Source organism: Psittacula echo, assembly GCF_963264785.1.
Source record: "Psittacula echo genome assembly, chromosome: 11".
In the NCBI taxonomy this organism is placed as follows: Eukaryota; Metazoa; Chordata; class Aves; order Psittaciformes; family Psittacidae; genus Psittacula; species Psittacula echo.
In genome coordinates this window covers 13351353-13616003 of record NC_137746.1, presented here as the reverse complement: position 1 = coordinate 13616003, position 264651 = coordinate 13351353, and the positions used below count along the sequence as shown (strand labels likewise).

The window sequence follows — 264651 nt, the reverse complement described above, 5'->3', positions numbered from 1 at the left end:
CTGGTAGCAGAACAGAGAAGCGGGTGCATGCAAAGCGTTGTCAAAATGTTTTGACAAAGCCGACAAGGTAAACAAGAGAGTTCCATTTTTATTCCTGATTCCTTCTGCCGTTGCCACTTGCAACAATGAAGGATAATTTCATCCCAGAGCTTTTTTCCAAGCCTGTGGTACCTTTTACTCCGCTCACTTGCACGTGATGCAGCTCGCTGGCACCACAGAATGCTGTGTGTGGGTTGCGAACGTGGCGAGGAGATACATATATATATATAGTTAATAATACATATAGTTAAGCTAGTTAAGGTTAATCCAAATGGACTTTCAAAATGATAACCTTTTTAAAAAGCCTGTTTTAACCAGAGCCTAATCTTTGGACCTGAAGTTCATGGCATTTTTTGTCTAAGTGGGATCTCTTGTGATGGTGATGGTCTGATGGCACGGGAAGGATGCTCCTCTCGTGTGGCAGCTGGAGTTCCTCTTCCGGAGTCGGGCTGCCTGCTCTGTTCCCATCAGCCGTGCTGTATCCCAGGCCCCATATTGTTTATGCCAGGTGATCTCAGGTCTGCTTTGGGAGTTTCTCTTAGCCTCCTATCTTTCTTTTTAACTTCTTATCTTTTCAATGCATTTTGGTCCCCAGTGGGACGTGTTTTAGCAGCAGTAGAGTCTGGGGGAAAGTCAGCCTACCCAGGGGTCTGCAGTGCATCCCAGTTGTGGGCTATGAGGCTTTACTGGGCTGTGCATTGCTTTTCCATGCAGGACTGGAGATAGCAGAGAGAAGTAAACACCAAATCATCCACTTTTAGAGGTTCACAGAGTTACTTTTCAATGGTACATTGGATATTGTATTGCAATTTGGATGGCATAAAAGCTGCTGCTGGAGGAGTACATTGGAAGGGAAAGGATGAATGGGTTTTGTGCTGTCCCAATACAAAGACATCTCCTGAGCCAGCAGACTCAGAGGGGTATCGACCCTGGTAAAAAAAGTTTGTCCGGGGGTAGAAGCTCCCAGCAGGCACAGCAAAGGAGGTGTTGTGTGTCTGAAGCATAGCAAGAGGCCGTCAGAGCAGGACAGGAGGGTGGGCAGCCGAGGCGTGCCTTGGCTGCTGTTTGGGTGCTGCAGCATCTGGACTGGTGTTCAGGGTGGGTGGTAGTTGGTGTGAAGAAGCCCGTCAGAGCCAGATGACAGCAGCTCTTGCAGCACTTTTGCCATAGGAAACCAAGAGGGGTCATGCAGCTGATCCCAGGGCCGTGGGGCTGAGCTCCTCTGCTGGGGCAGCTCTCCTGGTCCCATCTCTGCTGGTCCCATCTCCACAATATGGTGTCTGTACATGGCTGAAGCCGGACAAGCAGACATGGGAGAGTCAGAGCATGTTACTGTAAAGGTAGTAACCAGTTGTGTAGCCTGTTTGATGGAAAATATCACAGAAGGAGGAAAGTTGAAGTTATACAGTGAGGAATGAGGCATGTTTTCATGGAATAGTGTCAGCTGGAGATTAAGTGAGGAAAAGTAAAGGTATAGGGCTTGTGGCCCTGCTGTCTGTCTTTTGAGCACTGACTGATTAAAACAAGGCACAGCAAATGTCTGAATGTCCCCAGACAGTGCATCACTGTCCCTTTGCAGATCAGTACTGCTGGCGCTCCTTCTCCTGGAGAGGGGATCTGGTCCTGAGCCTTTTGCTCTGGAAGGCAGCATGTCCACCCAAGGTGAAGGTCAGCTCGGGCTGGCTGTAGGGTTTGCCTGCATTTGGGTGTTGTCTCATTTTGGGTGCCCATGACCCTGCACCATACTTCTCCAGGGCTGAGATGGTGTCTCCAGTAGCTTTGCAGCTCGGGTCGGGCATGAGCTTCAGTTGCTGAGTGCTGTCCTGGCTCTGTGTGATGTATCTTGGCTTTACTGTGGAGCTGTCTCAGAGCACATGGCCTGATTTGTTTGTGGTTTAACTAAGCCTAAAGACAAGCTCTACCAACCACTGGCATTAAGTCAGACCAAGCTATGGGAAAGTACAATCCCCAAAACACAGGTAACGTGACTGTCAGGTCTGGAGTGTGACTCCTTTGCTGTTGAACTTGGCTCTGGCTGTGCTGGTTGCTTATGTAGATGTAGCCCTGGATAAAACAGGAGACTGCCTGTGTAGGTGGCTGACAGTTTTTGCACCTCCTTGTCTTGAGGCTTAGGTTCATGACACATGGCATACTTCTGCTCCTTTTTGGATCATCCATCAGCTGGGAGAGCACTTGCTTTGAATGGGGATCTTCTGGGTCTCCCCAGTAGGTAACTTGATCCTAACTCAGATAATTCCTTGACTTTGCTGGTCATCAGTTGGGTTGCTGTCCATCTTGTCATTAGCTTTGCAAAAATACGCACCTTAACCTTTCCTTAGGAGTCTCTTTCACAAAGGAGACTGAAGTGAAAAGAGGACTCACTGCAACATTGGCAGTGGGAGTTTGAGCTGAGCTTCCTGGCTGTGGTACAGAAGGGTTTTTTTCTTGAAACGCTATCTTGAAATATGCAGGAAGCAAAGAAAAGCTTCATTCTTTCTGTTGTAGATTGGAGAGGTGAGAGGTGTGGAGTTACATCTGCAGCATGGAAGGGTATGGTCCTCTTGCTTTGTGAGACCTTGGATGATCTGGTCTGCTGCGTGCTGCCAGGAAGCCAGAGTGCACGCCTGGAGAGATTAGGCTGCTTTTAAGGGAAAAACCTCTAGATGCTGAGCTGTCATCCTGACCAGCTTGTTGATTTCTGTAGAGAGCTGCTCATAAAGGTGGCTTGCAAATGGCATCTGAATCCCTGTGACCATGTTGACCCCAGTGAGTTTGGATTTTATACTGGACATGGTGCAGAGACTGTGTGGCAGCCCCATGGGTGAGCTCTTGTTGCAGGAGATCGTGTCTCACTGACACATGTCAGCAGTTTGGACTGTGAGATGGCACTGTCATGCTTGCAGGAAGGTCTGGGAGCCAAGCCTGGGCTCTCGAGGGCATCTCATCATTCCACTGGACCGATGCTCTAGGGTGGGCCAGCAGTGGTACCACAGGCTTTGGAGCTGGCATGTGAGGACATGTGAGCTGTGGGGTCTCTGCTGCAGGGCTGCTCCCCATGGGCATGTTTTCTGGTCCTCTGTGTCATCAGCTGTACTGATGTAGCAAGTGCCGAGATGGAGCTGCAGTCTCCCTGCAGCGCCTGGAGGAGCTATGTCTCTATCAGATATATGCCTGGGTAATTTATATTGCTGGGAGTTGGGGGCGGAGAAGATGAGCAGTGGCAGTTTTTAACATTGCTGGTGAATGCCTTGATGTGTGACTTGAGCTCAAGTCACTGGGTGCTCATCACATCCACAGTGCCCTTCAGTTGTTGTGTTAGCCCCGGTTAAAGACTGCAGTAGGTTTTGTTCTTCTAACTCTGGGTAGAAGGGCATGTGCCAGAGTGCAGGACAGCATCTGCACATCTTGGCCAGGACCTATCTGGATAGGACATCTTGCAGCAGCCCTGATACTTCATTGCTTTGGTTTGAGTGTCTTTCTCTCCCCCACGTTGGCCTTGCTGTACTGTCTTACTAGGCAGTATGCTTCATTTCTCCATGCTCTGTCCTGGTTGCACGCCAGTTTGTGAGTGCAATGCTGGGTTTATTACCTATGGTCTCCTGAGATGTAGAACTTGCCTGGGCTTGCAGTTTGCTCGAGTATTTAGTATGGGCAGAGGAGCTTAAACCAGCAGCTCCTTGGGAGTGTTCATCAGCATGCTGGCATCAGCTGGTCCTCGAAACTAACCTGAGGATCAAGAGGTGGGCAATGAGTTTCCAAGGGCCAGCTCTTCTGCATTGGTCTAGCAGAAGCAGGTCCGGCTGTCTCACTTGCAGGTGAACTGTGAAAGCTTGCTGTTCTGTTGATACTTCAAGAAATGCCGGGGCTAGGAAGCGTGGATAAAGGGTTTAGTGAGATAACGGTGTTTAAACCTCCCACTCGAGTGATGCTGAGGAGAGCTGGCAACGTAGCATTGGCTCATCAGGAGCTGTGTGGGCAGAGCAATTTAAGAATAATGTTGTGTGAGCAGCAGCAGAGGTGAAGGAGCCAGTGTCTTGCCAGGTGCAGAGTTATAAATGGGGTCAAAATTTTCTTTTATTAAAGATACTGTGTTATTTAAATAATAAATGGCAGTAGGATCAGCATTGCCAGGGGCTGCTGAAGGGCAAGCAGGCAGGTCTCTGAGCAAAATAGGGACTAGAGGCTTTAAATTATTTTCTAGCATTAATAATTCTGAACTGAGCACTGCACATTCATGTAAATGTCATCTCTGCTTTCATACATGCAGACAGTTTGGTTTGTGGATGGGTCTTTTGACAGTGCCATGTTCAGAGACTCATTCGATCTTTAAACTAAAAGAAGTTGGCTTCTGAGAAGCAACTGTCAATAAAAGTCCTGGTAAATGAGTCCTTGCAGGCTTCTGCATGGCTATATATAACTTATCTTGTCCAGTGAAAGTCTCTAATTGGTGGTTTAAAGTAATTGAAAGAAAAGAATCTGTTAACAGTCTATTTTTAGTTTAAAGATGGACTTTATGTGGTCATAAAGTAAAAATCCTAGCTTGATTGTGGCAATCAAAGAATATTGGCTTAATTGCACTAGGAACTGCACACAGGAGTGCAGAGAGGACACACTTTACGAGTGATTATGTTCTGATAAAATACAGTGCAACAAATGGAGGTGTTCCAAGCTCCAGAAAGTGTCTTGAGGCCAAAGTTGCTGAGCTGGTAAAGAAGAGATGGCATTAAATCATCTGCAGGTGGTTGTGGTCCATCCGCACCTCGGCGCTGGCTGCCTTGCCTTTTATTTGTGGAAACTTGACTCACAACTGGGCAGGATTAAAGTGGCAATGTATAATTTAATACTAAAGCCTTGGCTGAGGAGTTGTTCTCTGTTTTGGATATGCTTCCAGAAGCTGGGGGGCAGTAGCTCTGGAAGATTAGGATGGCAGAGAATTTGGCTTTGGGAAATACAGGCTCTGCTGCCGATGACTGGGAGGTCCCTTGTGATGAGTTGCCTGTTGAGTGGACAAGTAGGTCCTGGAAGATACCAGAGTGCTTGGGGCTGTCATCCTTGAGGCTAGGATACTTGGGTATTTGGGTCCCTGGAAGAAGACAGAATTTAGGGCATAGTGGTACCTTTTCGTGAAGGCGAAGGTACCAAACGGGAGTGCAGGAACAAACTGTGTGTCTGTTTCTCCTGGAGGACAAGGAACAGCTTCTCAGCACAGGGTACAAGAAGTTTCAGAGCAGAGTTGGGTATGTGGAAGGGACAATCAGTTGGTGGGCTGCTGACTGGGATAAGAAAAGGGCTTGTGGTTCAAACACTTAAGGTATCTGTATACCAATATGGAAACATGAAACAAAAGTAGTTGTAGGCTGCTCAGTGGTATAGAATGACCTTGGCATAGCTGGTATGATTGAAACAAGAAGTGGGGGGTGGGTGATGAAAATCAGTAAGATACTGCATTATTTGCCATCAAACTATACCAAATAGGCACTCTAGGTCGTAAAGGTGTGAAGGAACACTAGATCTGACAAGTTGCTGTAAAATCTGAGAGGGCATTGGAGTAGTGACGACCACACAGCCAAATTTATGTTGGATATAAATCTCATATTTTAATGACATGGAGGTATTAGGAAATTTTCTATTCCAGACAAGAAGAAGGTTATGGGGCTGAGGAGAAAATGAGGCTCATGTGTCTTCATAAACCTGTATGAACAAGTAAATTCAATTATGACCATGCTATCTGGCCAGATTGTTTGGGAAGAAGCTGGCTAGCATTTTGGTGAACAAGCATCTTGATTTACTTGAGGGATCATTTCTTGTACCAACCTGGTATAGATTTAGCCTTGATTTAGGACTAAAACTGGTTTGAGATATAATTACTGTTGAGTCATTTAATAGCAGTCAGTGACCACAGTACAATTACAGGTTCAGCATCCTCAGGGGTGGAAGGTGTTGGACTAAAAATGAGTCTTGTGCTATAAGACATTGCAGGGGAAAAGATCAGAAAAATAAAGTCCTTAGACTTGTCAAGGCAGCCCCATAGACACCTGGAAAGGTTACAGATAGCTTGAGTTAGGCAGAGCTTCTTAGCTGAAGTGGAAATCAGTTATAAAGGAAGGGACTTCTGGAGTCCGGCAAGACTCCATCAAAAGACAGAAGTCCATCTCTTGCAAAGTGGACTGAAAGAGCCATGCTGTGTGGCAGGCAGCCTGTGAGCTGGACATTAAGCAGTTTAAGAGGGGCTTTGAAGAGCCTGGGTCTTAGGGAGCAAACGCTGCCTTAAGTGTGTCAGAGAGAAGGCTGGGGACAAAACCTTGAATGTGCAGGACTGAAGGCACAGTTAATTTTCAGCGCTACTTCATACTACTTAAGTGACTTCTCCACATCATTCTGGAGTACAGGGCATGTTTGAAAGCCTGCCTATGTATCACCTTGTCCTTTTGGATGGTAAAGATAAGGAACCTCCCTATGAACTCTAGTGTTTGAGGCAGAGAAGCTGGAGCAAAGTAGTGAATTTAAGTGGAAAAGCAACAGATATACCTAGGAGTTGTAAAAGAGCTTGAGACTGAAATGCTAACATCATTGCTAGCAAAAATAGGCCTGTTAAAAGCTAGCTTTACCATAGGAAAACTATGGTGTTCTCCATAAGTAGCTAACATCCTAATGTCAGATTAGTATTTTTTTAATTCAAGTATCAAACGGGGCACTGGGAATTGCAGATCAGCAACCCTGCACTCTGGTTTGAGAAGGGGAAACTGAAGTGCTCTAACTCTTTAGTATGTGATAGGTTGAAAGCAACATACTTTCTGCAAAGAAAGGTGGTTGGACTAGATGGGCTTCGAAGGTCCTTTCCAACCCAAACCATTCTGTGATTCTATGATCAACCTTGTTTTCTGAGTAATCTACCAGAATCTTTGAACATGTTGACAACCAGTCGGAGGTAGAAAATCAACTGATCTTTATTTCGTTGATTTAAAAGGTTTTATCAAGTCCTCCCAAGAAGGTACTCAAAAATTATGCTTGTAATGAGAAGTGTAATATCGTGGAGTCCTTCTCTATTTGCAGCTGATGTTGATCACTTGGGCAGCAAAAGGTAGACAGAAGTCTAGTTGGAGATGGTGATTGAAGGCTTCCAGGTCTGCATCTTGAGTAGGTCTTCAACCTTTGAGCAAATTAATTTCCTCTGGAAAACACTGATTCGTTAAAACCAAAGCTGCCAGGTGGAGAACGGTTGCTTTTCACTGAACTTTTCTGGTGAGCCCATCTAGGTCTAGGACTCAAAGTCTGGTTGACCACAGAGGAGAAACAAGCCCACAATACTGGGTAGCGTGGCATCTAGATTCCTCCTTTAACTTGACACCCTCCCATTCAAATTCCTACCCTGAGCTTGACTTGCAGGTCTGCCAGATCAAGAGCATGCGTCAACAGCTGATATGGAGGATTTGTTCTGTTTTCTTTTGGTTTTATCAAGAAAAACCTAAAAGATTTGGGTTTTGGCAATGGGCAGAAAGGCAAAGAGCAGGGAGAGAGCACTGGTCAACATCTTTCAGGTCTCATTTTGGAGCTGTACTTGAGGGGTTGGTGTCCGTGTGTGTGTGCGTGCAGACCTGTTATCTCTCTTCCCAAGAGACCTAGAAGGACCTATAGCTAACTGGTGTGAGCTAGAGCAATCCTTTGTTGCTCTAGCTTGGTTTTAGACTCCTTAAAAGTCTAGAAGTCATGGCAAATACACTCACTTCTCCCAACTTCCCTGTCTTCAGTAGATCATGGTACCAAAGAGTAAGTGCTTTGACAAGTCATTGGATTTTGCAAGAGGAGCAGGTTAACTGCAGCCACCTCAAGGCTTTCAGTTAGTGTTTAGATAAAAGAACTAGCAATTGAAATTGCCCCATCCCTGGCAGTGTTCAAGGCCAGGTTGGATGGGGCTTGGAGCAACCTGGTCTAGTGGACGGTATCCCTGCCTATGGCAGGGTGTTGGAACTAGGTGGGCTTTAAGGTCCCTTCCAACCTAAACCATCCTGTACTTCTATGAAAGAACAGAGTAGTTGGTTTATACCATAGAAGTGACTTCAGCCTGGCCATGACTGAAAAGTTCAGAAGATCATGATGAGGTCTGGTACTGTGAGCATGCAGCAGTAGGTGCTGGCTCTGGGAAATGCAAGACAATGGGCAGGGGGGGAAAAAGGCAATTTTTAATGCTCCAACAATATGGCAGGGCTTTAAGTGATATGCTCATTCAGGAAGAAGAATATTGAATTCTGGGGTAGCAAAAGCAAATGAGGTGAAGGTGTATAAACTGTCATAGAAAATAACTGTATTAGAGCAGTAGGTGCTGAGGTCTGAGAAGCTGCGGTGCATGAACTCTCCCGTGACACGGTTCATCAGACCCTCACGGTGCCCCTGTGCTCCTTTCCCTTGGTAATCTGGTGCTTGTCAGTGATGCAACCTTTGTCCCCTCCCCTTAGAAATACCAATTTAATGAGATTGCTCACTTCTAGTTAAATTGTACCAGCTGACTTTGAAGTACTTAATATCAAAATGTTGTGGTATGCTTGCATGATAGCTATTTGATGTAAGAACAAAAATCTCTTGTGCTCTCTCTTTAGGAATTTGGGCTTTGAGTTTCATTGGGGAGCGTTGTACTTACCCAACTGCACGGGATCAGGCCCATCTCTTTTTTAAAATGTATTTCATATCTGAGATTAGAAACATTCTAGGAGACAAATCAGAAGATAAAAGTGTCTGTTACAGGCTCAGATGATAATAGCGACTTGTGCTAAAGGCTGTCCGTCCACATAGCAAACTGCACGGCTGCTTCTGTTCTAACTGCTGTCAAAGGTCTGGCATTTTGGTAATAGTATTTATTTTCTAAATGTACTGAATATACTTGCCTTTAAATCCTGTTAGGTACAGATAATTATTGTTGGTATTCTGTAAATTAGCTCTATACTAGCATTCACATTGGAGTAGGCTTAACATTGTGAGTGTCAAAGATGACTTGAAAAAGGAAAATTCATTTATACCCTTAGTGCAGTTCTACCCCATACAAGGGGTTGTTTGTGGAAGTACCAGGAGTGCTACAACTGTCTCCCCCCCTTTTACTTGCTGTGATTTTCTGCAGGAGAACATACAGATTTAAATCTATTTTTCCATTCTTTGGAGACACTGAGATATTATCACAGTGAGGCAATAGATAAACCAGGCCATACTGCAGACAAAATGTATCTTTTTTTTTATTCCTTCTGCTGTTAATCAGGCCTCTGAGTATTTTTATTATTATTATTTTTAATTTAAAACACTTAAATTGTTTGAGTGCAAATCACTTCCCCCATGTCTGATGCAACATCCTCTAACACCGTAGGTCTGTTCAGGCTGGATTATTTGTGGTCTTCCAGAAAAACTAGATGGGACTGGAATTACTAATGCCAAAATTTGCTCACAGCAAGGGAGGGAAATCCTTACCCCATGCAGACTCTTTCCAGTCACCCCACAGCACCCCACAAGGGTATAAATACCTACTTTTTCTTTTCCAGGTGATCTTTAAGGCCAGGCAGCAGCAGGCAGGGTCGGTCTGTCTGGGCAGACGGGACGGGGCTCCTGCCCTGCAGATTTACCCTGCTTCAGCATCAAACAGCCGGTTTTAGGCTGGGTTTTTGTCCTCCGAGCAGAGCTCAGCCCCAGCACAGCCAGCCCCAGGGCTCTTTGGTGCTCCTTGCATCTTCTTGAGTACAAGATCTCTGTGGATGATGGTGCCCACAGATTGCCCGGCTGCTCGGTGTGCATTTAGGGAGCTACATGTGGTTGGATTTCACTGTGTCCTCAATTGTGATCCCCAGGGCAGAAAAATTAGGACTTTCTTCTCAGTTAAATTAAAACCACAAAAAGTGAAGCAAAACCTCTGGAGAGCGGTGTTACCTGTGGTAGTGACCGCCGTTCACCACTCGCTTCTGTTCAGCCATGACCCCTGCATTGGTTCTGCTGGGTTTTTAGCCATCTTGACCTCATGTTTGCAAATATTATTGGTAATATAATGCTCTATGTACAAATGTCTGTGTGGCTCATGTGTATGTTTCTGTGGTTCAAGTCAGCCACAGAGTTCTGGAATTTCATTGTACTTTGGTTAAATGTTGGACTTTTAACTCTTCTACTGTATGGCTTCTTGATTTCTCTTGTCCAATGTGGACCAACTCTATTTTTGGAAATAAATAAGCATGTAAATAAAATGAATGGGTTTATGCCACTTACAAGAAAATGCTTTATTTAAAATATACACTCAGTCTTGTATATTTTATGGTATCTCAGGGAGGGACAAGGCTCAGGCACCAGCAGCCTTGGTGATGAGGTACCATATTATGTACAAATTCATTTCCAAGTGGTTTCAGAAGAAGACTTTCCATCTCCTGAGCCAAACCCCCACAGGACCAGCCTGGAGGAGGAGGAGGGTGGGGAGGAATCCAGAAAGAATCACGTAGTTTAAGGGGAGTAAAGGAAATAAACACAACTTTCCTCTCAACACAAGGCTTCTGGTTTGAGGTTGTCCGGGTGCCAAGGATGCTGCCGAGTGTAGGGATGCTGTGGGACAGTTCTCAGCTCCTGCTCAGGAGCACGTGGAGATCAGGAGCATGATGACTTCTTTTTTTTTCTCTTAAACTTCTCCATATAAACCAATATTTACCAGTAATCCTGTGTTTCTGTTTTTGTTTTTTGGCAGACTTTTACCAGTAAATATCGGTTTATTCCTGAAACCAGAAGCCCTAAACATACCTTTGTTTATAAGGTCAGTTGTCATTTTGTCTCTCTCGTTCCCCACTCCCCCCCACAGTACAACCTGGCAGGTGATTGAAAGGTACCGAGTTTTCTTTCTAGTTTTCCTGCTCTGCATCTCTGGGAATGGAGCCCGCAGGACCTAGAGCCTTCTGTTGGTAACGTAGACCTGAGTTTACAAATTCTTCTTTTACCATTTTAAAGCCTGCTTTTAAGGACAGAGGTGTTCCCAGCTGCGGGAATGGGTAGAACCCCCACAAAAGTAGAAACACCTCTCTGAAGCCTGTGGGTAGGTCTCTCACCAGCATTTTCAGGCTTGGGGCTGAGGAAACAAGTTATCCCAAAATATACACTGAGAAATGCCATTGCTGGTTTGCAGGCAGCAGGACTGGGGGAGGGAAGGGTGGAAAAGGAGTTGGAAAAAGTCATTTCCCCCCCCCCCCCATTTTTTTCTGATTTACTGCAAAGTGTGATGTGGGGAGGAGGGAGTTTGAACATTGCCCTTCATGAACTTATTGTAAACTCTTCCTCCAAGGCTGGGAGAAAGGGCAGGTGCAAGGTCTGATCCTTAAAAGGACATTGGTAGGTGTCTGAGACCCCTGAAGCAGCTGCACTTCTAATGACAGGAACCACTTTAGGTCATTTTGTCAGAGTTTTGGTTATTCCTAGACAAATCCCTTTGGGAGCATTGAGGCCTCCTGTATTTTTGTGCAAGTGTTTGCGACCCAAACACAACAACCTTCCGCTGATACTCCAGAAACAGAGAAGCTGGTGAGAAATAGAAAACGAGTTGTCTGCATGGTCCCAGCCAATTTTTCTTCTCCCAAGTAAACAAAATGCCAAAAAAACCCCAAATAAAACCTTCCCCCAAAATGAAACCTCCCAACAAAGCAAGCCAAAGAGGATCTCAAATGCCTACTCTGGTTGTATCGTATGTGGTTGGTGAGAGCTCTTTCGGCCTAGCTGCAACCTAACTATGTCCCTTTAAGGAGCACCAGTGTCTATTTTCCTCTTAACGAACGCCAAAGCTGAGGGGTTTGCAGGTTTCGGATGCAGGCTGAAGCTCCTGCAGCCTTAGATGGAGTCCAGAGTGAGGGGAGCCCTTCCAGCTGTGCACTTTGAGCTGAACACTACCTTTCCTCCCCTTTTGCAGCCTGGGTGGTTCTGATTGCTGGCAGTTCTGTAACACAACTTTAATCTGAGCAATTGAGGCTGGTCCTACCTTATCTCCAGACGTCTTGCGGAGGACTCCTGTTACCAGTTTGGTACTCAAAAGCTACACCCCACCATCAGAAGTCACTTACTCTTTTTTTTTGTCCAAGGCAGTGATAGATCACCCTCTCTAGCTCTAATGGAAAAAAAGATAATTGCAATGCAACTTTCTAATACATTGTTCATATATACATAATTCCATTGCAATCCCAAATTGGAGAAGAGATCTGTTAAAGGTATATATTAGTCTAGATTTTTTCTTATTGTAAATACTGTAATTTTATAATACTGTCAATATTTTATTAACTTAGAAATATTTAACAGAGTTTAATCTATGGTAGTTGATTTATTTATAGGTTTATGTTGCAGCCAATATTGCATTACATTCTAATGTAAGATTAACTTTCAGCATGTAAACATTGATTTGATCTATCCCTGGAAAGATTAAGAGAGAAAACTTGCTCTTAATCTGTATTTATCCCCCAATTCCCACTTTGGAATTCTTTAATGAGATATTAGGAGGTTCCAAGAGCTCGGGAATCTTAGCAACTGCGGTTGGATTTGAAAACTTGAATTTGGAAATGTGGCTCTTTCAGCCTGTGAACAAGTTTGCTTCAATATCTGGTCTATACAGTACGGAAGTCTTTATTTTGAGCAAAGGGACACTCTCAGATCAATTGTAGATTCTCGGGGTTTTGGAGGGGAGGGGAAGCAAAACGCCCCCGTGCATGTGTGTTAATGCTTTCTTAATTGCAAGGGGTAAAAGAAAATATCCTTTTCTTGTTTGGCTCTTTGGCTGGAAGCATTCCTGCAGCACTTTGCATCCCTGTTACAAGGAGGCTCCAGAGGTCCTGCCACCGCGGCACTGACTGCAGCCAGCGCTCGGTGGGATGGGTACACGAGCACCAAGTCTAAAACCTGCCAGTTTTTGACCAAAGTTTTTACCTTTTTTATTTCTTTCATTCTCTCTCTCTCTCTTTTACTCTGATGGTGTCCCTTTAACAGCATAAAGATGTTCACGTTCTCTGCAAAAAACCATTAGGAGTTATTTTCTCTTTAAGGCAGGGCAGAATCGGACTGTAATATGTTTTGCATTAAAAATATCAAAACTATATAAGGTTTTTCACGGGAGCTGGTATTTTTGGAGTGTAAAAGTTAATCTTTATTAGAGATGTGCCAATCTATACTGCTTTATTGTAGTGTTGTTACACTTAGGCCTTTCAGTTAACTTACAAATATATACTGTAACAGTATACTTTGTACAGATTTATTTAAAATTTATTTGAAAAACTGAAATAAAGTAGGCAGACAATAAAGATATTTATTTTTCATTTGACTATGTAAGAAGGTATCATTCTTTTGGTTTTAGTGCACTGGTGTACCAAGCCTCAGAACCACTGCTTTCTCCAGCTCATAGGATGCTTTTCCGAGACTGTGGATACGTGTATGTGTACTGCTGTGTTGATAAGTAAATGCCAACGATGGAGTTCGTTGCTTTTATACATCCCAAAGAGAAGTTCTCCACCGTTCATTTTTCTGTTTTCTGACTGAAAAGGCGTGTGTTTGTGAACAGTGTTCACGCAAGTTCTGCCATCCCACCCTCACATCAGCTTATACCAATGCCAGGATGGGAGGATTTGCCTGCGAACCTTCCCCAAAACACCCCGGTCCGCAGTGGCATCATCAGGGAGCAGTTCAAACGTGTGTCCTTTGGGCTTTGTGTAAAGCAGATGCAGAACAAGAAAAATCACGATGTTAAATCCATTAGAAAACCAATTCCTTATTGTACAGTAGTATGGAGATCTCTAGTCAACCTGCCATTAATAATAGATTCTTATTTTTTGAATGATCTATTTAAAAGAACAGCAAGCATTGTATTTGCTAGTAAATCTGAAGTGTTTACATGGAATTACTAAATAAATTATTTGATCTAAGATGGCTCTCATCAGTGCTGATTTTTAATGCTGGAAATTAATTTCGGCAGCTGCTTTTTTAGTTCATGCTGTTCTTTAAAATCTCCCAAAGCATTTTTTTTTTTTCTCTCAGTGCATCCTTGTGGGTTAAATGAGATTCTGAGGAAGATGCAGAGTGTTCCTCTCCCAGTGAGGTCTGGCAGGAGTGCTAGCTAATGTTCTGCAGCCCCCTCCACGCCATGAGACTGCCCCTTCGTATTCCAGACAACTGCTTGCAGTGCTGAGACAGAGAAGGATGCTCTGAGCTGGAAGCCCTGCAGCAGATGGAACTGCTTAGCCGCAGTTTTCGCCCGTCAGAGTCCTGGTGCATGTATATAGATAGATACATATTTTATAGCAGAAAGCATTGGGATAGAAGTAAAACATCATCCTTCAAGGTAACAAGTTGTCAAACCCAGTTCCAGCGTGGCTTGGTCGTGCTTTCTGCTGTCACAAGGCTGCAGGAAAGCCCCGTGCTCCCAGCCCCATGACCTTGCTCAAGGCCCTCGTGTCCACAGACAGTCACGAGGAGCTGAAGCAGACGAGTGCTCTGGATCATCATCAAGGCTGAAGGTGAATTCAGGGGGTTTCCACCCCTCTGAGCACCAGAGCACTGGGGCTGCTCCCCGAGGTGGGAGCTGGTTGTGCAGCTCCCAAAGCACTCTGCTGCTCCGGTGTGGAGGATGGAGTAGGTGATGTTCTGCACTGGGGCTCCAGCCCGGCGTGCGGAGCTTCTGGCCGTGGGAGGAAAGCAGCGGGAGTGCAGTTAGTGAGAGGCTGGATGGAGAAATCCATGGAGAAGGACCAGGCAGGAATAGCAGGCAGTCGCTGCAAGTGCAGGGTCTGGCCACACTGTGTCCCCCTCTAAGCACTGCATACGCTCGTTCCTTCAGAGGCGTTCAAACTAGGGAAAAAACGAAACTATAAATAATGCAATCCATCCCGCATTCCTCATTTCCCAGGCGTTCTCGTAGAGCATGCCAAGTCACCTAATGTTTAATTTAATGCTCTCAGGGCTCAGTGCCTGGTTAGAAAACCCGACAAACGCTTACATTAGGTACCATTTGGAATATTTTTGGACATGGATTTCACACATCACGTTCAGGGCAGGATTCCCACACCACCACCACCACCCCCGAGCTGCTGGGGAGTGTTGAGCCCAGACCCTGCTCCATGCACACAGCCAGTGTCCCCAGTCCAACTGCTCTTGCTTCCTACTCCTCTCACCCTCACTGTTTGGGAAGCCCTAAGGTATCTATCCCAGGCCCTGCAGTGCAGCCCCTGCTCTCCCCAAGCCTTTCACCTCACTGATCACAGCACACTGCACACCATGCTGCTTTCATTGCAAATAATTCTGCTCTTGCTTATTCTTCTGAATATTTATATGCATCTTCTCCTCCTGTAAGAGCAAGCACGTGGTTCTGAGCAGTATATTGCTAGTAATTTGCTTTCTCAATCGAACACAATGGCTATGCTTATCTGAGTTACGTCAAGAACTTACTTGGGATGGATGTTTCTCCACATTGATACTTACCAGCCCTAGCCAATGGTTGGTGCTTGAGAAGAAGCTGAAACAGCAGCTCAGCACCTTGCCGAGCCATGCAAAGCCTTATTTTGGAAGAAAATATTCCCTCATTAGCTTTATTTCCCGTCCCACCCCCCACACTGTCTTTTTAGCATCAGGAATTGGGAACCATAGTGTAGGAAATTATTCAACCCACTGCTGAGCCTCACAGCTTCAACGATGCTTTAATATGGGGCTGGGAAGGGACAAGGACTGACCCGCTCAGGGATGTGCCCGCAGCCCTGATCCTGCTGGCTCTTTTCATTTCAGTGCTTAAAACAAAACCCAGACTGAAGCATCGGACAAGAACAATGATCATGAATTGGTGCTTTCAGTAATTGGTGCCATTTGTTTGTAACTGATGGGGTGACACTCCAGTAACTCGGATGTGAAGCATCTTGAGTCAGCTTTGCCTCACGTGATGTGGCTTCCAACCAAAACAGTTCCTTCCACAGTGGCTTGCTTGGCATTGCTGAGAGCCTGCTGTCTTTTTTGGACATCGGCTGAAGTGGGTTACTCCAGAAGAAAGAAGTGCCGCAGGGAGGCATTTTCTGGCATAGGAAACCAGAGCAAGTACTTTTGCTGCCACCACTACGGCTGCTTGCATGGAAAGGTGACTTGAAAGCCAACTGAAAGCTCCCCAGCACTGCCATGTAGGTGTTGGGAGTAGAGGCTGCTCTTGATTTCAAGAAATGTATAATTGGAATGAGGAGGCATAGACATGAACTTGATCCATGTCCAAACCCTTTCTCCCTTCAGCCTTTCAACCCAGCAGAGCATGGTAACTGTGAAGACATAATTTGAATTATTTCACCCCAGATTCATTTCTCCAAGTTTAACATATGGAGGTGCTAAAAGTGGGGAAAGAGAGGAGCTTAAAAGGGAGAAGCAATACTGATGATAGCATCAAATAGTTGTTCAGATGGGAAACCAACCTGATCATTTGTAGCCACCCACAGGAGGGGTGGGAGAGGCTTATCTCCTGCTGTATCTCATTTCATAACTCACCCAGTGTTTCGGTAGGCCTGAGAATCAAAAGCCATGGCAGAGAGGGAGGGTGAATTCCACTGCGGGGCCAGGAGGAAGGTGGAAGGAGGGAGCTGATGTGACTCTTGGTGAGCGATTGCTCTGCACCTCCTGACGAGCTGATGCACAAACATCTCCGGCTGCTCTGGAGGCTTGATCAGGAAGTTTATAGGCAGCCGCCTGCTCCTGAGGAGCTGTTCTGTCTCTCCTGTTAGCACTGACACTGAGCACTCGGTGCCAATGGATGCCCAGAACAGCTTGACTCCCAGCAAAGGTGTCCCGAGAGAGCAGTGAATAGAGGGGGAAAGAGGATGGGGCTGGTTCTGAACTGCAGAGCCCTGCCGAGCGCTACTGCCTGTACAACAGATGCTTGGTTTCCCTGCACCTCCCCTTGCTCTCCCTTCCAGAAGTGTCTCCTGATAGAGCCTGCACCCATGGCTGCCTGAGGGGGAGCAAGCACTGAGGATTGACCACAGAAACTGAACTCCACTAAAGCTGAAAGCAGGAGATCCCCCAAGCACTATCTCCCTGCCCTGCCAGATGAGACGAGCTAACTACGGCTATAACCTTCACTGAAGGTTGCATCCCACAAAGTGTTTCCAGTTGAGGCTGTTCACCTTGGTCATGAGAAGAGCCTGCCCAAGTATTTCTTTCGGGAATGGCCACAGAAAAGCACCATCATTCCTCCTGATGGTAGCAAGAGCAGTTTGTGCCCTGACGTGGTTGCTGGGCTCCCCTAAGCACAGGAGCTGCTGTGCCCCAAGAGCAAACAGTCCCTAGTGTTAGAGGATCTTAGCACTAAAAGTAACATCATGCAGGATGAGCTGTGACTCCCATCACAGAGAGCAGTAGGGACATAGGGAATCCCTGTGGCCTGCTGTGATGTCCTCTGGCCATGCTTCTCCTCCCAACCCTCACGATGCCCCATGGCACTAAGTGCCCCTAATCCCTACATTTTCTCTGGTGGACTTCCCTTAGTTTAGCCTACAGCTTGATGATTTCTCAGCAAGCCTCTGTTTCTCTGTGGTGGGATTAGTAACAGTGGGTACAGCAATAGCAAATAGTTATTCAATGACCTTTTGGGGTTTAAAAACCTGTGGCTCTGCCAGGGGCTAAGGATTCATGGACCTAAAGAAGCTTCTGAAACACCATCATTTGAGCAATAGCGAAGTATAGGTGGGAAAGGTGAGCTACAGATGGCAACAGCACCGGGAAGTCTCAGTGAAGGACCCTGTTTGGAGCCAGGACATGTCCCCTTGAGTCCTGCTGCTGTCACAGCCAGGCATGCCACCTTGCACCATGGTGTCCCTGTCCAAGTGCAGACAGTGCTAGAACACACAGATTCCTGGCATGGCCTCTGCATTCCAGCCATGGCTTTTTGGGGACTGGGAGGGATTGCCCAGTCCATCCTGTGGGCGCACAGCCGTTAGATGTGGGACTGCTGGTGGCAACATCTAACACCATCTTCTACCTCTTGCAGCCACACCAGCAGTGTCCCACGGTCCCACTCTGCCCCCAGCAGTCAAGGAGACCCTGTAACATTGCTCTGGGTACCCTGGCCCTGGGGAAAAGCCAGATCCGGGCAGCAGGAGAGCAAACCCAGCACCACAGCTTTACAGAGTAACAGGTATCATAGAGCCCTCAGAAAGCTGAGGTGCCCCCAAAACTGGAGCCCCTACAGGCAGCCCCTCCACAGATTGCAGCCCCACAATAACCCTCTGGCTTTGCTGCCAAGGCTGATGGAGGTGCCTCAGGACACAATGAAGCCCAGCACCCAGCGTGATGTGTCATGGACAGGACACAGGGAGGTAGAGACAAGGCACTGTCAGAAGAGACACTAATGAGTGCTAATTGCAAGTAATCAGCCAAACCTAAGAGCATGAAGGGGCCTAGTCCTGGCAAAGCCAATAGCTGGGGTAACGAGGGCATTTGCTTGGCAGGCCATGGTGAGAGAACCCCATGGATGGGGACCCACAGGGCCTCCCCTTTCCCTTCACATATCCATCACCTACACCTGTAGCACTGTCAGTTTCTGATTCTTTGGTCCTGACAATACTCTGTGCCCAGAGCAGATCTCCAGGCTCCTGTGACCCCGGCCAAACTATCACACCCCACTGCTGAGCCCCAGGGTGCCTCCCTGAGACATGCTGGTGATGAACAGGGTGCTGTGCCTTGCTCTGAGAACAAGGATGGAAGTTTTCCTATTTCACCCCTGCAGTATATTTCACCTGCAGTATATGGCTGCCCTCACATCTGCAGACTTTATTTGGCACCCACATCCTCATGGGTATTAAGCAGCTCTCAGAATTGGGTTTGAAATCCTACTCAATTCCTTCCTTACCCATTCCCTGCAGTTTCTCCTAGAAGAGTGATGATAATTCTGCCCCTGCCCAGCTCTGGAATAAAAATCAGGGCACTCATGCACCCAGGTGAGCATCACAGCAGGATCCCTGCTGGGGCTGTGACTCTTGTATCCTCAGCACTAGGGATAGCAAACAGGACATCTTCATTGTGAGCAGGATGGAGGTGTCCTTTCCTCTGTGCCAAGCCCGGTTGGGTACCACACAGGTCAGCCTAATGATGTGCTGCTCACCTATGGGACCAGGCAGACCTCTCCAAAGAAGTCAGGAAGAAAAGTTCAATCCCCTGCATCTTGCTAGTGAATTCTCATCTATGCATGATTTCTCTAATGCCTTGTGAGTGCTTTCCTTTGCTCTCTGTGCCAGCGATGAGTCAAGCTTGGATGTGCATTGTCAGGCAATCTAGAGCTGGCCTCTTGCTGGGAAACACCATTTGTTCAGCAAGAGCAATATCTAAGTGCCCTCTGGTGGTAATTCCCTATGTCATTGCTGGGGTTTCCCCCTCTCCTTTCAGCTCAATATCCCCCTGGGATCTCTGCTGGGATATCTGCGCCAGTGCCAGGACAGCTCCTGCTCTCCTAAGCCCCCGTGCACTCAGAGCACTCAATGTCCCACTTCACTGCCAGCTTCTGCAGCAAATTCATCAGCGTGTCCCTGATTCCCTTCCTGCTCGGGGCCAGGACAGCCCCGGGAGCGGAGCACTTGGCCTAGTTTGGTGCCCACGTGCTAGCTCATCCTCCACAGCTCCATCCCACAGCAGAGCCGCCTCAGCTGAGGATGCTCGTGGTGGTACCCTCACCTCCAGCCCTGCTCTTTCCCCACTAACAAACATTTCTCTTTCAGCCCATTTCAGTAGAGCTCAGGGTGTGGGAGGTGTCAGGGTAATTGAGTGAAAAGTGGTGGCTGGGCAGGAGAGCAAAACCTAAACTTGCTCCTCCAGTATGGAGACTGCAGAGAGAACTCAGCTGCAGTACAAGCCCTCAGAGACACTGCAGGGAGCCAGGTTTTATAACAGTGCTTTCCCTGAAACTCCTCTTGCACATCCCTGTTCTATTTAATTTCTACTACATATCTTACGGAGCCTTTAATTTCGATTTAGATGAAAGCACGAAAGATGCCTGCACGACAGCTTTGACCACTGTGGGGGGGAAGGGGGATGTAACAGAAAACATGTGCTGTGCCACAACGGGCTCGAAATCCAGCCTGACCAGTCACTTAAACACGGAACAGGCATTTTTAACCATGAGGACATCCCAGCTCCCCTGGCAAGGGACACACTTACACTGTCTCTGCTCTGCTGCCTGAGAGGGACAGAACTGCAAAGTAACAGCAAGTCTAAGGGGGAATAATCCCCAGTCCGGGATCCCACGGACCCTGGGCAGGTGTCAGGAACATCTGCCATCCCCATGCCAGTGGGAGGCAGCATCCCAAGGGCTCCCTCTTGCTCTGAGGCAGAGGAGCACAGGGGGCTGCAGCCACCGCCCGGTGACCCACCAGCCTCTCCACTTCCCACCGCACGTGGGCTGCACCCCGGCAGCACGTGCCTGTATAGGAAGGCCAAGCAAAGCTACTGGAAGACAATCAAAAGATGGACTTCCGCTTCCCAGGACTCCCTGCCCCACTGCAAGCCATGGGTGATGCATCTTCCTTGGCTGCTGCCCTCTGCAGAGGTTCCCTCCAGCAAGAAGCTGAGGAGAGGACACTCGTGGGACTCCCATCCCTCATGGGGACTCCTTCCCTGTGTGTCCTTTCTGCCCAGGTTACTTGCATCGCTCCACATCAGGGCATAACTCCACTGTCCCACATCCCTGGGTTTTGCTATGGTTTCCTCTGCTCACCCCTACATGTCCCTTCCAGAGCACCTAATGCTGTCACTGTAAAAATCAGCTGGTTTTAACTCCTCTTTTAATAGTTAAACTGTTTTATATCAGCTACCGCTCCCTCCGTTTCTATGTACCTCTTGACATGGGGCAATGTCTCATAAACCAGCCTAAAAAAATCTCTGTAATTCAGGAGAAATGCAGTGCTCCTGGAATGAAGCTCTAAAGCCACTGCAATTTCACTCCCTAATTGTGATTTCAGTGACTCAACCCCAGTGCCACACTGCAGTGCACATCCATTGTGAGGATTTTTACCCAGTCTCAAGCAGTCACAATTCACTGCTCAAGTTTTCAGGCCACCCAGACTATTAGGAAACTGAATGTAAAATAAAATCCTGCTGGTACAGTTGGCTGCCTGAGCAGCACAGCCCTTGGGATAACAACAGAGGAGAAAGGCATTCAGTGCTTTTCAAGGCTGCTTGTGTCCAATGTGGCTGGGCTACTGCAAGCTGCTCTCTGAACTTGTGCTTCTCTAACAAGAGCTGACTCCTTCCCATCCCCTTTTTCTCCCCATCTCTATCTTAACCCCATTCCTTACCCTCCTATCCCACTCCTTTCCCTCCCCACCTCTACCACATCCTCTTCCCATCCATGCAGGTCTCCTCTCCCCCTTGTTTGATTTCTTACCCATGGGGATGCACTGTTCTTGAGCCCGAAGGAAGTGATCCTCAAATATTAACCTGCTGTCCAGGACCCTTCTTCCCTTGCGGGCCCGTTCCCATGGGATTCTTCCAAGAAGGTCCCTGAAGAGGCCAAAGTTAGCTCTCCTGAAGTCCAGGGTTGCAATCTTACCTATTGCTCTTATTTCTCATTAGGTTCAGTATTGTTTGGGATGAATTTGAGAGATCCCATTTCAGCCACAGACTCTCTGGCTTTGTTTTGGGTTGGGAAGAAGAGATTGGAGCCCGCAGAAACCAAGCTCCAAACTCTCCCGGTGTCTCTGGGGCAGGACAAGTCAGATCAAAGGAGCCTCCTGAGTTAACCTGGACAAACAGCTTGGCCTAAAGCTGGGGTTACACAGCCCAGCAGCAGGCTCATCAGCTCTCTCATTCCAGAGATGCAGGGACAACCATAGCTGGGGCTGAGAGGGATGGGAACAGCATCTTTGCCAACACCCAGCAGAAGCAATGCCCCACTGAAGCCTCCAAGGTAGCTGTGAGAAGAGCACCAGTCAGCACCAGCATGGCAGGCAGGAGCTGTTGGAACAAGTCCAGAGGAGGCCACGAGGATGATCAGGGGACTGGAGCACCTCCTGTATGGAGACAGGCTGAGAAAGTTGGGGCTGTTCAGCCTGGAGAAGAGAAGCTGCGTGAAGACCTCATAGCAGCCTTCCAGTATCTGAAGGGGGGCTATAGGGATGGGGGAGAGAGACTCTTCATTAGGGATTGCAGTGATAGGACAAGGGGTAACGGGTTAAAACTTAAACAGGGGAAGTTCAAGTTGGATATAGGGAAGAAGTTCTTTACTGTGAGGCAAAGTAAAGGCTGCCCACGAACGCTGTGAATGCTCCATCCCTGGCAGTGTTCAAGGCCAGGTTGGACACAGGGGCTTGGAGCAAGCTGCTCTAGTGGAAGGTGTCCCTGCCCGTGGCAGAGGTTGGAGCTGGAGGAGCTTTAAGGTCCCTTCCAACCCAAACCAGTCTGTGATTCTGTTTCTACGACTGCGGTAGCGGCCGGGCATCCCCTGAACATACAGAGCGGTGTCGTTAGAGGGTGCCAGTGCACTGCGCTGCACCGCGAGCCTGTTCCTCCCACCCCCGTCGCTCCTGGCTGCGGCAGAGGTTTCCGCCGGCAGCCGGGGCAGGAGGGGCTCTGTGAGGCCGTGAGGCTGCAGATCTGAGCCGCTTCTCCGGAAGTTCAGCTGCCAGAGACAGCCCGGCCGTGGAGCCACAGGACTCGAGCAGCGGATGGGTGCCTGTGAGAGGAGCCCGGTACAACACGGGGATGCTGCCAGTGGCACCCACGAGGCTGTGCACTGAGCTGAGCTATGCCAAGGGCTCTAGCTCCTATTGCAGAGTCTGCTTAGCATCATCCATGCAAGGACACCTGCACCACTGTGGCCATTGGCACACACAACTGGGAGGAGAGCTCACAGCAGGCACAGAACAACTGAAAACTGACCTACCCAGCCCTGCAGCCCTCTCCAAGCTTCCCCGTGGCGGTGCAAACCTCGTGAGCCCAATAAACCACAAGCAAAAGGTTTAAGCAAAGCTGTGCTTGGGTTTGGGGCTCCAGGACATCACAAACAGGCCCCTGGATGTGACCAAGGGCTTACACACATCCTGCAAGAGAGGAGCCAGGGTTTGCTCTCTCTTTGAGTATGTTTTAATGTCAGGACTACTGGGAGGCACCTCTAGAGCTCCCAGCACAAATCTGCATCAGTCCCCCTGGAAGGACAGTCCAAAACCTCCTGTAATGAGCTGCCAGGCTGGGCTTGCTGTGCAGGGTAGTGGGGGCACTCTAGGCAGGTCTGGGGACCCTGGAGCTACATCCCCTTGGCTGTGCCAGTCCCTGAGTGCCTGTGACCATGACTCAAGCCTCCTGTCACCAGAAAAGGAAGGATTTTGCCCTGTTTCCACTATTCAAAACACAGCAGACACCTTGAAGGGACTCCAGTACAAACCCTCACTCAAGTCCCCTTTGCTGCTGGAGACAGGCCTTCAGCATAAAGGTCCTTGCTGCTATTGCTGCCTTTAGCTGATGCACCCTTTCACTCTGCACAGGTTTAAGGACTTAAAAGCCATCCCATTAATTTAGGTGGGAAAAGGGGCTGTGCAACACAGGACAGGCACTGTGAGGGATAAAGCATCTTAACAGAGAGAAATGTAGGTGTAAGAACAGTGAAGAGCTGCACAAGTCAGGCTTCCTGCAGAAAACCTCCCAGTCTTGTGTCTGAAGTGGGGACTGGACACCCTAAATAGCCTGGGAAGCACAGGGTCCCATCAGGGGGAAGCCATGAGCAGTGAGAGGGACTCCCACAGTAGGGGAAGGAAAGAAGTCCTTTCCCAACCTACTCTTTTGGAGAGGAGAGGCCAGGTACCCAGGCTATGCAACTGGAGTTAATGGACTGTGTGCTACTCAGGGAATAGTCAATCCCTTCACACCTAAACAGGCTCATCCGGCACTGAAGTTCATTCAGATGGAACCTTTTCTACAACTGGGGTTTTCCCCAGGCTCAGTTGCTTCTCACAGTACTTCCCAGAAGGATTTCAGTCTTCAGCTCCCTTCCTCCATCACCTTTCTGTGTCAGCATCTTAAGCAGCTGGAGGTTTTCCTGGTCTGAGCTCTGTGGCAACATAGCAATGGTGCTGTTCACACCAAAAAAGTGGAGGTCAAGTGCAGCAGTTCCAATGCCATGTCCCTCCAGCACAGACAAGGTTGGAATGACCTGGGTCTCTCTGCTGGGAGATGGAGAGACAATGTCAGAAACAAACCAGAACACCCACAAGGACAGACCGGAGCTTTCCCTATGCCCTCAAGCTGCTAAACTGCTGCTGAAGCACCTGGAAGCAAGGTCAGTCCACAGCAACAGAGGACCTAGCTCAAAGGGGGCTGGCATAGCCCTTTATTAATAGAGAGCGGCAGCTACGTGCTGGCCCATGCAGTATAAATAGTGTGCGAATGAGATTCACGAGTGCAAAGGCAGGGCCCTGCCAGCACCAGGGTACAATTCTGCAGGGCTCCTGTTTCAGCAGGTCCTGTGTCAGGGCTGGCCATGGGGCAGTGCCAGCTGAAGGGCTGTACGCGGGTATGACCCACGTGTTCTGTGAAGTTTGCTATTGCTTGAGTCAAACCCTTTGTTTGGTGGCCTAGGGAGCTTCCAGCACCGGGCACAGGGCTTGAAGCAGTTCACACAGACAATGTTTAGAGCCCTTGGGCAGAGGAGGTCTGTGCTCCAGGTGTGTGTCGTACCCAGGTCTTCCAGGACCAGAGCCAAAATCCATCATCATTCCAGCTTCAAATAGAGAAACACTGCACAAAATCAAGGCCCAGAGAGATCGTGCTTGGCACAGCCTCCTGCCCTGGTTATGGCTGAGTAATCCACCAAATGTCCCTGTAGACAGGTCCCTTTGGAGCAAGGATTGGGTCATCTCCAGCCACTACTCCTCACTCCTACAGTGCAAGGAGGCAGCAGAGGTTTGTGTGAGGGCCCATACCCAGCCGTGGCTGCTCTGAGGCTGATTTATGGCTGCTTTGAAGCTCTTCTGCACCAGTTCAGCTGAGCAGATCTTGTTTATAGTAAGAGCAGTGCTGGTCTGCCCTTACATCCTCCAAACTACAGGGCTCTGCCTGCAGCCTCTTAGCTGTGCAGAGGCCAGCATCCCATCAGAGGACCCTGATGGGAGATGAAAATCCTGCCCCTTTAGAGGCCAGGATCCACATGGCCCTGCCATGAGAGCTTGGACTACAGCAAGAATGGGCCATCTCATCTGTGAGGCCTCTCTTAAAACAGCACCTCTCAGGGACAATTTCCCTCTACAGGCATTATGGCATTTGCTGCCTGACCTGCTATTCTGTACAGCATCAACATTGTGGGCACCAGGTACTCCAAATATGAGAGGTCCACAGGTGAATTCCCCTGGTTATCTGGCTGGGAGCTGCTCTGGCTCTACATAGGTCACTTTCCATGCCTTCTCCACTCTTTTGCATCCGAGGCTTGCAGTGCTGCTGCTCCAGTCTCCCTGCAGCCCTATGCATTGCTCTGGCATCCCTCAAGGCTCCAGCATCGCTCAGGGTTCCTAAAGAACACCTCCCAGGGGCCCTGTGGCCTAAGAAAAGGTAAGCTTTCCGCAGCTCACATCTGCTCTGCCAAGCCTCCATCGATCTTTCCTGCTGAATCACAGTCAGGCCAGCCGAGGAATGATGTATTGTTGTTGGCTTGTTGCTGCTGCTGTCTTGGTTTCCTGGGGCTTCAACACCGCTCAGGCAGAGCCAGCAGAACTGGACTGTGCCCTGCCTCAGCTCCTGCAGAGCACTCCATCAAAGAGGTAATGGTATTTCCTTATCATCCCTCAGCTCTGATGGCTATAGGAGCAATGGACTAAATCATCCGCTTGACAGCAACCATGGTCTGTCTGCCCAAACCCCTCAATGACAGCCCTTGGAGCTGGAGAGGAAAGCTATCACATCTGCATTTTGAACTCAGTCCTGTTCCCTGCTGCGTGCTTTCTCCTGTACAAATGATGTTGTCTCTTCAACAGCACCAGCCTTGAGTTTCTTCACCTTGTTTTCAAACAATGGTGAGTTGAAATCTGCACTTTCAGGAGTGGACTGTGTTCAGCCTTTTCTTGCAGATAGGAAAACTGAGGCACAACAAAACAATCTACTTCTACCAGCCACACTGGCGTGCAAGGAGCAATCATGTTTGAGGTACATCCCAAGCCCCTCTTGCCCTGGTATAGTAGAAGAGCTGTGGCTCTAGTTCCGCTGCACTGGCACCTTCACATGGAGATCCTTGAGCCTACGGCCTTGCTAAGACATCTGCTGTCTTTCCATTAGTGATCAGCCTGCCACTTGATCATGTTTTATTTTCACATACCCAAATATAACACGCTTCATATTTTATCTTACAGCATAAATCTTACTTTACTGGGTGGGAGTGAGAGGTGAGCATGAAGCAGGCAGGGATCAAAAGACACTGAGTGTGACAGAGTGCAGAGACCCAGCACCAGACAGCAGCTTGGAAAGGACATAGAGCCCAAGGACATGCAAGCAGAAGAGCAGATCAACTTCAGGACTATCTTTACAGTGAGCAATGTAACAGCCTCCTGCACTGCGCTAGCATGTGGTGCTTCCCAGCCCTTTGAAGAGGGGGAGGAGATGCTGGCAGTAATGCTCCATTTCACCACCAGACAGGGCAACTGAGACAAGGAGCAGTTGAAGGGTTTCGTAAGTCAGCCAGAGGCGCACCAGAACCCGTCCTGAGGACAGATGAACAAGCACCACTTCTCCGTGGCAGAGCCAGTTTTTAGAGTGCAGGGCTTAGATTCACTTACATGATGCTGGCAAGATATGAAGGGACATTCCATCACCTCAGGGGAGATGTTATAACAGTCTTCCAGTACCTAAAAAGGCTGACAAGAAATCTGGATAGGAACAGAACAAGGGGAAATGGCTTCTACCTGCCAGAGGGGAGACTGAGAGATCTTAAGCAGAAGTTCTTCCCTGTGAGGGTGCTGAGGCGCTGGCCCAGGGTGCCCAGAGAAGCTGTGGCTGCCCCATCCCTGGCAGTGTTCAAGGCCAGGTTGGACACAGGGGCTTGGAGCAACCTGCTCCAGTGGAAGGTGTCCCTGCCCATGGCAGGGGGCTGGAACTGGATGAGTTTTAAGGTCCCTTCCAACACAAACCATTCTATCATTCTATGATCTCCTCAACAGCATCGTGCCAGAAGGCTGTGACACATCCTGGACCAGCCATCATGGCAGAGACCTACTTCACAGGGTTTTGCAGCCTGGGTCGCTGCTCACAGGACCATGGTTTGCATCTGGAGCACCAGTCCATGCACTCTCTGATACAGCAGAGCTCCTTTGATTTGGATCGGATGCCTGAGCACAGCCCCTGGCAGGGCAGAGAAGTAGCTTCTTCTAAAGCCAACTGTGTCCCAGAAAGAAACTACAGACCTGAACTCTTAAACTGCTAATTTTCATCAAGCAAGTCAGAAGAAAACCCTGACATTAAAGGTGATGGGTGGGAAAGGTCTTTGTCCCAGAGAAGTGTTAGGATTTTGGCACACAGAGTGCTGACTTCATCCTCCCAGGCAGCATTTTTATGTTGAGGTGTTGTATCAATCCTCAATCTGCCCACAAGGTCCTAAAGGATATTCTTGTGCAGAGGCACTGGCATGTGGTAGGAACCAACATGCAGGCTGGTGGGAGTGTGAGGATGAACCGGGATTTCCTCAGCTGGCACTGATACAGAGAAGAGGACAAGGATGTCTCTTCCACAGATCCCTTCTGTCCCACAGACACCTCTGCCAAAACCAAATAGCCAGCAAAACTGCCCAGCCCTCCTGCAACCTGCAGTCTCACATAACCATCCTGCAAGATAGTGGCATGTTTCACAAGGCTTTTGCAACAGGTTTAACCCAACGACTGTGTGGAAAGAGGTAGCAAGAATGGGGGCAAGCAACCGCAGCAACTCTTCTGGGCAATTGCCTTGCACTTTGCTGTTCCTCCTCTTTCAGTTCGCCTCTTCTCTGTAGCTGTGGAGGTCCAGCTTCTGCCTTTGTCCTGTGCAAGGTCAAGTCCTTCCCACTGGTTTGTGTCTTTCAGGCAATCAGAATGAAATAAAGTAAATAGCAAAGACAAAAACTGTGATTATAAAGCCATTGAGTCTGCCAGGTGCGGGGAGGGCTAGGGGAGATAAATGTTGCTAAACCAGTTTCCAGGCAGCACAGGTCTCTCTATGAACAGGATTCCCACCTCCCTTCCCATGTCTGCTGGTAACGGTAGGTCACATTAGGGAACAGAAGAAAGCAAGAGAGAAAATCACCAGCAAAAGAAAAGTGCAAAGGGTTTCATAGGCGCAAAAGTCAGTCTGCCTTTCAGCATCTCAGACAATGTGTTCCAGGGATCCCATTAGTGCATCTCAGGAGTTCCCTGGCCACATTGCATTCACACACAAGAGTGTAGTGAAGCCCATGTAGGAGCTCACCTGAACCCATTACCTCTACATGTGTAACACCTCCAGGATGCTCCCACTACCCCTCAGCTACATCCTGGGATGTGCTACCACACCTAATGGAAACTGGGTGAACATACCCTCCATGTGCCCTTGCTCATGTCAAGGCTTTCCCAGTCATGGGAGACTGCTTCTGCTCTCCCCAGGAGAGAGCTGGTTTATCTTCTTTCTGTAGGTGCTAAATCCCAACTTGCTGTATGGCATTAATTACATCCCAGCCTTGTTTCCAGCATGAAGATCTCTGCACCTAGAAATTAATACATAATTGCTGTTGGAGGTAAAGTAAGAGCAATAAAAGTACGTGCGAACTGGGCAATGAGGAGATTCCAGTATCAAGTATCATTTTAAGATTTTAATGAAGCCAAACTATGTTTTCCAAGCTGCTTTCTCAGTTAATGTTTAACAAGACAATGGTGTGTGCCTGCTGGTACTGGAGTAAAGGACCAAGATAAGTTTAATGTTAACCAGCAGAACAATGCATATTGTGCCTGCTGTAAGGTACCTGGCCTGGCAGTATCATTTACAAATACACATGTAAATAGTATCATAGGACAAAGAAAACTGCGCAGGAGGGAACTGCTCTACGCTTCTAGTGGAGCAGCAGCCCCTCATTGTTCCTCATGCCCCTGGGGCCCTCCACACCAGCTCTCCTCTTCCTCATGACCTTTGTACAAGTCACTTGGACTTGCACTTGGAGTCACCGATGTGGCACAAAATTGTAGGATCACTTAGGATGCACCTAGGGTGCTGGGTTCTTCATACACACCAGTGGTAACTCTGTATCTTGTTTTTGTCTTGCCCAAGAACATAGCATGCTTATAGGTAATTGAAATCGTTTCTTCCTGGCTGATCCTCATTAGGGACCCGGATTGGATTTACTAATTGATGAAGGGGAAAAGGAAGCTGGTTTCAGTGTGCCGGTACCTGCCGCAGCCGTGTGGGAGGGCAGGAACGGTGCCTGCGCATCCCGAGCCGTGTCCTTGTCCTATTTGATCCGGGCAGGGCGCTGGAATTGCTTTCCAAGTCCCCGTGGCCCGCCCCTATCCCGGTACCGGCACCGCCGCGTCCCGCTCAGTCCCCAGGAGAGAACACAGGGCCGCAGGCACCGGGGAGTGCTGCGGGTCCCAGCCCAGGCCCCACCTGGCGGGTGACGCTGCTGCTGGCACCGACCCCGCCGAGCCACGGTGCGGGTACAGCACAGCCCTCCACCGGTGCCGGGGCTGAGCCCGCCTCGCTTCCCTCTTGACCCATCTCTGGTTCCCCTTCCTTGCTCTTTTGACGTCCCCAAAACCCCTTTGCGGTCCCTCCCGACTCTCAGTAAACCCCCCCGCACACCGCAGCTGATACAGCTCCCACCTCCCTTTTAGGGCCGAGACCACGCCCCCGACCCTCCTGGCCACGCCTCCCGGGGAGGAGCGAAGGCCTCCACCCCTCCCTCGGCGCCCGGATCCGCTCAGAGAGGGGTGGGGCGCTGTTTTGGCTCCGCCCTCTCTATCTGACGTCAGCGCCAGCGGAGCAGTGCGCAGCAGGTGCTGGCGGTGGTGCGGACGGGAAGAGGCGGCGGTAACGGGGGGGAGTCCGGGTGTGGGGCTGGGAGACCCGGTGTGGGGCTGAGAGAGCCCTCGGCTGTGTGTGAGGGGCTGGGTGAGTTGGGTGTGTGGCGTGTGTGGCTGGGGGTCACCCATGGTGGGAGTGCGGGGCTGGGGCTGCGGCTGGGAGCGCCCCGAGTACGTGTGTAGGGGATGGGGGTCTGTGGAGCCGGGTGTGGGGCCGGTGCAGCCCGTACCCCAGCCCGCTGCGGTGTGCGGCGGGGGCTGGCGGTCAAGGAGGGCTCCGAGGAGGGCGGGTGGGATTGGACCTGGGCGCTGTGGGACAGGATCTGGACGTAGGGCTCTTGCTGCGGGGAGCGCTGCTGCTCGGAGGAGGGTGATGATGAGGAAATCATGCCGGAGTGAAGAAGAGGAATGGTGGCTGCTGTGGTGCTCGGTCCCCGAGGTGTTGGGGCCTGCTCTGGAGCAGGGAGGGCATCGCCAGTGCTGCTGCCCCAGGGGTGTCTCTGCCCTGCCCCAGCTCTAGCGATCCGTTTGTCATCGCAAGTTGCTGTAAACTCTTTGGGGTGCCGTTGTGGGGAGCGAGGCGATGTGGGGTGGCACATCCCTGCCCTGTGCATCGGCAGAACGGCGCTGCTCGGTTGCGGCTGTTTATGCAACCTGCGGGGAGAAGGAGGCAGGCGGCTGTGCCCAGAGCAGATGGGCTTGTTTAATACTAATGGGCTTATTTAGTGTAGAGCAAGGGGGATGCTAGCACTCTCCGGGGGAAAATAATGCTGCATCGTGTGTTTAAAAGCCATTATGGCTGTCCTGGATTTGTATTTCCTGTGTCTATAGCTGCTTGAGACCTCATTTGGATAATTAAATGTCATCGTGAAATAGGAGAATGAGGATAGGAGAGCACTCACCTCCTTTCCTTTGCCACAGGGGTCTGGCAGCCCCCTCTGACAGCAAAGGGGAGACCCTCTGCGCAGGGCAGCACCAGGGTCTGTCCCACCCATCCCAGGTTCATGGTTAGCTCTTCCTGAAAGGGGGAAAAACAGTGCTTTTGATGTCTTTCCTACAAGACCTGTGTGAACAACCCGATTGTCTAAGTGGGGTAAGTCTTGGTAAGGTAGTAAGTGTGAGTGAGCTAAAGTGACTGTACTGAACTGCTTCCTCCTTTGGGCTTTGGTAGCTCCAGTGATGGGGTGTCAGGTACAGTGCCAGAAAATGGGTGTTTTTCTTTCAACTGCTTCAGTTGCTTTAATAAAAAGAGTGGCTGCTTCTAGAAACTCTTGGTGATAAGAATACTGTATATCAGACTGAGGAGGAGGCTGAAAATGCTGAGATTGGATAAATTCTAGTGATTGTATTTCAGTGCTGCTTGGGGATGGTCAGGAACTAGCCTGTGTGTTGCAGAATAACCTTCTGTGCTGCACAGAACAGTGTTTTTCTTATTTTCTCTTATTCGTGTGCTGTAAAGGCCATCTCTGTTCAAGTCCTGATTTGCCTTTCTCCTGATAGTCTGTGAGCAGTGAATGGTGATCTGTAGAGCTGGTGGGTGTCCTTGTTGCAGAGGTCAGGAAGGAGAAGAGAATGTCCTGTACATGAGCAGCTCCAGCACATGGGCTGAGCAGCCCCTGCAAGGTGCTACCTGGTATCAGATCAAGTAGAAGGCTCTGGTGGTTTACTGCCATGTGACCCCCAGGTCCATAGTGGTTTGCTGTTCCAAATCCCAGAGGTGTTCTATAAGTGTAAAGCACAGATGTTCCTGCTTGTAGTCTGGTGCTGGGGTGATGGAGGCTTTCCTGGAGGGCTGTGTTTATGGTAAACAGACGAGCTGCCTGTTTTCGGGGGTAGTTCTGTGCATGATCAGATTAACATGTTACTTAATATTTTCTAAGAGGGCAGAGCAGCTTGTGTAACTCTGGATTTTCAACAGACAGGTCTGCATTTCTCCTGTGAGCTGTTTGATCTCCCTGTACCATGGCTGTGGGCTTAGGGGGCCACGAAAACTTCTCGTGGGAGCTGAAAGCATGAATGAGCACGGTTTGAATGCCTGCCTGCGATATTGACGTTTTCTGCTCCCTTGGTTTCTTATTGTGTCTTTCCCAATTTCCTGTTTCTGAGCGGAAACCGTATGGCTCAATGAGTAGAAAATAGCACTTGGTCATTTCGGGGAATAGAGGAAGAGAGCAAGAAACCCGAGTCACTCCCGCAGACACAGTGCCAGCTCTGGCATCCTGCCGGCTGCAGCTTGGCTTCCCACAGGGCAATCTGGGAGCCTCCAAAGCCACTTGCCTGGGATGGGAAAAGTGCCTTCTCCAGACTAAGGGATGCAGGATGCAGTATTGGGCCTTGCACCCATGCTGAGCCACCCTCTGCAGCAGTATTCCAGGGAGCATTTTCCACCAAGAACCTGGCTCTGTGGAAGCGTGTGTGCATATTTCTGCTGCTGCAGCATTGCTTTCTTGGAGATGGAGCTGTGCAGCCTGCCCATGGCCAGTCAGGGTTGCATGGGGCTCGGGGAATGCACCTACAGTCCTGTGTCCAGCTCTGGGGCAACAACACAACAGGGATGTGGAGCTGTAGGGGCGAGTCCAGAAGAGACCACAGAGATGCTGCAAGGGCTGGAGCAGCTCTGCTCTGGAGCCAGGCTGAGAGAGCTGGGCTGGGTCAGCCTGGAGAAGAGAAGGCTCCTGAAGGGGAGACCTTAGAGCAGCTCCAGTGCCTAAAGGGGCTACAGGAAACCTGGAGAGGGGCTTGGGACAAGGGCCTGTAGGGACAGGCCAAGGGGAATGGCTTTAACCTGCCAGAGGGGAGATTGAGATGAGCTCTTAGGCAGAAGCTCTTCTCTGTGAGGATGCTGAGGCGCTGGCCCAGGGTGCCCAGAGAAGCTGTGGCTGCCCCATCCCTGGCAGTGTTCAAGGCCAGGTTGGACACAGGGGCTTGGAGCAAGCTGCTCTAGTGGAAGGTGTCCATGCCTGTGGCAGGGGGTTGGAATTGGATGAGCTTTAAGGTCCCTTCCAACCCAAGCCATTCCATGATTCTATGTTGCCATGACACAAATATCAGCCTCACACATGTGAGGCTCTTCAGTTGCAAGAAAAAGCAGACTTCAGGCCTCTGGAGGGTTTGGAAGATACTGGGAGAAGGTAATACCTGGCTCAGGAACTCGCAAGGTTAAATGCTTATTCATCCAAACTACTGCTGTTCACTCTGTGGAGCTGCCTGATCTGGTGGCTTCAGCAGCTGAGGTGTTTTGGTGCAGGAAATGCCTGGAAGCCATTCAAATAAAGATGAGGAAATGCACCTCTTCCTAATGAACATGGAGTGTCTCAGTAGCCCTGAGTGTCTCTTAGGGAAATGTGTTTGAACAAAGCAGCATTTCTAGCTCTTTCTTTGCGGCACCATGCTGGGCTTTTCAATTCTGCATTTTGGGAATTAGAACAGTTCTGGGCGACTTCTGTCAGACAAGGTGGATGCAGTTCTTGTGCAATTCTTGTGCAGCTATTACTGTAAGTTGATGGTGAATTGCATGGGCAAACCTGGGAGGAAGCTCTTCCTGGAAGCAAACGGAGCAAGAATGGAATCTCTTACAGTTTATCTTTAATGTACCTTTCATGCAATCACTAATGGAGCTTGCAAAGAAGCTGGTAAGAGGGAAGCACAGAACCAGTCCCATTTAAAAGCCACTTGTGCTTTTTTTCATTTGGGTGCTGTTCATATGAAATGTAATTTAAATGCTAGGCTGGTTGCCAGGAGCTGGATTGTTGATGTTAAATGTACTTTCCATTAGAGCTCTGTATTGGAAAACTACTTGCTAGAGCTGCAGGCATTGGAAGGGGTGGGTTACATCAGGGTGCACTGGTTGCCCTTCTCGGGATCCATGCCTCTTACCATGACCTCCATCTTCATCTGTGCAAAGGCCAGCTGAACCAGTATCTCACATGCCCAAAATGGAATTCCTCCTGATTCACATTTTGCAGGACATGAAGTTTGGTGCTTGTTCTGCTGTCCTAGAAAAAAACAACTTCTTGCCTTTATATTAACCTACATGAGTGAGTCCAGAGGAGGCCATGGAGATGCTGCAAGGGCTGGAGCAGCTCTGCTCTGGAGCCAGGCTGAGAGAGCTGGGCTGGGTCAGCCTGGAGAAGAGCAGGTTCCTTAAGGGGAGACCTGAGAGCAGCTCCAGTGCCTAAAGGGCTACAGGAAACCTGGAGAGGGGCTTTGGACAAGGGCCTGTAGGGACAGGCCAAGGGGAATGGCTTTAACCTGCCAGAGGGGAGACTGAGATGAGCTCTTAGGCAGAAGTTCTTCCCTGTGAGGGTGCTGAGGCGCTGGCCCAGGGTGCCCAGAGAAGCTGTGGCTGCCCCATCCCTGGCAGTGTTCAGGGCCAGGTTGGACACAGGGGCTCGAAGCAAGGGATGGGAAGCAGAAGACCTCTGCAGCACTGCACGGGGCAGCTTCGTTCAGCCTGCTCACTCCATCTCGGAAAAACAGAAAAACTAAAGGCACAGCAACAGGTGGTAAGAATTGCCAAGGACTAGGACAGGCTTTGTAGAAGCAGAGGGTCCTCAGTTCAGGAGAGATGCCTGGAGAAAAAAGATAATAAGTTCATGAGTGTGCTGGAAGAAGAAGGTGAGGAGTAGTGACTGACTAGTTCTGTAAGAGCTGCATTGGTATGGCAGTAAGTTCAAAGCAGTCAGAAAGTAGTTATTTTCAAAGCTTAATAGTGAAGCTCTTTTCTTTATGGTGTATTAGGTTTAAAAAATACATATAGGAAGTGTACAAAGCATTATAGTTCTATACTTACACCTTTTGCTAAGCCTTAGTCAAAACCAGGTTACAGATGTAGAGGGACGAATGTTTTCACAAAGGATGGGGGTTCATGTGAATTGATATATCAGTGTGTGTCTCTATACATGAACATATAGTGCCATATGTATTCTCTGTATGATCTATTGTGTACATGGTCCTACTGCAGTGATTTCTTTTCTGCAGACCTTATTGGAGATGGTGCAGCCTTTTGGGGTATGTGAGCTGCTTGTTTAAAAACGAAACCCTTGTTAGGGTAGGGGGAATGATGTTTGCTCAGTGGTGTGGACCAAAGGAGCTTGAAGATAGCTTGAAGAAACTTAATGATTAATGAACTGCTCAGCAAAAGTCCTAATGGGGGGAGATAAAGGAATAGGAGCATGTTTTGTCATTTTCTTCAGCTGGACTAGTAATTTAACTAGCAACATAAAGGGCAAATGCTTAGTGGCAATCAATGAAATCTCTTTGTTGGCTGGGTTTAGTGCTAAATGGAGTTTCATGTTGGCTGAGACTCTGCAGTGCTATACTGGCTTTTCCTGATGGACCTCCTGCAGTGCCATGAGAAACAAAGGGCTTTACAGATGCCCCGGTCTCTTTCTTTCAAGCTTTGTCTCCAAGAGGTTCTCATTGGGAAACCCACAGGTATGAGCCCTGATGCAAGCAAGGAGCTGGTCTTGGTTGCAGCTCACATGGAATTACTAGTTGGGGTGAGAACCCACAGCAAAGGTTGATGATACTTTTGACTAGGAGCTCAAGTATGTCTCTGAAAAGTATCTGCTTGATGATTCAAAGCTCTGCCTTGCAAACACATACCCAAGGGAGTACATAGGGCTAGTAAGCATGTAAAATAGTGTATGAGTTCATGAGAATGAGGAAAACCTATTGTCACACAGTTCAAGAAGGGCAAGTAGGGGAGGGTGTACGTGTGGCAGTAACTGATAGTGGAAGTGGCAGACAAGGAAAAATTCTGCCTGAGAATGTAGTTGAGGACAAAGAGCATTGTGAAAAGGCTGAGGTGGAGCTGGGAGGGAGGGGACACAAGTCATACTTGGGACCTCGGAAGGACCTGGTTTCCACAACCACCTCCTGGATTTGCTGAATGTTCTCCTTCATCACAGATAAATCTCCAATATAGTTGCTGCTGAAGCTGTTCTTGCTTGATACTCTCTTTACTGCTTGCCTAATCCCAGTTGTGTTACTTTACCATCAACTTTAAGGGGAAAAAAAGTAACTTTTGCTGTGGTGGATTATGCCCTTCTTAATATTACTCTGCATCTTTTCTGCTGCTCTGTTGTTCTTCTGAGGTCTCTACCAAGGCATCTGTCTGGGTTCTCGGAGACTCTCCAGTTTTCACACTAATAGACAGAAACTAAGTTACTAGCCCCATTACAAACCTACCTCCTTTTCAAAAGCTGGTCTTGATATTTCTAACATAGAGCTGCTGAACACTCAAAGGGCACTGGAATTTCTTTCTTGTTTCAAGAAAGAAACAGGGTGTTTCTGTTCCCTGTTTGCTCAAGCTGTTGTCAGACTTAGGTTTTTAAATGAGTCTGTCCAGTTTCTCAGGCTCTTCTGCGGAGCTGCTGATGCACTTTTCTTCATTCATCCCCCAGGGCTGTTGCTTTTAGCCAGGCTCTTGCCTTATCACACTCGTTCAGTGGTTTCTAAGCTTTACCAGGTACAGCCTTGTACAACTGGTACCACATCAGACCTTTCTGCAGAGATGCTTTTTTACCATGTGGTTCCACTGGCAGTTGTACCAGCTTTCCAAAGGGCTTTTGGTGTGGTCCCACACTGGGTTCTTGTACAGAAACCAGGCAGCCACAGCACAGTGAGCAGGCACCATGGTTGGGTACTGAAGGGAACAGGGGAAGGAGCAAATGTCCAGCCCTGATGGTGGAGGATGCCCCTGGAGGTCCCAACAGATACCCCAGTGGCAAGGGAGCAATGCGGTAGCTGAGTTTGTTATCCACTGCCTGAATTTGAGTTCACAGCCAACTGGAGAATTGCAACATCTTTTGAGCCTTGCTACAGCACTAAAATGGCAATGATACAGCGCTAAAATGGCAAATGTAGATAAATGAATTGATGCATATGATACACACACTTGCTCTGGCCTTGTTCTTCCCTGGGAACTTGCTTTTGGCTTCTATTTTGGGATGATTTTCTAGGTTAGATGAACATTAGTGACCTATTATGTCCCAAATAGTTTGTTGCATTAAAGTGAGTTGTAGGGCTTGCTGCCTGTCTTTCATGGGCTCTCTGAAGGGAGGATTTCCTTGCTGCAGACTTGGTAGAGGCGTTGCAGTGCAGTGCTTTAAGAGCCTCAAGTTAAATGTATGTTGTGCTTGTCCATTTGAAGATGAGCAGTTAAGTGTTTGTCTGGCCTGGCAATGGAAACAATAACTAAATAAAATTCCTCTGCTCCCTGGCATTGGCTAAACAGTTAAAACTCTTGTCAAAAACATTAAGAAATATCATTTGAAAGGTAACAGCACTGCCTAAGCAGTTAACTGGGAGTGTGCAACAGCCAGCGCCGTGTTAGCGACGTTCAGGCAGGAGTAATGTGTAACTAAGCAGAGAGCCTGAGGATCCTTGCTTGGGGCGGGACGGTCTCTGCAGTGATGAAATAGCAAGCTGTAAACAAGCAAAGCTCACTGCAACCCTGTCAGGGACTGCAGCAGCTAAACATAGCCCCAGAGGCTTGACTCACTTGGCTTCTGCCTGGCACATGATTGCTCTGGGCTCACTGTGGGGGTTACAGAGGTGAAATTCTGTAATCTGTGTCATGCCAGAGCTTGGTCGAGATGTGTAATGGTCTCCTCTGGACTCAGAATCTGCACATCACCAAGAGTGGGTGCAGAGTATGAAGCCCAGCTACCCGCCCTTTCCAGCACTATCCAAAAAGGATCCTGCTTGCCACCTCCCCTGCTCCATGCTGATCAGCCTGGAGAAGAGAAGCTGTGTGGAGACTTCAGAGCAGCCTCCAGTATCTGAAGGAGGCCTACAAGGATGCTGGACAGGGACTCTTCATCAAGGACTGTAGTGATAGGACAAGGGGTAACGGGTTCAAACTGAAACGGGAGAAGTTCAGATTAGATCTAAGGAAGAAATTTTTTCTTTGAGGGTGCTGAGGCACTGGCCCAGGGTGCCCAGAGAAGCTGTGGCTGCCCCATCCCTGGCAGTGTTCAAGGCCAGGTTGGACACAGGGGCTTGGAGCAAGCTGCTCCAGTGGAAGGTGTCCCTGCCCATGGCAGGGGTTGGAACTGGATGAGCTGTAAGGTCCCCTCCAACACAAATTCATTCTGTGATTCTGTGCTGGCAGTGACAGGCTCCAACAGGGGCAAATTATATTCGTGCTATTTCTCCTAAAGCCTGTGGGATGTGGGAGGAAATGGTGACCTTCTGCACTCTGTAATGGCAAAAGGAAATAGCAGAGTACTGTTGCTGCAATCAGGATGGTTCCTGAACACATGGTATTAAGGACACTTCTGTTTCTCAAACAGGGCGAAGCTTCAGAAACTTAATGTAAGAAATGGTTTGCTTAGTCATGGTGCTCAGAGATTAATTAAAGTTGCATTACTGTGACAGTCTTTTCTTTTGATGGCTGTGCCATGACTAATACGTTGGATAGGTTTTATGAACATCAATTCTCTGAGGTGTCTTTAATGTTGCTTTTTGAATGAGACTGAGTCCAAGGTCCTGATTGCTTGTGGCTTAATGATTCTGTTGCATATTACTGGAAAAATACGAGATGTTCTGGGTTAGAGTGTCATCAGGAAATTGTTCACATACAGCCTTGCTCCAGAGTGCTGGTCTAGAAGCTTGTAACAATTAGCAGGAGTGTAATGGACATTTATGTTTCACTCTTTCTCCTGTTAAGGCTATCAAACATGTCTGGGATGTTTCTGCATGGCTTTCTTTTTTAATATAGAGAGAAACATGAAGTAATCACTTCTGAATCTCTCTTTAAAAGCAATTTAATCCTTAGTGGAAGCAGAGGATTTTGCTTTGCAGTCACAAGACTGTCTTAGGGTGAAACAGCTGAATCTGACTGGAAAGCAGCAAGTCACTCTGCTGTGTCACTTGAAAGAAATCACTTCAACTCAGTCTGTGCCCCTGTGATATCGTTAAAAGATAAACTTGCTTTTTTACTCGGGTATTTTGAGGTCTGTTTTTCACACTTGAGAGCAGTCTGAAATGGGGATTGCATGGTCATGGATGAAGCAGACGAAAGCCAAACCAGTTCTTGTGTTTCTCTTCCTTCCTCTGCAGGACAGATTCTGCATCACACATGAACTACGACAACCCTCCACCCTACACCGGCCCGGGCCCCACCGCCCCATACCCACCCTATGCACAGCAGCCAGGGGGTCCTCCTGGCCCCTACCCGGGCTATCCTCCTGGACCCACCGGGCCCTACCAGCCAGGCCAGCCGGGTTACCAAGGCTATCCCCAGTATGGATGGCAGAATGCGCCTCCACCTCCAGGACCAGTCTATGCAGATGGGCCTAAAAACACAGGTAAGCCTAGCAGCCGCAGTGCCTTGTCATCGTGACCCTTTCTGGCTTGCAAATATGTGAGTGCATGCTGACCTTGACGTAACGTGGTTACCAGTGTCTGACCCTCACAGGGATAGGGGAGGTGGAGGTGGAGGCTTGCTTGAAGGGGCAATTGTTGATAGCCTGTTTTCCTGCTTGCTTTTGTTGTTGTGTCTCTAGCAGTTCTCTGGCTGAACATCCTTAGTGCTGGTACCTCAAGAGAATCCTTATGCTGAGCTTGTTATATATACTTTCTGCTGGCTTTGTCAAAGAATCATAGAGCCATAGAATGGTTTGGGTTGGAAGGGATCTTAAAGCTCATTGAGTTCTAACCCCCTGCAAATGTACAGTTCCTACTAAATTAATGGTCATCAGTTTTCATGAGCCCATCAATATCTGTCCAAGTGACATATTAGAATTATTCCTGGTCTTCTGCTTTTTTAATGAAGCTGTTACTGTTCAGTGGAAAACCCCAGATTTCTGAGGAGGGGAAAGGGGACAATGTGACTTATCCTGGCAGCTAGCTGCTCCATCTGTGTATGTACTCAGTATGGTATGCTGGTTTACTCCGGCACCCATGACTCTTGTGGGGCTCGCTGCAGCCCTTGGTGCAGGCTTGAGTTGTCAGGGGAGGGACAAGAAGATTAAGGGACCAGAGCATCTTTATATGAGAAACTGAGAGAGGAGGGACTGTTCAGCCTGGAGAAGGCTCAGAGGGGCCTATCCAGGTGTATTAATACCTGACGAGAGGAATGGAGAGAACTGACCCTGCTCAAGCAGGGGAGTGGACTCTCTGATCTCCAGAGATCCCTTCCAACCTCAGCAGCTCTGGGATTCCAGCAAGGTTGGGTTGGGTCCCTACCTTTTCCTCATGGAAAGAGCTGGACTTAGCTTGGGGTGTTTTTTGTAACTGTCTATCTTGCTGGCAAGGGCACTTGCCTAGAGACCAAGTTTATTCATGTCCCTGTTTCACAGGCTTCACAGGTTGTAAAATCTCTGCTCATACATCATGGGATGTACTCGCCCCCTCAGCTCTTCAGTGATAAAAATACTCATCCAGGCTGGGAAGCCAGGAGCCATCATCACCTCTTTTCCTCCATTGCAGTGAATATCACAACAGACTCTTCTGGAGAAGAGCCTGAAGTACCTATAGCTATTCTGGCTGCCTTGGGCTACCAAAAGCTACCAAAGAGGCTGTTCTGCAGGAGGGAATGTGGGGAGCCCTTCTGTAGAGGTGTTGTCCAGGCACTATGCTTTAGGTGGGAGCTCTGTCAGGAAGGAAGCGAGAGTTAGGATTTGTATGTGCTGCATGTCTGGCATGATCACGAACAGACTAACCTGGGTGTACAGAAATGAGACTGATCTGTACCTCAAATCAAAATCTGAGTCAGTGCTTTACAGCTGCGTGAGGCACTAGTACTTCAGGTACTGCTGCTGTAAAGACTGGTTGATAAAGTGAGTATTGAAGCTGACACAATGGAGAATTGTCAGGACTCAGACAGTTCCCCTGAGGCCTCTGCCACTGTACAAAGCTGTCTTTTGGCCGTTGCACATTAAGGTCGTTCTTCACATACTGTTGTTGCCATGGGACATGGTGTGATTTAATCTAACAATTTGTGGCTTGTCTGGCCCTTGGAGAAGAAAAACACCTCATGTAGCTCACTCTGAGATGCTACAGGGAGACAGCTTAAACTTAGTGCTGGTTTCATCCCCCATGCTGCAGAAGAGGTCATGAACCACTGAGCCTTGTTTCCAAGGCTGCTGTTACGGCCTCCTGAGGCTGAGCAGCACTGGGTGAGTTCTGCAGCCATATGCTGCAGCCATGCATCTCCCCAGCTGCAGCACCTAGCCCTCTGTGTCCTCAGAATGTGGGAGCTGTAAGCCTGGGCTGTGTTGTTCGGTCCCTCTTGTTGGGGTCATGCTTGGCAAGGGTAGGTAACATCTAGGCTGGAAAGAGGAAGTTATTACTGTTAAGGCAGCAATGACTTTGCTAGAAATAGGTGAGGGAGGATGTAATCTTTTCAATATGACTTATAGGGGCACATCTATAAAGGCTCGTTGGAGTCAGAACAGCGCTGAACAAGAACAGGTATATTCCACTCTAGACTGTGTAGGATTAGTTAGCCATGGTGAGGGTCTGAGTGGTTTATACATGAACACAGTGCTGTTGGCCATATGACTTATATGAATTACAGCCCTGTAGAAGAGGGAGACTGGAGGTAATAACAGCAGCTGGTTGTTCTTTGTCCCTTCTCCCAGCATAGATGGAGACCAGCATGTGCAAGCTTGCATCTCCTGTCACCCTAGCTGCGTCCACACTGTTGGGTGTAAAAGGTCTCGAAGCATATGTTTTTTTTCTCCAGGTGGAGGAGCAGTGAGCCAGAGAGGCTAGGTGACTTGCTGAGGTGGCACACACAGCTTCATGACTGTGGGTTTAGGTGTTTTGATAGCTGGAGTTTGGGCTTGCCCAGGCTACGAGTAGCAAAGCCTCCAAAGAAACAGCACCTCTTGCATCTTGCAGGGGCTAATAACTGACTTGGCCATCAGAAATAAACAGCTTGACCTTTACTTACAGAACTGGTAATTTATATGTTGAACCTGAGGGATGTTATCCTTCAGAGTATCTGATTCAGCTTTCTATCTCTGAACTGATTTGTGCTGATTGCTGCCTTCATCTTTCACACTGTGTAAACCAAAGGATACCTTTTGTCTGTGCGCATGAAGTCTGACCAGGCTTGAGTTTCTGGAAGACCATAATCTGCCATTCAGTGTCACACAGTGGTTTGAGTAGGTAAAGGGAACTCGCCTGCAGCAGCAGAAGGCTAGGAAACCCACACAGCAGAAGGAGGAGTGCCTGCATGGAGAACAGTGTAAAGAGGCAAGGCTTGAGCAGCAGGGACTTCCTTTGGAAGAAAAAAAATATCTCATTTCCCTACCAGTATTTTCATTCCTAAGTAATTCATTATCAACTGGCATAAAGAAACCACAGTATCTGGTGACTGACTGGTCAGCAGGTGCTTTCTTGTCTATGTAAATTAGAGGTGAAATGTAATGCAGTTGATAATGGCATGCTTTAAAAAGAAGTGGAATGAGCCAAAGTATGATGTGACATAATAATTTTGCAAGCATTGGCTGATGTTAGCAATTTGCCCAGTTAAATCTCCCTAACCCCCCCTGCTAATACATAACAACGTAATGGGTGAGGTTCTTCCCTGCTGTGACAGATGGCACCAGGCTCTGTCAGAAGCCTTCCTTTCCTCCGGCCCAGGGCAAACGGAGCTCAGTGCTGCATTCGACCTATTGCCAGCAAAGCTGGCTCTGATAAGAGTAATAGTCACACTGATGCTGCCTGCCTCCTAATGTTTGACCAGCTGCAAGAATGAACAGGTCACCTAGATACAGTCACTGCCTTCTGCTCAAGGAGTGGGTTTCTCCTCTATATGTGCAAAGGAAGGGATGCTAATCACTCTGTTTAGGCTCTCTGGTGCCTTTCAGTGGTTACCCCCATGCTTCTCAAGCTGTGTGAAGCCAAGCCTCCCCCAGCAGGTTATTTGGAGGGCAGCATGTAGCAATTCCAGCGGGCCTTCTCTCTGTATGTTGACCCTTTCCAAGCATTTCCATTTAGTTTAACTCTCAGGACCTGTGACTCCAGACAGCTGGTGTCCTGCCAAAGAGAGGTCTCACTTGACAGTTGTCCTCTTATCTGCCTCTTATAACTGTGTGCATTAAAACCCGCTGTGCTCCCTCCCCCAGGACTGCTGTATCATACCTCCCTCTGTCCCTGGCTTGTGTCAGCTCACTGCACAAACAGTGGGGGCTGTTTGCTGGCAAACAGTGCTGTCCTGGGGCTGATATCTGACTTCAGCTTGGCTGCTTTTAACCCCAAAGGAGGGGATAAGCTGGGAAAAGCCTGATGCAAAGAAAAGGATTTCAGGACTCGGGTCCTGTATCTGAAAACATGCCTCAGACAAACTGGCTAAACCAGGCTCCATAGTGGACCAAATTGAAGGCTGCTGTTCTGGACAGTCCTTCCCAGTCTGGGTGAGAAGCAACTGCTGTAGAGCCTTTTTCCAGCACCGCAAGTGCTGCACAGATTGTGGTACTCGAGGAGGGTCTTGCTGAGTAAATACTCTCTGTGGCATGTTTCCATTGCTTTAAAACTGGACTTTGTCCCCCCGTCTGTCAGCAAACTGCTCTAGCAGGACCCTTGTAAGACTGAGTTTTTGCTGTGTAAATCTCTTCAAGCCAGGTCTTGTTTATATCGAGGACTGATGCTGATTTTCAGTGAAAACACTTGACCTGAGGAATGTGCTGTTCTTAGCCCTGCAGTTGACTTGGTGGGAAATGCCTCCTTGCTTTAACAGTAAATGAAGATTTCACTGATTTTTTTTGTTTGTTTGTTTGGTTTTTTTTTTGGTTTTGGTTTTTGGGTTTGTTTTTTTTTAAGTTAGAGGAAATTCTCAAATTCTGTAGCTTTGGGAGATTGCTGCATCTGCTGCAGTCTAGAAGAAAACTGAAGGGTCTGAAGCCCTAAATTACTGTATTGTTGAGCTGGGGAGAAGCTGGTTTCTTATTTGATGTATCTCTTGTACACTTTCTAACCTGTATGATGGGGATTATAGCGCTCTGGAGGGCTGACTGATGCAGAGACTCGAGTACAACATAAAGTATGCTTTTCTCCTACAAGGAGTGCCTATAGCCCTACTTTTTAGTGATGTGAAATCTTCCTGGGCACATCTATACTCCATAAATGCTGATGAGTAGCACTGCCATCATCTCCAAGATCTCTGAATCCCATCCCTATGTGTTCAGGTGAGGAAACTCACCTCTTCCACAGCCCTGAGCTCACCTGCAAGAGCATCTTCTGCACAGTTTATGATCAAACCTAACCCATGCTTGGAGCACATATGATGTGTGAGAGGGGACTGGCTTTACCCTGGTGTGAAATGTGGCCAGTGCAGCGCTGGCTCTGGAAAGTTCTCACTTGGCACACTGGCATGGTAATTTCTCTGCAATATGTTGCCTTTTAGCTCCCTGAAAGCTGAAACAGCTCTCTAGGGTGACTGTGAGAGCTGCTCAGACATGTGAGAACTGAGGGGCAGGATGTTTCATAACCTGCTGGATATAGTCATGCAGACACGGAGGAGGGCAGGCTTGATACCAGTGTGGGTCATTGTACATTAGTTGCTTCTGCTTGAATCCAGGCTGAAATCTGGGCTAGGTTTGCAGCTATCCCTGGCAGAGGGGATTTGCAGGTCAAACTACCCCTACTCACTGACACCTTGCTTCCTTTCTACTTGATTTATGCTCAGGTGCTCAGAGCTGTTTGTGTTTAGAGCAGGGGATTGTCAGACTTGTTCTGTTTTGCAGCTTTGGGAGCTTTTTTGTTTGGAAATAGGCTATTGTGTTTCCATCTGGCTCTGGCTGGTATCTGTTTCAGGAGTGTGCTAAGGTATTTCCTGAAAGCTGAATATGGTCTCGGTAGGGACTGCGTGTACAGTGAAAGCCTCAGGGCAGGAAGGAGTCGGGGGGCCAGGGAATGTGACATGTCAAGGCGTAAAGCTTTTAAGCATGAGCAAATATCCCCAGAGAGAAGAGGGAACAATGCAATGCCTTTCTTGCCAAGGGAGTTAGATCTCATCTGCGCCCAGGCTCTACCCTGGAGGTCTCGTGGGTAGGGAGCAGCCTTGGTGGCAGCTAGTGTGAAGGTTTTAGTTGAAGTCCTCTGGTCCCTACTCCCCGGTCATGCACCTCTTCTTCCGCATTTGCTGCCTGTGTGGGATCTCCTCCAGGACACGTGGCTGTCCCAGAGGCCAGCGCTGAGTGTTCCTTCCTCCTGCAGTGCTGGATCTGCAGACCTAGAGTGTGCATCCCAAAAAGCGGATCAGAAACGCTTGTTTTCTAGTCACTGTCCGTCTACATCCCTTGACTGCTGCTCATTCCCTTGTTCTGTTCCTCACTTTCCCTTCTCTGGCCTTCATCCTGAACATAAAGATTTTCAAAGGAAGGACTTAGGTAAGAATATTTGGAAGGTAGAACCAGATGCGCAGGCTGACCTCACTTACCAATTTGCTGCAGGCAGCACTTAACCCTGGAAGAAACTATTATTAAAATGGTGTTGTGCCATTTTAAGCAAGACTTCTTGCTGCCTGCACAAGCAAAAACAAAGCTCTTGGTGCTTGTGATAAAACCCACTTTATTCACAGGTGGGGAAAGGCTTTTTGGTTCTTTCTCTGCTGTGTGCTTCCTCCCAGACAAGATGATTGGTATTAATGCTTCTCATCTGAACTTCTGAATGAAGAATATGAAGAATACTTCTGCCATAGTTGCGACTATGGCAAAGAGCTGTTCAGATACCACAGGAAGAGTTTTGGTCTGCAGGAGCAGTGCTTCGTGAACTGCTTCTTGCTGCTGCTTCTTCTTTGCCCCAGGCCTTGCCTAGTAGCTTACAGCAGCTAGGAGTGCGAGTAACCTGCTTGCATGTGAGGTGGCTCTGTGCTGCACACAGGTGAAGCCAAAGGAGAAGTAAACTTCAAGGCCTAACACTCTTCCAATACCTAAAGAGGCTACAAGAAAGCTGGAGAGGGGCTTTGGACAAGGGCCTGTAGGGACAAGACAAGGGGAATGGCTTTAACCTGCCAGAGGGGAGACTGAGATGAGCTCTTAGGCAGAAGCTCTTCCCTGTGAGGGTGCTGAGGCGCTGGCACAGGGTGCCCAGAGAAGCTGTGGCTGCCCCATCCCTGGCAGTGTTCAAGGCCAGGTTGGACACAGGGGCTTGGAGCAACCTGCTCTAGTGGAAGGTGTCCCTGCCCGTGGCAGGGGTTGGAGCTGGAGGAGCTTTAAGGTCCCTTCCAACACAAACCAGTCTGCGACTTTTAAGACTTACTGCTTTTTTCTTGCCTTTTCACCTTGGGAAGAGGAAAGTCCCTGGAGCTGGCTGGTGCCAGGCTGGGCTGACCCAGGGGTGCACACACCTCGCTCCTCCCAGTGCAGCTGAGCCTGACCCTTGGCTTGCCTGAGGTGAGCTGTTGCTTGCTCTCTACCTCCATGTCATACCTGAAATGCCTATGTAAGGGCCATGGCACCCAGTGTCATGGAGCAAGTGAGGGCTTGCAGAGCTTGAGGGCTCTCAAGTGCCATCGCTGTCAGCTTTCTGGGGGGCTCCCTGTGTGGGTAAATTAGTACCTTAAAGGGAGATTTGTCCCTGGGAGAGGATGGGCTGGTTCTATCATCAGAGCCTTTTAGACCCATTAAAGCACTGCGATAAGGAGCACTACAGTCTAAGGTCACAACACCAAACCAGGTGAAAAGTGCTGCCTGTGCCTTTCCCTCATGGAGCTAATGATTAACGCAACAATTAGGTATGAAAAGAAACAAAATGTGTATGCTTAAGATAAAGCAGACTGTGCATGAAATAACAAGGTACTGTAGTATTTGTTTTAAAAACAACGTGGGAGTTATTTGCACTGGGTTGCACAGGCTGGTACTGTGTGATTACAGGGAGTGCAGCCATTTTTGGGGTAAGCATGATTCATTGTGGGCTATGCTCTTTAAGGGTGATTAGAAGCTGGGAGGGTCTGCTCAGCTTATTCCCTCTCCCATCCTGTTTTAGAAAAAGCAATGGAAGCATTAAAACTCAAGCCTAACCTGAGTGCTCCCTAGTGCGTCAGGGAAACCACCCTTGTTTCTCTTCAGTATCAGACCACCAGTCCCAAAGTGCTAATGGGCTTCCGCCCATGGTGGCAAGGACCCTGGCATGCCATAGGAGGTCTTTGGAGCACCTGACCCTGGGCAAAAGAGAGGTACAAAGCAGCTAATGAGGTCCCCAGTAAGGCTCACCACAGCAAAGTGGGTGGCTTTAGCTTGGAGACATTCAGGCTTCTGCTAAGGACCGTAGAAAACCAGTGGTTGCCTTAACTGGTGTATTTTGGGTTGGGGTTTTGTTGGTAAATCCATTCTAGTAGAAAACCAGATTTCTGTTTATGGAAAACTTCTGGTTGAAGCAAGTTGGGAAGACCTTGGGTAGCTTGTGTCAGTGACATGTTGAGCGAGGCTTCCTAACAACATGGTTTTGAGAGGTTTGAGTAAGGTGCCTAGGGTTTTGTTACGCTGTCTCTTACTGTGCTGCTCACAGGGGATCCTCTGCATTTAAAGTAGCCCTAATGCATAGGCTGGAAGAAGGTGCTACCACGTGGCTGAAGGTGCTACCATGTACTCATGATTTCCCTGAGGACTTCTGTCACTATGTTTAGTGCTTTGAAGCTGATGTTCTGCTGCACAGTGTCCAAAATGAGAGGACTGGTGTAGGATGTCTTCAGCTTACTGAGAAGCTTGGCTGGGAACAGTTTATCTAAGCCTTCGTTTCAACTGGGTTTTGCCCTATGCACTTTGGCAGGTGTAAGTGAATGGTTGACCATCTTGATCTGTTCTGCTTTTATAAGAATAAGCCCCACACCCAAGTGGTTGATGGGAAAAGGTTTTTAGCATTAATGCTGCATGGCTGTGGTTAAAGTTTCTGGCAGTTTGTCTGGTGACAGCCGTCTCTTCTGTCCTAGCCCTGTCCTGACTGGGCTGCTGTGCCTGTGCATCAACCGGTTCAGTGCAGACCTTTCCAGCACGGGCTGGCAGTGGCTGTGCTGAAGGTGCTGGCAGGGAGGAGCAGTGCCTGCTGTGACCCACTGGTGCTGGAGGCAGCATCCCACACGAGCCACTGAGAGGACACGTGGTGGCAGTGCCCATCTCCCACCGCGCAGCCCCGTGTCTGGGAGAGCCATTTTGTTCAGTAGTCCAGTAAGCGTTTTGTAACAGCACTTTATGCATGCTCTGTACGTGCTTTGTCATTGTGTCCTCAACAGGTGGCTGTAGTTTAAAACTTCTAATGGGTTTAAAACATCTAAAAAGCATAAATAATAGAATCCCAGAATGGTTTGTGTTGGAAGGGACCTTAAAGCTCATCCACTTTCAACCCCCTGCCATGGGCAGGGACACCTTCCCACTACACCAGGTTTCTCAAGGCCAGGTTGGACAGGGCTTGGAGCAACCTGATCCTAGCGGAAGGTGTCCCTGCCCATGGCAGGGGGCTGGAACTGGGTTCCAGCCCATTCTGTAATGTGGCTGGGTGCTGTGGGTGTTCTGTGCGGCGCTGAGGCTGATGGAGCTCTGTGTCCCTGCAGTATACGTGGTGGAGGAGCGGCGGAGGGACGACTCCGGCGAGAACGCCTGCCTGACGGCATGCTGGACCGCACTGTGCTGCTGCTGCCTCTGGGACATGCTGACCTGACCGTGTGCAGCCGCCTCCAGAACCTCTCGCTGAGTGCTATGCAGGCTCCCCACTCCTGCCCTAACTCCTTTCTGTTACTGTAATCAACACTCTGCTTTGCACAGCCAAGAGTTCCCGTCTGTCAGTCCTAGCACCTTGTTGGGGTGGGGTGTGCACTTCTTTATTTTAGTAAAGAAAAAAAAAGAATCCCTTTTTAACATTTCTAAGACTTTTGTTGTAACTTTGAAGAATGTGCTAATGGTATCTTTCAGCCAAAGGCATTCCTATGAAATGTATATTTATCAGTTGAAATTTTCCTAGTCCTAGAGATGAAGATGTATGCAATAATTAAAGCCAACAGTTGATTTTCTCCACCAGGTCCCGGCTGTTTCACTCAATGTGTCCCGCAGAGGGTGTGCTTCCCTCGCTGCTGCCTGTTCTCAGCCTGGTGCTGGCTCTGCAACACCAGTGATGGAGGTGGCTTCCAGCAGCGGTTGGTGCCTCAGCCCCTCGAAGGAGCTTGGGGTGGGCACCTCTGGCCTCACTGTTACCAGCATCTGGGGGATCCTCTGCAGCATCCCAATGCATAAGCTGTGGGAGCACAGTGGGACCGGCTGTTGTGGGATGCCCATGCCTGGCACCTCGACCCCTCGTCCTGCAGCGCACAACGCAGCCGGGTTTTCATCCCTCTGCTCACTTGGGGCTGACCCTGTTTTGAGCAGTGATCCAACATCTATAGGCTTGCAGGGGGTGAATTAATGGGGAAGAAGAAACAAGGCCATGGATTAATTTAGTGCTGAGGATTTAGAGCTGAAGCTGTTTCTTGGCATGCCTGGCTAGAAGAGGGATAAAAAGCTTGTATCTGTGGCAGAGAGGGGAAACCTGCTGCTTGTCACAACCCAGCTGCGCACTGCCCTGGTTTGCTCCTATCCTCCTGCCTTGGGAGCAAAACTGATCCTGGTAGACATACACACACTGGCTGCGCTTTGTGCTGCTGCAGATCACCCGTCACCTTGTACCCGCTGGAGCAGAGCTTCCCCGGGTGCCGTATTCAGCATTCATGTATGGTGTATCCAGCCCCCTGAGACCTGGCAGCAGAGGGAAGGGTGACTCAAGCTGAGCAGAGTGAGGAGTTGCACTTGTCTGGGTCCTAAAGCTCTTCCCATGCTGCAGTGGATGCAGCAGCTCTGCTCCTCTGCTCCTGCATGGGCCTGGGCCTAGCGTTAGTGTAGGGACAGGGCTCAGCTGCGAGAGGCACAACAAATGACCACATGCATTGGACCTCCGGGTGCCTCTGATGGCTGCCCTTGCTCTGCCCTGCCTCACCAGCTGCCCTGCTTCAGCACTTGGCAGCCAGCCTGCCCCAGGCCCAGCACAAGCAGCACCGGCCGTCTTAATGGCAGGTGAGGGTTACAGCTGCCACATCACGAGCTCGGCTCAGGCCTCGCAAGCACTTTGCTGGGTTCTTCTGCCTGCTTTAGTCTGCGAGTTCCCCCCAGTGTGGTGCCGCTGCCTTTGGCACAGCCCAGGCACACCGTACGCCTCCAGTGGGTCTTGGCAATGCTGCTGTGGGGCTCTGGCTGGGTGGGTGAGGGCTCCTCGCAGCAGCCACGCCTCAGACGTGTTCAGGCTCCTGGCTAAGGGCTGAGCTCAGCCCTGCTCTGGGCTCCTGAATGGTCGCTGTCACCTCCCCGCAGCTTAGGGCTCAGAACGGTGGTCCCCAGTGCACCCACCTTGCAGGGAAGGGTAAAGGTGGGGTGTTCAGCTGCACCCCCTCCCCTGCCTGCCTGGCTTCCCCCTCACTGCAGCCCTTCATCTCTACACAGTGCTCTGTGAGCCCACCCGCCTTGGCTGACCCCAGGTACGGCCTTGCCAGGCATGAGCTACCCCAGCCCTGTGCAGCCACCTCACACCCACAGCCACCACAAGCACCGGGTGGCTGCAGTCACACACCCTGCAACGCCCTGCGTTCTGTGCCACAGGGCCTGTCCCTGGGTACATCTCACACCCTCCATCAGGAAGGGCTGCAGAGGTGCAGGTGAACTGGGGAGGAGCAAGTGTGGAAAAGCAGCAAGGTACAGGGATGAAAGGACGGGCTGGGTGTAGATGACCAGCTCGTCAGTACGTGCGTCCAGCACTGTCCAATCATACTGAGCTCCTCTCAGGCTCTGTCCTGGGTGAGGGCTCCCCACTGTGTGTGCAGGGGGTGCATGCATGGGGGGATCAGCACATGGGCCCCTGTGTCCATGGGGCAGGTGTGCGAGTGCCACTGAAGATGAGGCCAGAGCAGGCAGTGAGGAGGTGATGGGATCTGAGGGGAAGCAGGTAGCAAAGGGCCAGCCCAGAGCACAACAGAACCCATGGGGGTGGTGACAACAGGACCTGCAAACACATGCCCTGCTCCAAGACCCCAAGGAGCTGCTGGCAGGAGACGAGACATCCCTGAAGACTATTTCAGCTCAGGCAGGAACAGGGGAAGGAGGCAGCCGGTCTGGTGCATTGCAAGCACACAGCACAGGGTGGCACTGGCCCTCCATGAGCTCGCTGCTGTGCCGGGCTCTGTCAGGCCGGGTGCAGGGAGGGAATCGGGGCCTGTCACCGCTGAGGCACAGGGAATGACCACACGCATTGGACCTGGAGGTGCCTGCGATGGCTGCTCTGCCCTGCCCTGCCCTACCAGCCACTCCACTTCAGCACACAGCGGCCAGTCTGACCCGGGCCCAGGCTCTGGGTGCCTTAGAGTGAAGCAGGATGCCCCAAACAGCCCTAACCCAAACCTAAGCACCAGGTCCTCTCTCCATCAAATCCCCACAGGCAGAGCAGATGCTGAGGTGGCAGGCAATCACAGAATCTCCCCTCTGGCAGGTTAAAGCCATTCCCCTTGTCCTGTCCCTACAGGCCCTTGTCCAAAGCCCCTCTCCAGGTTTCCTGTAGCCCCTTTAGGCATTGGAGCTGCTCTAAGGTCTCCTGTTACAGAGCCTTCTCTTCTCCAGGCTGAACCAGCCCAGCTCTCAGCCTGTCAATGAAAGCAGGAATGGAGCCCAGGCTTCGCAGTGGTTTTATTGGAGCTGCCACAGGAGCACACGCCGTGGGCAGCAGTGACCAGCGCTTGGGCAGAGCTGCCCAAAACCACCCCGAGGGGGTCACAGGAGGCCAGTGGGAGCCGCAAGGTTACTGTGCCCTTCTTGCCATCAGCATCTCCCGGATGTTATCTTCTGCTTCCTTCACGCTCCGCTCCAGGTACGACTTCTTCTGCTGCAAGGTAGAAAACCCAGAAGAGAGTTAAGGCTCATCCTGGTACTGAATGCACGGACTTGCTGCAGGCAGCCTGCGGAGGGCACGCATGTCCCTGCACGTTTCCCAGAGAGAGGACAGCAGTTATTCATTCCCAGAGGCAGCCTGGAAACGTTAATGTTTAGCCTCTGCAACATTTACACAGCCTTTGAATTTTGTTCCCTCTGAACCCTCCTCGGAACTGCTGGGGCTGTTCCAACAGCAGAGCTGCAAAAAGTGGGATACGTTAACCATGGCAAGGAAGGAAATCGAATCAGATCCTGTAGGCTTGGAGCCTAGAGATGAATTAACATGCTGAGGCCTCCTTATGGATTCAACAGCAAAGTCCTTTTGCACTTGGGTAAAAAAAGGCTCTTTTTTCCCCCCAGCTGGGCCAGTTTTATAAACCCAGTCCCTCCTTTCTATCAGAAATTCCCTGGCATCATCACCAAATACGTGTGTTTCCTTAATCATCTTTAATTAAGAGAGGCTTGGCAGGGAAGCAGCCCGAAGCTGTGCATCCCAAGATAGGAATTCAGCACACAGCGTTTTTTCCTGCTCGTCTGGGTGCTCCCAGGTGACTGGAAAAAGCAGCACTTGGCTCTTTTGACTATTTTCTCTGGGTTTCCAAACAACAGACACAACAGTCTCTGGTGAGGCCAGGCAGGCAGAAGGCGCTGCTGGGGGGCCATGGGCAGCCCTGGCTCTGGGCACCGATCTCCAAATGCATTTGGTTGTGAGCTGGGGGCACCCTTGGGGAAGAGCTGGGCTTGTGGAGAACATGAGGAGAGTTCCACAGTGGGACCCATGAGAGAGCAGAGCAGCACCCATGGGTGCAGGGTGCAGCCTTTATATAAGCACACACTGGCCTCCATGGAGCAGGAGCCTCCTGCTATGGGGCGCGTGGTCACAGGGGCTCAGGAACCAGAGGATACAGCCACTGTGCTGGCGACAGGCAGGAACTGTGAAGTTGACCACAGAATCACAGAATCAGTCAGGTTGGAAAAGACCTTCAGGATCATCAAGTCAAACCATTCCCCAGCACTGCCAAGGTCACCACTAAACCACGTTACTGAGGCCCTCATCTACATGGTTTGTGAACACTTCCAGGGACGGCGACTCCACCACTGCCCTAGGCAGCCTGTTCCAATACTTGATCATCCTCTCTGTGAAGAAATTGCAGCTTGAGGCCATTACCTCTTGTCCTACCAGTTGTTCCTTTGGAAAAGAGATGGGCCACCTGCTCTCTCCATCTTTTCTCCATCCTCCTTTGATGCCCTCTGACAGCCTCCCCCTGACTCTTGCAAGCCCCTTTAGCCCCGAAGGGAAGTTCATTAGCACAGTTCTGCTGCCATCACTCCCCCTCGGCTCCCTTGCAGCAGACCGCAGTGACACATCTGTGCACTCAGCTGAAATGCCCGTGCCATGAGGACATCCCTTCCAGCCCCAATTCTGAATTGCGAAGGGCTTTTATTCAACAGTGAAAGCCGTTAGCAACAACGAGGGCTGTGGGTACGGCAAAGGGCTCCTTGTCCCTCTCACATGGTTCCCAGGCACAAGAGCTGCTTTTCAGGAGCTGCACGGCGAGGAGGCAGCGTGGGTTCCTGCTGCCTGCAACCCGCTGACGCATGAGGGCTACTGCCACTGCCCCAACAGACAGCAAAGGGTTCACAGCCAGGGAACTGAATCCAGGGGCTGTGAGCAGAGACAAGTCCCAGAAAACCCGAGTGGGTCTGAGCTCCCGCTCACTGCACTGACTGCAGAGTGGCATCAACGGAACTGACTTCCAGGCATTCATTTATTACTAAACCATTATTCTTTAGTGCAATGGAACTAGGCTACGAACAGCTCTGCCCTTCTGTCTTCCACACTCCCCCTTGTGCCCGCTAGGCTGCAAGAGACACTTCCAGAGTTTGGAGGCCAGCTGGTGACCATTTGAGCTCCACATTGGCCTGGCGCAGAGCAGGAGTGCTCATGGCTATGAACAGCAATCCACAATACCCCCTCCTGCACAGTACCATGCTCTGCCCTCCCCAGGTGCTTGAGCTTAACAAGCTCATAGCAAAGGGATGTGGTTTAATGCCATTTCTTTACTTAAACATCACCTGCAGCCCCAGGCAGGTGAGGATTCAAGGAATCTGTATATCCCTCAGTCACTCTCCTTGGTCACGTAATTTCTGGGGCAAAAGGATCTGGGCTGGTCCCGATGCCTTTACTCCTCCCTCCCAAAAGTAGCCTCCAGGGAGACTCATCCCTGGGCTCAAGGAGCATCCCATGAAACCCCGCACCCACAGCTGAAGGGATACAGGCTTCCTGAGCAATCCTGCACACCGAGAGCTGGTGGTGCAGAGCCAGCACAGCCACTGGCTCCCACCCAGCAGCCGGAATCATGCAGGAGCAAGGAGCAGACAGCTGCGACATTTTCCAAGATGCGTGGCAGAAGCGAGGTATTCCTGCCCGAGGAGCTGGACCTGGGTTTCTGCTTTGGAAATCCCAGGAGAAAGAGCAGGAGCTTGCGTGCAAACTCCTCCTCATGGTGATTACTGGGGTCTAGACAGGAAGCTCTGTGTCTCCCTGCTGCACCTTCCCAGGGAGCAGCGCTGTGAGCAAGCGGCTGACACATGCTGCCTCCGCACTGCTGGAGGCTGTTCTGGTCCAGCCAGACCTGCCAGGCTGGTGGGATCTATTCCCTGGGAGGAACACCACCAAGACCTCTTCATCCCCACCCCTAAGCTGCCCTGAGCTCACATGCTTTCATTTGCTCTTGATTTGCAGCCCTCGTTAACCTCTACATCCTATGACCCCATTTCTGGGCCAGCCCGTGGCTGCGAGATTTTAGCTCTCCAGAGTCTGGCAAGGCAGGAAGGAGGAAACACAGAGCAGGAGGAAGTGGGTTTGTCAGCTGATGGCTCTGGCTGCAGTGCGGGGCCAGTTCATGGAGTCACAGAATGGTCTAGGTTGGAAGAGACCTTAGGGCTCATCCAGTTCCAACCCCACGGGCAGGGACACCTTCCACTGGAGCAGCTTGCTCCAAGCCCCTGTGTCCAATCTGGCCTTGAGCACCATCAGGGATGGGGCAGCCACAGCTTCTCTGGGCACCCTGTGCCAGCATCTCAGTAGCCTCACAGGGAAGAACTTCTGCCTAAGAGCTCACCTCAATTTCTCCCGGGTCAGGGTAAAGCCATTCCCCTTGTCTTGTCTCTACAGGCCCATGTCCAAAGCCCCTCTGCAGGTTTCTTGTAGCTGCTTTAGGCACTGGGAGCTGCTCTAAGGTCTCCCCAGAGCCTTCTCCAGGCTGACCCAGCCCAGCTCTCTCAGCCTGACTCCACAGCAGAGGTACTACAGCCCTTGGAGGACAGGGACTTGCAAGAGCAGTTCTTCCTCCTGATTGGCAATTGCCATATCTGCTTGCTAGAGATTTATTCTAGAGTGTTCCTGTGCCTTATCTAAGAGGCACAGCTGGCGATCACTGCTCAGTCGGGGCAGTGAATGCACCCACTTCGCCACAGCCTTTGGAGGTTTCAGGAACGCTGCTTTGTTTCCACGACAGCAACCCCCATGCAGGGAGGAATGATCTGAGTTGCCGCTCCCATCTGCACACCTGAAGCCTCTCCACAGCAGAGGCGAGGAAGCAGAGCCAGAGGCTGCATTGAAAGTGGCTGAAAGCATGTCAGAAGGCAGGAGGATTTGCAGTTACACATTTCCAAGGGGGCAGCACGCTGCACACGTACTCTGAAATCAAGCCAGCTGCCCTGCTTCACCACAGGACAAGCTTTTTCACTCTCACTTGCTCCCACCACAGGCCACACTCTGGTCCTCATCCAACACCTGGTTTGTGGTGACAGCCCTCCTGCCCCACTCTGTCTCTGCACAGGAAGGATGGTGTGCCCTGCACTGGGCCACAAGACCAACACACAGCCATGCAACAGGCTAGTGAGGTCTGGGTCACGTGCAGAGAGCTGGTAGGGTGCAAAACTGCAGAAGATGACCCCAAAAAGCCAGTGCAGTCAATGCTTCTCAACCTGTAGTTTTGCAACTCCTTTAAACTACTCCTGCTGCCAACAGCAGTCACCTTCCCTGGCCAGGAATGGCTGCAGTGCTTGGGAGCAAGACAAACCACAGCCTTGATGATCTGTCTGAAAAGTAGCCCAAAAGGAAATGTTCTCACCTCAGTCTGCTTTCTGGAAGTAGGTTTGCCAGGCTAATGACTGCCTGGCACCAAGATGGAGGGTGAGAAGAGGTGGCCAAGAACTCTTCACTGGGCAGCAGAGCCAACCCCACCAGCTGGACCTCCCAGCATCTACCAGGGGCTGTGAAGATGGGCTGCGCCTGAAAGCAAATGGCACCACCAAGCCTGGCTTGTTCCCTCCCAGCTCTCAGGAGCCTTTCCCAATTCCAAGCTTTCCAGCAGCCTTCCTAAATCAGGCGTGTGGTGCAAGGGTCTAACCTGTGTAAGGTTTTAGTACACACAGAGTAAAAGCACCATTTCCCATGTGATCAGAGATGCAGCTAAAAACAGGACTGGCTGCTAAGGCAGCCCCATCCAACAGGCAACCCATGTCCATCTCCCAGGAACCCTTCCCAGGAAGAAAGGTGGCTGCCCGGGCTTGGAGGGCATCACCAGCTCTGTGGCCCTTGGCTCCTGGAAGACCCCACAACTCAGCAGGAATGGCGGCTGCAATGCTCCACTCTCAGGGAGTGCTGGGCAGCTCCAGGCAGTGGCTCTGGGAGGCTGTTGCCAGCCCCAGTTGCCTCTTCGCTTAACCTCTGTACAAAGCTCTTGGAAGCACCAGATTGCCTGGTGCCAGCCAGAGTATGCACAGGGCAGCACCCACCAGCCACCTCTTCCCAGTGAGGTGCAGGAGCAGTGTCCTGGCAAAAAGCAATACCCTAAGCACTCACCCTGCTACCACCCCACTCCATGGCTCCCCGTGCACTTCGCTCCCTGTTCACAGGCCACACTTACTCCCTGACCAGCTCCACACTATTTGTTTTTGGCAGCTGCTGCGGAAATACAAGATTTAATGCAAATACAATTACAGCTCACACCCTGAAGAAGAGAAGGAGCTGTGGTTCATGGAGGTGGCCCATGGCCTTTTGACACGGCGGGAAGTCACCTCCTGCTTGAGCCTCCCACCTAGGCTCATTGCATCACCCTGCTCATGCTTCACTGGAGATGGTGCTGACGCACCCGGACCTTACATTCCTGACCGATTAAAGAGCCAACATCCACAGATTCCACAGCACGAAAAAACTTCATCAGCTCCTCTTGGACAGGCTTTCAATGATCAAAGCACCACACTTGCCCCAGCACTATGATTCAGACAGCTCTGCCTCCAGCCAGCCCTGCGTGTCTGCAGAGCCATGTCCTGAGCTGGCCATTGAGCTCAGTGTCTCACAGCATGCACCCTCAGCTCCAAAAGCCACCACAGCACTTCTGCTCTCAGCAGGAAACTACATGCAACAGCCACGACTCATTCACGCTGCGTTGTGCCTCACGCTCACCAATGAATTTCCTGTTTCAAAGTAAGTGTTTCTCATTCATAGAATCATCGAAAAGCTTGGGTTGGAAAGGACCTTCAACATCTACTGTATTGCTCTTCAAATTTCACTTCTCTCTCTGCTCAGCAAGAGAAAAAGAGCTTCAAGCCCCAACCTGCAAACACAAATGTGCTTAAACCCAAACAAAAATGTTTCCATGGAAATGTAAGGATCTGGTTTTGGGACATGCCTTCTCACTTCAGCCTTTTTTAAGCTGTTTTTCTACCTACTTGTTTTCCATCCAACTTGGCAGGTTTCTCCCCATAGAACACCTCCCTCTTTCCCTCCCCACGGCTCACAGCACACTTGGCTACTAGCTGCCAGATGCGAGCATCCCACTCTTGCACTTAGAAGGCTTCTGTCGAGGAATGCTGCAGAGTCTTCATGCATGATACAGTGCCTCAAACAGGAGCCCCGAGACAAGCCATCTTGTGACACTGTCTCAATAAACCTCCTAGCCAAGAGTTTCTGTAGCTCTCAAAGTTAATTCAGGTCATTGCTGGCATTCCTCAAGGGCTCTGTGTGCACACTGTTTGGGAAAGTGATCAGCAGGGCCTGAGACAGAGGAAGGAGCACACGCTTGTCCAGGGAAGGATCTTCCTCAGGAGGAAAGCAAGCTGTGCTACCTGCATGCTGGGGCCAGGCAGCAGCAGCAGCAGCAGCGTGAGCTGCCCTTGCTCTGGAGGCCACCAACACTGTTCAGGTGGCTGGAATTGCCCAAACCCTCCTTGCCCCAGAGCACAGCACACCCAGGAGTCAGCACACACACACTGTGGGCAAGGCAAATGTCTCAGTCAGCCTGAGCTCATGGAAGATGATGTGCCCTATTTAATAGGATTTCACTTGGATCCCATCAACAGGAAGGAGATGGACCTGCTGAACAGCACCTGGCTGCTTCTGCTTTGGAAGGAACTGAGATAGTGGGCACCAGTGATGGGGTGGGTCTGCAGGCAGCCCTACGCCCTGATGGGTCCACCCAGCACTGGTCCTCACCCAGCACAACACTGTGGCACAAGTACACATTAGAAATTACCACGCTACAGCAACCACCAAATATTTAGATACGCTTCAGGACTTTCCAAGCAGAGTTATTACTCTCAGGAAGTTGCCCAGAGTTTACTCAAGAGTGAGTGAAGTGTAATAGGAAGGGAGCCCAGCTGGTTTCTGATGACAGCTGCTGACAGCAGCACAATGACGCCATTTACTAAGAGGAGAGAGCAGAGATGATTCAGATCCCTGGGTTTTCCCTTAGCCACTATTTCCACAAGGTAACGGGGACCCTCAGTCATTTCAAAACCATCTGGATCTGAGTGGAGGAGATATCAAGCATAAGAGTGCACTTGCCAACTCAACACTTTAGAAGCACATGCCTGAAGAACTGCTAGTGCAAATCCACCTTCATCATGTACCAATCCTACCTACAGCACCACCAACAGGGCTTCCCCCATCATTCCCGTAGTGCTTTGAAACCCTGAGGAATGTGCTCTTGAGAAAGCTAATTTGAAGAAGTGCATGCTGCTTTCCACACCTGGTACCAAGGGAGGTCACCTTCTGGAGAAATAGGGGCAAGGTAAGAGGTAGGAAAACCTGCCTGTGGAGCAACCCTTCTGTCCCTTGCACATACCTGTTGTCTCAGCCCCAGAACTGTATTTTCACTAAAGGCTGAGACAGTTGCTCCCTCCAACTGGGCAATGATGGATTATTCCAGTGAATTCCTGCTCCCTAGCCTGGCATTAACTGCTACAAAAGCAAGCAACTGGGAACCTTTCAATAGGTGGCAGCAGAAATGTATTATCAAGCCAGAGGATTCTTTAGGGACACCCTTCATGGCAAAATCACCCATTTAGAATCACAGAATCAACTAGGTTGGAAAAGACTTTTAAGATCATTAAGTCCAACCTTTATTCCAGCACTGCCCAAGCCACCACTAAACCATGTCACTAAGGACCTCTTCTACACGGTTTTTGAATACTTCCAGGGATGGTGATTCCAGCACTGCCCTGGGCAACCTGTTCCAACACCTGAGCACCCTTTTGGTGAAGAAATTGTTCCTAATATCCAGTCTAATCTTTGTTTCTTGGGAGCACAGACCAGTCACTTCCTGGCTCCATCCGTCAGGCAGTTGTGGAGAGCAGTAAGGTCCTCCCTGAGCCTTCTCCAGAATAAACAACCCTAGGTCTCTCAGCCATTCCTCATCACACTTGTGCTCCAGGCTCTTCACCAGCTCTGTTGCTCTTCACTGATCCCGCTTCAGCACCTCCATATCTCCCTTATAGTGAGGGGCCCAAAACTGGGCAGTTTTCAGTGGTACATTGCTTCACAATAGATACTGCATCCTAACCAGACTTACATCAGCAGCCAGGTCAAACACAGGACATGGGGAGGGGAAACTCACCCAGACTGTCAAAATCCCCACATTTTGGTTTGGTGGAAGTGGCCCTCACCAAACTGCCTCTTGCAAAATGTGTTAAGTTCCCTAATTTGGTGCTTTGGGTTGCATGGTCCTGCAGAGCCAGAACTGCTCACCAGAATACCTCCCAGCAACAGGATTTTTGCACAATCATACCACACCTTATGTCTCTCAGTCCCGGCCAAACAAGGCCATTTAGAAAGAAGAATTACTTCCATAAACCTGAAAGACTCAACAAATCAGCAACAAAAAGATGATCACAGAATGGTTTCAGTTTGAAGGGACCTTACAGCTCATCTAGTCTAACCTCCTGCCATGGGCAGGGACACCTTCCACTAGAGCAGGTTGCTCCAAGCCCCTGTGTCCAACCTGGCCTTTAACACTGCCAGGGATGGGGCAGCCACAGCTTCTCTGGGCACACTGTGCCAGCGCCTCAGCACCCTCACAGGGAAGAGCTTCTGCCTAAGAGCTCATCTCAATCGCTCCTGGGTCAGGATAAAGCCATTCTCCTTGGCCTGTCCCTACAGGCCCTTGTCCAAAGCCCCTCTCCAGGTTTCATGTAGAATGCGATGTGAACTCCCAGCTAAGCAGCATCGCAACCTAGCCCAGACTCCCTTGGCTGCCTCACAGGCAGGATGCAGCCGTGTCCCGGATAGCAATACACTTCCAGCGCAATGAGCAGGGTGACCCCAGCAGCAGGGCCAGCAGGAAGCCCTAACAGCCTGCACATACCTGGAGCAAGGTGTGGCTGTGTAAAGCTGACTCAGGGCTGGGTCAGGTCTCCTGCACGCAGGAGCACGCTTTCCAAATAATCGTTTCCTGTTCTCCCCAGGCTAGATGGAGCAGATGGGGCAGGATGGAGGTTTATTGGGCAAAGATAATCCCCCTCCCCGGAGCTGCTCAGCATAAAGGACAGCAAGGACCAAGTGCATGGGCCTGGGTGACTAAGGCGAGGACAGCGGCACTGGTTCTGTGACTAACTATTACTCATGCAAGGAGGAATTTGGAGAGGGATCCGCATCCAGCTCAGCTCATTGCTTTGAATACTTCTGCAGCTATAAGCACAAAGGAGAGCTTTGACAATGAATCAGACCCTGGTTTAAAATGACAAAGATAGACTTATCTACCAACTTTGCGTTAAAATGATTTCAGTGTAATTATAAAAGCAGCTTAATGCTAATCAGAGGAAACAAGCAACGCTTTCAAACCCAGATGACTAAATGTAGGCTCCTGGACGGACAAAACCATTTAGGCACAGCAGCAGAAGTGGGTTTTTATTTGTTGTCATGATGTATTTCACTTTCCCCTGGAATCCAAAGGAATGTGAGCACACTGACAAAGTTTGTCTTAAAAGCTTTCTCCATTAGATTCTTTTTTAATTTCTTTTTAATCAGAACAACCTCTCCCCAAAAATAAATCCTAAAGTGAGTTTCTCGGGTAACATTTATTTTGAAAGCACCTCTATAACTGGCTTCTGAAGGACTTAAAAGGAAGCAATCAACACCCACATTAATTATCCTCCTGGTTTTAAAATCCACAATTATCCATCTAAAAATAAAGGTAGGAACAGAGAAAATAAAAGAGTAATCAAATTCCAGTTCTCCCTTCATGAAGCCTTTGCTCTCTCAGCTAGTTTGTGTGCTTACTTTGCAGTCTGCAGTGCAGGGAAGACTAACAACGAATTACTAATTAAGCAGTCGCTTGCAAAAAGCTGGGAGTTTGAGACCTTGTGACTGATTGTTTTCATAAAGCCAGCCCAGGTCTAAACCAGCGGAAGATCCTTTTGGAGAGCTGGGAATTGCCTCTTAAACGTGATGATTTCTTCTTTCTGTGCCTCTAAGATCACAACATCATGTTTTGCAACCAGTGACTTGTGCGCTATTTAACACAGGGCAAGCTTCTTACGCAATGTGCAAAGCAGAATGTACTCTTATTTGATCTTTATCTAACTAACCTACCGTAGGAATTGGAATCAGGATTTAAAAAGATATACCTCCTTCCTCATGATTATTGAAGAGCATTTGTTTCGTTTTAAAGCTGCAAGATGCTGGCTGCACACAACCAGCCTGCATTTGTCTGGGATGAAAGATGATGTGATTCAGATAGAAGAGAAACAGCATAAACAAATATAAAGTTAAGACTGTTGAGAACACAATCCTTTTGCTATCCTCACTTTTGACAAATGACAATCAGACAGACTGTGAGGCTTTAAACATAAAGAAATAAGTGAAGTCAGTGAGTCATCACAGCCTTGGAAGCAAGGAATAAGGCCTGTTATTCATGCTACCATCAGCAGTCAGTTTACAGGATAGAAAGAAGTGGAACAGCATTAGTTATGCCCCAATTCCTCCAGTATTTACCTTAAATTTGTCTGGCCCCAGTCCAGTGTCAGAGGGCTTCTCCACAAATAATGATCTTGTCCTGACAGTGTTGGCTCTGTACCCACCATACTCTCAACCTTCTCACCACTTCATTATTTTCAAGCCTATTTTTCTCATTGCTCAGAGGATTTTCCATTTCAAATATCAGGACTGAGAATGCAGATTCTCCTCCCTGTAACACAGCCAGACCTATAGGAAAAAAACCACAGCTTTAGAGCTACTCCCTTCTTCAAAACAAGCACCTCAGTGAAGGACAGAGCAGCGCTGACAGCCTTGCCCATGCCAAGGATCTGCCATGGCTCTGGATGATCCCAGCTGACAGCAAGCTTAGGCAGGCAGCTGGACCACCCATGTCCTCAAAAGCAAACTAAGCCTCGGGCTTTGCAGCCTGAAAAGCAGGAGCAAGCCCGCAGTGAAGGCAGACACTTGGGCCTGGACGAGTCAAGATGAAACATTCCCCAAGAACATCACCAAGTCTGAACGTCCATGCCCAGAAGGAACTGTCCATATACCTGCAGCTGCCTCAGGCACCCAAAGTCACACAAGATGAAGCATGGCTCAGAGGGAGCCTGAGGAGGCTCTGCACCTCACTGTCACCCAATTAATCTCCATGATTTGTGGAGCTTCCATAGCTTCCTCCTAAAAGGTCCGTGTAAGCCCAAATATTAATCCTACCTACTAAGTTCACTTGCATACTGCATTGTCCCCACATCAGGGGTGCAGCCTTCCTGTACAGCAAGCAGAGGGAGATACCACCTCTAGGAATGAGTGACTCTCTGGAAGCATCATTGTCTCCCTCTTAATGCAGAGAACATCTGGACTCCTGACTTGTTAAAGAAACCTGACAGTGAAAGAATCTCCAAGGTGGGATTCAGGGCCAAGAGGAGAAAGAGATATCACCACTTTAAATTCCCAAACATCAGATACCGTAAATCTGGGAGGGAGGAAGAGGAAACAAATAGAAAAACAAAAACCACACAAAAAACCCAACCAAACACAAAAGCCATACCAAGACCAAACCCAAAGCTACAACACACCACCTTGCAGGACAAGCAAATTAGAAAACAAAAATCAATCTACTTCCCAGCAATGCCCCAAATCCGCACACAATCTGTGCCAGGAGTTTGGTACATGTTGCAGATCATGACTGCAGCCAAGCACCAGCATAGGTCTGGCTTGGTTCCTGTACAAGTGACAGAAGCACACTAACCTTTCTTAGAGCAGATCAGGCCATAAAGCCAAGAGGGCTGAACCCAAGCTATGGACTGACCTCCTCCATGCACACACTTAGAAACAAGGGGCAGCTTCTGTGACACCATGTGTTTAAGATCATGTCCTCAGTACGTGCATGTATGCCAGCAGTGGAATGAGAGAACAGCACACTCACCCAAAGTAAAACCTGCTCCAGGCTAAAGCACAGAGGGCTATTCTTGAGGCTTCCCCCCTCCAAAGCAAACAGGAGCATTCCTTATTTTCCCCTGTTTATTTAAAAAGCCCATCACACATTCCTGGGCACTGGCCTATCCTGAGTAAACCATGGGATGAGAGCTTCTACACTGTAAATCCCAGACGAAAATTGGTCTAACTAGGAACTGCCAAACAATTGCTACCTTCTGCTGGTTGCCGAGTGGCCTGCAAAGTGCACCACAAATCTCAAGAGACTTGTTTTCACATGGTTAAGGCACCCTCAGAATCAGCCTCCATGCATGGTTTCAGTGTAAAAACCAGAGAGCACGGCAGGGGCACAGGGCCACGCCAAGTTGGTCCATCCATACCTGCCCAGAGAACATCAACTCCCATGCGCCAGCACTCCTCTCCAGCCACACCTCTCCTGCTTAAAACTGTTCCCTCAGGGTATGAAAACACTGTACTGCCAACCCAACCAGAAACGCCCTGGTAGACTCATCGAGAAGGGGGCACCACCATTATGCCTCGGGGCTCCAGCAAAGCTCCTAGAGAAAGAAGATTAGAGAAATGGAAGCCACAGCATGAGTATGTTTGACTCCGGGCAGCACCAGGGAAGAGGTTTGTTGCTACCTTTGATGTCTGCTCACTGTAATGCAATCACTTTTTAACTTTACCAGAAAGAAGATGTGCAACACCGTCCAAGCCTCTGAACATGAAGCACAGCAGTACTTGAGAGCAGAGTGTTCATTTCTCTACCATAAACAAGAGCAAAGAAGTTTACTGTGTAGGATAGGACAATTGGACATAGCAGTTTAGGGATCACATGAAGACTTTATGAATTTGAAATCAAGCACTTAGGTACAGCTTTCCCAATTGCATTTTCTACTCCAGGCGGAGAAGAAAACAACCAACCCTTTATCTCTGCAGCAGTAAACTTCCAGTCTCCCATGCTCATGTGAAAGAACTGCCTGGGAAACAAGCACACAACAATATTGCAGTCAGATCTTAAAACCGAACTCCAATTCAATCTGAAAGCTGCAGGTTGCTTTTGCCCTTTTCACGAAGGAGCTAAATTGAGTGGCACAGAGCAGACAGAGCTGCCCAGCAGAGCCTCCCCCTTATTTGTTATTTTTAGCAATTCAGTCTGACAACGCCTGACAACTAAACATGCTGAATATAGCAGGAGAGAAGGGGACTATCAGATAGTATCAGAGAAAACACACAGCGACAATCACTTTCTCCACCCCTAGTAAAGAATCAGTTTTCCATGTCTTTATAACATCATAGAGCTTGTTCTTTTTAAAATGCCACATTTAAAAACAGAATCCATCGAGCCCTACAATGGAAACGGATAACATTTCCTGAAACAAAGCATTGTTCCACCCCTCACATATCATGTTTCCTTAAAAACAAGGGAAGAAAAACATTACTTGGTTTTTCTCCTAATACTGCACAAACATTGCCGAGCTAAAAAGAGTCTGTGCTCATCCCTTTAGAATGCTTTCAAAATAGCTTTAACGCATACCCCTTGCACCGTGAAGCACAACAAGAATTTGATAGTATCAGGACTGGAAAAATTGGATTGCTGCTGCTAAGCAGGATGCTTCCCATGCCAGTGAGTGAGTGAGCCTGTGCACCAGCCTCTGTGAGAGTCAAGCCTCACTGGCACAGCCTTTATGCAGGCATGTGTATTTTGCCAGTAAGCCTGGGTTATCTATTTGGATTCCAAAGGATTATATAGTAGTTGTGAAATTAAGAATGCTACATATGCACATATATATATATACACACACACTCACATATACACATATTCTTTCATTCCTTAGCTTTAACAAGAAGGGTAAAGCTACCTTGCTTCTTCTGCAGAGTGACTGACATTTGCCCTCTCATACACATTGATACCCCTTTGGTATCTTCAGAATACAGTTCCTCTCACTAAGTACATCCGATGTATATTGCAGTCAAAGCTTATTTTCCCAGCCCTGTACAAAGACAGGTCTAGCTCTCCACTGCAGCTTTGCCATGTGATGAACAGCAGGCAAGTACCACATCAACTTTGTAATGCTGCCTTGAAAAAGGAATGCATCACTTCAGAAGTGGAGGAACCCAAGATAGGGGAGTAAAGAAAAGGGAATAACTGTAATCATGAATTGCAGTTCCTCTAAGAAATAAGAGGATGAAGGAGAAAAGTTTTCAAACCAAATGCAAAACCCCTCATTGCTTTCACAGTTCACTCTGAGAGCTGTGATGTCAGGAAACACAGCTCACACAGAATCACAGAATGGCTTGGGTTGGAAGGGACCTTAAAGCTCATTCAGTTCCAATCCCCTGCAATGGGCAGCGACACCTTCTACTAGAGTAGCTTGCTCGAAGCTCTGTCCAACCTGGCCTTGAACACTGACAGGCATGGGGAGTTCACAACTTCCTTGGGCAACCTGTTCCAGTGCCTCACCACCCTCACAGGAACAAACTTCTTCCTTACATCTAACCTGAACTTCCCCTGTTTCAGTTTGAACACATTCCCCCTTGTCCCATCTCTACAGTCCCTGATGACATCCTTGTACGACCCCTTCAGATATTGGAAGGCTGCTATGGGGTCTCCACGCAGCCATCTCTTCTCCAGGCTGAACAGCCCAAACACCTCCGAGGCAGGTTAAAGCCCATGTTTTCATGGACAGTCAGCACTGAGGATCTCTCCTTGCTACACAGCTGGATGAATTTACATAAGACCTCAGCACTGAACTCAACCCTCCATGCTCTGCTCCTCTGCAAACAGCACTAAAAGCCAGCAGGGAGAGCGCATCTGAAATTCAGGCTGGTATCAAAAATCCAATTTCATAATACCTTGGCAATTGAGTCATAATAAGAAGGCAGAATTGTCTCAAGCTCGTGGTACATGAGTAACCAGATCAGCCACACTATGTGGATACTGGAGGATTACTCTGACCAGCTTGAGCCAGTTATGCAAAGTGAGAAATGTGAGTAAAGTAGTTAACAATGTAAAATATAAACCTAAGCTTTAAAATTCTTCCAGTTTTAATAATGGATGGAGGGAAGTTTTAACCTATCTTGGTTTGATATTTATTTTATAGTGATGCAGTGGAATCACAAGGTCACAAAGTTTCACATTCTTTCCTGCTTCTGTCACCACTTGTTTTCAGGACAGTAAAATCCCCTAAGTCCTGTGATAAGTGCTCTCTGACTTGGACTCAGGTATTTCCCCTGAAATCTCTGTTTCCAGCAGTTGTCAGTCTAAGAGCTTGTCCTTTTCCATGGGAAATCCCAGGCCTAAGGAAAATCCTTTCCACAAAGCTGCCAGCCACCTGGAAGCAGAGTAGTTAAAAGATGGACTTGAATGTTCACTTAAAACAAACTATTGAAAGTTTTGGATATCCGAGCCCTACTGTCTATGGTTAAAAAGAAAAACCAATCCACATGGCAGTCACTTTTCTACTCTCACCGCCTTTTGAGGCAGTCATCATTGCTGGGAGCTTCAATTCAGTGGCCATACCGAGACTTAAGCAACAGGGAGCTATGAAGCAGAAAAACACATTTGTGAAGCAGCCAGCTCTGAGGCTTTGTGTAAGAACAGCAAAGGTTGTAATTTGGGGGGAATTCCATCCATTCTGCTGAACTCAGCAATCGGAAAGTTCAGAAGGTGAGATCATTCCCCACCAGGAACAGGAAGAAAATGAGGTCCACAGCCGAAGGGCACAGTAGCCAAAAAGCTGACCACAGCCTGATGGACCTGGCAGAAAGCAACCTCATGGGCAGGTTGCAAACAGAGACTGTCAACTACACTCCAATCACTGACAAATCCAGACCTGCTGCTACGAAGTTCTTCAACCCCAGTCATGGGGCTGCCTTTGTGCAAAACCACTGGCATCTGAGACGGCTTTGGAGTAGCCAGGATACAATCGCTTTGATCACATAACCATAAAAATGACTATGCCCTGTCTGCATTAACAGCAGAGAAATATGCAGCCTACCCAGGGGAGACTTGTTTTCCCCATTCAGTAAAAGTTCTCATGGCTAGAAACACAAAACCCCTTAGTATCTGGCACAGGAAACACTCCAGGCAACACCACACATGGTGATACATTTGTCCTACAGCTCCCCAGGCAAGCTAGGTTTTAAGAAAGAATTAAAAAAAAAAAAATTACAAACTCTACTTCTGTTTTACTGTAAGGAGCAGACAAAAGAGACAGAACTGAATGGGTTTGAGTAGGTTTGAGCACTGACTTCCTATTCCTGCTTGTCCCTACTTAACCTGGTCTCCACGCTAACTTTCTCCAAAATACTAACAGAGGAGTTAAGCAACTTGACACAACTCAGTCTTTGCTTCCTTTGTCATTGCCCAAGAAACAAGGAACAGGGTTTTGCATTTATTATATCTTAGGGACATTAAGAAAAAACAAACCACTAACGGCCTTGGAAAAGTACATTTTGAACATCTGCTCTGAAGAACTCTAAGCTGTACATGTAGCCACTAGAAGATAGTCAAGATTCTCTAGATAACTCATTTGAACACTGGTACTTGCACAGAAAGTACTTTATATTTCCTACATATTCTTCTCTGCCTTGAATACTCCAACCAGATAAACATAAGAGCACAGAAGTGCTCTGACCACATTGCCAAAACAAAGTCCTACCTACCCCTAGATCCAGTCTTCAACAGCAGCCACAAGTAAAAGCCTAGGGCAGAGTGTACGGACAGGGCAGGCGTACACAGAACTTCCTCCTCATACTTTCCCAGCCTTCAGACATTTTTAGCTCAGGACTTCCTGAGCAGAATGCCATTTCTACATATTTGGTAATTCTCAGTGGATTTCTCTTCCATGAATTTGTGCAATTGTCCTGAGCCAGTATAAACTGCTAGCATCCACAGCACTAGCACAGTTTCGTATCACCTATCTGCTGCAAATAACCACACAAACATCCTTTTGCTAGTTTTAAATCTTGCTCCTACTAACCTCATTTGAATCCCTCACCCCACTTTGTGTATCAGGAACAACAGGAAATCCCTAGTTAGGTTGTAGACCCACGAAAGAAACCAAGTAACTAAGTGCCATGAGTTACTTGTAGGTTACTTGTACCAGGCACTATGTTTCACCTCCTTACAATCCTTCAGAATGGAAAGTATCAGATAAAAACAAGGGATGTAGCAGACAGCATCTTGTTGACCTTCAGTGTTGTACTTTCATCATCATTACCTGCCAAAACTTACCTCCAATTCCTTAATTTTCTCTTCGGCTATTCTCTGTTTTTCTAAGAGCTGATTATGAATCACTCCTTTAGACTGAAGGATAAACCTACAAGTGAAAGAGACAGACAACTGTTGGGTATCTTTTACATCTGTTGTACACCTACTTGCACGCAGAGTTAAACTACAGTGACCTCTGCCAAGTATTCATTCTCAACTCACACCTTCTAGACAGAGGCAAAAGAAATTGCTCCTAGAGCTCAAACAAACCACCTCTATCATTCACTGTCCTTGAATGGTTTGAAAACAGTCCTTGCATACAGCTAGCAAAGGGAGTCTGTCATCACATTCCCTTCAAAGGGATCTAAACCAGTTTATGGCATATAGTCAAGGAAGCTTCTTTCAAGGGGAAAAAGCCATTCATCACCATTTCAGTGCTCACAAGCAAAATAAAGCTGCACAATAAAAACAAAGCTTTCTACAGAGGAATGCTGAGAGAGCTGGGGGTGTTCAGCCCAGGGAAGGGAAGGCTCCAGGGAGACCTTACTGAGGCATTTCAGTATATAAATAAGGCTGGTAAGACAGAGACTTTACCAGGGCTAGTAAGTGACAGGACAAGGGGCAATGGTTTTAAACTGCAGGAGGGCAGCACTAGATTTGACACAGGGAAGAAATGTTGTATGATGAGGATGGTGAGGCATTGGCACAGGGTGCCCAGAGAAGCCGTGGCTGCTCCATCCCTGGCAGTGTTCAAGGCCAGGTTGGACGGAGCCTGGAGCAACCCGCTCTAGTGAAAGGTGTCTCTACCCATGGCAGGCGGTTGGAACTGAATGAACTTGAAAAGCCCCTGAAGGAACATGAGCATCCAAAGAGGCTCTCCAGCACGTGGCACTGGCATCCCACAAAGAGGTAAAGGACAACTAAGTTCAGATGAATTTTAGGAACCCTCTATGGTTGTTTTTCACCCTTCCAGACATAAAGAATGTACAAGCCACAGATTTTCCTCTTCCCTACTTAGAAAGTCCCCCAGGGGATTTAGAAGGAGCCTCCCTGGATCATACCAACGAGGTCAAGGTCTCCCTTCAGCACCAACTAGGGTCAGTGTCTTCCTGCCAGGTGACAGGAACTTGTGCTTGAACAGTTAAAGTGACTAGCTTTAGACAGGGCAGAATCAGAATGCATTCCCCATCTGGTACAGAAAAACCTGCAGTGAGTCTGTAGTGCCACCTCCCATGACACAGGACATTATTAACATGTTTGTTCAGGGCCCGATCAGCCGCTGCCTTGAAACCCAGCATGGTCTGCACCAGCAATAGAGTAGCCAAAAGGAAAAGTACCTGCTACGTGCATTCCTGGAGTGCATGGGCGCAGAACTGTGGTTAATTATAACAGGTTTGCAATTAGAACTCTCTTTGGTGCTGCCACTAACTGCACTTACCAATTGCCTCCTCCTCCTTCTCCCACTTCTCTCCCTTGTCCTGCTTTACCTCCTCTTTTCTACAGCTACTTCATCTTTTACATTGCCATTTTCTCAAATCTCTCCTTGTTTCTCTCCAGTCTCAGCTCATGTTTATTACTGGTGTCATCGCTGGTACGTATCTGCTCCTATTCTTTACAGCACAGCTCACTCACTTTGTACCCTCACTCTCCCACTTTCCATTTGGTACCTCCACAACCCACTTCCACTCAGTGGGAATGTTTCCAGGTCCAAAACAGAGCAGCCTGCTCAAATAAAATGTGGGGTTTGCTCAGTCTTGTTAAAATCAAGTCCATGAGCACCTTCCTAGGAAAGATAAGTTATTTACATTGCTATTAGATGCAGAGCCTAGATTCAGCCAGAGAGGAGCTACTTTTGGCGACCACCAGCAACCACATCATTCTGATGCTCTTACCTTGAGCCTACAATAGCAGAAGCGCAAACCCCAGCCTTCCCACACACACAACATGGGGATTTGGGTGTGAGGACCACAACTTTGCCTTACTTCTGTAACAGCTGTCACTAGCTAAACAATCAAAGCTGCAAGATGCCCTCACTAAATAAAACCAACCGTCCTTCCCACGGCCACAGCTTCCCTGAGCCTGTGTGATGTATGAACATTTTCTCAATTATTTCCTTTGTGAAGCAGCAAAGCAGAACAGAATACCTTCTCTTTTGCTTCCCCAAACTGTATATTAAGGTGTAGAATTCCAGACTGGTTTGGGTTGGAAGGGACCTTAAAGCTCATCTTAGGTTTGGAAACCCTGCCACAGGCAGGGACACCTTCCACCAGAGCAGGTTGCTCCAAGCCCCGTCCAACCTAGCCTTGAACACTGCCAGGGATGCAGCAACCACAGCTTCTTTGGGCAACCTGTGCTAGGGCATCATCATCCTCATAGTAAAGAATTTCTTCCTAATGCCTCATCTGAATCTATCCTTGATCAATCGTTTTGGTTTCACTGAAGCCCCTGGTCTAGGACACAAGGTTAAACACCAACACAGCTCTATCAGTGCTCCCCATGATGCAGCTGGGAAGGTCCCTGTGCTGCGTCACAGGCACTGAGCGATCCTGGCTGGCTGAGATCCGCTACAGGCACTAGAACCTTTGGACAAACAAGTGGCTGACTTCACTTCTATTCTGCAAATGTCAACAACAGTCACCAGGAAAAACACCCTCCCTCCTCCCTGCCTCCCACCCTCCTGCAATGCTCTGGCAGACATGCGACAGCAAATTAAAATTGGATGGCCGAAGTTAGCAATGACGAGACTTGTGCCGGCAGCTGGGCGCAAACACAACCACCCCAATTTATTTGCTATAAAACAGTGGGCTGGAACATGTGCCCATTCACACACTGGCTCAGAGCAGATCAGATGTCCATAACTTGGCCAGTATCCTTCCAAAGGTTCCCACCAATCCCAGCTTCAAGCCACCCATTTTAATTCTCCTTCATTGAGCCTTCAGCCTAAAGCGCACAAGTGCTACCATGTAAGCTGACAAAAACTACTCTTTAGAAAGTTGAAGCTATAAACCCACATCTGATTTAAATCTGTGGCTACACTTTCCAACACAAGAAGGACTCAAAAACCTCATCTGCGTTTTAGCTTCTAGCTTGGGATACACACATCATGGAGATCTTGGGCAAAGGTTTTACCTAAGGAAATACTGTGGTTTACGGCAGCACTTGGGAAAAGTATAAGTTTGTCTTCTGCATTAGACAAGAGATGCTACAGAGCACTTCTCATAAACCAGAGTTTGAATTTTACTGGATTTCATTCTTCCAATTACCCCAAGTAAAACTCCAACAAAATGTTTTTGGCTTTTTTCTCACTGAGCTGGAGAACTGGGACAGTGTCATTCTGCTGTCTGGTTTTAGTCAACTGGGGTTATCTTACAATGTTTTTAAGCTTGTGAAAGAACCATGGGAGGTTCTGAGGTCTTAGTTCTTCCCTGAGTTTGTGAACAAGCCTTTCAAACACATGAACTTCATTCATGGATGACAAGTTGACTATGAACCAGCAGTTGTGCACTTGCAGCCAGGAGGACCAATAGTATCCTGGGGTGCACCAGGAAGAGTGTGGCAGCAGGTCAAGGGAGGTGACCTGGTAAGGCCACATCTGGAGCACTGTGTCCAGTTCTGAGCTCCTCAATACAAAAAAAGACAAGGAGCTACAGGAGAGGAATCAGCCAGGACCACAAGGATGATCAGGGGTCTGAAGCATCTCTCTTATGAGGAGAGATTGCAGGAGGTGGGCCTGATTGGTTTAGAGGAGACTGAGATGGGATTTCATCAGTGTAGATCAATATCTCAAGGGCAGGTGCCAGAAGGATGGTGCCAAACTTTTCAGTGGTGCCCAGAGACAGGACGAGTAGCAATGGCCATAACTGAAAGACAAGAAGTTTGACCTTAACATGAGAAAGAACTTCTTTACATTGAAGGTGACAGAGCACTGAAACAGGCTGCCCAGGGGGGCTGTGAAATCTCCCTCTCTGGAGACTCCAAACCCATCTGTGTAACCTGCTCTAGGTGGCCCTGCCTTGGCAGGGGGTTGGACTGGATGATCTCCAGAGGTCCCTTCCAAATCCAGTGATTCTGTGGTTCACTCACTGTCTAGAGGCACACCACCAGCTGAGGACGAGCCCCACATTACAGTCATCGCATCACAGAGCAGAGGAGGCACTTTCTGCTCCATGATGCTGAGCCCAGCAGATGACATTACTAACACCAACCCCTCGGCACAGATCAGCACCAAAGAGCCACCTCCAGAGTCCACTCTGACGAGGAGGGTCCCAGTGTTTGTACATTGGACTAGGATGACTTTTAAGTACTGGTAGTCCCCAGAAGACAAGCAGCAAACCAAATCCTCTTCCAGACAAGCGAGTTCACTTGTGTCCACCTCCTCTCTGTGAAGCATCACAGCACTCACTAATAAATCTGTGAAACACAACACCTACACTATCAACCATGAAACACTGATTCAGAAACATGTTCAGCACTACAGTGGCAATTACAAAGCTTAGCAGAAATCACTTCTTCATGCAGGAACTTTTTGACTATTGTTAAACAACACCAGAAATATCTGGTCAGAACAGACAGGTTCACCACATCTCCGTTGGCCACCTACTTCAAAGGGAATGGCTAATGAAAACAGAGCAGGATTTGCCCTATTCTGGATACTGAGCAATTTTTCCAATAACCATAAAGATAACTCAGAAACAAGACAAAACAAATAGAAAAGAAAGCTAAGGAGGAATGAGGTCCTCAAGGACAGCAATATTCAGCCAAACCTGGACTGCCAACAGCAGCAGTGTCTGCAGATCAGCTCTACCTACATGCTCGGCTCTCCCACTGTCCCAGTGACTGCTGGTTCTCAAGGACAATACAAGGAACAAAAATAGAGCACAAGGGAACTGAAAGAGAAACCTCACTCTAAATATTCCCCACTTGTTTCTATTTTCCTCCCTCTGCCAGTTCTACATCGGGATCTTTGTTTCTCTAAGGCAGAGAACATGGCTTCTATATTCTCTGAGACTCATTGCTTGTTCCCTTCTGAAGGGATCTCTTACCCCTTCCCTGTTATAAATGTCTAAATATGATGCCTATTTGGTTGGTGTTTATACAGCACTCCCTTATCCCTGGTCAAAATGCCCTTCAGGCTCTAGTTGGGCTGGTCAGCAATGCTGTCAACTTCATCATCTGTCTGCTCCTTTGTGTCACACATACACACCCACCAAGTGATGTTCCTAGAGTGTAAGTAATTCCATAACTCAGTCTGTTTGCACCAAAATGTACTGTTTACTTGACTTTCAGACATAATATTAGATACTGAAACATTTGCCTCCTAATGAATGAGGTTATGGAGATGTTTGTTCAGCACAAACCACTTTCATTATGACATACAACTCATTAACGTTATTAAAGGTGGGGTACCAGTGATGCTCATAGTGAAGGTTTTCCATTAACAACCCCTATTTTCGATGACTTCCAACTGCAGCCTCTATGTCTGAAGCTTTCAGTGGCAGGTGTCCATCCCAGATGTGAGCATTCTCTCCTCTTCCTGTTCTGGATAGGGAATGAGGTCTGTGTGTTTCTCCTCCACAGCTTGCTGGTGCAAGAGGCTGGTTGTATTAAAACATTAAAGCCAGGAGGGAAGGAGCCATGGGGCTCCCTCCTGATCATCTGCGAAGCAACTCATCCACGCAAATCACTTCAAGGACCTGCACAAGGTACCAGGGAAGCCTTAGCTCTTCCTGTGCCTGATTCTGATACACATCCCTCTGCCTACTTTCAGGTGAGACAGTTTTACAGGTAGGAACACTCCAGTGCTGTTTTGACAGAACACTGATGAATGACATAGAATCACAGACTGGTTTAGCTTAGAAGGGAATCTCCCCTCTGTCAGTTTAAAGCTGTTCTGGATGCAGGGCTGCAGAGGGGGTCTCACAAGTCCATCCAGCCTGGTTCCCAGCACACACAAAGGGTCATTATAACTTCAGCTTTACGATTCCCATTGCATTTGGAAAACTCTCTACAAAAACTTAAGATACTGAAAACAAAACCAACGACTTTGTACAAAGCCGGAACAGTATTTTAACATTCACTGTATTTTTAAAAACCCTCTAACATGCTGTGTTATGGCGTGTTAAATGACAGCTCACTCATTTACACAGGATAACCTGCTCCTTGAAACCAAGTGTTTTCATTAGACTACTCCAAAGAGAAAAGCTGGGCTAAGCTCAGTCATGCCCTTATCTCTTTAAGGGCACATTTTAATTCTGAACCTACCCTGCTGCACAAGCCAGAGCTCACTCAGGAGGGGATTGCTGCATTTTAAGTACTGTTCAAAGCCAAGAGAAGAGAGGCTTCCAATGAGCTGATCCCAAGCAATCCAGCTTGATCCAACAGGAGACAGCGGTGCACAACTGCAAGCACCCAACAGTCCCCTTCCACTCTCCTAGGGTCTGGTTATGCTTCTGTAAATGATTCCCTATGCAGTTCAGAACAGGCATTGCTTATACACCAGCACATTCCAGTTTTAGTCATCCTAAATAAATTACCCAGTTCCAAACAAGAAAAGGAAGCAATATTAAAGCAAGAAAATAAGAAAATCATGACTAATTATAGTTTGTGCTGCCACCCTTCATGTCTAAGGGTTTCACATTTTTCAGTCTGATTTTGAATTTCCCATTCACCAGATCATACGCCTTAACTAGAGCTTGCTCAGAAACAGATGGAGTTGGAACAGATGAGTTGAAGCTTTTCCTATGTTTGCTTTTATTTTAGTGGTCAGTCATCTCATTGGGTCACTCTCAATATAGCTAAACCTAACTATTCCTCCCTCACCCCACTGCCAAAGCAGCACATACCTTAAAGCAAAACAAATCCTGCAGCTTATATCAGGAGGATTATATACGAAGACATTCCAGGAGCAGCAGTTTATAGCTCATGTGTCATTTTACTACTGCACTCAGAGAGGCGGTCACGCACCCGGAGCTGCTTGGGAAGGAGACACGTATTGAAGCATGCTGGCAGCATCTCTGGTAGGCAGCAGAACCTGTTCAAACTCAGAATGACAACACTGGAGCACACACAGAGACCAGGATTAGTGGCACTGGAAGCAGTCCAAACCAAGTCTTATGTAGGCCACAATAAGGGTAACTTTTACTCAGATGAACATTTGTAAGCCATAAACCTATTTACTTTAAGGAGCTAAAGGAAGAGAACAAGAAGTGCCACACTGTTTGCTTCCTCAAACCTCTCCAGGGACTAGCCCACCACATCCATCTGCCTGCTGAGGGGCAGAGGAGTTTGTTCTGCACTTCAGGCCATGTTTACATTGACTTTTCACTGGTTTTTTTGATCTCTCAATAGCTGCAGCATATTACATTACCTCAAGCCAAGATAGTAACACAGCAGTTTCTGCATTGCCAGACACTTAACTAGAGGGTCGATTTATACCATTGTTCATGCTTGGTTCTTTAAAAAAAAGAAAGCAGGAATATACCTCTAAGTGTGTATTAAATATAGCACAACCCAAAATAATAAACTAGCACTGTGGTCTGCTTTTAAAGAACATCACCAATTCTTTTGGAAGGTTCAAATGATACAATGGGAATTAAAAAAAAAAAAAAAAAAAAAAAAAACAAAGAAAAGGCAAGCAAATGCCCCCACTCTATCATACAGGAATGAAGAATGTTGGAGATTCAAACCATGCAGGAAACAGTGCAATTGTGTGCTGGGCTGCATCCCCAGAGCATAAGCAGCAGATGGAGGGAGGGAATTCTCCCCCTCTGCCACACTGTGGGCAGACTTCCCCCCGCAGTCCTGATCCAGCTCTGGGGCAACAGCACAAGAGGAAAGTGGAGCTGCTGGAGCAAGTCCAGAGGAGGCCACAGAGGTGCTGCAAGGGCTGAAGCAGCTCTGCAGCCAGGCTGAGAGAGCTGGGCTGATTCAGCCTGGAGAAGAGAAGGCTCCTGAAGGGGAGACCTGAGAGCAGCTCCAGTGCCTAAAGGGGCTGCAAGCAACCTGGAGAGGGGCTTTGGGTAGGGGCCTGTAGGGACAGGACAAGGAGAATGGCTTTAAGCTGCCAGAGGGGAGACTGAGATGAGCTCTTAGGCAGAAGCTCTTCCCTGTGAGGGTGCTGAGGCGCTGGCACAGTGTGCCCAGAGAAGCTGTGGCTGCCCCATCCCTGGCAGTGTTAAAGACCAGGTTGGACACAGGGGCTTGGAGCAACCTGCTCTAGTGGAAGGTGTCTCCACCGATGTCTGGGGACTAGAACTGGATGAGCTTTAAGGTCCCTTCCAACGCAAATCATTCTATGAAACGCAAAGTGAGGAGGAAGACCAGTAGCTGGCTTGTGATTGTTAAATAGCAGAGCCTTGGCTTCTGTGCATCCCAAATCCTGCTACAACAAAGCATCAAAAAGCAACACAGCAAACCCCACAGAAGTGGATGTAAAGATAACCAAGTCAAAAGAATTTGAGCATAACACTATACTGAGATATTTCTGGATGCTGGAGTTAAATTAGCTGTACTAAAATAATCACACCGTTGTTTCCTAATCAGTAAGAACAAACTTTCTGGAATCAGCATTTGTGGACTGAAAAGGCTGATGTTGTTTCAGGAAATTGTTTCTCCTCAGAAAGCCTGATTTATTTTTATTTTTTAATTCTTTTTTTTCCTAAACCAGCTGAAACACTCTGTTAATTCAGAAATAGTTTTCTGTTAATTCAGCAAATAGTTCTGGAGAAAACAAAAGTAAAAACTCAAGACAGCAGTTGTAGCATTCCTGAGTTCAGCACTTTGGTTCTTGAGTGGCTGTATTAAACTCATGTAAAGCAGCACTCTCACCCCACAGGATTGCTTTCCTCCTGTTCTACTTTAGTGTTTGTAAAACACTTTAAATTAGCTATTATTTTTATCCTAAGACCCTTTTTTCTGTTGCTTCTACATTTGACGAATGTTGACTTACCAGATGCATCCACTCCACAACATTTCTCTGTATAAAGTTGATTTTGTTTCCTAAACCTGGGCAGACATACATCTTGCATGCAAACCATGGAAGTATTTTCTTCTTTGAAGTTTCAGTACTGCATGGAGAAATTACGTAGAGTAGCAGGGCAGGAGAGCTATAACTGGACCAAGATAACCAGGAGATTACAAATGAGCAGGAATAAGATCAAGAACTAAGTGGGGGAAGGGCAAAGGATCATGTCTGAGACATCAGAGGATGTCAAGTTGGAAAAGGAGCTTGTGCCTAAGAGAACAAGCTCCTTTCTCATCCAGAACAGATGCCAGAAGTTCAGAATCCCAGTATCCCACTACTGTCAGCAGTTAACCATGTATCCCTTTGTCCAGCTGTGCTCCTCTCACACTCTTGATCAGCCAGATGACAACTGACTGCTGCCCCTCACTTCACTGCTCAAGTCAAAGGCACCTGTATGTGTTACCCCTGTGTGCATTGTTGTGATTGTTGCTTTAAGAAGCAAAAATCTTCTCTAAGAAGATCTTGCAAACTTGTATAGGCCTGCAGCAAAAGGGAGCAGCTCAAAAATCAAGAAAAGCCTGCAGTAAAAACCTGGGTGATGGAAAACCTTATGGCTTATGCACATGTCATGCCAAATAGCCTTTGAGTCCTCATCACCATATCCCAACACCCCTATCTTCATAGAATCCTAGAATCCCAGGTTGGAAGGAACCTCAAGGATCATCTGGTCCAACCCTTCTGGGCAAGGCATGACTAGACTAGATATCCCAACGCCCTGATAGCTGAGTTTAAGTGTCCAGCATGGGGAGTCCACCACTTCCCTGGGTGGAACCACTACCCTTATTAAATGTGTAGAGAAAGGAACATGCTGGTCTTGTTCAACATACAGCATAAACAGCGGTCAAACAGCTGGACACAAATTTTATTTCCTTTGCAGCTGGGTGCCCGAATGTACTTCCTACACACATCATATGTATTGTGGGAACTAAAATCTTCCCTTTTCCAATAGCTACATAGAGAAGCTTCAAGTTTAAAAACTACATATTGAGCAGAGGCCAATAGCAACGTGCTTGTCCCTGGCATTCATTTAAGTACTTCAACACCTGCTAAGTGCTCAGCAGCTGGGCTTCAGTGATGAGCTCTGCACAGAACCTTGCCCAAGGAGATGGCAACAGAGAAACTGCTCCGATTTCACAGGGCAGCCTATAGTTGGTAACTGATCCATAAAGATAAAGCCTTGAGTGTCCTTCAATTCTTTGGGAGGCTCTTGAAATGCAAGCAAGAACCACAGCACAGCTACCATATCCTCAGTGATCCGTGCTGCTGGGATGGAACACCACTCATCTCACACACACATTTACAGTAAAAATGCAGCTCCTGTGGCTGCACCGAGCAACTTGAGGTAGTGTCTGCTATCTTCAGGGGTCCAGGAAAGAGCTTACAAGGGTTTATGGTGGCTCCTTTTCAAACAAAACCAGAAGTGCAGTAAAAGCAGGAATGCATTTAAATCCCAGGAATGATCAAGAATGTTTAATCCTCTCTTGGGTTTCACTTGTGTATGGTTCAGCCATCAAAAATCTGAACTGCCATTAAAAAATAAAAGTCAAAATCTTCTTATTGCAGCTGTCCCCAAAGAATACTACACTTGCACAAAGTCATTTTATAGGGACTGTAATAGCTATAATAATATACTATACTTGCAGAAGCCCTCAAACATAAAGTTCTGCTACAGTATTTGCTTGATTTTTGCTTTCTTACACTTCATTTTTGTAAGTGTTCTCCCATTTGTAGAAGTAAACTGATGATGAAGCAATATCAAACCAAAACTGACTATCTGAACTGCAATGTGCTCCCCACTGTGCCTAGCACAAGTGCCAGACATTTTTCTTCTGTAAATAAGAATCACGTCCAGGTTATGGATTAAAAGAATGTAAAGGGAAAGGTCTGAAATATTCAGACAGAATTCTGAAGCTTACACTTTCAGCATAGCTCCCAAAGCAAGATGATGATATCAGTTCACAAATAGCTTAAGCAGAAGTCCAGCATAGTGGTAGTGTCTCAGGCTACGTAACAGGCCTTTCAAAAGAGTATGAAGTAACAGAATTGAAATGTATTTGGCAAGATGCCACCACTCAGATGATATCCCAGCCTCATGGATACGTACAGTACACAGCAATTCATCATCTCATACTATGTGGCACTGACATTTCTCATGTCAAACCAAAAATAGCTATAGCAAAAGTAAACTGAGCCCCAAATGTGGAAGCCAGTAAGGCTTCTGCATGCTATACCCACTACAATATTAACAAAAAAAACACACAAAAAAAAAACCAAACCAAGAAACACGAAGTTGAGGAACAACAAGTGGACTTTCACATTCACCAGTGGTGCCTGGAAAGCCTCTGGGAAATGAAAGAGGTTCAAGATAGGGGTTCCAAGAACAAAAACCACACAGCTGCTTTCCAAGAAGTGCAGAAGCAAGTACTGAACTAGGCAGACTTCCTCCCAGGATGCACATCACCATAGTTCCTCAAGCCTTCAAATTCTACAAAGGCCTGCAGTATCTCATCCTACAGAAGTGTACGTACTAGCACCCACACATAACCCAAGCCACCAAAGATGGAGAAGAAAGAGAGAAGCTCTATCAGAAGCCTGAGTCTAAGTAGCAGGTTAAGTGGGTTAAATAATAAAAAAAAAAAAAAAAAATGAAGGAAAAAAATGTTGAGCACAGCAATAGAAGCACAAAACATTTCAAAGAATGGAGCTATTCAAGCAAGCTGTCAGAAGAGCACTAACAATCAGACTTAACACTGATGCAGACCTCCACCCTTTCCGGATAACTGAAGCCCACTAGAGCTCTAACCTTGGCATGCTACTGTAAGCAAAAGAAACTGAGATGTCATAAATATCATTTCGGTGGCTGAACCCACACATGGTTCATGGCAAGCCAATGAAGCCAGCAAATTAAAAACTGCAATTCCGCTACACAGAACATGGCTTGTATGTCCAGAAGAACCATGACCACCTCCTCTGGTCTTCAGTGGAACACAAAATAAGGGCATTCTGATATCTCAACTCCTGCTCAAGAGCTGCTTTAGCCTGCTTTGCTAGCCCAGAGTTCAGTAATGAATCCTCTGTTAATAGTTGGAGTGGCCTCCAGGAAGAACCTTGTGTTCCTGATGCCTGTTCTCCACACTAGGGAGTGACAAGGATCACACCAGAGCGTTGCTGCCAATTGGCAAGGCAGCCTTCAGCTCCATGGTACAGAACAGGCAGAGCTCACAGAAATACCTTATCATTGAGTAGTATTCAGAGGAAGAACAGTCTCTTAATCTATATTTGCATAGCAACTAGGACAACAAGGGCCATGAAAAGCTTTTGAACACTATCATAATGCAAATATTTTTTCTGATGGTGCCTCTGCCATCCCAGATGAGCGAGAGCTGCCCAAGCCATCTGCCCGGTCATGGAAAGGTTAGCAAAGGAAGAGGCACAGAGAAAGTAAATTGCTTAGGGCACAAAGAAGGTAAGCATCTCTTAAGAGTGAGGCAGAAGCAGGAAGCAGGACAATGCATTTTAGCCAGCACTGAAATGGCATCTGCAACTCGCATCTGATTCACAAGCAGGATCACTTTCTGATAATACACTCATTTTTAAGGTATCTTGAGGGAATTTCCCATACAGGAGAAATATTCCATACTTTTGGATTTTAAAACAGGTTTTAAAAAAAAATCATTGACTCTGTAATTATCTTCTACTCTTTGTCTGCTCTGTGACAAAACCAAACAGAAAAAAAACCCTTATGAGTCGTCTCATGACTACTCCAAACACGACTGTTCCCTACGCCTACAGCCTGTCCGGGTCAAATCAATCACCTCTTTCAAGGGATCAAAATCTATCTCCTTTTAAGGTACCAGTCACTAGCATCCCCACACAAACCCCACATTTATTTCACCTGCATGGGAAAATTTATTTACTGGGAGCCAAGAAGGGGACTCTGTCACTCCAAAGAGCTCCATTAGCCTGGGGACAACTTCATCTGACAACTCACAGCTAAGAACAAGCTACAGACTAGATTGGCTGTCCAGTCCTGCCACCTCCCTACAGCTCCATCTGAAGATTGCATGATCTGACGGATCAGGGCACTTGTGGTCTGACCTGGCTCACTGCTTGGCCCTGTGATCACCTGCTTTGACACAAGAAGGTGGAGTAAACAGAGGGTGGAGAAGAGGTCGATATCATCACCCCTTCTGGCAGCAGTCAGGGAAGATCTAGTCTTGCAAAACCACATCCTGAGCTGAGCAGAGTCATCACTGTTACCCAATTCACATGAAACACAAGAGAATAACCATAGTACTCTCCAATTAGAAATCCAGTGTGATATTTACCAAGTAAGCCCATGTTTCAGATTTGAAACCACTTTGTAGGGTTTTCTATCAGAGGCTGACATTGTCAAACATAAGTATATTGTGGAAATTGACCAAAACACGTTACTTCTGGTCAAAGGTGTTTCTCTTACAGTCATCCAACACATGGAAGCACATCTTTAAGGAGGACTACCCATAAGAGCTTTATGCTCACTTACAAGAGTATAAAAACCCCAGGCAACATGCATTAGATCATTCTCTGGATGATACTGCAAAGGGAATTCCTATAAAACATTTCTGCAAGCAAAGTCCTCAGCACATGTACTGTGCACAAGCTTTTTTCAAAGAGTCTCATGTAAACTACATTGGAAATTACTGAAGCTAGACAGATCTCTGAGAATCTTCTCACCAATGCTGGCTTTCATTAGAATGCTGATCTGCTAGTGTAGGTTACAGACGTCCTAAAGGTGCCAGACAAGACCATCATGGCCAGGAGCAAACCCACACAAACCCAGTAACATTTGTAACAGTCCTCCTTCAAGGCAGCCAGTAGCTAACCCCAAGAGCTAAACCCCAGTAAGTCTCACTGCATTCCCAGGCAGATTGCTATAATTGAAAGATAAAGAAAAAAGAAACAAATGAACACGCTGAGGAAAACCTGGCGTGTTCCTCATAAAGGGACGAGCTGCCCCAGCAGCAGCCTAGGGGCCTCTTACACGCAGAGGCTGGGGTGTCCCTGTGCACAGGGCTGTAACCACCACCCCGCTCCACCGCAGAACCGGATCCGTCCCAGCAGCCGTTCCTGGCACAGGAGGGAGCCGCAGCCACAGGTACTCACATCCGCCCCACGCCCTCGTACATGCGGGTCTCATCCACCAGCATCATGACCTCGGTGTCGGTGAGGTGTGCGTGCTTCTTCGTCTTGGTGAGCTGCTCGATCTGGATGTCGGCCAGCTTCACCTTCTGCTGCGTGTCTATCACCTTCGCCTGCAGCTCCGTGAAAGCCTGGGCAGGGGGAAAGAGCAGCGGCCATCAGGGGCGACTCTCACAGGCCGCGGCCCGCCGACCCCGCACAACTAAAGCCGGACGGCGGGTGCCGAACGCGCGGGGTGTGCAGGGGAGAAGGAGCCCGGGCAGGCGCTGCGTGGAACGCGGCGAAGAGCCGTTGACCACCGCGGTGAAACTCGTACCTTCTTCAGCTCCAGGTCCACGGGCGCTGCCATCTTGTCTGCGCACGGCGCCTGCGCGGCGGGGGAGCGCTGGCAGCGCCTCCTGCTGCGCATGCACGGGGCGGAGCACAGGGTACCCTGGCCGGGCTGTGGGGCTGCCCCGGGGCAGGTGCTGGAGGTCACAGCGTGGGGTCGTGTCCGAGGCAGCAGCAGGGCTGGACACCGTGGGGTGAGGGATGCAGCAGTTGGTGACGTGCTCACGCTCCCGGGTGCGTGCCCGGAGCGGGGCTGAAGGGCCAGGCTGCTGGGCTGGGGCTGCTGGAGGCTACCCCTGCCCTCACCAGGAGCCTCTCCAGCTCTCAGCTTGGCCCGGCGCTGCGGGAGCCGCACCTGCTCAGGGCAAGCGAGCAGCCTGGTCTGCCCCGCGATTCATGGGCGCACTGGGCAGGGCAGAGCTCTGCACACCCCAGCCAGGCGCTGGGCACCTCCTGTTCATGGCCACAAGTGCAGCCATACCAGGGAGCTGCCCCGTGGGCTTCACCTCTGCCTTAGCTAGGAAGAAAACATCCATAGGACCGTCAACCTTTCCCAGTCCAGTGGAGCAGAGGGAGCCAGCCCATGGATCCAGCCAGCTTCCCAGTGCCTGTATCTTCAAAACACTTTTCTCATCTCTTAGCCTGTTAAATTACCTGTGGGTAGCCCAGCTCACAGAGCAGCAAAGTGGACCAGAACACATCCTTGCAGGGCAAAGAGCAGCTGCCTGCAGAACACGCAGAGCAGAGCTCTCCCTGTGCCTGCTGGGGTGCCCTGGAGCCCCAGGCATGCAGAGCTGCCCACCATGAACGGCTGGAAGGCAGCAGGGCTAGAGCAGAAGTGGCTCCAAGAAGGGAAGCAGCAGCAGCACAGCAAGGCAGGGGCACAGCCAGATGCCATGAAGCAGAATGGCCTTCTGCATAGCAGCTGGTGGCATTATTTGCTTAATAGGCATTGAAAAAGGCCGAAGTTTAGAGTCTCTGATTAAACTGGCCCTCCCACAGCATGAAGGTTCAGAGCCAATAAATTGATTCCCTGGCTCCAAGACTCAGGCCACTGCAGCTGCTTTTACTCTCCAGGTGATAACACAAAAGGGTGCCTGTCAGTCACTTGCTTCCCAACCTGCCCAAGCCATGTACTTTAGCCCTTTTACCTTGTGAAGCACAGGAATGCCAAAGTATTGCTGCATTCCCACGCCCTGGGCTTTGCTGCTGTGAAACTGACTGGCTGCACAAGAGGGATGAGCCTATGTGCTCGCTTCCCAAGCAATCCCTCCTCCAGTGGGCATAAAACTTCTTTCAGGCTTTACCAGAGATGAATTTTGGCTAAGTTCAGCCATAAAGATCTGCAGGCTACCTCCTGCACAGCTTTAGTGCACACTGTAGGAGCAGGAATGGAAAGCAGTAGCTTAGCACTTCCCTTTGAAAACTAAAGTTTGACATCTGCTAAAGAGAAAGCGGCTGGATAAAAGCAGGTTTCCTGCAGGGGGAAGTCCTCTCTCTGCTTCGAGAGACAGAGTCTCACCCTGATCTCAGGTCCCCTGGGGAAGATGAGGGAAGAGGAAAGAAATGGTTTGGGGGTTATTTTTACTGCAAAGTCAGGAGACAGTCCTGAACCAACATCTGAAATAATGCTTGCTCAGAAGACCCCAGCCCCAGAGCCTGCTATCACCCAGGAACCACTCAAAACTGGGAATCAGTCCCATTTGGATAAACTGGTGGCCAGAAGGGCTTCACTTACACCTGCTTGGTGAGCAGACACCAAGAAATCACATCCCTCACAGGGCATCGGCTGTCAAAGATGCAAAAGAGACACAGATGGGAGTGGTGTGTCTGCAGGACAGCCACTGCCACCAGCCCCTTGGTACCACGCTGCTCTGCTGCACCCCAGCATGGCACGAGCCAACCCAGCACCTCCTGCCATGCACTCAGGATCTGCACTGTTTGCAGATCCCCACTGGCCTTCAGAGTTCCGATTCCTTTCCAACTCCATCGTTAAATGAACAACCCAAGTGTTTGTAACAAAGTGTTATTTATTAGAATATTAACATTGCACTTAAAAAATAAGGGAGGTCTGACCCGGTCACCTTGACCTACATGAAAGATGCAGGGGCCAGATCTACAATAAATATAAATACTATGTACAGTTTATCTAAAATAAATATATAATTTAAAATGAAAAATCTCTTGTTAAATAGCTGTTACCCTCCCGCCCCTCCTACACTGCAGCAAGCCCTGAGCCCACTCTCCTCCTTTCACAGCTTGTTCTTGGCGTGCACTGCAGCACATGGAGAGCTGCCGCCAGCCCGTCCCTCCTGCTCCATGCAGCCAGCGAGCACCTTTCTGAGCTCCATCCCGGAGGTGGCCACGGAGCTCCCTGCAGTGACACTGCTGCTGGAGCAGCCCTAAAGCAGATGCTGCCCCACTGCTCCAGCCAGCACCCAGGGATAGCGCTGGCTCCGTGGCTCTCGCCTCTTCCAGGAGGTAGAAGTGCATTAGTGCCGACCCCTGCAAGACAAAGCAGAGCAGCTCACAACACAGCCCAGGGCAGTTCCTGCATGGTGGGAAGGTGTTCATCCCACTTCGGGAGAGCCCATGCACCCCAAGCAACCGCAGCAGCAGCCACTTGCTATCTTGCAGTGCTGGGCTGAGGAGGATGGGAGCCAGATTGCCAGAGGAGCAGTTGGTAAGCATTTCACCACACTGCCCTTCCAGGGACCACAGCACTTTGCCCCCTGGACACATCCACCTCAATAATCCCTAGGGCAGAGCAATGGGATTTTCATCAGCGGCACTGATGAAAAGCCTTGTGCTGAATCCCCTTCCCTAAAATAGCTCTGATAAACAGTTAAAAAAATCCCACCCCCAGCATTGTCACCAACATTACAGAAAGTCTTTGAAGACATTACCTCATCCCTACAAAGAACAAAGTTTTTCCTTTTTGTTTAAGAAAAGAGAAGTAGCTGTGATCTGTATGGGCACATCTAACGTCAGGGCTTGGACCAGAGCAGAGGAAGTCTGTAAGCTGTCCAGCACCCAGCCACGGAGCCACCACCCAGCCAGAGCAATGTCACATGGGGCTGGCAGCAAGATCCCCATGCCCAGCTGCGAGGCATTGCATTGGTGCAAGTAATAAGCAGAGTAGGAGTAGGAGTGAAAAGGAAGGGTTTTTTCTATATATAAAAATAGAGGCAATATCTAAAGAGCGGAAGTGACTCAGGGGGTCAGAGAGGGAGCAGAACAGGGTGGGAAAAAAACCCCATAAGCATCTTCCCCACTGCCAAATGTCCCTAAAGCATGCAGAGACAGGGCAAAGCAGGGACTTGAGGTTTGAAAGGAGGAGGTGGTGGCATGGCTGTCAGGGAACAAGGGCTTGAGTGGAAGGGGAGGAAAAAGGGCTAAAGCCTCACAAGGCAGCCCAGGTTCTCAGGTCAAATCCAGTGAGCTGCTTCTCCAGGCTCATACTGCCTTCAGCTCTTGCCTGGCTCTGGCACAGGATCCACACAGTGGTCCCAGCCAGCATGGACAAACAGACCCCCAGCCACACTGCTGCCCCATACCCAGCCAGGGGCTCACGTTGCCAGCACCCGGCATCCTCAGTGATTCACAGTGATGCCCAGCTTGATTTTCTCTTCGCTCTCTACATCGTAGACACCCCTCTTGTGACACCTGTGAGGCCAAGCAGAGACACTCAGGTCATGGAGATGTCCCTGCCACCCTCCCCTCCATGTGGTCTTCCCAGGGATGCAGATCCAACAGCTCAGCCCCATCCCACTTACCTGAGCATCAGCAGGGCTGCAATGATGACAAGACACAGCGAGGAGAGGACAACAGCAACAACAGCCAGTGCCGTGGTGTGGTCGTATGCGCTGGGGGGGTGCTCCACAGGCAGTGAGAGGCCATGGCATCTCTCTCCATGATATCCTGGCTGGCATCTGGGGGAGAAGAACAGTATTAAAGGTTGGTGGTCACCGAGAACAGAAGGTCATTGGGTGCCTCATGCCCCTATGGAAAGGAGCTACCTCTTTGGACAGCTCTAGTCAGCATCCTATCCATTTTCCCTGGTCCCCCTGGCCAGAGCTGGTGTCACCATCACCTCCCTGGTTCTGGTAACTTTTCTCCTGCCCCAAGCACCACATGAAGACTCCTAGAAAGGTTGAACTCCCCACAACAGAATCCACCAGGATGTGTGGTCCTCCCAGTCATCCCAAGGCAGAGCCAGGCTGTGCAGACTACCTTTGGAAGCAGGAAGTCCCATACAAGGGAGCAGAGGGGCAGCCAAACCAGAGCTCAGATCTTCCCTTGGAGCAGGATGTCCCTGAACACCCTGCCAGCCAGAGAGGTGCCACCTCCCTGCAGACTCAGGAGGTTACTCATAGAACAGAAATAACAGTACCCAGCAGAGCCGGAGCTGCCAACCCTGCCTGGGAGTCCAAGTGCACTGATGCAACCAGATATAGATATCTCTATATCCGCTGCCACTGACCCTCAAGCTTATCTCCAAGACAGGGTCTGAGCACAACCCTCCTGGCTCACAACACCACCACATGCCATGTCACCTCCCAGCCACAGCAGCGGGGTTGGCCACAAGGCAGATGTACAGGACCCAGCCTGGCACCATCCTCACCCACCCCACAGCCCAGGGACCAGCCCAAGAAAGCAATGATCCAGGAGACCCTGCAGCATGGGGAGACAGCCACCAAGAGCAGCCACAACCAAGCGACAACAGCCAACGTGAGGCCTCATTATCGAAGGGGACTGATCTCTGTTCCTTAGAACCCATGGTGGCTCTAGGGAGAGATCATCCAGGAATGGGCCACCAGGCTGGAAAGCCGCATCCAGCCCCTGGAGCCTCCCTGCTTTCCCAGGTCCTCTTCCAGCCCCAGGGATTGGGGAAGGGACACCATCCGAGGCAGGGGGTGCTGCACCCCATATGGCTCTGGGTCCCCAACCCAAGCTGAGCCATCAAAGATCTCCTCTTGCTGGCAGTCCTGAATCCCCTGTGCGAGGGCCCAACTTCATGACAGCTTTCAGGCAGAGAGAAACTAAGCGGTTCAAGGAGCTATGTGGAGCCTGATCCCTGCAGATTGCTGGGCACAACATCTTGTGGGCACCATAAGCCAGGGAGCTATTATCTTGCCTGGGCTCCAGGCGCAGGGCTGGGTGGCTCAGAGGATTGATAGCAAAGAACAAAGCCTCTTATGTATCTGCCAGCTTAATTCCTGCCCACATCAGTGGGGATCAAACATGCACCCCTGGCTATTTCCCACAGCAGCAGGCAAACAACTTCTCCACTTGCCTTGTCTAGTCCCTGCCCTCTACCTGCACCCCAAGGAGGCAGAAGGGCATGGGGATACACAGCTTTGCCCATCAGGACTAAGGGACAGCTTCGGCATGGCTTTGGCAGACTGTCCCCAGAGGTGCTACCTCCAGTCCTTGCGGGTGCCATGGCAGAGATGCTCCTCCTGCCTGCAGCAGTACATCCTGACAGCCACAGGGGTCATTAGCTCCCAGCCAGGGCTGGCAGCAGCGAGGACATGGGGTTACAGAATCTGGATGGGGTTCTCACAAACTAGACCTGCAGAAGACTTTGGCTACAAGACCCTAGTCCCTGCTCACCATCCTCTGATGCCACTGCCACAGGTCTCCTACAGCAGCTCAGCCAGGGCTTGGGGGATGCCGAGTCTACATCCACGATGGATTTTAATGGGGGATGGACATTGCTTAAGAAGCACAAGGAAGAGGCCAAGTCAGAGCCGTCCCTGCATGGACATGGAACATGCACTAAAAATATCTCCTCTGCTCTTCCTCTGCCTGGCCTGGAGAATTGAAGGAACCGTGACTAAGGCTCCCCCGGCACACGCACACACCAGCAACTCACATGCAGGAGGGAGCTCCCAGCTCTCGGATGTATTTGCATTCGCCGTGAATACAGAAATCCTTGTACTTCCGCAGGCACGGATCCCTCTTCTTCCCCTGGCCTTTGCCTTTTCTTCTTTTATTCCCGTTCCCTTTTTTCTTGGGAGTAACCAGGCCTTCAGGCTTCGACAGGAAAGCAACTGGAAAACAATTTGGGAAGGAGAAAGCAGCGGTCAGATCACCTCCGTGTGTCAGCCAAAGGGAAGACAGAGCAGCAAACCAGCTGAGCCCTGGCGCTCCGACAGCCCTTTGTGCAGTGATCTGCCCCCGAGCAGAGGGTTTTCTTTCCAAATATCATGGCCTTTCCCATTCATAAGGACAATTCTCAAGGAAAGAAAGGAATTGGGCTGGGGGGAGGGCAAACAGAGCTTTATGTATCTCAAATGTTGCTATTATACGCACCAGTTTCCACTGAACACAAAAAATTGCTTATTGCCTCTTTATCTGGCTTTTATTCCCCTGATGAGCACAGTCTTTTGTAAGACCCTATTCATGACTCTAATGGACTCTCCTTCCTGTGGGTACAAGGATGCCTTGCACACTCAGAGCAGGATTAAGAGAGCAATGGCTTAAGTTTTGGTTTTGCAGAGCCAAGGAGATGACAAAGGCAACATTCCCAGGAATGACACAGGTATGTTTTAATTGCAGTGCAGGGACTGGTAGCTTTTGGTGCGAGGCCAGCCCCTTGCCGGGTTGGTGGGGACCAGCACAAGGAGCACAAGCTCCTTGTCTGGACATGGACCGAAACCAGTAATGTTACTGGGATAGTTCTTTAGATGTGCCCAAAAATTCAGCCCCCAGCTTGATCTCCCAGGATACCAAGATGCTGGAGAGCACTCATGCTCCAGGAGTGACTTTTGGGCTCCTGCTGAACCACAGCACTTAACTCCAGTGAGCCCAAGGAAACACAAACTGAGGGTGGCTGAGTCCAACCAGCGAGTTGTAACCTGCCCTGTTCCTCCTCAGCCACCTCCTGACGTAACCAGGTGCTGGAGCACACGGCTGCATACGTTGCAAAGTTATTTCTCAATTTCGACATCCTCCACATTATGCCTGGAGAAAACTGATACTCCGGGAAATTCTGTGGCTTGGAGAAACCTCCGGATCCAAGTGAGGCCACATCCCCTCCCCTGGGGGTTATCTCAGCAGACACACAGTGCTGCTGACCCCCCCCAAACCACCCCTCAGCCACCTCCACTGTCACCACCCCATGGCCTGTCCCTTAGGACAGACAGAGAAGATGTGGAAGATCTTGCTGGTAGAAAAACTGGTGCAGCCCAGGGGGGCAGGGAGATGCTGCTGCTCCCACTCTGCTTAAACATCCTGGGAGTTGTGGCACCAAGAGAGGGTACTTTCGACAGAAAAAACAGATTTTTCTGACCATAACTCAGCTCAAGACACCAAGAAAGTGCTCTGAGAGGCTGCAGCCTCCATAACCAAACATCCCCCATGCCTGCAGCCTGTCCCACAGACCAGGGTGAGCCCACACCTCCCAGACCCCTGGCTCTAGGACAGGGTCCCCTCCTTGGGGGATGCACAGAGAAGCAGACTGCAGCATCTCCTCCCAGCATGAGGGGTAACAGTCTTCCTCAGGGAGCTGCATTCCCTTGGATGCAAGCTTGGTTTTGCAGGGGTGCTTGTCACAGTCTGACAGTACAGCCAGAAAGCAAAGAAAAACGTGGGAAAAAGGGAGGAAAGAAGGGAGAACAAACTGCCTGGGGCAGAGACTGCTCCTCCTGCTGCCAGGTCACTGGCCTCAGCATACCACATGTGCAAGGCACAGGTACAGGGCACCCAAATCAGACGAGCTCCCTTGTCAGTGCCTGGGGCACTCTCGGTCCGAGCCGGGGCAGAGCCGCCAAGCGAGTGCCCGGCGAGCAGAACGGAGCGGCCCAGCCTCCGCGCCGGGCCCGCCGCTGCCTGGCCCTGCCCCGGTATGAGGAGCAGCCCGGTGTGGGCGGCGGATGAGTCATCGCGGTCCCCACCGCGGCCACCACCGGGGAGGCAGCTCTTGCCCACAGCGCTGCACAGGGGCTGCCGTGCCCTCCGTCTGCCGCTGAGCTATGGGACCAGGAACCATCGGGACCCCTGTGCCGGGGACCTCGGGGACACCCACAGCCCCGGAGAACGGCGAGGAGCTGCCGGAGCCCGGTTGCCTGTCCTAAAGCTGCCCGCCCCGCCGGACTCTCCCCAGAACCCACCGTCCCGCTCCCCATTCCTTCCCGCCCGTACCTCTCGGCAGCTCGCTGAGCTCGTCCCCCGAGGCCGCTCCGCCGCTCTCCTTCTCCAGGCTACCGCCGAGCAGCGGAGCCGTAGCCGGGACGGGCGCTTCGCCGCCCTTGTGCAGCACTTCGTTGTGGAGCTCGTCCCGGCTCAGCCCACTCGCCGCCGCCGAGCACACTGCGGGAGGGAGCACAGTCAGTCTGGGTAGGACGGCCGTGCCCGAGACCCCCCACCCACGACAGAGACCGGGGCCGCGCTCCCCGTGACTGAGAGCTCCCACCCTGGACCGGAGACCTGCCCGCGTAGCCCAGGACTCCGCACCGACACGTGTCCGGAGCTTGGGGCCACGCTGCCTGTGCCCGGGACCCGCTAATCCGTGACCGCGTCTCACAGGACCACGCTCTCCAGCACGTCCGGTACTGAGACTGCGTTGCCTATGCTCCGCACCGGGACCCCTTACCCGAAGCCACGCTGCCCGTGCCCGGAACGCCCAAATCTGTGCCCGGGACCCCGCCACTCGTGTCCGTACCTGCCGCCAGCAGCGCATGGATCAGCACTGCCCGCCCGTCCATGGCCCCCGGGCACTCTCGTCCCGGCGCTGCCGTAGCTCTGCTCCTGCCGCTCCTCTCGGGCCGGCACCAACAACCGCTCTACGGCAACGCGGCCCCGCGGCGGGTAGAAGACGGCGGGGCGGGAGCGGGGGGGCACAGGGGGAAGGGCGGGGCTTCCCGTGGTCCCACCCCCGGGAAGGGCTTCCCCGGCTGCCGCGGCGGGGCTCGGAGCGGGGTAGTGTTATCCATCGCTGTGCCGCAACCAGCTCGTCCGTCCTCAGCGTCGGGGTCCCGTGGGAGCCGCTGATCACCTTGAGGCTGCGCTGGGGCAGTGCAGGGCAGGAGGTGGCTCAGGGGAAGAGGGTTGGGCGCTTCATTGACTGGTCTCAGGCAGGGGTAGCAGAAGGGGGGTCACAGTGAGAGCACTGTGCACCCGCTGCCTGGTGGTATCCCAAGGTGGGCTGGGGGGCTTTGGGGAGGGGAAGTGAACCCACAAGAAGAGCATTAGGTGAGAGGCAGGGTCCCATGGTCAGAGCTAAAACCTTGGTGGGGGGTGATATCCTGACAAGGGCCAGATTCCAACCACGTGCCACCCTGTTTGGTGATGGAGAGGGTGCCAGTGGCAGAAGTGCTTTTTTTGTCCACGAGGCCACCTTTGTGCCTTGATGGAGAGCTCGACTGCTTCCATCACCACTGCATCTCACAAACCCTCCTGGTTAGCCACTGTCCTGGTCTCCTCCATCCCAGCCTGTGGTCATGGTGTTTAGTGGCTGCCAGAGCTTCTCTGCCCCCTTCTCCGCTATGGCCACAGCTTCTTGTGCTCATCCTCATTCTCAGCCCAGGCCAGAGAACACTGACTCCAGCCCTGGGTGAGTGCAGGGTCTCGTCCCAGCTCACATCAGGTCAGCCGCAGCCTCTTGGCTGGTTCCTCAAAGTCAGGACCCCCGCTGCCGGTTCAGGTTCAGCAAGGCATGATTAAATATTGCTGCCATTGTTGTTGGTGTCTCCAAGGAATACCACCGGATTTGGCCACCCCCCGCTCACACCCTCCTTCTTGCTCAGACTTGACTTTTGCAATTGTTTGCTGGATGTTTTTCCTTCCGCCTCCTCCGGCCATCAGCAGCCCGACAGACTGGCAGCAGAGCAAGGGGGGTCTGGGTGGCCTGGGCGAGGGGCTGTGTCCCTGGTGTGTTCCTGGGGAGCCCCACGTTGTGGCTCCCGGGAAGGTCCCCACATGAGGATGGGCTTTTTCCCCTGCCAGTGGCACCAGCAGTGTTTGCGCCTGACCTGGCACCTTGGAAAAGGGAGGCACCCTTTTCCAAGGTGCCAGGTCAGGTGCAAGCACCAGCTCACGTCAGCACCGGGGAGGATGTTGGCACAGAGGGCTGGCATCTGGCAAGGGAAGGGGTGACAGCTGTCATTCCTGCCTCGATCCTGCTGCCTGCTCCCTCTGACTCCCACAGCCCTCCTGCTGCACCCCACCGCCAACTATGCACATCCTGTGCTGGGGCAGCCCCATGGGAGGGAGAGACAGATAGGAGAGACAAGCACCCTGGGAAGGTTTGGGTGCCCCCAGAGCAAACAGCCCAGCAGCATGGGGCAGGCAGCTGGGGGATGAAGGCTGAGGGAGAGGAGGGTGCCAGGCTCCAGCCACACGGGTAGTGTCTGTCCCCTGCAAGGGTGGCACGTGGCAAAGCAGGACCCAGATGTTGACCCCAGTCCCTACCTCAGCCCCAACACCCCCACCCCCTGCCACTGCCCTGTTTCCACTTTGTGCCTGGGAGTCTCCAATGAACCAGGGATGGCTTAACCCAAACCCAGTGCTGCGCAGCTGGGGGATGCCTTGAATGCATTCACCCTTTCTGCCTGCACTAAAGGGGGGCAGGATGAAATAGCTGCTGGGGCTGGTACTGGAAGGAGCCCTAGGAGTCAGCTATGGGGCAGAGGATGAGCATGGCAGGGAGAGGTTGGTTATAGCTCTGGACAGTGAGGTTGATGTGGAGAAGTGCCTCCCCACTTCCCTCGCGGCTGGATCCAGCACCATCCTCTCCTCAGCCTCAGCTACCAGCCTGTCCTCCCTCAGACACGGACCAGCACCCAGGGACCACTCCCTCTGACCCAAAATGTGACTCCTGTGTGGTGGCTGCTGGCCCTGTGCTGGGCTGAATGCTGCCCTGGGCCGGTGGGTTCCAGCACAACCTGCCCATGCCGGGCTGGTGTTTGTGTTGCTTGCCACCATGTTTGCACTGCACACAGCGTGGCTGTTTGCACAGAGCCACAGGAGCCAAGCCCAGTGCTGGTGCCAGTGTCGGTGGTGGGCACGCTGCAGGCACAGCACACGCAGGGTGCTGCTTCCCGCTGGTGGCACCATGCTGGCCATGCCACCTCCCCATGCTCGACAGGGCATTACAGCTCTGCCCGCATCCTTCCCCCCAGCACACGCTGCAACATCCGCTGCAACCTATGTGGTGCTGTTCTCACGCTGGGATGGCCACAGCCCTGACGTGCTCCCGGCCTTTGCCATGAGCCCCGTCACCGGCAGCCCTGTTTTACCCCACTCTCTATTTGCTCAGATGTGACACATCCCTCCCCGGCGCACGTCCTCACATCCCCTTTCCCAGGAAGACCTATCATGGGGCTGTGCCACCCTTCCTGCCATGGACACAGGCACCGATGCTGCCTGAGGTTGGCCTTACCATTCCTTCAACAAAGCCTTGTGGAGTGCAGGAGGGTTTGGGGAGATGTTGATCCCCATCGACCGGTGCAGCAGGTCCATGCGGGTCACTAGAAGGAGGCAAGGACTTCCGCTGGACTCTGGTCCAGGCAGGTGGCTGTGGTGGCAGGAGCCAGCCACGCTGGGACCCCTGAGTGGCCCTGGTGTTGTGAAGTTGTTGTTTTGGGCTTGGCTCCCGTGTATTGGTCTGTGGCCAGTTGAAACTGGTTCACAGCTTTTATAAGGTGTGGGATGAGTGGGATCCTGCAAGTGCCGGCAGCTCCGGAGGGGAGCCCACACGTGTGGCTGTGGGTGCTGGTGGCCATGCGAGCCCACGTGCCTGGGGTGGATGGCGTGGCTCTCCAGGCAGCAGATGCCAGCTCACAACCCAGACCAGAGGAGGGGAACCATGAAGCTCCCTATCAGGGTTTTGGCTGCAGCATCTTCCCCTCCAGCACAGCCCCAGCAGCTGCCCTGCAACAGGAGGATTGGAGGGATACTGCCTGCCCACTGCTCTTCATCCAGCTCAACCAGCTCCTCAGCACCCCGGCAGGGCTGGAGTGGAGAGAGACAGCCAGGTAGGTGATGCTTTGTGAAGCCCAGCCTTTCAAAGCATTAGGAGATGCTGCTCTGATGGAGCCCACAGCATCTTCCAAGGCTGGTGGTTCCTCACATTAGTCCCAAAGCAGGGCTGCTCACCACCCTTTGCCCCTAGCAATGTGTGCACTGCTTGTGCTCTGCTTAAGTGACTTACTTCACAGGAGGGGGCAGGGTGTCAGCAGGGCGCAGGCAGTGATCCTGTACGGGCGCAGTGCCCTGGCTTCTGCTCATCCCTTTGCTGCCTCTGCAAGGCTTCAGCAGCTTAGCTGAGGCTGGGATGATGCTTTGTTTCTGCCCAGATCTGGCTGCCTGGCAGGTCTCTGGAGGTGACTGGGTGGGTAGGTCAGTGCAGGTTGGCTGGGGACGATGGGGACCAACAGGAAGGAACTGGGGCCAGCTGGTGTGAGGCAGGAATATGGCTAGGATGTCCCCACACTCCTCACTGTCCTCCACGGCTCAGGAGAGGAACAGGGACGTGGGCTGTGAGGGCCCAGAGGTAGAGATGGGTCTGTCTAGAGGGTCTAGGAGGGGGCAAAGCCAAAGAGCTGTGGCTATGGTAGCTCCCCCAGCCCTCTCCTTGCAGCACCCTGCTGTGGGCAGCAGCCGGCTCTGCTGCGGGGCTGCCCCATGCAGCGTGCCCAGCCACCCGCAGCACTGCGCCCACCCAAGGGGACAAAGGGAAGCTCTGTCTGCCCCTGGCAGTTGAATACTCGGCGGAGCCCAAGCATGGCGAACAGCTCAAGACATTTTGGTTTGACTCTGCTAACAGCAGGCCAAGCCCCAGCCCCAGCAGTGCCTAGGGACGGGTGGGTTGGGAGCAGCCCTGCAGAGAAGGACTTGTGAGGTCCTTGTCACTTGGGTGGCAGATGGGACATGATCCAGCTTCAGTGTGCACTTGAGCCCAGAACCTCCCCGTGTGCTGGGCTGCACCCCCAGAGCGTGAGCAGCAGTCGAGGGAGGGGATCCTGCCCCTCTGCTGTGCTCTGGGAGACCCCCCCTGCAGCCCTGATCCAGCTCTGGGGCAGCAGCACAAGAGGGACCGGGAGCTGTTGGAGTGAGTCCAGAGGAGGCCATGGAGATGCTGTGAGGGCTGGAGCAGCTCTGCTCTGGAGCCAGGCTGAGAGAGCTGGGCTGGGTCAGCCTGGAGAAGAGAAGGCTCCTGAAGGGAAGACCATACCGAGACCTTTCAGCATATAAATGGAGCTTATAAAAAAGACAGAGAGAGACTTTTTACCAGGGCCTGTAGTGACAGGACAAAGGGTGAGGATAAATTTAGGTGGATACGGGACAGAAACGTTTTATGATGAGGGTGCTGAGGCGCTGGCACAGGGTGCCCAGAGAAGCTGTGGCTGCCCCATCCCTGGCAGTGTTCAAGGCCAGGTTGGACACAGGGGCTTGGAGCAACCTGCTCTAGTGGAAGGGGTCCCTGCCCCTGGCACAGGGTTGAGCTGGATGGTTTGTGAAGGTCCCTTCAAACATAAACCCTTCTGTGATCCCGTAACTGGTGAAATCCCCTGATCAGGCCATTGGGGCAAGGTGTGGGTCAGCAGAAAAGGGGATGTGACCGCTGAGGCTGCCCATGTGCCCCTGCTCCATGAGCCCACTGCAGCCCCCTCTGAACCCTCAAATCCCTCCCTGTCTGTGCCAGTCCCATGCCAAGCTCATGGTAGATCCAAGCTGCAGATCCCATTGCCTGGCACAGGGCACAGCACTGCCTGCCCCGGGGCACAGCACTCTGTTCTGACCAGCACATCTCCTCTGGCAGGTGGATAAAGTTTGAGGAGAAGGTGGAGGATGGTGGGGAGCGATGGAGTGCACCACACGTACCAGCCCTCCCCCTGCACAGCCTCTTCCAGCTCAGGACGTGCTTGCAGAAGGGGACTCTGCTCCTGGACCTGGATGCCCCCAGTTTCAAGGAAATAATTGGTACATGGGGAACGCAAAGGTCACCTCCTGCGGTGGGCTGGTCTCTATAGATATCTGTATTTATATGTATCTATATAAATGTGCCGATGTGTAATAGGCAGGTGTCTTGTGTGGCTGTTTGCTGCTCCAGCAAAGTGGCCTTTCCGCCTGGCAGCCCTGCAGTGAGCAGTGATCCAGGGGGACTCAGGGCTCTCCCCATCCCTTTGCAGAAAAGGCTCTTTCCGGGCAGTCCGAGGGAGCGGAGCTGCAGCCAGAGCTGCGGGAGCGCCTGGCAGCCCTGCTGCTGCTCCAGCCCCGACACCAGCACACACTGACCCCACTGAGGCTGCTCGCCCAGCTTGGCCTCGCTCCCTGCAGAGGTAGGCACATGAGTGGCCACACACTTGTCACACCAGGCATCCTCCACTGCCACAACCAATACAGTGCACACATGGTTGCTGGCTGTTCCCTTGCACATATATTCTGCTGGTTGTTGCCTCTTTTTGCAGGAAAGGCCAAAAGCTGGGCTGAACCCGGAGCACAGCTCTCTGAAACACCTCTTAAGGAGCAGGTAAGGCAGGACGAAGCTTGGCTGAGAGCAGCTGCTGCATCCCGAGTGCCCAGCACTGCATCCCTTTCCTTGCAGCTGAGAAACCGGTTTAAGAAGAAGGTCCCGCCAGGCTCTGAGGCTGCCCACATTGCTGTTGGGGAGGTTGAGTTCCTGGAGAAGCCCTTCACCGCCTTCATCCGCCTCAGGCAAGCAGTGGCCCTCGGCTCATTGGCTGAAGTCCCTCTCCCCAGCAGGTAAATGGAGCATGGCTGAAGGCCCTGCATCCCTCTTCATCCCTGTCCCCACTCCCACCCATCCAGGACAGGGCTTTGCTTGCCAAAAGCAAAGGGTACAGCACCCAATGCCACACACAGCCCCAGAACCCTGGCTCACTACTTCCCCTCCTGCTTTTCCCAGCTCCTTAGGAGCATTCTGGGATGGGCTGAGAGTCAAGCATCTGCTGGGGGCCTGGGGGGGACGTCCCCTGGGTTATCATCACCTAGCTCTGCATTCACTGTCCTCCTTAGACGGGTGTGGGTGTTCCCCATGTGCTGTGCCAGAGCACAGGGGCTTGTGTCTGGGAAGAGGCACAGGTTTGCAGGAGCCTCCTGCCCTCCCACTGCCCATGATACACTCCCGAGGGCTGTGGTGGCTCCTGTGGCACTTTTGGTGTAGGGGGAAAGGAGCAGGGCGGGAGGTGTTCCTCCATGGTTGAGGAATATATCGTCTGAAGCCTTGAGGGGAAATGGTCAGCGTGCCCCTGGCGCTGAGAACTTCCTTAGGGAGCATGTGTAGGAGGCAGGCAGGGATCAGGAGGGACATTGCCACCTCCTGGTCACTCTGCCCACAGCACCGGTCCTCCGGGGGCTGGATAGAGCAGGACATCCATCCACCTCCAGCTCTCTCCTTGGTGGGAGACAGGTGGCAGGTCCCCGGGGAGCCCCCACTGGTCTTGAGGTGCTCACGACAACCCCTTGCCCTGTATTTTCCTTCCCCAGACAGAAGGGGAAGGAGCGTTTGTCCCTACCCATCCCTTTGCCCTGGTGGTATCCACTTTGTCAGCCGCCCTGGGCTGTCCCACCGGTAACAGCCACCATCCCAGAGCTATCTCCTACCCAAGTCCATCTCTAGGATCTTAAGGTTTTCCCATTGCCTTTCTGAAGATGCCTGGGTGAGAGCAGTCCCAGGTGGGTGCCATCACCCCCTGACCCCTCAGAGCAGGCTCCAGAAGGCCTCCAGCACTGACGCCGCATGTCAGGGCTGCACTGGTTCTGTCAAACCGTCTTCAGCCCTGTTCTTGCTGTCGGAGGAGTTTTCCTACCCCTCACTGGAGGTTTGCCTGGGGTACAATCACTGCAGCCTCAGGGTACCAGGATGGTAACTGCTTTTGCCAGTTTTGAAAAGGAGTAGTGGGTTTGGTTAAGCATTTGGATGGGCTGTCCCTCTGCAGACCACATTATTTTGCAGGACCCTCTGAAGGGTGAGATTTTAGCCACATTCCTTCAAGGACTCTGAGCCCTCTTTTCAATCTCCTCCATGTTCCTGGCAGTCTTATCAAACCTGCTGCCCGTGCAGCCCGCTAGCTCTCTCCCCAGTGCTAACACTGCTGCATCCTGCCTGTGAGCAGCATTCCCATAAGCAGGACCCCACAGACAGCCCAATCCTAGATCTCAAGCCACGCAAGCTTGCCCAGCCACCATTTCCAGAATTCCCACAGCACCATGGTCTCCCCTGGGAGAAGCATCCCCCAACAACGAGATGGCTGCTCAGGAGATATTCTGTCTCACCCACAGGTTCCTCTTCATTCTGCTGGGTCCTCAAGCCAAAGAGAAAGCCTACCATGAGGTTGGCAGGGCCATGGCTACACTGCTGACGGATGAGGTGAGCCTGGTGCATCACCCATGGGTGGTATGGGCTGGGATGAGGCCATGGCTGAGGGCATCGGGGCTCCTCTCCTCTGCAGGCAAGACTTTGACTCAGAAGTCAAAGGAAGAGGTGAGCTGTGGCCTCCCTTGCGTGGGATAAGAAAGCAAAGTTCTGGGGTTGGTCTATAGGATGTAGGTGCACCTGATGCACAGAAGTGGATGAGTGCCTTTCTTGGTGATGGCTACAGAGTGGGAGGAAGGTTCCGAGCGCCCAAATGCAGGAACATGGTAGTTAAACCACGTTCTCCCCGCAGTTCTTCCAAAGGGTTGCCCAGAAGGCTGAGCACCGAGGGGACCTCATTGCAGGGATGGAAGCGTTCCTGGATGAGCTGACAGTGCTTCCTCCAGGGAAATGGGACCCCAATGCCCGAATCCCTCCACTGAGCTGTCTGCCATCCCTGCACAGGAGGTAGGTTGGAGGGAGGGACCCACAACCTTGGCCAGCCCCTCTGCAGTATCCCATGTGGAGACCTCTGCCCATGACATTGGAATCTCTCTCTTTGGGGATGAAGCCACTCAGGAACCAACCTTTGCCAGTGAGGTCCTCCCAGCCAAGACCCTCCAACCAAGCCAATGAGCAGAGCTCTGGTCCCTGCTGCTGTTAGTCCTGCTGTCCCACTTAGCAGGGGATGGCAAAACCACTCCGTATGCCCCTCAGGCAGGAGCTGCTGGGAATGCTGAGCTTTGACACTCAGATGAGAAACTCATCCTCTGAGCTGGATCCCTCTGTCTCTGCCCAGCTTCTCCATGATAAACAGTCCTGTGAGGTCTGGATCCAGGGCTTGCTGAAGATCATGGCTGGGTTGGGACCAAACATGAAGGTCATAGAGTTCATTCTCCTTCTCCTGATGTTTCTCCTCCTCATTATCAGGGGATACCTGAGGTCCTCCCATCCCTGCTTGCACCCCTGTCTGCCCTCCATGTCCCCTCATAGCATCCCCTAGATGCAGCTGGCTCCTCAGGGCTCCAACCTGAAGCTTCTTGTCTCATGCTCTGCTCTGTCACAGGACTGCAGTGCATCCACCAGACCGGCAGTCCCACAGCAATGGGGACATGGCAGCAGGAGGAGACAGAGCCAACCCAGGGTACCCATGCACTGGGGAGGAGCTGGAGAGGACAGGCAGGTGAGTGCCTGGAAGGATGCCGGAGGTGGGATGTGCAGCAGAATGCAGGGTGCTGAATTCGGGGCAGGGCGCTGCCTCTCCCCAGCACATGGGGCCACCACGTTCAAACCCCTTTGGGCCAGTCCCAAGGGAAGGGACTGTTCCCTGCCCTGCAGCAATGCTGGGCGGTGATGGCCAATGTGGGGGGGCTGCTCTGAGACGTCCCTGTTCTGCCCCAGGCTTTTTGGGGGGCTGCTGCGGGATATCCGGAGGAAGGCGCCGTGGTACAGCAGTGACTTCTCCGACGCCCTGCACCCCCAGTGCCTCTCAGCAGTGCTCTACATCTACCTGGCCACGGTCACCAACGCCATCACCTTTGGGGGCATGCTGGGAGACGCCACTGCCAACATGCAGGTCAGTGCAGCCACAGGGTACCCTGCACCAGCCCCATGGGTCTGCTGGGTGCCCATCACTACCTGGTGAGCAATAGGTGCTCCTGGGGCATTCTGAGCATCACCTGGATCCTGCGCCCTTCCCGGTCCTCTGCAGCCCCCAGGCATTGACCCTGAGCACCGAGGGAGGTGTGGACAGATGCCTACAGCTGTGCTGCTGTTGGGGACAGGCCCAGGACTCTTGCCCCTTGGCGCCTGGCACCCATTCCCTGTGTTTCAGGGGGTGCTGGAGAGTTTCCTGGGCACAGCCTTTGCCGGCTTCGTCTTCTGTCTCTTTTCTGGCCAGCCCCTCACTATCCTGAGCAGCACTGGCCCCATGCTGGTCTTCGAGCGCCTCCTCTTCTCCTTCAGCCAGTAAGTGCCCTGCCAGAGATGGTTCCCTGGGCCACTGTCCCCTGGCTGGGGCACAGGACACCATCATGCCAGGAGGGTGTCACTGTTGAGTGTTGGGGTCACCCTTCCCACCAGGGACCACAGCCTGCACTACCTGGAGTTTCGCCTCTGGATTGGGCTCTGGGTGGCCTTTTTTGGTGTGGTGTTGGTGGCCACCGAGGCCAGTCACCTGGTGCGGTACTTCACCCGCTTCACCGAGGAAGGCTTCTGCGCCCTCATCAGCTTGATATTCATCTACGACTCCCTGAAGAAGATGCTGAGCCTGGCAGACACCTTCCCTATCAACTGGCAGTACCGGCTGGACAACGTCACCTCCTACAGCTGCGTTTGCAACTTGTCCAGCCCCGGTGAGCCCAAACAGCCACTGGGCTGGTGGGAAGCAGGGGGCGGCTGCATGGGGCTCCGCTGGGACCCAGCCCCCCAGCTAGATGGGAGAAGGTGCTGGAGGAGGTGGTGGCTCAGCCCCATCCTTGCCTACTGGACCACATCAGCACCTTCCTCCACTCCCCTCCATGCAGTCTGTCCACCCATCCCTACCTCCTGGCACTGCCCAGGCACTGGGCAGTGCAGTGCCAGGAGCACAGAGAGCCTTGATCCAGATCCTGTGGCTCTGGGAGAGGGGATGCCAGGGGCTGGAGGTGGGCATTTGGTGGGTGGGTTTGCACTGCTGGCTTTGCACTGCTGCTTCTAGCCCGATCTGTAAATCAGAGGGTGTTCCCTAGGGCCTGAAGATGTGTCCACACTGACCCTGCAGTGTGTACCAGAAACACCATGTACCAAAAGCACCAACCTGGGACCAAGGGTGCTGCTGGTGCTTCATGAAGCCCTTCACAGGAGCTTCCCTCTTGGTGTTTCCTGAGCATCAGCCGGTGCTGGGGCCTCAGGAGTCCCATAGGGCCCCATCCAGCACCTGAGCCCTTGGGGAGACCCTAGGGAGCCACCCTGATGGCAGCAGAGTCCCAATCATCCCTGATGGAGTGTGCTGGCACCCTGACCCCCCCATCCCTTGCAGGTCACAGCTCCGCAGGGAACAACACACCGCTCCCATCAGCACTGGCCCCCCAGCAGGTACAGCCCCTGCTCTCAGGCAGGCAGGCGAGGGGCTGGGGGCCCAAGGTGCCCATGGCCCCTCCTTGCCACCCACTCTGTTCCTGCAGCCTCCCACAGCCCCCACTGGGCTGAGCAGGAGCCAGTGCCTGGAGCAGGGAGGGCAGCTTCTGGGGACAAGCTGCCAATACGTGCCCGACATCACCCTCATCTCCTTCCTGCTCTTCGGGGGCACCTTCCTCTCCTGCTCTGCACTCAAGCGCTTCAGGAGCAGCCGCTACTTCCCTGCAGGGGTGAGCACCCTTCAGCCACCCCTCCCAGTGGTGTGGGGATAGCTCTGGGTGCTGTGACCCAGAGGTGCTCTGGGCCAGCCCCTCACCCTGGGCAGCCCAGGCCAAGCCCCTTCCGTCTGCAGGTGCGGAAGCTGGTGAGCGACTTCGCCATCATCCTGGCCATCCTGGCCTTCTGCGCCGTCGATGCCACCCTAGGCCTGGAGACTCCCAAGCTCCTTGTCCCCAGTGAGCTGAAGGTGCTGATGGGGTGCTTTTGCGGGCAGTGGGTCTGTGCACCCCACAGTAGCCATCCTGCCATGTTGCTGCTGTTCACAGGTCCAGCCCTATAGGGATGCAGGTTGTGCCCCAGCAAAAGAAGGGGTTGAACTGCAGCAGGTCCCATGCTCTGTAAACAACCTGGCTTGATCCTGCACTAACCACGTCATGGTACAGCTCACGCTGGAGCTGGAGCCACAAGCTCAAGCCCAGGCTTGGGTTCCCCACCCTGGGTGTGGAGCGTGGCTGGCAGTGCCTCAGAGCAGCCTGTGCTCACCACCACCTCCTTGGACTTGCCATTATCAACGCCCAGTGCCATGTCCTTCACCTGCTCCCCAGGGCACGTGCCCAGCTTTTGGCTTGGGATGCTCAGCAGTAGCCGCCTGCTCTGCCTTGGGGTGGGTTGGTGGGTCACACTGTCCTGCATCATCCCCAGGATGAGGGAGGATGCTCCTCCTCTCCCCATGTGGAGCATCCCTGGGGCTGGTCCTGTCACCCGGATGGGCTGCAGACCCTGCAGGCAGGTGGGAGCTGCCATGACTCTTCTGCTCCCTGCAGCCCACAAACCCAGAACGGGGCTGGATCATCTCCCCCTTTGGAGCCAACCCATGGTGGGTCTGCCTGGTGTCTGCAGTGCCTGCTGTGCTTGTCACCATCCTCATCTTCATGGACCAGCAGATCACAGCTGTCATCCTTAACCGCAGGGAGTACAAGCTGCAGGTGAGTGGGGACATGGGACAGGCAAGACCCAGCCAACAAGGAGGACCCAAGTACAGGCTGGACCCCAAGGGTCTGGGCACAGCCAAAGAGAGAGCAGCACTCTGACCCATTGGTAAGGTGGGCAGACCCCACTGTGCCCCTCTGATGCTGCTGGGGAGATGCCTCATCCCCAGCTCTGCTGCCTCTCCTGTTGCAGAAAGGAGCAGGCTTTCATCTGGACCTCCTCTGTGTCTCCCTCCTGATGGTTGCCACCTCTGCCACTGGCCTCCCCTGGTATGTCTCGGCCACTGTCATCTCCCTGGCACACATGGAGAGCCTGAGAAAGGAGAGCGCAACCTCAGCCCCCGGCGAGCACCCCGAGTTCCTGGGCATCAGGTACACGTGAGCTCAGGGACCTCCTGCCTGTGGCTGCAGTCAGGGGACAGGGACATACCCATGCTGCCCAGCAGAGCTGTTTTGGTGGCTGCTTGTGTTTCCCCGGGAATGCCATAGTTCCATCAAAGCTGAACAGAGAGGAGACCCTGGAGAGGGCAGGTGTGGGCTGTGGGCTCCTGGGGGACCCCTGGCACCCTAACATCAGTGCTGTGCCTGCAGGGAGCAGAGGCTGACAGGCATCGCTGTTTTTATCCTGACGGGACTCTCTGTCTTCATGGCACCTGTTCTCAAGGTAGGAAGCCTGGTGCTGGGTTTGGCCTCTTGTCCAAGGCAGGGGGCAGCCACATCCTGTAAAGCTGGGAGGCTTCTAAGCCGTCTGTTGTTCATCCCATGGATCCATCACAGAAGCCTGGCTGGCAGGCACAGGGAGCTGAGTACTGTGTGGGAAGGGGCTGGGTGAAGGGCTTGGCGGGAACACCGCAGGACAGTGGGCACAGCAGCACACTGCTGCCCATGTCAACCTCCACATGGGCATCAGGTCCCTTCCTGTCCCCAAACACACCCACCACCACCCTCCACACTGCCCCGTGGCAGGGTGAGCCTGGCTGGTGTTGGCTCTCGCTTGTTGCTTCTGCCACATTAGGCAGAGCCACTCCAGTACATCCTGGCCACATCTGGATTACATGGGGCAGGAGGAGGTCCCTTTACCTCTGTTCTCACCTCTGAGGATGGCCTTGTAAAGCCTTTGATGTGGACCCCCACAACATTCTTACCTCCAAATTGGAAAGATATGGGATTGATGGATGGACTGTTAGATGGATCAGGAACTGGCTGGATAGCGGCATCCAAAGAGCAACAGTGGATCAATGTCCAAGTAGAAACAAGTGGTGTCCCTCAAGGGTCCCTACTGGCATCAATACTATTTAATATCTTCATCAATGACATAGCCAGTGGGATCAAGGGCACCCTCAACACATTTGCCAAGCTGAGTGGTGTGGCTGACACGCCTAAGGGAAGGGATGGGATCCAGAGGGACCTTGGAGGACATGGGCTCATGTGAACCTCAGAAGTTCAGTGAGGCCAGATGCAAGGTCCTGCAGTGGGGCTGCTGCAGCCCCAGTGTCAATACAGGCTGGGGATGAATGGGTTGAGAGCAGCCCTGAGGAGAAGGACTTGGTTGGACTGGTGGGTGACAAGACAGGATGACCTGGCCATGTGTGCTTCAGCCCGGACACACCCCCCTCCCGAGTGCTGGGCTGTATTCCTAGAGCATGAGCAGCAGGTCAAGGGAGGAGATTCTCCTCCTCTAGTGTGCTCTGGTGAGACCAGAGCTTGGTGCATGTTTCCCCTCTCTGAGGACTGCGTGTCCCCACACAAGCAGTGTAGCTGGGAGCAGGTCCAGACATTAAAGCCCTTGAAGCCATGAAATTAAACTGGGCTGTTGGAAATGAAGGAAGCAAAAGCTGCGTGTGAGTTTTATGCAGGGGAGGATGCTCAGCGATGGCAGCCCTGTGGGGAATCGCACGCCGCTGACCCTTGCCCCCGTCTTGCAGCACATACCAATGCCGGTGCTGTACGGGGTGTTCCTGCACATGGGGGTGGCAGCGCTGAACAGCATCCAGGTGAGCGGGGCTGTGCCGGGGTGCTGGGGAGGGGGAGGCTGTGTTGGGACTGGCTTCACACCCGCTTTCACTGTGCAGCATAGCCCCTGTGTGATGTGCAGCCTGGCACGGGGTTCAGGAGGACAGAGCAACCTTCCTGGTGCAGATGAGAGGGGAGGGGAGGTGTCTGGGTTGCTGAGGAGCACTGCTGCACTGATAGAACAGTGGCTTGGGAGAAGTGGAAGGACCAGTGGATAACCCAGACTTCCTCTCAAAGCCACAGGGATGTCCCCATCTGAGAGCTGCAGGCAGAGCTGGGACTTGCTGGTCCTTCACTGCTTGCATTGCCATTGATGTACCAGCTCTGTTTCTCTGCTGAGAAACCCACAGAAAGGAAAAAAATCCCCACTCCAGAAATATCTACCTTTTTTTATTTTCCTCTAAATGGCACATTTTCCTTGCAATTACCCAGCTCTGGATGACAGGCTAGGAAACCCCCTCACTCCTTCAGTCTGCTTGGGGAATCCGGGGTTGAGCTCTGGCAAAGACAGCAGCAGTTTCCTGCAGGCAGGGAGGGGAACCAAGGGGTTGTCATCTCTCAGTTAACCCTTTAAGATCAGCTTGAGTCCTTTCTAGATGCCTATCTGGAGCAATGGACCCCTTGCCTTGCATTCACACTCGCCCATCACAGTGTTGGCCAGTGCAGCTGGCAGGAGGGCTGAGTTGTGGAAATAATGCCAAACCTATCCAACTGTGGGCCCAACAGGGAGATGGGTGAGATGCCTGCAAGCTGGTGTGACCCACACTCTGTCCTCTTACTACAGCTCACAGACCGTGTGCGGCTGCTCCTGATGCCAGCCAAGCACCAGCCAGACCTTGCCTACCTCCGGCATGTGCCCCTGCGCCGAGTGCACCTCTTCACCATCATCCAGCTGCTGTGCCTGGCTCTGCTCTGGGTTGTCAAATCCACTGTGGCTGCTATTATTTTCCCAGTGATGGTAAGAGATCCCTTTTAATTGGGCAGCACTGCTTTGGAGCCAGGCTGGGTGCTGCCCACATATGCCCTGAGCATCACCGGAGTGATCACCACCATCACCTGGGCATGAGACATGGGTGGGATCACATGCAATGGCAAGGCATGTTTGGGTGCTCAGACCCCCAAGGGCTGCCAGGTCCCTGCAGTTCATGGCTTGGCACCAGCCTTCACCTCCTGGTTTGGAGCTGTCACTGCTTTGCAGGAGTTGTATGAGCATCACCCCTTGTGACCAAGGCAGGAGAGGTGACATGCCACCTCGCTGGCATTCACGGGGGGACAGACGGGATGTGACAGGGACCATTCTGTCCGTTCCCTGGCCCCCAGCCCCAAGCACTGTGCGATGCTGATCCGCAATTTTGCTCTGGCCCCAGCTGCTGGCCCTGGTGGGGATCCGGAAGGCACTGGAGCGTGTGTTCTCCCTGCATGACCTGAGCTGGCTGGACAGCCTCCTGCCTGAAACCGCTAGTGGGGAGGCAGAGCGAATACAGGCCAGGAGGCAGAAGAAGGATGAAAGCAACAGCGAGGAGGTGGGTGATGTGCTGGATAGCGCGCTCCCTCGCAGTCACCCCTGAGCGTGCTGGTGCGGGGCTGAGCCCGGCCTGGGCCAGGGCACGGAGCTGCCTGGTGAGAAGGCGGCAAGTCCTGAGCCCTCTTCCTTCTCCCTCCAGTGTGAGCTGATGCATCGCCAGGGACCAGAGATTAACATCTCCGTCAACTAGGCTCGCAGTCGGGATGCAGGGCACGGTGAGGGGCAGAGGGGACTGGGGACAGCCGTCTGCTCCGTGCAGCATGAGGACCGTAACCCCCCCAGGGGGCAGATATGACCTTCCGACCAGCCGGGCCCGGCCCTGCCGCGGGCAGCGCCTCGCCCGCAGGCCCCGTCCCGCCTGCTCCCGGACACGGGGACCCGCAGCCCCCTCCCACCCGCACGCTCCGGTCTCTCCCCGCTGCCCCCCCTCGGTCGCTGCCGTCGCCCCTCCGGGCATGTCCCCGGCTGTGACAGGGGCCACGTGGCCGCGCCAGTGACGTCACAGCGGGCGGAGCGGAGTGACAGCTCGCTCAGCCTATGGCGGGCCCCGCTCGGGACGGGTGCGGGAGAGGGAAGGGAGGGGGCGGGCCGCTCACCTCGATATGCAGCGCGCGGCGTCAATGGCCGCCCGCGACAGGCGGGCGTGGGATCACTTGCGCTGACGGAGACCTTCAGAGGGGTTCGAGGGGGAGGAGGGTCCAGGGCACGGCAAGAGCCAGTGGGGTGGCGCCAGACGCCTTGCGTTGTGAGCGATGTGCGCTGTGGCCAATCAGAACCCGCGGGTCCCGGATTCGCTCTGACCGGCATCCCGCTCGCCCCGTGGGCGCTCGCAGCTGTGGCGAGGCGCGTGACTGATGTTCCAGGCTGCCAATCGGCTCGCGGGGAGTTCAGGAAGTGAGGCCGGGGGAGCGGGGCGGGGCGGCGGGCTCTAACCGCCTCGGCGTGCGCTCTCAGGGCAGCATGCTGGGAGCGCGTGACGCCATCCTGAGTGACGGGAGCCGCCGCCAATGAGGAGCCGCTGTCGGCAGAGCGAGCCCAATAGGCGCGGGCGGAGCGGCGAAGGGGGGGCGGCGCGGCGCCCGCGGCCGGGTAGGGTGTGAGAAGTTAGTGGCGCTGCTGCGGTGCCGTGAGGGGACGGAGACGGCTGGGCTCTGCGAGCGGCGGCGGCCCCACATCAGCGCGATGCTCACGGACGGCACCGCCGCCCCCGTCGGCGACGAGGAGATCGACTCGGTCGCTCCCCGCGCGCCGCCCGCCGCCGAGCCGCCTGCCGCGGCTGGGCCTTCCCCGCTGGGCTTGCGGGCCGTGCGCCTCTTCGGGGAGGCCGGGCCCGGCGGGCCGGGAGGCCCCGGCGCACCCGCAGCTGGCGAGGCCGCCCTCGACTTCAAGCTGGCGGCCGCCGTGCTGCGGAGCGGGGGCGGCGGCGGCTCCGGCAGCGACGAGGACGAGGTGTCCGAGGTGAGCGATCCCGCCGGCGGGCCCGGCCCTCCCCCTCCCCTCTGCTGCTTCCTGACAGGCCCTGCCGCCCGCCTCCCGCTCGCCGCGCCGGGCCCGCCGCCGCCAGCCGGGCGCTTGGCGCCTTACCGACCGGGCGCGGGGGTCACGGGCCGCACCACACCCCGCTTCCCCCCGCGCCGGCCCGGGCCTCCCCGCCGCCATGGGCGTGAGCGGCCGCACCGGAGCCGCGGGGGCGGGGTCCCGGCGGCTCCGCACGGGCAGGGCGGCCTTGGGCCTAGTGCTGAGGCCGGGGAGGACGGAGCGAGCATGGGGAGGGGGTCTCGGTACCGCCCCGCCTGCACCCTCCCGAGGCGATCTGGCCCTCCGCTTGCTGCTGCCTTCTTGCATGCGGAGGGACAGGGAAAGATGTCTCCCGTGCTGCTGCCTCCTGATCTCTAGGAGTGGTTTCTACTTTGAACTAGGTTTGGAGGGGGAGGTGAGATCCTCCACCCAGCGGAGAACAAAGTAAAGCCTCCGGCCCCCGGTATTGCTGCCCTGGACTTGAGAGGAAAGATATGGGATTCCCAGACTCTGCTAAATTCCTTATTTCTATACATACATATATATATACACACACGCATACACTTTTATGCAATAGAAATACTTCTTGCTCAACAAAATGGAAGAGGGTAATGGAGGTGTCTTCCTTTGATCTTCCAAACCTGCAGAGAGTTTGAAAGGAAGGGTGTGGGGGAGGGCCTGGAGCCTTATCCCATCCCAAATGGAACATTGTTGGGTCTGTAAATGTGCGTCTACTACTGCTTTATGTAGCCTAGGGAGAAAAGATAAACAAAAGCTTTTATCTGTCACTACTGCCCACTCATCCTACACCCATGAGTGAATCTTATTTCCTTAAATTTCTGCTTTTAGAAAGACTACTTGGGATCACAGTTGCCATTGTAGCCCTTATGTAGCCCCGGTGGAGAGGAGAAGAATGTGGCTAGTGCTTGCAAGCTTGTTGCAGTTCCAATGCTTTGTACTTCTGTGTGCTTCTGCAGGAGGAAGAAGATGGTAGCTGAGGCCATACATACCTGTTTTGCTTTGAGGTCCAGGAGTAGGTGCTTTGGGATGTGTCCATATTTCTTTGGAAGAAGTAGAAGGAGGGGACCCTGCATTCATCATTTTTGCCTTCCATTGAGGATCCTCTTCTGTCCATCCTTCCTGAGACCCGAACTGGCTGGTCTTATCTGAATAAAAGTGATTAAACTGATGTAGACCCACATTTGCACTTTGCTTATGACCCCCTCACGGAGTTAAACATTGTGTTAACAGCATGATGTTTAACTAAACTAAAATTGTGATGCTCAGGCAGTTGAGTGGTTGCGTGTGAGCCTTACTTGTGTGATTGCTATCCTGAGCACAGGATGATATGAGATTACATCTTCAAGTACGTACCTGTTTCAGGGAGCTGGAAGGTCCATTGTAAATGGAATCGATGAGTTTTTGCTCTCCAAGATGTCTTTTGTGTCATGATTTAATGTGTGTTTGAAGATACTAAAGCAGTAGTTACTGAACCTGGAAAACAATGATAAATCGGTGTTTGTGGCTCTGTACAAGATGAGCAGGGCTCTGCTTTGGAAGCTTATCCTTTTTGAACCCGCCCCATTATTTAAAGGACGTGAAGATTGAGCAGCTGAGGTGTTTACTAAGCGCTCTATTGGTCTTTTGACTAATAGCAAGTATTAAGAAAGGCAGCCTATTAGAAATAATGTGTCTGGGAGGTTGGCATTCAGGTCAAAAAAAGAAGGGCTTCAAACAGCTGTTAAAGTAAAATTACTCATTTGAAAAACCTGGGGAAAGCTTTCTGACTGAAAATATTTAATAAAGGAGAAAATAAAAAAAGGTTGGAATAAAAATACTTGGAGATTTCCAGAACACACATTGAGGAATTGGGCTAATCTGGAAGCTGAAATTGCCTGGGGAGTTGGTCTGTCTTGTTTCTGGTTGTGGAAAGTAACCTGGGGAAGAGGCATGGGTGGGAGGATGTGCCCATGTCTGTGCACGGTGCTGGACTCTTCCTGAGGGTGAGAGCACCAAGAGTGATATTGTATGTATGAGAACTAAAGAAGCACCTGCTGCCAGTGGTTTGGTTTTTGTTTTAACAAAGAAAAGTCAGTTAAACTCCTGGGATGGAACACTGCAATCCTTGAACAGCACTGCCTTGAAAACCCAGTGACTGTTTGGACTGTGGTCTTGTGCCATGAGTCACTGATCTGGGTGTATGCCTTCAGCTATTACCAGTGAGTGGAATTAGTGAGAACTAGAAGGGAGAATTAAAATAAATAAAATGAGTGTTTGCCATCCTGCCTTGTTCTGTACTCCTGCCTCTGCTTTTGAAGTCCTAAAAATAATGGTACAATATTCCGCAGGCTCTGCTGTGTGTCTGCAGTGCTTTTAGGTTTTGTATCCTTGTATTAGTCCAAGTTTAATATGCTAAAATAATTGGATTAGCCAAAATGGCAAATTAGGGAGAGAATAAAATCACCAGTGAAGCTCAGGATGAGGAATGCAATGAAGTATTTATCTAGAGAATGAAAAGAGCAATAGATTTTAGCTTAACTTTAAAGAAATATATTGCATTTCTTGTATCAGATGTTCAAGTAGTTTACGGTGGGAACACTGTCCCCATTTTACAGGTGAAGACAGGGTACTGTTTGTTGTTCTGCCTTGCAGAACTGGAAGAGAACTGAAAGCTTTCTGGTTTCCTAGCTCAGTGACCACTTATGGGAGTCACCAGGCTGTGGCTGGGAATGCAGGGACTGAAGTGGGTCCCGTATAAATGAGTTGTGTCAGGTCTGTAAGGTAGAATTTAAATGCAGCTGTACAGAATATTTTCTAGAATTACCAGTTAAAATTATCACATGCAAATAGAGACAATTGCAAGCTGAAGCATGCCTTTGGGCATGGAGGGATGAGGCCAGGAGGCTTTGTGCTGTTTCTGTGTGAAATAGAAAGCATTTGGAGAAGCTTTTGCCACTGATTGCAGTCTGAGAGATGAGGTGGTTTTGACCTCAGTGTAGATAGTCACCTTCTAAGCTTGATCAGGGTTTGGAAACTACCCGCAACTTACTTAGAGTGAGATCTTGGTGTAATTTTAAGTGTATTACTACTGCTCCTTGTGAATTTTGGTGGCACTTAAAGTGGTGCCATAGGCATGAGCATTAAACAGCCTCCTCCATGCTAGTTGTGAAGCCTGTAGGTCAAGGTGAAGGTATGCTGGCAGGGTGGTGATTAATAGTGTGTGTAGATGAGGTCCATCGGGTCCTTGGTGGTTGAGAGCTTCTGGCCACAAAGCACAGAGGTTCTTATCAAAAACCATTGTGGCAGACAACTGGGCTGTACAAACAGAGACTTGAAGCAGGTGATAAATATGGCAGTGTTAGTGCTCACAGGATTGTGTGGTTTGCTGATCTGTTGTAAATCAAGTAGGAGAAGCCAGCTGTGCTGGCAGAAGTACCAGAGGAGCTTGGAGCTCAGTTCCGTAAGTGGCTTTTGGTGGTGAGCTTATCAATGCAGCAAGTCGTTTGTGTTCTGTGATTCAGGGTTTTGGAGGACTTCAGTGGCAACTGGAGCTCACCCACCTCTTGGCTATGGAGTCAGCTCAGCTCTCAGCTTCCCTCTCCAGAGCAGGCTGCCTGCCTCCACTAGCTTGCCTTACTTAAGCCTGTACCTATTGCATAAGCCTCTGGGGATATTTACATAAAGCATAATTAAAAATTAGACATAACCTGCCTCCTGTGATGAGTAGAATTAATAGTTGAATGGCATGCACTCTAGAGTCAGTACTTGGAGATTTTGTCTGGGGCTTTGTCTTCATCCCCCCATAAATCTGAGTCCTCTTAATTTTTAAACTGGGTTTTGAATTCAGAGTAAATACTGAGGTAGTTGTTTTAAATTGACAGTGTAGTCTGTTAAAGTCGTTGCTATGTGAACCTGCTGAACATGGCGCTGCTTCTTGAATGACATACATGGTATAGCTTTGACTTCTTAGATTAATCCTCATACATTTCAATTTTTCTGTATTATATTTGAATTAATATAAATGGCAGCAGTCTCTTGACCATAAGGAATAGTAATTCAAAAAGCTGATGTAAATTCAGGTAGATGATATTAGGCAGAAAAGCCTTTTCTCTGAAAAAATGTAAGTTTCAGTTTAGCAGTTAATGTTTTTCTTCCTTTGAGCAGCTCTTTCAAAGTGCAAGGATTAAGAGATGGAACAAACTGGAAAATTCTCTTCAAGAATTATTCACTGATTAGAATACATGGAGGGTTGATGGATCCAAAGGTATTGAGATGTGATGCTGAAGGATTCAAAAAGCTAATTAGGAGTAGGGTGTTCATTCCCAGCCTGACTTGGCATTCTAATTCCTGGAAAAATCTTGGTAGATATCTCAGTAACTTTGAAAGTCTGGCCTGGGGTAGCCAGAAACAATCTGTCTGGTTGTGGGTAACGCTTACTATTCAATAACCCTTTAAAATTAACTGATTTCCAAAGTTTGTTACAGAACTCTTAGTTTCCCTTTAATGCAGCTTGACCCAGTTGAGTACATGACCTAAAATAAATGTCAGCAACCGTTTTCTAATGATAGGTGTAGAAAGTAAAGATGTGAAATACTACTGTGTAATTATATAAATATGTGGTGCTGCCCCTTGGTAAGGAGACATCCACCAAATTTAGCAGAACATCTATATTGAGTTACAAATTTGCACATAGGTTTCACCAGTCAATTAGTTACAGTGTGAGGTGGGGAAGAAGGGTTCATTTGAGCATTAATGCAAGGCCAGGCTACAGCTGGTAAGCCACGAGTCCTTATGTTCTGGTTCAAATTGGGGCTACTCAGCTGCTCCTATGTGGGCTTGACAGTGGGATGCTCTCCTCGTGTCAGAGGATCCTGAAATACAGCTGTAAGGACAGCTGGATGGTGCTGTGCTTAGAAAGCTCAAACCATCCTTGTGACGTTCACTCTGAAGGGTGAGTGTGGAGAGAAGGGCAGTCAATGTAAAGGGACTCCTTTTCTTCCACACATGTGGACTGCCCTTTAAAGTTGGGAGCATCGACATTACTGAGTTGGCTGCTTGTTAGAGGAGGTCAGATCTGGGGTTTAGACCCTACAGGTGAGGAGGCTGCATAGCTTTGATCTTAGCAGGTCATTTGAGTTCTTGCAACATGCATGAAGATTCCTTAGAAGTATCAAGCTGTTTAGGGTAAAAGTGACTCCTGGATTTAAAATAGAGGCAAGTCTGACTTATATGTAAAAAAAAAGAACCTTTCTTAGGTTTGTTTCTCACTTAAAACTTAATGAAGCAAGAAGAATAACTTGTGCATCTTGTGTGAGGACTGTGTGCAGATCTCAGTGTTTAAGTTGATCTCTGAAGCTTCAGTCTTCGGTAGGGTGCTTTTAATTTCCTTCTGTGGATACTGTGAGCAAAACTTCAAAAATCAGTGATTTATTCAAGTACTCTTGTAAGTTTGGGATTTTTTTTGTGAGCCAAGTGCTTGGCTCCAGGGATTATCTTATAGAAACTTTCTCGTTGATTCCACTGTTGATAAACTGTTAAATTAGTTTACCTTTCAAATGATAATGTTTTTTTGTAGCAACCTTGTATTGTAGTGTATGTTATAAATCCATGTTTCCTCTGAATAAGAGGGAAAAGGGGTACAGGTGAATTAATATTTGGATATAAGAGTTCATTTAATTAGGGTTACATGCTTGTCTGAGCTCTAACCTCTGGGTATACCCTATTAATAGCAAGTTTCTGTATTTCTGCCCCCCTCTGCTTTAACTGAGTCTTGCAGATTCTTCTGAAACTTCCTTTCATCTTTAGCTCTTCTGAAGCATCCTTTGAAAGAAGTGTCCTAGACCCAGAAGGGTTACTCATGGTTGAGTTACTATGTTGTATTTGTCAGAATGCTGGTGGTGAAGGTGAACATGTGTGAATGGCTCCTATGACCAGGGGAGGTTTTGGGAGCTACCTGACTGTATATCTGTCCTGCAGGAAAACTGTTTCCTATTTATCACATAACGAGATAGATGTTTTAGTGGCTGATGAACAACTGAAAAGCACCTCTCTGGTATTTTTAACATTTCCTGGGCGTTAAGTTTCAGCTAGGTCCATAAGTTACTCTCATTTGCCTTCAGTAAAACATAGAGATTACTAATTAACTAAGAATTTCTTCTAGGAAAATCCCTAACCTTGTTGAACTCTTCTCTTTCCAAAATCATGAATAAAACGAATGGTGTCACGTGGTGAGTAGGTAGTGAATCAGTCCTACTTCAAACCAAGGGAAAAGAGGAGGCTGATTTCAAGCAATGTTCCTCCATCCTGGTAGCTTCAGAGCATTGCCTGTTGGGAGCATGTGTTCATCACAATGTGACAGGTTAGCCAGGGGAAAAGGGAGTCTGTGAGGTGGATACATACCATTTAGGACTTGTGAGGGCAAACTCAATACCTTATATAAATAAAATATATAAAGGGACCTCAAGGATCATCTGGTCCAACCTTTCTAGGCAGCGCATGACCCAGACTAGATATCCAAGCACCTTAGAAGTGTCCCCATGTTGGGGAATCCATCCCTTCCCTGGGGTGATGATTCCAGTGGCTGGTGGTTCTCAGTGAAAATTTTTCCTCTATTGTCCATTTAGAATCTCCCCAGGAGTAACTTGTGCCCATCACCTCTCATCTTTTCCATGGAACTCTGTAGAAAGGGAATTGTCTTCGATGGGTATGAGCTTTTACATCTACAAACAAATGCATTTGTTCATCTTCTGGCTTTGAAATTGTCTTCACTTTGGTTTAATGCCTGGGATTTAATACTTGAGCAAGGATCCCAGCCTGAAAGCCCTGGCTACATTAACACAACAAGCCTGTTGTATGTTCTAGTAGATAAAAATATTGAGGAACACCTCCTGTTTCTTGGTTTAGGTGAGGGAAGAGGGGCTATTTTTGCAGTAGGCAGTAGGGAATTTTAAAAGCAATGAGAAGATGGAGCATTAGAAACATGATTTAGAGTGGACTGAGATAGAATATGTGAAATCGAGTGCTTAATGTAAGTGATGCTTATTTTAGGAAGGTTTACTGGTCTCATTCGATGGTTTTCGTCAGCCTGAAGACTGCACATGTCAAGAACAGGCACTTGATTTACTGGAATTCATCTGAATTTTGAATATACTTCAGTTGTCAATTCCAGGTCTCTAAATGGCAGTTCCTGGCTGCAGAAGATTCTCTTAAACATTGGGAAAACTTAGTCATAATTATTTGTGTTTATCAGACATTGAATGTGTGATGGCTGCAGGCAGGTTTGTAACAGGTTGGGTTGGGTTGTGTTTTTTTTTTGCCAGCAGTGACTGAAATGAGTAATCTTTCTTTTCTGCTATACAGAGAAACTTTTTCACGTTGCCAGCCTATGGTGGCGAGAGGACTCAACCTGTGTTTTCTGTGGCTGAGATTTTTTGAGGGCTAAGTGGAGGTTCAGTTCTGTCTTAGGCTTATTGTTGTGCAACATAAAAATGGAATTGGAGGTGGAAGAGTCATAAATCAGACAGCTCTTTCCAGAGGCATGTGATAAGGTGTAATTTGTAGTATTCAGAGCTACTTAAATTGGCATAAGGATATCTAGTGTCAGTTGAGTGCTGAAGAGAGAAATTAGGTAAGTGGTTAAATTCATGTGAACCGTTTGACAGATGCTCATGGAAGCCTGCTTTTGTGTTCAGTTATTAACGCAAGAAAACTGAAAGCCCAGGATCAACAGCCTCTGGCATGGAAGAGCAGTCCAATACAACCTAAATTTTGGTTTATTATTTTATCTGCATGTTTCAAATACTAGCTATCATTTTGGGCATGGAGTAGTGACTTGTGATGCTGGGCTCAAGATCCATCGATGGGGCTGGACTGAGCAGAGAGGAGCTACCCTATGAATGTTGGGTTGCTCCTTGCTCATTCTCACATGTCATTTTAGTCAGCTGAAGTTAATGCTGAGATCAGTTTGAGTGGCTGCTAATACATCAAGAACATAGAGCACAGGTTTATACATGAATGTCAGACGTGTGTGTATGTGTGTGAGACAGTTGTCTCCAGTTACGAAGCATAAAGTTATGTCCATCTTTATTTACGTTACATCTGTAGCAGGGTTTGCAAAATGAACCTGTTTTGACATGAACCTATTGCAGCCCAGATCCTATAGCTGTTTGTTTCATGATCTGATAATTGCTTAATACATATTGGAATAAAGGCTGTCCTTCAGGTAATCTTGCCTCATGTTAGTCAACTTCCTATTGTAATTGAAGCTAACCAGATCTACACCCCTCCTCTCTGCCACCCTCCCAATCTAATTTCCTGCCTACAAAACTCTTGTAGGCTGCTAAGCAAAGGCAGTGTGCAGGTGCTAACAGCTTCTCTTAAATGTGGGGGGCACTTGGGCTTCTAGCCTTGCAGAGACCTGAGTTGATCTGATGGCTTGCTATTCCCAGAAGAAGAGTGTTCCAGCTTATCAGACCCCTTTGGTAAGTCCATAAAATTCAGTAAAGTGGTAGAAAATTATTTGTTCCTGCCTCCCTTCCGGCTGAATTTTATCCCTTTTTGATGGGTTAAATCAGGTGAAAATACCCACGTTTGGGTGTGTGTTTTCCTATTCCTTTAGGCCATCTCTTGAAACTGAAATAGTAATGTCGGGAAGATACCTTAAGTAGGTGAAAAATTGTTTGACTGGCATGAGGAAGGCAGCGTTGAAAAGCACATCTTAAGGTAAAGCAAAGCCAGGCCTTTTGCTAGTGTGAATCTACATCAGGGTGTAGTGATGCACTTGACAGAGCAAGTTCCTACAAATGCCATGTCAGTGACAAAGGGCTTCACTTTGCTTTCCCTTTGGAATAATTATTTTTAGTAGTTTTGAGGCAGGCATTTATATGTGGAATTTAAAGGGGTCTGAGGTCAAACTTGAAACAAACTCATTTTCAGTTTTCACTTAGTGTTACGGTATGTTATGTCCTGTCATAGAATCACAAAATCAGACTGGTTTGGGTTGTTGGGGACCTTAAAGCTCATATGATTCCACCCCCTGCCACAGGCAGGGACACCTTCCCCTAGAGCAAGTTGCTTCAAGCCCCAAACCACCTCCAAGCTCCAACCTGGCCTTGAGGTATCAGTATTCCTCAAAACTTTTAGAGCAGAATTACAAGTGTTAATCAGGTATTGGCATTCAGTATAATAAAGGGCATGACAACATAAAGCATCAGAGGTTGGGCTTATCAAACAAAACCACAATAACTTCCTAGTGTGCAATGCTGCAGTAGGACCACATCTTGTTAATTATGGAATGAAAATAGTTTAAATATAGATTATCTATTTCAGCTTCATAGGCATGAACTTTGAGCCTGGCCTACAGGCCTATATTAGCTTTAAGGAGGCCAAGGTCCCTCTGCATACATTCAGATGTATTTAGACATATGTCCAAATTGAGTTTTTACAGCAATAATTAGGAAGGGTTACCTAACGCACAATCAAGTAGTCATTTATTTGCATAAGAAATAGGAGTTTAGGAGCCCCAGTTAAGTGCTCTGGTCCTCAGTATTTGTAGAGTGAGGAGGCTTGATGCCCAGAAAAGTGTTCATAGCTTAGGGGCTGTCTGGAAGGATTTGATTCAACAGCAGCTTTCATTTCTTAACCACACTTTGTGCAAAGATAGTCTTCCCAGAAGTACAACTTTGACACAAATGGAAGGGAAAGGTAGAATAAGTTGTGTTTGCTGCTGCCCTTCCCTGCCTAGGTTGGAGGAGCAGTAGGGAATGGAGCTGATACAACTACAGCAGGAAATAGTTGTCTGTAGCCTGGGTCAGTACCAGGCTGGTGGTGAGCAGGTCCGAGCCATGCTGGGACAAGGGCTTTGCTTCTAACTCTGTATCTTGTTGCCCATCTTGCAGGAATTGCTGGTATTAGTTGTGAAGTCAGTGCTTGCAAAGTCACCTTTACATACCCCTGACCTGAGGTAAACTCAGTCATGGCATTAACACATAAATACTGCTGTAGCTGACTCCAAATAGCTGCGAATGTAGCTGCTATGGAGGGAGGACCAGTGGTGTAACTGGATCTGCAGAGCTGTGAGGCTGCTGCAGTCCTTGGCAGAACTTCAGGGAAGCTCTATGGCTGCTGTGGATGGGTGTGAAACACAGCAATGCAGGGAAGACACTGATGTCCAGCACCTTGTCCTCAGGTCGCATGCAGCTTAGCAACTTCTTTGGGGTCTGACTGTGCCTACTTGAAGTTGTTTTGGCAGGTAGAAAAATGTCTTCAATATACACCTTCATAAGGAGCCTTATCAAGTGAGATGCTTATTAACAGCCCAAAGCTCGCAAACTAATCCAAAAATAGCACAGTGCCTGGTTACTCTATCACTTTGCTGCAGATCTGATTAGGATAGAGCAGGGCCTAAATTTTGCCACATGAATAAGTCTTCCAGGAATGCCAACATGAAATCTGCTTGGGGTTTTGTTTGGTGTTTGTTTTTAATGAAGTTTATTTTTTGTTTCAAAAGTAGAATTTCTTTGATATACTTTGGGTAGTTTGATTTCTTTAAATATGGGGTTTTTTAGTTATTATGATGTGATCATAATAATTCCATTCACAAGAGACATCTGGTTGTTCAGCTTATTTCTTACTCTGCTATTGATAAGGTATCCAGCTGTTCATCCTCTCTAGCCTTGCCTTAGTGTGTGAGCAAGTGCATGGATTTACAGCAATGTCAGATGTTCTGACTTGAAACCACATTGCAACTCGTCCTGGCAGACTGGCAATAGTACAGCTATTTTCACATGCTGCATATGGATTTTTGGTATTTTCACACTCAAGTTCTATTTTATTGTGGTTATGTTATTAAGCTCTTACTAAAACTCAAAACCTAAAAATTGATGCTCAACATGTGCAGAAGTTATGAAAGCAGATGCCTTTTCTTGCTGTGATGTAAAACTACGATGAAAATACTGTATATGAAGCAAATTTTTCTGTGAGACTTTACATGTGTGAGGTCTCTGGAGGGACAGTACTAAACCTGAAGAAGAGCTGAAGGGCAGTGAGAGGTGAAAAGAGTGGTGAGAAGACCAAACTGCACTGATACTACCCAGCTTGTACCCTAAGTGAAAGCTGTGTATCGTGTTTGCATAATCAGTGTTAGATACAGACTTCTTTAGAGGTTCCTCTGAGCAAAATGTGCTTCCTGTTGGGAGGAGAGACAGGAATTCCTTGCAAGTTAATAGAGTATTTGTGAGTGGTGAATTAATACTGCTTCAGGTTCAGGAGGTGTATTGGTGGAGGTAATGACCTGTAAATATATGAGTGAGCTTCAGGGCGGCAGCGGTTGGGGAGAAAATGGTCCATATCTTTGCCCAGTTGTCAAAAAGATGAAGTTTTAAAGGTTGCAGTGGCTCAGCTTCTGAAGGCTGATGCCAGGCTGATGTGCTTGCCTTGGCCTGGGTGTAGCCTAGCTGTGAGACTGGGAGGTAAGGCTTGCCAGGAGCCTCCTGGAACACTTCTGCTGTATTTACTGTTCATATCACAACTGTTTCAGGGATAGGTGCCATTTTAACCTGTCTTCAGAAGGAGGGACTGCTGTTTAATTTAGTGATGTCATTGGAAAAGACCAAAAAAGTCCATTAGCATGTAGTAGAATGTCTTGTATGTGTTTCTCAATTACATGTTATGAATAGTCCGTTATGCACACAGTGGGATTTTCTGCTGGTCATCAGATGACACAAACACTGTTGCAATAAGGATAATAGGAGGGAGGGCCATGAAGAAGGGGGCTGGAGCAGTTCTGCTGTGCAAACAGGCTGAGAGAGCTGGGCTTGTTCAGCCTGGAGAAGAGAAGGCTCTGGGAGGACCTTAGAGCAGCTCTAGTGTCTCAAGGGACTGACAAGAAACCTGGAGAGGGGCTTTGACAGTGGCCTGTAGGGACAGGCCAAGGGGAATGGCTTTAACCTGCCAGAGGGGAGATTGAGATGAGCTCTTAGGCAGAAGCTCTTCCCTGTGAGGGTGCTGAGGCGCTGGCCCAGGGTGCCCAGAGAAGCTGTGGCTGCCCCATCCCTGGCAGTGTTCAAGGCCAGGTTGGACACAGGGGCTTGGAGCAGCCTGCTCTAGTGGAAGGTGTCCATGCCTGTGGCAGGAGGTTGGAACTGGATGAGCTTTAAGGTCTCTTCCAACATAAACCAATCTATTATTCTATGATAATGTTTCTAGCATATTGGTGAGGCAAAGTGCCCTTTTGTAGTCCTGGGGCAGAAGTGCTTCTGTAGGTAAGGGTGAATTTTTCCAGAGGTCAGTTTTGCAGCAGGGAGTCCTTAAGCTGCTTAGAGTGAAATAACCTGGAATTTGAGTTCTGCATAGGTGAATCTTACTGTATGGGCACATTTTGCTGTGAGCTGTAAACAGCTGCTCTATGTTTGTAGTAAAAATCTGTATCACTGGTTTAGGTCACTAATTTTCTGCTTGTTTAATGTTCAACTGTCAGAGCCTGCTGTCTTAGCTTTCATATTTGTGCCTTGGCGCAAAGGATATAATACCTGTCAGCTCGCCAATGCCGTGTGTATCCACAGAGATATGGAACTCATATTCTGTGTTGTGACAAGCCCCTCTTTCTCCCTGGTGCCCTTTGTATTCCTATGGCAGCACTGCATCTCACTGGGCACTGAGGAATCGGCTTGGAGACAGGGAAGATGCTGCGGAACAATTACATGGCAAAAAGGGGAAGAAATGACCACAGTTGCTCTTGCATGTCAGTGCTCTGTGTAGCTCTCCAGCCTCTTGTTACCATTTTCCCCCAATGAATTTGCAGATGGCCCAATTTGATTTGTTGGGTTTTTTACACTTAAAGTATAAACTACTCCTTTCTTGAGGTGTTTTGGGGTGTTGTGTGGTAGGGCTGAATATGATGAAGGTTTAATGTTGGTGTGAAAAAGATGGTGGAAGTAGTAGGGGAGAACAGAGAAAGGAAGATGAGGCTGGGGCATAAAGTGGGAAGGGATAGCAGTGGCTGCATATGGACCATATCTTGTTTCTGTGGCTTATTTAAGGCACTGAGTGTTGAACAGGTAATGTCTAATTATGAAATAGTGGCTTTATCTTGAAATACTACTGAAAATACAGGAAAGGATGTCTGAACTTGGGACAAATTCTGAAATGTAGCTGTGCTGTCGTTAGAGAATGAGTCAGGTATCCTCCTTGTTTACTCTGGCAAGCTGTCATAGAACTACAGAGTGTGATGTTGCGTAATTCCATGAGCATGTATTTGGAGATCATGTGGACCACTGGTGGGACATCATTATTGCTGCTTAGTTGGAATACCTGCTCGCTTAATTATTGTACGTATCTGTTCTTGTCTAGAAAACAATGACTGAGATAATGCTGAGTGCCAGCTTGGTAGCAGATGTTTTGGGTTGGAATTTTAGTCAACTCTGGTGTTTCTACTCAAAACAAACTCCTTGTTCTATGTTAGTTGTAATTACTTTTAAAATAGAACTAAAGGGTATCTAGGAAAACCATTCAGTCCCCCTCTGGCTCTCAGGTAGGTTCAGCTATACAGAAGTCATCTCTGGTGGCTTTTTTGAGTAACAAGGTAGGTAGACTTCTGGTGACAAAGATGCTACAGCCTCTATAGCAGTCTTGTTTCAGTCTTCTAACTGTCCAAACATGCATTACACTTATTGAATATTTAATCTGAGTTGCCATTGCTGTTGTCTAAGATCTTGTTAATTGTAATATTAAAATAAACTGTATTTCGTGAAGAGTTATTTCCTTTGTGTTTTCAACTGTCTTTTCAGTGAATTGACCCTATAGTTTTTACGGTGGTGTCCTATAACCTGTGCAGTTAAACTGTGATTCTGATAGTACAGTTCAAGTATTTCTATGTTTTGTCTAATATTTTAGATTCAGCATGAAACTTCCAAATGGTAAATCTTATTTTTTTTCTTTTTTTTTTTTTTTACCTTGGCAAACAGGTTGAATCCTTTATTTTGGACCAAGAAGATCTTGATAACCCAGTACTTAAAACCACATCGGAGTTATTCTTATCGAGCGCTGCAGAAGGGGCGGACTTGAGAACTGTGGATCCAGAAACACAAGCAAGACTAGAGGCCTTACTGGAGGCAGCAGGTACTTTCTTTGTGTAGTTTCTTCCTGAACACAACTTGCACACAGATCTGCAATGTGTACATTTTGACCCTAGTGGCATATTCACAAGTCTGGACATTATCCATGACCATGGAAAACAAGCTCAATTCTTACAGGTGTTGAGGGTTGCTTGGTCTACTCTTCCTGTACATATAAAGTTAGAAAACTTAATTTTAATTAAATGGTATTTCATTTGCCAGGTAAGATTGCACATGTTACCAGAGAGGAGATTAAAGGGGAGAGAATGGAAGCAATTAGACTTGCTAAAATTACCTTTTTTTCCCTACTGCCTTGGTCAATAGGTAATTGATTCATTGCTCCAGAAATTTGCAGGTGAAATATCTGTTTCTCTGGTTTAACTGTCACAAAAATATTTTTCCGTCCTCTAGTTCTGGGATATGACTGTTGGAAAATACATACGTAATGTTCATGTTTTAGAACTAACTAGATGAACCAGATAAATATTAGTTCTATAGTGAAAGCTTGACTAATTCAAGTCTTGTTAAGGTTTGTGACTTGAGTATTCATGATGAGTTTGAAGATTATTTGTTAGTTTCAAAATTCCAAGAACAAAAAGATGTGAGAACCCTGTTTTGAAACAAATCCTGTTTAATATTGATGAGTACATACTCAGTCAAGTAGTAATGTGCTGAAACTGGAGTTTTCAGACTTAAGCTTTGAGCACACAAGAGCTAGATGAAATAGTGTTTATTTGCAGGTGTTTAGTGTAAAGCTATGTACAGTCTTAAAGGAGAGTTTCATCCTGAGGAAGGAAGATGCAAGGGGCTGTGGGATTGTCTCTCTGTATTTTGAATTTGAAAAACCTCTGCAATTTAGAACATAGCATAGCTTTTGTCAGCAAAATGATACAGCAGCCTAATGAAAGGTGGTCCCTTAAAATGATTCTAACTTGATGTAACTCGTGGGGAACCAAACTTTGCTTTGAAGGGAATAGAGACAATAATCTGGTATGCTCCAGACACTAAGAGAATGTGAATAATTTGATCCTGATAATTTGTACTGGGTTAACAGTTCGACTTGATGATCTTAAAGGTCTTTTCCAATCTAAATGATGCTATGCTATGATCCCTTTTTAAGCATTTTTAAAAATGAAAATCAGTTTGACTCATGCACCTGATGACTGGTGTGTCCTGAAACCTATGGTTAGCTTGATAAATGGTCAGTGGAGATGTCTGGTAGGTAGTGTTATGAGGGCAGTTTCTAGACATGCTTACATTGAGGGATTGCAGTGTTCAAAATTATTTCATGGTATTTAACAAATTGCTGCTTGTAATGCCTGTGAGAGTGTTTTCTGTAGACTTGAAGCAGTAGATGGCCTCTTGTCCCCAGGATTAAATGATTTGTTTTTAATCTGGGGTTTCCATGCTTTGATTCCTCGAGTGCTTGGAGTAGGGATATAGAAAACGGGCAGAACAGAAGGAATCTGGAAAGAAGAGCAAATCAACACAAAGAAGGTGCTTTTATTTGGGTGTTCCATCTTCCTGTCTAAAAAGACTGGACAAAATGAATGCTGCTTGATGAATGTGTGAGACTGAAAGACTGAAAACAGTCTTGAAAAAGTCTTAAGAGTTAAGTAGTACTTGTCTTTCCCACTGTGAATTTGAACAGTAAAAATACCAAGAGGCTTAGCTAAAGAAGACACTGAGAGTCTGGTAATTTATTAAGAAAAGTCATAATCTGAAAGTGATTGCCAAAGAAAAAGTGGTTTTGGGAGGTGTTGTATCTTCCCTGTGTTTCTCTGGCAGGTTTGACTGAAAATACTGTTTCCAATCTTAAGTGGGCTTCTGGGTTTCCATCGTGGCAACATAGTGGCCTCCTGTTGGAACTTTGTGTTGTTTTGCACTTCGGCAAAAGCAAGGGTTTTCTCTTGTTGTTTTAGTCCCATTTTGGTTCCTAGTATTAGGGATAGGTTGCAAAAGTAGATGGCAGAGCTATTGCTCAAACAAGTATTTCAGCTACTGCCTTGTCTGATGTGGTTTCCAGGGGAGCTTGGCCTTCGTTGTGATGATCCCCTCTCCTGTGGGAGGCTTGATCCCAACAACCTAGAGCAAAATCAGTCTTGCTTTTAGTGTCTCAGATTTCTCAGGGTTTCTCACATACCGGGTTCGTGGCTGTGTCATGAGGATCTTAATGAGTATGACTTGCAAAACTAGTTTTGCTCATTCTCCATGAATCCTTTAATGCTCAGCTCTCACACGGCCATGCTGTTTATTAATTCTGGGAGGTAAGCTCTAGCAACTGCAGCCAGGTGGGATGATGTTCTTCAGATTACTTATGCAGAAGTGGTTTTCAGCTATCGCAGGCTTTCAGATTTGTGGGAGATTTTGTTTTTCTGTAGCTGTCTTGATAGTTGCTTGGGCCTGCATATGCAAGTGTGGAGGCCAGAGGTTAGTTGAATAACTTAAAAATGTTTCTATACATTACATTTACCCATCAGAAGAGTGCTGGGTTGTTTTTTTTTTCAGTTTAGCTTGTTTATTCTGTTTCCAGGAGGGCTTAAAATATTTTGTGGGTTTGGATGCTGAGGGTGACGGCCTTAAGTAGAATATCTAGCAAGAAGGTTGTGCCTTGCCCACTGTAACATAGCAGCAAGTACACACCTACGTACATACACATGTGCACACAAACAGGGGTTACACATTCCCTACATTTACTAGGTCCACTTAAAGCCTGGCTGGTTAGCTTTAGTTTGGACAATGCTACTTCCTTCTGTAATGTGTTTAGGCAAAGCACAGGCACTTTGTTAATGAACAATTATCTTTAAACAACTGTCAGTGATTGTATTATTTCACAAGAAAAAATAGTTTTACTTTCTGAAAACTGAGAGACTTCACTGTTCTATGGACATCATAAATAGGAGTTGGTTTTGTCTTCAGAAATTGAGGATGAATTAAAACAATTGAATCCTGTTCTTTGGGAAGCTGTCCTAAGCAAACCAAGTCTTTTGAATATCTTCCTTTAGTTTGACTCCATGTAGCAAAGAAAGGATTTAAAGGTAAAATGACCTGTGGAAAGAGAACCATATTGTTGGGAGATGTAATCAAACAGATTCTTAGTGTTCTGACAGGGGATAAATGTTCTGCACTGCACACATTCAATTCCCCTGTTAATTAGGGTGCTGTTAGTATCTTAAAATAATAAGCCATCTCTGAAGAATCCTGATTCTTCTGTGGCTCTTCAGTAAAGTTGCATATTAAATTCTCTTCTTAGGGACAGTAGTTGACTGTTGGAAGATCACAGAATCACAAAATGTTTTGGGTTGGAAGGGACCTTAAGGCTCATCCAGTTCCAGCCCCTTGCCACGGGCAGTGACACCTTCCACTAGACCAGGCTGCTCTAAACTCTGTCCAACCTGGCCTTGAACACTGCCAGGGATGGGGCAGCCACAACTTCTCTGGGCACACTGTGCCAGTGACTCAGCACCCTCACAGGGAGGAACTTCTGCCTAAGAGCTCGTCTCAATCTCCCCTCTGTCAGGTTAAAGCCATTCCCCTTGTCTTGTCCCTACAGGCCGTTGTCAAAAGCCTCTCTAAAGGTTTCCTGTAGCCCCTTTAGGCACTGGGAGCTGCTCGAAGGTCTCCCCTTAAGGAGCTTTCTCTTCTCCAGGCTGACCCAGCCCAGCTCTCTCAGCCTGACTCCAGAGCAGAGCTGCTCCAGCCCTTGCAGCATCTCTGTGGCCTCCTCTGGACTCACTCGATGACAAGAAAACTCTTTACTGCAGTGGATGGATGGTTGTAGCATTCAGAGCTCTTGCTATTCTTGGCAGGTTCCTCCATAGGTCTTTCAACATCTGTTCTTAAAAGGGCAAACTTGCCTCCGAAGACTTGGGAAGCTTGACAGGTGAAAGCTGTTTCATTTCTGTTCCTATCTTTTATGAGCAACAGGAAGAGAAAATGTCTTGCTTCTGTAATGCAGTCCTGTGTCTGGAGTACAGGTTGTTTCTTAAAGAGGATAGAGAAAGGTGGCCAAATAAAAATCCCTTATGCCTGTTTGGTGTTTCTGCACTCAAACCACAGAATTCCGTATGAAGTTGTAAAATGTGAATCCCTGCAGGTACCATACCCAGTTTGTAGTGTCCAGCATGGGTTTGCTGAGTTTTCTGGGAAATGACAGAATGCCACTGAACTGATTTTTTTTTTTTTTTTTTTTAACTTGAGGAAATAGTTCAGATGCCTGTGTCCTGTGTGTTCCTTCTCAATCTGAGTGTTGCAGGACTTTGACAGTGAAGCATCAAAAAACAGATGCAGAAGAAGGTGAGAAGAAACTCTTGTTCTAGTGTTGGAGCACTTGGCATTACTGTTGAGCATTTACACAGGGAGGAGTTTTGTTAGCAGAGAGTACTTCGGGAGTCCTACGGTGGTTTGTAAAGAGGCTTGTGAGGAGAATCAGGCTGTTTTGGAGAGGAACCATGTTCAGCTGAGGGTTTGTTTAGTGAAAGAGAGGTGAGTAATCCATTGTTGTGTTCAGACAGGGAGCAGAGTTACATCCTTCTTTTCTGTTGAAATACAGGATTGAAGGTGCCCAGAGACCCTCACATAGATTGTTTGGTGTATTTGAAACTTTGGGGGATTAAATATAGTGTAAATGGTAAAAGAGAAATCTAGTTTTAGTAAGTTTTTGTTAATCCCTGTTGGATTTCAGTACCTAATTCAGGCATAAGAGCATTTTACTGTGCTTTGGAAAGCTGGTGGGATGAAATGGGAGGGAAAGAGGTTGAGTATTCTGGAACTGGGGAAGGCAAAAAGTGGAAGTAATCACCTGCTTAGTGGAAATACAGAACACAGGTCAAAATATGAATGGGCCCAGATAAAATCTGCCTGCTTTAGGGTACACTGAAAGGACAGAGTGAGATTCAGCAGTTGTAAAACTGAATGCTTTCCCCTGTGTGTATGTGTATCTGTATTTACTCTCTTGCCAAGCTGTTGACCAAACCTACTTTTGTTTTTTTGTATGTGATGTGACCAAACCCATTCATTATTCAGTAACAGCAAGAGATCGTTTGGTTAAAATAGATTATATTTGTTTCCCCAACATGAAAGGGCTTGAATGTGACAAGGTAGACCTGTAATCCAGCAATATAGGGAGTGAGCTGTGGACTAAAAAGAACAGTTCAGAACATGCACAGCTTGCTTCATTGTGCATCGAGAGACTCCTTGGCAAGTGTCAGTGACACTTTGATCATGTACTTCGTGATCAATAAGATTCATATGGACCTAGTGTTTCTTTTCTTAGGTCTGATGAGTAACTTACTTGTGATTTAGATGGATATAGGCATCTAGTCCGTTAGAAATGTAACCTGTGAAGGGTTATCTGAGCTCTACTTCCAACTGTAGAAGGCTGCGGAAAACAGAAGGGTCATGTTTGTCAATTTGATGGCTGCAGCTTTCAGATTGTGCTGGTGGAATATAACACACATGCTTCTAGATCTGTATTGGTGTTCTTGAATAAAAAAAAGGGTCTTTCTTGGGGGCAAATCTAAGAGGATTGCTGGCATTGGAACAAAGAACTTTATTATAAAGATGTAGCAGTATCAAATTCAAAGTGTGTTTAGCCATCTTCAACATGGCAAAAACCTTAACCTTAGTCCAGCAGCTTTAATTTTTAAACCAAGAAAGGTTTTTCAATTTGATCTGATGTGAAATACTTGGTGTTACATGGACACAATATAGGGATTGAATAGAGAAACCGTTCTCATTAAGAAAGCTTGAATAAGATTTATTCTGGTGCTTCTTTAGTGATCAAAGCTGAACTAAAATCACCTCTGATTAACTGGAAACTTTGGCCTTTTGAAACACTGGCACATTACAGTGACTTGCTTATTTTCTTTCTTTGCCATTCAAAGATTCAGAGTGGGAAGGAATATATGGTATGTGAAACACACAGATGTGTTGTGCTTTTGAGTAAGTTGGATAAACTGTCTGAATTTTGTGCATGTAATTGAATTATTAATCTTGTATTTCTCTGAGGTTTTTGCATGATTTAAGTATTTTTTTCTAATCTAGTAGGCTTTTAGATTAGAAAAAGTCCAGTCTAATCGTATTCTCAGTCAAATTAACTTCCATATTTTGAAAGTGTGTTAAATGTCCCAGCTTCATATTTTTTGGCTCTTTTTCAGTTGGGGTTTGCTGTGAAGAACAGTTTCGTTGTTGTAACACTTAAATTGATTCTTTAGGTGTCAGATAGCTCCTTTATCTCACCAGAGCTGCTCCTGGAATTCTTGGGCAAAGATGATTCTGAGATTTTTAACTTTCCTTCAGTAGGGATGGGGAGTGGGAAGAAACAAGTCAAAACTTTGGGGGGTTTAATTTGTGATGTATTAAATTTGGCCAGGGTATTCCTCAGTCTCTTAAGCTGCTGCATATTTATATATATCTGTATCTGTCTATATAGATATTGGAAGTTATCATAGTGAATCGGCCAATGCTTCATGACCATATCATAAATGACTCTCAATTCTTCTTTTAACATGATTTTTTCAAAGGCCTGGATATGTTTTTTCCATTAACTCAATTTTTTGGTTTACTTCTGTCTTTTTTTTTTTCATGCAAGTTGGATTCTTCTGCAAAATAAAAGTCCCCTTTGCCCTCCTGCTCCAGTGTGGGGAGATTCCTGGTTAAAAACTTCTTTCCATTCAGTATTGTTTTCAGCACTACTTGTAGTAGTTCTTGGAGTAGCTTCAGCCAAAGAAGGAAAGTAGGGAGAGTTTGGGAGGAGGAAGGAAGCTGCTTTATTGACAGTCCTATGTGGTGCCTGAATTGAGCTGGAATTCAGCCTGTACCAAGGGAAGATCCCATTCTTTTTCATAGAGTAGAATCCCAGACTGGTTTGGTTTGAAACAACCTCAAAGCTCGTCTAGTTCCGACCCCCTGCCGTTGTCAGGGATGCCTTCCACTAGACCAGGTTGTTCCAAGCCACATCCAACCTGGCCTTGAACACTGCCAGGGATGGGGCAGCCACAGCTTCTCTGGGCAACCTGTGCCTCACCACCCTTACATGTATGTTTCCTTCATCCATCAAAGTGAAAATAACCATGTTCAGAGCTTGCAGTGGGGTGCATAAGCTGTCAGTGGTCTTTGTGGTTGTTGGCCTAGAGCTGGCTGTGCAGCCCTGTGGTGTGGGGAGCTGGTACCCTGTGCAGGTACAGGGGGCTGAGTGAGGCGGCTGGTGAGACTCTTGTTGGCAGTACATTGAAGCAAGCTTTTGGTTTGATTGTCTTGAGATTTGTGTAGGGTTGGTAAATGAAGCTCTTGCACAGCACTGTCTCAGGTAAGCTGGTTATGTATATCTGTGATGATAACCACGTACAGAAAAATAGAACAGTAGCACAAACCACATTGTCTTTAAAGCTTGTATCTGGAGAATACTGCTGCTGACCCAAATGTCTTGCCACAGAATGTATCTCATTGAGTGTGGTATAGTATTTTTCTGTGTCTGTTTCATTCATGGCATGCTTTCTAAACAGATGGCTGCTGATCTGATTCTTTCTTTGCAGTGCCTATGTAAGAGGGGAGCTTGGATGTTACCCTTGTGAAAGGAAGCAGTTACTGCACTTGCAGGATTGAGCTGATCAAAATGTAACTCTTTTTCCTGAGTGCATCAGGAGAATAAGGAAGGAGAGAGGAAAGTCTGTCTCTTGTTTGTGTCTCCTGCAAGAAGACTCTAATAATAGTTTATTAAAAACCCTCAATTACACAGACTGGGTTTGCTTTTTTGTTTTCTGAACCTGTCCATCATGTAGATTCTTTAGCTAAAACCAGAGTTTGAAAGTGCTCAGAACAGAGTTTGAGCATTAAGTGGGTGATTCGTAGTGCGCAGAAGATGGGATTCGAATCTCCCCACATGGATTTCAGGGTGGTTTTGATGTTCTGTAACTCAATGGTAGTGTGGTGACAATAGCTAGTGCCAGCTGCTTGGCTCCAACTAGACAGACTGGTAAGTCAGGTTGGCAGTGTGGATGTGCAGCCACCCCTCCTGGGGCTGACTGGAAGTGTACTGGGAGATGTAATGTTATTATATTAGAAGCAGGGCTACCAGTTTATAGAAGGGTTGCTCAGAGTGTCTGGTTTGTTGGCTGTGACGAGTGTCTTGTGACACGTGAGATGAATTAACCGAGCTCTTGTTGGCAGACCTACAATATATTGTTCTTCTATCAGTTTTATAATGGTATTAAATATTTTTGGGTTTTTTTTTAAGTGTGAGAAACAACAAATTGTGCTGAGTCGTAGCTCAGAGTATATGGGGCAATGGATGAACCTGTTGCCTTTTCTCAACTGGTAACTCATTTGAAAAACCATTACTATTGTAGTTAGGGAGTAATTACAATAAGCAAATTTCTAGGAAAACAAATGATAATATAGGGTGTGTATATATATATGTATAGTGTAAATGATCCAATTCTGCTTGTTTCTAGAAAGTCAACCTAGTTTTCACCAGATTAATGAAAAATGATACTGCTGCTCATCTTGGATTCTACTGATGGAAGCTCATTTTGCAGTGGGCCATGAATGCTTTCATTGCCTGCTAGAAATTATTTTCTGCCTAAAGAGCTTATTTTGAAAGCTGAGAACTTAAATCTTGTGATTTAAACCAAGATGTAGTGCATGAAGCATCATGCACAACAATGGAGTTTAGATTCTTTGTGAATACAAAGTATTTAAGTCCTTGAGGTTCAATATGGAAACGTAAAAAAAGTTTTTGCATTGTACAAGTTTATGCTCATTGTATCCATCAAAAAAATCCTTGCTGTGGGTACCAGAGGCATCTCTGTAATGTAACATTAATGTAATGTAATGTAATTTTCCCTGTGTAACAAAGCATTAGCTCTAAAATAGCAATTACTAGCTTGTCATTTAGCCTTTTCCTCCAGTTCTGTACAGCTGCCTAAAACTTCTTGGAAAAAGAAGGCTGAGAGACATCTCAGTAGATCTAGTTTTTATCTTCTCCTCTTCCTTCTCCCCAGGCAAAGGCAGCTGTGCTTGTGCCATTCCTGATGGGTGGCTTTAAGAACTGGTTAGACAAACTCTTTCCAGTGCTGGAAGCTCCAGAGCATGCCCAGCCAACTACAGTCATTGGGATGGAGTGTCAGTCCTCGGTGTTACATGCTGAAACACCTAACCTGGGGGTGAAGGGGGCGCTAAGTTGCTTTGGAAGCACTTCACGAGGGAAGGATTAAAGCTGTAGTTAAGCAATTGGTGTTGGTTTAGTGGAGCTGCTTTGGCTGCTGGTTTTATGCATCATTCCCATGGTCAGTGTTCCCAGTTTCAGTGCAGCCATCCTTTACAACTGATTTCTAGATTGGCACGTTCCTCAGTTCCCCTCCCTTTTTTCAAACAGGCTAAATAACATCAAATCTCTCTGGCCCTAACTGTTGTTATTTAGACTTTCAGCTGCTCTTGTTCTCCTCTGGAGTCCATATGCAAGCTCTGTTCTTCTTAGCTTGTTGTCCCAAATTAGTCATGATACTCAAGTTGAGCTCTATTGATGCATGGAGAGTAGGAGTGTTATTTCATCTGTCCTGCAAGCTGTGCTTTTGTTTATACATCTCAGTTTGGTGTCTGCCTTTTGCCTTTGGGTTACAAGTTGAATTTGACTTTATATCAACCAATACTTTTCTGAAGAACTGTTACCTAAATAAACTGTTCCTCTGTGTGTGCAGTTGATTGTTCCTGTGTGTAGATATATGTATCTATATATATATTTGCTGACACTCCTGTTTGGATATGCCCTGTAAGAGAAACCTGCTTCAGGCAGAATTGTTATGAAGGCTGAAATTTTATCTTCAGTTTCAAAGAATGACATGGCTTTTGAGTAACAGAGGAAGGCCACAGTGAGCCTGGGAAGAAGATCAATTCTAACCAACCTGTCCAGACTTCCAGTTGGCTTTGCCTCATATTGCCAAAAACCAAGCCACCAGCATGTTTTGGAAGTCTGGACAGAGAAAGGAGCATGTAGGAAGACCTAATAATGAAAAGAGGAGAAACTTGCAATGTGGTTGTGATTTTTGTCTATTGGCCTCCTCTTATAGTAAGCACACCCCGTGCCTAATCTTTCTAAAGTATAGAGACAGAATTGGAGGTAGAACAGCTGTATTTTTTTTAGTCTTTAATGCAAATAAGAGCAAAGACCTGGAGAGAAATAATGGAACACATTTGATTCAGTAAAATCTGAAATGGCTGGACTCTTCCATACTGCTGTTTGAAGTAACTCCCTCCAGAACTCTCTGTTGGGTTAATGCTTGTTACAATTTCTCTTTGCACTTTGGTAAAGTGGTAAAATAAATTCCTTATTTTCCTTCTCAGGCTGTAGCATCCTGATTTTTGTACTTTGCAATCTACTGTGGCATTCCTGTAGACCTTCCTTTCAGGATGTGTTATGCAGCATGTATGTAATGACAGGACATTTGAAGAGCTGTGGATCTTAGGAAGGGCAGAGGTTTTCTAAATAGGTTCAAACGTGAATTTATACCCTGGCCTGTGCTATTCACATTAGGGTGGTGATCTTTTTTATTTTCTGAAGAAGTGGCACGCTTCTGGAGTATTTTGGTTTACTTTGCTGTACAGGATTGATAAACCTGGGGCTGAAACTGTGCTTCTGGATGAAGTCACTGATGTCACTGGCCCTCAAGGTTCACTCTTGGTTCTTTGCTTGAAAATGTAGAAGTATTTTGAGTTGTTTTCCTTAGTAGTTACAGAACACTGTACTGAGCCAGAGCCATTTTCTGATTCAGGATACCAGTCACAGCCTGTGTGAACTCTGCTTCCCACTGAATGCTAGAAATTTGGAGAAGAGAGCTCAAGTGGGATGTTTGCCTGTAAACAGCATTCCAAGGTCATTTGAGTTCTCCCTGCATCTCTGTTGTGTGTGGGTATCCTATCTTGGTGTTTCTTAGGGATAGATGAGGTTTGTCTTTGCTCCTTACCCTCCCACAGTGATGGCATCGTTTCATGTTCTTCTTTGCCATGTTTCAGTCAGTCTCAAGTCTTTCAGAAGTGTATCCTTCAGATTCTTGATGGCAGGCAACTGTCAGGCTTGGAATGAGAAAATATTAGATGAGGCATGAAAGATAAAACCAGGAATTAAAGATCCATTGCATACTGTTGGCCATGGCGTTTTTCTGTAAAATAACAGGAAAAAAAAACCCACCAAAAAACCCCTTGTAAATGGTTCCGTGTTTGATAGCATGAGGTACTGAGTTTACTTTGAAGCTTCCCTTACAGAGGTTCTGATTTCTGCTTCTGGATCATTTGCACAGTTGCTGCTTCTGTAGTTGTAGGGTAAACACTGGAAGCACCACAGTCACAAATCAAATCAATTTCCTAGGACTGACTTGGGGTTTTAATACCAATGTCTGTATAAACAACCAGAAGCAATGTGATTGTTTTTCTCAGTCTCTAGCCTGGATGTTTCCTTCAGGTATAGGAGCTGCCATCCATAACTTTGATTCCTGCTGGCCACTCAGTAGATGATCCCAGTTCCTGCATGTCTGTTCACTGTTGGCTGTCACCGTGCCCCAGCTCCATACCGGCATGTGTCTGTGTCCTCACGCTTCATTTGGCAGAGTGTGAGCAGGTGACAGCCCGGCTCTAGGGATGTGCTGAGTCTGCCATCTGAGCTGTGGCCGTTGAAAAGCTGAACAAAGCCAGGCAGACAATGGGGGCTGGAGCCCTGAGCTCATCACACTGACACTGGCAAAGGTGATGCAACTAGAAGAGCATTTGTTTTAAGTGCATAAATGTACTTACATATTTGCTGGTGCTGCAGCCCTGGAAAAGGTGTTGCAGAAGGAGGTAGGGAAGAGAAGGCTGGCAGTGGAAAAGACATCAGGCACCCAAGTAACGTGCTGAGGTTTTGCTGCCATGGCAGCCCTTTCTTGATGTCTGTCACTGGCTTTTATCGATGTTAAGACTTAAAAAGAGCCTAAAAATCCCTTAGTCATTCAAAAAAAATCACAAGTGAAGTGATAAGATCCTATTTGAGTGTGATACACAGTACCTCCTGTTTAATCCTAGAGAAGCACCAACACAAATTCACATCCAGAGTAAACTAGGTGTTTCTAAACTAGTGCTTAACCCTATCCTTGTCCTTTATAATTTAGATTAAAGTTAGCATTGCATTTTGAATATACCTCTCAAATGCAAAATCATATGTTTTCTTAGAGTCAAACCATGTTAGAATTGAGGCCTTATTGCCAGGGGTGGATTGGATACTTTTTCCTCCTCCAAGGCCAAATTTAAATGTCTGTTCTTGCATTTGATATGTCCTGTAAGCCAAAACACAGTTTGAATGAGCCTCTTATGTAGGAATATTCACAGAATCATCGAATAGTTTGGGTTGGAAGGGGGACATTCAAAGGTCATCTAGTCCAACCCCCCTGCAATAAGCAGGGATATCTTCAACTAGATCAGGTTGCCCAGCCTGGCCTTGAATGTCTCCAAGGATGGTGCATCTACCACCTCTCTGGGCAACCTGTACATATTGAGAAGATCTGGTCTTGAAGAAACTGAACTTTTTTTTTTCCAGAACAAAATCTGAGGGGTGAGGAAGATATTTCTTTCTCCCCTGCTTCCTATCTTACCTCTCCATCTTGTTGCCTCCTGACTGTGCCAGCCGAGCAGAGCTCTGGCCTCAGGGATGCTGTAGCATCAGAGAGGAGATGAGCTTGCATTTACACATCAGTTGAAGCTTCACTGTCAGCGATAGGTAGAGAGTTAGATCTTCAGTCTGGGGGGGTTCATATGTGTGAGATGCATACCAAGCAGCTTTTTACAGGAACTGGTTGTAGCATTTCATGGGTGGGGAGAGTGCACTCAATTGGTTTTGGACCAAGGCTTACATCTTACAAAAACACTTCAAAACCAAACAAACAAAACAGAGCAGAGAAGGGGTGAACACTCCAGACCAATCGAGCATTAATGTGTGCTCATTTCATAATGGTCTTAAATTTTTGCCTCTCTGCTAGAGGAAATATGAATGCTTTCTTGTACTTGAACATAATTCTTTAGGCTTTGTGTTGAACTACAAGCCCTCTCGTATTCTCCGCTGAGCTTTAGTTTGCTTTGTTTAAAGCAATTCAGCCACTGAATTTCTGTTTAAATGATGACTGCGACAGAACTGGCAAAATTGTTTTACTGTGTTATTACTTTTGTCCTAACTTAGCTGCTGCTTTAAAGCAGGAGGTAATGCAGGAGAAGACACCTCTCCTTGATGCTTAACTGCATTGAGAGGGGTGAAAAAGAACTTTGATGAAGTACATCTGTAACTGTGATGCCCGAGTAATTCATGATGCTTCCAAATTAACTGCATGTAAAGATATATGGGTCAAAGTGCATTTTGTGAGTGATCAGCATGACTTTATGCACGTATGTGATGGATGTGACTGAAGGTCTGGGTTCCTGTAAGGAATCAGCAGTGTTGAGGACTGTATCTGGGAACTTGTCACCTCAAAAGTCAACTCTTCCTTTGCTAGAGATTTAATAGAAAAAAGATCTTGAAAAATTGAAAGGTTGGGTTTCTTTAAACAGCTCTTTGCTTAGGAGATGTGAAAATGTGGATATTCTGGATGAGAGGCCCAGGGGGAAGCTGTGTGAGGGGGTTGAGGTGGTTTAGAGGCTATATGCTGTCACCATGAGGCAGGAATCTTCTGTTCCTGGCTGCACAGTTTTCTCTCCACTTGCTAGTTCTGGTGCTGGAAGGCTTTTTGCTGGTTAAACCCATCTTGCTATGCTGGTAGAAATCTCCCTCCTGTTTTCTCAATGCGAGTGCAGTGGTGGGGTTGGGAAACCCAGGGAGAGGAGCACGGAGTAGTCTTTCTAGCAGTGGCCAAATGTTAGATCAGCACATAAGTCCTCATGTTCTTTCAGCTTTAAGAAAGGTAACTCAATTTTTATACAATGGGAGAAAATGAATGCCTGGTGACAGCTGGAAAAAAGTCAAACCGGTAGAGAAATCGAGAGTTCTGCTGTAGCAAAGTCTGTCATGGTCAGGAATTTCAATAAGGTGGAGGAGACAGTTATATAGATAACTTGTCTGCTATTATTCATTCCTATTTGAACTCTCATATGGTAACAAAACTCTGTCACAAGGTTTGAATCAATCTTTTCTTCTTGCATTTTAAGTTAAAATGTGTGGTATTCCATATCTGTCAAATAGCCATATTCCTTTATGCTTTCTGAAAACAAAGGAAATGGGAGGATTGGATTTGTGGAGAGAAATTATATGAAGTAGCAAACTATTTGGGGGTGTTGGGATTTTGCTAGAACCATCTGTGAGTCTATGTTGAGCTGTTTTCTCATTGCTGAGTTTGCTTATGGGGCTTCCAAGCTTTAGTACATGCGGAAGTTGCTGACTGATGTTGTGAATTACCCAAGCAGGTAATGTGGTGTGGAAGTGCAGAGAGACTGGATTGAAATCTAATGGGAAAACTCTCAACTGAAATGTAAATGTTAATGAGTATTGTCTGGTTAAACAAGAATTCATGTTTGTGCTGAAGGATAGGACATCAGCTTGGTAGATTTTGAGATACCTGAGCCCACTGATGTAAAAGCAGATGAGCCCCAGAAGAAACCCTTGTCATCAATAAGTAACAGTAAGATCTAATTGGAACTGGAGCAGTACTTCCTGGCTTTTGATTCTGGAAAAGAGAATCTCACTGCTACAGTTGTCATGAAGATTCTGGCTGCTGGGCTGACAGCTACACTGAACTATGTGTTAATGCAAGTACAGTTTTTAAGAGTTTGAAGTGTCAAGCAAGTGAAAAATTAAAAGCTGGGATTGAGGGCAACTTTCCTCAATGGCATGTATATGGTGGCCTTTCAGTGTTTTCTGACAGCCCCTGTCACTTGTGGATATTGCTCAAGTGGGTGAGCTTCTGTTATTTTTAGGAGTGGGGATTCGTCAAGAAAGGTGCATTTTGAGGTTAAGACTATGAAATAAAAGACAGAAGAATAAAATGATATTTCTGCTTTTGCCAGAAAGTGCTTAGCAGATGTTTTGACGCGGTTTTTCAGATAGCATTGAAAATGTCATTTTTGGGTGTGAGAGTTTGCTGTCGGGAATCTGATTGGTAGAATAAGAAAACTCAGCTGCTCTGGAAGTCTGTGTGGGGCTGTGATGGTAACACATGAAATACTGTCAACAACTTCTACAAGGTTTCGTCGTGGTCTAAATAGTCACCATTACACAATAAGAATGTTTGTTCTCGGCCTGTGGTTGCCATGAAGAGATGTTGTTGTTTTCTCTCTCCGCAGCAGGTTTCCTCTCCAGGGGTCTGGAATTTGCCACCTTCCTCCTCTCCTTCTCCAGTCAAACAAAATTTGTCTGTTTTTACAAGCTTTTTGCCATCTTGAGGGTGTTTCAGACGTGCCAGGATTTTAAATAGTACCACTGCCATTGATTGTCTGATCCATCCTTTCAGGTCTGAAGTTAGGCACAACATTGTTCCCTTTGCATGGTAATGAATGCTTTCTGTCTGCCACTGGTGTCAGCTCCTGGTGTCATATGAAGCCAGCAGAATACTGGCAGGAGAATTCTTCCATTTATTGTGATTTGGAAGATGGCAAAGGCTTACACAGGAGTTAAGCTGAGCCTTTCTGCCGTCAGCTTGGTACTAGGAGCATAAGCTGCCTTGAGCTCTGTTGGTACTATCCAAGAGGAAGACTTCTTTCTTCTCTGCAGATACTCTGCTTGAGAAAGTTATCTATGTGGTTTTGTAAGGCGATAAATCATCTGCTGAGGAAGCTACCAAGCTGCAGGCTGCTTAGGCAAGCTGACTGCTATACAGGAGGAATTAGTCAGGTAGTGGACATCTAGGAGTGAGGCAGGGCAGTAGCTGAGCTCTGAAGCACAGCGGTGGTTGTGCAGATTCTGAGCCTTGCTTCCCAGGGAATGGCACTGCTTTCAAAGAGATGGGTTTTTAATCGGCAAAGTAATGAAGAACAATATGAGCCAGGTATAACCCAGAAATGTTACTGGGTGACACTGGTTGAGGTTCAAAAACTTTGGAAGATGCTGTTGTAGAGCCTTTAGAGAGCTGTATTGCTGGAAAGGAGAAATCTTCCTCTTACGGTGTGGCTAGCTGTAAGACAGATCACTCAGGTAACCTTGTTTTGCCCTAGAAAAAAGGGGACTGTCAGGAGCACAGAAATTAGATCTGTAAACTTAGCATATTGTGCCATTTAGTCAACTTGAATAACCCAGCCCTGCTGTGTTTCAGTGTTATCAATATTAGCAAGAAATTTAGTGATAGTCAACTGAGCTACCATTGAAGCCCATGGCAATGTATGTACCTGCTCTCTGTAGTTGCTCCTGTAATTGTATTTTTTTCTCCTGTTACTGGTTGCTGTAGGTGAGCTAAGGAACAAGTTGAGTCTGAATGAGGATTGATCAGGCCTTTGAAAACCTGACCAGTGTGTGTCACCATGATTTGTTCTGATTTGCATCCACATCTATCTTTTGGAATAATCCTTTCTGTTAAACAGGGATTAAGGTTTCCCATCCGTGAGTTGTGAGTGTTATACAGTGCAGAAAGACTGATTTGGAAAGAATCCAGAGCAGGAGGGAGACCCAGCCTATTTAGCTCATGATATTTTCTTGTTCAAAATGCATATTGGTGTTTAAAGAGACTCATGTTATCCATAAAACTGCATGCTTATTTAAGCACAAATGGCTCATCTTGTACATAATGGCACTGTGGTGTGTGATTTGTTATGTAGTGATTAGAAATGGTATTGCCAAGTGGCTTGGATATCTTTTTGAGGATGTGCCAGACCATAATCAAATGGTCATAGATTGGGATGAGGAGGTAAGATTATGAGCAAGTTTTTATTGGCAGGTATTGAATGGTTGGACTAGATCTTAAAGGTTTTCCAACCTAAACTATTCTGTGATTCTAAGTTTGTTGCAACATTGAAGTATATGACACCTTAAATGTCAGAGAATTTTTAAGAACTTGGAAATAGCATTTCTGTTCCAAGTCCATCTTTCTAATGAATGCTGCAAAAGGTGAGGTAAAAAAAAATTATGGTAAAAGAGTATTGAGTACCTACCTGCTTGTGTCAGGAGAGGACTTGCATGGTATGTATGAAATGGATGTGAAAATGAGTAGTTTTGAAAAGCAAAGTAGAATCAGCTACTCCTAAACAGGGTTTCTGTCACTATACAAGGAATGTTGGCAGTCAAATGTAGTCAGATTCCAGTGCAACTCCTTGGGCATCTTCAGATTACAAACTCCTGGAGGTCCCCCTGCACTTGCGGTCCTGGGTACTGCATAGGATGTCATCAGTGCCTGTGAATATTGTGGGTATTCTTCAAGGGCTCACCAATCTGTTATGGAAATTTAAGGATGGCATGCTGAAATTAATAAAAAGGAAAGAAGAACTTAAATAAACTTCAGCTGCTGTAATAAAGAAATAAGTTTTAAAGGCAAAATGCCCCAAAATATCCTGATGGTGTAGTTCAGTTTGTGCTCTGACAAACCACTTCTTTAACTGGTTTAAGTTAACAGCAAGTGAGCATTCCCTTGTAACTACACTGCTCTTTAGCTTAATGTGAATTACATCTGTTAACAACACTTTAAAGTTTTTAAAAGCGTGTGAATCTTAGGAAGATGACTATGCTAGTATGAATTCTCAGTATTTTTCTAACTGCTGTATACAAAGAGCATTGTCCAACATGTGGTTTTTTCCTTAAGGATTTCAGTGTGAACAGTCAGCGTGCAATAAAGCATACTGGAATGTTTAAAATATATTCACCCAGTGTAAATATATTCTGTCCTTCATTCTGATGTTGTAAATTGGATATCTTGATGCAGAAACAGTGACACTTGAAATGGCCCGTGCTTGGTTTCAGATGACCAAGTAGATCTCTGCGCCCCATCATAGATGTGCACCTTGGTGGCAGGCAGGTGTAAGCACTGCAGCAGGGATGTAGGGCAGTGTAACAGAGTGTGCCAGAATTGCTTTCAGGGTGAAGGTATTGATTCTTACATTAATGAGAAGCCAAAAGACTGCTCTCAAACTGGGAATGGGCATTGACTGAAGGTGATGTGTGAAACTTTCAAAGTATGGTTTCAGTATTTAGTCTGTAATAATTGCAAGTTGGGTACTGGGAGATGTGGTGTAAGTCAGTCTTGCAGAGATATGCACATACCAAATAGAAGATTTGCTGATTCCTGAGGTTTATGTCTAATTTGACACTGTTGAATTGAAAAGCTACTGGTCCCTCATGGTGAAGACAGCTGATCTGTAAACCAGTGACCATCATCTTTTTGTAGCATGTGATTGATACTTTTTTTTTTTTTTGGGGGGGGGGGTGTTTTACTATTCATCAGTGCATTTCTTTACACTGTTTGCACGTTTGTATATGCAAATACAAGCCCTGCCTGCACTGCAGAGGCAACTGTGTGCAAAATAGGCTGTGTTGAACTATATGGAATAAAGCTGCACAGGTGTACCATCACTTTATATCAGCCATGTAAATGAGAGGGATAATGACCTTCTTATGGTGCTGTTCTTGCAGCAAACCAACTGTTTTTATAAGACAAACTGTTAGAACAAGTTCCTCGAGCCCAAGCATTTCTGCTGTGTGATGTTAGTGTGGAGGGGATGTTGATTTCAAGTACACTGAAAATATGTGAAGCTCTGTTTCATGATTTCTGTCCTTCTACAGCCAGAACTGTACCATTTAGAATGTTAATTTATTGGGACTTGAAGGTAGTAACTTCTTTAGGTTTTTTCCTACTCTTAAAAAAAAAGTTCTATTAGAGCCAAGTCTGCTTCATTTTGGGTGAAGTTGGGCAGGGAAGGAGGAATAGATTGACACATTGTACATTGGAAAACTCATCCCATTCAGAAAATATCAAACCAAGCCTATGGAATACTACCTGTTGCCCAAACTTATGTTTTTTTGAGCTTGACCCCTGGATTTACCCTTACTCCTCTGAAACGCCCCCAACCCCAGGTATGAATTGGGAATTCAGGATAGGTAATGAAGCTGCCAGCTGAAAAACAGTTTTCTTTCTGCTTGATTAAAGTTCATTAAATGTTCAGGTCTCAGGCAAAGATTGCTTACTTTTAAATATCGGATTTTTTTTCCTGGCATGTTTGCAAATGATTTTTAACTAATAGTGCATGTGGCTGAAATCTAAAATAGTGTCTTTGCATTTCTTTTGTGTGACTTCCATACTAACCCGACTGATGAACGAACGTGCACTGAAGGGATTGGTAAATTGTCCACTGCCGATGGCAAAGCCTTCGCAGATCCCGAGGTTCTCCGGAGACTCACGTCCTCTGTCAGCTGTGCACTGGATGAAGCTGCTGCTGCATTGACGCGGATGAGAGCAGAGAACAATCACAATGCAGGACAAGTGGACAAGTACGTACTGATCCCTCCCCACACCCAGTTTCCCATTTATAGAATATAAGTTTGTATTTTTAAGTTCAAGTTAAGTTAATTTTATAGTTGATATTTGGCAGTGTGTTTGCTCTACTACTAGCAGAAATAGTTATGAATCTGAAGGGGTTACTGCTGTCCCATCAGCTTATTGGTGTCAAAGTGTAAGAGAAAGGTACAAAATAACGTTATTTTCTAACCTGTTGCTCTTTCTATGTACCGGACAGTTGATTTCTGTTTCCAAACGAGGTTAAATTCTTAGCTGTAGAAGAGTTAGGGATAGTTTTCTCATTACTGCCTCAGCATACTTTGGTGGAAACTAAGGAATCTAGCTCATTGTATTCAAGTTGGAAGAGACTACTCATACTTACAGGGCAGCAATTTGCCCTGGGATCTTGCTCAGGAATTTAGGGGGAAATTAAAACTCTATTATAATCTGATAACTTTTTCTAGCTGAGAATTATTGAGGATGGCATTTAACTCCCATGGTGACAGAACTGAAGGTTTGTCCTATGTCATCAAAAGCTTTCTTCTACATTAGTAATTTCAAAGCATCTCTAGGGTCCTGAAATATTTCCTACTCTGACAAGTGATGTACATAGCTCCTAAATATCTTAAGCAGCCCAGTGCCATTCTTGTCACTTCTTCAAAATGTCTTGGAAATATCTCAAAGGGAACCTGAGCAGAGAGCAAACTAGGAGACCTCTGGAGGTGCCTGAGTCAACTAGGGTGAGATGAGTCTGTTTCCTCGGGCACATTTGGTTTCACAGTAGTTCTGTATTATAGGAAGTGTCTCAAGGTCATCTTCTGAGAATGATGCATGTGTTTCAGGATTTGTCCCACAGGTTATGGGGCTGGGTGGCTTCTGTTTCCAAAGGCTAGACTGTATGTGTGCACAAGTGCATGCATCCCTTCTCCCTCCTCCCAGCTGAACATGGACCTGAGCTGTAAATGCTGGTTACATGTGGGCTGCAGCAGAGCTGCTTGTACCGTCAGCACAGAGCTGTCCTAGGGAAGGGGCAGCTGTGAGAGTGTCCTGCAGGATTTCAGAGGGATCCCATTGCTTCACTATATGGCCTATGTAGCCAAATAATAAACTTCACTTAGTGATTACAGTGCAAATGTAAGTGATAAGTGAATGTTCTCTTCAGGTCAGACCTCAGCTGTTACCTGTCAGCTGCTGGCACAGCTTAATTCATTTTGGAGTATATGACAAACAAGTTCCTTTCAAAATAGGCGTTTAACACAGTTCAACCATTACAGTTTTTGACTAGCTGAAACTTGCATGCTTTCCTGAGGAATGGATATTTTCTGCATTGTCAGTGAATTTGAGTGAACTTCTGTCTTTTACAGGAATAAAAGCAGAAGTTTAAGGTGTTTAGATCATACTGTGCTAGGTTTTGTTTTAGGAAACAAGCTTCCATGTATTGCAGATTAAATATCTTGATAGGAATGCATCACATTCAGTCCAGTACTGTTTAGAACAGAAGGCTCTGGTTTAACTGCCCCTTCCTCTCACCAGGGCATTCATTACCTGTGGGTTGGTTCCTGGTGGCTGAGGACAGTCATTCCTTGCACATATTTTCTCGGTTGGAGAAGCATAATTGAGTTGGTGCTGAGCATGACTTGCTCTGGTTTGTTAACACTTGTGCTTAGCAGTGCTTTAACAGTTGTCTTTGCTGTTAGACTTTGGTTTTAGTATAGACAAAGATCTGAAGGACAGTTAACTTGGTTTGAAATTAATTGAAGCTCAGCTCACCTTGTTTCTAGGTTTGGTTAGTGAACCGTCCTACCTGTCAGAGGAAATAGTTATTCTCTACTTCAGAGGTTAATGGTGGTTAAAGTAGTGATTTCAGACTTCTGAGCTTTTAGATGCCAAGAACTCAGGGTTTGTCTTGTCTTTTCCTTCAAACTCTTAGCTTGTAATTACCTCTTGCAGCATTTTAAGGACTGTTTCATGCGGGCTTTTTTAAAGTAGTGTTCCATGTAGGACTGTATTATTGTTGCTGTTTAAAAATACGTAGTTCAATTGGCTTATTTCATCCATCTGAAAACTTCTGTAATATGCTTTTAACAGTGCATGAAAGGAAACAATAAACTTCTTTAAGGCTCCTCTCCTTTCTTCTTTTAAGATGTCGTTAGGTAAGGTAAGGATTTTTCTTTGAAATGGCTGCTTAAATTAAGAAATTGGTGTTTTCAATGAAAAGAAGAAAGCTTTGGGCTACCGCAGAGAAAGAAGTAGTCCCGCTACAAGAGAGACAGTGGTCAGCAGTTTGTCTTGTGCAGTATTCAGTATTAGTGGTCTTTGATAATAGGCTCTTCACTTTGTTTTTCCTCTACTAGAACTTTGCCTTGGTATCTGTAGTCAGTAGTTTGGTGTGGTTGTAGCCTCTGTGCATCTGGCATGCTGCTCATGTGTGATAACATCAGGAAGGCTTACTGCTGTACCTTGCAAACACCACAGCTTAACTTTTGAGCAGTATTCTCTCCATCTAGTGTGTATGAGAGCTTATGTGAGCTAGCAACTGATGAGGACAGGAGCTTGTTTAGACGTAAGCAAGATCTTTATTTCGATGGGTGAAACAGAGATAATGTATGTATATACTTAAATGTGTAAGGTATTATTTTCTGGTAAGGCTTAATGCCAAGTCATGAGTCTTTACTTAAAGGCTTCACCCTTGCGTAGTAAAGCTACCCATCTATTGAAGATCACGTTGAGCTCATTCTGTATAATGATCTTCCAGTCGCAGTTTGGCAGAGGCCTGCTCGGATGGGGATGTCAATGCTGTCCGGAAGCTGTTGGATGAAGGAAGAAGTGTAAATGAGCATACTGAAGAAGGGGAGAGTCTCCTTTGCTTGGCCTGTTCAGCAGGATATTACGAATTGGCACAAGTAAGTAACAAATATAATCACCACTAAACCTTTGTGAAGCATTGTCCAAGGGGCTTCTTTGATAGGTAAACGTTTTAGCTATTTAGGAGTGTAATGTATTTTATAATCTAATCAGAGTATCGGTTAATACAGCTTATTGTGAGTTTCCAGTTATTGTTTGTCTTTTAAATGGGAAATGCTGTCATATATGCCTTTAGGTTTAAGGGATGTGTGAAGAATGTATCTCATGTTTTGTGATACATCTACCTTTCTGGTATTGTTCTAGATGCAGTCAAGCTATTCTGCCAAGCAGACATTGCAAGAGGATCTAAAATAGCACCAAAATCGAACAGTACAAGTGGTTCCCTTCTAAAAACTCATGTCTCAGTTACTCAGTTCTTTTTTTTTAATCACATCTGTATCAACAGTGAATTAATTTCTGCTCATGTTTGGCTTTTATACTTGTGTATCAAAGGGCAGAGCTCAGGTGATAGTTCTCAGAAAGTGGCCAGCTGCATGTTCTGGTGTCAGGCAAGAGCACAGGGAGATAACTGTAAGCCTGATCCTGATGTGTGCTGTGGTCCCTAATGTACGTTTGCAGTTTCTCTGCGGTCATTCTGGTTAGTGAATTGCCCTGTCACTTTTGAAAATGTCAGTGCTGCACTGTAACCTCATGTTGATTTTAGCAGATAGGAACAAATGTAAAAAGCGAGCATTTCCTGAAGCAGAGGACAGTGCAGGTAGCAATTATAAATGTCCTGGGAGTGCCATTGTGCTTCACCACTGGGGATGTTGCTGCAAGGGGATGTCCAGGCTGCCTGGGGAATCGTTCTCACACAGAAGCAAAATCTTGGTGTTGCACCTTATTCATTAAAGTGATTTTTTTCCCTTAGGTGCTACTAGCGATGCATGCAAACGTTGAAGATCGAGGGAACAAAGGAGACATAACTCCCTTAATGGCAGCTGCCAGCGGAGGCTACGTGGACATTGTTAAGCTGCTCCTTGTTCATTGTGCTGATGTCAACGCACAGTCTTCAACAGGTAACTGGGAAGCAGGAACACCAAGAACTAATAAGACTGACACATAAGATCTGCAGCTGTTTTGCACATCTGTTGTTTTGCTTCAGTTTCATTCACAACGAAACATGAAAGGGAACTATTAAGAATAGACTGGATCATAGCAGATGTGTTTGGACTCTTACCTGGCTGTTGCTAAAGATTGTTTTTAATATAAACTGTAATGGAAAGGACTGTTCCTGTGAAAATCACTGTGGTGTTAGATGACTGAAAAAAACACGTGAAGTTTGTTTTTTCTCATCTGTATAATCCCAAATGACCCAGTAAGACTCCCTTGGGACACATCTGGTCAAGACCTGTTATTTCAGTCTATTGCTTTTTACCAAAGAGGAGGAACAATTATGTGAGCATTGAATGTTTTCTACATTGCTGATGCTTGACCACAGCTTAACTAACCTTGCTGAGAGCTGTAATCTGCAGCTGGATTTTGCTGATATCAAGATAGAATTTAAACTTTGTTCCAATTTTAAAAAGCCAGGTGTCTGAACTATGAAATGTTTTTTTATCCTGATGTTTAGCCGTATTAAGCAGAACCTACCTTAAAACTGACTGTAGCATTTAAAACATGAGCCATATGTGATTGTCTGTCACTTAAAGTACCCAAGTTTTAAGTTAGAAGTTTATTTTCATCTAGCCAGTGAAAGTTTTTCAAGGAATTACAGCATAGTCCTAGGCAAAAAAAACCTTAACCCCCCCCCCCCAACTACAGTGAGTGTGAAAATTATTCACTGATCTGGGTGTGTGTATTTGATCTCTCTTTGTGTGCTGAAGTAGGAAACATAATAAAGAAAAAAAATCCTGATTCATAATACTGGTTTAGCATTAAAACTCTTTCACATTATAGTTGTGTTGGGATTTTTCTATCCAGCCTGAAATCACTGGCTGGAGTAGCATTTCTGTGAGGTAAGAGACTGCTGCCAGCCATGTACTTGTTTTTGTTCAGTGCTGTTAAATCTCTTTTCCTGTGAGTGGTGGAAAGGGCTTTCACGTAAACTACTTCTTCTCTGCAGGGAACACAGCTCTCACTTATGCTTGTGCCGGGGGCTTTGTTGACATAGTGAAGGTGCTGTTGAAAGCCGGTGCTAATATAGAAGACCACAATGAGAATGGCCATACCCCCTTAATGGAAGCGGCCAGTGCGGGTCATGTTGAGGTTGCAAGAGTATTGCTGGAATATGGTGCAGGAATCAACACTCACTCCAATGAGTTCAAAGAAAGTGCACTTACACTTGCATGCTATAAAGGTATTGTTTCTTGCCTTGTTTTGTATTTTTTGTTACATTTATTTGCCAGGATTTGTCTAACTAAAGCTTCCAGCTGTAATTTGAATATTTTCTGAAGAGCTTTGGAATACTGGATTTTGGTTTTAAGCTCAGGAAATGATCATCCATGGTGTAGCAGTATTAAGCCTGTCTACTTGTGGTAGACATGTATTTGATATGTCGCAGATGGAAACTTGTGACAGGCTGTGTCCAAACCTGTGCTTTGACACACCACTATTCTTTTATTCCTCCACTACAGCATTCCCTTGTTTCATTCAAATTCCCTTCACCAACTGTGTTGCAAGTTCTGAAAACATCTCTGTTAGCTGTTAGGAAAATGAGAAGTTGGAATGAATGTTCCTCAAATACCCGATGTGGTGACAATGCTGGTGTTATTACTGAATACTGTTTCTTTAGTGTCATTTTAGAGGATATCTATGAACTGTCACACATTTTGGGCTTTCACGGCCTTTTGAGTTAATTTATATTGCTATGTAAAGCTTCTATGGAAAGTAACTTATTGCAGTGGTAATCCAGTGTGCTTCTAAGTTGGTTTTTGTTTTGTTGTTTTTTCTTCCAAAAGCCACCATAAAATTTCCAACAGTTGTTTTCCTCCTAATTGAATCTTTAAGGATACAGATTATTGTCATAGTAACATCAGGTTTTGCCTCTGTGGTTAGAATTGGATACATACTAGTGTAACTAGTGAAAACTCATCTGGATTTGTCATGCGTTTCCTGCAGCATATAGTAGTTCCTTACATAAACATTTCAGTAATAGTTCTCCTGGACATTTTGGAGGGGCATTCTTGTCTCTTGTGACCCAGAACTTAATGTATGTAATGTAAGATACTCATCGACTAGAGATCTCCTCTATTCAAGATGATTGATAGGAAAACAAGGTAGCTCAATTAGTATAAGACTAAGTCTTGTCTTGGAGGAGAGTGCTCATTGAGAGGATAAAATGTACAACTTGGTGTAAGGACCAGATTCTAAAAGGACAGAAGCCATAATAGAGTTGAAAGCAAGTACTGGTAGCGTTCAGTAGAAGCTTCTAAAAATAGTGTTAGATAACATAATATGACATAATGTGTGTGTCCTGGTTCTCAGGAATATGTAGATGCTGTGATTAAAAAGCTTAAAGTTAAGTTCAGATCTGCATGGACCTCTCTAAAAGATAATGCCCTCAGTTGTTTGCTGCCTTGGAAGACTTAAATGATATGTCACTCTACAGCTGAATAAGGAATAAGCACAGTTTTTTATAGCTTGAAGTTACAAGGGAAGGTTCCTGTTGTGTGAACTTGAATTGGAAAGGTCTGTCTTCATCTCAGAGTTGCACAATTATCTGTGGGAAAGACTAAACTCTTGCTGTCCATTTTGCTCTGATACTTTTTAGAGTACTTTAGAAAGAACAGTTTTGCAAATGGTAACTTGTAAAACCTGTAATAGCAAACTGTGAAAATCAAAATGATTTCATCAAGTGTGTTGTCTGTACTACTAAAAGTTTATGATACTAAATGCTTATTTATTTTGCTCTGTTTCATTTGAAGGCCATTTAGATATGGTTCGTTTTTTGCTTGAAGCTGGAGCTGATCAAGAGCATAAAACAGATGAGATGCACACAGCACTGATGGAGGCCTGCATGGTAAACAGCCTTTATTTTGCTGCTCCCTTTTCAATGACAGGAATAAAGGAGATGATAAAGTGAGCCCTTGTTAACAAGCTAGGTTGGTTCTGCAGTGAACATGTGTTACTTGTGATAATACGAAGCATTTACTGTAGTTATCACAGGTAACTAATTGGTTATAAGGAAAAACGAATCTTAAGTTTTGGGGGTGTGATGTGTTCTGTATACTCCCTTTGTAAAGTGTAGGAATAACTAACCTAGAGTGCAGTACAGCAGGTTGAGCCCAAGTCACTGTTTCTATTGTGGTGTAGGAGTCACTTTTCCATCTTTGCCTTTATAAAAGTTCTCAGATCATCATGGTATGTACTTCCAGAAGTACACTGAGCTGGATGACTGATGCTTACATTGTTCCTGCACTGCTGCAGGAAGTGTTTTGCATGTAGGGATGGTTTGCTCTCTTTTAGGCTTCTGTAAATGCTGCTGTGAGGTTTTTCTTCTGAAAATAAAACAGTAAGTCAAAAGTAGGTTAGTTTTTAGTTCTTGAGCAACTCATCTAATTTCAAAGCAGCCATTGAGGAAAGATTTCCTTTTCCAAGAGTTTCATCTTAATAAAGAATGTGCTGTTGTGTCAGAACATACATGCAGCTATTTTTGTCCAGACCTTTTATCTGTCCTTCAAGCAGAAGTTCTTTGAATAAAGAAAAGGAACCTTAATTTGCTCCCAGTAGCCTGTAATCCTTAGAAGGCAGCCTGCAATGTTCCTCCAGTTTTCCGAGACCTGGAGGATCAAGTGTTCCTTCAGTGCACTTGTTGAGGTGATGATGCAGTGACCAAGGTCAGATTATACCGTCTCTAACTGTGCTGAAGTCTTCTAACAGTGAGATGGTGACAGTGTCCTTGAATACTGTTCTCTGCATGGGACCCTAGTGCCAGTAAGGAATTGAGAGTGCTGTCTCCTAAAGGACATTGCAGCAAAACTGTAACTCTTCGTTCTGTCATGTTGATGCAGTCTGAGCACTGGGCTGACTTGAAGGCTGTGAAGTGTCTTGCTTGGGGAAGATAAAGCTGTGTGGGTTGTCTGCACATTTTTAGTTCTTGGGTGTTTCAGACTAGTTTGCATTACAGTGTGTGTTGACCTTTAGAAACAACTGAAAGGAAACCGATCCTTTCAAGTCCGAACTCTGAAGTTGAATGATGAAATGTGTTCCTTGTTACCTTTTGGCTGCTCCCTTGCAGAAGGGAACTGTTCCATCAAATCGTGGGGACTCTTCCCAGTCGGTCTTCACTGTTTTCCAGCTAGTGAATGCTGCAGAGGGAGCTGAAATGTCTGGTGTCTGATCACCAATTATATTGTAAGTGCCTTTGAGTTTTAGTATGTTTTGGACAAGGTAGAGTGCCACACCTAGAAAATGCCTTTAGTTAGATGAGGTGTTTGTTGGCTTTTAGCCAGCTTCTCTGAGAACAGCAGCCTGTCTTTGATTGTAGACTTGATTGCTGTCCATCTCAGGTTACTACCTGCTTCATGGTCAACTTAAGACAAGTGTTGGCAGGAGTCGTGTGTTTGATATCCCTATTTGTGTTAGCTGTTTGAGTTACTGGCTGGCACTTCTGGTGAGATCAGAATGGGGAGCTGGCAGTTCACTTGAGGTTGTGGTTCTTAATACATAGGAGGCTCTGTAATTTTGGGAATTAGTGGAATTATTAACGTTATAACTTTATGAATTACCCCTAGGTAACAATGCCCTAGCCTCAACAGCTCTGGCTTGAACCTGGGGCAGAGAGGTCTTCTAATGTGTTTTTTCCCCTTTAGTATTCCCCAATTTCATTTAGATTTCCTTCAAAGGACACATCTTAAAAACAACTGCTATTCTCTACTGAAATTATCCCTTTTTATGTCTTCCTCAGGAAGAAGTGTTCCTTAGTACTCTAGCAACATCTGTCAGTGTGCATTGGGGCTAGTCTGAAGAATTAATCCATCTGAACTACCAAATCCTAGGAGAATGACTGTGTCGGGGCACAGGGCTCTAAATCAAAGCTGGCTGACAGTTTACTTCTGGATGAACCCCATATTTCTTTGGATGGCAAATGGAGTGACCAAGTTGATGCATCTAATGCACTTGCAGTATGCAAAGCAGCAAGTGGTTTTCTCTCCACTGAGAGATACAGAGCAGACTTCAATTGAAGTCTTTCACTTGGAATTCCCTTTCCATCCATAAGTTATCTTATTGTGTATTCTGAAGTGTCCTCTGATTAGACTCTCAGACCTTCTATATCTCACTGAGCACTTTTTGCATGGCTTGAACCTTCCCCCTTCATTAGGAGTAGTTTGCAATTGGTTTCAGTTTTCCCAGATCTCTTCTCCAAATTCTTCCACAAGTTTGGACCCCAGTTTCTGAAGTTATGTGGGAGGGAGAACCCCTAAGAGTGTTTCTTCTTTCTTAATGTCAAAATTTCTTTACTTTTTCCCCTTTTGAGAAGTATTGGGTCTCCTCAGAGCGCACCTGAGGTAAAACATGGAGTTTTGGTACTTGGTCTATTTCAGATACTTTGAGGAGTTTAGTGGTAGTTTCCTGGGAAGCTGAGAGCTGTATTTATATGCTTTGATTGGTAAGGGCTCAGACAGATTGCTTTGGCAATCCTCATTCTCTTTCCTTTATGACAAAGATTGCTTCACCCCAACGCACTTTCCAGTCTCTTTTAAGATTTGTTTGAGTTTACCCTCCTCCTGTTACCTACCTCATTGAACCCACTTCAGTTTCTCTGCAGGTCTTTCCCAGGATCTAGAAATTGCCAGTTGGAGTTTTCTTTTTCTTTGCCTGTAGAAGCCGTTATTCAACTACAGAGAAAAAGAAAATATTTGTTCCAGTGTTTGTTTTGGTGTTTAGTCATGAAGTGGGTTTATTACTTACGGTACTTGTGTGTTGTCTGTATTACTTCTGTGTCCCAGGGATTGTGCTGGATATTTAAGAAAGCCTTGTCCCATAATTCTTTCCCTACTTCCTCAAGAAAGGAAAACATACAGAACCAAAAGCCCACCGTAGATCTACATTTTTTTTCCTCTTGCATTTAAACCTTAGCTATAGGTGGAAAACTGAATGTCGCTTCAAGCATTGCCATAACTATGTCATAAATGGAACCATCATCAGTTAAAAGACCCTGTCTTTTTAGGATCATTTTCAGCCCTAGTGTGATAGTGGCTGCAACTCCAGCATCAAGTGACTTCAAATGTTTCTGACTTTGATGTTCCTGTTCTGTAGGATGGGCACGTGGAGGTGGCACGCTTGCTTTTGGACAGTGGTGCTCAAGTGAACATGCCTGCAGATTCATTTGAGTCTCCACTCACTTTGGCCGCTTGTGGTGGGCACGTGGAGTTAGCAGCTCTCCTGATTGAGAGGGGAGCTAACCTGGAGGAAGTTAATGATGAAGGTTATACTCCTCTAATGGAAGCTGCCCGGGAAGGCCATGAAGAGATGGTTGCCTTGCTGCTGGCACAAGGTGAGAGCACTGCTGTTTCTTGAGCGTTCCTTACTAAGAATGTAGTGCTGATCATTTGCCACTAAGTATTAGGTGCAAATTCCTCTGATGTAGCATGAGGCTGTCACTGCTCATTGCTGTAACTACAGAGCAAAGGTAAAACACTCAAATAGTGGAGATGATGGGCATTCACCTTCCTACCCTGTTAAATAACAGTTAAAATAACAGCTACTTTGTTTCCTAGGAGCAAATATAAATGCACAGACAGAAGAAACGCAGGAAACAGCTCTTACTCTGGCATGCTGTGGAGGTTTTTCTGAAGTAGCTGACTTCCTTATTAAAGCAGGAGCTGATATAGAACTTGGTTGCTCAACACCTTTGATGGAAGCTGCTCAAGAGGGTCATCTTGAATTGGTGAAATACTTGCTGGCAGCAGGTATGTGTACAGTGCAAATGACCTAGTCCACAAATACTATAGACTCAATGGTTCTATGTGGTTTAGAAGATACCTGGGCTTATTTGTGTCACTGTTGTAACAAAAAACTGTATTCTCAGATACTTTAGCAAGAAGGAGAAAGCATATGGTACACATCAATATTGTGTGATGCTGTTAACAGAGGAAAGTGTTTCACAGAGCCCTGGATTGTGTGGCATATCTAGAACCATCCATATATCCATTAGGAGCATTGTTTCCAGCTAACTGCATTTAGGACAGAATGTTAATACAGATAATGCCTGTTTTTATATGCTGCTTCTGCTTTGGCTGAGCCTCGTTATCTGCAGTCAATCTCCCTAAATAACCAGTACTTTAGGAATTGTGCCTTGGGAAATAGTGTGCTAGACACTCTGGAATGTGCTGGATTTCTGGATGTGAGGAATGAGTTTTCCTACTACACAATACAGTAGTAAAAGTTAAATCTTGCTGGAATTGGGGGGAAATGACACTTCAGTTTTCATCTGTCAGTTGAAAGTTGGTAGACCAAAGTGTAGTAATACTGCTTAAAAAAATAAATGATAGAGACCTGCATTTTGGAAATCTTCCTTCTTATGGGAGTTATTTATTTGTATGCTCTTTCCTAAGAATGAAATTGTCTGGATTTGTAATTCTAGAAAGTAATGCTCGCTGCTTATGGAGGGACAGTGACAACTGCGTCTCTTTGTGCAGTGACACCAGGCTGTGACACGTCACCAGCTCGCTGGGAATGCTGCTTGCACTTCACTTCTGATAATGTGGAGAGTGAATTGAGGAGCCTTGGTTTGGCATCAGGGAGTCTCTAAATATATCTCACACCTTGAGAATACAAAAATGGCTAATCACATTGGCTTTTATTGAGTATAATGCATTACATACCCAGAGCCATGCATAACATGAAAGCTTTATGGAGGCATGTATGAAGCTAGTTAAATTATTTCAACAAAATGGTTTTAAAGCAAAAAAAGTTTGCTTTATTTTTAGTTTATTTTATTAGTTTATTTAGTGCAGTTTATTATTTTAGTTTATTTTCAAGAGAAGAGAACAAGTGAAATATGTACAAGTGTATGGTCTTGGAGCATTAATACTAATTAAATAACATGCATTTTGTCTGGTTTTTCCTTGGCAGGCAGCTCCTGTCAAATGGATAGTCTAGACAACTGTCTGGATTCACTTTTATGTGTTGTAACAACTGGAATCTTCATTGCTATAGAGGGAATATAGGAATAACTGAGCATACAGGTGCTTAGATTGCTGGTCATGCTATTTCCAAGCTTTTGCTTCTTCTCAGAGTACTTTTACTACAAGAGCAATTTTTACCATGAAAGCAATGCCCTTGGGCTGTGGAAGCTCTTGCTCACAGATGGAAGTGCCTTGATTTTTGTGTTTATCTGATACAAAATGCTTGATAAGCTGATGTCCTACTATTGTGTTTCTAGGAGCGAATGTTCATGCCACCACAGCGACAGGAGACACAGCTTTGACCTATGCCTGTGAAAATGGACATACTGATGTTGCAGATGTGTTGCTTCAAGCTGGTGCTGATCTGGTAAGATTTCTATTGCTTCTGATGGGGAAAGTACTTTGGTTTCAAACTGTACACCAAAGCTGACATGCTTGTAGAGCAGAAAAACTATTTTGGCAATTGAGATTCACAGTGAGTGCGAAAACAGGCACAGAAGAAACTTTTTAAGAAGCCTGAACATTCTGTTTGATCTAAAAAAAGCCCAAAAATTCTTATTGGGTAATCTTTCATCCATTAAGTGAAAAGTTTTATCTACAGCTTGTACATGTGACAGTTCATTACCTTCTTACTTTTGTCTTATCAGGGGGAATTTTTACTAGGAGGGGCATTTGACAAGGGCCTGTAGGGATAGGACAAGGGGGAATGGCTTTAACCTGACAGAAGGGAGATTGAGACGAGCTTTTAGGCAGAATTTCTTCCCTGTGAGGGTGCTGAGGCGCTGGCACAGGGTGCCCAGAGAAGCTGTGGCTGCCTCATCCCTGGCAGTGTTCAAGGCCAGGTTGGACACAGGGGCTTGGAGCAACCTGCTCTAGTAGAAGGTGTCCCTGCCCATGGCAGGGGATTGGAGCTGGATGAGCTTTAAAGTCCCTCCCAGCCAAAACCATTCTGAGATTCTATTAATTCAGTATAACTCATAAGTTTTATTGTTTAGCAGGAGTTATTTCAGCATTGCTTTTATTCATTATGCTACTTTGTTATTCCCAGACTCTTGTGGATTAGAGTTTAACTTGCTCCACTTCTCTGAATTTAAAATGGTTTAGTATTAGGAGCTAGTAATACTCTACTTTAGGGTTAGTTTCTGAATTAAGAGGCTGTGAGTCTCTTAACTTTTTAAAGCTACAACACAAAAAATGCCAAATTAAGCAATGCCTTTTAAATGACCAACATAAGATGATCTGTTCTTTGTCCCAGAACTATTTTCTTTCTTGTAGCTCTGGCTTTTAGTGTATTGCTTTCACAGTGTTTATTTTCTGTAACACATTTAACCATAACTAAGCTGTTTCCATAATTGTTTTGATTTTTTTCCATGTTCTATAGTGGGAGACCTAAAACTGCCTCTTCATCAGCTACAGAGATTCAGGGTTTGTTAGGTAGGCTTTTAAGCAGTAAAGTCCAATTGATATGTTAGTCTCCTAAAGCAGGTTAGGAGCCTTATGCTCTGAAGATAAGCAGGGAAGATTATTTTTTTTGTTGCCTTTCTTTTGGGGTTGTGTGGGGTTTTTTGTTTGTTTTTTTTTTTTTTTTTTTCCTTTCTTTTTTTTTGGGGGGGAGGGGTTGGTTTTTTGGTTGTTGTTTTGGGGTTTTTTTTTCGTTTCTCCTCCCACCATTTCTTCTTTTTCCACACTCTGCTTGTGTGGGGTTTTTTTAGGGGGGAGGGGCTTGAGTTTTAGTTGGATATTTTAGGGGGTTTTATTCCTTTTAAATAATAAGGATGTCAAAGAATTTTATCATTGAACCTGACAGACCAGCATCCTAATGAAGGTACTTAAATTTCAGTCTTAAACTTGAAAAATTAAAACATTTGTATTTACAACTACAAATAAATGAATGCTGTAATGGTGAATTAATAATACTTCCACTCTTCTTTATGAATATACTTTTTTTAGGCCTTATTATTTCTTCTACAGTCAAGGTCTGCTTCATATGTTCCTACCAGGGAGGAAGGGGATGTTGGTGGGGGGAGTGTTTGTGTGTGTTGCACTTTGCTCACTTCAGTGTTGGGTGCCGAGCGGCAGCCACTTGAGTTAGGGACAGGATAGGGGTTTGGGGTTCTGTTGGGTATTTAAATAAATAAGTACTTTGTTATAAACAGATATAAGCCATGAAGTATCTTAGGGTGAGGAGCAAAGCATAAAGCAAAAAGTATTACCTGCATAAACTTTTAAATGAAAACAGTCAAGAGCTGCTGCTTAAATGTCACTTCAAGTTATTAGTCATGTCACTTGTATTATTTCCCCTCTCCTCACAAAGGTGAGAAGTGTTTGTGACCTTTAACATCTAGTTCTGATCAGTATTGAAGAGAAAAATCTTGAGCCTCCTTATAGTAGTTTTATTTTACTGCATTTTCTTGTACTGCCAATCAAAATGGGGAACCCTCAAGCAAAATGCTGTAGGGAAGCAAAGGAAAATTGTCCGTGAAAGGGAGGCCTGCCATGTAAATCTGTAAGTGTTGAATTCTGATTTTAAGTAAATGGGAAAACACCTGGCAACTGCAGCAATGCTGAGGGCAGGTGCCTCAGGCTTGGAGTAGATTCCTTTCAGACCTTTGTGTGGTTTTGCTGTATTAGGAGTTGTGAGCTCCTGTGATCAGAGTTACCTTTGTACTGGGGAAGGTTCCTGAAATGTGTGGACTTGCTGCTGGACTATGCAAGATCTTCTTTGGCAGTACCATGAGAGGTTATTTTTCCAGATTCCAGTTTTCATAGGTAATTGAATGACATTAGATGATTTCAGCAAGTTGTCCCAAGAAGTCTGTGGTGGAGTAGTGAACTGAATGCAGATCTGGACTTAGGCCTCTGCTTGGTCCATCTTCATCTGTCTGATTAATTTTGCTCTCCTTCTGATGCTGAGACACAGCAAATGAAAATACCTTTCCAGTTGGTTTTCTTTCTTTCCTTTTTTCATCCTGCAACTTCAGTCTTCCTTGGGATTGCTTCCACTAATGTTTCATTGTTTTCCAGAAACCTGCTTCATATCTGAGGTTTACACGCAGTCACTGAGGAGCTCTTGTGGAGCAGTCCTTTTTGAGGAAAACGCTGGTTATGTCTTGACCAGTAATATAAAGCAGGGCTGAGGGCTCTTCTCTGATTGCAGGGACAAATGGCACATGCTGAAGGCATCCATACTGTGCCAGCGCTAGGTCTGGGTAGGTCACTGAGCCTGGGGCTGTGCCCGTGTGTCTGTAAGGATGTTAGTGGCTATGTTGCAGCCCACCAGAGTGGTATTTTCATCCCATGATACTAGGAGCATACAATGGACACCCCTGAGTTATGGGATGAGGGGTTGAAGGGGTTCATGTGAGGCTTCCCAGGTAAGTGAAGAGTTAACTTGATGTCATATTTTCCATGCTGCCTGTTGGGAACAGTCCCTGGTGACCTCATCCCCTGTTGTTTTTGACAGGGCCAGTACTACGCCAGGGTGGCTGCAAAGCAATAAGCAGTGTGAATGACCAGTGATCCCATGCCTAAGCTTGTCTCATGGCCCTGTTTCATTTACCCATAGATATGTAGCCAGTGCTGGATTTTGCTGCTGTTACTTTATTGATTTGTGAGCCACCTCCATATTCTGTCTTCTTCCAGACCAAGCAGGCAGGGAGCATAGTTTTTGAGGATTTTTCTTCTCCCTGATTCCAAATTGAGGAAAGAAAATTGCTCTTTCTTCCCCCAAATGCTCTTGGGTTAAAGGAACAGTAAACACTGGGTGTCAAGATCTGTTGTGATCAGTTCTTCCATTTCTTTACAATTCAGAAAGCATAAAATCTATTCTAAGACTTCAAATCTTTCTTGGCTTCTCAAGTCTCTCTTCAGTTGCCAGGAGGTCAAGACTGACTGGGAGATGAGGTGCAAACTGAGACTACAGGTGTGAAGAGGAGTCTCTCGCATGTTGGGTTAGCCAAATTGGCAGAGGCAGGAGATGTTTGTCAGGGGATTTCCTGTACTGTGCTTATTGAAAATTGAAATATTCCAACTTTGAAGTTACCCACCTCATTCTACTGAACAGATTCCTGTGTGTTGCTCATGTCCAGTTGAGGTTTTCTCAAGCTCAGAATAGAACGTTGAGCTAAAATTTGAGCATGTTTTCTGATGAGGGTGGTGAGACACTGCCGCAAGTTGTCCAAAGGAGTTGTGGATGCCCATCACTAGAAAAGTTCAAGGTTAGGTTGGATGTGCCCATGGCAGGTGGGTGGACTAGATTGTCTTTGAAGGTCCTGTCGAACTCAAACTGTTCTAGTCCCAGTGCAGTTTTTGTCTGAGCTGTAGTTGATTATTATCACCACATCGCAGCACAAAAGGCTGCTGTTCTTGGAAGGAGAACATGTGAGCTCTTGCTTTTTAGGGACTGATATTCTGGCTTAGGTATCAAATGTGTAATTCAGTTCAAGAGCCAGTGAAGACCTTGAGAACTCTGTTAGATTCATTAAGGAGCATGGCTTTATAAGAACCAGCAGAGCTAAAAGAAAATGATGGCAGAGATGAACTTTCTCTAGATTGTAGCTAATTTTTCCTTTAGACTCTGCATTGACAAATTCTACTAGAAACAAATAGTGTCAGAGCTCACACTGCCCTGGCCCTGTCTGCTGCAGAGCTGCTCAATCACATGTGGTATCCTGATGATTTTGTATCTCCTTGTGACTAATTGTTCATGAAGCCTGGCTTGTTACCAGTTATTCTGATGCTTTTCTGCTGCCCTTCTTGAAGGGATCTGTCTTTTTCCATGTCCTTACAGGGACAAAGTTGGCCTGTCAGAATCTGTAACAAAGCTAGCTTGGCAGACCTACACCTTTCCTTGCTAATGTATGCATTTTGAAATCAGCTTGCTCTCTTGCCAAGCGTATGAATGACTTAATATGAGGCACATCTGAAGCCTTCAGCTTGTGATCCCATCTGTGCCTTAGTTGCATCCTAATCCCTTTATCGCCTGCAGGACTGGAGACTTCAGGGTCTTAGGCTGAGCTCCTGCCACTGGACCAAATGTAAATTTTACTTGCTTACAAAGTTCTTTAGGGTGTCAAAATACTTATTTTAGATTTGGCAAGTAACAGGAGTAAAAATTTGAAGATTAGAACTCTGAAATAGAATTTGATAGAAGCATTTTTCTAGATGGTAATATGGTTTAATAGCTTCGGGAGAGCAGAACCAGCAGTTCAATAAGACAGTTATTTACCTGTGTGGCAAGGATTTCTCTAACCTCAAAGGTGAGAAGAGACTTTTCTTTTTTCCTGTAGAGTTCTCTTTTATTTTTTTTTCTCTTCCTCGTGTCCTTACTAGCAGTTTCCTTCATCTCAAAGCTTGTGTAATTTAAGACGTGTGGTGCATGTATGTGTCCACAGGAATGAGATTAAGGATTGTAAAGCTCACAGAGTATTGGTGCTATTTAATGAGAGGTAATATCCTGCTTTTAAGATGTATGCCTTTCTATAAACTAAAAGTGCCTGTTTGGATGCCTGGTACTGTTCCCTCAATATAGAACCAGACCTGGATGAAATGCTACATACTAGAGACTCCAGTCTCCTTTTTGAGAGGGAGACTGCTCTTGACAAGGTAGTTACATCTTTGCCTGTTCCAGTGTAGCTGAAAACAAGAGGTTCTTTTTTTGGGGCAGTGAGAAGGTGCCAGCTTTTCTCAGCTGGGAAGCACAGAAAACAGTTTTAAATTGGGACTTTGTAGTCTGGCCTGCCTTGCATGAGGCATGACTACATGACTCTGCTGCACAGGAGAGTTGATCTCATGATGGAGTTTATCTTTCTGCTAGAAAATATGTCTGTGTTTTTATACTGAACTTGAGAGATGGAAGAAAACTCCTGAGGACTGCTTCATCCTTGCGTTCTTCTCGTTTTACACTGTCAAGCTCTCCCTGCTCTGTACTAGTTAAAATTCCACATGTGGCTTTCCTTAAACATTAAAACTGGCTCTCTGGCATCCACAGAACTCCAGTTGCAAAAGCAGATAAAATGAAAATACAGGCATGCCAAACTGCCTCTTGGTTCTTCCCCTAGGATGGGGGCTTTGCCTTCAGCTGATAACATCCGTCACATTGATGTAGCTCCTTACTTAGAAACTCAGTTTCCTCTATGTGTATGACACACGTCATGTTTGATGCAGTGCGTGTAAGGCAGCATTTAAACATCTACAAAAATAGCCAATGCTGTATGGATTTGAATGGAACCATGCTGGAGACAGCTATGGTATTGTGGCAATGAGGGAGCTGAGAAGCTGTCATGTTTTTCCCTGCTGTTTCTTGAGCCATCGGGGAAGGTCAGGGATTCCAGGTTTCTTTTAGACTTGGCCTTCAGTCTGCTATAAATAAAGCAAAAGGTTGTAGCACATGAGAAGCTAATTTTTGTAGTTAACACCTTTTGGATGTTGTATTGCAGCCTCTGGATGGTGCAAAGTACAATCAAATTGTCTCTTTTGCCACTAAGGAGCAAAAAGTCATCTTGTATTTAACAAGATGCTGTATGTAACCTTTGTGCTCTCCTCATGAATCCCAATGGCTTGTGGTAGGAATCTCAACCAGCGAGAGCTGCATTGCTTGGTCTTACCTTTGTGCTTGCTTGCCTAATTCCAGCAAAACAGAGGCTTCAGCTGGTGGACCCAGTCCGTTTCAGTTCATGTTCCAGGTCTTCATGACCAAGAACAACATTTATTTGTAGAATGAGAGCCGTGAGTTGTTCTTTTTCCTTCCGCAGGACAAGCAGGAGGACTTAAAGAAGACTATTTTGGAGGGCATAGAGCCGGGCAAGCATCAGGTGAGGTTGGCCTTTGATGCTTGTAAGCTGCAGCCTCAGGATACATGCTAGCAATAAGCATGGCTTTAAGGCATCTGAATCTCTTTAAAAACACAAAGCCTCCCTGTGCAGGCCAGACATGGCAGCTGTGTACTGCATTTTCCCTGCTACTGGGTTTTCTAAAACCCCTGTTCACACAACAGTATCTCAGCCTTCACCAATGCAGCAAGTGATATTGAGTCTGTTAGTATAAGTAGCTGTGTTAAATCTGTTGCTGTGTGTCTGTCTTCCTGTAAGGTCTTTCCTTTTCATGTATCTGCTTTAAACTAGAGGCCTATTTGAGTTTTTAGGTGCCTCTGAAATACTGCTTTGCTACATATCTCCGGAAGGTTATGAGGGGCAATTAGTGTGGTAACTGCTGGAATCCTGTATCTTTTGATAGGGATTCAATATGGAAAATGAGCAAAGTAGCACAGTGATAGGAAATGTATTGTTTGGCTGTTGTCTTGCATCAAAAACTTCATCTAAATAATTTTGCTTAGATTTCTGTTAAGTATTCACCGTTGTCATGGATGAGAGGCTTTTTAGGAGTTGAAGAGACCAGTTGGACCTTTATTTTTAAATAACATATGATGTTGGAAATGAACTTGAACAAAGTATACTGGGGAAATAATACTTGCCAACCATGAATCCTTGTGAACCACGGAGGATAGTATTGGGGGGAAAGGAAGCCCTTATGTAGCTGATCTTGGAATTACCTAAACCAGAGAACTTGAAATCAAGGATAAAAAAAATACCAGGTTCTGATGATGCTGCTTTTGCTCTGCTCTCTGAAATACTGGTTTAGCAAGAAAGGAAATAATTGTTATTACTGACTGGATTCTCATCTCCTCTTGGAGTCCCAGTGGAAAAGATGCAGATGATGTAAACTCTTACCTGATGTGGGCAATACTCTTGCTTCCCCTTCCTTCCTGGTACCTAAACCTATGGAAAATTCTTCTCAGACATTCTTTCAAGCAGAATTAGCAGGAGAGCACATAAGTGTTTAGAAAATGGTGGCATAGGTGTTCTCCTTCGTGTCTCGTTTCTGATCATACTAACTGCAGCGTTTCCCAGGGTTGGAGCAGTGAAGAGAGGCAGAACACTGGTGAGTCCTGCAGTGCAGAGAGCTAGGGAAGTTGTCTTTGGAGATGAGCACTCCTTGCTAGTTCTGTTCTTAGAAAAAAAGCATTTGCATGTACTTCATATTGATACAAGGAAGTAGCACATTGGAAAGTGCTGGGGGATGCTTTTGACAGTTTTCATGTTCTCTGTCCTGATTTTGATTATCGAATACAGCTAAAAAAAAAAATAATCTTTGAAATTTATGGCCATTCCAGGTAAAAGAAAGGGTGTGAATGCGACAGAAGCACTGCACTGGATCAGCTTCTTATTTTGGCTTGGTCTGGATGCTTTCCTTTAAAGATTGAGTTGATGCTATCTACTAGCCTTTATCAGGGCTAAATAGAGTGCTGAAATCATAGAAAAGCATTTATTTTATTATTAAATTAATTGTATCTTTGATGTAAAAAACACTGTCAAAATGAAGTAACTTTTGCGGATCTACAGCAGGTGGGCACACAAATGGTCTAGTTTGGCTGGACTGATGATGTGTATGGTACTGCAAGTGTTTGAAGTGTATAATAGTTGAGGATCAAGTTCTGCCTGCTTGATGAAGTGACAGTTGGTTAAACTGGGCAGGGTAACTGCCTTGCATTTCAATGAGGAGCCTCCTGACATCCGTGTTTAAGACTTAACAGTGAAGTCTGCTAGGAATAGAGAATGTTGCAAATAACATCTTACTGCTAGTTATCTGAAACGCTACATTTGGATGGCTTTTCACTGTCTTGAATATAGCTAAGCTATAACCTCAAATAAATTTTGCTTCTTGCCATCTTTGCTGTTGCATCAGTGGAGATTTAGAAATGTGTATTGAATTGTGTGGGCAGTAACGTTCTGATCCTCTTCAGAGTGAAGTGGTGATCAGTGATTCTTTGCATCCATAGCTGCTTTATAAGTGATGTGCCAGCAATACCAGGGATTTACTGTGCATCAGGCAAACAGCAGCATCTGACTTTCTATGACCTATTGACAGTGTCTGGGGAAGGAAAGACTGTACCAAATGTTGAGCACCAGCGCTCAAGGGCATGCTGCTAATTCTTGCATGCCATGGGGTGACATACTAACTTAATGAGCTTTACATGTCCTGCAAGTATCTCTGACATGCAGGCAATCCGAAAGCATGCAGATAGTTATCGGCAGCTAAACCATCATTTGCCTGGGAGTGGAATCTGCTTATTTTAAAACAAAAAAGGTGACTTCAGCAGTGACTTCCAGTAAGTCTGAAAGGTTTCCCTTCCTGCCTGCCTGCACTAGTGCATTACTGTACCAAGTAAGCAAAGAAATGGAGCAGTTTGTGAGGTTTAGATGTGTTAAAGCAGGGTACAATAACACAAAGTCGTTGTGAAGGCACAGGAGCAGAGTGTTTCTGCTCTTTCCAAAGCACATAGGAGAGGGGCCGTGTAACCTCCCTCATAGTAAAGATTGAGTTGTGTATTCCGCAGTGGATCAGGCTCCAATAGAAGGTGCAGTCAAGAGATTTCTTTCTCAAGTGTATGAACAGAAAGCTAATCTAAGGTGCAGCTTGCAGCTGAAGCAAGCCATATGTCAGAGGACATCTGCAGAGTTTTCAGGAATACTGAAACTATGGGAAGGAGTTGATACGTTCTGCCAAATCTATTCTTGTCCTTTTATATTTGTAAATAGCCATGTCATCCACTGTCAGTACTGAATGTTAACTTCGCTGTCAGACACACATGCAGTTCCAGAAGTAAATAGTGAACTTAGAGCTTGGCTTCCCAGATATATAATGAAAAAAAATCCCCAAACCCTGGTCTTGATACGTTATTGATCAGGCTGGATATTCAGATCATCAGTACAACACTCACAGGAAGGAGCCGTTTCCTCCCCTTGCTGCTGTGGGAGGTCTGACGTGCACATTAGTTAGCATTCCTTGTGGTATTGAGCATGGCTACAGAGCAAGCAAACTTCCTTGTTCTGTAACTTCTCTAAGTACTTATTCTGAAATAAGTTGTATTCAACCGCACTGTTCAGTATTCAGAAACTTTTTGAATTAGAAAATGGTTCTTGTTACTCCTTTTTTGTTGGTTTGTAGCATCCTTTTGTCACCTTTCTGCTTTATTCTCCAATTCTCTTGTTCAGAGACTGTGTGACCTGCAGTGATTTGTCTCATTTTTATTGCTGATCCTCTTCAGTATGATTTAAAACTGTTGCCTGCACTTCAGACACTACTGCAGTTTTTAAGGTCTGGTGTGCAGCATGTGACAGTTTCAGAACTGCTGTACATCAATCCATAGCTATTTGTGGACTTCTTGATGCTGGATGATGTTTGTGTTAAATAGTCCTCCTTTTAGGGGAGGAAACAAGATAGTGCTGTTCTCAAAGTATGCTGCACATTTGAACACTATAATAAAAAGGGGTCTATAAGCAAGGAAACTTCCTTGTGTGATAACAGTATGGATGTGGTCTTAATGCTTTTTGACAGTGTGATTCAGTATTTAAGGTAACATGAAAATTGATTCCAATCAGTTTGTATTGATTCCAGTCAGGTTATAAGATAGATCTTCTACTGAGACAAGTAATTCTGAGACAGGTTCCATCACCAGGTGGTTCAAAAGCTGACACAGTGCCATAAGTTTTGCCCATTTATCTATCTGCTACTTCTTTACAACAGGAGCATGAATCCGAAGGTGGCAGGACCCCACTAATGAAGGCGGCACGAGCCGGTCATCTGTGCACCGTGCAGTTCCTTATTAGCAAAGGTAAAATACTACTTTAAATAACTGATTAAAAACTTAAAAATGCTACTTTCCAGTTCTGTATGTTGTGATCCTTGATCAAAATGACTCTGGTTATGTGTATGTGAGCATTTGCCAAACCATTCAAGGTTTGTTGAATTTGATTCAGTTCATGTTACAGTGAATCACAACGTATTTTGGTAGTTACTTTCGTATTTAGATATATAGATCGACTGATAGATTTGAAGCACAGCAAGTATTTTCAGCTTCTTACAAAATGCGCTCCCTCCTGGAGTAAAAAAAACATCCTCAAGTGCTGTCTGAAACAGTATAAACTGCACCATTTAGTGAGTACAGACTGCACCATTTAGTGGTGCTGATGAAGGCTTAGAATGACAAGTTAAAAGATGTGCTTTGTACACCAGAGGTGTTCCCTCTGTCTTACCGCTCAGGAGGCCCATTCTTACTGACCTTGTCTTTACAAGCTGAGGAAGGTTGTATGTATGTATGTAGAAGCCATATGTAGAATATGTATTGGTATGTAGAAGCCATCAGTTATTCAGAGTCCCTTGCTTTTACCTTAAAAGTGTGTGTGTGATTCGGAAGATTAGAAGAGCTTCTCTCTGTTCCAGGAAATGCTTGTTGACACTTCCTTTTAGAAAGGATTTCCCTGTGTTTAATTCTGAGACCTTCTTTTTATAGGTGCCAACGTTAACAGGGCAACAGCTAATAATGACCACACGGTGGTGTCACTGGCGTGTGCAGGAGGTCACCTCGCAGTCGTTGAGCTCCTTCTTGCTCATGGTGCAGATCCTACTCATCGACTGAAGGTACTAACTTAAAGTAATGTATTTATCATGGGGACTGAAAGAACCACATAGTTATTTAATGGATTAGGAAATGTGCAATTTTAAATGGTCTAATTCATATCTTAAGTGCCATGTCAAGTAGCAAAATTAATCTTCTGGCTTTTTATTCCCGAAATCTCCTTTCAGGATGGCTCAACAATGCTCATTGAAGCTGCCAAAGGAGGGCATACAAATGTTGTTTCTTACTTGCTGGATTACCCAAACAATGTTCTGTCAGTTCCTGCAGCAGACTTGTCTCAGCTCACACCTCCATCTCAGGATCAGTCTCAGGTAAGTCATAAGGAATTCTTCTTAAATATCACCATGAATGTTGTAAAGAAGGACTTCCTTAGTAGTTAACTTCTGAAGTTGTTTTAGATGTGACCATATACAATGAAAAGAATTAATAAAACTCTACACATCTGAAAATGGCAGAGAGTGAGAAAGTCGATGGGTGGTGTCTGCAGTAGAGGAGCTTTGTTTGTTTTCTTCTCCGTAGGCAGGGTAGTCCCAAACCCAGCATCTCAGAAGAGTATCATTCTCTTGGCTGCATTTGCTGAGTATTTGGTTTCAACAGTTCTAAACCCTCAAATGTTGTTGCTGGGTCTTGTTGTTATGCAAAAGAAATACATTGTATACATGTAGAATTCTGCAGGCTGCAGAGGCAGTTTTCCAATGGAGTTAGTTGATTAAAAGCTTAAAGATGCCAACAGTTTTCCAGCCTACACAGCCTAGGATTTTGTGAAGAGTGCTGTAGTTAATTTTGACATGTTATCTACAATAAACCAGGATGGACAGGTCATAGCAAGAGGTACCATACACAGCTTGGAAAGAGTGGAAAGGAGGTCTGCTGTAGATACATATCTTTGCGTTAATACTTCAAGAACTTGTCCATTCAAAAGGTGGTTTTTTTTATCTCTGTGTGTGTGTCTGTGACTTTGTTTTAAGGTCCCACGTGTACCGGTGCATACACTTGCTATGGTTGTACCTCCCCAGGAACCTGACAGAACCCCTCAAGAGAACTCGCCACCTCTCTTGGGAGTGGTGAAAGGTTAGTATGTAGCCACTCAGAGAATATATGCAGTTTGGAAACTGATAGGGACAATTTTATTAGAGCTTATGCATAGTATAGCTGACTCTATTAATTCTTGAGTACCTCTAATGAAGTAGAACTTCAAATATTTTATGTAGTGAATAGTTTTTGCTTATTTTCTTGCATTCTAAAGTATACTGGTTATTCCAATTTTATATGCTTATTCTAACTTACTAGAATTAAGCTGATTCTATTTTTATTGGAAGAAATTGGTTGTAGTAACTGCCATAGTACAGACTGATAAAAACATGAATAAACTCCAGGTGTGGTGTTAATGTCTGAATATTTACATTGGTCATCTAGAATAGTTGCAGCTACTGTCCACAAACTTGATATATCAACTTTTGCTGTCCCTACAGTAGCATGCAAATGCATTGACACTGTAAAATGCCAATGCAGGTCTACTTACAGGAGAATTTTTCTTGTATTAGTAACAATACTCTTGTAAGTAATTGTAATGTCAGGGGTTTTGCTTTGAATGTGATTGAACTGGATGGTTAAAACTATTTGCAGTCATGAAATGGCAAATTTCACAGTTTATTTCCAGTTGTGGATTCTATAACAAATTCTTCGTGTCTGCTCAGTCAGCTCAGAAAGAGATGCAGCTTCTCAAGTGGAGAGTTACAGTTTTGGACAGAGGTATTAAATATTATAGTATCCAAAGCTCTGTTAGCTAGCTTTATTTAATTCCTTAATTCTGGAAGTGATCAGTGCTTCCTAAACTAAACCAACCAACCGCAGGGGCACAAGTGAAGAGAGAAAAAAGTGTACCTAATGGTGTTTAAGTGTGCAGCCGTGAATCCATGCAGCTGTGCCGTGTGTGACTTCTGCAACGCAGTTACTGTCTCACTCATTCAGGACGTGCAGCGTTTGATACTTTGGGTTTCATAAAGCTGAGTACCAAACAGATGAATGTGCAACTTCTGGTTCCAGTAAAACAGCAAAAAGCTACATACCAGCACGTGTGCCCACACAGTTCAATCGCTTTACTACTGCGAAGTGGATTAGCGTTCTGGAAGTAGGTTTGCGATGCATGAGAGTCAGCCTGAGATTAGTTGATACTGAGTCAGAAGATTAAAGTTACAAGCTTAAACTCTCGTGTTTATTTAATCAAATTATGAAAAGCATATAGTTGATTATAGTTTAAGAAATAGCTCACACTAAGAAAAACCTTATTGCCAATGTCAGCACATAATTTAGGCATGTTTTTAGCAGCACCATGGTGTTGGAACTGGCACAGAGCTGTGCGGGGCACTAATTCTCATTGTTTCAGGACATGCTTCATGTAGGTCAGCAACACCAATTAGTGATGGATTGCAGGAGATGCAGAATGTGGAATGTGCTACTGGGCTGATGCAGCATTCCTGAAAAGTTTGTGTGCAAAGCTCTGGTGTATCTCAGATCTTTAGGGGGAAAATGGGATTTTGGTGACAAACGTTCATCATTGCAGTGATACCACTGCTACTTTCAAGTTAGCGTTCTTTGCTGAACTTCCAGTCTTAACTTGTTACACGCAAGTGTTACTATGCTTTTACTTGTTAGAGTCCTTGGGAGACAAGGGGCAAAAGAGAGTGTGAATGAAGAGTGGGTTATTTGGTGGGGGGAAGCCTTAAGTTCTATGTGAGAAGATAGTTTTTCCTGAGGAAGACAAATTTCTTGCCTTCACAAGCCAGAGTAGCCCTTAGGTCTTGTATAAAATCTTCACTAAGTGGGGGAAGAAGAGGAGCACCCAAGCATCACCTCAGAGCACTCTGGTTTTTAAGGACCTGTGTGAGTTCTGCAAAAAGTGCAATAGTAACAGCGTGGCAAGTTGAGTGTAAAACTACAGCACACTTGGATGTTACTGCTATGGTTCAAATATGGTGTGAGGCTTTTCAAAATTCTGAATTCCATTATTATTCTTAAGTAAAGTAAGAAGACATACAGAATGGTTGCTATTTGACTAATTATTTTGGCAAAGGATTTAATATCAATGTTTAGTAACTGAAAAGAAACATTTCAGAGCTGACAGTGGCTCTAGAGAGACTGAGATGAAGGTGAGACGCAGAGATGACAACCTCCAAAAGAGCTAAAGAAATGCCAGGTGGAACGAGCAGCAGAATTAGTTCACTGGACTAAATAGACCTTTTCCATGCTTGGATAGGATTGGTTTTAGTACACTGCGTTTAACATCCATCTATGGTGTCCATGTAAAAGTGAGATCCCAGGAGAGTTCAGGTCTTAGCCCTTCCGTGGAGGCGGCAGGAGTTCTCTTCCTTGGTGTTCCTTGCTTGCTGCTGCTCTTGCTCGAGTACAGTTGGCATTGCTCAGCAGCAGTTCTGATGCAGCAGCTCAACACAGAGACTCTTTTTGCTAGAAAACCTAAATGTGTTACTTGTGCAGGACCAGAGGGTGCCTCCTGCTCTGCACCACACCAGGGTGACACACAGTGGCTATGGTGCAGCCCTATCTGCCCTTTGCATCTGCTTCCCTGGGGCGAGGGAGCATCAGTGCTCAACACAACATGATTGAAAGGAATGCTGTGAGGTTTCTTCAGAAGAGCAGCTGGTGTAATGACACTGCCATTGATAATCTTGTCTAGTTTGTAAGTGCAAGCTAGTATCTAATGAAAGTGGGATCTGAAGCTCCCAGTGGTGCTTGTGATGCTGCATTAAACCTTCCTCGGACCATGACTGGTGAGGCAGTGGCTTGAATCTGTGCGAAACATGCCAGTGCAACAAGGGGCCACTTGAGAAGCCTTTGGAAAGCAGCAGGATTGTTTTCTTAGTCAAAATATTTGAACTATGAAAGGTGTTTTTAAACATGTCAAACTTCCACATAGTCTGGTTTTTGAGACTGAGGTATCAGGTATTTTGCAAGTTTTTCTCTAGATACCTTTTATTTCATAGCTAACCTGAGGCTGTGTTTATGAATTAACTAACTGGCCTTAACTGAGTGCTTGAAAGCTATCAACCCGCTGTCATTAGTCTTCCCCACTATTGCTTTGAAGTGGGCAGTAACTTGAAATGTTTCTCACTTAGGTGCATGGTTTTTTAGAATTCCATAAGAGCATAGATTGAAGTTGTTCATGTGGAAGCTCTTCATGGTAAGAGTTCCCTTAAGGTTGAGTAGGATCTTTTGGAATCTGTAAGCTTTCTGAGTTAGACTTTCAATATATGGTATCCCCTGTATCCCTGTGGTAAATCTAACAGTCTGAGGGCTTGGAGAAAGTAAAGAAAAACAATTTCTATGTAGTAACTTCAGTAGCTACAAATTCAATAAATACTTTTTACTCCAAGATGTACTTTTATGCCTTATACTGAATTACATACTGGTAGAGGTCTTGTAAGTTATGTGATTTAATTGAAATAGGGGCCAGGTTTAATAGTAGAAGTAGAAAGATGATACTGTTCTTATTGAGATGCAGGCATTGAAATAGCAAGCTGATGTTCCTGCTTTTCAATTCAGACTTTCTTCAGACCTCTCCACTGCACAGTCCAGCTGCATGTTTGTTGTTTCATGACCTTCAGTGTCTTCTGATTAACTCTGGCCATTTCTTCCATATTTTCATCCTGAGTCAGCAGCAGCAGGAGGATTACCAAGTGATAGGTTTCCTCATGGATAAAACACTGGCACAGGTTGCCCAGAGAGGTGGTGGATGCACCATCCCTGGAGAAATTAAAGACCAGACTGGAGGTGATTGTGAGCAACCTGATCTAGTTGAAGATGTCCCTGTTCATTGCAGGGGGGTTGGTATAGAAGACCTTTGCATGTCCCCTCCAACCCAAACTATTCTATAATTCCATGGCTTTCTAACACCACTAATACTTCCTTGGTAGATTTCAAGACCTGTTATTTTTTTAATGTGAATCTTCAGCAGTGCAGGCAGGTGATTAAGAACCAAGGCACATGGAGGTCCCCAGGAGCATGAGTGTATGAAAAGCTTTTCATTGTGGTTTGTGAAATTATGCTCCTTTAAAGTATCACTCACCTGCTTGCCACTGACTAATTTAATGACATCTCAGCAATTTTGAAGTTAGATACTGTCAAGCCACTAGAGGAAACTTGGAAAGACCACCAAGATTGGAAAGTAACTTAGGTTTTTGGAATGTCAGAAAATTGACTTAAATCTCATGTAGTTTCAGCCCAGTAACCTGTTGGGTATCAGTGCACTCACTTGCTGCAAGTTTCTCATATAAAAGGCTCAGGGGGAATAAAGATGGGCAAAAATGCTGCATGGTTTTCAGGAGGAATGTAGTGAAAATACTCATCTGATCATTCAGTGATCATTCAACCCTCCACAAACCATCCTGTTCTTTACAAAGAATTAAGTATGTATTGCCAATTATGTGGCAGATGAATGTACTTGGATCAAGTAGGCTAGTTTTTTGTTGCCCAGTTAGCCAGATTCTCTTATCCTGTACTTTGCATTTGTGTGTATATGCACTGACTGTTTCCCAGGTCCTGAGAGCTGAATTTCTTGCTGATACGAATTAGTTAAACTCAAAAGTTTCAATACTGAGCTCATTTTACTCCTGTCGATGAGGCTGGTGCATTTTCATTGCAGAAAATCTAACTAAAAATCTAAGCAAATCCAACTCCACTGCTGAGTGAAAACAGGCTTGTAAAAAAACCCTAAAAGGCAAGAGCAGTGGACAAGCTATTCTGTTACCACAGCACAAAGGTCTGGCTATGGGTTTGTGCTTCCTGATGCCTGCCTTTAGTGAAGTGAGGAACAGACTGAATCTGTTTCTTTGGTGATTTTGTGTTGGGGTTCTTTTTTGTTCCTACTGATGATGTGGAGGTTTTTTCGTTGTTCTTGGTTTTTTACCTAGTTCTAGGTAATATTGCCTAGCAGGATGATGTTGTGGTTGGTACAAATTTTTATACTAGGTATAGCTTTTGGCACTGAAGATGTATTTGAGTATATAGATATATATCACACAAACTGGGTTTTCTGTCAACCAAACAATTCTGTCTTATAATCATGATTACCTTATGACAGCTGGTGTTTGTGCAGCAACATGTGGATTTCAGTGTTTCTCAGTCTTTATTTTATACCAAATGAGTCTTCTAAAAGTGGCCAAAGCAGTTGTTTTAAAAAACAGATTGACTAAATATTGCTGCTACTATAAATTGTTTGGTGGGTTGGCTGGATAGAAGATAGATGCTGCACCAGAAAGGTAAATTAACAAAATAAATGGATAAAATAAAGGTGAAGTGATTATGGTCTGGCCTATGATTGGATTTTTAGATCTTACTTACATATTTCAAAAGTGAAAGTATAAAGGAGTCTTTTGTTCATATTATATACTAACATGGGCACAGTATTTTTCAGGATATTGTAGTACAGAAGAGCTTGGGTAAAGCAGGAAATAGCTACTTTTAAGTGCTTGCAATATCATAATGTAACAATGCTTAAATAATCGAAGCTAGCAACAGTGTCTTTTCCACCCCTGGTTTGAACTGCCTGTCAGGTTTAGCAGATCTTTCTTCCTACCCCTCATCCTCTTCCAGTGTCCCCAAGATTACAGGTTGCAACTATTTTCTGCCATGGGAAGAGTGATTTGGAACTTGAGAAGTGGCCCTGCTCATTGATTAGAAGCTGATTAGAGTAGATCTCTGCAACTCTTCTGGAGCCCAGCTCTTTGCTTGCTGGTTTTCTAACACTCCTCTTCAGAAACTGTCCCAGCTTTCAGTGGTCATTCCCAGCCTAAGCTGCTGTTGGCTCTTCCACCCAGCCTAGCTCTTGAGACCAGGCTGTGCTTCTGCTCTGCACCTCTCTTGTGCTTGTACAGAGGTTTTCCTCTTGTACAGAAGTTTTCCTCTGACAGGCTTGTTTTTTCCCCAGGTAGAACGTAGTAGAGAAGGACGGTGTTGGTGCTTGATTATTTAGGGGCTTTTTGAACTGCAGCTTGAACAGGGCCTTGTGCAACCTGGTCTAGTGGAAGGTGTCCCTGCCCGTGGCAGGGGATTGGAGCTGGATGATCTCTAAGGTCCTTTCCAACCAAACCATTCTATGATTTTCTTTCCTACAGAGTGGTCTAAGCTGTCCAGAGCTGCCAGACGGTGGGGTTGCTTTGTGTTAGAATGGAAATATCTATGATATGAACTGATGAAAATGATAGATATGGTAACCTTAGGGATGGCATTGCACAGAGCATGTAGAGGTTCCCTTGGATCTTAAAGGCAGGGTGAATTTGCAGTTAGGTTTCTGCTGATCCGGCCCTGGAGCAGCTTTGTTTCAAAAGACACTAACGGACTGTTACGCATTTCTAACAAAGCTATAGACAAGCATTTTGGAGGGTTTTGTTGAGTGTAAATCTATTTTTCGTGAGTGGTCTGCAAAACTCACATTGTAAGTCACACTTTCTAAAATGAAAGGGGAGCTATATAAATCCCAAGAACACTACAGAGCCAAACAGCCAGCAGTAGGCTTGAGCTAAATATCTACCAGCCAGCACAAAGCAAATTATTGCTGAACTTCAGTCAAATTCTTTACTGCCTGCTGAGAAAGTGTCTTGGGACTCACTTGAGGATGAGAGGCAAAATCATGGCAATGGCTGGAATAAGCATTCAGCTGGCACTGCTGACCTGTGTGAGGAGCCGTGGGAAGTACTGGAGCCAGAGCTACTGGGGGTGTCTGCAGTGTCTGGGGGGTGCTGGGGATTTCTTGGAGTTATGAAGATCTTTCCTGTTTCCTTTAAATTTAGATAGGGTTTGCTTTCAGTCCAGAGAGAGTGTCTAGCAAAGGTATTCAGCAAAGCATTGGTTCCATTATGGTTTAATATTAATTTCTCTTTACAAGAGAAAATTCTCGTGTTTGCTTTTTCAGTTAGTTCCTCCAAAAATACAGTTTCAGAGTGAGGAGTATGTGAATGCTGGTTGGACAGCAATGCAAAATCAAGTCACTTGTGAGTTATTTTGGTGAAGGAAGGCTCAGAGAGCAATAAATTGGTGTTTTATGAAACCTGATCTGGGACTTGGTTCCTGCATCCAGGTTTTCACTTAACTGTGTGATGTCTAGGCAATTTTATTAAACCAGGGCTCAAACTGTAATCATTTTAGTTCCCCTAGTTTGGGGTCCTTGTCCTTTTGAAGATCATTTCTGAAGTGTTAATAGTGAGAATTGTTAATTTATTTCTGGAGAGAGGGAAGCAATTTGTTCGTTGTTAATTTTGTCTCAGAACTTACAAAAAAGTGCCAGTGCTTCAAAACACATTTGAAAACATAATGTCTGCACTAGGATGATTCTGTTTGTAAAGTGAAGGTAGAATGCTGTTGTGTCTGGAGAAACAGTTTAAATTACTCATCTTGTTGTAGAGTTAGTCTTCTCTCAAGTACAGACTACTTTTATTTGTCACCTTGCTGTTGGAAGCTAGTGGCTGGGAAATAGCCTTAGTTGTATTGCTCTGCACACCAGAACAACTTTGGGAACTTGGTACAGTACTGAAGTTCCCTGCTGCTCTTGCTGATTTCCCTTCCCATTGGCATTCCCATGCATTGGCATGTATGTCAGAAACCGTAAAGGTGCCTTATTCCTTAAGATTAAACTAGCTGTGTTCAAAGGGGCGTTAGGGTCAATATTAAATTCCAGCTATATGCCTTGTCCTTCCTTGTCTCAGCATGGAGTGCAGGGTTTGCCTTGCTCTGGTTTGACAGATGTGCAGTGTTAGTTGTAAAGATTATTTTTTTTTATTTTTTTTATTTTTTTTTTATTTTTTTTTTTTTTTTTTTTTTTGGTGGGTGAGAGGGGAGGTTTGGGGGATCTTCAGCATGGCATTTTTTCAAACATTTTTCATGTGCTTAGGTGCATCCAAGCAGAAGTCAAGTTCCCTGCAGGTAGCAGATAAGGACCTACTGCCACCTTTTCACCCATACCAGCCTTTGGAATGCATAGTAGAAGAGACTGAAGGCAAGCTGAATGAACTTGGACAGAGAATTAGTGCTATTGAAAAAGCACAACTTAAATCATTGGAATTAATTCAAGGTGAACCTTTAAATAAAGATAAGATCGAAGAACTTAAAAAGAACAGAGAAGAACAAGTACAGAAGAAGAAGAAAATATTGAAGGAGCTGCAGAAGGTGGAAAGGCAGTTGCAGATGAAAACCCAGCAGCAGTTTACCAAAGAATATTTGGAGACCAAAGGTCAGACAGACACACCACTTCCCCTGCAGCAGCAGTGCCCACTTACAGGGGTATTCCCAGAAGTGGAAGCCGATAAGGGTCTACCAGAGGATAACTTTTCAGGGTTACCTCAGGTTGACACAATCTTGTCTAAAGATGACGAGCAACAACAGTCTCCACCACCTGCTGAACAAATAGAGTTTGTCCCTATCCAGCCTTTGCCAGCACCGCAATGTAATTTTTCTGGTAATTTAGGTTATAATGGGACAGAGTCTCTTGAACTTCAGAAAGCATTAGGGAATCAGCAGAATGTAGGACAGCAGCAGCAGATTGCTGGGCAGGGGCTCTTAGTTCAAGAACCAGACGGATTAATGGTTGCCACTCCAGCACAGACGCTTACCGACACTCTTGATGACCTAATAGCAGGTGGGTTAAGAAATATACCTATTTTTGCATTAATTTGTGTGCTCAGTTTCCCCCTTTCTCCTTCCCTCCAAAAACATCTTGGGGTTTTCCAGTTTGGGAATACTTGCTTAAGAATAAAGTTCCTCATTAGTCCTATTAATCCTAACAGTGACTTCCAATTCTAACACGGGACTTTTAAATATCTTTTTTTTTCCCAAAGTGCAAAACTTCCTGGTTTTGCCCCTTTGGCCTCATCTTTTTCTGTGCTTCTTAAAAAAGCCATATCATGAGTGATCAAAAGTACCCATTCTGAAAGCGTGACAGCTTGATATCTTCTGTAGAGTTTTCTATACAGGGTTATACTTCAGAGACTTCCTTCAGTGTAGGAGCCGTCTATAAAAAGCCAAATTATTGTCACTTATATGGACAAACATGTCCCTCTCCTTGCTGCTCAGGGTGTTGCTACAGCTTAAACACAACCTGGAACCCATGCAGAGCTGCTTGGTTCTGCAGTGGCTTGTGTTTTCAGAATACCCTCTAAACCCTGGTTGTTATACAGAAATATCTGCTTGTTAGATATGACACATGGCAAAATTGTGTCCTATTATCTGGATAAAAAGCAAAAATCCAACCATCCTTCCATTTGTTGGTAATGGTGTGAAGAGGAATGGAAGTTTCCACTGTTGGGTTGTTCAAGTCCCCTTGTGGATAAAGAGGTATCATTTTGGTTGACTTAATTTCCTGGGTTTGACTAGGATTGATGTTTGCTGCTGGAGGTATGTAGGACATAGCCAGTGTTGTTTGGTCTGTAGTTTTGCTTTTCTTTTTTTGTTAATTCAGTGTTTTGCACCTTTTCTTTGCACCTTGTGTCTGTCCCTCAACCCTTCTCCCCCATCTCCCTGCCTGTAGTCACTGGCCTGTTCTCTTTAAGTTCATTTCAGGGTTTTAGGAACATGTTGGTAAAACCTTTTGCCAGCCATTCCTGGGACCTTTTAGAATGGTAATTCCATCTAGCTTGTGCAAGTCCAGACTACCTGCAACTTGGCAACATCCCATGGAACCATAGTTGGTGGAATTGTGTGGTGTGTTATATGAGCTCCCTTTAGCTGTACAGTCATTCAGAGAAAGCCTCTTGTGTTATAGAGCATTGGTCTTAGTTCCCAACAAGAACAAAATGCAAATGAAATGCAGTGAAAACAAAATGCAATTGGATCATTACTGCTTACTTAAGACTGAGTATTGGAGTGTATGAGGAGGAAAACCTCAATGGTTAATGCAAAACCATAATCAACATGGGCTTAATCTTTGGAGTAGTTCCTGTTGCTGTGACAATTTCACAGATCTAGCACAAGGCCACCTAAGATGTGCCCTCTTATGGTGAGCAGCTGCATGTTAAATCCAAACTAGTCAGTGCACCCAAAATGAAGAACTGCTGCAGTCAGCTGAGTGAGAGAACTGTGCTGCTTGAAAAGAGATTGCAAACAGCTCGAAAAACTGCATCTAAAAAAGAATTATAAAAAAAACCTTGAATAGACACGGGTTCATTTTCTGAAGCTGGTTACTCTTTTTGCTAAGTAATTAAAGACATTTTTTGCTAAGAAATGAGATGCACTCACTTCAAAAATCTGTACAAATAGCATGCTTTTCTACAACCATTAGAAGCTCTATTTACAGAAATGCAACTCAAGGAAACTTTAGCCGTCCAGTTCCAGAGGCTCCTGCAGAAAGTATTGATGTTGACTTCTTGAAGTATATTATTGATGTTGACTTCTTGAAGTATATTTTCTTATGAAATTCATAAGTTTTATTTCCCCCCACCCCCAACCCCCTGTTAAAAAAAGAAAACAAAATGTTGGGAGAGAATTGGAAATGGAAACTTCTATGAGACCTGATTTTCACATGTGTGCTGCAGATACCAGGTAGGATTGTTAAGGGCCCTGCGCCTGGTGCGGGAAAGATCTGGCTCTTAGAGCAGTTGTGCTTTTGCCCAACTGCTTGTCTGCCTTGACCATGGTGCTGCTATTGGAGCTGCAGTAATGATGGTGAGGGACTCGGTCTGGACATTTTTATTCCAGCTGAGTCATTCAGTTTGTACCACCTCTACTTCAGTAAAAGTGAGATGTAAAATGGGCTTTTTGCCATCTACACTGAAATACCTTTTACTGTTGCTCTTGCCAGTGGCCATGTATGAGGCAAATGTTTTCAGTGCTTTAGTTGAGACCAGGGAGAACTGTAAGGAAGAACTTACATTTCTACAAAGCCTTATGTGTCTTCATTTTGCTGACTAACTTAATTGTGACAACATACATAAATGGAGTCAATATCCTGCCAGCTGCTGGGTGTTGAGGTGACTGGTGTCAAGGTGCAAAGTGTTGGAGGTCTCCCTGACAGTTGGTCACTGGTAGGCATGTACCTGAGTCCCCTCTTTCATAAAGCTGTACAGAAGTAACCAGGTAACCTTTGGAGAGTCAGGTAAAACATAAAAATAAAGCCACTCTTTCCCCTCCAGAATGTTTTGGTTGTGATGAAGTTGATTTAGATGTACTGAAGCAAAAGTCTCGCAACTAATCCTATCTTTAAAGGTGTGACTTACTCCAGTCAAGCTGTCAGTTGGGTTTGCAAGAGATACAGGTATTGTGCAGTTTAGGCTGGGGAAGCAGTACATTATTTTGGATTGCATCTTCCAGTATAAAAGCATATTTTGGATCTAATTTTCATTTCTTGGTGCACATTTGGTTTCTTGAAGCATCCTGCCTGGCATATTTGGAGCTTCATTTCAGGTCACATTATGCATTTACCATAGTAGATTTCTTAGCTGACAGTATCTGAATTGAGGCTTTTTTGCTGGTTTAAGGTGTTCAAGATGAGTAACTTTATCTTCGTTGCTAGGTTTGGTCTCTAGTTGGAATACTTCTGTTTGTTCTACTCAGCAGGTATTTTTAGTCAGGAGGTGGCATCTCCATGTGCTTCTGTCTGGCTCCTATGAGCTCGTGTTTATGTACTGAAACTCCAGGCATGTTTTGAGAAACTTTCATTAACTGTTACTTGGTTCTGAAAGTCTAGTTCTGGTCAGTTATATGGAATTGTGGTATTGTAATGATTGGGAAGGTGACATCTGAGTTACTGTGTTTAGGATTGCTCTTGGGAGTAAAACTGGTTATGGGGATAATCTAGCGTGAGAAATGCTATGCCTGTGCAGTAACACCTTATTGAGGAGCTGCAGGACAAGTTGATAAACTGCTCAGTCCTGAAAAATCCCAGTAACTTCGAGGACTGGGAAACTGAAATCCAAGCCCTGTGTCTATGAACATCTGTGCTCACAGCAGGGCAAGGGTTTGGTAGATGTAGATCCAGGCTACAACTGCAGCCTCATTCAGAGATGCGTGCTTGATGTTCTGCCAATGCCTCCAGAGCCTGACTTAGATAAAACACCAAGTTCTTGCTTCCTCTTGTTTTACTCATGTTTCCTGTGATATTTTTCTCGTAACTTTGGAAACTACAAGAAATCTGGAGAGGGACTTCTGACAAGGGCCTTTAAGGACAGGACATGGGGTAATGGGTTTAAACTGCAAGAGGGTAGGTTTAGATGAAACACCAGGAAGCAGTTTTTCCCTGTGAGGTTGCTGAGGCGCTGGCACAGGGTGCCCAGAGAAGCTGTGGCTGCCCCATCCCTGGCAGTGTTCAAGGCCAGGTTGGACACAGGGGCTTGCAGCCACCTGCTCTAGTGGAGGGGGTCCCTGACTGTGGCAGGGGGTTGGAACTGGATGAGCTTTAAGGTCTCTTCCAACCTAAACCATGCTCTGTGTCTTTGGAGACCTGTCTTCGACTTCACACTGATTCAAGCTCCAAGCCCTTCTTTAAAAATGTGGGGATCCTGGATTTTGTCATGTGTAGCATTAATTTTTTTTTTTTAAACACAGTTCTCTTGAATATTGCTGTTTATGGAAATATCCAAAACCCGTGTCACCAAATATGTATTTTATAAAGACCTGAGGTACATGCTGTGAAAATGGATTTTTATGTATTTATTAATGCCTGGCGCTCACTGTGTTCATCTGTACCTTTCCTGGTGAAAAGACAGAATTTCTGTTCAGCAGGAAGCAGTCTGCGTGCTGGAAAGTTCCCCCCTTGTCTTCCCAGAGGGTAAATCTCCACATTTCTCTTGTTTCTTAAAATCCTGTGGCAGCTGGAGATGCTGAGGGTGGTCATGCCCCACAGCTGGGCAGGTGCAGTGCTGCTTTCCACTGCTGAACTGCAGTCCTGTAGTTATTCCTGCATAAATGCCAATTGAGATGGAAGTCTGGAGTGGGTATGGTGGTTACACAACAGCCTCAGTGGTGTTGTGTAACTTAGGCTGAGCTAAATCAGCCCCATGGAACTGGAGGTGAAGTTCTCAGGCATGTTTTGCTCCGCAGAGGATGAATTCCGTTGATGCTCCATTGGGCCACTTGCCAGCCACACTGAGGAGATAGAAAATGGCACTTGAGAAATACTGCAGTTTTATAAACTCTGTAGTTATGGAGAGAATGAATCATCAGTGGGTGCTACAGGACTATTTGTTGTTAGATTTTATTTTAAACAAGTATTTCTTATCTGCATTTCTACTGCCTTTGGTGTGCTCTCTCACATTTGAGATCATCACTGCATGTGAAGATTTTTCAAGCACACGGTGACAATCTAAAGTATGCAAGAAATACTTGGACATTCTCAGTAACTGTTGTGAAACAGAATTTGTGGAATCTGTAACAGCATCATTGAAGATACAGCATTGGTATCCTTGAAGTGGCTCACATGGAGTACCTCTGCGCACCCTCTTTGTATGCACAGCACATGCACATGTGTTTTAGATCTGCAAGATATGAAAGTATTGAGCCAGTGTCTTTCATGAGGAAGCACCAGTTTATTTACTGTAAATCCTCAACAAGGTGATTTAGTGTCTTGTATTTTGGAAGGAATAATCTTTAGAAATCAAATCAATATCTTGCATTTCAGTGCATTGAGCAGGAAAACAATTGTATTGCATTAGTTAATGCTCATCTGCTGGTGTAAATGGTGAACCACAGAAAGCAGGTGGAGCGTGGGAGCTCTTAGATTTGAAACTTCTAATACAGACCTGGTTTGCTCATGAAGGTTGGGAGGTGAAGCAAAATTCAACTCTGAATTCAGATACGGCACTTTGTTGCTTAAATGGGATAGCAAAGTATTAATGCTGGGTTTTGCCTGTATGCCAAGGAGAAGCTTTACTTAAAAAGTACATCTGAAAATGTCACCTTCCACAATTTCATCAACAATCCCCTTGATGTTTCCAGCACCCAACTGAAGGGACCCATCTGCACTTGCTCCAGTTTCCTTTGTTACGCATATGCAGTCCTGTAGGCTGCTAGTGGTGTTAGGGGTCATGTTGAGGGTTTTTCTAAGGCTGTTCCATCTGTTTTCCTATGAGTGTGATTTTTCAATGGAAGAAGGAGTGAGCTGGGGAAGGTTTGCAGCGGTTTCAGTTGTATCCAGGTTTGAGTTCATCTGTCATCTTCCCTTACTGCTTGAAACACTTGACAAAAGCAATATATTGTTAGTTATTTCTTACCTGCTTTTGTTAGTGTCTTCCATCAGTTGCATGTTCCAGGAGTACTACAACATACTGTATGAATCACAAAAGCTAAGCAGGTATTCCATCTCTGCACAGATAGAAATCGGGCAACCCAGCAGTGGCAGTTCTTGTCAAATCCAGCTGCTGTATTAGCAGGGTTTACTACAGTTCAAGTGCACTGGTACCTAGTGCATAGGCCTGTTGGGAACCCAAGCTGAGCGTTAGGTGCATTTGGGTTCCCTTCAGAACTCTCCCTTGGTTACAAAGGTAGATACATGTAGAGCTATTTCTCTGTTTGTCCTGGTAAAGGTTCATTTAAAACTAGTTGAATAAAAGCTGATTCGCAATTATTAATTTCTTGTGTTTTAAAAGAAGATAAAGTTGCATTCCTTGTATCCCTGAGCTACACTGTATCTCCAGGTTGAAGTCTTTTTACAGGCTGTGGATCAATCAGAATCGATTTTAGGGAGCACAGACAGTTTTCAGCTTGCTTAGTTGTGTTGGCTGCCCCCTCCTGTCTGCTTCTCTTCCACCCTTCCTGGGTTGTTTTACTCTGAGACATGGTTAATGGTGTAAGCTGCTGTCAGTCAACTTGCTTTGAAAGCCTTCTCTGCAGTCCAGGTGTGCACTAACCTTTATGTGAAAAACTTTGGAATTCCAGCTGTATTTTTGAAGGTCAGGTTTGTGTGTTAGGAATATTTTGCCTGCTTACACTGAGCATATGACTGAGCTCTTAACAATGAAGGTTACTGTATAAAAAGGATAACTAATGATCTTCATAATTCGTACTTATAACGCAGACAGACTAACTCGTAAGATTGTTTTCCAACTTCACATGGTTTGGACCAGTTACTTGCACTGTATAACTGCTTGGAAAGCTTCTTTGCAAAGACACCAACTCCTTTGTTCTTAGGAACATCAATTTGTTTCCCCCCATTACTGTTCTTAGACCAATGTAGTTCTATGGCACGAAATATTTTTCATCTAAGTTGTGTCATTCCTGAGAGTGGATGAGTAACGGAGTGTTACCTTTCAGCTGTGAACAGCAGAGTGCCCAGTGGCTCCACCAGCTCCTCGCACGCTACTGAATCCCCCACACCTGAGCCTTGTTCACAGGCATCGAGCAATGTGCCCTCACAGTCGGTGCTCCCCATGTATCCTTCAGTTGACATTGATGCACATGTGAGTAATTGCAGTTGGGTTTGAAGTTCTGAAAGGCGGGGGAGAGGGGGAAAATGGATCTAGAACTGTCTGAAAAACATGACATTTTTCTTAAAGCATTTTTAATTTCTAAATATCTTCTTCTTTTTCTTTCCAAACGTGAAGACTGAAAGTAATCACGACACAGCTCTGACCCTTGCATGTGCAGGAGGTCATGAAGAACTTGTATCTGTACTGATAGCACGTGGTGCCAACATTGAACACAGAGACAAGAAGGGTAAGCCAAAGCAGTGAAAGAGCGTGACCATAACCTACAACAAAGTCCCTCTCCAGATTTCTTGTAGGCCTCTTTAGGTATTGGAAGGCTGCTGTAAAGCAGCCTTCTACTTCATGTAGAAATCTTGGCCATAAAAAGCCAATGGCACAACATGCCTTCATCTGTATTTTGGAAAGGCAGTGCATCTGAGTGGTATCTTAATCAGATCTGCAAAATGTGAAGCACTTTGCTCCCTCTACAAAAGACCTTGGCATACTAGATAGAGCAGCTGTGGGGGTAAAATGGGCTAAAATGTCAGCTAATGGGCTGATAAATCTAGTGGGGAGTAAGTTATTAGGTATGTATCATACTGTTCTCAATAACAGAATTCAGCAAAATATCAAATCTTTAGAGCTGAGAGAAGAAAACCACCATGCCACAATCCTTAGAACTCACACTGACTACTGGAATTATGCCATATAGGCAGTGCAGATGTGTTCACTTGTTGGAGCTTTATGAAATAGTAATTCAGTGGAAAGCTGTGACTTCTCTAAAGAGATGAGTTGGTTGGAACTTAGTCCAGTCTGATCAGTGCAAGTACTTGTTTAGATTTCTTTTGAAGAGCCTTTAATTCTATTTGGCCGGAGTTAAGAGCCTAGATGTCAGAATAGAGCTAGGAAATAGTCTGAGGTTGTGGCCTATACCAAAAAGCCCCCAGTCTGAGGAAGACATGTCTGATCAATAGAAGTCATTGGGAATTAACCCTTTTGTGCATTTCTGCTCCCTAATAATACTTTTGAGATTCTCAAGGTTGCTTTTAACATATTCTCTTGTTACTAGGTTTTACACCTTTGATTCTGGCTGCCACTGCTGGACATGTTGGTGTAGTGGAAATACTTCTGGACAAAGGTGGGGATATTGAAGCACAGTCCGAGCGCACAAAGGATACTCCCCTTTCGTTGGCATGCTCTGGTGGACGCCAGGAGGTATGGGCATATTGTCCTCCATGAGTTTGAGTTGTCTTTTGTAGACAGTTTTTTCTACAGGGTTTGGGTTTTTTTGTTGATGGTATAGTAAATCATCCTTTTGCTGGAAGGTTTTTGACCTGTAGAAGGGTGGTAAATTAAATCTTGTTCCTCTTCCAAAAGGAAAGGGAATTTATTCATTTCTCCCTTGGCTGTGCCAGTTCTGTTAGCTGATGTTTGTTGTAACTTGTTGTTGTTCTTCTTCATTCTTCTGTGCAAGGTAAGTACATTTATGAGGGAGGTGGAGATACTTACTGAACCACTTTGTTCACTGAACACCTCCTTTATGCATCCTTGCTGTGCTCAAACCCAAAACAGCCAGTGCAGGCACATAAGGACAGAAACTGCAATCTTGTGCTGGCAGGACATGGGTTTAGTGGTAATGTGCAAAGCTGATAAGTGCAGGTGCAATGCGGGGAACATTATACTGGCCTTTCAAAGGGTGTTTCAGGTTTTTCTCAGCTTTTTTTTTGGCAGGTGGTGGTGGGTAAAAAATTGTTCCAGATGGGGTTTGATATATCCTTCCTAGTTTAGTCATGGGCATGCTAGCTTAGATAAAAGGTGGCACAGAGATGGCAAAGAGCTCTGTGACATATATGGGAGTGCTAAGTTTTGGAAGTTGTACGGATTAAAACAGTTGGCCAAAATTGGAAAGTTTCCACTTGACTTCTGAATTGCAAATCTTTAACAGTAAAAGTGCTGCTTACAAACAAGAGATCAGTGTGGCCTGTGAGAGCATTACTTACTGAACTACTTAAATCTTTTGTTCTTCCTTTATTTTCTTTTCTTATGCCAGAATCTACCTCTGGCATAGCAACTTAGTTTCTGGCTTAGAAGGCAGCCTTTTTTCTGGCTTATTTGAAAATCATTTAGCCTATGTTAGGAATAAAATGAGGCCCACTAAAGTGCAGTGCATCACCAGAAATGTTTTAATTTTCCCCCTTTTATTTATCTACAGCAGCTTCTGATGGAGAAGTCCTTCCTCATGCTTGTTCCATTAACATCAGTCGGTCTGATTTTTACCGTGTGTTTTGCTGGAAAGACCATATGATACAGATGGTCAAACTTGGCTTCAGTGTCATTTGAATTAAGGTGGTGGGAGTTTCTGAAAATGATGCTCAAGCAGTAAGAGAGATTATAGCAGTGGGATAGATCACTTGTTTGCAAACTTAAGATTCCTAGGAAGAGATTCACTTGCATTTTTGATGAGGTGAAAGAATCTTCCTGCCTGTACTGTAGAACCCACACAGATCAGCTGATGCTAAGTCTGCACAGCCTATGTGTAAAAATAAAGCCAAACAGGATAGAGATTTTCATGTAGAATCATATCTATTGACAAAGGAAACTGGTAGCACACTGGGAGGTTTTGAACATGTGATGACATCATTTCACTTCCTGGATAACGGTGAAGGCCACTGTATGTCTTTTAATGTGCATGCTGTCCTTTCAGGTGGTTGATTTGCTGTTGGCCCGGGGAGCAAACAAAGAACATAGGAATGTGTCTGACTATACACCATTAAGCCTTGCTGCATCTGGTGGCTATGTTAATATCATCAAGATTCTTCTCAATGCTGGGGCAGAAATCAATTCCAGGTAACGTGCTGTGTACACCCAGTGAGCTGCAGCGTGGCACAGACCCTCTGCTGAGGCTGGGACCTCTAGTGCTTTCAGACCTCCTCACAGCCTTTCTACATGGTGTTAGCTTTTATGTTCACCTTATCTTAGTGCTTTTAAATTGCCTTTAACTATCACAAACTTCATTTCCCTTTTACCTAATTTTTCAGGAATTACTGTAGTATGGAAACCTATTCCTTCTCTTTCCCACCATTCTGGGATACAGTAATCAAGCTATTTCTGATAGAATCAGGTCAAAGAACCAGCCAAAGCAATCTGGGCAACTCTGTGTGTGTGTGTTTGAGGATGTCTTTTTCAGTAAGATCAACAAATGTATACAGCTATATCATCTAAGCCTCCTCCTTATTAATTTTAAGGAAACTAATGTATATTTTATCTAGTTACAGCAGTGCTAGAAGCATGTTTTTTTTAATGAATCACTGCAGCCTTGATTTTCTTTTAATATATATAGCTGAAAGCTTATGCGTGCTTCAGGTCTCTGAATGTCTGGAAGCTCACATGTATTTTCCTTGTGTATAAATTGGAGTTGTCTATTGCATGTAGTTAATCTGCTGATTTCTGCTTGTCAGTGCCTATATTTGTGTAAGTTATATGTCCCTTTCTGGCTTCCAACAAAGCATTTTGGTCCTCTTGGATACACTTAGGTTTCCCAGAGCATTCCTGGGAGCTGCAGTTCATTTCTTTCCCCTCAGGACTGGCAGCAAGCTCGGCATTTCTCCTCTGATGCTGGCTGCTATGAACGGCCACGTCCCTGCTGTGAAGCTACTGCTGGACATGGGGTCTGATATTAATGCCCAAATTGAGACCAACCGGAACACAGCCCTCACCCTGGCCTGCTTCCAGGGCCGAGCAGAGGTAGTTAGTCTGCTCTTGGACAGGAAGGCCAACGTTGAGCACAGGGCAAAGGTACGTGTGGGAATTGTCTTTCCTCATGACTTCTACCAGGTGATTTCTCTGAGTCATCAAGTTGCTTCAAATTCTCCTGTTCCTTTGAGCTTCTCCAGAAGCAGAGAACTACTTCTCTTATATGTCCTCTTTCTCAGAGGACTTATTACATCATAGAATCATAGAATAGTTATGGTTGGAAAGGACCTTAAGATCATTTAGTTCCAACCACCTGCCATGGGCAGGGACACCTCACACTAAACCATGTCACCGAAGGCTCTATCCAACTTGGCCTTGAACACCATCAGGGATGGAGCATTCACAGCTTCTCTGGGCAACCCATTCCAGTGCCTCACCACCCTTGCAGTAAAGAGCTTCCTCCTTGTATCCAATCTGAACTTCCCCTGTTTAAGTTTGAACCCGTTACCCCTTGTCCTATCACTACAGTCCATAATGAAGGGTCCCTCCCTAGCATCCTTATAGGCCCCTTATAAGGACTTACTGAATATCCTGAAATAAGACTGGAGGTCTTCTTAACAAAAAAAAAATGAAAAGTATCAGTGGTGATGAATTCTTTGCACTAGGGAAAAGGTGCCTGGTCCTCCTGAGTTCCAAATGAAACTTAGATTGACTTTTATTCTGTAGTACTGAGAAACTTTTCAGGTTGAAGCTTGACATGATATTTTTGACAGATACACAGATTTTTACATGTAAGTGAAGTCCAGGCAAGAAGAGAACAGTGGTGCTTACACTGATTCTCAGATAGAACAGATTTTTTTTGTCTACAACAGAAGTAGTGTAGTCAAACTTTGTAAAGCTTTTACGTTGCTGTAGAACCCATGGCTTCAGCACTGTGACTTTCTGTGCCTCTGAAATGCTCCACAGGTCCCATCCTTTGGTACTCTGGGACAGCTTTGTGTCTCCTGCCATAAAGCAAGCTTAAGGCTTGTGTAGACAGCCAGACTGATTTCCCCAGCACAAAGGAAGTTTTGGTAACTCCTAAGGCTGCTGAAATAATTGCTGTGTCTGTTTACCCTGCCTGCTCCTGGAATGACTGTGGCTGGAGGAAAGGGGATATGGATAAAAGCCAGCTCTGCAATGGTCAGTTGGGCATGTTGGCAGCTGGTGTAAGTTTATTTCACAGTCTAGCCTGGCAACTGAGCTGGGCCCAGGTCAGTCTCAGTGCTAAGGCAGGCTAGAGAGAAGCTGAAAGAGCCAGTTTCTGAGCATTTCTATAGAAACACTTGTGTCTTCATTTGGATTTGGTCTAACATCTGGTTTAGAGATCCTGTTGTAAACTTTGGTTTTGCTGTTCAGACAGGTATCTGGTGGTGCTTAGTCAACATTTGCCTGGGTTTGTATAAATCAAAGCCCAAAAGTATTTGGTGTTTGGGGTTTTTTTGTTTGGGTTTGGGGGGGTCTTTTGGTTGTGTGTTTTGGGGAGGTTCTTGTGTGGGGTTTTTTTGTGGGTTTAGGGGTGTATTTTCTTTCTTTTTAGAAAGAGACTGCTTGAAGTTAGGCTCCTAAACTAAATATAAAACAGCTAAATAAAAAAATCTGATTTCTTTATGTAGAAATCATTTATGTCTTATCCAAAGAAGGTACACTGTACACATGTCAAACTGCATAGCTCTTTTTCTTTGCACAGACTGGTCTCACGCCTCTGATGGAAGCAGCTTCGGGAGGATATGCAGAGGTTGGAAGGGTTCTCCTTGATAAAGGAGCAGATGTTAATGCTCCACCTGTGCCTTCCTCAAGAGATACAGCTTTAACAATTGCAGCAGATAAGGGTCACTACAAGTTCTGTGAGCTCCTGATTAATCGGTAAATCACTTCTTTTCATGCGTGTCACACTTACTCTGTAGCTGTGTTCATCTGTAGCAGATGTCTCCTGCATCTGAAAGCAAAGGGAATGGGAAGCTTTAGAAGCACAATGTTACATCTGTTACCTACTCTCCAGTGTTATCCTGGAATATTCTGCTACTCTACTGTTAATTAAGCTGAGCAGGCAGCTGGGGCCAGAAGTAAGCAAATAGCATCTAGCTTGGCAGCTCTCTTGGCTGTGCATTAATCCAGCAATTCCCACATGAGCATTTCCCCACTGTCACTTGGGGGGCAAAGGCTGGCAGTAGCTCTTGAGCTCTTCAAGCAGAACCTTAAATATCAAGGGGTTGCTTGGTCCTCTGGGTAGACACCACATTCATGATAATGTAAAGGACTTGTGGTTGCTGCGGTGCATCAGGTGAGTGTGTGTTTCTGTGAGGGAGGTTTAAATAATCCCTGTGTCACTACAGTGCAACTTAAACATCAGGTTTCAGGGACAGAATTTCTCTGTCTGGCCCCACTGTATTTCAGGGATGAAAGCTGAATGAAGTATTTGGATCTCTTGTGATGTTACTTCCTGACTTCCACCTTTACTTATTCCGTGTTTCACTGGATTTTTAGAGGAGCACATATTGATGTTCGTAACAAGAAAGGAAACACACCCCTGTGGTTGGCTGCTAATGGGGGTCACTATGATGTGGTTCAGCTGCTTGTGCAAGCAGGAGCAGATGTGGATGCTGCGGATAACCGGAAAATTACACCTCTTATGTCAGCATTTCGTAAGGTAGGAAAACAGCTAAATTGTATGTGTCAGTGAGAAATGTTTGCAAATTACAGTTTGTTATTTTGTCTTAAGTCTGAATGCTTGGGTTTGGAAGAATCAAATATAACACAACAAAATTACTATTCAGATAAAATGCTGTCATCTGAGTACGTCACACAGGTCTCATTCTTGAGAGGTGAAAACCTTTGTTCCATAAACAATATTAAGTTTTATGTCCAGTTATGCACTGTCCAAAAACTGTTACTGTTTGAGATTTCACTGCCTTGATATTGAGATAGTCTCTTCTAAATTCCTGCAGATTGTACTGCTTGTCTCAGTTCTGCTTTTGAGAGGAACAGACTACCAGCCTGTAACAAGCTTGTCCTGAATCTTCTGTGCTTCTGTTCTGTTCCTAACTTGAGTGGAACATTTTTTGTAGTTGAAGATGGTTACAGCTTTTCTTCTTGGCCGGGAAGGACATTGGTTTCCTCAGTTTTGTTAGAATCATAGAATAGTTAGGGTTGGAATGGACCTTCACATCATCTAGTTCCAACCCCCCTGCCATGGGCAGGAACAGCTCACACTAAACCATGTCACCTGAGCATCGATGTTGGATGTAAGGAGCATAGCTATAGCAGAGGAATTTATTAATGGTGGCTGCTTTGCCTTTAACAACATATCAAATAAGTGTACAGCTTTTTTGACAAAAGCAATACTGAGCGTGCCACTGCTGCCCCTCCATTGCTTTCGAATAACTTCAGAGGCAACAGCTGGATGCTTTCTGTGTGATTGCACAGGGAACCCCATCAGTGATACCTTCCTTCCCAGACAGTACCAGACATGTTTTTGCTAATCTTCAGTCTTTTTCATTGGACTGAGTGATACCAAACTTGTCAACTTTCATCATGAAAATAGAATTGCATACAAGAGATTAGAATTTTCTTTGGTGTTCTAGGGGCATGTGAAGGTAGTTCAGTTCCTGGTGAAAGAAGTTAACCAGTTCCCTTCGGACATTGAGTGCATGCGATACATAGCGACAATAACGGACAAGGTGAGTTTGACTTGGGGAAAACACCCAGATCATTTATTTTCACTGTAAATATACATGAGAAATTCTTAAGTATTTGAAAACTGAATGTGCATGTTCACTCATGCACATAAGTAAATATATCCGCATATAGAGTCCAATTCAGTTGAAATGGTTTGTATGGTTATGAATAGAAGGATGCTGCTGTCACATTGTTAGAGCAAGCCTCACGCCTCAATTGTAGTTTATTATGGAGATAGTAAGACAAGTCTGCATTCCAGGACCTGTTGAAAAAGTGTCACCAGTGTGTGGAGACAATTGTGAAAGCTAAAGACCAGCAGGCTGCGGAAGCAAATAAGAATGCAACTATACTGCTGAAGGAGTTAGACCTGGAAAAAGTGAGTAGAGAATTGCTGTCACACAGCATAAGGGTTTGAGCTGTATATTAAAAATAGGTGATTGAAATTACAGTTTTTCTGTAAAATACTCTGGGAGATCTTTTTGATTCAAAGATGTGAACGTTGCTACAAAAATATTATTGACATTATTTTGAGAAAGGACTGAGCTGGTAAGAGATTTTGTTAGTTTTACAGTAAAATTATGTTTTTATACCGTCTCTGTTTTGGTTGTTGTTGTGTTGGAATTCCTTAGAAGTTTGGGGACCAGCTAGTCCTGTTGTTCCATAAGGTCTGCCCAGTTTCCATGTAAACGATTCAGTATGTGACAAAACCATTTTAATCCATCCTGCCCACACCTTTCTTCATCCCCTCCAGATTTTTAGGGAAGATCAGAATTAGAATTTAGTCTGTGTAAAAATGTTTAAATACGGATCCTTTTCTCCTAGTCAAGAGAGGAGAGCAGGAAACAAGCTCTTGCAGCTAAAAGGGAGAAAAGAAAGGAAAAGAGAAAGAAGAAGAAAGAGGAACAAAAAAGAAAACAAGAAGAAGATGAAGAAAACAAGCCTAAAGAAACTCTGGAACTGCAAGAGGATGATGATGAAGAAGAAAATGATGATGAAGGTAAAGAACAAGTGTTTCTATGAACAATTAGTAGTTGTGGGAGTGACTTTATTTAACCATCTGGGTAAGGGAATCTGTTGACAGCTGCCTTCTGTGGTACTGCAGCATCCTTGCACAGCCTCTGCCCTGGCTTTGCCCTCTGCAGTCAAAGTTCACAGCAAAATACCCTTTGTTCACGCACAGACATCCTCAGCCGCGTTGCAAGGGGCAAACCTTCAGTCAGGGCACTGATTCCTGTGTCGTGTGCACTTTGATTGTATGTCAACTGTTTTCCTTTTAGTGGAGCAAGAAATTCCTATAGAGCCTCCTAGTGCAACTACAACAACTACCATTGGGATTTCTGCAACTTCCACTACTTTCACAAATGCCTTTGGGAAGAAGAGAGCTAATGTGGTGACTACCCCCAGCACAAACAGGAAAAACAAGAAAAACAAAACAAAAGAGACTCCTCAGAACATGCAGATAATTTTGCCAGATCAGCATATATCTCTAGCCCAGCAAAAAGCAGATAAAAATAAAATAAATGGAGAGCCAAGAGGTGGTGGTGCGAGTGGGAATAGTGATTCGGATAACTTGGATAGCACAGACTGCAATAGTGAAAGCAGCAGTGGAGGGAAGAGCCAGGAGCTGAACTTCACAATGGATACGAACTCCTCGGAGCGGCGCTACTCCTCCCTGCTTATCCCGTCTCAGGAAGAGAAAACGAGCACCTCAACTTCAAAAACACCCACAAGGTGAGGCTGCCACGCTGCTCCTGTCATTTCATAGAATCATAGAATCTCACAGGGTTTTACTTAAGCCAGTGTAGACTTTCTGTAGCTGAAGCTTTATACCAGCTGGTACGTTCCCAAAGTCTTGAGAGACTGAGTTTGCTTGGGTTTTGTGGCTATTAAATAATCCTGTCAAGTTTGTGGAACATAACCTCTTTAAACTGGTACAGATAAGATTTTATTTTCTTTTTGCATTGCTGGCTAGTTTTTCATACAACTTCAGCAAAACAGCTGGTTTTCTCTGCACTATTTAATTATCCATGTTGTGTTGTCAACTTTATTAGAATAGATTTTAAAGTGAATACACTGGATATCACTTAAATTTACAGAAGTGGCTTCGTTACGTTTTGATTGTTTTATGGTTTCATCACTAACTCATTTGGATTGCAATCTTTTTGTTTTAAGGAGGGAGGAGGTTGATGACTCTGAGCATTTCACCTGCCAGGTTGATGGCCAGTTTGACTTAAACTTGTCAAGCCAGAGGTGAGAGTCAAAAGAACTGGACGAATGTACAGGGGCCGTGTGAATGGTTTGGAAGATGGTTCAGTTGCCAGGGAATGTGCTAATAACTTTTATAACAGCAGTTTCCAAGTAGGTCGTTGGCCTGAATTGAAAAGCTGAGATCCCCTCTGAATCTGTAGTGTTAGCTTATTTTTATATATAAATAGCATGATCCTGATCCTCTGTTGTTTTCTTTCTTTTCCTACATTAAGGGAGGGCAGAGGGTGTGGGGCTTGATGTGCAGGACACCTGCCTGAGAACCCTGCTTCAGGGAGAGCACAGTATTAGATGAGAAGGGGCAGCAACTGGGAAGGCTGTCACCAGGGAGGCAGTTGGGACTTACTTTTTCCTTTTCCTTTTTCCTCAGGTTGAAATTAGTGCAGAATGAGTGGATTTGTTTGGTTTGGATTACCCTTAATGTTAGAAATTATTGTTCTATTTTAGGAACATAATTTGTTCCTACCTTGGACCTGTCTCCTACAAAAGCCCTGGAATCCTGTGCAGTTCCCAGCAGGACTAACTAAATGCATACTCATAACTCCCTGTTAGAAGTGGTGCTTCTGCTAGATGAAGTACGCCTAAGAAACAAGACCTTATGTAAATACCAAAATGGGGCTGGTGTATTTTATTGACCTCTGCAGGTGCTCTTTGGCTCTTGCACTAGGCAGACTTTGAAAATAATTTCTAAATTTGCTCTTCCCAAGTTCCTCTTCTCTGTAGTCATGGACATGCTGATGACAAGGCTGCTGTAATTGAAACTTAGACTTGGTAATGATGCTTTACAGAAAACGTACCTACAGAAGAACCACAATGAGCTTCATTCTTTTCTTTCATATGCATTTTCTTGTTTTCTTTGCCTCAATCTTAACTGAAGCATGAGGTCTTCCTCCCAGTTATGGCACAGGTGTGCTGGATTGAATCACATAAGGCTAGTTTTTCAATCATTTATGAAGATTTTGCCTGTGTTTTTGTACTTCAGTTTAGCACTCCACTGTTTGGAGCAAAGGTATAGGCTGTGGACTGAAAGGTAAAAAAGCTAGCTAGAAAGTCACCCAACAGTTTTTCCAGGTGGAGAATAAGAATAAATGGAGTTCATGCTGGTAGTTTTAAGCTGCAGAATGTACACTGGAATGCTGTCATTTTGTTCTGTAATGAGTGTGTTTCTCTTCCCAGACTTGATGGTGAAGGTCATTCGAATTCTTTGTCAACTACTTATAAACCTGTTCCCCTGCCTCTGACCTCTCCAAATGTGAAGCTGAATCTGACTAGTCCAAAAAGAGGCCAGAAAAGAGAAGAGGGCTGGAAAGAAGTGGTTAGAAGGTAAAGCCTTTAATTGTGTGTTAGGAACTGTCTGTGGGCTTTTTGACTTGTGATTATTCTCAAAGGTAGGATGTCCAGAAAGCTTATTTGTGTGATTAATTTAGTAAAAAATCTACCCCCTTACTCTTGCAGTGCTGTGAAAACAAACTGCAACTCTTAATGTGAAGCAATTCCTCGCTAACTTAACATCAGTGGGTTACGAACATTTTACTTGGCACAGGGGTTTTACTTCCCTGTGACTGGAGTAAAGGATGTGGGGATAAAATAAAAGGGGGAGGGAGCAGATGGCAGTGGAAAGCTCCTACACTGGATGATTACCTGCACTTGAACTAAAGGCAGGATGGATGTTGGTAGAGGAGAGGTGGGGATCTCGTCAAGGCTGAAATTCACGGTGCTTTAGACAGTGACATTGATTGCTGATTCCATGGAACATTTGTCACCTTAGAGTGCTAGAGCTGCAATTAGATGAAAGATTTTCTACAGAGCAAACTTCCGTTTTGAAAATGTACTGGGTTTTATTACGTGGCCATTAACACCCCAGTACCTTTTCTGTAACCTTTATGACATCCTACTACAAGTAATAACTTGTAGTTACTACTTGTTCTACTACTGGTTCTACTTGTAACTAGAAGTGATAATCTGGCTTTCCTTTTTGTTCCCTTTATCAAAAAAGAATACATCATGGACATAGAAGTGTCAGATGCTTTGGGTGCACTCATGATGCCCTCCTGCTTTTGTGTTCTGCAATGGCAGTGACCAAATATGCTCGTTTTGGAGAATTTTAGGCTGTGTGCAAAGAATGTACTTGTACAGAGGATTTAATGCATTCACATTAGTGGAAGCCATGGGCTGTTCAAAGCAGTTTAATCTGAAAATTTTAAGTGTTTGAACTCTTAGAGAGTTGATTCAGTCTGTGCCTTTTGTTGTGTTCACCAATGGGGCTCTGCACTGTGACATGGTCTTGCTTACATGTATGGTTGCAGACTGCCCACCACGTGGTGAGTCCTGCAGCCATGAGACCTGTTGAACAGTTAGCTGACTTTTCCAGAGCTTCACACAGACCCCACCATGGATCCTGGAGCTGTTCCATCTCTCCTCCTTGGGTCTCTTGAGTTTCATAGGCTTGGTTCAGCTGGTTGGTTGGGTATTGCCTGCTCTTCTGCTGGAGATGGTAGGGTTCTAGAGATGTCATTCAGAATCTGGCTGTTCATAAGAAGTTCGGCACTGGTGTTTGCTGTGTCTTGACTTTTGAAGCGTGTGTCCTGCCAAAGAGCTTTTTGTCAACTTTAGATGCACATGCAAAATGCCGAGGAGCTGCATGCCTTCCAATCCTAAAGCCTCTCCTGGTCTCAACAAGCATTCTTCTCCTTCCCTCTCCCCATGAGTAACTCCCTGGCTAGAAGGGAAGTCTATCAAACAATTAACGAATGCAAACATCCCTTCTGCCCTTGACAGGCAAGTAGGCAGAGTTTTGAAAGACCCTCCCCCCAGCAACACTCTGCAGCCAACACCAATTGAGCAATTTCAGCTGCAGAGAGGAGGGCGCTGCTGCTCGGGAGCAAAAAGGTACCGTTTGGGGCATTTGTCAAGGTAAAAACCATCAAGCTTGGTGGGTGGGGAGGGAAACAGCAGTGGGTGATGAGTGGGAAGGGGCTTGGGCACTGGGGTGAGCTCTCCTGAAGGAGGAATGTCTCCGTGGGTGGTGGCATGGGGTGGAAGCAACCAAAGGTATGGTTAGGAGCCGTGTGATTAATGTGGGTGTGTCTTGAGAGTTAGGTGACTATGGAAGCTCTGGTTTGGGGAGGGAGTGACTGGGATGTCTAGCTTGAGAGAGGAGCCTTGGGGGTATAGGGGAGAAGAAAGCCCAAGGCATGGCAAGGGGGTTGGAACAAATTTTTTCAGTTTCCAAGACTGGAATAGCTAGGTAAAGCTAAAGCCTTTTCAGGGTGTGCTGGTGGTCTGTACAGTGTCCAGAGGGGCCTGCACTTTGGTTACAGTGGTTTCTTAAACACCTTTGAGTCCTCTCTAATTGTTAAGTGTTGAACTATCACACATCACTGGTAAGCTTGAAAGCAGTGTATGGGCTTGAGAGGTCCATACATCAGTCAGTGGTGACCCCAAGAGACCTTGGCTGGGGTCTGGATGTAAGCATAGGTCATGTTCAAAGACTTCCCAGTTCTGTGCCTGCACTGACCCACCAAAACTACATGAATTATAAAGTCCTCAATTCATGTGTTTCTCTGAACACATGGGTCAGTGCTGTTCCCGCTTCTGAAAGTCTGTGCTGCCTTCAAGGTGCCTTCCAGCAGCTCCTTAAATCACAGAACTGCACAATTTAACAGTCTTCTATCCACCTTGCATGGTGTCACCGATAAACTTTCTGATCTTGAGGCCTGAGGTGAGCACTAAAAGGGTTGTCAATGCAAGTGTTAAGACCTTTTCCCTGAGAAAACATTGGAAAACCACCTTCTCCTTGCTGTGAAGCCTTGCTATAAATGATCAAAGTAGCTAAGCCAGCAGCACTATTTATTATTTGAAGCAGCACTATTTATGTAAATTTAGGTTGGTGAGCTAAGGATTTGTCTCACTTTGAAGATACACATGGTAAGATAAAATCACCAAGTGTTTCTTAAGCAGTGTGAGGCAGACACAGCTGTGTTAAAACAGTGGCAGAATAAATGCTTCTCAGGATCATCTGGTACTGAGAGTGATGAGTGATTTGAGTGGAGGAGTATGAGAGGCTCCAAAGGGTGAAGAAGTGATCAGCAGAAAACCACTTGCTGCCCCAAAATTTGATACTATTGCTTCAGCCCCCTGTCAGACAGCAAGGGACTTTTGTATGCCTTTGAAGTTTGAATCCATCTCAGATTTGTGATCTTTGTGATATAGGTCAAAGAAGTTGTCTGTCCCAGCTTCTGTTGTATCTAGAATAATGGGAAGAGGCGGGTGCAACATCACGGCAATTCAAGATGTCACTGGTGCCCATATTGACGTTGATAAACAAAAGGATAAGAATGGAGAGAGAATGATCACTATAAGGTACAGTATCTAGAAATGAAAATCTTGAGTTAGTCCACAATGTCATGTATGGGGAAGTTTGCTTTTTAAGGCAGGGCATTTTTAGCTTCTTTGTTCTAGAAGAGAACATACATTACTGCTGCCAAAGTATGCTGAAAGTCTGCCTCAGAGATAATCCTGAAGATATGCAAAAGTCAAAAAGTAACTTACTGGAGTACACATGCAATAGGCTTGCAGATCAGTATAAAATTGAGGCTATGGAACATTGCACAAAGTGGGGGTTCCTTTTACAAAAGATAAATCTACTTTTATTTAATCTAGGGGCGGTACAGAGTCGACACGATATGCAGTGCAGCTAATCAATGCCCTCATTCAAGATCCTGCCAAGGAACTGGAAGACTTGATTCCTAAAACTCACATAAGAACCCCTGCTTCGAGTAGCAAATCAATCCACGCAAACTTTTCATCTGGGGTCAGCACTGCAACTGCTTCAAACAAGAACTCCTTTCCCCTTGGAGCACCGCCCCTCGTCACATCGCAGTCATCAACACTATCTAATTTCCAGCCTACCAACAAACTGAACAAGAATGTCCCAGCCAATGTGCGCTCATCTTTTCCAGTGTCTCTTCCTCTAGCTTATTCTCACCCTCATTTTGCCTTGCTGGCTGCCCAAACTATGCAACAGATCCGGCACCCTCGCTTACCTATGGCCCAGTTTGGAGGAACTTTTTCGCCTTCACCGAACACTTGGGGACCATTCCCAGTGAGACCAGTTAACCCTGGCAGCACAAACAGCTCTCCAAAGCATAACAGCTCGAGTCGTGTAGGTAATCAGAATGGAAATATCCTACAGACGGAGTCTCCTGGATTAGCTACTTCTACTTGTCCCATTACTGTCTCTTCTGTAGCTGCTTCTACCCAGCCGCTGTGCGTGACCAGTAATCGGACTCCCTCATCGGTCAGGAAGCAGTTGTTTGCCTGCGTTCCCAAGACAAGTGCTGCAGCAACAGCAATCTCAACTGTGACGAGCACCTGTAGCACTATGCCTTCAGCTTCCTCTGCTCCCCCAAGCAATGGGCAAGTGCCCCCAGCATTTCTGCCATCTAATGCTCCCCAAGGGCAGCATTCCGCGCTGAAAGCGGACTCTTTCTCAGCTGTCTCAGCACCCAAAGAGAAGGTGGCAGCACCAGACCAGCCTGCTGCAAGTGCGTGTGCACCGACTTCAGTTGCAAGTAGTTGCAGTATGTCAGCAAGCAGCAACTCAGGAGTCACTGAAACGCGCCCTTCGAGCAGCCCTGCTCCGCTAAACAATGTCCAAGATGAAATACTGCCAACCAGCATGTCAGAGATCAGTCCTTCCGTGCCGATGCCTTTTTCATCCAGCTCAGAAACTGCTCCTTTAAGCTTAGCATCACCCAGGTCAGTTGTTGCAGATAATCAGGACAACAGTAACTTACCTCAAGTAGCTGTACCAGCACCTCGAGTTACTCACAGGATGCAGTCCAGAGGTTCTTTCTATTCAGTTGTACCAAATGCAAACCTCCATCAAGATCCTCAGTCTATTTTTGTTACAAATCAAGTTCCTTTAACACCTTCTCAAGGTCCACCTGCTGCAGTGCAGCTTTCGTCAGCCATGAACGTTATGAACGGTTCTCAGATGCACATTAACCCAGCAAACAAATCATTGCCTCCTACCTTTGGGCCAGCAACGCTCTTCAATCACTTTAGCAGTCTTTTTGATAGCAACCAGGTGCCAGCTAACCAAGGATGGGGAGACTGTCCACTCTCAACCCGAGCAGCAGCTGACCCATCCTTCACTGTTCAGTCTACCTTTCTGAATAACTCTGTGCTAGGACATGTGGAAAACGTGCATCCTGACAACTCCAAGGCTCCTGGTTTCAGGCCGCCTTCCCAGCGGGTTTCAACTAGTCCTGTAGGTAAGTCATTACAGTCATGCACTGGACAAAATTCTTTCTCCAACCATTACACTTTGATCATCTCAAACTGAGAAGTAGTTTACAAATGACAGTGAATATTAACATAATGAGAATGGCCTACTTTTTCCAAGTGCTCTTTAAAACATTGATGATGATTTTTTCCCTTTTCTTGAGCTCTTTTAGGATATTAGGTGTTGGGAACATTGCAGACATTGCATTGATTGTCCACTGTAAGACACAGGAGTTCTTCTACCTGTTTGTATTGCTCAGAGTAGCATTGATTATAGCTTTTGGGTTGCAGTAGAACACAGGATTTGGTGATACCGAACATGAACCAGTGGGCCCAGGACTCTTGGCAGGCTCCAGCTGCTAGAGTGACTGCATGCAGTGGTTCAGTGTTTGATCTGAGACTCCAGCCTGATCCAGTTGAGGGTAAACTCTCTGTACTTTCAGTCTCTACCACTGTAGGATTTTAATAAGCTTATGTTGTGCTGTGGGAAATTGGTGTGCTACTGCATGGTGTGTTTTATTACAGTCTCTGTCCTTCTGCTGTTAAGTACAGCAGGTGAAGCTTATCTGCATTTATTTGAAATGGATTAGGAACAGTCAGTGAGCTGCCTACTCTTGCTGTGCTCTGCCTGAATGATTTTTATCATCTTGGTATTCAAACTATGCTGCAGGGAGCTGACTCTACCCATTTGACTGGAAAGAACCCTTAAGGAATCTAGTCTGCACCCCCCTCTTCTCCCCTTCATTCTTGCCATAATGGCTTTATGATGCCTTGAAGTTGTCATTACCCCTGCAGTGTTTGGCAATCCTGTGCCACATCCTGCCCAGCACAGTAGCAGAACCAGATGTAGCTACAGCTGTGGGAGATAAAATAACTGGACCTTGTTCCTCAGGCTGCTAATAAAAGAATTGCCAGACCCTCCTCAGCAGGCTCCAGACACACTTCATGTTGGCTCAGCTTTTTCCCTGCAGTGCTCTAAATTGGGAGTTGGCTGTTGCTGGGATAACCCCTGGGGAAGGAAGCTTATGGCAAGTGGGATCTGCTGATTTTTTTTTCTCTCATGGTCACATCTTGCATATACAGAGACAGCTGTTCCCTTATATTAAAGTCATCCCAGTTTGTCCCTAGGAAAAATGTATTGGTCCTTTCTATATCCTTAAATGACTGTACCTATTTAAAAGGTAGTCTGAATCTGTTTCTTGCCCAAATTAGGAAGGTTAGGTAGATACCCAAGGAGAGCTCACACAGTTTGCCTGGAGGACATAAGGGTGAAGTCGCTCTCAACTGAAGCTGGAATTTGATCAGGATATTGTAAATGAAGAAAAAACTGCTAATAGGTGGATGTGCTGATAAGTAGAGCCTGGCAGAAGGTGACTGGTGAGTCAGCTCCTCAGCTGATTGATTTGGTGTAATTCTACTTCATACTGCTTTTGAACACTTTCGCTTCAAAATCTAAATGGTGTGTGGCACAGGAGGAGGGGTGTTGGGAGAGCCTAGGGAGAGGGGATGTCTGGGAGGTGTGATAGTGAGGAAAGGAGAGGGGATGATAGGCTGAAGGCTCTCCGCTGCCTTCCATTGGAGTGGAAGTGTGGTTCTGTGGCCTGCCCACCTATCTCATTCCCTGGCTTCTCCCAGGAGGGCAGAACTTTCAGCTCAGCCTCCACTGTCGGTTGAACTGGGGACTACCTTGGCTATTCCCATAGGGTTCAGTGGCAGGTTTCATGAGACTTGGAGAGAGGGGGAAGAGGCTTGGTCACTGCTGGCTTATACTTTGGCCAATAGCAATATGCTGGGCAAGGGGCAGTCTGTGCCTTGCCTGGCTATTCAGTACACTGGTGTGTAATGAGAGGGACTGGTAATGGCCATCAATCCACCCATCCTCTGATCTCAGCTGTGACTACGCCTGATGGAGCAGAGGTTTGTCTTTTGTGCTTGTCTTACACAGTGGGCTGTGGCAAACGTTTTACACAAATCCGCATCTCCTGGTGATCACCTCTGAGCTGATTTGGTGGAGATTTAATAGAATTTGATTGTGCACTAAGCCAGGTTTTTCTTAACAAGTTGTCCCCTCAGGATGGAGTTTGAGTACTTGGCTTTTTGTGTTCATGGGTAAGCTCAGTTACAATGTGAGTTTTCTCTGGTTCACTGGTTCATTTGAGCACAGACTCAAATGCAGATCTCACTGGCTGTGGATCCGTTCTGGAAATGGCCTTCTGTATCACTCATGTCTTTTGATCTCTTGTCCAAGCAGATTTTTTTGCAGATTGAGGGCAGTAGCACAACCATTAGAGGAGGCTGTGGAGAAATACTAAAAGAAGTCTTCTTGTTACTTCTTTCCTCTACATTATAAGAAGGGGTTTGAGACCTTGCTCATGTGGCATTGAAAGGTATCACAGGCTTGAAATATGTCAGCTTAGGAAGCAGCACACGAGTATGAAGTTGCATGAAATATATGAGGTCCTTGTTCTACGTGGAGTGATAAGTGTCACAGTGGTTGCTCTGAAGGTGAAGGCAGGCCTGGCAGTAACTAGTTTCTGCAGAAGTGCCTGGAGGCTTTGGCAAACTGCATTTTGACCAGAGTTTGTGTGAGATTGATACACTGGTCTTGAACGCTCAGTTACAGTTTCAGAGCATGAAGAATTTGAACTGATGGCCCAAGTAAGTACAGAATATGGTATTACAAAAGGTTTTGGTATTAAAAACCTGATTTTGAGGGCAAGTACACAAATAGGAAGCTCACTACTGAAATCAGGATTCTATAAGTCATTATAGAAACCATTTTTAATATTGGGCAAAGGTTTTTTTGTCCACTTTTATAAAAGGCAAGATGATGATAAAAAGTGTTCTTCACAAACTGAAAGCTGCTGAATTGAACTTGTTGGTATCTGGCTGGCACTTCCTTCAACCTATATAAATACACAGCAGTGCTGAAATGGTTTTGGCTGTATAATCATTGCACTGGGAAAGCTGACTGTCCTTCAGAAGACACAGCTGGGCATCTCTCTCCTGCAGAAGAGCTATTTTTGTCATGATCTCTGCCTTGTTCTACATTAGGAAACCAGCAGTGCCCGTGGGCAGTAGCAGCTCTGTTACCCCTTCTGTATGGGGCAAACTCAGGATCTGCAGTGGTTTTTCAGCCAGCTGGAGATTTGAGGTTGATGTGTGGAGGAGTTGGGCACCACTGGGGCCTTTTGACTACCTTGTGTTTTGTGGATGGGGGTTTAGCAAGAGCATCCCAAGGATAGCTCCATGGTCTGTGCACAGGGAGAGCCCTCAGCTGGATGTGCATGCACAGGAAGGAGCATCATCCTTATAGCCATGGAGTCTTGCACTTTGTGCTGTGATAAACCCTGAAAGATTATGCTCCCATGCTCAGGCTCCCTCATCTCAGCACCCCATTTTGGTGTTGGTAGTAACTGATTTCTCCTTGTCTCTAACGGAGACATCTCCTTTTAGGGCTAGTGAGAAAAATGCCTCCATCAAATCCAGAGAGTAATTTCTGTCAGTGTGAGCAGGTTGGATCTGGCACTTCTGGAAGCAGTACATAGGTTGATGTGCTGGAAAATATTGGGTGGAAAAAGACCTGGCTTTCAGGAGGGTGCCCAGGCGATGGAAGGTGCACTTCTGGTGTATGACTATAGACATTTCCTGTCACCACTGCTGTTTTCAGACTGCTGTGGTGGAAGTCGGTACAACCTTCAACTTTGCTCTGCAGCAGCATAGGCTGGTCCTGGTTGTGGTCATTTTGAAATGTTCAAATGGTTTGGAAACTAGTCTTGTTTAATAGGCCCTTGAAACTAAACCCAAAACTCAGGTGAACATACGGCTATACCCAATTCTGCTTTCAGGTAATGAGGTGTGATAAGAGCTATTACAGTATTTTGGAAAAAGTACTTAAAAGCTTTGGCTTATTAAAAACCTGTAATTCCCCCTTGCTAATCATTTTTTGTGGGACTTTGAACTTTCTCTCCATCTCTCCCTTCCTCTTACTCATCCCTGTAGAAAGCAGCCCCCCCACCTGCTGTGCTGTGCATCGTCAGCCCTGTTTCTCTGGACACAGCATGTCCTGACCAATCTATATGTGAATGTACCTATAGGATGGCAAAAACCGTACTGCAGTGAGCTACTTCCTTGGTGCTGGATTCCTGTGGGACCTTCACAGAGCCCTGTATCCCTGTTTGACTTGCGTGGCTTTTTTGTAAGCAAAGATCCTTGCCACTCCCAGCTTTCCTCCTTTGCCCTCCCTGCTTAAGATAATTTCCTTTCAGTGACCAAAGGGATGGCTGGTTTGTTCAAGCTTCAGGCCAAACCAGAGAGCATACACAAATGCCTTCTGTTGGTTTAGAAGGGAGAATCGTGCACTTGTAAAATGAACTTACCATGTGCAGATACCCCCGAAGGTGATGAGATGCTTTAATTATATTTGGAGCACTAGCTCTCTTCTGGTGCTTTGGAGCAAGTTCCCAAAGAGAGATATTTAATCAAATTTATGTTTATTTCAGGCTTACCCTCTCTAGATCCATCCAACAGCTCTACAACTTCTTCTTCAGGTCCTTTGACAGGCTTTTCAGCAAACATACAAGGAGCACGGGTTTACCTTCAAGGGCCAGCGCCTGTTGGGACTCCCAGCTTTAACAGACAGCATTTTTCACCACATCCTTGGACAAGCGCAACAAATTCATGTAGGAACTTCATGGGTCTGTCTTAGTTAACTATAAATTCATAGCTATTGTCTCTAGTAGATTTGTAACTTGAGGGGAAGTTACCCACTGATGCACAAAATGCTTTCCAATTGCTTTTAGCAGCTGTGAGGATGGTGTGCGAATCCCAAGCTGTGCTATTTTGTGTGTTTTCCCATGTCAAACACCACTAGTTCTGGTAGCATTGCTAAAGGCATGTTTGGGCAAAATAATGTGTCACTAGGCTCAGAGAGGAGAGGGCGTGAGGCTGTGGGGGAGTGGAGGTGGTTATACCAAGCTAAAGATTCCCCTCTGAATAGTATGAATGTAATATTAGGTGAAAATGTCACATTTGCTATGGTTTGAAGTTATACTTGCCCGGTTTTCCCCCCCCCCCCCTTTTTTATTTTTTAATTGGGGTTCTGGAATGATTTTGTTACTTAATATGCTCCAAAATCTTTAAGCATCATCTAAGGTAACAGTGGGTTTCTCTGCTAATGGGAAGAACATGGAAGTAGCTTTACAGAAAACATGGGTCTTTGATTCTGAATCTGAGGTGAAGAGGCTTTTCATGTCACTGCATGCAACTTCATTGTCACTCTGAGTTTAAGAACCAAAACATAAATGAGTGCTCAAAGGAAGTTGGATTTCCCAAGAAGAGTCAGTGACGCTTCTGCAGGTGGTGGGACTTGGGCTCTGACGTTGCACATGTGACTTTGGGAAGCTGTCTAATTTCTCTTCTGCTGGAAGTGATGGATACCAAAACTACGCTGGTTAGATACTCATGGTATTTTGGCTGATGTTTTCACCTCTTCCTGAAACTCTTCCATGTTTCTTATTCTTTCTTGTAATTAATTTAGATGTACTGCTGTCATGAGAATATCACGTAATTCTGATGGCTGAAAGCATTTGTGTTAGAATGTTGATTTTAGAATAAAAATAAACTCTAAGCAGAATTGCTGTTGCAAGACCTGAAGAATGCTTGCTAAATAAAGCCTTTAATGATTTGCTTTGAGATAGTACTGGGGGGATAGAGTGGGTAGCATTTATGCTTGTGTGCTTTGTGTGTGATTAAGCAAGAGTAATGTTCTTTTCAGCAGGTGAATCTCCTATTCCATCAGTTTCCTCAGGATCATCTTCGCCCCTTTCAGCTGCTTCTGCACCTTCTAACTTGGGCCAGCCAAAAACGGGTAATGCCAACCAAGACCGAAAGGTTCCCCCGCCCATTGGGACAGAAAGGCTGGCTAGGATTCGACAGGGAGGATCTGTCACCCCAACACCCTTGGGAACCAACTTCACAGCTCCCGTTGGTCACAGTGGCATTTGGTCCTTTGGAGTTAACAGTGTATCTGGTACGTCTGTTGTACAGCCTGGGGCAGCCTAAAGAAGCTTGTAGGGGCTTTTGGAAGTACTGCGTTTGAAATGCAAGTTGGGGAGGAGGAGAAATGTTCCACAGTAATCAACTTCCATGTAGAATATCCTGAAGGGAAAAATGGTGTCAGTGGAGGGAGAGTGTGTATCAGTGAAAGCACTGTGGTTTTCTCTCCTATGTGGGTGATTTTCACCCACCCCAGATTGTCTATAAGTTTATACTTCTAAACCTGGAGAGCAGCTCAGAAACTTCATATTGAGTCTATTGAAAGACACAGAAGTTAAAAATTAAATGACTTTTATTTGTTAAGGGGTCCATTTCCAAGTCTGACCCTTGAACTAAAGGAACAACTACCTCTGTCCAAGTTCTAGCTTACTTTCCATTAACATTTTAAAATATTAGTTGTGGTGCAGCTAATGCATCCAGAAACACAGAGAATCATAAAATCCTAGAATAGTTTGGGTTGGAAGGGATCTTAAAGCTCATTCAATTCCAATCCCATGCCACAGGCAGAGACATCTTCCGTTAGACCAGGTTGCTCAAGTTGTGGATGCTCAACTTTGCATTGATCTCTTCATGATTCTTGAATAGAATGGGATCACTTCTGGTCCAGGCAGCTCCAGTTTCAAAAGAATGACTTTGAAACACCAGGAGTTTTACATTCAGCTTCCTGGTAGTTTGAGGTTCTTGTGGAAAGGAGGATCTGCAGCTGGTAGCCCCCATTATCTCCACACTTGTCTGAAGGATCAGGGTCAGTGTCCATGCAGACAGCATGTGCCTGGCCAGGCTTCTCTGGCCTCACCAGTCTCTCTTCTGGCCCTGTGTTTGCCCCTGTTCTGCGTGTAACTTTTTATCTGTGTTCCTGTGGTACGTGAGAGGTTGTGGGAGCTGGAGGGAAGAGAAAGTGCATGTGTGTATGTGTAGCCAGCCTTATGTAGTGTTGCCTGCTGCAGCTTCCATGTGGAAGGCCTTGATGCTACAGAGGAGACTTGTGTGTTTGCATTGCCTGTAATGGGTTATTAGCCAAAAATTGCAGGTATCTTCCTGCATTGCATGGCTGCGGAAGGTCTGCCCTTGCCCAGAGCAAAGCCTGAAGATACCTCTGTGACAGTGTGTTTTCAGAGAGCCTTTGGATTTATGTAGGTGTGTGCAGCTGCTGAATTCTGCTCCAGAGTGTCTTCAGTGAGTTGTAATCAGCCATTTTTAATCTTCTCTTTTCCAGAAGGCTTGTCAGGTTGGTCCCAACCTGTCATGGGAAATCACCCGATGCATCAGCAGCTGTCGGACCCAGGCACATTTTCTCAGCATCAGCCAATGGAGAGAGATGATTCTGGAATAGTGGCTCCCTCGAATATTTTCCACCAACCTATGCCGAATAGTTTTGTGGATTTTTCTAAAGTAAGTTTCAGAGGGTGGGATTTAGTCTGTAAATGACCAAGGACTTTCTCTGTTGTATCTCCCATTCTACCTGTTCACGCTGTATGTGTATGCCTCTTCTACCACTGCTTGCTGTATCTCCCATTCTACCTGTTCACGCTGTACGTGTATGCCTCTTCTACCACTGCTTGCTGCACCTCCTTTCATCCCAGTACCGACTGGAAAAGGTGCCCAAGCCTGATGGTGCACTTCAACAGAACCAGAATTTGTACATTGCAGATGTAGCTTGAGGCAGACAGATGTAGCCAGGCCTAGCCAGCTAGCTGCGCCACCACCAGAGGAGTGTCCAGGATGATGTGCTCAGCAGCAGACCTGCTCACAGCGCGTGTCAGAAGTAGTGGTAGCACATGCTCTTGGAATCTTCTTAATTGGTGCCCAGCAATCATTGCAACACAGGAAAGAAATCTCATGATCACAAAAAGCTGCTTTGTAGCTTGCTCTTTCTGAACTGGAAGAATGTTTTAGATATCCACAGGTAATATATAGAAAACCTTCAGCTCAAAGCCTTGCATGCTGCAGAGGTGAAAGGAGGGAGCACTGCGATCACTGTACACCTGCTGTGTCTGACTTTATGGGGTGAAGAGAAAGGGCTGTGCAGAGGCTGCTGCATGCTGGCAGGGTGTAATCTCAGACAAATGGGTGAACTGACTTGAGTTTAAAGCTCTGGAGAATTGTGAGTGTTCCATGCTCTGCCTGTTTCCTCACAGAGCTATGTGACTAGATGAACGTCACTTACAGAGGTGAACTGCCTTGTTCATCTTGGCAGATCATCCTTCACAACCACTGCTGCTTTCACTGATGGTGCTTCCTCTTGTTCCCTCAGGGCCTACCCATCTCCATGTACGGCGGCACTCTGATCCCCTCGCACCCACAGCTGGCGGATGGCCCGGGAGGGCCCCTCTTTAATGGGCTCCATACTCCAGATCCTGCCTGGAATCCCATGATCAAAGTTGTCCAGAACTCGACAGAATGTACTGATGCTCAGCAGGTATTGTGGCTGCCTTCTTCCACCTTTGCTTACCTGGGGCTTTTTACAGTATTGTGTTTTGGTTTGATTTTCTTCACTTTGGATAGGTGATGGGTTTTGTTCGGTTCTTTGATGCTAGAATTGAAAATGTTTGCATGACTTCTCCCTACAGTGTGTGTGTGTTTCTAAAAAATATATGGTGCTATCCCTACCTACCAAACCTTTCAGGTGAAGTAAGCAGCATTTCAAGACTGCTCAGCCAGGTAACAGACTGCGTTATAAGTGAGAGGGTTTCTTTCAGGTTGTCAGTCAGACTTTGGCCAGAGCTGAAGAGGGCTGTCAGCTGCTGGACAGTCTGATTATATTTGAGGGGGAAGCCTTCAGCTTGCCCTCTAGTGGTTAAACGCTCTGTTAAAGGAACCTTTATTTGTTTTCATAATAGCCTTGTCTTTTTATTTCTTGCTGTAGATTTGGCCTGGCACCTGGGCACCTCACATTGGAAACATGCATCTCAAGTACGTCAACTGATTTAAGGGGGTCTATCCTTTTTTAGCGTTGTTTGGGAATCTTTATGATCTTGGAAGAACCCTGGGGATTTTTTTAATGTGCCTAACTAAGCAATTTTCTGTGGGCTGGAACAATGGAAACTTAATGGCCCATTGTATAACAACCAAGTGATTTACCTGTACAAACTAATTCTGCTCTCCTGTTAGTTTAGCCATTTTGAACTTAAAAATCAGACAAAACTAGTGCTTTTGGCTAAACACTACTGAATGCTCCTTGTATGCAGCAGAGAATTAGCTGATGATGTGATTTCAACCTATTAGGGTGGTAAATACATGTATAATTGTTTACAGACTTAAAAGGAAAAGCTGAGTAAATTTCATGTCGTATAGTGGCTCTACTTTATGTAGCCTGTATTAATGTGAACTATTTACCTGAATATTCAATAAAAGGCAAACAGTATTTAGAGGTTGTGTGTGAGAATTTTGGAAGAAGCTGGATGGTGTTGTCTTTGGTAGCTGCTGCCATGCGCAGTGATGCATTTCTAAGGGTCACAGAATTAGCACGTGGATGCAGTCAGGGTTTGGGGGGGATTTGATCCAGTCATCAGCTGTACAATGTCTGCTGAGTCCTTCCCTCTGCCAGTTGGTAGCCAGTGAACGTGGTTGTGCACTTTTTTATGCCTTTCTGGATTAGTTCTGCTGCTGTTAGCACTCTTTTTCCAGGTGTGTTGCCTGAGATATGGGGTTTTGTTCAGGGGTTGGAAATAAAGGCTGAGTTGACAACATGGCAACTGATGCCATCTCATTTTGCGGGAGGTAAATAGGCAGCTCGTAAGTAAATGCAGGGCTTAACCTCACTCAATGTGACCAGCTGCCTAGAAGCAGATCTTGGGAAAGCTGAGACCACTTCCCACTAGAGCAAAACGTGATATATTCAATTCTAAGCTTTTTGTAACTCTTTGAATCTGGTAAGAGCTCTTCAAGTCCTTTTCATGAGGAGGATGGGGATTTTTGCATGCTGCTGAAGATGAATCCTCTACCCAGGTGCAGAAGTTCTCCACTTCCTGCACTTGGACTCTGCTTATTTCCGCTTCTGCTCAGTGGTGGTGCAGTAACTACACTGAGCAGTTGGTCCATTCCTCAAGCAGCTATTGCAGTGCACATAGTGTTCAATCTAATGGACCACTTTCAGTGGCCTCTTAGACCAAATGGAGACTTCTCCACCTTCTTTCACCTTCTCCAGACAACCCCTTACATGCAGCAGCAGAGTTTTCCCAGAAAAAGCATGAGGAAGGAGTACTGAAATTCCAAAATGCACAAGCAGCATCCATGTACTGCAGGCAGATAAACCCCTGAGGTGCTGCTGGATGATATGCTCAGATATGTTTCCTAGTATTTGAGGAAGAAATGCAAAAAACATGGGACTGCTGCTGCCCTTCAGTAGTGCAGACGCCAAAGGAGAAGTACTAAGTGTGTTGAAACTGATGTAGTGCTAGAGGTGCCTGCTGTTGGAGTGAATTGCAGGGAAGGGGCCATAGGCCCACACCTCTTCCATCGCCTGTGTGGCACCACTGTCTCCTCCTGTCCCATCCTGGGGAGTCACCATCTCCTATCCAGGGGGGCTACAGCTCCATGCCAGTGGCACTGTGTACTCCATCACACTGGGGGTGAGACCCAGCATGGAGATGGGGTTGTCCCTTCAATGGAACGGTGGCCTTAAGTGCCCCAGCTCTGCCTGACTTGAGGCAGCTCCTTCCTGAGCCAGGTCCCTTCCTGTGCTCTCCACCTCAGACCTTGGTGCTTGGGTGCGTGGGCACCAGTGCTGGGCAGGCCCATGGGGTGGTGGCTGCCCTGGCAGCCCAGAGCTGGAGGGGGAAAGGGAACACAGAGCTTTGTAGGAAGATACCGCTGAAAGTTGGGCCTGTCACTGTCTTGTGGTGCTGCTGGCAGTGCCGCTGGTGCGGTGGAAGCAGTGCTGGTCCCTCAGGGCTGCAGCTGGGGCAGGTGCAGGGGCTCCCACAGGATGTCTGCAAGCCCTGGGGGAAGGTGCTGGTTGCCAGGGCTCCCTCCAGGGCTACCCTAGGCCTGTCCCCTGCCAAACCCCCTGGTTCAGCAGTTGAGTAGATCCTGTTGTTTGCCATCTGTCCTCTTGGGTAGTGTGTGCCCAGCCCTGAGCTGGGCCTGTTTCTTTGGGGCCCCAGGTGCTGGCTTCATCGTGTGTCTCCACAAGCTTACCTGGGCCAGGAGCCAGGCTGGGTTGATGTGGGTTGTGCAGTGTGCATTTGTTGTGCTGGGACAGGCCTGTCCCGTGCAGCAACTCTGGGCTCATGGCTGGAGCGTGGCAGGGAACTGACGCTCAGCTGCAGGGTCATCAGGGATGGGGGAACAAGGCAGCAGACATGGCGCACGGGCTGGCACAACCTTGGTGCGGTGCACACTGTGCACCCAGCAGGCTGGAGGACGTGTCCCCTCCAACCCCGTGCGTTGCCTTCGTGCAGTTCACAGCAGGGCGGCTAAACTAATGGGAACAGGTCCCCATGGTGCCAACAGGAGGCACGCAGCCTTTGCTCTTTGATAGCTGCAGAAGCCACCCCAAGCCAGCCACCTCTGTGCTGCGGTGGGCATCAGGCTTGGGCCAAGTGCCCCAGGGCTGGCCTTTCCTTCCCAGCAGTACAGGGGTGGCTGGGCTGTCAGTACCAGGGGGTACCCATGTTGAGGCTGGACGCCCCTATGCTGTACTCTGGCAGAGCATCAAGGGGAAGGAACAATGTGGGAGCTGCTGCTGGGCAGGGTGGGTGTCGCAGTCTGCTGTGAGGAAGCCCCACGGTGGCCCCAGGCCATGGCCAAGCGCTGGGTCGCACCCCTTGCTCCCAGCTCTGGCTGCGGTGCTGGGGGTGGCCGGGGCCGGCAGTCTGACAGCCCCCTGCTTTTGGCAGGTACCCGCATCATCTACGACCACAAGTTCCTGCTGGAGTGCAAGAGTTCACCCGTGGCCAGGACCCCTCCCTGCTGCCTGCCCCAGACCCCCGGTGCCACATCCCTGGCCCAGTCCAGCCTCGTCAAGCTGGAGGAGCTCAAGGAGCGGAATGAGAGCGAAGAAGCCGTGCCAGGTGAGCAGCTCAGCACAGTACAGCCTCTGCCTGCGGGGGACACGGTGGGACTCCCATGAGGCCCCAGGCCCAAGGGGAAGTGCCAGCTCAGCCCTGGTTCCAGCTCCTCCTGCTTTCAGCCTGCACATTTTTTCCAAGGCACCCCCATCCTAACCCTCTCCCTCTCTGTACCCTTGCAGATCAAGACCACTTTGAGATGGACATCTGAGTTTCCAGCTCCCCGTCTCCAGGCCATGGCTGGGCCTGTTCCTGGGCCTCGTGGAGGTGCTGGCACCGTGACCAGCTGGCTGCAGCACTCTCTGATGCTGGGGATGGATGTGTGACACTTCAGGCTCTAGCACAACTGGCTGGTGCAATTGCCTAGGAGCTCATGCTTGATCAATAAAACACCATGAAACCCCTGTGCTGACCCAGTGCCTCTCTATGTTGGGGCTCAGTTTGGGTGCTCAGAGCCCTGGGAAGGGGAGCTGAAGAGGAGGTGAACAGCACCAGGTCCTGCAGGACAGGGGTAGTGAGCACTGGGCCCCAAGGGCTGCTCCCAGGCTCAAGGTGCCACATGCACAGTCTGTGTCCTGTCCAGGGTGAGTGTCACCACCCTGGGCTTATCTGACCCCGGGGGCAGCATTAGCACTGTAATGTTTGTCCCTGGGTCTTTCTGCCCCTGAGGCAACCCACATTTCTCGGGTCCCAGACTTGGGACAGGAGCCCATATGGGAGCATGGGCTGCAGCACAAGCCCTGGCTGTTGCTGGGCTGCTCTGGTCCCCAGCCAGCTGACAGGGCTGTTGTCTTCTGCAGAAGAGATGGGCCATGTGTCTGCTGCTATGAGTCCCCCACACTGCCAAAGGAAAGGCCAGAAGGATGGCCACTGCACCAGGGGAATGCATCACTGCCCCCCTGCCTGGGGGTGCTGCTAGGGACGTTCATTCCATTCATGTCTTGTGGGCTGTGAGCACCCTGCCACGACCATGGATTCACCCAGCAATCCCACCTCCTGCTGCTCCCGGGAGAGAACCAGGACCTGTCTGGTGCCAGAACCCCGGGGCAGATTAGTGCCATTTATTAAACATAATATACTGAATCGTCACTAAAATGTTGCAGTGATTAAAATCCTCTTGTCCTGGGCAAGGAGTGGGAGGCAGGGGAGGTGCCCAGACCCCTTTGAGCAGCTGAGGCCCCTCTCCTGCTGTGGCCCTGGGCACAGGCTGCCCTCTTCCTCACAGTCCTCAGGCTCTGGTCATCAGGGTTCCTCCTGGCTGGGCTCCTCCTGGCCAGGCTCAGCCTCAGCACCACCGTCCGTGTCACCATCCACTGTGGGCAGGCTCCTGCTCTCGGCGATCAGGCGCTTTACGCCAACCAGCCACTGGCTCACCTCATTCACATGGTCCACCATGAGCGAGCGGTGGATCTCATCAGCTGCATCCCAGTGCTGCTGCTGGAGCTCTGCCGGGAAAAGGGAACCCATCAGTGGTACGGGCTCAGCCTTCCTGCCTCGTGGACGGCCTGGGTGCAGCCCCTCCTTGCTCCTCACCTTGCACCAGGAGGCTCATCCTCTTCCTCACCGGGGCTGACAACTTCCCCTGAGCCCACGCATCCTCCAGTACCGTCAGGCGCCGCCCAATGTCGTCGCACACTTGTTTCTGGAGGCAGAGATGAGGTAGGGTGAGGCTGTACCCCCTGTGCAGAGCAGGTCAGAGGTGGTAGGAGGGAGTCTCACCTGCACGCTGGGGCGGCAGGCGGCCAGGGCCTCCCTCAGCGGGGACAGCACGGTGTCTGCGGGCACGCTGCACTCCTCGGGGCCTGCTGCTGCGCTCGGCTTCCCGCCCTCTGCCCGGGGGGGCCTGATGGGACCCAGGGGAGGCGGGCCCAGTGCTCGAGGGGGTGATGCTGCTGCAGAGGCCGCGGGGGCACTGGCTGGGTCTGGAGGAGTCCCTGTAAGACAAAGCACTGGTGGAGCCCCATCAGGCCGACCAGGAGCCAGGACCTGTGCACCTGTCACCCCGTCCCACTTGTTACCCCCTTCAAACAGACCCGGCAGGACACGGGGATCTCAGGCCCCAGGATCCCCTGCCCATGCTGCCCCTCTGCCTGCACAGCGCATTGCTGCGCCGGCACTGCGCGGCCTGAGGGACAGGAGAGGAGGGGCAAAGGAGAGAGAGGGAGAAGAAAGGGGGTGCCTGGCTGGGCAGGGGTCACAGGGCGCACTGAGGGGTTTGGCTGGTGCTGACCTGGGGGTGCCCCCGCGGGCGGTGGGGGGGCTCGGCGGGTGAGGGGGGGTCGCCTGGGCCCCCCAGCCTGCGCCTGCAGCCCGTACGAGAACTGGGGGGGGTCGTTCCAGCCACGCTCCTGGTTCCCTGCGGCAGCAAAGGGCACGGTGAGACCCGGCGGGGAGCCGAGGGGACACCCGGACACGGGGTGCTCCAGGACGGGGTTACCCCTCCCCAGACACCGTCCTCCCGGGGCTCCCCACATCAGAAACGGACCCACTGCCCCCACCCCCCCGACTCCCCACCGGGACACGGCACCTCGGGGCTTCCCCACAGCAGCATCGGGACTCCGGACCGAGACCCGCAGGGATGACTCAGGACCGCAACCGCGGACACGGGACCCCGATCCCGACCCGGGACCCGAACCCCTGGTCACGGCCCCCCCGTTCCGGAAGCGCAGCCCGTCCCGCGCCCTCACCCGGCTTCACGTAGAGCTCCGCCATGCCGCCACGTCACGCCCGGCCCTGCCCCTTCCTCCCAGCGGCGCGGGGCGGGGCAGGAAGGGGCAGGGCCCCTCCGGGGTGGCACGGGTAGGGTGGGGGACCGGGAGCGGGGCCGGGGCAGCGGGGCCGGGGCTGGAGACGGAAATGAGGCGCTCGGCCCCGGCCCCCGGCCCCGGCCCGCTATGGGGTGTGCAGCAGCGCTCGCCTCAGGCGGAAGACCTCCAGGAAGGAGAAGAGCCCCCGCTTGCGGACACCGGCGCCCGCCGCCCCGCTGCTGCCCCCGCTCGCCTTGGCTGCCCCGCCGGCCGCGTCCCCCGAGTCCGCCGGGGCTCCGCCGGCCGCGGCCCTCGCTTTTGCTCCCGGGGCAGCAGCCACCAGGCACTTCTGGTACTGCACCTGCAGGACAGAGGGACGCAGAGTGCCGGGCGTGACGGGAGCGCGGCACCGCAGGGGCTGCTTGCAGCACGGGGTCAGAGACGGCGCGGCATGACCATGGCGTGGGGCACAACACAGTGTGGCTGTGGGGTCACATGCAACGTGATGTGGTTATGGGCTGGGACCCAACATGGCATCGCGATGAGGTCATACACAACACATTGTGGCCATAGATTCACATGCATTGTGGCCTCAGCACGGGAGGGGACACAACGTGGTGGTGTGACCATAGGGTCCGACACGACATGGGATGGGGCACACACAGCATCCACACTGGGACACAACCCAACCGGACATGGCTGTGAGTTGGACACGGCACCATGGAGTCAGTTCCCTCCTGCCCCTGCTGCCCTCCCCAGTCCCCAACTTTGCCTGGCGCTGTCCCCAGCCCTCGCCTCCTGCAGCTCCCAGTGGGACGGGAAGCCGGGGGACAGAGCACACCCCACTCCAGCTCACCATGCAGGCTGCCTGCACCGCCTCCGAAATGCTGCCAGCATTGGGCTCGCACCAGAAGGCCGTGCACTGGAAGCGTCGCCCCGTGTCCACGATGAGTGCGAAGGTGTGGGCATCGTGGCCCACCCCCAGGAAGGTCACGTACCGGACCTGGCACTCCCAGATGTGTGCCCCGTCCTCGTCCTCCTGAGGGGACCCTGTGGGATCATCCACCCCTGGCCACCCCCAGGCAGCCCTGCAGCCCCACAGCTCCTCTCTGCTGGGAGGCCGGGCTCCCCATGGGGGTTGCCTGTCCCACCCCAGAGACAGCAGGGTCCCCACGTCCCCCGCCCCACCTGTGCAGGGTGCACCCTCATGGCCGTGTCGGACACGTGGATGAGGGATGGCATCCAGTGCTCCCGCCCGGGGCCCCTCGTCAGCTTCTCGATGGCCTCATTCAGCACATCCATCCCTAGGGAGCAGGAGGCTCCATCCCACCAGCCCTGCCCCAGCTGGAGACCCCACAGGCAGGGACACCCCTTGCTGGGACAGAGCTGCTTGGACATCCCATGGTGGGAGGGTCTCAGGTGTCCCTTGGTTGTGGCGGGGCCAGCAGCACTTACCCATGGCCCTGGGCACAGGCAGGCTGCCGATGTACAGTGCCTCGTAGGTCTGTATGGATTGCCTCACTGCTTCCAAGATATCCACTGCCAGAACAGGAGAGATGGTGGGTGGGGGGGCAGGACCCTCCTGTCACCCGCTTGCCCCAAGGACACTGGAGACACGGCCTTGCAGGCCAAAGGGCTCTGGCCACTGGGCATCCCAGTGCCCAAGGGCAGGCTGCAGGGTGGTACCTTGCAGCGGCAGGTCCTCGGTGGAGCTGGGCCTCAGCATGGTGGCCCGGGGCAGCCCGCTGCTCGCTACAGCTCGCTCAGCCATGATCTGCAAGAGATGAGGGTCCCGGTGCCTCCTCCCACCCCTGAGCCCCCCTGGCCATGCCCACACCAGCCGGGACCCCTGCATCCCACCTTGGAGCACATTTCATGCAGGGCCTTGGCAATGCCCTTAGCAGGCACATTGCAGTGGAAGACATGACACTTGAGGACGCAGGTGTCCTTGTCACTGGCCACGAAGGCAAAGTCTCTGCAAGGCCATGAGCGAGATGGTGAGACCCTGGCAGAGGCATCATGCATCCCCTGCCCCGTGCCTTGCGCCCGGCCCCATGCACCCCTTACCTGTCCCTGCAGCCACAGTAGCAGTTGGGGAGGGACAAGAGGGGACAGGTTAGTGCAGGGATGCTTCCCCTGCCCCAGGCAGAGCCATCCCCAGCCTTCAGCTCTGCCCTGGCTCCCAGACCTGCCATTGTTGCACCCAACACCCCAGACGCGGATGTTGAGGATGGGCTGGCGGTGGATGAGGCTGCGGTCGAGCGGGTCCACCAGGCTCATGGTGTCCTTCTTCAGGATCATCACCAGGTCCTGGCCCTGCGGGAGGTCAGTGGCTCCCTCAGCCTGGCAGATGGCCTGGGCAGCTCCAGCACCAAGCCCACTAGCAGGGACACCCCTGTCCCTCCAGCCTACTGAGCCCCAAATGTGGGGACAGCCCTGCCCACCCCACAGCTGCCCCCAGATACTATTCCCATGTGCAGGGACAGCCCACCCAGGCATCCCTGGCACCACCTCTGACGGACAGACCTGTCAGACCACCACACTTGAGACCACCAGATGATGGCCTGTGTGGAGAGACTTGATGTGCCACCAGCACTGGTCCTGTATCCCAGTTCTCTCCTGCCTCCCAGCATGGTCCTCGTTGGTGGGAGTCTGCCTGGCAGCACTGTCCCATGCTCTCACCTCACTTTGGTTCTCGACAGAGCCCTGGCCCTTGCTGTTGGAGAGCTGCTGGATGCAGTTGTTGACAGCAATGCTGCTTTTGCCGGGTGCCAGGTCCTCCTCGGGGATCTCCACCCAGCCCAGAGAGCGCACAGCAAAGCACTGACAGAGACACACGGGCCTTCAGACACCCGCACACCCTCGTCATGCCAGCAGGGTCACCCCTGCCCCTGCCAGCTGCTGCCTGTCCCCTCCTCTAACACCCCCAGCCTGGGTGCAGTACCTTGGAGCCGGGCTCTGCACTCTGGAAGTCATCTCCTTGCCAGGGCAGCGAAGTCCTGCAGAGGGACAGGGCGGTGAGGGGATGGCTCCCACTCAGCAGCACAGGCTTGGGGCATGCAGGGAAGTGCTGGGATGGCCTGGCACCAGCGAATCCCCATGTTGCCAGCTGGGAAGCTTCCCATGGAGGTGACCACCAGCATGGTCTTGGCAGCTGCAACATGTGGGGCTGCTCTGGTGGGATCACCAGGGCCTGGCGCCCAGCAGTGGTCAAGGGTCAGCCTTACCTCCGGGAGAGAGAGGCCATGGGGCTGGGAATGGGCCTGTCCTTTGCCGAGTGCTTTGCCATGGGGGCATGGTAGTCCTGGGAGAGAAGAGGGAAAAGGTGAGGGCAGCAAGAGAGGCTGTTGGGAGGCACCAGGTAGGAGCCCTTCCTCCGTTTGCACCTCAGCTTGTGGGCATCCCATTTAGCTGGGATTAGGCCAACATGGGCCTGCTGGAGGCTTTCAAGGGGCTTAATTCTGGCCAGGAATGGGCTGAGCAGAGCTTTGGGGTGACAAAGACAGGCCTGCTCCCAGGAGAGCCTGGACTAGCAATGCCCAACTAGTCCAGAGGTCCATCTGCCCCAGAGCCCTGGCTCGATGAAGAGGGCCAGCCCTAGATGTGGGGGCCCTTCAACAGGCTTCTGCTAGGGGGTGGGATCCAACACCAGACCTCAATCCCCCCCACTTCCCCTACCATTCCCTGGGCTGTCTCCTCTCCATTAGCCTCTGGGTGCCCTGCAGGTCCAGCGGTGCGTGCGGGGTGCTGCCACTGTGTCGTGCCGGTCGGCACATGCCAGTAATAGGTGCCCAGAGAGTCACAGATTTTCCTCCAGCCTGGGGGGAGGTCGGGGTCTGTCTCCAGGCTCTGGTCACTCCAGAGGTTGTCTGTGCAGAGGGAGAACATGAGGAGAGGTGGGGGTAGAGGAAGGTTCTCCAGGCGCAGGGTGCCCTGAGAAGTGAGCAGCTTCACCCAACAGCAAAAGGGTTCTGAGGTAGGTGCATGGCCTGGGATAGAAGCATGGCAGGGAAAGGCTTGGCGTGACGCTGGGGGGCTGCAGTAGTGGTGGACCCCAAGCAAGGGATCAGTGCAGACAGCTGCCTCATTGGTGCCCCAGGGGATGGGTGACCCAGCAGAGGCACAGAGTGTACAGCCAGCCTGCTCCTGCCAGGACAGGCACAATGCAGGGCTGCCAGCCGGGTGCTCCCCTTGCCAGCATGCAACACCAGCCCTCTGCCAACACCCCAGGGTGCCCGAGACCGGCTTCTTCCCGTTTTGGCTGGGGAAAGGGGCTGCGGACAGACCCCTGGGGTCTAGAGGAGGAAAGCCCCCTTGGAGGGTCGGCAGCTAGGACACGTAGACTCACCCCCTCCCCAGTGCACCCCAGGGCCTGGAGAGGTCATTGAATGAGGCCGTGGTGCAGCGCAGCAGCGAGCTGTGCCCTGGGAACGCAGCCCCGCATCCGCAGGGCTCAGCGCACGCCCGGGGGTGCCGGGGCCGAGCGATGTGCGGGCCCCCCTCGCTCGCTTCACGGGATGGGGGGGCCCCCCGCGACCTTGGCAGGGCCGGGGAGTGCAGCCCCAGCACAGGCCGCCGCGGGCCCGTTTAGCACCGCGGACAGCGGCGGGCGCGGCCCCTCATCCCTCATCCCGCATCCCGGCTCCGCACCGCACCCCGATGTCCGCACTCCGGAGCCCACACCCCGGAGCCCGCATCCCGGAGACCGCACCCCGGCCCCGCACAGCACCCAGGAGCCTGCACCCCCTCCCCGCACAGCACTCCCGCAGCCCAGCCCTGGAGCCCGCTGACCGTCGCAGTTGACGAGGACGATGGCCAGCATGTAGTCCTTGCCCAGCATGGCCCCGGCGCGGCCCCCCCGGCCCCGCCGCCTGCCCAGGCCCGGACCCAGCGGCGGCTGCGGCGGGAGGGGCGGGTCCGGGGCGGGGCTGCCTGGGCGCGGAGGGACCGGGGCGGGGGGGGCAGGACCGGGGCTGAGGCCTTCGGCGGTTTCGGTGCAGGAAATGGGGCACGGGAGTGGGGAAGGGGCATTGGGGGCAGGAATGCAGGACTCGCTGCAGTAGCAGGTCCAGGGCAGCCCCTCGTGCCCTTCAGTTCATTCCCTTCCCCTCCACACACCCTTAGGTTTCCTCCATTCCCCTCCCTTTCCCCACAGATCACCTTTATCCATGCTTATTCCATGTTCATTCTCTTCCACTCGTGCTCAGGTCCTCTCATTTCGTTGTGGTTCAACCTCCTTCAATCGATACTGGAGACACCTAGATGTGCATGATGGTCGTATTCCCCTCCTCACTAGAGGCCGACAGCTTTGCATCTCTAGCATTTTCCAGGCTACCCTAAGCTAACAATCCTGGTTGATGCTGAGTGCTCTGGGTCGGAAGCTCTAGAGACATTTGTTGTATGTCTCAATACCCCCATGGAGTCTCTGCCACGTACTGCTGGGGCCAAAGTCGTCCTAAGCTACAGATGCCATAATCCAAGATGGTTTGCTGTGATTATGTCCAGACACTCCATTGTGGCCTCTTCAGCTTTTCATCTTAACAGCCAGAAGCTAGTGTAGTCCTGGATGTAGACTGTGTCCTTAAGAGCCCCCCATGCCACCTCAAGCTGCCCTGCTTCTTTCCATGAACAGTTGCCCACAGAGTTTGCGATTTTTGGAAGTGCCAATGAATTTTCCATGGCTGTTCCCTTGCTTTCAGCAAGGCATTGCCTCTTAGCTTGGCCTCATTCATGTGCTCCATGGGCTAACATGCCCCCGTTTTGTGAGGTACTTTGTTCTCCTACCTGCATTTTAACCTTGAACACATCTGCTGGCCTAAGAACAGAAGCAGCTGCTTAACTCAACTTTGCAGTCACCCACAATCATTCCTGCATCCTCTGTTGGCATCTGCTTTTTTGTCTACAAACTATTCCGCATCAATCCGCTTTGTCTCAGGGACATGTTTTGCCTAACCCTAACCCAGCTCACAGGAGGGACATTGCACAGACCACCATCCTACCTGACCCTCAAGGCAGAACAGTGGGCACTGGGTGGAGAGCAAAGGCCGCAGCTTCTGGGAAGGGTCTGTACCATGTACCCCAGCGGTGGACAGTGCCTCTATCAAGACAGAGCACTGCAGGGGGGGGCTGAAGGCAGCCCTGGGGCTGCAGGACGTGTCCAGACCTTCTCCTGGGTCAGGGACAGGCAGCAGATCTGCCTGCAGACCATGTGCGCAGGGGTAGGGCCTGCTGCAGTGGGTGCTGAGCTGCAGGAGGTGGTGCAAGTTGTGGACCATCAGGGAGGACAAGGAGACAGACACTTGGTTCCAGGCACAGTCTGCAGTGGAGCCACAGCCAAAACCTTCCCCAGCAGCACACAGAGAACAAAGGAGAGGGAATACACAGGGGAACGGAAGCTTGCAACACCAGGACCCACAGTTGGAAGCGACATTCCCTGAAGCTAGAGGTGCCCTTGCAGAACCGCTTTGCAGCTCTGCAGACTGATGATGAAGGACCCGTCAGCAGCAGAGACGCTGGAGGTGGGTACAGCAGCCCAATCTGCTCCCTGTGTAACAACTACTGCTAGGAAGAGGCAAAAGTAGCAGGGGACTCTTCCGAGAGATGCACAGGCACCCATCTGCAGGCCTGATGTGCTGTGCTGCCAGCTGGGGGCTCACATCAGGGGTGTCACAGACTACTGAGCCTTGTACAGGCCACTCACTATTACCCATGGCTGTTGTTTCGTGTGGGCATCACAGATAGAGCCAGGAGCAGTGTGAGGATTATAGGAAGGGGTAGGAAAAGGCCCATCAAATCTGCTCAGTCAATGAATGTCTATGGGACTGGTGCCATAGCCAGGGGTTTGGCCTCTCAAGACCATGGGACTTGCTTTGAAGGCCCAGACGGGCACACACTGCCTTCCAACTGTGTATTTTATCATGTATTTTCCCACATTTTTAAAATGGAACTGAAATTTTCAGAAGAACCATGTAAAGAATTATTTAGCTACTTAATTTTAACAAAATAATCTCTCTTTTGATTATGTATGCCAAGGAAAAAGAAGAACAAGCCACACAATGAAACAGCAAGGCAACTGCCCACCTCAGGGTGCCTGCATTGTTCTCTTTTTTGTGGCTTTTATCACGATCTCCAATATTTCGTATCAGTTTTAAATCTACTGTGATTTTTTAAAATATTATGCTGTCAAATTTAACAAAACCTGAGCTGCCTTCAAGTGGAGAGGATGTGCTCAGAACCTCCCTGATTGGGCACTGAGGCCCAGGATGTTTCAGGCTCATTTTTATCTCCTGTGTACATTGATTACATCCCCAAGGCAGCAGCACAGTGACAGAGAAACACTGATCTAATCTAATCTAACTCTGGAAATAGGTCATTGAATTAGGGAAGGGGGGTAGGGCAGGAATGACCGAAAAGGGCACACAGATTTCAAGGAGAATTGGAAGAGTTGCAAGTATTTCTGATTCAGAGAAACAAACCCTTGTGATAAAGAAAGAACCAACAACGGTTTCTCATGCTGGCAATATATATTTATTGTCATTTTGGAGATAGGTTACCATGTGTATATCAGGACTTCAGACTAAAAACAAATCGGGATTATGAACTCTTAGCATATGCCATTGGAAATTTAATGACTGAACATAAAACTGACCTTTAGAAGAGCTTCGGTTGGTCTATTTTTTGTCATTCACCTGGGTTTTTTCCCCACTTGAGCTGAACATCTTCCCCTCTCCCTCATGTCAACCTCAGAAAAATAAACAATCACCCACATGCATCTTTTTCTTGTTTTACCATCAATCCCCTGGCCATCTCAGAATATTGCTGATTCTACAACTTCAGAAGGAAGCGAACCTTACTCCACTTTACCTGGCTCCTGAGTCCAACTTTAATGACTGGACTTCAAGATTTGCTTACAATGTGGTTACATTATTATGCTGCAAACCTTCAATATACATGCTTTGTTGTTCCAGAACAAGCTACATCAGTGCAAGATCTGATAGTCTGTGCAAAGAAGCTGCAGTGCTATAAATTCTTAAATACCTTTCTTCTCCGTGCCACATGTGCTAACAAACATCTTCCGCCGATTTCAACAATCCCAAATACAGCAAAAAACAAAAACAAGAGAAAGATGAAGATTTTTCATGCTTTTATAAAAAAAACCCCATCCCCCCCCAAATAAAAATCCCCCAACCCCCAAAAGAACAGGTCAAAACTATTTGTTCCCCACCCTCCCACCTGATTCTAGCTTTTATATGTCACCATTAAAACAAATGCATACAACTTACTGTACAAATATGAAGCTGCGGGCATTCAAGTTACAGAACATTCCGAAAATAGTTCAAGCATAGAAAGTCCACTTGAAAATTGCAAAAATAAAGTTTCACTTTTTTAGAAAACAGTTTGATCAGAGCTGAAGCAAAACGAACATTGAACAATTCTTACTTCAGTTTCACTTCAGAAGAACGCCACCTTCAGGAGTTAAAAACAAAACCCTCAGATTGTTGGTGGTAACCAACCACGTCTTTTAATGAAGAGAAATGGTATATACAACAATGGCACAGACCTTAAGCATCAACCACATAGTTCAGCCAAAAGTAAGTCTACAAGTGAGCTGAGTCATTCTTAGCATCAAATGGGACTGATTGACAAGAACCATAATCTGCCAGGAACAGATATTAACTTAGACTGGTATGAATGGAAAGAAAGATCCAGGACACCAAATAGGCTCAGTTTTTGTCACTGAACATTTTTTAGGCTAACAACTTCACTAGTGCAAGACCGTTTGTTTACCTGATTAAATGAAAACTCATAAATGTCACAATTTAAGAACACTCATACAAAACTATGCTTTTTTCTTTTAAAAAAGTGCCACATACCATCCTTTTACTAAAAAAGTTACAAACTAATGGAAGACTGTCTGCCTCCATCTCTTGTCAATGAGGAAAGGCCAAAGAGATTCTTTGATCCCTGCTCGAAATGGCGTTCTCTGGCCTATCCCCAGCATCTCCAACTTGGAGCAGTCCAGCTGAGCGTTCCTCGGACGGAGAGCACCCACAACTGGACAATCAGTAATCTAAAAAATGAACAGGAAAACCCCCAACACACCAACATGCAATCAGAGATGACAGGAAAACATTCTTATATGTGCTCACTTAGAAATTATCCTTCATAGCTTTCTATACACGCACATTCCCTCCTCCTTTCAAGCTGTTTTGTGTCTTGTTTTTGGGAGGGGTGCTTGTACTTGCTTGTTTGTTTTACGGTTAATTTTATTTCAACATAAGACATATCAGGCAGAACGACCTGAAGTATCCCAAGGTCAGTTTCTCTCACTTGATTACTGCTCACTATTTACATTTTTCTACATTTTATTGCCATTTTTATCCTATTACTATAATCACAAGGTTAAAAATTCTCTAAAATGCTGACAGAGCCATGTCTTGATCAATATATCTGAACAGAAATTGATCTGCACAGAAATAATTCATTCTTTTTGTCTCCATCTTCCAAGCTACATTTCAGTTCCAGTCTTCACTAATTCAGAATCTTTGGAATTCATTTTGAATATAAATAAAATCTTGCTTACATGTTATTCTCACAACATTATCAGTATGTCATTAAGAGCAGTCTTACTTTTAAGTGTCAATAAAACTGCAGGACAGACATTTTAAGCAAAGCAGAAATGATTTCAAGTTCTTAAGTGCATGTATTCAGAAACAAATCCGGACACTGACAAGTTCTTATAGATTCCTACCTTTGAGTTAATGCTCTGTCAATTCGTCAGCTTTTTCAAGGATAAAAATTCAACAAAAAATATGGACTTACTCATGCCTAAGGGAACTGTTCTGCAGAAGTATCGTTATACTACAGACTGCAAACTGGTCACCGACTGACTGGGTCATCAGCAATGGACCCGCTGTGCTAGACATGCTCACACAATCTCCCTGGACAGAAATTTTCTTCGTATAGCTAGCAAGACCCACTACTGGATACCATAAAACATCCATCATTCTACAGGCTGAACAACACATCACTTACCGGTCTCAAGTGGCTGCTGGGAAGGTTGAAAGCATCTGCAATGGCACACGCCATTTCATACTTCGTCATCTGTTCATTGCCAGACCAGTGAAATGTGCCTCTTATTGATGGGTCCTACAGAAGAAACAGAACACAGAGGTGAAAAGCAGCAGCAAGACAGCCCTCAGATGAATCCCAGTGCAAGAGTTGTGCAGAACAATCTTCCAGCAAATCCTATCCTAAAGGCATGTTACAACATCTCACGTTCTAGAAACGTCTCAAGCATTTTCAGAGAACACCTGGCTAGGGACTGAGATCGAGTACTGGTGTTACATGTATCTGGCCTGACTTTTCACAAGCAGCTTATATTCTGCAGAATTATTACCAAAGGGAAAGGAGCGAGCCAGCCAACCAAGCAAGGCTAAATAGCTGGGAAGGAGAAACTCAGCTCTTCTATACTAGTCACTTACCCAAAAACAAATGCAAAAGGCACCACACATTCTGAATGAGAAACTGCAAACCATATACAAGTCCTTTCAAACAAACCAATTGCACCACATTTACTATATATGCATGGTCAATTTTTTACCAAGCTAAATAAAGGTGATTTTGTTATCTTGCAAAGATGGTAACCTGAAGATGCTGTGATGAATAAACACAATCAAGTATTTAAGTGCAGTGGCTTGGTTTTGCCACTTCAGTGTTCTTAATGCAATAAAAACAAAGGCATCTTTGAGAATGACATTCAATCACCATGGGCTTTTTTTAGTCCAAAATGGCAATTTGTAAAAGGCCTGTTTCAGAAAGTCAGTATTTGCATTTCTCTCCTGCATACTAGAAGACACATAACAATTTACAGAAGGTTCTGTCCCATCACTTCCCTCCCTTTTGTTTCAAGTATCCACATGCTGTCATGGAAGGATACTGCAGACTACAGCTAGTTCTTCCTTCCCTCCAGGTATTCCAGAAATGCAATGAATAATGCAGGTTATGGGCAGTTCTCAGTTGTTCTGAAACAAAGCCAAGAACTCAAATCTATTCTACCTTAAAGAAGCTTGTTTCTTTATAGTCTTACCAGCATTCTCTTCTCTGCTAGCTGTCTGCAAACACTTGCTACATCCTTGACGTTAGTGGGAAATCTTTGTTGCCAGTGGTCCATATTGGCAGACTTATTACTGAACTGCACTTTATCAAACATAACAGTCACAGCACTTTCCTCCAGCCTTTCCACCTCTCCATACAAGACAGGAATCCTAAGTACTGCAGCACCTAAAAAGAAAGAATATTTCAAAAGTAGTAACATTGCTATGAATGAGTATGAATGCTGTAGCATAACCTGAAAAGTGTTATGGAAGTGTTAAGAAATATGCTGGTGATATTAAGCGTCTACAAATCACAAAAAAATTGCCAGTAATAAATTTGTCCTCAGAATATCATTTTAATTTGTATCAACTGAAACAGTTTATAAACACTGAGTTTCTACAAACTTATTTTGAATTCTGCTGTTGATTGTCAGAAAGCCAACAAGCTTTTATTAACACCACAAGAGAAAAAAGATCTGTTTGGGTTAGAACTTATTACAAACAATGATTACAAAGATAACAACTGAGCTATGCAGTTACTGCAGCACTCCCCCTCCCTCCCTGGGTAAGAGCATGAACAAAAATTCCCACCAAGCATCATATTCAGGTATCAATTACAGACAAAAATTTTTTGCTCAGCATGCAGAAGCCTGCATCAAGGAGGATATTATTTACAGGGAAAAAAGACATGAACCTTAGCATAAATTAACAGCTTGACAAATAAGGAACAGGTTCACACAATACGGTAGTGAACAATATTCAATTTCAAGATAGATAGTGATTTGAGAAATTAAACTAACAGCAAGCAAGTGCAAAGAGAAGGATATTTTATGATGGAATACATCATACTAGTCTACCTCAGTCACGAAGACTCAAAAGGCCTCTCTGAGGGGAAATGCAAGAAGGCTATGACAAATGCATTAAAAGTAACACAAATATTTTGGCTTGAAGAAAAACAAAACAAAACAAAACAAAGTCAGTCCAGAAGTTTGAAGGAGAAGGCACCAAATCACTGCAATTCTTACAGATTTGTAGGAAAATGCTATAGCCATTAGAAAGACAAAAAAGAAAAAGCTAACACACAAATTATTCTCACAGAAAACAGGAAGAAGTACCTATATAAGAAAACCAAATACAATTAAAACCCCCAGTATGATACTGATTTCCTGCTGCTCTAAAAACAGTTTGGTTGCTCAGCAAATATATTCTTCCTCTCTCTAAATACTGGTTGAAAGCTCTTATTTTTAATCTCTTAAGAAGTATTCAGTATTTGAGAAAGACAAAACCACAGTTCTAGAGAGCTGTCTGTGACTTGGAGAGCATTAGCTTCATTACCAATGGTTCTGATGACCCACTGAAACTTTATTGCTTTATAAGCATCAGTACTAAATATAACTTACATCCCTTCCTAACCAAAGTAAAATAGATTTAAAAAAAAATATGCAAATCCCCAAATTATTTGTGGAGATTTCTTGCACCATACAACAGAAATGGATATGGAAATTCTTAACGCAACTATAGGCATCTGATAAACTGAATTCTACCTATACAATATTAGCAAATAAGTGGTTGGAAGCCTTAACACATGTAACATATTTATATTTGTATCAACAGTTGAATTCATATTTTCAAGCATCTTGCTCATTACCATCTCAAAATTCCTTCTGCTAATGATACCACTGCTGCAACCCATTACTGCCTGACAGATCATGCTCAAAAGGTTTTGAAATGCAACTGAAGTGCTGAGTTGGGGTTGGGATCTGGCAAGATAGCCACACGTACTTGAATATGGTGCAGTCTTATCTTCATTACCAATCTAGAAGAGGGAGCAAACAGCATCACAGTCAAATTCAGAGATGATATTTAAGTAAGACGTGGGATGAACAACTTTCTATTTTTACTTAAATAGGACTTTTCCTATCAAAATTTTTTTTAGAAAGTCTATTTCTCAGCAGTAATGACAAAGCTATATTAAGGCCCATCGTTTTCCAACACAGTGTATACTTACTTACTGAAAGACCATCGCACTAATTTATCAACTGTTCCATTCTATGGTTAGGCAGAAGAGAATCACAGTTATAATACTGACACATTAGAAGCCCCTTCTGCAAGTGCACTGAGATTGTTTTCTTCAAATTCTTTGAGAAAATACAAGTGCTTGTTTCCTTACAATCTGTGAATGGAAACTGTCGGCATACTAACAAGAAACAGCCAAACCTCTGTTTCAGACAAGAAATGAGTTTTAAATGCAAGGGAACATGATCAGTCACAAGCTTTTTTCTCCTTATAAGGCAGAAGTTTTAAAATTATGTTTGCATATTTTGAATGCCAATTTTCATTAACAAAAGACTTAAATAACAAATAAATAAATATTTAGCTGCTTAAACCCAGAAGTACGTTACTAAGTCTTTAGAAAGTGCTACAATCAGGAATCTGATGTGCATGGTGAGGTAGGTGGGTAAAAATAAAACGGATGGCCTGATGGCTTACTTAGGAGAGCAAACCAGGAGATCAGCAAGAAAACCAAGAGCCTGCAACAAAGGCCTACGTTAATATTATCTGCATTATTACTGAATCACAAGTCCATTTTCCCCTTTAAGTAAAGGTACATTTAGAACAACTGCAATGCATCTCCTTAAGTAACAGCAGCTGTATACAAAGCATGGTAAAGCTTGTGCCATTACAATACACTGATGATGTATTTTATTTTTCCTTGAGAGTAACTGATTCACAGCAGAAAAAGGCTTGTGGACATCCATCAGCAGAGACTAGTAACACGAATGATGATCAGAACAAGTAAGAGATAAAGCTTTAGTTGACCTGTAAGCAATAGGAATGTTTCCCAAGCAAGCAGAACGTCTCTTGATCACATTCTTTCCTAAATTTTGTTTCCATGGTTTTGCAATTTTACCTCTGACTTACGAGTCTACTAAGCTAATATACAACTAAATAAAAATAGAAAGCCTCTATTCAAAATGTGAGCATATTCTTACCTTCATTATTTTCCAGGACTACCTTTTCACCCTCCAGTTTGGTTTTACCATATAAATTCAGGGGATTTGGTACGTCAGTCTCTTTATAAGGAGGACTTGTTCCATCAAACACGTAGTCTGTACTAATGTAGATCAAAAATGCTCCAACTCCAGCTAGGAAGAAAATATTTATATGGTCTATTTTAATCCATGCCTTGTCTGAAATCCTGATAAACCTTCAAACAAATCTCTGAAGGACCTCATCATCATCTTCTACCCCCACTCATTCCTGCTGCTTTGTCTGTTCACTGATCCTCAACACAGACACACATGCTACTCTTACAGAAAACAGGTTGACAGCACAGTGATTTCAAAAGTGGTATTAGCACTTGGAATAACTTACTCTTATTTACGTCCCTGTATAAATAAATGCAGCATTTTAACAAGAAACCAAACACATTAGATGGTCTCCTTACCTGCCTCTTTTGCTAAGTTCCCTGAAGCAGCCACATTGAGCTGAGAAGCAGCTTCTGGTTGATTTTCTACAACATCTGGTCTTCTCTCAGCAGCACAGTGCACTATAACATGAGGCTGGAAATTAAAGACTAATTTTAAACAACAAACATTGTCAAGAGATTGCAGCTGTACCCTAGCTCTAGCCTGGAACTCCCTCAGGCAGAGAGGCATTTCACTAAGTTGTGAGAAGTAAGAAAAGCAGCAGAATTATTTGTAAGCATGGTGCTCTCAGAAGCATGCTTTCCGTGGAAGTAAAACTGAACCATGCTGCTTCTAGATGCCAAAAAAAATGATCACTAATTTTGCAACTGTGATCTTCAGTGCCTTCAATTTTACAGCAAGACTGAAGTTGCTGGGTTTTTTTTCTTTCTAACTCTGTACAATAATGTAAAATATTATAATAACATGTATCTCTCACAGACATAACTGCATTCAAAATTTCTAGATAAGCCATTTCCACATGGCTTATTTGACATAAGCAGATCAATAATAAGATATTTAAAGCCATTTTATAGAATGGCACCCTGCATAACACATTTCAGGTTCCTCTTGCAAGCCAGTTTTCAGTAAAAACTGAACATCTTCCTGCATTGCACACAGGACAACGAGTTACTGCTGTTGTATTCAAGTGTTCTTCAAGAGAACTCCTTCATATTACTCTGTCAATAACTAATGATTATCTTTTTCTTTCAAACACAAACGTAAGTGTGCCAACATATCTGTCTGTTACCTGTCTCTGGTGATGACAGCAGAGTTTAGAACTGTCTGTATCTGCAGAGCAAACTGATCTTCAGATGTGGCAGAAAAGGCAGCCACACATCTTTCACCAGAGCCTTGCTCCACTACAGCCACATAAACTCAGTATCAGAAGAGCACTATCAATTGACTACTAGATGTATAAATGTAACCTAACCATCCACTTCATGCTCCAGGAACTTACCTGAAAATCATGGATAATGTCATGAACTGCAACAGTGTCCAGAAGATTTATCTGTTCAAATCTGGGCTGAGCTCTCCTGTATCCGCAGCCAACTGCATTCCAATTATTTTCATTGAATTCTTTAAACACAGCTCTGCCAAGAAGTCCTGTAGCACCAGTAATGAGAGCTCGCCTACTGGGAATATCAACATCTTCCTAGGGAAACAAGAACAGGAAAAGTTTTCTTTCTACTGTTATTTATAACTATGTTTTCTTTGAAAGTATGCAAGGCTACAGCCAGAGCTACTGCATTAAGCAGCTTCCCTCCCCACATGAATGTTTTGGAATGTCTCATGGAACACAAACAACTGGGAGCATGGAGATTGTACCTAGTCAAGTATTTAAACATATTTTTGAAGATAGTGAAAGAAAAACTTAAATGGGAAACTCATTTACTTCTATAACAGGAGGGAAAACCAAACCAAACTACTAATGAAGACAGAATTTTAAGTTCATTCAAAATCTGGTAACTTTGTGCAATTTGAAATGAGGGAAATAAATTCTTTAGAAAATAGACCCAAAATATGCAACATTTAGGGCCCACATCCTGCAACAAGTAATTTTGGACAGACTGTGCCTGTTAGAGGCTGCAGCAATACCATACAGCTCCCTGTGGGCCTACCTACAATGACTCTTAGAAATGAAAACCTGAATTTTATTATTAAATAGTAGTTCACTGTCATTTAACACAACAGTCTAATAATAAGTAAAACCCAAGATACAGCTCTCTTCTCAGTTTTACAAAAAGCATTTGAAAGTGATTGATAGTTTAAACTTTTCATTTATACAACTTCCTAAAGCTTCTTCAGCTCCGGCATATTTCAGTACTCGAGACTGTTGTGTACATCAGTGCACACAAAGTTCCTTCCTCTCCACCACTCACTGAACCATGAAGTTTTCAAGACAGGAAACCCAAGGTTAATGTCTGTCTGAGCAACCTATTTTCCTTTTATGCTTTACTTCTGAAGGTAGCATAAACAAAACCAAAAGCATACGGTTACATGCCAGTACAGACCAAAACTGCAGGTGTGCAGAATCCATACATCTGGGATTTCCTGACTCCTTTATGCACAACAACCATCTGTGATAACTGACTGTAACTTTGTAAATGGTCTCTACTATGTGATTCAAATAGCCCTGTCACTACTGTGCACTCTTACATTTTCACCATTGCGACAACTTTTTGCTTGCAGCACAGGAAGTAACAGAAATTGATTCCAAATTACCATCTTTCCCCCTTAAAGTTCTAGAATCACAGGCTGTTTTGTGTCAGAAAGGACCTTAGAGCTCATCCAGTTCCAATCCCCTGCCACAAGCAGGGACACCTTCCACTAGAGCAGGTTGCTCCAAGTCCAGTCCAGCCTGCCCTTGAACACTGCCAGGGATGGGTCAGCCACAGCTTCTCTGGGCACCCTGTGCCAGCGCCTCAGCACCCTCACAGGGAAGAGCTTCTGCCTAAGAGCTCATCTGAATCTATACTATAAAGTTAAAAAACTTATTCCATAAGCACATATGCCAAGGCACTGACAGTTCCCAGCACAGCATGCACATTTTCCTCTATTCTAAACCTTCAGGTGAAGGATGACTTATTCCCTTAAGTACCGAGTGAAGATTAGTAACTGACATCTTGACAGCTTCTTTAAGGCAACAAACTAAAGCAAATTATGTTTATTTATAATTTTTAAGGCTCCCTATGTTCTCTGAAAAGCATAAGCAAGAACACTCAGTGTTCTGATGTACTTTTTATCTTTGCAAAGCCTGGACAGAGCCCCACAGAGCAGATTTACCAGCACTTCTAGAGCGAAGAAATATCAAAGCTTTGTGGCAGGAAACCCAGTTCTCTAAAAATGTGACAGAATGTCTTTACTAAGTAGGAAGCAATGAACACAAAAACTTGTGTAATTTGTAAGCTCTGGCATTTTTAAGCATCAGTAAGGTTTGTTTATTCTATGCAGCATAAAGAGGATATTACATGAGCAGCACAGCCTGAACTGAATACAACAGTCACAACCAGGTTTAGTACTGTCTGCATCCTGTTGTTCTTGTCTGCAAGACTAATTGTTCTAAGTCCCTTGTTTCCACAAGGTTATTAGTAGGCGTTTCCCATAAATTCAACACCAACCACCAGTTTTAATGCAGGTAAAGGTTCTGGCAATACAAAACCTGCACAGATTAACTCTTTCCCTATATGCTGCCTTGCACCTTTGCAGAATATCACTGAGCTGCAACAGGCCTTCTGCCTAGAAACTGCAGTAGCAGACCTTCGAGTCCAAAGGACCTTGGAGGCTTGGTGTGCCCAAACATCCCAGAATTAAAATGTCACCCTTTTGCCTGCAATTTTTGTAGCCTTAAATGCAAGTTGCTATCAGACTGCTAACGGATCTTTTCCATGTGCTCCTCAATTATGAAGCAATCATACCCAGAGTCATCAAATGTGCACAAAGTTATCTTAACAACTAATTTTAAATACTACTACTTAAATGCACCATTTTAAGCTTTATGATAAAGTGTACGATTTCTATCTGATGTTCACTGCTCACTAGGAATTAATATAATAAAAGAGAACTGCACTTAGCAGCCTTATTCACATAAAAATATCCAAGATAAGATTAAAAAGTAGCATTTGGGAGACATAGAAGTATTTTTAGACGCTATTAAAAGTATAATCAAAAAACATAGTAAGATGCGATGTATTTCAAGGTGTAAAACCAAGATACAAGTACTTTATAAGCTTCATATAAAGCTTAACTCAGAAATGCCTATGTTAAGGAAGGGGCTGCCGGGCTCACGCAGGTTCGCACACGATGTGAGGGCCGGGAGGACGCGGCATCAGACGGGACAGGAGCACCCGAGGGCCGCTCCTTGCCACCGGCTGCACCAGCTCAAAGGCCCTCACACGGGACGGGCCCACGGGCACCGGACAGCTCCAGCAGCGGGACCAGGCAGGGCCGCAGAGCGGCGCCCAAACAGCCATCACGGCAGCAACGCAGCGGTGGCGGAATGAGGCACCGAGCGTCCCGATCCCGGAGCTCGCGGCAGCCCCGACGGAAGGGCACAGCCCAGCCATCAGCGAGAGCCGCTGGCCGCACTTCCCCCCTCGCACCCAGCACACCGCGGGCAGTTGGAGAAGCCACAGCCGCGCTGCGACAGCCCTTCCCCAACACGCCGCGGCGCCTCCTCCGGCCCCGCAGGGGAGGCCCGTCCGGCGATGCACCCCGCGGCCCTGCGAAGGGAGGTCCGTGCGAGGCGGCCCAGCCCGCCCGGGAGCCGACAGCCGCGGCGCACCCGGAGAAAACGGCGCCGCGGGCTCCCGCCGCTCACCTCCACCAGCTCGCAGCGGCCCGGTGCGAAGCGGATCTTGAGCTCCTTCTCCCGGCCGACCATGGCGGCGCCGCGGGGCCCGCCCAGCCCGGGGCCTGCTCCTGCTGCTGCTCGTCGGGGCGCTGCGGGAGGGCGGACGTGCCGTGCGCCGCACAGCAGGGCGAGCCCTCATTGGACAGCGGCGGCGACAGGACGCTCTCGCCGCCGAGCGCTCAATGGCTGAGGAGCGCCAAAGGGGTGGGGCCCTGGCAGGGATTTAAAGCGGCCGAGCCCACAGAAGGCGCAGCGGAACCCCAGCGTAGGGGCAGGAGTTACAGTCTACGGGAGCCAAAGCGCGGCATCGCTCCTGCAGAGATAATGTAGAGACAAGCCCCGGGCTGGGGCAGGTAGGGAGAGCCCGCTTGAAAACGGGAGGAAGAGGCACAGCGGTGCCCCCCGTCTGACCATGACCCTGCAGCCCCGGGTCATGTACATGAGCTCGTAACGGGCTCCAGCACAGCGGCACAGCCCATCACCCTTCAGCTACAGCTGGCAGGCACCCATCTCGACGTCTTAACTAAACAGACCAGGCAGCGGTTGCTCCTTTGCCTTTCATCCCGCGAGAGGAAGCAAGGGGTGTCCGTCTGCGCCCACAGACTCGCAGCACGGCCTAAGTGCGCAGCAGCTGGTGAGCAACCCGTTTGTGTGTGTGTCGCGTGCAGCGCCCGGGCTCCGCCTACAGCTCTTGCTGAGGAGCTGTGTGCCACCGGCTCCGACCCCAGCTCCTGCAGCAACCGCTTCTCGGTTACAGCCTTAACGTGACAACCTCGGCCCGTGCAAAGCGTCAGCTTCCACTTGCATAAAATTATCAGCTCCTGCCGTTTATACAACAAAACTTTCTAATTCACGTATCCGGTTGCTAAGAGATACCATTAATACAATAAAACCGATTTCATTTTCCTTTCAAAACGACAGAATATCATGCATTTTCCAATTGCCTTTATCCACAGCTTCATAGGAAAGACTGGTAAATGTCCCATGGAAGGTGGGGTTGTTTCTGCAAAAGCAGTCCCTGCCTGCATTACTCATCCTGCAATTCTACACTTATGACAGTTTACTTTTTTACATGCAGGGTTAAAAAGTAACCATGAACCTATTCGTTATGCTTTTTACTGTTATATTTCCGCTCCAAACAAAGGCAAAGACCCTTTACTCCATATTGTTTTGAACAAGCTTAAAGAACTGGTGGCCAAGCCTTAGTTTAGCTAGGCTCACACTGAGGTCTTTACCTAAGGAATTAATTTCAGCTTGACTTAAAGCAGTATTTAAGTGGCATTCAAGGGAGAAAAGCAGCCAATATTACAGCAATTAACACGAAGTTAAAGAGAAATTAGATAATCTACTAAACTGAATAGAACCATACTGTAAATGACCTTTACCTATGAGAAAGGACTGACATGTACAAAGACATGAAGCATACATGTAGAAACTTCAGACAGTTTCTGCCTTCTTGGACTGCAGATGCCTTATATTCCTTGTAATGCACCATGGACATTTAATTCCCCTTCATTAACCTTGGAACTCTTAAAAAATACTAGTAATTTCCTCACTTAAGGAATTACTTGAGATTCAGAAGAGGAACCTGCAAAGCCTGAGGGAACCGCAGGGCAGCCCCGAGGTAACAGCCGGGGCTGTACCTTTGTCTCACCCTCACAGTGTGGAACCAGGAACTTTGCTGTCCACGCTTAGAGCAAGGGGAGAGCAGGGAAAGCTCAACACCGGGGTCTCCGGCAAGAGCCATGAGCTGGCCTGTAAAACACCTTCACATTGTTGGCAGCAGTCTAACAGTTACAAAAACTGGGTGCAATATGTTATCTTCATAACAATGTAGTCTAGTTTTTCCTCATTTACATTGAATTACACTTCCAATGTCTTTTGCACTATATTCACTTTGTGAAACACTGTGATTGCACAGAATATATAGAAATTGTATTATAGTCAATATCAGTTATTTAAGCATAATGCACCACAGGGTGACTAAATGCACCAGGCCCTGCACTTACTAACATTTCAGACTGCAATTTGCAGAGACTAAAGTACAGTCCTCTGCTCCTGTCTTGTTTCCCCCATGTTCTGTAATCAAAGTACAGCAGCAATCATTTAATGCAAAGATCCATAGCCTTACCTGCTCCATTTCCACCGGCGTTTCAGGCATTGCCCCAAACTACAGATGGAATTATGAGCCTAGGAAGTTACTGCAGTTCTACTGTGCACTCGTCCCTTTGTCTGCTTTGCCTGCAGAGAGCACATGGACTGAAAAGCAGCAGTGACTTAACTGACCTTTGAAACCAAAATGCTAATCCAAGCCCTACATCACGTGTGGCTCTGAGTCCTGCTAAGCTTTTGGTCGATTCCCAGTGGTACCATTTAAGTAGCTCCATAGGGACTTAAATCTGTACTTTATAACCACCAGCATGAGCGAGTGCAGCCATTGTGTGCATCAAATTTATTCAGAGCAGCAGCACAGAGTCTTGTGCAGTTTCCCTTTTACAGGAAACAGGAGGAGGGCTTGCATTAGGTCAGCTGGGTTGAGGAGTTCAACTCTCCCATTTAAACTCACTGCAACCCAGACCTTGCTGCAGTGCAGCAAGACAGAAATAATTTCTTGCTAAATTAGTGTCTTTTAAATTAAAATTAAAAAGTATGTTCCACAAAATGCAAGTAGTTGATTCCTGCAGTGAGTACCTCAGGTGAGGTACCGGTATCAAGGTTTCAGTTTTTAACAGGTATTCTATATCTGCATGAAACTGGTAAACCACTTCAAGTTGAGACAAAGCACTCAAGATCTCCTCTTCCACTCTTTAGATTTCCCCCCAGTCTGCTCTATATTGTTTAGATATCTTTTAAAGCTAAACCAGAACCTGACATTGCTGTATGGCTAACATAATTATTTGTTGGAGTGACCTACTCTTATCAATATAAGCATGCTCTCAGCAGCTTAAAAAGGAATTAAAATGGCACTGCCAATTAAGATTGAAGGTTTTAATGAAGGCTGTATGAAAACATGTAGTCATCATAAAGCATATTCTTGTGATATATGCAGTATTTTGCTTCACTCCATATTCTTTCACCCTCTGCCAAACTCTTGCTAACTTAATGCAGGACATTTCAAACAGAAATAATCAAGGTTCAGTTAAAAAAAAAAATAACAACGTACTTTACCCATTGCCATGTTTTGAGTTTTGTGGAAGATTCGGTTAACATTCACTTGCCCTCATCTCTCTTGAAATAAAAGTCTCATTTACATTCTTAAAATTCTATTGAACTAAGGATGTCTCACTTTTTGGCATGAAGGCTTTTCCAGACTTCAGCATTCTGATTTATAAACAGATTTTTGCCTCAAAACTCCCCATGTAAGTAGAACAGCACAGGAAGTGCCCAACTCCAGCAGCCATGCATGAAATAATGCCATCGTGTGAGAACACTGTAGGAGCTGTGGAGTATCACATACTGCATTTTCAGTTGTTCACAGATGTGTCCCTTCCCACCTCCTTGGCTCACCAGGCAGTTTGGTTTAACCAACTGCTCATTTCACATCCACCAACCAGCATGTGACATCAGGGTTTCTGATACAACTGTGTCCTCATCCAGTGAGCCAGACTAATGCACGTTTACTCTACAATTTTCTTTTACTCCATCTCATCTTTCAGACAAAAGAACTTCCATATTTTTCTCCACAAGGAGAGAAAATTCCAGTATTAAATTCTTTCAGAGACCTTACTAAAAGACGCCTTTCAACACTTCAGGCAAGCTGCTAAATTGAACACTAAGTATTTCTCAATTCAAGACCTTAAGTTAATCCTCATCCTTGCTCAAGTAATCCAGCACACACAGAAAGATGACAATAACAAACAAAACCTACTAATTTCTTTCCCTGGACTTAATACATGTTTTTGGTACCTCATTTCCCACAAACTATCAGTCTTTTGTAAGCCCATAATATCAGTATAAATGGTAGTATCTCCAATGCATCAAGCTTTGTGTACTGCCTCTCTGCAGCACCCATGTGCAAGGTATTAGAAGACAGAGTTCCACATTTCACTTGAGCGCGAGTACTTACTTGTGTGTTAGGAACAACTCACAGGAAAGGAGTGGATAAGGGAACTGCAGGTTGTATGTATTGTACAGTTGCACTAAATTTCTGTAGGATTGCAGAATACGCAGTCTTTCAGCCAAGACTGACACTAGGCTTTGTTACAAAGATTTAAGACTAGAACAAAGAACATTAAGTCAATTACACTGTAATTTGAGTTTGGGTTTTATCCCCAATTTGTGAGAGAAATAAACAAAGTCTTTAATTTAAAATTTTTATTGTGCTGAAACATTCTTAGATTTTAGATGCAAACAGATTCTTTCCACATTGCCAAAATTCAGGTCTGTACAATAAATGTGTCTGCACAGCAGGGATCCTCCCACCCCATTAAGACAAGTTCCATTGTTATTCCCCTTCAGGTAGCATTGATCAATTACAACAACTACAAACTTACGACTGTGGGAGTCCAGTGAGCTCAGCATTCATGAAACAGACATTTCTCTGAAGACACTAATCTTAGCACCAGTATACTAATATTTACCTAAATGCAGTCAATTTGAGTTGGAGCAGCAAATCCTCTTCTGAAGATCAACAGCTGCAGTATCCAGCCCCAGGATTGAAATTAGCATGTCCTGAACACAGATCCCATTAAGAATATCAAAACTGTACAGTCCAGTTTTCTACACTGGTTCTATATTATGTGGGCCACAGAGAAGAAAGTGTCTCCTGGCAGCATTGCCGTCACTGGTATTAAAACAACCATAAATAACAAACATTTTAAAACCATGAGATAGAAAAAAAAAACAACCCATAATTCATGACACTAAATTTAATGCATCATCCTTACTCTTAAGTGCTTATTCACCTCTTCTTAAGTTTCTCTGTCAAAACCAAGCTAAGCAGCTCCAGCACACAAAAACATGAATTGGTGAGTTAAAGAGCACAATGATGTTACCAGGCACCTAGAACATAGTTACCTGTATGCTCATGGCTTCTCAGTAATAGCATAACCAAGCATAGTTTTTCTAAAAATATATAGGTTTAGACCATTTCTGTAGTACTCCCATTAAGTTGTATTATATACTGCATCCAGGTTCACCTTGAACAGTAGTCTGTTGAAGTCTTCTGTAGTACGTGAGGGAGTTTATTGGTGACTTATGGTACTTTCCTTACTACCAAGAGACTAAATCTTGTTTTTATTGCCTGCAATGGAAGAACATTACTAAGGTTGTGGTGGGAGCAATAGTCAAAACCCCATAGAGTAATTATTTGTAGTGCCTTCCTCCCCCTAGCAGATATCTCATGCACCAGGCAAGCCAGAACTTCAGACCCTGGAATACACTGTAATGAAGGTCTGGTTGAGATCTCTGCCCTCCCACACTCTCCTCCACTGCTTTCCTTTGTGCCCCCTGTGCTCTTGCCATCTTTCCCTCTACTCCACATTCATCTGCCAGCCTTTTGCACCTGTAGTAGTGTAAGGTCGTGCTGGGTAGCAGCTGAAGAGCCGGAGCTCAGAGCTCCAGCCAAGCCACTGCTACCCCTAGCACTTGTGCAGAAGACACTGCTTGACACCCGACTATCAGTAACGTTAAGCTGTATGACAGAAGAAAAACTGACCCCACACACCACTTGCTCAGGCCAGGTTGTGAGAAACTGGGCTGAAAAGCCCAATAGCAAACCTGAGGCACTGGGAGTGCCCTGCTGAGGCAGCCCTCTGCCATCTGCTGTGAAACATGAGATGCCATTCTCCTTCCTTCCCCAAAGGCAGCAGACTATGCAAGACTGTTGTACTTTCTTCAGTTAAACTTAAGAGGTACAAAGACATAGTTACATCAATATCTAAGCTTACCTTCTCTAAAAGGAGTTTTTGGAGGAATATTTTCCTTGCTATCATGTTGGAAAGCTTTAGAAGGATCAAAACGCCGAATACCCTGAATTGCATGCAGTTGCTCCTGAAGATCTCTGTTGCTTTGCTTTTCTTTGGCTAGCAATGCACGCAGTTTTGAGATATCCTAAAGAAAACATAATACTTGGAAGTTAGATTGAGAACTAAGAAAAGCCTGCTTCCTCATTTACTGAAATAGCCCTTCTGACTAATGCTAAACACAAATATACATACACAATCATTAGTAGCATTGAAAAACAAATGAAAGACAAATATACAGGTGTTAGAGAAACCAGCACCACTGTATAACTGCTGTATAAGATCACTAAGCACTATGGTAGCCTGAAACTTTCAGGCGATGCTTTCAGCAGATGGTTTACTAAGCCTAGAACCTCCAAAAGGGTAAGAAGACCCAACCAAGCTAAAAGTAAGGGTAGTTATTTGCACTGGTGATCCTCCTGTATGTCATATATTCAGTCAGAACTAAAACAGATTCTCTTGGTGTTCTGGAAGCTGGTGGTTTGCCCTAATCTAGCTCTTGCAAGGAATGCAACGATCACAGAAAACAAGTAGTTTGCAGGATGAGTCTATAAATATTTACAGCAACAAAAAAAACAAGCAAACTAATAACTTACAGATTTCTAACTTTTCATTTCACAAACCTGCTTTAGGTGGGCATTCTCTTCCTTCAACTTCATAACATGCTTGATTTTTTGCTTCTGGTTCTGGTGGCCAAGTAGTTTAGCGTATGCATCACTTAGCTTATTCAGTTCTTCTTGGGCAGCACCATGCTCATTTAAGAGTGCATTCTTCTCTGCTTCAAATGCGTCTAGTTGTTGCTGAAATACACACTGAATCTTTCAGAAATCTTTAAAATAAACATAGCTTTTTAATGAACCAAAATCTACAAAGACAGACTGTTTTGGGAATGGGAATAGCTAGCTCAAGGAACAGTAGGAAACAGTTGTGGGATAAATGCCTTAGAACAGGAAATAGGTTGTCTGTTTCTCAAGACTAAAACTTAAGACAACTGCACAAGTTTAAAGTTAAGAGTTATTAATAAACATCCACTTGGTAACACACCTGAAAAGGCTTTGTCTTGTTATGTAAGTCCTCATACAGATTACGCCAGGTCTTTATCTCTTCTTGTAAGCTAGAGGTCACATCTTCATTTATAGTTTTCCTAAAAAGCAAGAAGTGGAGTTTAATTATGTTCATGGTTAACTCTCACACTTCTTCACACTGCAGCTTTGATGTGCTCCAGTATGCATGCTTAGTTTGAGAAAAGTCACCTTGATCTTTCCTTTTCGAGTTTTCTTTTCAGATCTTCGGTTTGCTTATCCAGTTTTTCCTGAAGTATAGTCATTTGTGCAAGGCAAGACTCTTTTGTTCTCTCTGTTTCTGCTTCTTTTAGTGCAAGCTTTGTCTGGATGTCTAAAAGCATCCTGAGGAAAATATTATCCGTCCTTAATAAGCCCTTAATTTATTTATTTACACTACATTAAATCCGAAAACACAAGTACCCACTACTGAAAAGCTGTTAGTAGAACTGAAAGGTTTGCACAAACAGTGCTACAAAAGAACAGTACAGAAACAGATGGAACACACAGAACAGAGCGGTTTTCTGATGCATATAAGCTTAATGAATTTTGTCTGTCAATATTTTCAACCCTCCAAACTGGGAAAAGGAAGAAACTTCAGCTTACACCAAATACCAATTTTATCTAGTGGAGCACCATGTTAACTTCTAGTTAGGAAGGCAAGCCCTAGTTGGCGTTCTTTAGCCTAAAGAAAAGTTTGTCTGAATAGTACCTTGCACATTCTTCTTTTGCTTTGTTCTTAGTGTTTTCTGCTTCTTGAAGCAGCTGTAGATGATCTTGGCCTATTTTTTTTAGGTTGGCAACCTCTTCTTGCAAAGAAGTGTTCTCCAGTTTAAGACCGCTTATTTCTTCAGCTGTTGTCTTCTTGTAACTAATGTAACAAGAATCATGTGACTTTAGGCCTTACAAAAGTTCATGCTAACAAGTATGAGATTTTATAATCTCTTAAAGTTAAAAAAAAAAATCCAACACATTTCCATAAAGGCACAAGTAGTAATATTACAACAAATTCTGCAATACAGCTATTTTCATATTTTGGTAGATACTGTAAAAAACCAAAGACCTGCTATATCTGAAGCTTATTTTAAACACCAAAAGACCTATCTGCAGCTTGCATTGGCAAATATCCCACTGGATCTTTCATGGTGCCTTGCATACTTAGCAATAAGAGCATCACTTTTTAAATGCTTCCACAACCTGAATATTGTGAGAGGAAGGATCTGCAAGAACTGTAGAAAAATAATAATTCAGTGCAAGTTTCAAGCCTACACAGGAAGTCTTTTTGCGAGATATTTTAGGCAAAGAGAAGATCATCACTAGTTACAGCTCTCACTGAGATTCAAGAGCACTAGAGTATTATAATTGGTTACGCTTTGGAAGAAACATCCAGTTTCCCATACTAGACAACAAGTATGTCATTACACTTGACTAGTACTCAAAAGGCATAAATTTCTTAATGACATCAAATACTCCAAAGTCCTCTGCTCTAGTGCTGTACCAGTGCTCATATACAGTGTTAAGTATCACGGCATATGAATAAACAGCCAATTTTATTGTAATCTTGGAGATAATCCCTGTCCTAGAACTTAATGAAACTCAAATACCTTTCAAACTCAGCAACAGTCTCTCCAAGTTTACACAGTGTATTGCTGTGCTCTTCCTGGATTTGCAGAACAGCTTTGCTGTGCATTTCATTTATTTGCTCCAACTCGGCATCCTTGCTGAAATAGAAGTTAATCATTCCATGCTGGAGATAAGTATGTCTAAACAATGCTGTTATCAAGTTATAGAAGGCTTGCAGTGGCAGCAGTAAATTGTGACAAACTAGTAAACTTCTCTGCCACAACTTGAAATAAAGCACCATTTTCACAGCAGATTTAACTAAGCATCTCGCCTGCCTTATTTCCCCCAAGGTAAGTATAGCATAAATTCAACACCTAACAGCAGACTTTCAATACATGAACAAAGAAAAAGCTTGCTTGAAAAATCTTTCCTAGTCATTGCCTTTTCCAGGGCAGAAGCATCCAATATGACATGCATGTAGCTTACCCTTCACAGCAACGTTATATTACTACAGTACTGGCACTCCAAGCAAGTCTCAGCATGCTGATATATATGGTCTTAATTTAGTACAATTTAAACTGATTTAAGTCATTATTGATGGTTATTTGGTCTAATCACTACCGATAATCAACAAACAGCAAGAAATAAGTAGAGATCTGTTTGCATCTCTAAAACCTGAATTAGGCTTAGCAGCTTTGTTTACACTATTAGTATTTTTTCTTTCAGATGTTTAGAATTAGAAAGTTTATTTCACAAACCCTTTCAGCTTTACTTCCATCTGCGAAAGTTGAAGTGCTTGAGATTTGATTTCTTGCTCCAACCGCTTCACCAACTTTTCAGCTTTCTTCTCCTGAGCATGCAATTTATTCAGCTCGTTCATGGTATCATTCAGCAACTCTTCAAAAAGACGTCTCTCATTTGTTACCTCATCTTGAAGCTCTATTAAATTCTGGCGCATTGATGCAGATGACTCCTGCATGCCAGAGTATCACAGATTTTAAAGCTACCAGTACTTTTCCAGATATTAAAAGCTGTTTTGCAGCATTCAAACTTTGAAGCATAAGAATAAGGTCAACTCCACAGGAAGAACCAAACACCTTACCAGCTATGATTCTTAAAGCTACTGGACCACACAGTTTCTGCTAGCCAGCACCCACTTAACATTCCACAGATTAAAGCATTATTCATACAGCAATCTCACATGTAGGCAAAATCAGAACCTTTCGTGCCACTCATTTGGATTAGAGCATTTTTAAACTACTTTATAGCCTGTATTTACCTTCTCTTGCTTCAGCTGAGAAACCATCTCCTCATGCTTCTGAAGCAGTTTTTGGTGTTCTTGTTCTTCTAAACAAATTTTTTCCTTCAAATCTTCTATTTCAGCATTCATACTTAAAAATTTTCCTCTGGTCTCCAACAATTCTTTCTCTGGATAAAGGAATTGTCAATATAACACAAATTCCTTTCTCCGTCTTCAAAGAACTACAAGAGCTTTATACTTCCATTCTAGCTTTAAAGTTCATTAGGCAAGGAAAAAAAAAAAACCCAAACAAAACAAACCCTCATCTTTAACCCATCTGGAAACCCTCAAAAATCAGCTGAAAGTACACCACTTTAAAAATTATTTTAACAGCAGGAATCTTTGGATCAAGCCTTCACCAGAACAGCAGTATAGGTGGGGAAAAACAACTAAATCATTTCCTCATAGCTTCTTCCACATGCTAGCACACGCAACCCAACAGGTACAGAGAACTGTGTACCAGTCTCAGGCTGCAGAGTTGCTGGCTTTGGGGCAGAGAGAGAAAAAGAGGTGACAAAGAAATCCTAGACACATTTCCAATATCTCAATGAACTTGTGCACATGCTTGTAACAGTGAATTGAGACAGTATCATACTGCTCCTCCATGAAGAGTAAGGAATGAGTCATTTGTGTTCACCTTTCAATTTAAAGCCATTTCTACTATGTAAACAGTTTTTATTCTATACTATGTACCTTAGTAACCCTTCAGAGAAACACAAATTTAGACTTAAAAGATGTCAGATTCAAGGTGGTTTCCATATTGAGATATTCCTAGCTGTTTTCAGCTGGAGCTCAGAAAGATAACTTAACTTGGAACAAATAAGTCTAAATTGATACTTCAGAACAAACCTATTTGAGATGCTTTAAAACATGTCAGTGATCCCACACATGCTGACAGCATATAAGCAGTAACAATTACCTTTTTCTTGTTGAAGCAATTGACACCTGTCATTAAGTTCCTTTATCAGTTTAAAAGATTCTTCCTCTTTAGTTTTGAGGGTAGCCCTCAGGATCTCAATATCTTGGTCTTTCTTTATCACTGTCTCCTCCATCCGGGCAACATCTAGTTTGTATTTCTCAACTGTTCCTGCAACACTACTGTAGGAGAAAATTCAGGTACTTGTTACCACTAAATTTTGCTGGAAAACTGAGTCTTCAGCACAAAGAACAAATACTTAGGACTGTTGGTTTCGAACAGGAAAACTGCCTTCCCCTGCTTTCCCAGACACAAGTTTTTGCACATTAAGACAGGTTAATTAAAAAGCAATTTCTCTCAACATTGATGTTTTGTTCTAAAAGAAACTTAAACAATCACATAAATATAAAGGTTTGATTAAAACATTATTAGTTACCATAACTGATTTACAGATGACTGCTATATCCAGGTTTTCATAAAGCTGAGTTTTCATAGAAAAGCATACACATTAATAAAACAGATTTTACAAGAATAAGCAGAGTCTTACATATATATATATCCAGTTACTGAGGTATCTCTTAGTGAGCAAATCGATTGGGGAAGGAGGGGTGAAGACTGAAATAGTTAAATTTAAATACTTTTGTATTTTTACCATGTTCTGAGCTAGGGACACATTACTGTGAAGACTGATTAGAGTTTCAGTCACAGAGTACTAGAGTAGCAATTTTTAGAATCAGAATGATGCTCATACATACATAATTCATCATAATTCATAAATGCAAATCAGTATTATGCAAGCCAAGATTGGGGGGTTTATTTCCCCCTGCTGTAAATTGTTTTACAAGTAAGGGCTAAAAGATTTTACTGCCAGTACCTTTGAGGAAAAGGGTTCAGCTTGATCTGTGTACAAATGACTCAGGATAAAACCAGAATTTCAAGACCCTGATACAGAACTCTTCCATATTACTGCTTAGCTGAGAAGAGCACAGAGACATTTAGAAATATATTTAATGTTATTACTCCTACCCATTGTGTGGAAAAAAAAATATTTGATTCCTTTTCCCCCTCTATTTTAATACTGTTTAACAGAATTGTTGCCAAGGTTCTAATTCACCAGTCCATAAATGAGGCTTAGTTTTACTGCCTCTTAACTTACCCAGTTCAACTCAAGAGCAATTAGTTATTACCTGAGCTCTGTGACATATTCCAAAAGTTTTTCAGTGTCTGACTTTTCTTCAACTTTCTCTTTCTCAGTAGCAGACCTAAAACCAGGAAGTTTTCATGATGAATATATTTAAACAAATTCAGAGCTACTTGGAAGCTATTTATTTACAGATAAGCAAGTCAAAATGAATAACTGAATCACAACTTATAGTAACACATACTTTTTTCATAATCCAGTTTGGCTGACAGACTGATTTTGGCTCTAAGATGTGATTCTACCCTCTTTTGATACTTGTTCCATTTGGTTTTCTCATTGCAGTAGGGAGGCTAAGCCATAGTAGAAGCATAGTAACATACTAGAAGCAAGTAAGCTAGGACAGTTGCATTAGCTAGACAAATTATCATTTCTTCCCTCAGTCACTTCCATTGCTTATTACTTACAGTTTTTCTTGCAGCTGTGCTACTTTTCCTTGTGAATGCTCTAGATTCCTTTGCACTTCCTGCAACTTCATTTCCATGTCTTCCTGCTTTGCAAGTGCAGTCTTAAAAAGAAAAAAACCCAAAAACCAACCCAACAAATATTACTATCAAAAAGATTTAGTAAAAAAACTTAAATAATCCATTGTCTAAGAGACAGTGGTAAAGAGAAATTCACAGCTGCAATTTAATGATAGCACTTGTTACATGCTAAATGCAATTCAAATTAATACCAGCCACTTGTAAAAACTACCACCACCCTCCAACAAAAAAAAGCCAAACCAAAACAAACCACATGTAAGGACTTCAAACTACATTTAGGACCACTGGTTTTTGAGGAAATCAGCAGTGCAACCAACAGACTGATATTCTAACAGAGGTATTTCTAGGCTTCTTTAGTTGAATGCAGATTTACTGTGCACATCAGCAGCAAAACCAAGAACATTTGGTGTTTTATCTGTCTCTACTTTCACTTCACAGAAACTACACCAGGCTGAGGACAGAAACAACACATGATCTGCAGTTCTATGCCAAGCCCTTCATTGACTCTTCCTGAACAGCTCAGAATTACTATCCTGTGCAGTACAAATGGCCATACCTTTTCCTTAGCATCCCTCTGGTTTCTGAGCTTCATTAACTCCAGGCATAGGCTGCTCATTTTCTTCTGCATGCCGTCTTCAGACAGCTTATTAGAAAGGAATATAAAACCAATAAGCATAATTCTTTCATCTGAGTTGTTTTGTACACAATCCTTTAAAGGTACCCCTCTCCCACCCACTACACTGATCTCTACCCATCCCTAGGATGGATGTTAGGTCCTGCTCTGCCTTTAGACAGCAGCACACGAGATCCCAGACCAGACATGCTCTGTCTGTGCTAGTGAAAGGCATGTGAAAACAGGTGCTGATCAGCAACTGAAGTTTCTTCTTCCCCAGGGAGCTTAACAACAAAGTCAAAGCAAATATGTGCTTCCTTGTTTGAATACCTTTGACTTTAGTAGTTCATTGGTTCTTGTTAGTTCCAGAAGCTGTTTTTTCAGGCATGCAACATTTGCCAAGAGAGATGTTTTCTCCTGAACTGCAGCACTCAGCTTTGCTTCATTCTTAACAAAATCCTCACCCAGAGCCTGAAGTTTTTTGTCCTGCTCTCCACGCTCTCTCACTAATGCACGAATCTAAAACAAAAGAGGCATTTTCTTTGTTTCCTACTATTATTCTTTTCAAATAACATCATTAGTTTGTGCCTGTGGTTTTCTTGGATAGACTGAGTATCCAAACTGTATAAATACTCATTCAGAATATATATCTTTAACTCTGTCATTCACAGAGAAGGAGATAACAAGATCTCCATGAGTCGCTAATATGATATAGCACAGACTTGCAGTCCTAGCATTTCACCTGACTTTTTATGCTACTGAGTCAGTACAACATGTTAAATTCAGAATAGTCTTAGCTTCAAGTTGCAACAGAAGCCAACTCTCCTCTTTGGCTGTGAAATGGATAAACAGAATGTGACATTTCAGACACACAAGGCATACATCAGCACACAAGTATGATAAGGAAAAGTCAGCTGCCTCTGAAACATTAAAATTATGTCAATTACTAAGCAAAAATCTCAGAAAACAGTTGTTAAATAAAAGAGAACTTTTTTGGGTTAGAGAACATAGGATTCTATTCTCTTTTAAAAACAAACAAATAGAGACCGGGTACATAGCTGATCACAAGCAATAGAAATTAATGTAAATTAGCAAACCAAATGTTTTCTACATATCAGAGCATCTGATAATCTCTACTCTGCACAAAGCTGTTTGCAAACTACCTGTATGTTTTGTAAAGAAAAAGAGTCTAATTTTACCAGCTTGTATTTTTTAAGTATAGTAAGTGAGAAACATTACAGTATTGCACTCATGTAATGTATTCATACCTCCTTCTCCAGTGTCTTCTGTTTCTTTTTCTCATTCATAAGGAGAAAATCTCTTTTAGGCTTCAGAGTCCCATTAGCTGGCTTTTGAAAACATGCATTAGAAAGGTTAAACTGATTCCTAGCTGCTTACTAGTTTAACACCACAGTTAAATGCCTTCATATAGACAATACTATTAAAGAGACACGCACAAAATAAAAACCTAACCCCTCTCCCACAAATAGAGAAGGCAATTGTCAGGTTAGGATGGGTTTTATCATTGTACTTTCTGATAAGCATTACTGTGAACAGACAGCTCATAACCATTGTTCTAGGAAGGAGATTAAGAAAGTTTGAGACATTAGCACCCTCTAAACTCCATAAAAGCCACTTCAATCATTTAACCACTGGTTTGTTCACAGAATTTCATCCTATATGATGAGTTCTAGTAAACTAAATTAGTAAGTCAGGGTTACAATTTTTTCAACTTGTTGAGCTATGTATCTTAAAATACATATCTTCACACACTGCACTAAGAACTTCCTTTCACCACTAGCTTTCTACTTTGCCCTGTCCATGATATTAAAGCAGAAAAAACCCCCAGTATAGTCTTAAAAAAAACCAGCCACGCTATCATTATATAGTGAGCAAGAGGCAAAAAACTAACACATCATAACACCAAAAACAACAAGCCATTCTAGGCCCAAGTAACCATCATGTAATTCCCAAAGATGCCACAATTTCATTTTCCCTACTTAGTTACTAAGGAGCACAGGCACAATAATGAATTTCGTAGTTTGTTCAGTTAATAGCAATTGTATAAAGGTGCTAAGTGATTTAACCAGTCACAGTGAGGTTTAGCTGGAATTAAACAGTGCTACAGACACTACAGAGGAATCTTACTGTTGATCGGAGAGATGCGAGCCTCCTGACAATTACAGGGGTAGGTGCACTCTTCTCATTGCTAAAATTTGTGTCACCTGGAGAAGAATGCAGAAAAGAATGAGGAAGGAAGAGGGCATTCATGCACAGGGAGTGAAATTTAATCAAACAAAATTAATTGTCTTATTACACAAAAGGCAGAATGGCACCCGATTATTAGACTATCTACCTTACAACCCAGTGCCAGCTTCTTCTCACTGCAGTCAGGAAGCTCAGTATTAACCATCCAGGCACTTGACAGGTTTTAGAGAGACACTACCAGATGACAGACAGTTTTGAGAATGCAGCTTCTGCCAGATTTTACTCCTCCTGCCAATCCAGAGCCATGCTGTCAATTTTCAACTGAAGGATGTTTTATATACAAAACCCCTGTGAAGTTATCACTAAATTCAAGGTTCATGATTTTTATTTGATCCCCAGATGACTCCCTAATTAGAAGAAATCACATATAAAGCTTGTTTTGGAAGATTCAGTCAGACATTTTTACAGCAGCTGTCCTCTTGAGCTGGAAGGCAGGCAGTGAGCCCCTAAAACATAAACCATTTTCCAAACAAGAGCAGAGCAGTAGCAGCATGTAAGCACTAACAATTATTCAAAGATATTATACCATTATGCTCTGTGCAACTTTTATGACTACTTACTTTTCTGCTTCATAACCCTGTGACACATTTCAGAGGAAAGAGAATTTTTCAGTGCATCTGAAGAGTTAACATCATAGGATGGCTGCAGCAGGGTACATGCTAAGAATGAGATTTTCAGAAACAGCAGAGAGTTATAATTGTAAATGACAGAGTTTCCAACTTCAACTAATTGCAGCAAGTAACACATGTAAGTTAAATCCATTTAAAAAAAAGGGAAAACAAACAAATGAACAACTGGAGTCTCAGTTCCTCACATCCTCTCCAGAAAGACAAGGTAAGGGAAAAGGTTCATTTGTTACACTGCTAATAAAATTAGGAAGTATAATTTACATATACAATATTGCAAGGCATCTTGTTAGTGACAGCAGTGCATTAACTTCCGTACAGAAAAAAAAAAAACCACAAAGAGTTACAGGATCTCAATGCTAATTTGTGAGAAGGCTAAAAAATAAACTAAAACTTCAAACTTAACTGTGGGTTTGTTTAAACACCTGCCAGTTTAGATGAGATTGCTTAGATGTTCTTGAATGCCAAGCTTTTCCTCCAAAGTAGAAAATAACTTAAACTTTATAAACCCAATACTTTAAATATTAAACAATTTTAACAGAAACCACAGACAAAACCAAGATGGCTACAAATTCTTCACACAATTATGGTTATAGCCAGGTGGTCTCAAGCCTAGTAAATGCTTATCTGCTTGCTTCAGCGTTCTGCAAAGGAGAGCAACTTTGTCTTACATGAGAATGGGTGATGGTAGCAGAGGCATTCAGCTATAGCCAAAAACTCATTATGAGAAACCTCTACATTATAAAATGCTCTCAGTAACAGTACTTCAGCTGTGACTGGTTCTGTATTTTTGCAGTTTTGTACTATGATATCAGAAGGCTATCAAACCCTGCTTTACTACATAAATGTATAAAAATACGTACTGATACATGCATATATACATACAATCATAGACTGGTTTGGGTTGGAAAGGACCTTAAGCTCATCTAGTTCCAACCTACTGCCTACAAGTAGCTACAGTCCCTTATGAAGAGTCCCTCTACGGCATCTTTATAGGCCCCCTCCTGGTACGGGAAGGGTGCTATAAGGGTCTCCTCCAGGCTCAACAGCCCGAATTTTCTCAGTCAGTCTCTATAGCACAGGTGCTCCAGACTCTTAGCACCCTCGTGGTCCTCCTTCGGACCTGCTCCAACAGTTCCATGTACTTCTTACGCTGAGGACACCAGAACTGCATACAGTGCTCCAAGTGAGGTCTCATGAGACCAGAGCAGAGGGGGAGAATCCCCTCCCTCAACCCGCTGGTCACGTTGCTGGTTGTGTAGCCCAGGACTCTGCTGATTTCTGGGCTATGATGCGTGCGCGCACACACACACGCGTCACAGGCAGCTCCCCACTCAGCGAGAAGAAAGGCAGCACTAGCACACACCAAGGTAACCACAGCCCGGTTCCCTCTCTCCCAGCACCACCGCAAAGGGCTCAGGCTCCTTCCCCGCCCGCTACCGAACACGTACCGGACCGCTGGCTGCGGCGCGAGAGCGCAGCGCTGCCAGACGCCATGACACGCACGACAGAGCGCCGCAGCGTTCAAACAGGACAACTGACACTACGACGCACCCCAACCAACCAATCACCTCCTGCTGTCTTAAATGGCTCAGCCAGTCAGCGCGCCTAGCACGGAGCAGACGCCTTGCCGGTCTAGTGTGGCCCCAGGGGGTGGAGCTAGCGGCGGCTGAGCTTTGCGCATGCACAGTACTGCCCGCCCGGCCCGGTAGGGCGGTGATCTCGTCTCGTCCCGTTCCGTCCCGTCACCCATGTCGGCACCCTTCGAGGAGCGCAGCGGGGTGGTGCCCTGCGGGACGCCCTGGGGCCGCTGGTACCAGACCCTGGAGGAGGTGTTTATTGAGGTGCAGGTGCCGCCGGGCACCCGCGCCAAGGACATCTGCTGCAACCTCCAGAGCCAGCACATCGCGCTGTCCGTGCGGGGCCAGGACGTGCTGCAGGTACTGGGGCGGCGCGGGGGGAACGGGGACCCACCGCGCCTTGCCACCCGCGGCCGGCGCGAAGGCCCCAGAGGTGCCCGCTGGGTGACAGGGGTGAGATGCCTCAGTGCCCCGCCCGCGTCTGTGATATTTTCTTCTTTAAATAGCCAGATTTTGATACATCAAAAGCGAAATGTATCAGAATAGTTGTGTCAAACTTTTAAAGACGATCGGAAAAACAAAGCCAACAAATTCCTTGAGTTTGCCTTCCTTGGGTTGTGCTGGGGCAGGGTGTGGGTGCCGCCGAACGCCAGTAACCCAGGTCAGCAGTAGCTTCGCTTTCCAACTGGGAGCAAGCAGCCCTCCCGGCATGGGGCACATACCTCATGGCACCGCAGCTATACGTTACCCTTGACGTTTTCATAGCAACCCATTACAAAGGTCATTACCCTCTGAGAAAAGCCCTTCCACTGCGCTGAGGTACTGAAACAGGGACTGTGTGTAAATGCTTCATTAAAAAAGGAAAAATTATGTAACGAAAGCTTTTTGTTTTATTTGTGTGTACACAAAAAATGATTGTGTAGCAAAAAATAATTCTTTGATGGTCTATGTGCAAGCCTTTGCTTATAGGGCCAGACCGCCCCATCCATGTTCAGTAGAAAACAAGAAGGAAAGTTGGGAGTAAAACTTGGCAATTCAATGGGACCTATATGCTGAGTAGGTTTTCCAGATTTGTAATACTGTATGTGTCTTTTGCAGGGTAAACTTTTTGACTCGACAGTAACTGATGAAGGGACATGGACATTAGGTAATAACCTCCATCTGAAGGGACATTATGAGTGCAGTGGGATGTCTCAAAATACGCTGCAGATGTTTTACTCGTTGTTTTGTAATAGGAGAGATTACTGTCTTCCCTGTACATAGCCTTGTAAAAAGCCCAATCACTATGGCCAGACCAAGGAACTGAGATAGTACAGAAGCCTTAGAGATGCTGTGTCTGGAAGGCAGTAGTCAATGGATTACAAACGCTTCCATATAGTGGGTATTTTTCTGCAAACCCTTGTTAAAGCTGACAATTACAGTATAGTCATGCGGTCTGATAGTTATATAGTTACGCCTCTCCATAATTGATGCTTTTCTTGGGTCTTCTTCTTCTCTTATGCATTATGGTTTTAGGATAGGTGACATTATATGCATTCTAGTTTTGGGATGGGTGACAAAACCTACAGTCCAAGAGAACTGAAAACCAATCTAAAAATCACACTAAGGTACCTGCAGCTAATGAGGAAAAAAAAAAACAAACCAGCTTCTCTAATTGTTACATCAGAATTATTGTTAAGTGATCAAATTATTTTGGGTTTTGGTAATCACATTTGTAGAATGCGCCTCTCAATCCTCTTATGATGGATTTTGTTTTCCATTCAATATTTATTCTAAATATTAATAATTTAGCAACTTAAACATGAAAACTAGAAGTGTAAACAAGCATCATGAAGCCTTTTCCAGTATGTGAATAATCTTCAAAATACACTTGCTACTGCTGTATTTATTCAATGAAGTAGAACTAGACATCCTACGTGTCACCTTTGAAATGTACTTCCAATATGTTGTCTATAGGCGTACTGTCTGTGTTTAAATAAACTGATTAGAATTCCATATGGTGCTAAAACTGTTCTGGCTTTTACTGGTATTTTCTCTGTGAAGCCTGACCTCAAGTGTTTCTTTATTGCCTTAGCTGAGGTATACATATTACTTGATTAAATCTTTTATATGTTGTGAACCTCTCTCAAAGATTAGTTTATGTTTGCAGTAGAAGTACTGACAAACTGTGTTTTAATCCCTTAATACAGCTACAGCATTTTACAGGCCAGAAAGGGGAGAAATGGCTGTATAAGCCATCTTTGCTTCGGCCTTTCCAGTTCTTGTATATTTATCTATCAAGACCCCTTTTGTTGTTAAGAATTTAAATTACTTCACAAAAAAAAAAATAATCCTGTACTTTTTAATGGTAAATTCACCAAAACAACAACAAAGCCTAGTGCATAAGACTGAGTTTAATGGTTGTTTTATGTGTGTTTTCATTCAACAGAAGATAGGAAGCTGATACAAATTGTTTTAATGAAGACAAACCGAGATGCTGGAAATTGTTGGACGTCTCTGTTAGAAAATGAATATGCTGCTGATCCTTGGGTACAGGACCAGATGCAAAGGAAACTTACACTGGAGCGATTCCAAAAAGAGGCAAGTTGAAGGACCAGAATTACTCCCTATATTTTGCATTTGCCCATGAAAGCTAAGCAAAATTGTTCTTTTGTCCAGTGCTGTGGAAGCATATATTGTCGTTCAATATATAGAGAATACTCATGAGGCTTGTTCAGTGTACTTTCAAGAAGTTATTCTGTCTGTAGTCTGTCTGAAGGTTTTATGAAATGTTAAGATGGGTAGGGGATGGTGCTGCTGTTTTAGGGCTTGTTGCACAATACTAATGACTTTTCACTTAAGTTAGGCTACACACAATTTATTATGTAGAATTATGACATAGCTGTGTTTACAGCCGACTTCTAGCAATAAGCTGTTTTGAATATGTTGGCTTATAACATTGGATAATGTAGAATAGTTAGCTGGAAAATATTTTCCTTGCCCTTTTTACTAAAATTGTTTAAATTGTTTTGGTACACATTTAGCACACAGCTATTTCTATGAGTGTCTGCAGAGTTGTAGGATTACAACTTATTACTTAACAGCTGAATCAGCACACTACACACCACAACAATGAACATAGTATTTATGAGACTTGTTATCCAGCATGACAGGTACTTCTATTTTCAAATTGTAATTTCAAGGGACACTAGAAGCCAGAATTTTGTCTTTAACTTTCCTTAATATAGTATTTCTTTACTGGGAGATCTAACTGCTTGTCAAATTGAGAACAACATCACAAAGTCAGTTCAGCAGTATGTGGCCAAACTGTGGCAATTCAAGGTTTATTTGTTGATACATTTTCCAAGAATTTCAGTGCGATGTCAAACAGATGACAAGTTGATCATTGTTACAATAGCAGAGTATTAACAGAAACAGTTTGGGGTTTTAAAATATTTTTATTATGAATAATACATCAATTAAACTTTTCTCTTACCTCCATCAGAACCCTGGATTTGACTTCAGCGGGGCAGAAATTTCTGGAAATTACAGCAAAGGAGGACCAGACTTTTCTAGTCTTGAAAAGTAAACTGCTTTTACCTGTGTTCCCTGAGAGGAATTTCATGTTACACACAAAGACTGGAATTGTGTAGCTGGTGAAGGCTTCAGTGATCTCTTCAATGGATTGTTGTCAAGTAATTATTTCAGTGAAGAGAAAGATCTGTTCCACTAGAATGAAGACAAAGTATTACCAGCTGATTTATAAACTGTGATAACTTTCTAATACTGAGGAACAAACTATATAGAAAGGTATCCACAAAAAGTAACATCTTGAAGCAGGTGGGTTTGGGTTTTGTTTTTCTTTTTAGAAACAGCATACTAAACTGGTCAGTTATAAATATGCCACTTGTCTTTATGCAAAAATATTTTATTCACTGTTGCAGAATAAAGGTTATATTAATTATATTATTTATTATATTATTAATATTTTAACTTGCAATAGGAAGGATATTAGGATGGCTACACTTACACTTTCCCTCTGTAGCAGCCCTCGGAAAACTCATAAATATGACTCTAAAAAAGCGATTTAAATAAAATTACTACAGCGTCTTGTCATGGGTAAGATTCTACAATCCACTGTGCTGTCAAGTACAGCACTAACGATTGGTACTTATTACCAGGTAAACAATACTAGAAAACTGAAAGGTCAGGTGAAACTCTGATATATAAATAATTTTATGTGTTTATGTATAACCTTTCAGTATAAATATAACCTTATGTATAGCCTTTCAGTATAAATATTTAGGATTTTGAAAGTAAGAGAATGTGATTACTTTAGAAAGGGAGGTCCCTAAGTAGGGAATGGTATCTTGCTCATTCCCAACAGAGAGCACTATGCTGCTATCTAAGAAGCTGTAAATTTTTATAGCTACAGTTTTTATTTAAAGTTTGTAGATACAGTTTTTAAACTTAATACCACATTTTAAACTTAGCTGTTACATTATGTAATATTTTACATGTGCCAATTATGTATCAGGAATTTTCTACTCATTGTTAAGGATGCAGCTGAGAAGCTCTCCAACTACAGCAGTATGGAGTTGAGAAGCACTCTGACCACAGGATGAAGGCTGGGTAAAACAGGCTAACAGAGGAAGAAAACATGATTGCCAAATCCTATTGTAGTCTGAACACTGAAACTATTGCCTATATTTAAGTCCTAAGCAGAAGTCTCACTGGAGATAAATTGTAAGCAGCTGTGCCTTATGCTGCTGAGCCTTAATCTCTAAAATTGCACCATTATTTCAGTTGGCACATGGCAAAAATAAAACAATAGTTTGGGAAGAATTATATCATTTTAATTGCATCCACTGCTTTCTTGTAAGAACAAGCAAGCATTAATAGTCCTGAAATAAAGTGTGCTTCTTCTACTCATGTCATCTTTACAGAATGTAAAGTAGGTCCATACACTGTCCTTGGGTTGTTAAAAACTTGCCTTACTATGCAAAGTAAAGTAGTGTGGTATCAAATGCTGATTTCTGGCCATGAAGTTCTGTATCTTTACTGTGATCCTAGTATAGAAGGTGGATGGTATAGTTAAGAAATGAACAAGACTGGTGCAAAATTAACTGAAGACAGAGAGAAAATAGAAAATAGTTAATATTGCACAAAAATGCTGAAGTACTATCCTGTGAAATAGTATTTTTTGTTACAGCAGTTGCTTTGCACAGGGTGGTTTTGTATGTCTTTTACTTACAGAAGTTTAGCATGTCATCTGATACTTCAATGCATGAACTCATGTTTGCTATATGCGCTTCAAAGGTAAACATTCCCAGTCTCTGCTTTATGAAGTAGCATGAAAGTCATCCTACAGCTAAGTCAAGGAAAGAGGACAACAGTTTAGAATGTACTCTGGCATCACAGTTCTGAATTGTTTTAAAAGAAGAGGTTTGAACTACTGGGTTACCTACTTTGATCATATCCTGCAAGTTACAGGCCTCCAGTTTTAGAAGAATACAGATGAAAATAAAAAGACCCCAAAGGATTTAGAGTAACTGTGGGCCAAGTTGCAATAATTTTTGTTAGGCATCTCAAGTTCCTCGTGTTGGTTCTCCAGCCTTTCCCATGCAGCTTCAACCTCTTAAGTAAAAATTTGAAAATATCTCCATAACCTCTTATATCCTGCCTGGAAGTCTTCCAGGTCCTGTTCAGTGGTAAGTCACTTTATAGGCTTTCTGCTAGGATGTTATATAACAAATGGGAAAAGAAGTCACACAGGTAAGCACATTTCAATGTTTAATTGAAAGGTCTGTATTTTAATGTTGAGACATGACAACCAGAATTGCACACTGCATCTTCACCATCTCTCCCAGCAGACTGACCGCACCTTTGTCCGAATCAGTTGTATGCTTTTCACAGGCCAGCACAATAGTACTGGCAGTTGCAAAACCCAATTACAGGTTATGCGGTGCAATCACTAATGAGTTCATGAGGTTTGATTTGTCCAATACAGAGCTTTGGTATGAAGTCTTCTGTGAAAGGCTTAACTAGTTTGAGATATTAAAAGAATGTTTTCCCCCTCAACATAAAAAGGGAAGGGTTTGCCTGGCTAATACCTAAAACCACTCCAAATTCAGAACATTCTGATCTCTCCTTCTCCACTAAGTTCATATGACAATCCATTACTAACAGCCCATCGCTAACAGGCTCTGCTCCACAGTGATGTGGCATTCAAGAGGTGATTAGCAACATTCCCTCAACCCCTCTATTCATCTTACATACAGTAATACAGTCTTATTATTCACTTCCTTGTTAGCATTAGAACCATGATACACTTCAAGTACTGATCTGGTCTTCAGAAAAACACAGTTTTATTTGAAGCAGCTTATCATTACAGAGATCAGAGTTTCATCTACAGTGTTTCTCAATTCCTCCTATGTACAGGTCAAGATGGGGCATTAGCCCTGCTCTCACTGTGCCTGTAAAAACGTACCTGTTAAGCAGCAGCATTTACCTCTTGTACAGTGAAACTTTGGAGAAGATGTCAGATTTAGGGCAGGTGACCCAGTATTCTCCCTCAGCCTTCATCAAGTATCACAAAGCTTTTACACTCTATGATATAGTTCCTAATCTCAGTAAGCTACCCTTCTTACAAAATACTAAACTTAATGATGCTAGGTTAGTGACTACCCTTTTATAAGGCAATGAAGTAACGTTTCTCTTTTCTCCTGCTTTAGCTACTTGACATGTTTGGCGAGTATCACATGGCCTAGTTTTTAACGTGTCTATCATAGAAGGCCAGTGTCCTGCCCAGCAGGAACGTATGGACCATGTGACACTGCCCAAACAGCAAGTTAGGTGGACCAACAGGCATTTGCCACCGTCATCAGTATTGAGCAGGATTAGTCTTTAGTTTAAGACACTGCAGCACTGTGCTAGTGTTGTGTCATCTTTGGAACCAGATTTTTAAAATTAAATACGTAATTCAGTACCTGCAATTACAGTAAACCAAAGTTAGACTACACAAGCTGCTCTGCAAGCTATAAGGTGTTAAAATTCCATGTTTCAGTATTGTGGTATTTCACTAAACAGTCTAACAAATAAGACTGAAAACTGACACTGAATATTGTTGTAATCATCATGAAAAGAACATATTTGCTGGAAGGATCTTTAGTCTCAGATGGTACGTTTTCCTTCCATGAGTTGACTTCTTCTTTATTAAGATCAAGTTTCAGACTTCATTTCTCAAATATTCACGTGTCTGTTGACAAGGTCACAGCATAGTTCTCTCCTCATTTTACTGTATTCCTGTAAAAAATCCAAACCAGTCAACTGAAGGCTTTCTACAAGACCTAAACAAAGCTTCAGACTTAAATATTACAAGACAGCAACAAGACAGCTGTTATAGAAAATACGTAACCTTTGGAATTAAGAGTCTAGATAAAGAAGTAGTTCACAATTTCTACAGAGTAAAAAAAACCCCAGTAATATGAGTAACTGAATTCTAAAAACTAATCAGACAGTTACACAAGTAAAACTATAGAACTGTCTTCCTTTTAAGTGATTTAAGTGAAAGATTAAAAGAAACTCATTTTAATAGGCAACTGCTTCATCTTACCTGATTCTTTTTAGGATAGGAGCAAGCCAAGTTATTCCACACTATAGTTTGCATAAGGTCCCAAAGTATAACACATTTCTGCTCCCACAGCACACCAGAGGATCAGTTCTTTCTCCAGTGTTCATATATTAGGTTGCCACTTCTTTAGGTACAGCACTGGCTCAAGCATGAACATGAGAACAGACCAGCCTCCATAACAGGCCTACTATGTTTATGTTATACATCTTCAAGAGGTTACTTATACAGAGTAAGAAACTTTGAGGTAGTTAACAGCTAATTACTTCTACACAATCAGACGCTGGTTTTAGAAGTTACCTATTATGAGCTGGTCTCTGGAATTGTAGGAAGATGTGTTATTCTGTAGTAGCTATGTTTAAGCTGCCGTGCTGTACGTCCAGACACAATCCATTTTAATTTCTGGACATTTGGCTTGGAACACTTGCTCGAGGAATATTCTGTAAGGCACTTTAGCACCAGCTCCTTCCATAAGGTCAAATCTCTGTTGTTTATCTAGACAGCAAAACAGAATCTTATGTAACTCATTAAATCCTTAGTCATACATGTACGTTCAGCTTCTTTATAGAAGACAGGAAACCAGAGATCCCAAGCCAAATGGAAAAAAACCCATGAAACCAAACCAAAACCAAATCCGAACAAACAAAATCCCAACAAAACCACAAAGCAAATCAGTATACCAATGGATCTCCCCCTTTTTGTAGGCAATTGCATGCATTTTATTTCCTTCCTCCCCTGAATCTTTATATATACCTTGGAATGCAACTGCAGAAATTCCAATGCCTCTGTCAACTCCAGCAGTTTTTGTTCTTCTATCTCTAGAGCCATAATAGACAGTGCCAAGACAGAAGGCTGGAGAGACAGAAAAAGTTTTTAAACACTGCTTTGTTAAGTTTCAGTAGTCTCATTGTCTTTGAGCTTTCAGGACATTTACCTTGGCTTTAGAAAACATGATTCTGCAGTGACATGCCTTAAGCTGGGTCTCAAGTCTCTCAAAATTAAGGTATTTTCTCCTGTAATAAAAACATACTAGTGAAGGTAAAAAAAGAACACAAGCTTGATCAAGGCAGCACCACCCTTGGGAACTCACAGCAGCAGGAAGAATGTTGTTATCTAAACAAAGGCCTCATTTGTCCCAGAAGTTCTAGGGTTACAGTCAAACAGGTGTTCAGTTTTGGCAGCCTTAATGCTAAAAATAAATCTTGTGGTACACTGGGGAGACTCACACTGTTAAAATAGGCTTACCAACAGGAATTTTAGTGCTTACTAGCAAAAGGAATCTCTTTCTAAGCCAGATTTTGAAAACTTTGCAATGAGGCAATACTTATTGCAGCATAAGCAGAGATTTATTATACCATTGTTATTGAGCAAATTTCATTTTTGGCTCAGAGACGGATACTCTTTGGATCAATTTATGCAAACAACTTTAAAAACCAAAATAACATTAAGCCACAGATATTCACATTTATGATATCTACCAATAAGGGGTAAAGTTTGTGGGGTTTTTAACTACAGGAAGGCCATTTACTCAAGTTATTTCCCTGATTACTTTTCTACATACGCTTCCTGATCATATGCAGTCACAGCTAAAAAAGTGTTCTATAGATTACCTTTCACAGCTTAAATTCTCATGAATGAGTGAGTGATAGAGTTGTAGAAACTGGAAGGCTGTTGTAGCTTTGACTTTCCAACAGAGCTTCTCCAATATGATTTTCTCCATTCTCATCATATCAGAAACAGTGAATCTGTACTGGCTTATACGAATTAAATCAGTTGCTAGAGGCACATTTCTCTCTTCTTCTGATGCCTTCACAGCCAAATAGAAGCAGCTGAGTCCGACACAGCCCAAGTGTTTAGGCTGTACCTAAGGAAAAGTAAATTGTTGTTTGTTAACTTTAAAGAGGAAAGCCTTTGATCAGCCATGTCAACACGTAAGTACCAAAACATGTAGGACCAATGTATATTAGGAAAAAAAATGACGGGGGGCAGACTGGGGCTGTTCTGGTTTTGAAGATGGAGAAATGTCTTTCATCTACTTATATTTTTTATTTAACTGAATGAGAAAACCATTACACACTACAAGTTCTGCCTCATTCATCTAAAAAAGCAAATTATAGAACAATGTATTTTGATTGAGGTAGAACTGTTTTCTTAATGAGGTTTGATAATAGCCCAATCAGAAGTTTTGAAGGCTTAAAGCGTGCAACATATTGACTTAGGCAAAAAAAAAAAGAGAGAAATGTTTGAGGTTTTGTTTTTCACTTTTTTCTATACACACACACACATATATATACAGAAACCTGACTTATTTTATTCCATAGGCACTATAGTGCCCATTTTTACTGCTTATTTGGGATTCAGGGTCATCATTTTCCTACCCACTCCATCTAGCTTTCTCATTTTTGTTTTAACACACAAAGAAAACAAGCTGTTGTTCTTGACCAAATAGCACAGTGGTAATCTTGTTTTGTTAGGCAATTAAAAACAACCCAGGTCAGCATGCCACATATGCATGGTAGAATGGTGTTAACAAAATGTTTTACCAGATTCTAAGTGCTGCACAGCTTCAAACTGCTTTATACTGCTTATGGGTAAGTTTAAACAGTAAAATAAGTCATTTAAGGCATTCTTGTATATATGCAACAGGCAAGACAATCTGTCTTGATCTAACCCATGAATATGGCTTGCATTTCCAAGCCTATGGACACCCTCAAGTTGAAACTGATGCCCTCTTCTATTCTCTAGAGGTAACACCTTTTTTATCAATACTAAAATCTGAAAAGGGAAAGCCATTTATCTCTTGTGCAATCAGAGCCTCTGGAAGGAGCTTAACCTTCAGGCATCTAAAGCCAAGATGTTTTAACTTATAAAAGGAACAAGGTTGCAATGAGCAGAAGCCAGTGACTGAGAGCTTATACTGTAGAAAGGCTTACCTTCATTTTTGACAAGAATCTGTCTAAGAAATTCACAGCTAGTGAAAACGTCTCTGTATGGAAGCCAAAGAATTGAGTTAAGCTGAGAAGGTCTTTCACTTCAAAGTCTCGCAGCCTTGCAGTCATCCGGAGGCCATTATCATGAGCAGATTCGATCAACCTCAGGCCAGAGGCCTTTGGCTGACATCTTAACTCCTGTTCCAAGAGGGTTGTGAGCTGGTCCAGCAGCTCCTGAGCTTCAGTAGTTACAAGCGTTTCAATCATCTGTAACAAAAAACAAATGTAAGCATATCAAACAGCTTAAAGGGAGAAAACTTACTAAGTTACAGTTGTCTCTAAAGAAAGAGAGAAACTTTCCTTTCTCTGTAGGCATGTGAACTACTCAGCAGGGAAGCTGCCCCTAGACAGACCGAGAGGGGCCCGGCGGCTGCAGTCACCCTCTTACCCAACGGAGCGATGTTCTTCGTCCCAAACCCTGGCCGTCCCGCGCACCCCAGGGGCGAGGTCACACCGCAGCTGAGCAGCTCCAGGCCACTGGCTTCCACAGCCGGACCCCCGGCAGCGCTCTTCGTGCCCCGCAGGGCCCTGCCCGCCCCCTCCGCACCCCGGGGACAAGCCCGGGCCCCACACCGCGCAGGCGCCGCCTCCCCGGGACAAGCCCGGGCCTGCCCTTCGCCACCCCGGGGGCTCCGCTGGCGGACAAGCGACCTGCCAGCTCTGTCGGAGGGACGGAGGGGACGCCACCACCCTACTGACAGGCCGGGCACGTCGCAGAGGAGCCCAAACCCATCGCCTGTGGGGCCTAGCCCCGCGATCTTACCTTGTCCCAGTCGCCCCGCTGCCTTGTCGGTGGGGAGGGCCCCAAGCCGCTGTGACCAGCGGCGACAGCGCCGAGGGACCACTCTAAAGCGCCGTCCTCTCCCCCGAGCACCAGCGACCATCACAAGACCTCCGCACAACAGCTGCCCCGCTCCGCAATGCCCCGCCGGTGGGCGGGGCTTACGAGTTGATAGACTTCCTGGCCGGCCAATCACAGAGCGCGGGTGGTGGGACGGGGCGGGACGCCGTCGCTAGGAGATAGGCTGCGCAGGCACAGTGGCGACCTCTGTTGGCGGCGCCTCCGCCTTGCAGGTCTCGGCTCCGCCCTTCGCTGTGGCGCCTCGCTGCGCAGCACGAGGTACCGGGTCCTCGTGCGGGCGGCTTTAGGGCTGCTCTGTGGAAAGCCGCTCGCGGTGCCCCTCCATGAGTGACTGCAGTAAGGTTTTCTCTGCGTGTTCGTGGTGGGTCAGGGCGAGCAGCAGGACCCATCCACCTTTGGGTTAAAAGATCCGGTGGGCTCTGCTGGGGCTCAAGCGCTTCCCACGCACCTGCCTCCCTCTCCTTTGTGTGTGTGCGCTCGCTGGAGCGAAACAACAAACGTTCTTTCTGCTGGGAGAACTGAGCGGCTATGTGAAGGTGAGCGCGTGGCCGATGAGAGTTAACTCTGGTTGGTTGTAAGTCTCAGGTCAGGTTGTGTATAAGCTTTTCTTCTTTTTGTTTATGATAAGTAAATATGTTACCAGGGTTGGAAAGCACATGGTGTTGTTTTTAAACACACAAAGCAGCGTTTGAAACTCTTCCAGGCGTAGAAAATGTTCCGCTTCTGAACTGGCTTCAGGCAAGGGAAGGGAGTTGTTCAGGGTTGAGAGCTTCTGTTTAGGGTGTTCTCGAGGCTTGAGACTTCTTTATTTATTTAATAAATGTTCCATTATCTGTTATTTTATCAAAAGTTAATCGCAGTTTCTTAAGAGGCTGCAGGAGGTGTTTTGCAGACCTGTAATGAATGCTGCCTCTTTCAAAGGGCTTAAAGGTGCTTAAGTACTTGCTTTCTTAAAACAAGGGAGAAGTGATTTCTACTTCAGTCTGAAACTTTCAAGCTGTTTTGTGATGATTGCTATGAATTGGTTGAAATGCTTAAAATTCTCCAAAGGCTGAACTGATGTTTTCTGTAATGCAAGGGTTTTAGGAAGGCAAACCTCTTGGCTTTATTTGATCTTCCAGCTCCTCAAAGAGAATACATGTTGATATGTGACTAATAGATGAGGTGATATGCCCTGAACTTTGTTTACCTCTAAATATGTAGATACTGAAAATGTACCCATATTGCAGATGCGAGGAAGCTCTCTGCATCTTAATAGGACTTGAAAGAGTTCAGTTGCAGGTGGGCTTTATGGCTTTTGGAAGTCTAGGATTTCAGTACAGCCTAGGTGATAATTATCCTGAGAAGAATGTGGCGGGGTTTTTTTTGTTTGTTTGGGCTTTTTTGTGTGTAAAGTCTTGTCTATTGTTCAAAAATATTCCTGAAAGGAAGGGTGAACGTTGTATTTAGCATTTAGGCACCATTCCTGGCACCACTTTTGGCCAGGTATACTGATAATCTGCATTTCAACGCCTAAGTCGAAGAATTCATCCTTTATCCTGTTTCTGTCTTTTCTGCTTATGAACATGTTTGTTTTGCATTTGCTGTGAGCCTTATTTCCAAAGTGCTTTATGCCTTTCCTTAAAAAATGGAGAAGGATGAGTTGCACCTGAAGTGGTTGCTAATTGAGAAGGACCAACACCTGTTCCAGGCAGTATATCTTACCTTCCCCTATAGCACAACATTTTCTTTATCATACTCACAACATTAGAGCTTGTCACATTGGTTAGGAGTAGAGAACAAGAGGGTTTTAAAGCTCTTTGGGTTAAAATTAGTGTAATATTTGTGAGACCAGAAAAAAGAGGCAGTTTAGCTGATGGATATGATAGCTAATACTGCCGTTGTTCAGAACAGGGTACTTTTGTTATGCAGGGGTATGACTAATATAGTTCCACCCAACAACAAACTATGATCTGATGTGCGTAAATCCTGGTCCCTTTTACCTGAAATGAACAGCATGGAGGATTTGCTCTCAGAGGTCGGTCTTTGCAGTACTGCTATGAGAAATGTTTTCATTATATATGTTGGAGTAATGCTGTGGAATTACTTTCACCTGAAAGCAGTCTATGTGGAAAATAAAGGTTAGTTATGAGAGAGATTTTGTTTGGCAAAAAATGTTCATGTGTGGGGTTTTCTTACTGTTTGGGGACATTGGCTACATACTGGTAACAATATTATGTGTGGATTCACCAAAGTAACAGTGAGCTTGAGTTGCTCTAAATATAGTCATCCAAACTCAATTTTAACGGCGCTTAGCACATCCTCCCCTTTTTGTGTGTTAATGGCTGTCTTTATCAATATTCATCTGCCTATTGGCATACAAGGAAAGGAAGGTGAGGGTGCCCCTTTCCTGGGAAGCCTCTGCAGTTGTTTTACTTTATTTGGAGGAATGTGAGTATAAAACAGAGGGACTGGTTTATTCATCACCGAGCTTTATCATCTTACTTGGTACATGTATCAAAAGCTGTATTCATCCTACTTTCTCTTGTTGTACTTCTCACTGATCTATTGTGGCTTTGTTTCATTCTCCCCATGACTTACCTTTGGAAATCAATTAAAGCTTGTTTTATTAGAAGAATCTTTGTACTTTAGAAGGCTGAGATGAATGACAAGAAAGGTAAGACCAGAAAAAAGAGTGGGTAGAGATGCAGAGATTTCTAAGAAAAATGTGTTTTGCGTAGTAAGTGCTTGAATTTCTAAAAGGCATTGTGGAAACCAGCATGAGGGAGCCTAAGGGAGCTCTTGGTGTGTGAAGGTGGAATGATGAAATAGTGTGTTTATCTTTCTCCTGTAAAACACTTGCATAGAATCTAACCTTCATGTTTCCACTCGCCATCTCTTTAACTTCCTTCCTCAGACCTTTGTGAGCTAGTGATAGAGTGAATGTGTCTAAAAATCACTGTTTTGACCCTCATTATAGTGACCTTGATTTGTATGTCTTTTAGACAAGAAAAAGTAATTTATTCAAAAATGAAAGTGGAAGTGTCAATCCCAAATCTTATGTCACAGCCTGACAAGAAAGTGAATTGGCTTTCTGTGCTACAAACTCTTAACTATAAATCAATCTGTTGCTACTATGAGATTCCTGTATAATTGCCTGTGAATGCAAACTCAAGTACTTCAAGTATTCACAGATGTAGAACATCAGAAATAAAGATTATAGTAAATCAGATCTCATGAATATGCATATTTTTGTTGCCAGTAAATACTCTGAGTTATCTAAATTAAAATTCAAAATTATATATTGCAAAGGAAGCGTTCTTCTTTTTTAAGAGTTGGAAAACATTTGCAGTAGTCTTCCTGTCATTACTATGCACATAATAATCATGTGAAGCAAATGATACTTCTTTTTTATGCTGCTTGTTTTAAATAGCTTTTATTTCTTAACTGTGCTATTAAAAATAGACTGAGAACTCTAAAAAGCAGTGGGCTATGG

The 264651-nt window shown here is 46.2% G+C and overlaps 11 protein-coding genes and 1 long non-coding RNA gene across 49 annotated transcripts; 5 read left to right on the top strand and 7 right to left on the bottom strand.

Moving 5' to 3' along the window:
* The first annotated feature begins 10748 nt into the window (after positions 1-10748).
* LOC308225865 lies at positions 10749-13064 on the top strand. Its single transcript, XR_013957795.1, has 3 exons — positions 10749-10804; positions 10894-10949; positions 11945-13064. It is a non-coding gene; the product is annotated as an uncharacterized lncRNA (long non-coding RNA).
* A 16906-nt stretch (positions 13065-29970) lies between these two features.
* Positions 29971-48981, top strand: CYSTM1 (cysteine rich transmembrane module containing 1). Of its 4 annotated transcripts, none has more exons than XM_080627108.1 (3): positions 29971-29993; positions 39090-39337; positions 48529-48981. In XM_080627108.1, exons 2-3 carry the CDS (start codon positions 39109-39111, stop codon positions 48633-48635), a joined length of 336 nt encoding a protein of 111 aa, XP_080483234.1. In that variant the 5' UTR covers positions 29971-29993; positions 39090-39108; the 3' UTR covers positions 48636-48981. The 4 variants fall into 4 exon arrangements, with proteins under 4 accessions (XP_080483234.1, XP_080483232.1, XP_080483235.1 ...); XM_080627106.1 differs by having other exon boundaries at positions 29982-30027; XM_080627109.1 differs by lacking the exon at positions 29971-29993 and adding an exon at positions 29995-30005.
* A 2679-nt stretch (positions 48982-51660) lies between these two features.
* PFDN1 (prefoldin subunit 1) lies at positions 51661-83428 on the bottom strand. 3 transcript variants are annotated; one of them, XR_013957841.1, is made up of 5 exons: positions 83349-83403; positions 82997-83163; positions 68854-68938; positions 62199-62408; positions 51748-51869 (listed from the first exon to the last, which is right to left on the bottom strand). XR_013957841.1 is itself a non-coding variant. In XM_080627515.1 (4 exons), the coding sequence occupies exons 1-4, from the start codon at positions 83379-83381 to the stop codon at positions 51786-51788; spliced, it is 369 nt and encodes a 122-aa protein (XP_080483641.1). In that variant the 5' UTR covers positions 83382-83428; the 3' UTR covers positions 51661-51785. The 3 variants fall into 3 exon arrangements, 2 of the variants coding, with proteins under 2 accessions (XP_080483641.1, XP_080483640.1); XM_080627515.1 differs by lacking the exon at positions 62199-62408 and having other exon boundaries at positions 51661-51869; positions 83349-83428; XM_080627514.1 differs by lacking the exons at positions 62199-62408; positions 68854-68938 and adding an exon at positions 77777-77939 and having other exon boundaries at positions 51661-51869.
* Positions 83429-85374: 1946 nt separating this feature from the next.
* On the bottom strand, positions 85375-92163 carry HBEGF (heparin binding EGF like growth factor). 2 transcript variants are annotated; one of them, XM_080627162.1, is made up of 6 exons: positions 92031-92163; positions 91511-91678; positions 89241-89418; positions 87139-87294; positions 86920-87028; positions 85375-85867 (listed from the first exon to the last, which is right to left on the bottom strand). In XM_080627162.1, exons 1-5 carry the CDS (start codon positions 92071-92073, stop codon positions 86956-86958), a joined length of 618 nt encoding a protein of 205 aa, XP_080483288.1. In that variant the 5' UTR covers positions 92074-92163; the 3' UTR covers positions 85375-85867; positions 86920-86955. The 2 variants fall into 2 exon arrangements, with proteins under 2 accessions (XP_080483288.1, XP_080483287.1); XM_080627161.1 differs by having other exon boundaries at positions 85375-87028.
* A 2926-nt stretch (positions 92164-95089) lies between these two features.
* Positions 95090-107739, top strand: SLC4A9 (solute carrier family 4 member 9; the record flags this gene model as incomplete). The annotated part of the gene is made up of 21 exons (XM_080626926.1): positions 95090-95343; positions 97131-97291; positions 97501-97650; positions 97780-97841; positions 97917-98074; positions 99614-99701; positions 100000-100154; positions 100753-100869; positions 101088-101262; positions 101521-101654; positions 101769-102040; positions 102706-102761; positions 102851-103033; positions 103156-103269; positions 103847-104008; positions 104205-104383; positions 104603-104675; positions 105937-106005; positions 106809-106982; positions 107392-107547; positions 107689-107739. 21 exons carry the CDS (start codon positions 95090-95092, stop codon positions 107737-107739), a joined length of 2943 nt encoding a protein of 980 aa, XP_080483052.1.
* A 749-nt stretch (positions 107740-108488) lies between these two features.
* On the top strand, positions 108489-210876 carry ANKHD1 (ankyrin repeat and KH domain containing 1; the record flags this gene model as incomplete). Of its 20 annotated transcripts, none has more annotated exons than XM_080627418.1 (39): positions 108500-109007; positions 123029-123182; positions 142433-142589; positions 145352-145499; positions 146372-146519; positions 147566-147799; positions 149367-149461; positions 152701-152938; positions 153162-153353; positions 154829-154938; positions 161324-161383; positions 165156-165243; positions 165922-166049; positions 166215-166358; positions 167016-167118; positions 174950-175693; positions 182296-182441; positions 182586-182697; positions 183517-183662; positions 185152-185294; positions 186029-186242; positions 187870-188045; positions 188667-188829; positions 189764-189859; positions 190117-190233; positions 190680-190854; positions 191135-191588; positions 192030-192107; positions 193299-193445; positions 194901-195011; positions 196335-196484; positions 196785-198400; positions 202961-203107; positions 204187-204441; positions 205684-205859; positions 206722-206886; positions 207334-207380; positions 210308-210481; positions 210661-210797. In XM_080627418.1, the coding sequence occupies exons 1-38, from the start codon at positions 108732-108734 to the stop codon at positions 210459-210461; spliced, it is 8007 nt and encodes a 2668-aa protein (XP_080483544.1). In that variant the 5' UTR covers positions 108500-108731. The 20 variants fall into 20 exon arrangements, 18 of the variants coding, with proteins under 18 accessions (XP_080483541.1, XP_080483536.1, XP_080483544.1 ...); XM_080627417.1 differs by having other exon boundaries at positions 202913-203092; positions 204190-204441; XM_080627416.1 differs by having other exon boundaries at positions 202913-203092.
* Positions 210877-211525: 649 nt separating this feature from the next.
* On the bottom strand, positions 211526-213265 carry SRA1 (steroid receptor RNA activator 1). Of its 2 annotated transcripts, XM_080627134.1 has the most exons (5): positions 213166-213265; positions 212709-212834; positions 212198-212412; positions 212012-212120; positions 211526-211923 (listed from the first exon to the last, which is right to left on the bottom strand). In XM_080627134.1, exons 1-5 carry the CDS (start codon positions 213188-213190, stop codon positions 211721-211723), a joined length of 678 nt encoding a protein of 225 aa, XP_080483260.1. In that variant the 5' UTR covers positions 213191-213265; the 3' UTR covers positions 211526-211720. The 2 variants fall into 2 exon arrangements, with proteins under 2 accessions (XP_080483260.1, XP_080483261.1); XM_080627135.1 differs by lacking the exon at positions 212709-212834 and having other exon boundaries at positions 213166-213212.
* Positions 213266-213370: 105 nt separating this feature from the next.
* APBB3 (amyloid beta precursor protein binding family B member 3) lies at positions 213371-218065 on the bottom strand (the record flags this gene model as incomplete). Its single annotated transcript, XM_080627105.1, has 12 exons — positions 213371-213586; positions 214082-214264; positions 214414-214529; positions 214681-214764; positions 214912-214999; positions 215086-215200; positions 215414-215541; positions 215908-216048; positions 216170-216224; positions 216453-216529; positions 216904-217094; positions 218017-218065. 12 exons carry the CDS (start codon positions 218063-218065, stop codon positions 213371-213373), a joined length of 1443 nt encoding a protein of 480 aa, XP_080483231.1.
* A 2664-nt stretch (positions 218066-220729) lies between these two features.
* MAT2B (methionine adenosyltransferase 2 non-catalytic beta subunit) lies at positions 220730-232274 on the bottom strand. 4 transcript variants are annotated; one of them, XR_013957819.1, is made up of 9 exons: positions 232110-232274; positions 228750-228944; positions 227770-227884; positions 227315-227467; positions 224315-224508; positions 223261-223374; positions 222099-222295; positions 221665-221691; positions 220730-221578 (listed from the first exon to the last, which is right to left on the bottom strand). XR_013957819.1 is itself a non-coding variant. In XM_080627400.1 (8 exons), the coding sequence occupies exons 1-7, from the start codon at positions 232170-232172 to the stop codon at positions 222125-222127; spliced, it is 1005 nt and encodes a 334-aa protein (XP_080483526.1). In that variant the 5' UTR covers positions 232173-232274; the 3' UTR covers positions 220730-221691; positions 222099-222124. The 4 variants fall into 4 exon arrangements, 3 of the variants coding, with proteins under 3 accessions (XP_080483526.1, XP_080483527.1, XP_080483525.1); XM_080627400.1 differs by having other exon boundaries at positions 220730-221691; XM_080627401.1 differs by lacking the exon at positions 221665-221691.
* A 366-nt stretch (positions 232275-232640) lies between these two features.
* NUDCD2 (NudC domain containing 2) lies at positions 232641-253517 on the top strand. Of its 2 annotated transcripts, none has more exons than XM_080627404.1 (5): positions 232641-232776; positions 249536-250075; positions 250814-250862; positions 252147-252295; positions 253200-253517. In XM_080627404.1, the coding sequence occupies exons 2-5, from the start codon at positions 249887-249889 to the stop codon at positions 253281-253283; spliced, it is 471 nt and encodes a 156-aa protein (XP_080483530.1). In that variant the 5' UTR covers positions 232641-232776; positions 249536-249886; the 3' UTR covers positions 253284-253517. The 2 variants fall into 2 exon arrangements, with proteins under 2 accessions (XP_080483530.1, XP_080483529.1); XM_080627403.1 differs by having other exon boundaries at positions 252144-252295.
* Positions 236579-247868, bottom strand: HMMR (hyaluronan mediated motility receptor). Its single transcript, XM_080626857.1, has 16 exons — positions 247390-247868; positions 246510-246590; positions 245572-245760; positions 245185-245271; positions 244551-244651; positions 244133-244207; positions 242949-243127; positions 242009-242157; positions 241488-241702; positions 240771-240887; positions 239879-240037; positions 239359-239511; positions 239150-239249; positions 238729-238905; positions 238031-238193; positions 236579-237384 (listed from the first exon to the last, which is right to left on the bottom strand). The coding sequence occupies exons 1-16, from the start codon at positions 247510-247512 to the stop codon at positions 237365-237367; spliced, it is 2088 nt and encodes a 695-aa protein (XP_080482983.1). The 5' UTR covers positions 247513-247868; the 3' UTR covers positions 236579-237364.
* Positions 253074-261225, bottom strand: CCNG1 (cyclin G1). 8 transcript variants are annotated; one of them, XR_013957821.1, is made up of 8 exons: positions 261078-261225; positions 260258-260521; positions 258935-259188; positions 258259-258337; positions 258078-258176; positions 255163-257819; positions 254949-255065; positions 253074-253423 (listed from the first exon to the last, which is right to left on the bottom strand). XR_013957821.1 is itself a non-coding variant. In XM_080627402.1 (6 exons), the coding sequence occupies exons 2-6, from the start codon at positions 260519-260521 to the stop codon at positions 257628-257630; spliced, it is 888 nt and encodes a 295-aa protein (XP_080483528.1). In that variant the 5' UTR covers positions 261078-261225; the 3' UTR covers positions 255079-257627. The 8 variants fall into 8 exon arrangements, 1 of the variants encoding a protein (XP_080483528.1); XR_013957822.1 differs by having other exon boundaries at positions 253074-255065; positions 255163-255429; positions 256810-257819; XR_013957823.1 differs by having other exon boundaries at positions 253074-255065; positions 255163-255426; positions 256810-257819.
* Between the last annotated feature and the right edge of the window lie 3426 nt (positions 261226-264651).

Bases quoted from the DNA above. Each gene is read 5' to 3' on its own strand.
- CYSTM1 (XM_080627108.1), top strand. From the start codon at position 39,109: ATGAACTACGACAACCCTCCACCCTACACCGGCCCGGGCCCCACCGCC. The intron at 39,338-48,528 runs GTAAGCCTAGCA...GTGTCCCTGCAG, and splicing joins AGATGGGCCTAAAAACACAG to TATACGTGGTGGAGGAGCGG.
- PFDN1 (XM_080627514.1), bottom strand. From the start codon at position 83,381: ATGGCAGCGCCCGTGGACCTGGAGCTGAAGAAG. The intron at 83,164-83,348 runs GTACGAGTTTCA...CCCCCTGCCCAG, and splicing joins TGGACCTGGAGCTGAAGAAG to GCTTTCACGGAGCTGCAGGC. The intron at 77,940-82,996 runs GTGAGTACCTGT...ATCTTGGTCCAG, and splicing joins TACGAGGGCGTGGGGCGGAT to TTATAGCTCTCCTGCCCTGC.
- HBEGF (XM_080627161.1), bottom strand. From the start codon at position 92,073: ATGGACGGGCGGGCAGTGCTGATCCATGCGCTGCTGGCGGCAG. The intron at 91,679-92,030 runs GTACGGACACGA...TCCCTCCCGCAG, and splicing joins CCATGCGCTGCTGGCGGCAG to TGTGCTCGGCGGCGGCGAGT. The intron at 87,295-89,240 runs GTGAGTTGCTGG...CTTCTCCCCCAG, and splicing joins CTGGGAGCTCCCTCCTGCAT to ATGCCAGCCAGGATATCATG.
- SRA1 (XM_080627134.1), bottom strand. From the start codon at position 213,190: ATGGCGGAGCTCTACGTGAAGCCGG. The intron at 212,121-212,197 runs GTGAGACTCCCT...CTCTGCCTCCAG, and splicing joins CCTGCCGCCCCAGCGTGCAG to AAACAAGTGTGCGACGACAT. The intron at 211,924-212,011 runs GTGAGGAGCAAG...TTTTCCCGGCAG, and splicing joins GATGAGCCTCCTGGTGCAAG to AGCTCCAGCAGCAGCACTGG.
- MAT2B (XM_080627399.1), bottom strand. From the start codon at position 232,172: ATGGTCGGCCGGGAGAAGGAGCTCAAGATCCGCTTCGCACCGGGCCGC. The intron at 227,885-228,749 runs GTAAGTTCCTGG...TTTAATTTCCAG, and splicing joins ACATTATCCATGATTTTCAG to CCTCATGTTATAGTGCACTG. The intron at 224,509-227,314 runs GTAAGAATATGC...CTTTCTTTTTAG, and splicing joins AGTCCTGGAAAATAATGAAG to GTGCTGCAGTACTTAGGATT.
- HMMR (XM_080626857.1), bottom strand. From the start codon at position 247,512: ATGAATGCCCTCTTCCTTCCTCATTCTTTTCTGCATTCTTCTCCAGGT. The intron at 242,158-242,948 runs GTAATTGTTACT...TCCTTTATCCAG, and splicing joins ATTGCTTCAACAAGAAAAAG to AGAAAGAATTGTTGGAGACC. The intron at 239,250-239,358 runs GTGACTTTTCTC...CTTGCTTTTTAG, and splicing joins CTCGAAAAGGAAAGATCAAG to GAAAACTATAAATGAAGATG.
- NUDCD2 (XM_080627403.1), top strand. From the start codon at position 249,887: ATGTCGGCACCCTTCGAGGAGCGCAGCGGGGTGGTGCCCTGCGGGACG. The intron at 250,076-250,813 runs GTACTGGGGCGG...TGTCTTTTGCAG, and splicing joins GGGGCCAGGACGTGCTGCAG to GGTAAACTTTTTGACTCGAC. The intron at 250,863-252,143 runs GTAATAACCTCC...TTCATTCAACAG, and splicing joins TGAAGGGACATGGACATTAG to AAGATAGGAAGCTGATACAA.
- CCNG1 (XM_080627402.1), bottom strand. From the start codon at position 260,521: ATGATTGAAACGCTTGTAACTACTGAAGCTCAGGAGCTGCTGGACCAG. The intron at 258,338-258,934 runs GTAATCTATAGA...TTTTTATTACAG, and splicing joins GAGAATTTAAGCTGTGAAAG to GAGAAAATACCTTAATTTTG. The intron at 257,820-258,077 runs GTATATATAAAG...TTTGCTGTCTAG, and splicing joins TTCTGCAGTTGCATTCCAAG to ATAAACAACAGAGATTTGAC.